This window comes from Tasmannia lanceolata, unplaced genomic scaffold (assembly GCF_043159265.1).
Source record: "Tasmannia lanceolata isolate RefF3 unplaced genomic scaffold, GAP_Taslan_0.1 ptg000005l, whole genome shotgun sequence".
Classification (NCBI taxonomy): Eukaryota; Viridiplantae; Streptophyta; class Magnoliopsida; order Canellales; family Winteraceae; genus Tasmannia; species Tasmannia lanceolata.
The window spans coordinates 10,081,014-10,369,371 of record NW_027518682.1 but is presented as its reverse complement, the minus strand read 5'-3'; the positions used below and the strand labels follow the sequence as shown (position 1 = coordinate 10,369,371).

At 40.1% G+C, this 288,358-nt stretch overlaps 11 protein-coding genes, 1 long non-coding RNA gene and 5 pseudogenes across 19 annotated transcripts; 5 read left to right on the top strand and 12 right to left on the bottom strand.

The window, feature by feature from the left end:
- The first annotated feature begins 16,030 nt into the window (after positions 1-16,030).
- On the top strand, positions 16,031-17,292 carry LOC143876602 (caffeoylshikimate esterase-like). The gene has a single exon (XM_077378303.1). The coding sequence runs from the start codon at positions 16,084-16,086 to the stop codon at positions 17,056-17,058; it is 975 nt and encodes a 324-aa protein (XP_077234418.1). The 5' UTR covers positions 16,031-16,083; the 3' UTR covers positions 17,059-17,292.
- A 67,113-nt stretch (positions 17,293-84,405) lies between these two features.
- On the bottom strand, positions 84,406-85,586 carry LOC143876601 (ADP,ATP carrier protein 3, mitochondrial pseudogene; annotated as a pseudogene).
- Positions 85,587-90,120: 4,534 nt separating this feature from the next.
- LOC143877448 (uncharacterized) lies at positions 90,121-93,921 on the top strand. Of its 2 annotated transcripts, none has more exons than XR_013250624.1 (2): positions 90,121-90,448; positions 93,482-93,921. It is a non-coding gene; the product is annotated as an uncharacterized LOC143877448 (long non-coding RNA). The 2 variants fall into 2 exon arrangements; XR_013250625.1 differs by having other exon boundaries at positions 93,422-93,921.
- A 13,528-nt stretch (positions 93,922-107,449) lies between these two features.
- LOC143876600 (geraniol 8-hydroxylase-like) lies at positions 107,450-110,224 on the bottom strand (annotated as a pseudogene). The gene is made up of 3 exons (XR_013250428.1): positions 109,703-110,224; positions 108,895-109,333; positions 107,450-108,520 (listed from the first exon to the last, which is right to left on the bottom strand). The product of XR_013250428.1 is annotated as a geraniol 8-hydroxylase-like (transcript).
- A 3,269-nt stretch (positions 110,225-113,493) lies between these two features.
- LOC143876599 (geraniol 8-hydroxylase-like) lies at positions 113,494-115,790 on the bottom strand. Its single transcript, XM_077378301.1, has 2 exons — positions 114,895-115,790; positions 113,494-114,281 (listed from the first exon to the last, which is right to left on the bottom strand). Exons 1-2 carry the CDS (start codon positions 115,780-115,782, stop codon positions 113,643-113,645), a joined length of 1,527 nt encoding a protein of 508 aa, XP_077234416.1. The 5' UTR covers positions 115,783-115,790; the 3' UTR covers positions 113,494-113,642.
- A 6,380-nt stretch (positions 115,791-122,170) lies between these two features.
- LOC143877447 (geraniol 8-hydroxylase-like) lies at positions 122,171-151,785 on the bottom strand. The gene is made up of 2 exons (XM_077379489.1): positions 150,824-151,785; positions 122,171-122,980 (listed from the first exon to the last, which is right to left on the bottom strand). Exons 1-2 carry the CDS (start codon positions 151,700-151,702, stop codon positions 122,375-122,377), a joined length of 1,485 nt encoding a protein of 494 aa, XP_077235604.1. The 5' UTR covers positions 151,703-151,785; the 3' UTR covers positions 122,171-122,374.
- Positions 151,786-156,276: 4,491 nt separating this feature from the next.
- Positions 156,277-163,686, top strand: LOC143877446 (cytochrome P450 704C1-like). Its single transcript, XM_077379488.1, has 6 exons — positions 156,277-156,699; positions 159,701-159,916; positions 159,996-160,280; positions 160,409-160,744; positions 160,858-161,061; positions 163,256-163,686. The coding sequence occupies exons 1-6, from the start codon at positions 156,391-156,393 to the stop codon at positions 163,439-163,441; spliced, it is 1,536 nt and encodes a 511-aa protein (XP_077235603.1). The 5' UTR covers positions 156,277-156,390; the 3' UTR covers positions 163,442-163,686.
- A 3,426-nt stretch (positions 163,687-167,112) lies between these two features.
- Positions 167,113-173,679, top strand: LOC143877444 (cytochrome P450 704C1-like). The gene is made up of 6 exons (XM_077379486.1): positions 167,113-167,555; positions 169,038-169,253; positions 169,339-169,623; positions 169,750-170,085; positions 170,171-170,374; positions 172,623-173,679. The coding sequence occupies exons 1-6, from the start codon at positions 167,247-167,249 to the stop codon at positions 172,806-172,808; spliced, it is 1,536 nt and encodes a 511-aa protein (XP_077235601.1). The 5' UTR covers positions 167,113-167,246; the 3' UTR covers positions 172,809-173,679.
- Positions 173,680-175,245: 1,566 nt separating this feature from the next.
- LOC143877445 (geraniol 8-hydroxylase-like) lies at positions 175,246-177,936 on the bottom strand (annotated as a pseudogene). The gene is made up of 2 exons (XR_013250623.1): positions 177,023-177,936; positions 175,246-175,984 (listed from the first exon to the last, which is right to left on the bottom strand). The product of XR_013250623.1 is annotated as a geraniol 8-hydroxylase-like (transcript).
- Positions 177,937-182,007: 4,071 nt separating this feature from the next.
- Positions 182,008-185,550, bottom strand: LOC143876598 (cytochrome P450 704C1-like). Its single transcript, XM_077378300.1, has 5 exons — positions 184,947-185,550; positions 183,429-183,713; positions 182,922-183,257; positions 182,397-182,597; positions 182,008-182,302 (listed from the first exon to the last, which is right to left on the bottom strand). Exons 1-5 carry the CDS (start codon positions 185,466-185,468, stop codon positions 182,108-182,110), a joined length of 1,539 nt encoding a protein of 512 aa, XP_077234415.1. The 5' UTR covers positions 185,469-185,550; the 3' UTR covers positions 182,008-182,107.
- A 9,131-nt stretch (positions 185,551-194,681) lies between these two features.
- LOC143877442 (2-methylene-furan-3-one reductase-like) lies at positions 194,682-197,428 on the bottom strand. 3 transcript variants are annotated; one of them, XM_077379483.1, is made up of 3 exons: positions 197,211-197,428; positions 195,750-196,230; positions 194,682-195,269 (listed from the first exon to the last, which is right to left on the bottom strand). In XM_077379483.1, exons 1-3 carry the CDS (start codon positions 197,382-197,384, stop codon positions 194,920-194,922), a joined length of 1,005 nt encoding a protein of 334 aa, XP_077235598.1. In that variant the 5' UTR covers positions 197,385-197,428; the 3' UTR covers positions 194,682-194,919. The 3 variants fall into 3 exon arrangements, with proteins under 3 accessions (XP_077235598.1, XP_077235599.1, XP_077235600.1); XM_077379484.1 differs by having other exon boundaries at positions 196,918-197,354; XM_077379485.1 differs by lacking the exon at positions 197,211-197,428 and adding an exon at positions 196,792-196,906.
- Positions 197,429-201,635: 4,207 nt separating this feature from the next.
- On the bottom strand, positions 201,636-205,540 carry LOC143877441 (pentatricopeptide repeat-containing protein At5g66520 pseudogene; annotated as a pseudogene).
- A 1,080-nt stretch (positions 205,541-206,620) lies between these two features.
- LOC143877440 (AAA-type ATPase family protein) lies at positions 206,621-219,039 on the top strand. The gene is made up of 12 exons (XM_077379482.1): positions 206,621-207,023; positions 207,102-207,213; positions 208,088-208,328; positions 208,417-208,512; positions 208,600-208,715; positions 208,818-208,898; positions 213,163-213,286; positions 214,561-214,610; positions 215,126-215,216; positions 218,131-218,166; positions 218,254-218,351; positions 218,497-219,039. Exons 1-12 carry the CDS (start codon positions 206,641-206,643, stop codon positions 218,611-218,613), a joined length of 1,545 nt encoding a protein of 514 aa, XP_077235597.1. The 5' UTR covers positions 206,621-206,640; the 3' UTR covers positions 218,614-219,039.
- A 1,451-nt stretch (positions 219,040-220,490) lies between these two features.
- LOC143876346 (mitochondrial metalloendopeptidase OMA1-like) lies at positions 220,491-222,519 on the bottom strand (annotated as a pseudogene).
- Positions 222,520-224,509: 1,990 nt separating this feature from the next.
- LOC143877439 (obscurin-like protein) lies at positions 224,510-233,080 on the bottom strand. Of its 3 annotated transcripts, none has more exons than XR_013250622.1 (7): positions 231,368-233,080; positions 231,071-231,212; positions 230,792-230,939; positions 230,457-230,702; positions 225,934-226,243; positions 225,445-225,544; positions 224,510-225,291 (listed from the first exon to the last, which is right to left on the bottom strand). XR_013250622.1 is itself a non-coding variant. In XM_077379481.1 (6 exons), the coding sequence occupies exons 1-5, from the start codon at positions 232,977-232,979 to the stop codon at positions 225,941-225,943; spliced, it is 2,451 nt and encodes an 816-aa protein (XP_077235596.1). In that variant the 5' UTR covers positions 232,980-233,080; the 3' UTR covers positions 224,510-225,544; positions 225,934-225,940. The 3 variants fall into 3 exon arrangements, 1 of the variants encoding a protein (XP_077235596.1); XR_013250621.1 differs by having other exon boundaries at positions 224,510-225,281; XM_077379481.1 differs by having other exon boundaries at positions 224,510-225,544.
- Positions 233,081-235,094: 2,014 nt separating this feature from the next.
- LOC143877438 (ABC transporter G family member 45-like) lies at positions 235,095-249,935 on the bottom strand. The gene is made up of 22 exons (XM_077379480.1): positions 249,813-249,935; positions 249,579-249,699; positions 247,076-247,164; positions 246,826-246,910; positions 246,583-246,745; positions 244,744-244,787; positions 244,624-244,671; positions 242,287-242,377; positions 240,183-240,484; positions 239,401-239,999; positions 239,151-239,311; positions 238,961-239,064; positions 238,616-238,781; positions 238,313-238,482; positions 237,875-238,207; positions 237,510-237,800; positions 237,211-237,294; positions 236,956-237,089; positions 236,632-236,859; positions 236,374-236,545; positions 235,653-235,907; positions 235,095-235,566 (listed from the first exon to the last, which is right to left on the bottom strand). Exons 1-22 carry the CDS (start codon positions 249,893-249,895, stop codon positions 235,297-235,299), a joined length of 3,993 nt encoding a protein of 1,330 aa, XP_077235595.1. The 5' UTR covers positions 249,896-249,935; the 3' UTR covers positions 235,095-235,296.
- Positions 249,936-273,379: 23,444 nt separating this feature from the next.
- On the bottom strand, positions 273,380-286,936 carry LOC143877437 (ABC transporter G family member 45-like). The gene is made up of 22 exons (XM_077379479.1): positions 286,627-286,936; positions 286,235-286,355; positions 285,068-285,156; positions 283,328-283,412; positions 282,533-282,692; positions 281,858-281,919; positions 281,613-281,666; positions 279,238-279,328; positions 278,850-279,151; positions 277,863-278,461; positions 277,596-277,756; positions 277,387-277,490; positions 277,052-277,217; positions 276,778-276,950; positions 276,275-276,607; positions 275,913-276,203; positions 275,705-275,788; positions 275,465-275,598; positions 275,136-275,363; positions 274,885-275,056; positions 273,925-274,179; positions 273,380-273,835 (listed from the first exon to the last, which is right to left on the bottom strand). The coding sequence occupies exons 1-22, from the start codon at positions 286,707-286,709 to the stop codon at positions 273,566-273,568; spliced, it is 4,017 nt and encodes a 1,338-aa protein (XP_077235594.1). The 5' UTR covers positions 286,710-286,936; the 3' UTR covers positions 273,380-273,565.
- Between the last annotated feature and the right edge of the window lie 1,422 nt (positions 286,937-288,358).

Below are 288,358 nucleotides of genomic sequence, written 5' to 3'. Positions count from 1 at the left end.
ATAGAGCGGATCCGCTACTACAGAGAATGGAGGAAATGGACCACAGAATAGAGGAACTGGCAAAGGACCAGAGCCGGCCCGCCTCCAGGGCGTTCTCAAGCAGAACGCCAGTCACTGATGATGTCCAGGGTGCCCCAGCACCCAGAGGGTTTAAAATGCCAGCCGTCCCGCAGTGCGACGGGACTACTGACCCCGTGGACCACTTGGAGACATTCAGAACAATGATGCTTCTCCACGGCGCCTCCGACGGCTTCATTTGCAGAGTGTTTCCAACGACGCTAACTGGCGCGGCAAGAGACTGGTACTCCAGGATCAAACCGAATTCCATCAGTAACTTTGATGATTTTGGAGGGGATCTGGTCCGCCACTTCATGAGTAGCCGCAGGCCGAGGAAAACGACAGCATCCCTGATGGCCTTGCGGCAGGACGACAATGAGCCTCTGAAAGTGTTCGTCCGCCGATTCAACAGGGAGGCACTTCAAGTGCCAAATTTAGATCCCTCAGCAGCTATGAATGCGCTCCTCGCGGGTGCCAGATCTAATGATTTCCGTTGGGCTGTAGCTCGATAAAATCCGCACTCACTGGCGGACCTCATGGCCGAGGCAGAGGAGTACATAACGGTGGAAGAAACACTGGCAGCTCTTGATTCAAATCGGAGGATAACCTCTGAAGATAAAAATCCCCCCAAGCAGCGCAGGGAGGATAAACCTCCAAGAAGAGAGAAGTCTCCACCTCCGCAAAGAAGAGAAGAGAACTTCACGCCCCTCAATACCTCCAGGAAACATATATTGGCCGCCATTAGCGAAGAAGAATTCGTGAGGTGGCCTGCTAGAATGATCTCCAAAGGAAACAGGAGAGATCCATCAAAATACTGTCGGTTCCATAAGGACCACGGTCACGACACGGATGAGTGTTGGCAGCTCAAAGAGGAAATTGAGCAGCTGATCGGCCGGGGTTATTTGAAAAAGAATATCCGAACTGACGGCCGCAAGCAAGAGCGCAGAGAAAAGAGCCCCCAAGGCCGCAGCCCTCGAAGATCACAGCCGCCCCCTGCTTGGAACAAAACCCCTCAGCCGGCCAGTACGCAGCCAGAGGCACCACGTTCTCAGCCAAGGGGGTCATTGGTACAATCATGGGTGGACCTGCTGCTGGTGGCACGTCCTCCGCTGCCCGCAAAGCGTATGCACGACGAGTCAACGCCGTGCACACGACCAGGAAGAAGACAAGAACAGAGAATGAGATCTCCTTCTCAGATGCAGATCTGGACAACCTCATACTGCCTCATGACGATGCACTGGTTGTAACCATGCTCGTCGCCAACTGGGAAGTAAAGAAAATCCTCGTGGACAATGGGAGTTCGGCGGATATCTTATACTATCATGCCTTTCAGAAGATGATGATAGGTGACGACCGCCTGAAGCCGGCGAACTCAGACTTGTTTGGCTTCTCCGGAGAGATTGTGAAAGTAGAGGGGCAGATCGAGCTCCCAGTCCTTGTCGGAGAACCACCTTGTCAAGCGTTCGCCATGGTCAACTTCCTGGTAGTAAGGGCCACTTCGGTCTATAATGCTATCCTGGGACGGCCTGGCCAGAACCTGATTCGAGCAGTGACTTCGGCCTATCACCAAAAGATGAAGTTCATAACCCCCAATGGCGTGGGAGAAGTCCGAGGAGATCAGCCTCAATCCAGGGAGTGCTTCGCGATGGCACTCAAAGGTAAAAATGCAGTAGAATCACTGCCAATTGAACTGCTCGATGTGAGGGACGAGCTCAGGGGGACTCAACCCGCTGAAGACCTTGTCTCCGTCCCACTATGCCCAAAAGATAGTGAGAAAGTCGCTCTGATCGGCTCCTCTCTCAGCAACAGCATTCAGCACCAGCTCACTAAGTTTCTCCAAGACAATGCAGATGTCTTTGCATGGGTTCCTGCTGATATGCCCGGCATTGATCCAGAGATCAGTACGCACAGACTTGGTGTTGATTCAACCTGTAAACCGGTCAAGCAGAAGAGGAGGCATTTCGCTTTTGAAAGGCGACAGGCAATAAAAGAAGAAGTGGAGAGGCTTCTGAAAGCTGACTTCATTCGCGAGATTCGATACCCGGACTGGTTGGCAAATGTAGTCCTAGTCAAGAAGACAAATGGAAAATGGAGGACCTGCGTCGATTTCACCGATCTGAATAAGGCCTGTCCTAAGGACAGCTATCCGCTCCCAAAGATCGATCAGCTCATCGACGCCACTGCGGGTCACGAATTAATGAGCTTCATGGACGCCTTCTCCGGATACAACCAAATCAGGATGTACGAATCAGATATACCAAAGACCTCCTTCGTCACAGATCAGGGGACTTATTGCTACCGTGTTATGCCCTTCGGCCTCAAAAACGCCGGAGCTACCTACCAAAGGCTAGTGAACAGACTCTTTCAGAACCAGATCGGCCGTAACATGGAAGTCTATGTGGACGATATGCTGGTCAAGAGTCGAAGTGCGCAGGATCATGTGTCTGATCTCAGAGAAACATTCCAGGTCCTGAAAAAGCACAACATGAAGCTTAACCCCACCAAGTGTACCTTTGGCGTTAACTCAGGGAAGTTCTTAGGGTTCATGGTAAGCCAACGCGGGATAGAAGCAAATCCAGAGAAAATTAAAGCTGTGATGGAGCTCACTGCTCACAGGAATGATAGCCGCATTGGGGCGCTTTATCTCTAAGTCAGCGGAGAGGTGCCTGCCTTTCTTTAGCGCGGTCAAAGGACTCAAGACTGCGCCCTGGACGGAGGAGTGCCAGACCGCATTCGAAGAGTTGAAGAAATACTTGTCCTCCCCGCCACTATTAACAAAGCCGGAGCCAGGCGAGGAGCTACTTCTGTATCTCTCCATTAGTTCCACGGCTCTGGCAGCTGTCCTCGTCCGCGAAGAGCACCGCCAGCAAAAATCTATCTATTATGTTAGCAAGGTTCTTCACGACGCAGAAATAAGGTACCAGCGGGTCGAGAAATTGGCTTACGCGCTCGTAATGGCGGCCAGGAAGTTAAGGCCGTATTTTCAAGCCCACACCATAAAAGTCTTGACTGATCAGCCACTCCGGCAAGTTCTCCATCGACCAGACATCTCGGGGCGACTCGTGAAATGGGCCGTGGAGCTGAGCGAGTTCGATATCCAGTACGCACCTAGGCCAGCAATCAAGGCTCAAGTACTGGCAGACTTCGTGGCTGAGTGCACCATCCTCCAGCAGTTCGCCGATTCTGAAGCTGTGCAGCTCCCAGTTGCGGAGAAAGCAGCTCCTAAAGAATGTATAGCAGAGGGAACTGAAACATAAATCATTCATCTGCCAGCCAAGCAGGGCTCCACAACCAGCACACTAATCTGGGAAGTACATGTCGACGGGTCTTCGAACAAGAGTGGCTGTGGAGCTGGCCTCATCCTCACCGGGCCTGATGACTTCACTGCAGATTATGCCCTGAGGTTCGGATTCCGCGCATCCAACAACGAGGCAGAATATGAAGCTCTCCTTGCCGGAATGAGCCTTGCGATCCAAACCGGCGCCCGGAAATTAAAAGCATACTGCGACTCTCAGCTGGTTGCAAACCAGATTCAAGGGATCTACGAAGCTCGACACGAGCGTATGATCAAGTACCTCGCCAAGGTTCGTCAACTCGCCAGCAAGTTCGAAAGTTTCGAGGTCATCAGAATCCCTAGAACAGAAAATGCCAAGGCAGATGTGCTGTCAAAATTGGCCGCCTCCGGATATACCACTCTCGGGAGCATATGTATGGAGTTTCTACAGAAATCCAGTATCGAAGGTAAAGCTGCGGAAACAATGCAGGTTGAGAACGAGGCGTGCTGGATGGACGAGATCACCAGTTATCTGCGTGATGGTAGACTCCCCGAAGGTAAGAAGGAAGCCCGCAAGGTGATACAGAGAGCTGCCCGATTCTCCCTCAACAGCGACAACTTATATAAAAGATCCTATACCCTCCCATATCTGAAGTGCCTTAGACCGAGCGACGCCGCGTATGCACTGCAAGAGACACATGAAGGAATTTGTGAAGAGCATCTGGGGGGCAAAGCCCTGGCAATAAAAGTGCTGCTCAGAGGTCTGTATTGGCCCACCTTAAGGCAGGACGCGCTGAGTCTGGTTAAAAGGTGTGAGAGGTGTCAGAAATTCTCTCCCACCATCCACCAGCCCGCCGTGGCAATGGCTCCAATTATTAGTCCACTCCCCTTCGCCGTATGGGGGATGGACATCCTAGGCCCCTTTCCACCGGCCTCCGGAAAGCGCATGTTCGTGGTAGTGGCGATCGACTATTTCACTAAGTGGGTGGAGGCGGAACCTCTAGCACAGATCACAGAGCAAAATGTGCAGAACTTCTTCTGGAAAGCAGTAGTTTGCAGATTTGGGATTCCCCGTGCCTTAATAACGGACAACGGCAAACAGTTCGACTGCCGGAACTTTCGGAAGTTCTGCTCCGATCTGTAGATCGAACAGAGGTTCACTTCAGTAGCTCACCCCCAGACCAACGGGCAAACAGAAGTGACTAATAGGATCCTGCTTCAGGAGATAAAGAAGAGACTGGATGGGCGTACCGCACTACTCCTCGCACGCCAACTGGTGAATCGCCATTCAACCTCTCCTTTGGAACAGAGGCTGTGATACCGGTTGATATAGGCACTCTGTCTCTCAGAGTCACCAGCTTCAACGAGCAGCTTAACAGTGATGGGCTCCGCGCCAATCTCGACTTACTAGAGGAGATCCGGGAAGAATCTCGAATCCGAGTTGCCGCCTACAAGCAGAGAGTATCCAACTATCATGACTCCAAGATACGTCCCAGAGAATTCCGGACAGGAGATTTAGTCCTGAGGAGGGCAGCCGTCTCCCAACCAACGAAAGTCGGGAAACTCTCCCCGACTTGGGAGGGGCCATATCAAGTGAAAGAAGTTATCTGCCCGGGAAGCTACAAGCTAGAGACACTGGAGGAGCATCTATTACCCCACGCATGGAACTCCAAAAACCTCAGAAAATATTATCAGTAGTCACATCGTCCGGCGTGAGAGGTGACTTTGTAAATTACGTTTATGTTAATATGAATAAATAATTCTTTTTTGCAGATTCAGATTTTCCTCTTATATTTGGAAACCCAGTTCATAAAACTTAGGTACTCTCTAGAAACCCAGTTCATAAAACTTAGGTACTATCTGGTGTGGACCCCGATCCGAGAGAGGCGGCGGGGGACGTGCCCCACGCGCATGGGTCTCTATGGATCATCCACGTGAATGGAGAGCTCTACCAAGGAACTCTCGAAAGAAGTGCCTCTCACAGCATGAGTGGCGATATAAAAGGTGAGATACCTCTCGATTCGGGGACTAGCCCAGATTCGAGGCGTACCTTAAACAAAGAAGAGTCGCCATCCAAGGAAGTGGGCCAAGGATCCCATACTATGCTCTGTTGCAACGGATAACCAGAGATTATAAAAAGAGGGTTCGTGCCTGGTTACGAATTCGGAAGGTCAAAAGAGCACCTCATCCGCCCAAGTGCAAACACCTGGTCTCTTATGCCATTTATTCAATAATTTTGAAGGGTTTTGGGCGAAAGTCATATGAAATGGGAACGAATATCTCCGAGAAGATGTCTATCTAATCATGCATGTCTCGGAGATGAATAATAAGCACACATAAAAGAAATGAAAGAAGTGTCGCCTAAGAATAACTAGGTTATGAGTGTTATACCTAATTGGTGTCTGAGTTCTGGTGTGCAAACACATGCATGCTACAGCTAAAGGTATAGGATCTGTACATGAAAGTAAGAAAACACAACAAAACACACAACACAATTCAATTCTATACATGATTGGACAAAAATGAGTCATAACTCTAATGTGACCTGATTCGGACCAAGATGGCCATCCATCCCAGCTGCTCTACGTATCCAGGCCTCGGGAAGAATCGGAGTCAACGTAGTTCGATGTCCTATTCTAACTACGATGCCTAACCATCTAGAACCGCTATCCTAGACTCGATCCACTAGACTCGACTGATTTTTAAAGCTTTTTATATGATTGCTTAAATTCAAGTGAATTGTAATTTTTAGGACTCTCTATATGCCCTAACTAATGCAAGTTGATTAGCCTTAAACTAATGCAGGTGGGCCCTACATCCTACGTGTAACTAGGCTGTGCATCCTAAAGAAAACCACGGGCTGACTATATGCTTCATAGTCTAGCCATCGATTCGACTAAATGTCTAACTGATCGACTCGAGGCCTCCTAACTCTAGGGACACTCACACGACAGGACATACCATATCAATACAAATCAAGACAGCCCCCTAACTCTAAAACACCCCAAATATCTAGGACATACTCCTAACTCTAGGGGAAGATCTCTTTGAGAAAGGTTTTGAAGAAGTTTTTGTATTTTTGGAAGGTTTAAAATGTTTATTTTTAAAAGGTTTGGCTGGACCTGGGATGTGGATCCCAAGCTGCACTACGTACCCTATGGAAAGGGATCAAGCCAACGTAGTTCGGAACATATTCCGAGATAAAGACACTAAACAAGCAAACAAGTGTGATTCACAAACATGTAAACTAGCGTGCTCACAAACAGGTATACCAGCGTGGTCACAAACAAGTAAACAAGCGTGATCACAAACAAATGAAACACTAATCAGATAAAACATGTCTAAAGGAAGTATCTGAAAGACTTGGAAAGTCTTCTAAAATGAAGAGAAAGAAATACTACACAGGATTTAAGCAAGATCTCCTAAAAGATGGGCTAGGGATGACTCCTTCATCGCCCTGGCAATGAGAAAGATTCTAAAAAAAAATTAAAAAAAATCTAAAAGGCTGGGTAAGCCTACTAAACAACAGAGGGGAGTACTACTAGGACTAAGCAAGTCCTTTAAAGATGGGCTTGGGCTATCACCTTCATCGCCCTTGCAATAAGAGGATAAATTCCTGAATAAAGGAATAATTTCTTAAAAGAAAAGATCTTAGAAACATTAAACAATTGTAAACAACAGACATTCTATAAGAATTCGAAATACTAGAGTGAAGCCCTGTAGATAATGGGAGAATGAAAAGTATCAACGGTCTATTCATATGAAGACAAGTAATATGCTAACAAAAACCTGATATGTTTATCATGTCAACCTTCAAATGATGTCAATTCAAACATTGAGAAACAACTTAAATATAAAAATCATTTATACAAGCCACTAGTTCAAAATTTTATCTTATACCTTCAGGCCTTTAAATACGGAATTCTTAGAAGCACTATTTTCATTTCAGGTACATGCACTAGGTACTACAAAACTTAAATGAAACTCCTTTTTCCTTAATCACTCAAATGCACATTAGTAAGCTAAAAGAGATTCAAATGAAATTAAAACAAAAACCAAATCCTATTTTGACTTTCTTTTAATACAAACATCAACTTTTAAAGAGCAGTATCATCTTTTCATACAGGGTAAGCAAGGGGAAAAGAGATGATAAACCATCAATTAACAATTTCAATTTCAATCAAAACTTAGCCCAGGTTGATTTAAATAACCCTCTTCTATGAGATGGACAAATGTAACTATCAAACCCTGCTAGTATCCATGTTGACAAAGGGAATGGCTGTTATGGGCATTGCTATGGAGAAGTAAGCAAAAATACATGACAATTACACATCTTGACATTTATGAACCTATCAAAGGGGAAGGATAAAGGACCAGACTATGTAAAATGTATACAACCAAGGATAATAATCAATCAATCATTGAGAATGAATAGGAGTTAGACAAACTATATCAATATTAACAGATTGGAACTTTATCCCTTACAAGATAACCTATCAACTAAATATCTCTCTCATGTGGAGCATGTTCTTCATTTCAAACAAAACTATTAAACCAAAGCAATACATGAAGTAGCCATCTACTCTCATAGGAAACATATAGAGAGTAGATACTCTATTTGCTTTAACAGAATTCAACTATGCCTCAGTTTGGACAAAACAAAAAATTTCTATTTTAACACCATCATTATCAACAGGTCTCATATATAACAAAAATTACACAAGGTTGTTGACTCAAATAAAATACTCATTTTTATTTTCTAACACCTCATCATTTATCTATATTAGAACCAACTGATGTTGATCCCAACCGAGTAGAACATGCTAATTCTATAACAGGAAATGCTTACAAATAGCACCAATAAAAAAAAAAAATTTAAATTCAAAACTGAACTATAAATCATTTTGACCTTTTTCAAAATAAAAACATAACAATCTAGCTGATTTGAACCACATTTCTGTCTCTAAAATAATCCAAAGCTCAAACTTGAGCTGCTCAACCACATTATCATATTTGACCTATATTTTTTTTAACAATTAAAACATAGCTGGTTCATATCAATATTAAACATTATGAAAAAACAATGGTCAGCCCACATGGCCTTTGATCTGTTCATTGAAGATCTCGAGTAGGTATATATACAAAAGAATAAACTCTGAGCCAATATACTTCGTATATAAATGAGAGTGAGTGAGGCTGGTCAAATATAATATTGGTTGTGAGGGCTGCTAACAGCAAGAGTGTGAGGGTTGTCATTACCAACATGGTAAGACGGCTGCTACAACCAAAGCAAAAAGAGGCTGCCATTACCAAAATGGTAAGAGGGCTGCTACAACCAAAATGAAAAGGGGCTGCTATTATCAAAATGGTGAGAGAGCTTACACATGTCAAAACAAGGTGGGGGTTATACATGTCATCATGAGAAGGCTACACATATCAAAAAGGGTTAGGGGCTGCCATTATCAAAGTAGAAATGGGATTTGCTAGACAGTTTTATGAAAAGCCATTTTGTGGCTCACTTTTGCAAGCAATTCAGCCACTTCATAGCAGATTTTGTAGATAGGCCAAAGGAAAAGACAAACTAAACTAATGTAGCTAATTCAACCCCATGTGAAACCGAACAAATGTTTGAAGAATTCAACAGGTATAATTTTGAGCTAAATTTAAATGAGGAATGGGGAATGGGGAATGGGGAATGGGGAAACTTATATATCCATAATAGCACAGTATACACCCATATTTCTAAGAGTTAGCATCACAAAATCAAGATGAACAGTGTGGGGAAAATTGAATTTAAGAGAGGAGAAAAGAAAAAAAAAATCTAGACATATCCTTCTAGTCTCCAATGTATACTCTACAGTCATTGGAAGAATATTTACAAGATAGATCAAAGCACAGACAATGTTGACTAGAAAATATACATTTATCCCTCCATCTACACCATCCAATTACCAACTCCTTTCCATTCTTTTGATATTTTTTCAAACCAAAATACTCTTTGAAAAAAGAAAAAAAAATGACCTAATGACATGTGACAATATAAACACTTACATAAAAAAAAAATTAGATGAATAACAAAAAAAATTAGATGAACTAAATACAAAGTTATCCAAATAGAAACAACAACTCAGATATATATATATATAAATTAATTGCAATCTCATTCTACCAGATTCTTGTTGACCATAAATTTACACTATCATATGACAACACTAGCACAATTACAAAACTTATTCTGTATTCTAAAGTAGACTAAAATCAAGCTTCAAGGGCTTAAATTCCAAACTCTTCCTTATTAGTATATAATTACATGCCTTTTTACAAACCAGAACATGAAAATCAAGATTCACACAATATACTAAATTTTTTTAAATCATTTATAATCAAATTTCTGCAATAAAATTCAAGAAATTCAATCTGTGTCTTGAAACTCAAAACAAATCAGATCATAATTATTTGATATGTCGATTATTTCCATCCATGAACATAAAAAAAAATAATTAGTGAAATTTCGAGTAAAAACAAAAACAGAGACTCTTACCTGAACAAGACAAATTTATAACTTGCTGAAGTGAAATTCACCTCAAGCTCTTCAAATCACAGTGCAATCCTCAAATGAAAATCTACAAGCTTGTGACTACTACTCATCTACTGTGCCTTTGCTAATTTTGACAAAGAATGAAAACAAAGGAGGAAATTCACCAAATCATGTATAAATTGTCTAAAGCCATGGTATAATCTTTGTGATCTAACATGTATAAGCATAACTCCATGACTTGATAGTTCGGATCTGAAATCGTGAGGTTATATATCTGAGAATGATGTTTTAACAAAAGCTAGGGTTTAAAAACCAAGAAAACAGGTTCTAGATAAGAACAAAAGGTAGATAAGCATTGAGTATATAACAAGGAAGAAGAAGACTTGGCTGGAGAAGAAAAAAAAAGAAAAGTTAGGGTTTCAATGGATGAAGAGAAAGGATTTTATCAAGAAAAATGAAGAAACAAGGCAACAAAATACGGATCTCTGCAAAAGATGAATATAGAATGCCGGTTGGAATCTTGCCGGAGCTTAGACAAGTTCGCCGGAAAAACTACCGAGGAAGGAGAAGACCGAACGGAGGGTTTGGTTTTTCTAAACTCTCTCTCTAATCCTCTGCTAGGGTTTCTAATTTGGGGAAAACTTAATTCCAGTAAAAATGAGAAAGCCTTTTCTATTTATAAATGATGAGGATAATTTTTGGGCACTACAAGTTGACAAAACACCCCCTATTAGTATATTTCTACTTGTTTTTATAAGAAAATGGGTGGTTCAAGGAAATTGTTTTAATGAAAATAAATTCGAGTCCCTTTAATTACAGGGACACCCCCTCTGCCGCAATATACATTGACTGGACTACCCCTAAACTGGATAAACCACCCCTCTTCTGCTACACTATATTTACACTATCTCATAAACTATGATCGTCTGCTAGACAAACCGCAACGGATTTCCACGAAAATTTATAGGGAGCTAATCAGGACCCTAACCTACCCTAGGATAATTTGGGACGCTAGACCATTAATTTGGAAGGGTTTCATTCAAATACACCAAATTGGGGTTCGGTCAAAATGGGGTGTCTACATCTGGAAACCCAGTTCACAATTGGAAACCCAGTTCATAAAACTTGGGTACTCTCTGGAAACCCAGGGTACTATCTGGAATCCCAGTTCACAAAACTTGGGTACTCTCTGGAAACCCAGTTCATAAAACTTGGGTACTATCGGGAAACCCAGTTCATAAAACTTGGGTACTCTGGAAACCCAGTTCGCTAGAACTTGGCTATCAATCGCCTAGAATCCCAGGTTATTAAAACTAGGGGGCAAGCCGGGCAAGTCACACAGCTAGAGCTTATCAGATACAAAGGAGAACAGATATGGACAAGTATAATTTCATTGATCAAAATGTAGGGCCTCGAGGACCATTACAGAGTTGGCCAAAGGCCGTCAAAAAAAAAAAGAAGTGGAGATTCTGGGGTCTCAAGGACCATTACAAAAAGAAAAAGAAGATACTAAGAGACATCCGGGACAGAGGCGGTGTCGACAGCGGCATCAGCGCCAGTACCAGCAGGAACCTCCGGATCCTCCTCGACAATTGTCGGCCTAGCAGGAGGAGTCAGATCTGTCATCACCAAGTTTGGGTTGCATGCTTTGAGTTGTTCGAGGCAGTCATAGTACCCAAGACTATAAGCCTCACTCGACAGACTGAAAAGTTCAGCCTCCTTCGCCTCTGCAGCCTCCTTCACCGCGACATTCTGCCTCTCTTTGGCTCTCTCCCTCTGGGCACTCATGGCTTCGGCAGCCTTGTGAAGGTTATGCTTCTCGAGGGCCAAATCCTCTGCAAGTAGCTTCTTCTCTGCTTCCACCTGCCCAATGCTCGTTTGGAGCTCCTTGACCTCACTGGCCAGCTTCCCGTTCACCACTTCAGATTTGGTGATGGCCTCGGAGAATTTCTTGCTCTTCTCCTTGAGATCGTTGTAGTATATCCCAATCTACAGACAGAAACAAGCATCAGTATAGGAAGAAAGCAAAAGAAGGACAGAAAGTAAGAGCTCATTGCCTCCCGTTACCTGATAAAGTGAAGAGAACACTGCCTCTTCGCCTGTGGCTGGCGGTTCATGGATGACCTATTGCTTGTCCCTCCGAAGGAGACATTTGCTCAGGATCTCAGCCACTACTCGGCTTTCACCCAGGGCAGTATCGTCCTTCTGAACGGCCCAATTGGGCCGAAAAACGTTATCACTCGACCTCACTGGAGGAGGACGGGCTCCAGAACGAGTTCCAGTGGATGCACCACCAGATTTAGAAGAACCACCTCCCTGGGCAAAGGGGCCGACCAGCTTCACAGTGGTTTTCGCCTTCGGAGCCGCCGGAGGCGCAGTGTCTTGCGTCGGAGCAGGACTCGCCAGTTCAGCCGCCTTTCTTTTTAGGCTCTGTTGGATTGCCTGTTGAGCCCCCTCCTGCGCCCTTGGCTGGGCTCCTTGCCTTATCCTCTCAACTGTTGATTGTTTCTTCATTTCTGCAAGTAAACAAGCAGTCAGAAGCAAAAAAGGAAAAACAGCAGTTTTAAGAGTCTAGCTACATACGTGCCGGAGTCGTGGTACTTATACCAAGTCCGAACAGAATTTCTTCTCCTGAAAAGTTCGAACAGTGAATAAGGCCTGCTCGCTCCACCTCCTCCCGCATGAGGGCGAACGTCCTCTTATCGTCGCCCTCAAGAAGCGGCTTGCGGCTCAGCCCTTTGGTATTCGGAGTGTCCCACACTAGAGGAACTGGCTAGGCTTCACTGGGCTCCGTATCCTTGACATAGAAGAACCTATTCTTCCACGAATGTATTGATGAAGGGATACCAGTGATAATTTTCAATTCAGGGCGCTGGCTAATATAAATCCAGCCCCCTTCCTTATGCCTCTTCAGATGTGCACAAGCACGGAATAGAGGCACGGACACGCCCCTCTCTAGCCGGCCATGAACAAGGTACAAAAACCCAGTCAGTAACCTCCATGAGTTCGGAGCCACCTGGGCAGGGGCCAGTCGATAATATCGAAGCACTGCGGCAAAGAATGGGGGCAAAGGAAAGCGAAGCCCTGCTCTCAACGACTCTTCATAAATGCAGAGATCCGAGCTTTCGTTACACGCCCTATCTCCCTCTATTGCCGCTCTCAGCTCAAACGATGGGAGCACACAATATTTATCTCTAATGTCTCTCAGCATGGACTCGGTGAGGTGATTTTCCTCAATTAGAGCCCGCATGTTGTACTTAGGGTTGGCCTCCATCCGTGCTCTAGCGATGACCTCCACGGCCCGGCCAGGAAGGAACGTTGTCGAGGCTTCAGCAACGTCGCTACCCCCACTCCCCCCTACTCGGTGGAGACTATCAGTCGGGAGTGGGGTAGTGTTCAGATCCAATATCACCTCATCCTTGTCCCCCCCGTCGTCGCTGTCTATAATTTCTACTCTAGGGGCTGGACTAGCCATTACAGGCTCCTGAGGCGGCCTAAATTCTGAACTACTACTGGTGGAGGACTCAGAACCGGACTCGGAACTTGAACAACTATCAGACATGTAGTAAAAAGAGGGGCTGAGAAGAATACCGGTGAGTAGCGAGGTCCTGGGTCCGCTCATGACTCCAACTACGAACTGAGAAGCCAAACTCGCAGAGAGAAAAGAGAAGAAAAGATGAAAAGTGAAAAGTGAAAAATGAGAGGTAAAAACCTCCTTTTATAACCTTTTCAAAGGCGGTGGGCATTAAATGCGAAGCACGCATCTCAAGGGTCCTCAGATGGTGCCACGTGTCCCTTATTAATGACGGGCACATTCTCCCAGTCAAGAATATGATTGAGTAGGCGCGTATGCATACGCGCGTAAGCACGGGCATCTCCAGAAGAATCTCCGGACTCAATCTGCGGACTCATCCCAAGCCGCACTGGATACAAGACGACAAAAACTAGTCCGGCCTAAGCCGGACTGGATATAACGCGTTTCTACAAAACGACAAAAACCAGTCCGGCCCAAGCCGCACTGGACACAAGATGACAAAAACCAGTCCGGCCCAAGCCGGACTGGATATAACGTGTTTCTACAAAACGACAAAAACCAGTCCGGCCCAAGCCGGACTGGATATAACGCGTTTCTACAAAACGACAAAAACCAGTCCGGCCCAAGCCGGACTGACGGACTCCGGACTGGATTTCCGGACTCACTTCCAGCCGGACTGACGAACTCCGGACTGGATTTCCGGACTCATTTCCAGCCAGACTGACGAACTCCGGACTGGATTTCCGGACTCATTTCCAGCCGGACTGACGAACTCCGGACTGGATTTCCGGACTCATTTCCAGCCGGACTGACGAACTCCGGACTGGATTTCCGGACTCATTTCCAGCCGGACTGGCTCAATTCCGGACTGGATTTCCGGACTCATTTCCAGCCGGACTGACGAACTCAGGACTGGATTTCCGGACTCATTTCCAGCCGGACTGACGAACTCCGGACTGGATTTCCGGACTCATTCCCCAGCCGGACTGGCTCAACTCCGGACCGGATTCCCAGGCTCATCTCTAGCCGGTGTCTGCCCATCCAAAAACGTGATCAACCACACTTCCCCAAGTCACTCAATGACTTGGAGAGCTGGGGGGCAACTGATGGGGTGTAAAAACTCCGGCCTCTCACAGGCCGCCACCTGTCCTGGAGTAGGTGAACTCCAACCTCTCACAGGCCGCCACCTGTCCTGGAGTAGGTAAACTCCAGCCTCTCACATGCCGCCACCTGTCCCAGAGTAGGTGAACTCCAGCCTCTCACAGGCCGCCACCTGTCCTGGGGCAGGTGAACCCCAGCCTATCACAGGCCGCCACCTGTCCTGGACACCTGTCCTGGACATCTCACCAAGTTTTCCCCTATAAATAGGGGTTCAAAGCTCAAACCAATGGGTAATTCGAAAAACCCTCTCCACCCAAAAACTCTTAAAACACGCTCTGCACTCTGCTCATACTGACTTGAGTGTCGAAGGGCCTGTCCGGAGTAAAACCCGGGTTGGTCTTCTGACATCGCTTGCCTTTGTGCAGGACTCAGCCCTCATAGCAGGACTCAGCCACTTCATTCCGCTTCACTCCGGTCCCTTAGGACTCAGCCCCTTTGGTCATCCAGCTCAGCTCTTACGTCACTGCTGTACCTGTTACCGATTTTCGGCCCAACAGGCGATAATCAGATTTGAGCGAGGAGGCTGTTAGAGTTCAGATAGATGCGCCCGCAAAAGACGGAGAAGCAAACGCGGCTCTTCTTGATTACATAAGCTCGGTTAGTCCCTCTCTCTCTCTCGGGTTTTCATTTTTGAGAATTAGGGTTTCTTTTTGTACGGTGTATAAAACAAATTAAGAGTCGTAAAGATTAGGACAATGATTCATGTGGGTCGGTTACATAAGCTCGGTCTCTCTCTCTCTCTCTCTCTCTCTCTATAGGGTTTTCATCTTTTGAGAATTAGGGTTTCTTTTTGTACGGAGTTTAATAGGGTTTTTCTTGGGGAGTGATAAATCGACTCCCTAAATTGATAAATCGACTCCCCATGTGTCTTTCTCTCTCCTCTTGGTTAGAGAGAGAAAGAGGAGAGAGATAGACACATGGGGAGTCGATTTATCCATTTGGGAGTCGATTTATCTCTGCCCTTTTTCTTTTATTTCATTGATTCTTGATAAGATTTTAAGTTTGTTGTGATATTGGAAATTGAAGCATTTAATTATGGCGTGTGTAAAATGAGTAAGGTTGAGAAACGCTAAAATTTAAATACACTGTACAATGGGTCCTCCATGAGTCTCTCTTTGACTCATTTATTGGAGAAACGGAAAAAATCTCATTAAACAAAATGCAACTAATATTTCCTTTCTTGGAGAGTAAAGGGCCCCCTCCTTACTAAATTAAGTCACACACGCTTAACATTTCCTTTCCTACACTGTACTATATGACGCCCATGGAGGGTCTCTCATTAACTCATTTAGGGAGAAAGAACCATTCTCCTCACCCAACAAATTCAGATACACGCTTTCTCCATATTTCCCATCTCTTTCCACCATTCCATCCCAAAATTTCTCCTATAAATATCTCTTCCTTTGCTGTTATACAACAAACAATTCTACTTGTATTCTTTTCTTCTTTGGCCTACTTGCAACCTTCTTCTACCACTCAAAGCAGAGCAATTTCCTTGTTTATTTGAGGTCTTTCACCATGGCCCAAGGTAGTATAAATGTCAGATATGAGGAGGAATTTATCTTCAATTCCGGAGGATTGATGCTTTTCACATGTCGATGGCTTCCGACGAATCAAGACCCAAAAGCATTGATCTTTCTATGCCATGGATACGCCATGGAATGTAGCATATCAATGGAAGGCACTGGAACTTGGCTTGCGAAGGCTGGTTATGCGGTCTATGGTGTGGACTATGAGGGCCATGGAAAGTCGTCTGGCTTGCAAGGTTACATACCAAGCTTTGATGACCTTGTTAATGATTGTTCTGATTATTTTACAAGCATATGTGAGAAGAAGGAGAATAAGATGAAGTTAAGATATCTTCTTGGAGAGTCTATGGGAGGAGCAGTTGTTCTTTGCTTACACAGGAAGAAGCCAAAATTCTGGGATGGAGCTGTTTTGGTTGCTCCCATGTGTAAGATTGCTGAAGAGATGAAGCCCCACCCACTTGTAATCAATGTTTTGAGTAAGCCGTGTAGGATTATTCCAACATGGAAAATAATCCCAACTCAGGATATTATAGATATTGCTATAAAGAATCCAGAGAAAAGAGACGAGGTTCGTTCGAATCCCCTTTGCTACAAAGGAAAACCTCGATTGAGAACAGGCCATGAGCTTCTCATGGTCAGCTTAGACATAGAAAAGACAATAGATCAGGTCTCGTTGCCTTTCATGATTGTTCATGGAGGAGACGATATCGTAATAGACCCGTCGGTGAGTAGATTGTTATATGATTCCGCATCAAGCTCTGATAAGACCTTCAACTTATATCCTGGCATGTGGCATGCTCTCACTTCTGGTGAACCGCCTGAAAATATACAACTTGTCTTCTCCGACATTGTTGCCTGGTTGGATGAAAGAGCTAGTGCAGTGAATTCGAGATCCGAGAGAGAAGGAAAGAACAAGCACGATCATCCAGCATTCCTTGAGAAGAAGGTTTTTTTATACGCTTAAGACGTGTTGGTGTTACATTTACACGGATGCCGGCGATCTAGCAATGAATGAAGATTCAATAGGCAGGAGAGGGGCACATACCTTAGAATTGATAGAGATGGATTACATGGTAACATAAATTAGCCGTGGGATGTTTGTCACTATAAGTCCTATACATGAAAAATTGTTTATTACAATTGAAGAAATCTTCAAAAATTATATATTTTTAAGTTACATTAATAAGAAAATTGATATTTCTTGCGTGGTATGTCACATGTGAAGTCTCTCTCTCTATCTCTCTCTCTCTCTCCAATGGTAAATATTTTTATTAATGAAAGCTGGGATACTCGTGACCAAGAAGGTCAAGACAAAGCAACCAAGTCTACAATCAAGCTGAACACTACCATAAAAACGAATGGTAGCTTCAATTGTGGTATCACCTATCCACTCAAGGCAGCCAAAATTCAAAAACAACTAGACCCTCTTTTGAAACACCTTCCCTAGCCATCATATCGGCTTCCCTGTTAGCTGATCTCTTTAGATGAAAGAATGTGATTGCTGACCCTTCGATCCTGTCTTGAATTTCATCGAATCAATGGGCAAACCTCCAAGGAACCAGGAGACTTCCCTTAAGCCATTTTATGACATTGAGGGGATCCCCCTCAACTACTACCTGTCCCATGCGATCAGGACCTATTCTTAATCCCTGCAGCGCTATCCTCACCTCGGCCTCGTTTGAATCAGCAATGCCAATTGGGCCCGAAAACGCCCATATAGTGTTACCATATTCATCTTTAAGACACCTATCCCTGTCAGCCCAAGATTTGCCATGCTAGAGCCATCAAAGTTAAGATTTAGGAGTCCAGGAGTTGGTGGTGCCTATTCTAGGTTAATAGTCAGGGTTCCCTCTGAATTAGCACAAACCTCCTTCCATGCATACCACAAGTCATGGGCTGATACAAACATGAATAAAGGCGTAACCCTTGCTGACAAAATTGTTAGGGCAATTACATTCCAGAATAGGAATTGGGGTCTTTTACCTAGACCTCTGAATACTCTAGCATTTCTTTCCTTCCACCTATATTGCTAGCCTCCATGGTAGAAGCCATTTTGCGGATGGTCTGTTGCATGTGAGAGCAGCCACACAGTGATTGAAGACAAAATCTGCTGAAAAGTGAGTCTGTGTGGCTGCTCTAACATGCAACAGACCATCCGCGAAATGTCCTCTGCGATGGACGCTAGTAAATCCCCCCCCCCCACACACACACACACTCACATATATATATATATATATATATATATATATATATATATAGAGAGAGAGAGAGAGAGAGAGAGAGAGAGAGAGAGAGAACTGTTGGTGAGCTTAAGCGCACCATTTTTTTGGTGCGCTTAAGTTGTTATAACGCCTCCCATTGGTGCGCTTAAGCGCTTAAGCGGGACCCAAACATTTAAACGAATGGGAAGCGTTATAACAACTTAAGCGCACCAAAAAAATGGTGAGCTTAAGCGCACCAACAGTTTTCTCATATATATATATATATATATATATATATATATATATATATATATATATATATATATATGAGGTAAAGGATTGTACGCTCGAGTGTACCTAACCTTAGGTATGCTCGAGTGCCAAATCACATGTGTCCCACATTTTTTGTGGTCATCTAAATCATTCATTTGCAAGGCCCCATCATAGATAGGGTGCGCACCAAAAATCAGCTCCATAGGATCATCCTAACCCATCCATTTGTGGAGGTAAAAATGGACACACACTGTTTGTCCACAAATATGCCCATTTTGCCCTCCAGTTTTGGAGGGGTTAGGATGATTCAATGGAGCTGATTTTTTGTACGCATCCTATCTATGATGGGGCCTTGCAAATGAATGGTTTAGATGACCACAAAAAATGTGGGACCCATGTGATTTGGCACTCGAGCGTACCTAAGGTTAGGTACACTCGAGCATACAATCCTTTTCCTATATATATATATATATATATATATATATATATATATATATATATATATATATATATGAGAGAACATTTCCTACACACTTGTGTAGGTAACTTACCTACACACTAGCTTAAAATACAGTGGGGGCCCACATTGTTTGGGTGATCCAAACAATTCATTTGAATGGTCCTCACATAGATAGGGTGTCCACAAAAAATTAGATCCATAGGATCATCCCAACCCTACGATTTGTGGAGGTAAAATGGACGTGTATAAACCTTCACAAATTAGTCCATTTTTTGCCTCCATAGTTTGAATGGTTAGGATGATCCTATGGATCTGATTTTTTGTGGACACCCTATCTATGTGAGGACCATTCAAATGAATTGTTTGGATCACCCAAACAATGTGGGCCCCCACTGTATTTTAAGCTAGTGTGTAGGTAAGTTACCTACACAAGTGTGTAGGAAATGTTCTCTCTCTCTATATATATATATATATATAAGGAAAGTGTCTCTAGTCTCTCCCCTAGATAAGCTTATCTACTCCTCCCTTTAAAAAAACACAATGGGCTCACGCTATTTGGATTGATCCAAAGCATTCATTTGATAGGTCCTAACATAGATAGGGTGTGTCCAAAAAATCAGCACCAAAGGGTCATCCTAGAACTTCGTTTTCTGGGGCCTTGTGGTACCCAGAATGGACACACGTTTATATGCGTCCATTTTGGACACGGTGTGCCCCAGCATATATATGTATATATATATATTGTTTTGACGCTAATATTCATCCCTTGATTTTCGATTTTCCCCATGTACTAATTTGGTGTTCTACTTAAATTTGGTTTTGACGCTTCATTCATTTCATTGTTTTTTCACAGCTATTATTTTATGTTACGGTTACTGGAGAGAGAGAGAGAGAGAGAGAGAGAGAGAGCTCTCTCTCTCTCTCTCAAGTCAATTCTGCAACCCCCCACGCTCGTGCCCCACGATTTACTCATGCATAGCATGGGTGTGCCCACCATTTTACATGTCATGTTTTGATATAATGATATGGTAGGGCCCACCATTTTATACCATGTTTTGATGGGGTGGGACCCACTATCTGCAAGCAAACCCATGCATGTGGTGTGACCCAGCATTTTACACCATGTTTTCATCTCGGTCTTACCTACTCTACTCAAGCCCACGCATCAGGTGGGACCCACGATTTTACCTCTTATTTTGATGGGGTGGGCCCATTATCAAACCTATGCGTGGGTGTAAAATAGTGGGCTTCACCCCATCAAACCCTTCAGTATACGCGCGCGCGCGCGCACGCACACACACACACATGGAATGATAAACTGAAGGGTACCCTTGTGGAAAACAGGCAGCAAGGGCGCCCAATGGGATCTACAGAACCCAACTGTATTTATAATGGCACGGAAAAATGCAAAATAAAAGGACATATAGAGAGAGCACCTTGCACTCTCCTTAAGCCTATAATTAAACTGTGCACTGGTATTTTACTTCTTGGACTGCTAGGCCCTTACCGGGATGAGTACCCATTTTTAATCTCAGTTATTTCAGCATTACAGATCTGTCCAGAACTATTTCCTGTCACAAACAGTCGTAACAGTTCAACTTTTCATATTTCAGCCTACCGGAACCTGTCCCTTTGCCCCTACTTATTCCTTTAGCATATCTGACCAAGATCTACATAAAAACATAGAGAGAATACATCAGTTGGGGCTGTCTTGCATCAATTGGTATCAGAGCTACAATATATGGTGTCTTCCCTTATCCATCCTGCATCAGAGGAGCTGAAGTTGTGGAGTGTTTTGATAGGTTTGGAGATAAGGTGGTTGGGTATCTTGGGTTAGGAGAAACTTGAAGGATGAAATTCACTGTTAGTGGGTTGTTGGAAATGGGACTGTATCAATGCTACCTATTAGGTAATTTTATCCTTTAATCCATAGTTTCAAAACTCTCCCATGTCATTGTGGACTCCCTCGTCGACTCTTCGTCCTACAAACTAGAAAGTCAATCAATGCTCCTTTGACTCTCCCGAGTTATGACTGCATCAACCGAACACTCATCCGCATCAACTGAGTATTCGACCGCGTAATGCCGAAAGCATAGGCATATTAGATTCTCGACATATGACTATTTTATAGTGGAAGGGACGATGAACATTGTTCATCCATTGTTTGTTTGCATGGAAGTCATATGCTTTGATTTTTGACATGTTTGTACGAGATTGGGGGGATGCCAGCATTGGTTGTGGTTCTATTAGTTGCAGGAATCTTCTCCCCAAGTTGCTACTCTCCCTGCTTCTGGACTTGCTTATGTTCTACCAGCAATTACAACTGAATCCCATTCTGTACTATTTCACTTTTCCCCGTTGCTTCCCTTCATCTTTCCCTGACCCTTCCGCTTCCCACCTTCCCGAGAGCTTTCGCTTCCCACACTGCCAACTATGGTAGCATTCCAGACATTAAAAAAAAAATAGATGAAAAAAATTATGACTAAAGCGAAAGGCCAACTGTTACTTTGGTCACAGTAATGAAAAATGCAACACAAATTTATTGTACTATGGCAAATGTAGGAACAACATTTGCCTTACCGTGGCCTAAACTGCTAACCACCATTTCAGTTATGGTTCTTTATTTGACAACAAACATAGAATTTACTGATTGTCCCCTGTATTCGCTGCTTTACTGATTGAATAAAAGTTTTGTTACCTCAAAAAAAAAAAAAAAAAAAAAAAAAAACACAGAGCAAGATATAATACTTTTTTGGAGTACCTACATACTCTCCGTATTCAGCCATATCTGCATTGTTCTAAAGTAAAACAATCCACAGCCCACTAATTCATCAGAAAGATACCGCCCCAGAATCCCTGTAGTTTCCTAAGATTAATGAACTCACGGCTCACAGAACAGTGGAACTTTGTGGTTTAAACTCCTACCAACAGCACCTGCATCCTTACTCATGATCATTAGCAGAAGCAACTGCAGCCATATCTAGAATTGCACGTCCACACCCAGACCTGACACTCGATCGGCTGCACCCTATAATCCTATACTACAGAGATGAAGATTTATTGGTCCAGTCGTGTCTTATGACTGAAACCCAAGTACAGAGATCCCTTATAATTTATATTTGTCCCCTTTCCCACACTACTACTTGTAGACATCTTGTTTCTTCCCTACGAGATCATATCAATTTTGATGTCTAGTGATATACTACTCCAGCTCCTCTCTCTCTCTCTCTCTCTCTCTCTCTCTCTCTCTCTCTCTCTCTCTCTCTAATAATTTTGTTATTTTTCTCCTTCCGTATATGCCAAATTATAGCAAACAGTACGAAATTCCACCAAGGCTGCATTTCATGGAACGGTTCGCCAACCCAATGCGACAATACCTTCCTTATAGATCTTTGAAACACCCATGATAGTCCAAACCCTTTAATAATATGCTGCCGAAGTCTATAACAAGAAGGGGCACTGGATCAATAAATCATGTAGTGTCTCCCCGTTCTCCTTGCGAAGCATGGGCCGGCTCATGTTCTGAAACTTTCTCCTTTTGAGGCATTCATTTATGTTAATCATCTTCTTCACTGTCCGAGAAAAGGCTACTACCCTTGGTGCAACAATGGATTTCCAAACTCTTGCATTGCGGGATCCTTATCTGATCTCTGACTTTAACCTGTAGAAAAAAAAGATTGAACAAAAAAAGCACCATGAACATCCGGGGTCCACACTCTACTTTGAGGTAAGATGAGAATACTTTCAGTTGCTTGAGAGCTTAAAATGAACAGAGAAATGGAAAGAAGAGCCTTATGGAGGTGGAAAGATATACTTCACTAAACAGATCGTAACCAGTCCCAGTCCAAACATCAATTAAGCACACAGTAAGTGCTCTCTCCACAAGAATAACTTACGGTATTACGAAAACTTTCTTGTCTGCTGGAAACTCACCAAACCTTCATCTTTTTACAGATTTATAGAACATGTCAAATGACTGAACATCAAAGGAAACAAACAACCTCCTTCCACATGGCCACTCTGTAATGAATCACATGCCTATCCCACCTGTAGAGAGGCACATAATAGTCTCTACAGCTTCTGAAATGATGTGCCTTCGCTCATTATCTTATATTGTATGAAACACAGGGAAGCAGGGCACACCCATCGTTTGAAACTGTTATCAAAACAACCTTCATCATTATTGTATGTACACCCACTTAGGATACCAGGATTAGCATGCATGCACTAGCTGGGTGAAAGTGCCATCCAGAACTAAGTCTAGATGTGACAGTCCACTGCCTCCCTAGGGTCCTAGTATAGAACAACGGTGCAAAGGTAAGGTGTTCCCGCAAACCATTGTTAAAAACCTTGTTTCGATTTCACATGTGGAGTTATATTTACTATCTTCCACCAAAGCATCTTCAACAATCTGGATTAGTTGAATATCAAGAAATCAAAGGCCCTGTTCATTTTGGATTTCATGTTCAATAACCTAAATATACTTAAATGCATCTAGTCCAGGTAGAGATTAATCTAGTCGTTGGACCATCTATCCAAGACGAGGATAATGGCACTGTTATCCTTGGTAAGAACAGGTGATATTGGGGAAGTTGCATGTTATGGTAATGAAACTTGGTAATGACGAGAGACATCGGCTTCCCAAAACCCATATAAACAGTTGCTTCCTGATGAAGGGCAGCATTTTAACTTTGAAGAGTGCTTTTGGTAGAATGGTTCCTTTTTAACTTGACAGGAAGAGTGGGAATTCAAAAATAGAAAAGCTAGTGTAAGGCATGAGATAGCACTCATAAAACTCCAACCATTTAAATTATGGAGATGATAATTTTGCCCCTGTTGGTGTTATATATTGCAAACCTTTATTATTTTATTCGTAATTTGATCTTTCTGTTTCTTATTTGCCTCATTCGGTCTACAGAAATTCATCGATCTTTATTCGACGTGCAGGTTATAGGAGTGAAAAGAAGGCAGGTATCGATACGTTCCAGCTCAAAATCGAGGGACAAGGTTGTGCTTGTGGAGGAGGTATCTCTACAAAATGTTTTTGATGCTTTGAATAAAGTTTGCAATTGTCATTGACCAAATTAAGAGGGCCGTAACAGGGAACCTCTTAGTCTCTTACCCTGTTGATATATCTCTACTTATTGTTCTTCACCATGATACAATGCACTTCCTGCTGGATCTATAAGTGAGAATGCAACTGTCCCTAGCCACTCCAAAAGGTAAGGCCCTGTTTGTTTTGGATTTTGAGAGCCAATTGTGAGTCCGAAACTGATAGGCCCTGTTCATGTGAGATTATAACAACCGATTGTGAGTCCAAACTCAATTAAACGAACCGTGTCCAAGTGTTTTGATCCTTCAGGGCATTATTCCTTATTGCTGCTTCATGATATCATCTCTTTTCATATATGATTATTGGGCCGTGATGTACTTGCTTTTTTCTTCGTTTAATGCCATTTTCTTTGCCATTCAAAAATGAAATTACTGGGATGTCATATCCTCAGGCCCTTGATTTTGATATTTACACTATGATATGCTTTTCTCGTTGGCTGTTACAATTCTCAACAAGCTATCAACCGCCAATTGGAGAAGTTTAATAGAAAGTGTAAAGTATAGACAAAATCAGTGGTTATGATGTGCAATGTGGATGGCCAAGATCCAAGGGACGATGATGATGAATGACCACAAAGCAATATTTACTTAAAACTGTTGCCAATCCTCAATACAGGGAGCACTTTTAGGCCTGGTTTGGCTGCCATGAATTTTTTTCCATGGAATATTGGTTTGCCTAGCTGCGAGAGGCAGAGGCTTGAGAGGGTGAAAAGTAGCTGAAAACAGGATAAAAAACTCCCACTGTCCTTTCCCCTCTCTCACCACTTGAACCATGTTTTACAGTCATGAGAGTTTTTTTTCCATGAAATATCAGTTTATCAAGTGGTGGGAGTGAGTCATATTTTTCCATGAAATATTAGTTTATCAAGTGTTGGGAGTGGGGCATGGTGGGTGGGGAAGTCTGGGAGTTGAGAGGGCGTGACTGAGGAAAGGCTGAGAAAGCTGAAAAATAAGAAACAGAAACTCTCCTCACTCATGCCTTCTCAATTCTCTCCCTATGCCGGTCTCCCCTCCTGTCTCTCAACACTTGACAAGCTAATATTCATGTTGCCAAACATGGCCATAGTAAACTAAATATTCCATGCGAAAAATTTTCATGGTGGCCAAACAATCAAAAATTGACTTGGAGACATTTTGTTAACAAAGTTGTTTGCAACCTTTGTCGACTCACCATGTGCATGTTACATCAGTTTGGTGATGCATTGATCTTCGCCTCTGGTCTCTCGGAGAAAGAAATTCAAAGGCTACTAAATTGAAGACATGTACCCTAATTAGTGGTAGATCGTTTTGGATAGAGTGGCGAAAGTTAAAAAGATAGCTAGGTGGAAAACTCTAGTTCCAACATTCTCAATTTGAGCTTTGACAGTGCTTCAAATCATTGGTTGTGATTATATATGTGTGGGACCCGATCCCGCGAGAGGGGGGTGGTGGCGCGAGAGCCGCCACGCACTATCTCTTGGTCTCTCGTACCCACGCGATTGGCGTGTGCCTTTTATTATTAATTTTAATTCATCTTTTATGTGAACTTGGGATCACTAAGGCAATCCGAATTCCACACAAAAGAGACTGACAGAGTCGCCACCTAGATGTGGGATCTAGGACCCATAATTAACCAGAAATCTAGACTCGCTACCTGGTTACAAGAATGGAAGGTATGGGGATTTATCCACCACATGCACCATTCCTGCCCGATAATCGGTCTTCAATTCTAAAAGTTAACTCTTTTAAATTCATTTTTAATGGCTCATTCAACTCTCTGTTAATGTGCTATCTATGTGACATGCATCCTATGATCTAATTTCAATGTGAATCCTAAATGTGTATCTTGATTTCTTAATTGGTTTGGATTCAATCTAAGTGAAAGTTCTCCTAAAATTCTAATTTCATGGAAAATCCTAAGTGATTTGATTGTTTCAACAGTTTTAAAAGTGATTAGCCCGAGTCCTCAGATGGTCTGGTATTCATCCAAAGAAGCCTACGTATCCCCGCCTCCACGAGAATCAAGGCAACGTAGTTCTTCGTGCCTATTCTAAGTTATGATGCCTAAGACACCTAGCCCTCTATCCTAAACTCGATCTAAAAGACCGGACCAATTATTAAAGTTTATTGTACGATTATTTAAATTCCAGTGAATTGTGAATTTTAGGACACCCTATATGCCCTAACTAAATGCAGATTAGCCCTACGCTGATGCAGGTGGTTCTTACAACCTATGTGTGACTAGGCTGTATTTCCTAAGGAAAACCAAGGGTGGACTAGCGTATCCTACTCTAGTCATCACTCGGCGATGTGGATCGCCGACTGACCGGACGGAGGCGCTCCTATAACTCTAGGACAGACCTCTAACTCTAAAACAAGCACACAGCAAACAATCAATCAAACAACCTATCAAAAGAAAAACCCTAACTCTAAAATTCTCTATCGAGGAGAAACTCCTAACTCTAGAGGAAGGTCTTTTGAAAACAATATTTTAAAGGTTTTTGAAGAAGGTTTAAAACGTTTATTTACAAAAAAAAGTTTGGCTGGACTTGGGATGTAAATCCCAAGCTGCACTACGTACCTCGGAAGAGGATCAAGCCAACGTAATTCGAAAATCGAACTCGCCTAATACGCTTCTAAAAGAAACACTCAACACTTTAGATTTTTTTAAGGTTTTTGATGTTTTCAAATGTTTTTTGAGTTTTAAATTTCTAATGTTTTTGGATTTTAAAGCTTTTCCAATGCTCAGGACCTTAAAATATTTTTAATCTTAAAGGGAACACGCAAGTAATACCACAAACTAGGGCAAAGCCCTAAAGCAAAAAGGGGAAACCCCGAATAAGCAATTAGCGTCTCAAAGAGACAAACCACAACAAGAAAGATAGCGTCCCAAGAAGAGAGAAAACGATCCAAGATCCCAAGCAAGCAAAGCTCTAATAAGACTGAGTTAGCCTCTAATCAAAAGCGAAGTAATCAACAACTCTAAAGGAGAAACTCCGAACTAACAACATTAAAGAGGGGAACAAATGAGTCAGAGACTCTCTAATACTACAACTTAGAGGAGGAATGAGTCAAAGACTCCCAAATAACGCCAACAGAAGAACCAATGAGTCAAAGACTTCCTAGTAATACAACAAAAGAACGAATGAGTCAAAGACTCTCTAAAAGAAATGGAAACATGAGTCAAAGACTCCAATAACACCAACTAAAGGATAGATGAGTCAAAGACTCTCTAAAAGAAAAGGAAACACGAATTTGCACATTTGGCAGAGGTAAAACACCAAGCCGGGCCGGACAGCTACCTAGCCCTAGGGTGCAACAAATGTGCAACCCAATACCCATAAGGGTAGGGGTATGAAGCCAAGCCGAGTAGGGTGTTCTCCCAAAACCAAACGGCGCACAAAGAGGACTAACGAGAGAATGAGACCGGGCGGGTCTCCCAAACACACACAAAGATGAAGGTGCTTTAGAGATTTTAAGATGATTTTCACTTAATTTTTATTTTTTTAATGGATTTTACCAATTTTTAACCATATGAGTGATTTTACAAGTGAAGCTGTTGCAAACGAACTCGAAATGAGTTGAAAATTCTCCAGCAACAGGATATGATGAGATGTAATTTACTGGAAGATTTTTACAGATTTTTACATTAAACTCATATTTAATATGGATTTAAAAATTAATTAACCAGATTGCAAAAATAACACATAAACTACTAGAAATAGATATCTAAATTCCATGAAATTTCTACAGTAGTAAGAGATAAGTGAAAATAGCATGCTGTGAGATTTCCATGAATTTAGAAAACTATTTACTATCAGTTTCGGATTGTTCAAATTTCAAACCAGATTATGAATTAACACTACAGCTCATATGAAACAAGATCCAAATCACTTGAAACTTTTACAGAAGCAAGAAGTATAGAATTTAGGACTACTGTAAAAATTTGGAGAATTGTATCTGTGATTTGATATCAGTAACAATTCTCCCAAAATCTGATAATTTTCAAAGAATGCGTAAAATAATATACCAAACAAAATCCAAAAATGCTCACAAATTCATGGTAGAATGTATCATTATCATATTATTTTCCCACGAAATTTCATTATTTTTGGAATCTGTTTAGTATATCTTTTAGTTTTCTTCGTTAAAAATCATACAAAAATCCGAAAATATACCAAATAATTCTAAACAATTCCGAGAACGGTGTACCTACCTGTGATCGAAATCCTCGCCGAATCCGAGAGCCGAAAAACTCAAAAATTCCGCCTCCGTGCGATCGCTTCCGCTTTCTTTCTCTTTTTGCTTCTTTTTTGTTTCTTTTTCTTCTTTTCTTGTTTCTTTTCTTTTTTTTTCTTTTCAACCCCTCATAGCAACTTTGTTAGAACACATGATAGAAGAGAAATGAGTTCTCCCTCTCCCTTACTCACCCTCATTGAACCATTTATAGCAAAGGAATGGGAGGGTGGTGGCCACCATTGTGGACTTATTCCATGGTAGGTGGCCACCATTGTGGACATATTCCATGGTAGGTGGCCACCATTGTGGACATTGAATTTTGACATGTGTGTGGCCCCATGCATGTTTTTTAAAGTTCTTTTGAGTAGGTAAAAGATAACCCAAATGGGTCCCATATGTGACCAAATTCCCAATTGTGCATAAAATCATATGCCCCACTCCAAAGTATGATCGGAACCGTTCATTTGATGGGCGACAATGTGATTTAATTTGTGCTCCGCTAATCAATCCTATGGGCTGATCCAAGCCATCCAATAGATCAAAATGTGAATATGTTACCCCATTTTTAAATCACTCCTATTTGATGATCCGAACCGTCCATTTGATGGGCGACAATTGATGATCTTGACCGTTCAAATAGTGGGCTACGATGTGATTTAATTTGTGCTCCACTAATCAATCCTATGGGCTGATCCAAACCATCCAATAGATCAAAATGTGAATATGTTACCCCATTTTTAAATCACTCCCATTTGATGATCCGAACCGTCCATTTGATGGGCGACAATTGATGATCTTGACCGTTCAAATGGTGGGTCGCAATGTAAATTGGTTGTGCCCCCTTAAATCATTCCTCTATGACGATCCAGACCATCCAATTGATGGGTCCCCTACCTAAGTAGGTTGTGTCCTCCTAAATCATTTCAATGGGCTGATCCGAGTAACTCAACCTGATGATCGTAACAAAATTGGTTGTTAAAACGACTTCTCTGAGATCTTGACCGTTCTCTTGATGATCATCTTTAGGTGTTGGATCGAAGTAGGTTCAAAACTCATTTTTCACTAAAACAATGCGCGGGCCACCCTGTTTGATCCAAATCTAAACAAATGCTCAAGACGGGCCCATCAATCGGATCCAAATTCTCTCTTGCTCGAACTCTTGGGAATAATCTCTCTCAACACTTAACGGAAAAGTGCGAAACATGGCGGAAATGATTGGATGGGGTTTCGCCCAAGCATAGCGAACTTCGGTCCGATCAAAATGGGGTGTCTACAGATGCCCCTCTTTGGCAGAGCGTGTGTAACACGCGAATGGCAAAGCTGAACAGACGACACATTTTGACTGACCCAAAAGCAAAGCAAATTTTTGGGTTCTCGGTTTCTAAGGGTGGTATTCACAAGGGCACACAACAAAGTAACATTAAGAGACTCATAAACAACAAGCAAATGGGAGATAACCTCTCACCGACCCGTAACTCGGCAATCACGACATCTCAATGAGATGGCTTCTCTCTAATACTCACAACTCAACTATTTAAATCAATACGCAAAGACTCTTTTAAAGCAAACACAAACATACTCTGTTAAAATAAAGCTTTTAAGAAAACGAACCCAATGAAATTACCTCAAAGAAAGCAGACCACTATCGATGCAGACGTAAATCAACCCTTCAAACAATATCAAATCAAATTACTCAAAGAGTATGTAACACTCATAGAGTCTCAAATCAAACACTCAGAGAGCTTCAAACACATAGAAATCTTTATACTCAAAGAGCCTCAACTACCCGAAGAGTCTGTAACACTCAAAGGGTCTCAACTACTCAAAGAGTCTCAAACGCACACGAAAAACCTTTATACTCGAAAGAGTCTCAACTACATAGAGAAACCTTTATACTCAAAGAGCCTCAACTACCCGAAGAGTCTGTAACACTCAAAGGGTCTCAACTACTCAAAGAGTCTCAAACACATCAAAGAAACTTTTATACTCAAAGAGCCTCAACTACCCGAAGAGTCTGTAACACTCAAATGGTTTCAACTACTCAAAGAGCCTCAAATACATCAAAAACTATTTATACTCAAAGAGTCTCAACTACCCGAAGAGTCTGTAACACTCAAAGGGTCTCAACTACTCAAAGAGTCTCAAATACATCAAAAACTATTTATACTCAAAGAGTCTCAACTACCCGAAGAGTCTGTAACACTCAAAGGGTCCCAACTACTCAAAGAGTCTCAAACCAACACAAAACATTTATACTCAAGGAGTCTCAACTACCCGAAGAGTCTGTAACACTCAAAGGGTCTCAACTACTCAAAGAGTCTGAAATCAACAAAAACATTTATACTCAAAGAGCCTCAACTACCCGAAGAGTCTGTAACACTCGAAGGGTCTCAACTACTCAAAGAGTCTCAAATCAACACAAAACATTTATACTCAAAGAGTCTCAACTACCCGAAGAGTCTGTAACACTCGAAGGGTCTCAACTACTCAAAGAGTCTCAAATCAACACAAAACATTTATACTCAAAGAGTCTCAACTACCCGAAGAGTCTGTAACACTCGAAGGGTCTCAACTACTCAAAGAGTCTCAAATCAACACAAAACATTTATACTCAAAGAGTCTCAACTACCCGAAGAGTCTGTAACACTCAAAGGGTCTCAACTACTCAAAGAGTCTCAAATCAACACAAAACATTTATACTCAAAGAGTCTCAACTACCCGAAGAGTCTGTAACACTCAAAGGGTCTCAACTACTCAAAGAGTCTCAAATCAACACAAAACATTTATACTCAAAGAGTCTCAACTACCCGAAGAGTCTGTAACACTCAAAGGGTCTCAACTACTCAAAGAGTCTCAAAACAAATCAAAACATTTATACTCAGAGATTCTCAACTACCCGAAGAGTCTGTAACACTCAAAGGGCCTTAACTACTCAAAGAGTCTCAAATCAACACAAAAATATTTATCGATCTTATATCGAGTTCATTGATAGCATAGCGATCTCCTGCCGAGAATAAATGGGAGTGCATGATCTTTGCTGAAAGCAAAACTCAAGTAGATTGATGAGATTTTTAGGTGCTGACTCTCTTTAACAGATGAAAAGCATTCTAATGAGGTTTGAAGGATGCAGGAGTAGATTATATACCCCGCTGGGAATTGAAGTTTATGAAACTTTGACTCCAAAAGAAACAACTTGATCAAGGGAATTCAACTCAAAGAGTATGTTCAAGCTTCTCTGGTTTCTATTTGCTAAGAATAGATATCCCAGTTATCATTGTGTAATATCTTTTATGACGCAAGTCATAAAAGATGCCCCTAGTATGATGTGCTTCCATGACAAGGTTTTAAGAAAGCAGAACCAAGGTAAGTAGGAAAAATTTGAGTTTGCATGGGTTCTTTCTTTGGTATAATGGTAAGACCACCTTCACAAAGGCTGAACGTAAGAGTTCTTCATTTTGCTCAGTGCTTGAGGCTTTGATGTTTCAGGCAGGTCTGAATAACAAATCTCTTGCCCTTCTTTGATTCTTAAACCAGGATCTACTCTAGATTTTTCTTTACATTTCGGAAGGTGTACACCCATTCTCTCCAGTGCCAAACACTTTTGATTCTAAAAGAAAACAATGAGAAACAAGGAACAAACTCCTGAGGACTCTTTCAAAGAAGACTTACAATATTCATGGGACTTGACTAAATTTTGATTCACTCTTAAATCAAATGTGTTATTTTTAAATGGTAAGGTCAGCCACTCTTAGAGTAGTCTCAAAAACCATGCCAAAAGGCTCTAGTTTCCTCCATCAGGACATCCGTCATGGTTATACCCCTTCGGATTGCTCGGTTTTAATGCCCCTAGTTTAAAAAGGTGTCAAAGTAAGCCTTGCTGACACTATTCGGATTCCAGGATCCTGCCCTATAGAGGTTGCTTCTCAGTCTCCTTGATTTGTCTTTTCGGAAGAAGTCAAAATTAATGTCTTCCAAGTTTTCAGTCTAAAAGACCACTTATCTCAACTTTTGCTTTCCAAGCTTTCAGTCTAAAAGACTACTTATCTCAATTTTTGCTTGTACTCAAACTTAGGAATTCTACGTAACTGAGGAACTCCTTCTGCTTCTATTCAACTCAACTTTTCATGGGAAGTATTTGCCTCTGACTAGATTGTCTCTTCAAGTTTTCAATCCAGCATACCACTACCCTTACCTTCTGATAAGTCAATCATTTTGCTTGTTGACTTAGCAAGAAAAACGACTTTCACCTTTCTCTAGGCCGCCCTTTCGGGTTTTCAACCTAGCGGGTCTTCAGACTCTCATTCTTTTCTTTCTGTTTTTCTTTTCATTCGCCTCGAACCTTTACTTGTTTCACCAGAAGGACTTTCTAGGTGGGCTTGGGTTCAAAAGGGTTGAATACCTAAGGTTCTAAGGATTTGGACCGAATCTGGTCTAGCCAGACTACCTACGTACCCCAAAAATGGAGGATCAGGTCCGCGTAGTTCGCTTAAGGATTTTTCAAAGAATGGTTTAGCATTTAGCTTCAAAATTTTGAAAAGGGATTTTATCCCAAGGTTTGACCGAACCTGAATTAATCAAGTTGCCTACGTACCCCTGAAGAAATGGGGATCAGGTCCGACGTAGTTCGGGTGCATAAATGCCCCGGGTTTATAATGTGTTTGAAAAGAAACATTGGCTTTAAATTGTTGGCCCAAAGGGTTCTCAAAAGGATTTTAAAACGTTAGGATTTTGGCTATAAAAGTTCAAACGCCCAAGGATGGCCTCCTGATGTATTTGATGTATAAGCTCTTTTGCTTAAGGTTCAAAGGCTTAAAAAATTTTCTAGGAGTCTGACGGCATGTCAGGCAAAACTTCAACCACTGTGCTCCACTCTCATCTCAAAGATCTTGGATTTATGCTCAAGATTCCACCACTCCTTGTCCGAAAATCTTCTCTCAGTATTTCATCAGCTCCACAGGATGTCTGATGCTTATCTCTTTAAAATTTTACTCTTCAACTGGATGTCTAAAGCAGATGAAGTCTTGCTTTGCTCAACGACAGGGCATTCCCCTGGTTTATCCTTATAGGATCAAGCAAGACTACCTCAAACCCCTCTAAACAGGTTTATCAATTCTTTGCGTTCCTCGGGAGATAAAGTTTTGCCACTCCATCTTTCTCGAGTTTCGAATTTTGATACCACTATCAATGGCTTCGATTTCTTCTTCAAGTGGCTATGCTCGACGCTCTTCCTCTCGTTTGACCATCTTTCAGATCTCGAGGGGAATTTCGTCTGCATTCTCATCCGAGAAGGGGGTCTTGTAGTTGTTTTAAACATTTAATCCAAGAGTGAATCATAAAAATTTGAAGATACAGACTCAAATGCTTTATTGAATTGAAATACTTTGAAGTACATAGATGACTTTGAACGCGCCTCAGTAGGCTCTACATTGAATTTAATCAAAAAGCTAAACACCGACTCTGAACGAGAAAGACTGATTGACATGACACATTTTCTTTTCTTTTTTTTAACATCAACATAACTGAACTTTTCCAAGTTCGAGAGAAGAAAGTTGATGTACACTTAATGAAAGACAAATCTAAAGACACAGGACACTTCTTCAAAGGTAGTGAACCGGCACTGAAAGTTTATAGGTGATACACCTTTCTTCATGATAATGATAATTATAAAGTTCGATCCCGAAGTAGGAATCCCAGAAAAGGCAACTCCACAAGGTCTAGGTTAAATGGGGCAACAAAAGGCTTATGCTGACAATGTGGGTAAAGCAATAGACTGATGTATCGAATGAATTCAGAAATGGTCAGTCTTTTGGAAGAAGGGCTTTTTGTTGAACACAGACTTTTGACTTAGAAGCAATCACACTATCTCAATAGTCATGGGATAAAAATTCTAAACAAATAGAGAAAAGAGTAATCTTGAAATACATCAACGGGTATGTTAATTTGGAAAGAATCCTCAATCTATTCCTTAAGATGTTCTTTGGGTATAACCGTTCTTCTTTTGGGAATGAAAGAGTCAGGAACGATAAACATCCCTAATCAGAATAAGTTTCGATCTCAGCAACGATCATGCACTCAAAGAATACAGGTAAGATCAAACTTTTCCATCAATGATTTCGATATGATCCAAAGGTAAAAGATATATGATAGGTAAACATTGATCAATGAAAAATCAATGGCTCAGATAATAGACCATGGCCATAAGAATGACAAAAGTAGAGTCCAGGGCCAGATCTAAAATCTGAATGATGGATATCAACAACTGTAGATCAATATGATTAGATCAAGATGAGATGAGATAGCATAAGATTGCTTTCAACGGATGGATCATGAATGACTAATCCTATGAGATCTTTGGAAATGAATGGGATTTACATCCTAACCCCAAAGGAAAAGTTTTTTTAATCTTCGCACATTTTATCAGTGTTACCTGAAGGCATCAATCCTAACCCTAATCTAGCGGAGTGGAGAGAGGATCTCGACTCATGACTTTGTTTGTGTACCTAGGACCGATCGTAGCCATTGGAAGATGGACTACAGCCTAATCTAGACACAAATGGGTAGGATATCCTAAACTAGGCTCACACACACAATTGGGTAAGATATCCTAAACTAGGCTCACACACGTGATGCACATGTGTTCATATACTACATGCATGTGTGGGTTAATCTAGGGGTAAGGCCAAGAGTTCCCTTAGCGCGAATCCATGTTCGATATACTGTACCAGTGTCCGGTGTATCAGTACGTGAACAAGAGATCCGTTTACGTACCATAAAGGTACTAGGCTAAGGGTGGAATGCTTCTCTAGCACAGAGGCACCAGGTGATGAAATCCCAGTCAACCATGCTAGATAACACTCCGGGTTCCTAAAATAGGACGTGTGTGCATGTGAGATGCAGGGGTTTAGATGAAAGTGATGTAAGTGTGTGCAATAAGTTCGCGCAATCTATGATGCCTTCAGGTTTTGTTAGATTAAGTTTGAGTAAATGTGATGAGAAAATAAAGCATACAAACTAATCTAACAAGCATAAAAGAGATAGAGTTTTCCTGAGCCAGTTGAAATAGATTCAAATGAGTAATCCTTTGGAATTGTAATGAAGTTAGGTTATCCCCAGCAGAGTCGCCAGTCTGTGGGACCCGATCCCGCGAGAGGGGTGGTGGCGCGAGAGCCGCCACGCACTATCTCTTGGTCTCTCGTACCCACGCGATTGGCGTGTGCCTTTTATTATTAATTTTAATTCATCTTTTATGTGAACTTGGGATCACTAAGGCAATCCGAATTCCACACAAAAGAGACTGACAGAGTCGCCACCTAGATGTGGGATCTAGGACCCATAATTAACCAGAAATCTAGACTCGCTACCTGGTTACAAGAATGGAAGGTATGGGGATTTATCCACCACATGCACCATTCCTGCCCGATAATCGGTCTTCAATTCCAAAAGTTAACTCTTTTAAATTCATTTTTAATGGCTCATTCAACTCTCTGTTAATGTGCTATCTATGTGACATGCATCCTATGATCTAATTTCAATGTGAATCCTAAATGTGTATCTTGATTTCTTAATTGGTTTGGATTCAATCTAAGTGAAAGTTCTCCTAAAATTCTAATTTCATGGAAAATCCTAAGTGATTTGATTGTTTCAACAGTTTTAAAAGTGATTAGCCCGAGTCCCCAGATGATCTGGTATTCATCCAAAGAAGCCTACGTATCCCCGCCTCCACGAGAATCAAGGCAACGTAGTTCTTCGCGCCTATTCTAAGCTAGGATGCCTAAGACACCTAGACTTCTATCCTAGACTCGATCTAAAAGACCGAACCGGTTATTAAAGTTTCTTGTACGATTATTTAAATTTCAGTGAATTGTGGATTTTATGACACCCTATATGCCCTAACTAAATGCAGATTAGCCCTAAGCTAATGCAGGTGGTTCTTACAACCTATGTGTGACTAGGCTGTATTTCCTAAGGAAAACCAAGGGTGGACTAGCGTATCCTACTCTAGTCATCACTCGGCGATATGGATCGCCGACTGACCGGACGGAGGCGCTCCTATAACTCTAGGACAGACCCCTAACTCTAAAAACAAGCACACAACAAACAAACAATCAAACTACCTATCAAAAGAAAAACCCTAACTCTAAAACTCTCTATCTAGGAGAAACTCCTAACTCTAGAGGAAGATCTTTTGAAAATAAGATTTTAAAGGTTTTTGAAGAAAGTTTAAGATATTATTTACAAAAAAGGTTTGGCTGGACTTGGGATATAAATCCCAAGCTGCACTACGTACCTCGGAAGAGGATCAAGCCAACGTAGTTCGAAACGAACTCTCAAACTACGCTTCTAAAAGAAACACTCACACTTCAGATTTTTTAAGGTTTTTTAAAGTTTTCAAATGTTTTTGAGTTTTAAATTTCTAATGTTTTTGGATTTTAAAGCTTTTCCAATGCTCAGGACCTTTAGATGAATTCACTCTTACAGAGAACAAACAAGCATAACCATAAACTAGGGCAAAGCCCTAAAGCAAAAAGGGAAAACCCCAAACAAGCAACTAACGCCTCAAAGAGACGAACCACAACAAGAAAGATAGCGTCCCAAGAAGAGAGAAAACGATCCAAGATCCCAAGCAAGCAAAGCTTTAATAAGACTGAGTTAGCCTCTAATCAAAGCGAAGTAATCAACAACTCTAAAGGAGAAACTCCGAACTAACAACACTAAAGAGAGGAACAAATGAGTCAGAGACTCTCTAATACTACAACTTAGAGGAGGAATGAGTCAAAGACTCCCAAATAACGCCAACAGAAGAACCAATGAGTCAAAGACTTCCTAGTAATACAACAAAAGAACGAATGAGTCAAAGACTCTCTAAAAGAAATGGAAACATGAGTCAAAGACTCCAATAACACCAACTAAAGGATAGATGAGTCAAAGACTCTCTAAGAGAAAAGGAAACACGAATTTGCACATTTGGCAGAGGTAAAACACCCAGCCGGGCCGGACAGCTACCTAGCCCTAGGGTGCAACAAATGTGCAACCCAATACCCATAAGGGTAGGGGTATGGAGCCAAGCCGAGTAGGGCGTTCTTCCAAAACCAAACGGCGCACAAAGAGGACTAACGAGAGAATGAGACCGGGCGGGTCTCCCAAACACACACAAAGATGAAGGTGCTTTAGAGATTTTAAGATGATTTTCAATTAATTTCAATTTTTTAATGGATTTTACCAATTTTTAACCATATGAGTGATTTTACAAGTGAAGCTGTTGCAAACGAACTCGAAATGAGTTGAAACTTCTCCAGCAACAAGATATGATGAGATGTAACTTACTGGAAGATTTTTACAGATTTTTACATTAAACTCATATTTAATATGGATTTAAAAATTAATTGACCAGATTGCAAAAATAACACATAAACTACTAGAAATAGATATCTAAATTCCATGAAATTTCTACAGTAGTAAGAGATAAGTGAAAATAGCATACTGTGAGATTTTCATGAATTTAGAAAACTATTTACTATCAGTTTCGAATTTTTCAAATTTCAAACCAGATTATGAATTAACACTACAGCTCATATGAAACAAGATTCAAATCACTTGAAAATTTTACAGAAGCAAGAAGTATAGAATTTAAGACTACTGTAAAAATTTGGAGAATTTTATCTGTGATTTGACGTCAGTAACAATTCTCCCAAAATCTGCTGATTTTCAAAGAAAGCATAAAATTATATACCAAACAAAATCCAAAACTTCTCACAAATTCATGGTAGAATGTATCATTATCATATTATTTTCCCACGAAATTTTATTATTTTTGGAATCTGTTTAGTATATCGTTTAGTTTTCTTTGTTAAAAATCATGCAAAAATCCGAAAATATACCAAATAATTCTAAAAAAATTCCGAGAACGGTGTACCTACCTGTGATCGAAATCCTCGCCGAATCCGAGAGCCGAAAAACTCGAAAATCCCGCCTCCGTGCTATCGCTTCCGCTTTCTTTCTCTTTTTCGTTCTTTTTTTGTTTCTTTTTCTTCTTTTCTTGTTTCTTTTTCTTCTTTTTTTTTTCTTTTCAACCCCACATAGCAACTTTGTTAGAACACATGATAGAAGAGAAATGAGTTGTGTCTCCCTCTTACTCACCCTCATTGAACCATTTATAGCAAAGGAATGGGAGGGTGGTGGCCACCATTGTGGACTTATTCCATGGTAGGTGGCCACCATTGTGGACATATTCCATGGTAGGTGGCCACCATTGTGGACATTGAATTTTGACATGTGTGTGGCCCCATGCATGTTTTTTTAAAGTTCTTTTGAGTAGGTAAAAGATAACCCAAATGGGTCCCATATGTGACCAAATTCCCAATTGTGCATAAAATCATATGCCCCACTCCAAAGTATGATCGGAACCGTTCATTTGATGGGCGACAATGTGATTTAATTTGTGCTCCGCTAATCAATCCTATGGGCTGATCCAAGCCATCCAATAGATCAAAATGTGAATATGTTACCCCATTTTTAAATCACTCCTATTTGATGATCCGAACCGTCCATTTGATGGGTGACAATTGATGATCTTGACCGTTCAAATAGTGGGCTGCGATGTGATTTAATTTGTGCTCCACTAATCAATCCTATGGGCTGATCCAAACCATCCAATAGATCAAAATGTGAATATGTTACCCCATTTTTAAATCACTCCCATTTGATGATCCGAACCGTCCATTTGATGGGCGACAATTGATGATCTTGACCGTTCAAATGGTGGGTCGCAATGTAAATTGGTTGTGCCCCCTTAAATCATTCCTCTATGACGATCCAGACCATCCAATTGATGGGTCCCCTACCTAAGTAGGTTGTGTCCTCCTAAATCATTTCAATGGGCTGATCCGAGTAACTCAACCTGATGATCGAAACAAAATTGGTTGTTAAAACGACTTCTCTGAGATCTTGACCGTTCTCTTGATGATCATCTTTAGGTGTTGGATCGAAGTAGGTTCAAAACTCATTTTTCACTAAAACAATGTGCGGGCCACCCTGTTTGATCCAAATCTAAACAAATGCTCAAGACGGGCCCATCAATCGGATCCAAATTCTCTCTTGTTCGGATTCTTGGGAATAATCTCTCTCAACACTTAACGGAAAAGTGCGAAACATGGCGGAAATGATTGAACGGGAGTTCGCCCAAGCATAGCGAACTTGGGTCCGGTCAAAATGGGGTGTCTACAATATGTATCTTTAGGGATATTGTTCTAGAAAGACTCTAGCTTTAGGGCTGAATTTGGCCTAGGTTTTTTTGCTTGATACATCCGGACGAATTTCCTTCTGGGTGCAGTTCGTCTCTAGCAGCCGAGCACAGTACCAGTCGCCTTTCGAGATTCGAGTCAGGATTTCAGCATCAAAAATAGTTAAAAGAAAGAATTAGTTATAACAAACTTCATTTTTCGAGAAAAAAACCTCAAAGTTATAAGAGCTTGTTAGTATCTTACAAAGCCAAATTTTGATTTTGCCCTGCGATGTTATTTTTATTAAAGGAGATGCTACAAATATCTCTTCAATATGTATTTCGTCCATGAGAAAATCGTCTCATCTGTACTTGTAAACATTCTTGATTAATTTAGGCAACTCCCCTGTAATGAGATGCAAATATACATTGGTCGGCATGTGATTCGTATTAATATGTATATGTAATAAATATATTTATATAACACATACATGTATAGTATACCACTAATACAATAAAATTTTCTCATTTTTCTTCACACCGTGATAACTACATTGATTACAAAATCTAATTTTGTTTTTCCTACATGTTTGTAGATGGAAATATTTTACAAAAAGAAAGAGAATTTTTTTTCTTCAATTGTACATGTTTGCGATATTTTTGTGAAGCTTGTCACCTTTGCTATGGATGTGTCCTAAAAGTTCTCTTTATGGAAATGGAAGCGAGTTGTCGTGTTATGGCTGAATTCGTGAGAAAGATCCCTCAGATGTTTGGTAAGTAAGGGTGTTCCACAGTAGAATACCCCTGCAATTCCATGAATAAGCAATTGAATAAGAACATTAAACTGTAAACAAACCATAGATCGCTTGGGCTATCACTTACCAATACGAGAAGATTTGTGGGTGTTGGACAGATCGGTGAACACTTTTCGCCAATTGGGTCTCGCAAAGTGCGTTCGTATCTGCCATTTACACAACATTAGAAATCAAACCTGAACACATTGAATTTTGCTACTCCTTGTTGCAAAATTCAAACCACAACAAAGAAATGATCCAAACCCCACCATGACCCAAAAATAGGTGCATGAAAGACCTGTCATAATTCAGAACAGTTTTTCAGCTCTTAGTGAAGACAAAAGTGATATAACTTCACAAGAAGCCACCCAGATGCAAAAAGATAATGCTGAGATGAACAAGGTGGACAGAAGTCCTCCACATCCTAGATTGGATCGAGAGGAGTAAGGTGGAGGCATAATGGAAATTGACAAGAACCTCAAACTCTATGATGCAGAGGACCTCGATGAGGCAAGGAGCGATGATACAGAAAATTAGATTTCTGATGACGAAGAAGAGAAGAGACAAGAAGATGGTGAAGAAGATCACTCCCAACAGAAGAAAAAAGAAATCCCCCATCAAAGGACTTCTAAACCCCCAAAGGTTGAAAAGTTGAGGAAGAGCATGAGAGCAAGGAAATTTAGCCAGAAGATGGAAGAAGTCTTTGACCACTAGGGGCTAAAATGGGACCCGGCTCCAGAGTTCACGTGTATTCTCTCTTGTTGTGCTTGTTTTAAGTTCCGATATCAAGGATATCATGTCCTTGTTTGTTCTGCCCCCTTCCTTAGCCGTTGTTCACAGGACTGGGGCGACCTCTTCTTCCTTTTACTGTAACATCTTTCTTTAATCAATATACAGGTAGGGGTCAGCCTAACCCCAGCTTACGGATCAAAAAAAAAAAAAAAAACTGAACACATTGCATTGAATTTCATTATGAAAAATCATTCTGTAAATTCCTCATGGAAGAATGGGTACCCGGCTTCCTGAGGCAATGTCAACTCCATTTTTGGCATGTTGTAGAGACTGAACCATGGCAATAAGAGCCGACCATGCATCTCCTTCTTCATACACACTAGTCAAGTAGTTGTGCATTTCTATAACATGCTGCAATAGCCAAATGTTTGTAGTCAGTTCATGTAAAGTTTAGGTGATGGGAAAACAGCAGCAGCTGTCTTGTTGAAAATTGTACGTTTTTATCACTCTCCACGACATCATTCATGACACCTTTGAACCATTCGAAGGAGCTTTGTTCCCTTGTCACCCAGTAGAAGTAAGCCCTTTCAGGACCTTTTACTTTGAATTTGTGTGAACCTGGTGTATGCCCATTTGTTGACTTCTACATCATCAGTTGAGAGTAATGTTAAAATATCAGGACTTGGATGGAACCCATCTAAGGACTAGGTGGGTCCAGTTGACAGAGTCAATAAAAATACTGAAGAGAAAAATGGATGAATGAAAAGAACAATGAAGAGAGAAACAAAAAATATTCAATGGGTTTTAGAGAGGTCTTTTCTTATATTTTTGTTTCTTAAGCAATGTGGGCTATTTCTAGAAATACGCCAAAAGGAGGAGGAGAAGAAAAAAATAAGTTGAAAAGAAAGGGTGAAATTCCCCCAACTTGTTCCTTTTAATGTTATTTCTTCAACTTCGCTGAGATTCGGACCAACCACATGAGTTTTTTAACATCAGTTTTGCAGTCCCTTATTGTACTAATTGCCATAAATATCTTCAAATTCGATATTAAACAATGTTTACTCACCAAATCGACAGTATTTGACTTGATATTATTGAGGAGATCCTTTAATATGCTGATAAATGGAGTTGCTCCGATTCCAAGCCCAATAAGCAAAAGAATGTGATATTTCCTGTAATTCTGAGCAGGGGCTCCGAAAGGCCCATCAACAAAGAGCTTTGGAAATCTGCAACAGGGAATATTAGACGACCGCAATTATCTTGAGCAGTCTGATTTCAGGAGAAATGTCCATAAATAATTCAGTTTCAATCACCTGGCCTGAGTAATTACGTCATCCGCTATTACTGTGGTTTCAATTCTTCCAAGAGTGGCCTTCTTCTGGCTAATTAGAGCTTCGCAAACCTGTGTTGAAACAAGTCAGGATTGCATACTTTAAATTTTAAGTTAGACCTAATGGTGTTAAGGCACTCCATCTCTACTGAACCTTTTCAAATATCTTGCGAAGCTCCGTTGTCCAGTCTCCCAAAGTGCGGATATGCACACTCAAATAATCATCTCCCGGTGACGAAGTGATGGAAAAGGGATGCCTGTTGAGATGGAGATAAGAAGCTAAGTATACAAAATTAACCCGGGAAATTATTAGTGTCTTTTTATCCATATTGTGAAGATCCAGTTACCATTCAAAAGTTGACACATCTGGACACTTGACGAATAGGTACATTCCGCTCTTGTACTTAAATCCAAGAGGTCTGCTCATATACAATGCAAGGACATTTCCTGGATATATTGCTGCCTGTATATTATGCGGCATGGGGGAACAGTAAGTCTAGTGATCCATGGATTGGTTTAAACTGAAAAGACCATTCATCCATTACCTTAAATGAGATTTATTACAAAATAATTTCAAAGAACAGACCTTAATAACACTCACTGACGGTGTTTTTCGCGAAATGATCTGATTAATCTCTTGCTAGTGTAAAAGAGGAGCGGGATCATTAGATACATCCATGTCTGCAAAGATGTCGTGGAGTTCCCGGTTAACATTGGCATTTTTTTAGTAGAGGCTTGGAGAGAAGATTCGTATATGAAAGAGGATGGTGGGACTTACTGTCTTTTTGTACCACTTCTTGGTGAGAAATATGAAGTAGGAATGAATAATCAGAAGCACATATACAAGAGCTAGAAGGTGATGGGCATACCAAAAGGCATTGAATCCCACCAAGTGACGGAAAGGCCATGACAACTTGACAACATTCTTTCTAAATGAATGTGTTGCTAAAGTAAAGGAAAATGTCATTATGATAACCATGAAAAAACCAGTAGCACCAGGAGTACTGGATGCTAAATAGGCAAATGTGGGCTGCTGGTAATCAAAATTGGGTCCTAAAGTTCTAGTGAATGTGTTATTTGGGCATGTAACCAGTCTTGGAAAATCACACATTAGATGAAATACTGTATGAACAAAGGCCCCGATTGCAATTCCCAATGCGATGACTTGCAATTCCGATGAAACAAATGGAAATCAATAGAGTTGGGGCATTTTTATAGCTGAATTAGTCTGGAATTTGAACAGGCCTACCTTGTGGAAATTGATGTTGTCGTCAAAGGGGATAATCAAGCTGAGAAAGCTTGATCTGAGCCTGGTTATGGTGTTTCGACAGACGGGAAGGAGAATCAATGCCATGTTTAGTTTCGTGGTCTCAGCTGCACCCTTGGCTACACAAACACAATAGCCCATTACTTCAAACGCAGCTTTATGCTTATACTGGTAGAATTTTGTGGACCCCGATCCTGAAGACGATGCCGAGGGACGCGAGATCCCTCCTGCAATCCTCTAAGATCTCCACAAAGTGAAGGAGAGCTCTGCCAAGGAACTCTCGAAACTGATGCCACCCTCATAGCATAGCTCGAGTGGCGATATAAAAAGAAAGAGATATGTCTTGATCCGGAGCCAGGGCTCGAAACCGAGACATACCTAAAATAAACTCAGAGTCGCCATCCATGGACATGCCATGGAACCAAAACAAATGCTCTGTTTGCAATGGATAACCAGAGATACAAAGGGTCCGTGCCTGATGACGAATGGGGAAGGGGTTAGGCGCCCCCAATTCGCCCAAGTGCGAACACTTGGTCTCTTATGCCATTTTTCATTAACTTCGAAGAAGTTTGGGTAAAAATCATGTGAAATGGGAACAAATATCCCCGAGTGAACGTCTACCTAATCATGCATGACTCGGGGATGAAATAATAAACACACATAAAATAAAATGAAAGATGTGTCACCTAAGCATAGCTAGGTTATGAGTGACATGCCTAATGGGTGTCTAAATTCTGATGTGCAAACACATGCAAGCTATAGCTAAAGGTACAGGATCAGTACAAGAAAGTAAGAAAACACATCAAAACATATAATAACCATACAACAAATCCTAAGACTCTAAATTATTAGCCCGAGTCCTCGGATGGTCTGGTATTCATCCAAAGAAGCCTACGTATCCCCGCCTCCACGAGAATCAAGGCAACGTAGTTCTTCGTACCTATTCTAAGCTAGGATGCCTAAGACACCTAGACCTCTATCCTAGACTCGATCTAAAAGACCGGACTAATTATTAAAGTTTATTGTACGATTATTTAAATTCCAGTGAATTGTAGATTTTAGGACTCCCTATATGTCCTAACTAAATGCAGGTTAGCCCTAAGCTAATGCAGGTGGTTCCTACAACCTATGTGTAACTAGGCTGTGTGCCCTAAGGAAAACAATAGGATTGCTAACGTATCCAAGACCTAGTCATCAGTCGGCGATGTGAATCGCCAACTAACCGGACGGAGGCACTCCTAGCTAGGACAAACCCCTAACTCTAAGACAAACACAAACAAGCACACAACAAATCAAAGACGAACGCCTAACTCTAAAACTCTCTATCTAGGACAAACTCCTAACTCTAGAGAAAGATTTTTGTTAAAAACAAGGTCTTAAAGTTGAAGGGTTAAAGCATTTTTATTTACAAAGTTTGGCTGGACTTGGGACATGGATCCCAAGCTGCACTACGTACCTCATGGGAGAGGATCAAGCCAACGTAGTTCGAAACGAACTCTCAAACTACGCTTCTAAAAGAGACACTCATACTTCAGATTTTTTAAGGTTTTTTATATTTTCAAATGTTTTTGATATTTTTAAAGTTTTTAAATGTTTTTGAGTTTCAAATTTCTAATGTTTTTGGATTTTAAAGCTTTTCCAATGCTCTAAACCTTTAAATGTTTTCAATCTTCCAGGGAACACACAAGAACAACCACAAACTAGGGCAAAGCCCTAAATCCAAAGGGGAAACCCCGAACAAGAAACTAACGCCTCAAAGAGACGATCCACAACAAGAAACTGGCGTCTCAAAGAGACAAACCACAACAAGAAAGATAGTGCCCCAAGAACAGAGAAAATAATCTAAGATCCTAAGCAGGGAAGGCTCTATATGACTGAGTTAGTCTCTAATGGAAAAACTCCTAACTAATAACACTAGAGAGGAGGAACAAATGAGTCAGAGACTCTCTAATAACACTACCGAGTCAAAGACTCACTCTAAAAGAGGAGGCCACTCTAACATGAGGCTAGGTAAGCCTCCTAAAGGGGAAACTCTCTACATGAGACAAGGCTTGTCTCCGAGACACAAATGACGTAAAAAAGGAATAAAAGACCCTGTGCATATTTGGCAAAGGTAAAACACCCAGCCGGGCCGGACAGCTACCTAGCCCTAGGGTGCAACAAATGTGCAACCAGATACCCATATAGGATAGGGGTATGAAGCCAAGCCGAGTAGGGTGTTCTCCCAAAACCAAACGACGCACAAAGAGGAGGGTTAGCAAGAGAATGAGACTGGGCAAGTCTCCTATATACAAAGGAGGGGTATGCAACTTGGACTGAGCAAGTCCCCTAAGGATGGGCTTGGGCTAGCGCCTTCATCGCCCTCGCAATGAGAGGGGATTCTAGTATCTAAAGAAATTTAACAGAAATCTATAAGACTGTGTTAGTCTATCAAAGAGAGAAGAAAAGGCTACTAGATGATCACAAATTCCATTCTATTCTTATAAAAATAAATCAAGTGCTAAGCAAAGAAGAATTTTCAATAGCAAAAATACACAATCTATAGCAATCGTAAAATGATAAACAACATTAGTTAGTCCAGACCAGCCGCTGGATAGCCTAATAAAGCAAAAAAAAAAAAACAATATCAAACACTTCTATGCCCAACCACAAACACCACCCCAATATGGGGATGAAATCAGATGATGCTAAAGTAATCATCTGATATCATAATACACATGATAATATTTCTACAAACCGCCTTAAAATCAAACAGTACTCATGTCGATAACATCGAATAGAGTAGTCATCTGATTTCCTTCTTCAATTAAACCATTTATTCAAATAAAAAAATAAGTATGATAAGCTTCAAGATAACCTCACCTGAACAGTCCATTCATTATTGTCTTCAGAACCTAACTCAATGCTTAAGATAAGAAGAGTATTAGAAATATCAAAAGATTATGATAATTCCAATTAGTAAAAATTTCAGTGCATACAGGGGACATCAACTTGTGCAGATTCAAGTGCAAAAAAAATGGTGAGCCACAAAGCACAAAGATGGGCTCCAAGTAACCTTATCATTGCCCAGAGAAGCATTAGAATCAATATAGGCTCAAACAATCTAAAAAAAAAAAGAAAAGGTGAAATTTTCACCCAACATGTAATTTTCACCACAAATGGTCAAAAATATCGAACAAATCATGGGAATGATTCAATATATGATTTAAAACTTCCTACCAAGCTCTAAACATCCAAAACAATCATTAAAATTGAATTGAGCTCAAGTTATTCATGATTTTCAAGAAATAGCACAATTATGACATATAGTGTGAAAAATGCAACTTTACACCGACTTTTAGACCCCTCAAACATCAAAACCATCAAAAACTCTACTAATCAAAATTGTAGATCTCAGCATAAGAAACATTCTCTCAGTTGACCATTTCGCTTGGATCTGGCCAGAAGCGGCCGGAAAATGGCCTCTTCCGATCCATCGCCATTAAAAGACATATTAGCGTTTTTACTGAAAGTCCGGGCTCAGTTTTGACACTTAAAACATCGTTTCTGGAAAAGTTCACTCATTGACAAAGTATTAGAAAATCTTGTGAAGAACACTTTTTCTTTGTATGGTTTAGGACGAAACAGACCTGGAATAGCCTAAAAATGGCCCACAAGCTGCTATTGCAGAAATGACAATTTTTTCAGAAAAACCGAAGCTTGTAAGTATTTTTTGACATATTAAAAAGCCTTTATGGAAACATTTGCTCAAGAAGACAGTTTTAGGAAACATTATAACAAACACTTTTCCAGTTGACAATTTCGAACAATCCCGATCAAAAGCAGCCCGAAAATTACCCGACACGATAATTTCTAAAAAAACTTGGACCAAAAACATCATTATGAACTGAAAACTTTAAACGAGCATAACTCTCTCGTCTTTTGGCGAAATTTGGGCCGCCATATGTCGAACTGACCGGCTCGACGAGATCTACAAGATTGAAATGTATATTTTTGAAAGTTTTGAGTATTTGAGGTCGAAAAATGAAAAATTCATAACTGGACAGTGTAAGGATCACCATACCTAGGAGAATACACACATACACTCACTCACACTCGCATACACACACACACACACACACACACACACACACATGTATACGCATAGACATATGTTCACAGACATACACAACTCACTCACACACACAGACACACATACATTAGTCACTGAGAAAAACGAATTGCTAAATGCATGCAAAACCATTCCACAATTCTCTATTAAAGGCAAAGCATGAGACCAAAACTCATTTGACAACACCGTGGAAATCACAAAGTGAATCACTCAAGGACAAGCACAATATAATTTTCTAGATGGACCGACCTTGATTTTGATTTTCAGTTCAAGCACAATGGAAAGGAGATACAATACTTGTCAGTTTAAGATAATGAAGATGAAGCATAATGAAGATGAGCCATAACATGTTTTCATTTCAAACACAATAACAAGAGAAAATCCAGTGGGTTAACAAACAGCCCTTACACCAGTGTAGTAAACTAAATATGTAAACGAATGCATTACCAGTGACTTATTCACCCCTTGGACATAAAACTGAATTGGTAGAACAGAATGAGATGAGTTTGGTTGATGGGCTGAATAGTGCTTAAGACAGGGGCTGAAATGTGCTTAAAAATGTGACTGAAATGTGCTTAGGAATGTGCATAAAACCGAGGCTGAACTATGGGACAGATTTGTGCCAAAAACTGGGATTGAAACATGGAATGAGTTTATGCCAAAACAGGGGCAGCAACATGGACTGAACTGGGGACAGAATTTGTGCTAAAACAGGGGTGAGTTGTGAACAGATTTTTGTGCTAAACATGGCTGAATATAGGGACAGATTTGTGCTAAAACTGGGGCAGCTACAAGGACTGAACCGTGGACAGAAACGTACCTGAAACAGGGGCAGCAATGGGGCTGAAATGGGGACAGAATCGGTGCATCAAAGAGAGGCAGAAATGTGCTTACAAATGGGGCTGAATTGGGAGCTAAATTTATTGGATAAAAAATGAAATACAAAATGCATTGGTCTGAGGCAAGCTATGAACCATACTCATAAAAACACAACCATATCTATAAACACACACACACATACACACACACACACACACACACACACACACACACACACACACACACACAAACACATACAGCATATGTACAATCATATACTCATACATATATTCATTCTCACACACATACACAACACATACATACATAGACACATACTCTTCACCATAAGATAATGTGAACATTAGCAGTTATTGTACTCTTTAGTACATAACACTAAATGAATTATTTAAACAATTTGACATTAAGCACCTGAAACTAAAATAGTTACCCGCATATACCAAGTGAAACCCTCCTTTCAAGGCTGACCAAATGCCCCATAACATTTCAAAATATTAATCCTATCCATTGGCACATTTAATTAGACAATCTAAAGCAATAGAGAATGGTATACCAACAAATGAGAGCATAAATGCATAAAGATTTACTCTTCAAAACTATTCTTACAAGGCCAGCGCGTCTATTAACTTTTTGTACTAATTATTTTAGCATGCCTTATGTTAGTTATAATAAAAGAGATTAGTACCAATTGCCATCAAGAGCTGCAACTATCTAAAGGAAATACAGAGAACAAATTTCGACCACAAGTGAAAATTCCTAGGACTAGCAGACATAGTCTGCCAAAACAGCCATAACTTTTTAACCAATGCTCCAATTTTCGACCACGAGTACTTGTTGGAAAGCTCTCATAAAGACCTAAAACTTTGTAGTTCACCATTTTTTCTAATTCTTTCATTTACTAGCCCAAAAATATGCTTTGAAAACAGGTCAGAAGCCTGTAGCGGGAATTGCACATGTATCATTATGAGAAAAATCCACCTTGTCATTTCAGAAATTCAAGTAATACACAATAACCTCATGCAACCATCAAGGTATGCCCATGCTCATGAGTTTCAAATCATATAAGGTGACTGTTATATATTATGTTAATGCAAATATCAAGTAATACATAGTCTATTAATCTCTCACAGGCATTTCATCATACACAAAACATGCAGTTTCAGAATTCACACTGTAATGTTCTAATGATCTCAAAGTCTTCAACATGAGTAATCATTTAACCATCACCATGTCAACAACCATATGCAAATTCTACCAGCAGAAATCTGGTTCTGAAAAATCGATTCGGCAATTTACAGTTTAACCACTAATTTCAAGCAATTTCATGAACACATTAGCATCAATAAAAATCTACTTGCCTCTAATGATTCCTTCTTCTTCTTCTTTTAATTTGACTTTGCAGATATGAAGGATCTCGAAGCTTTATCCAGACTTTTGCTTCTTCTTTCCTCTCGCCTCTGCAATTAGAGTTTCGAAATGGGTTTGGGGTTTGACAATGATGAGGCGGCTGCTCGGGAATGGGTGTGGAAGAGGGTTTGGAGTGGGCGGTGGTGGTGGAAGAAGGAGGAGGGTCGAATTTGTAGGGGGATGGTGGCGGTGCCGGATTCCGGGGGTCGGATTCCGGTGGCCGAGGTTGGAAAAGGGGTTGGACGGAGATGGAGAGGGGGCTGTGAAATGGAGGGTATGTGTCGGTGATGGAGAATCAAAGCTCCTTGCCGGATTTAATGGATGGGATGGGGTTTTGGGTTCTTTTTTTTTTGGATTTTTGCAGAGGATAAGGAAAAATGAAGGAGAAGATGGGGATGATGGTGTTGATCAGTGAGGGTGGAAGAATGAAATGGGTTTGGGATGAGAAAGAGATGGTGATGGCGGCTCCGATGGCGGCTCCGATGGCTTCACCGGATTCCGGCCGGCCCGCCGGAGAAGATGAAGTGGTGATAATGGTGAGTGTGGGTTTTGAGAGAAAAAATAAATAAAAATAAAAGAAGAAGAAAAAGGAGATGGAGATGAGGCCGGAATCCTTCCCTCTTCCTCTGCTTCTTCTCTCCCCTATGCGGCTGCCTTCCTCTCCCCTTTTTTTTTCTTTAGAAAATGGGGCTCCCTTCAACCCTAATTCGTTGCCTTTTTTTTTTTATAAGGGGAATGATAAATTTGACCCCCCACTGTTTCATGGACAGCCCCTATCGCGATGAAGCACTCCCCTTATACATTCGAACCATGCCTCTTTCCTGGCTCGCCCTATCTGCCATTTCTCGGCAGATTTCGCCGAAACTTTACGGGGACCTCGGTGGGACCCCAAGCTGCCTCACGGTTTAATTTATGATCTCAACTCACTGATTTGACGAGGTTAAGCACAAAACATGGAGGTGCAGGGCACGGTCAAAATAGGGTGTCTACAGATGCCCCTCTTTGGCAGAGCGTGTACAACACGCGAATGGCAAAGCTGAACAGACAACACATTTTGATCGACCCGAAAACAAAATAAAGCAAAACTTTTTATGTTTTATTTTTTTATTTTTTTGGGTTTTGACTTTGAAAACAAAGGTAAACTGGCAAAAAGACTTTTCAAAACTCTAAAAACTGCAAGCAATAGGGAGATAGTCTCTCTCTGACCCTTAACTCTGCAATCATTACATCTCAATGAGATGGTCTCTCTTGAAACTCTTAACTTGACACTACAAACCATATTGGTAAAACTATTTTTCACCTCAAGCACTCAAACAAAAGGGAAAACTACTTTCAAACAAGCATTCTAAATCAAAAGAAACTACTTTTCTCTCGAACAAACAAAACCAAAAGGAAACTACTTTTCCAACAAACAATCATAATCAAAAGGAAACTACTTTTCCGACAAACATCATAAACACGAGAAACTACTTTTCTCCCAAACCTCTATTCATAAGAAACTACTTTTCTCTCCAAAAAACTCTATCTTTGAGAAACTACTTTTCTCTTTCAAAAATCTTCAAATAATTGAGAAACTACTTTTCTCTCCAAAATCCTCAAATAATTGAGAAACTACTTTTCTCTTCAAAACTCTATCATTGAGAAACTACTTTTCTCTTCAAAAAAAATCTTCCAATCAAAGGGGAAACTACTTCTCGCCCAATCTTTCAAATCAAAGGGGAAACTACTTTTCGCCCAAACTTCCAATCAACGGGGAAACTACTTCTCGCCCGATTTTTCCATCAACGGGGAAACTACTTCTCGCCCGATTTTTCAATCAACGGGGAAACTACTTTTCGCCCAAACTTTCAAACATGGGGAAACTACTTTTCGCCCAATCTTCCAATCAACGGGGAAACTACTTTTCGCCCAAACTTTCAAATATGGGGAAACTACTTTTCGCCCAATCTTCCAATCAACGGGGAAACTACTTTTCGCCCAAACTTTCAAACATGGGGAAACTACTTTTCGCCCAATCTTCCAATCAACGGGGAAACTACTTTTCGCCCAAACTTTCAAACATGGGGAAACTACTTTTCGCCCAATCTTCCAAACATGGGGAAACTACTTTTCGCCCAATCTTCCAAACAACGGGGAAACTACTTCTCGCCCGATTTTCCAAACAACGGGGAAACTACTTCTCGCCCGATCTTCCAAACAACGGGGAAACTACTTCTCGCCCGATTTTCAAATCCACGGGGAAACTACTTCTCGCCCGATCTTCCAAACAACAGGGAAACTACTTCTCGCCCGATTTTCAAATCCACGGGAAAACTACTTCTCGCCCGATTTTCAAATACCAAGGCGAAACTACTTTTCGCCAAGCAACAAATAAACAGGCCACTACTTGGCACCAAACAACAATTAAACAGGCCACTACTTGGCACCTCACCAAACAAAAATAAACAGGCCACTACTTGGCACCTCACCAAACATCGAGAGATTTCATTTTTTTTTTCTGAAAAAAAATGCCCCTTGTTTGGGTTAAACAAAGAAAGAGATTTTTTTTGGGCCCAAAGGGCTTGCAAACATGATTGATGGGTTTATCGATCTTATATCGAGTTCATTGATAGCATAGCTATCTCCTGCCGAGAATAAATGGGAGTGCATGATTGCTGAAGACCAGACTCGAAAAACTTGATGGAATTTTTGGATATTGACTCTTTTAAAGAGAGGAAAAGCATTCTGCTAAGATTTGAAAACTGCAAAAGCAGGAATTCTAGACTCCGTTGGATACTAGATTTTCTGAAACATTGACTCTTTCAAAGAATGAGTTCAATTGATGAATTTCATTCAAGAGAGAGTTCAAGCTTCTCTTGCTTCTATTTGCCGAAAATATTTATCTCAATTATCTTGTATTTGATATCTTTTATGACGAAAGTCATAAAAGATGCCCCTAGTATGATGTACTTCCATGACAGGATTCATAAGAGAGTAAAATCAGGACAGGCAAGAAAGCTTGAGCTTGCATGGGTTCTTTCTTTGGTATATAAGCAAAAGGATATCCACAATGGATGAGTCTGAGAATTTTTTTCTTTCATTGCTCACTACTTGAGGCTTTGATGCATCTGGCAAGTTTGAACAAAATGTCTCTTGCCCTTTCCTTGATTTCTAAACCAGGATCTACTCTGAATTTTCTTCACATTTAAAAAGGTATACTCTCGCTCTTCCAGTGCCAAACACTTCGGACATTGAGAGAGAAAAAATGATAAAAATAAGAGAAAGACTTCCAAAGACTCAATCAAGGAAGACTCAAATTTCTCAAGGGACTTGACTCACTTTTGATTCACCCTTAGATAAAATGTGTTATCTTATTATGGTAAGGCTAGCCACTCTTAGAGTACTCTCGAAAACCATGTCAAGAGGCTCTAGTTTCCTCCATCGGGATTTCTGTCATGGTTATTACCCCTTTGGGTTGCTCGGTTTTAATGCCCCTAGTTTAAAAGGATATCAAAGTAAGTCTTGTCGACATGACTCGGATTCCAGGATCCTGCCCTGCGTGGAGGTTGCTTCTCTGTCTCCTTGATTTCTCTTTTCGAAAGAAGTCAAAACTAATGATTTCCAATTTTCGGTCTAAAAGACCACTTGTCTCAACTTTTGCTTGTTTCGCCAGAAAGACTTTCTAGGAATGCTTGGGATCAAAAGGGTGGGATATTTGAAGTTCAAACGATTTGGACCGAATCTGGTCTAGCCAGACTACCTACGTACCCCAAAAATGGAGGATCAGATCCACGTAGTTCGCTTTGGGATTTTTCAAAGAATGGTTTAGCATTTAGCTTCAAAATTTTGAAAGGGATTTTATCCCAAGGTTTGACCGAACCTGAATTAATCAAGTTGCCTACGTACCCCTGAAGAGTTGGGGATCAGGTCCGACGTAGTTCGGGTGCATAAATGCCCCGGATTTATAATGTGTTTGAAAAGAAATGGTTTGATTTGACTTTTTGACCCAAAGGGTTTACAAATGGATTTTGAAACGTTAGGATTTTGGCTATAAAAGTTCAGACGTCCAAGGATGGCCTTCTGATGTATTTGATGTACAAGCTCTTTTGCTTAAGGCTGAAAGACTTAAAAAAAATTCTAGGAGTTTGACGGCATGTCAGGCAAAGCTTCAACCACTGTGCTCCACTCCCATTTCGAAGATCTTAAATTTATGCTCAAGGTTTCACAACTCCTTGTCTCTTTCTTCTTCTTTTTTCTCTCTTTTTTTTTTTTTTTTAAGGCTCAAATTTATCATACAACTTCCTTACCAGAAAGTCATCTCTCAATATCTCATCAGCTCCAAAGGATGTCTGATGTTCATCTCTTTAAAATCTTCACTGTTCAACTGGATGTCTAAAGACAATGAAGTCTTGCTTTGCTCAACGACAGGGCATTCCCCTGGTTTATCCTTATAGGATCAAGCAAGACAACCTTAAACCCCTCTAAACAGGTTTATCAATTCCTTGCGCTCCTCGGGAGATAAAGTTTTGCCATTCCATCTTTCTCGAGTTTTGAATTTCAATACCACTATCAATGGCTTCGATTTCTTCTTCAAGTGGCTATGCTCGACGCTCTTCCTCTCGTTTGACCATCTTTCAGATCTCAAGGTGAATTTCGTCTGCATTCTCATTCGAGAAGGGGGGCTTTAGTTGTTTTAAACATTAAATCCAAGAGTGAATCATAAAAATTTGAAGATACAAAACCAAATGCTTAATTGGATTGAAAACTTTAAAGTACAAGATGACTCACAGACACGCCTCTATGGGCTTTACATTTGATTTGCCAGAAAAATAAAACATTGACTCTGAATACTAAAGACTTAACAAACACGACACTTTTTTTTTCTTTTTTTTTTTTGACATTGACACTAACAAGACTCACCAACTTTCAACCTAAGAGTTGGCATAAACTTGACAAAATAGATCTTGAAACAAGATACTTGACATAACAATTGAACAGATGCAAGGAATTGGCACTGAAGTTCACAAGTAGCACGCCTTCTTCCATGGTAATGCTGGCTAAGGAGTTCGACCCTGGTTCAGAAACCTTGGAAAGGGTGGTCCTCTGAAGTCCTGTTGACTTGGCCCAAATTGTCTTTGAAAACTGGCTGGTGACAGCACCTTCTCTGCCTGGACATTCTCAAGATATTCAAACTCTGACATTTTTTCTTTTCCCTTCAACTTATTCTCTGGCTCTGGAGTGACATAAGTGACGGGATCTCTGCGAGGTTGAATGGTTCTTTCAAGTGTCTGGTTCGCAAAAGCATAGATTTCAGCGAGAGCAGAAGAGTCTTTCTCTATCCGGTTCTGGATTGCATGCTTCAAAGCTAAACAATTCTCCGTCAGGTGACCCGGGCCTCTATGATACTCACAGTATTGATCCATCCTCCAATTGTTGGGGAATGGTTCAGGCACAGGTTTAATATCTGGAAGTCTCAAACAACCTTCACTGACCCATTTCTTCATGATGGCTATAAGAGAACAAGGCATTTGAGTGAATTCTCTTTCCCATTTCTGACCCATCTTTTCTTCCTCTACCACTGGCTTCTTAAGAGGTTGGCGAGAAGGTCCAACATTCTTAACCTCTCTCGGAGCAATGAGAGGCTTCTTAAGATGTTGGCGAGAAGGTCCAACACTTTTAACTTCCCTTGGAGCAATGCATGGCTTTTTCCCATTATGCAAATCAACATATCTATCGAGGATTAAACTCTGAACAGAGGCCTCTTCTGTCATAGTACCCATATCAACAAGCTGCTTTGGAATAGAGTCACATTTAATGGACAAGTGCTGCATCTGAATTTTCATCTCTCTTACTTCCTCAGTTAGCATAGCCATCTGACCAAAGAGTTTGACCATCCAATTTTCCATTCTGACAAGTGTAGTCTTCTCAACAGATTCTTCTACAGATCGAGTGCTGGATGGGACAAGTGGCATCTCAGAAATAGGGCGAATGAGGGATGCAGGATCCAAGATTGGTCCTTCAGTAGAAATGACATTTATCGAAGCTGGTGGAGGGACAGCATGAGCATCGAAAGGCTCTTCGATAGTGAGCTCGTCTTCATCGATCATATCTTGCACTTTATGCTTCAGAGTATAACATTTATCAGTCGTATGACCCGAGCCACGATGATATGCACAAAATAAATCCTTTCTCCAATTCTTAGGCAGAGGATTAGGGAGGACTCTTTGTTCAGGCAATTCAATCTTGTTGTCCTTGATCAATCTCCTGAGAAGATAGGATAACGAGCAAGGAAGCGGAGTAAACTTTCTTGTTTTCTTTTCTGTTGTCTCTTCCCCTTCCAATACTGTTTTGACTGGAGTCCTAACAGAATTGACATTATGTACCTCCTTTGGCTCGACCATAGGTCTCTTCCCTTCTTTGATATCAGATAAAGTCTTGGACCTCAGGCCTTTTACCAAAGCATCTTCAGTTTGAGTTCCTGTCTTTATCAGATGGTCAAAACTTGGGTAGTGCTGAGGTGCCATGAAATGAAAATATTCGGAGGATAGGCTCTTTACTACCAGCTTGATTTGATCTGCCTCTGAGAGTGTCTGACTCAATTGCGCTAACATTCTTTTCCATCGCCGAATAAAAGAGGTAAAGGTCTCCTGCGGCCCTTGTTTCAACTGCTTCAAATCCCTCTTCGTAACCTCTATTCCGTCCTCCATTGAAAATTGCTCGACAAGTTTGTTTGCAATAGCCTCCATAGTTCTGACTTCTTCAGGTTTCAAGCGCAAGAACCACTGTTTTGCAATTCCCACAAGGGACACGGGGAATAATTGTGCCATCTGCTCGGGGTTGAGTCCATGTTGTTGGGAAAGCTTTATGAACCATCCTACATGACCCCGAGGACACCCAGTCCCATCATATTTATCATAGTCAGGGGTTCTGAATTTGGGTGGCAGAATAGCCTCAGGAGGGATCATAAACTCAGAAATATCGAACTTCTTTGGTCCCTGAAATTTCATATTCTCTACATCTTGAGCCAACTTTCTTAACTTGTCGTACATCTCTTTCTCTCTACTGACCATAGGTACGCAATACTCTTCAGCATATTGATCATCCTTTAAATTGACTTTGTCAGTATTCTGAACCTTCAAATGGGTCATCTCTTCCTTCATACTCGCCATGTCACGAGTAAGATTTTTCAGCATCTCTTGAATGGCTATCATAGGATCAACTGGGTCAGCCATTGGATGAACCTCTAGTAATTCAAACAGCTCAGACAAAGAGAGTAAAGGTATTCTCGATGTAATGAGAGGATCAACTGAGTCTAGATATCGAAGATGATCTAGACCAAGCAGGTTAGGCTAGGATTGTCTTTTGAGGGTGATAGTGACAATTGCTCACCTTAAGAATCCTGAAATTGAGGTTAAAACACTAGGTTAAATGAAAGATAATGGAGATAAAATATCCTCTACAAATAGAGACAAGAATAATCCTAAACATGTTTGGATTACAAAACCGATAAGTCAATCTACGAAGGTCAAAGACAGGTAGGCATTGATAACATGACCTACACCAACAGGATCTCAAGGAATCTTCAATTTATCCCTTTAAGTCTTTTTGGAATATGACTGCTCTCTTTTGGGGTATGAAAAAGTTAGGAATAATAACACCCCTAATCTAAATGAGTTTAGACCTCAGCAATAATCAAGCGCTTGCGACAGATAGGCAAGATTTAGCTAATCCATCAACGATCATAGTATAAGAAGGGTAAATCCATGACGGAAAATATGAATAAATTATATGTACAAAAGATCAAAAAATAGATTATGACAAAAGTCAAGAATCTGATAATAATCCACAAATGAATAAATAGGAATAAACAAAAAGATCACGATACAACAAACATATGGTCTATCCCTGACTTTGAAGGATAGCGGTTATGCTCAAAATATTCCAGGTAAAATCCGGCAGCATAACGGCTATACAAGAAGATCGAGGTAAGGCAAACTCATGGTTTAGCTAACTCTAAAGGATAGCCGTCATGCTCAAAATATTCTGCGAAAAATTCGGCAGCATAACGACTAGACAAGAAAGCCAAGGTAAGGTAAATTCAGGGTTTAACTAACTCTAAAGAATAGCGGTCATGCTTAAAATATTCTGGACAAAATCCGGCAGCATGACGACGCTAGAAATGATTCCCACAACTCAACCGAAGGTATATGAACAACGGTGGTAAAATCGACTCATAATCGGTAAATGAAATAGGTTACCAAAGAAAGGTAAGCAAATGAAGGACTGACCATAGATGAGAACATATACCAGCGGGTCAGATCCTATAACCAACAGATCGAAGGACATACATGGCGATCAAAAACCACCGACTAGATCTAGATCTGAATAACAAAATGAATATAACTGATTGAAAAGAATAGGGAACTCTAACTAAGAGGAGAACCCTAATATATATAATCAGTACATATATATACACATATACATACACATATATCCTAACCAGGGGCACCAGCCCTAAGTCTAATCTAGCGGAGTCAATGAAGTCTCGACTCAAGACAGACTGATGAGTGTGCTAGGACCGTGCTGTAGCTACGCAAGGTGAGCTACCCTAGTCTACAAATGGGACAAGGCTCCTAACTCTAGGCTCCACATGTGTGAGCAACACATGTTCGACCCCAAATATGAATGCAATATACTTATATAAACACGGGTACTTCCTAGTTGAGTTTCACTAGGTCAGTAAGTATATACATAATATATAAAACAAAGTAGGGCTCCGAACTCAATCTATCGGGTACTATGCGTATGAAACATACTTAACATGTATAACACAAGTACGCCCCGTGTTATACATAGTATGCTTCATTGCTCATCGGCTGCTGTAGACAAAAGTACGCCCAATGTCTACGGCTGCAGCACCGGCGCATAGCTTGGAAATAGATTCAACAGTACCATAAGGGTAAAGACATCCCAGTCGGGCACGCATTGAATCTATCCCGTGGAGCCAAGAAGGAAAAACAATGAAAGAAATAACAATTATGATAATGCATGATGTGTAGTGTGTGAATCCCTCGTTTTAATTACGCACCTATCTGGTGCCCCTGGATTCTAACGATAGAGTTCCCATTTAAAATGATTTTAGCCCAAACTTCTCCAAAGTTAGTAAAATAGCATTTTTAAAGAGTTAGGCAATGTTTCAAAAACTCCCCAGCAGAGTCGCCAATCTGTGGACCCCGATCCTGAGGACGATGCCGAGGGACGCGAGATCCCTCCTGCAATCCTCTGGATCTCCACAATGTGAAGGAGAGCTCTGCCAAGGAACTCTCGAAACCGGTGCCACCCTCACAGCATAGCATGAGTGGCGATACAAAACGAATGAGATACATCCTGATCAGGAGCCAGGGCTCGAGACCAAGATGAGCCTAAAAATAACTCAGAGTCGCCATCCATGGACATGCCATGGAACCAAAACAAATGCTCTGTTTGCAATGGATAACCAGAGATACAAAGGGTCCGTGCCTGATGACGAATGGGGAAGGGGTTAGGCGCCCCCAATTCGCCCAAGTGCGAACACTTGGTCTCTTATGCCATTTTTCATTAACTTCGAAGAAGTTTGGGTAAAAATCATGTGAAATGGGAACAAATATCCCCGAGTGAACGTCTACCTAATCATGCATGACTCGGGGATGAAATAATAAACACACATAAAATAAAATGAAAGATGTGTCACCTAATGACAACTAGGTTATGAGTGACATGCCTAACAGGTGTCTAAGTTCTGATGTGCAAACACATGCAAGCTATAGCTAAAAGGTATAGGATCAGTACTAGAAAATAAGAAAAACACATCAAACACACAATAACAATACAACAAATCCTAAGATTCTAAATTATTAGCCCGAGTCCTCGGATGGTCTGGTATTCATCCAAAGAAGCCTACGTATCCCCGCCTCCACGAGAATCAAGGCAACGTAGTTCTTCGTACCTATTCTAAGCTAGGATGCCTAAGACACCTAGACCTCTATCCTAGACTCGATCTAAAAGGCCGGACTAATTATTAAAGCTTCTTGAACGATTATTTAAATTCCAGTGAATTGTAGATTTTAGGACACCCTATATGTCCTAGCTAAATGCAGGTTAGCCCTAAGCTAATGCAGGTGGTTCCTACAACCTATGTGTAGCTAGGCTGTGTGTCCTAAGGAAAACCAAGGGATCGCTAACGTATCCAAGACCTAGTCATCAGTCGGCGATGTGAATCGCCAACTGACCGGACGGAGGCGCTCCTATAACTCTAGGACAGACCCCTAACTCTAAAACAAGCACACAGCAAACAAACAATCAAACAACCTATCAAAAGAAAAACCCTAACTCTAAAACTCTCTATCTAGGAGAAACTCCTAACTCTAGAGGAAGATCTTTTGAAAACAAGATTTTAAAGGTTTTTGAAGAAGGTTTAAAACATTTATTTACAAAAAAGTTTGGCTGGACTTGGGATGTAAATCCCAAGCTGCACTACGTACCTCGGAAGAGGATCAAGCCAACGTAGTTCGAAACGAACTCTCAAACTACGCTTCTAAAAGAAACACTCACACTTCAGATTTTTTAAGGTTTTTTATATTTTCAAATGTTTTTGATATTTTTAAAGTTTTCACATGTTTTTGGATTTTAAAGCTTTTCCAATGCTCGGGACCTTTAGATGAATTCACTCTTAAAGGGAACACGCAAGAACAACCACAAACTAGGGCAAAGCCCTAAAGCAAAAGGAGAAACTCTGAATAAGCAACTAGCGTCTCAAAGAGACAAACCACAACAAGAAAGATAGCGTCCCAAGAAGAGAGAAAACGATCCAAGATCCCAAGCAAGCAAAGCTCTAATAAGACTGAGTTAGTCTCAAACAAGGATGAATGACAACAAATCTAAAGGCGAACTACTAACTAACACACTAAAAAAAGGAGCACAAATGAGTCAGAGACTCACTAAAAACACTACCAAGAAAGGGGTAAAAATGAGTCAAAGACTCGCCAGGAGGAAGGGTTATTCTAACATGAGGCTAGGTAAGCCTCCTAAAGGGGAAACTCTCTATAGGAGACAAGGCTTGTCTCCGAGACACAAATGACGTAAAAAGGAATAAGAGACCCTGTGCATATTTGGCAAAGGTAAAACACCCAACCGGGCCGGACAGCTACCTAGCCCTAGGGTGCAACAAATGTGCGACCCAATACCCATAAGGGTAGGGGTATGAAGCCAAGCCGAGTAGGATGTTCTCCCAAAACCAACCGGCGCACAAAGAGGAGGTTAAGCAAGAGAATGAGACTGGGCAAGTCTCCTATATACAAAGGAGGGGTATGCTACTTGGACTGAGCAAGTCCCCTAAGGATGGGCTTGGGCTAGCGCCTTCATCGCCCTCGCAATGAGAGGGGATTCTAGTATCTAAAGAAATTTAACAGAAATCTATAAGACTGTGTTAGTCTATCAAAGAGAGAAGAAAAGGCTACTAGATGATCACAAATTCCATTCTATTCTTATAAAAATAAATCAAGTGCTAAGCAAAGAAGAATTTTCAATAGCAAAAATACACAATCTATAGCAATCGTAAAATGATAAACAACATTAGTTAGTCCAGACCAGCCGCTGGATAGCCTAATAAAGCAAAAAAAAAAAACAATATCAAACACTTCTATGCCCAACCACAAACACCACCCCAATATGGGGATGAAATCAAATGATGCTAAAGTAATCATCTGATATAATAATACACATGATAATATTTCTACAAACCGCCTTAAAATCAAACAGTACTCATGTCGATAACATCGAATAGAGTAGTCATCTGATTTCCTTCTTCAATTAAACCATTTATTCAAATAAAAAAATAAGTATGATAAGCTTCAAGATAACCTCACCTGAACAGTCCATTCATTATTGTCTTCAGAACCTAACTCAATGCTTAAGATAAGAAGAGTATTAGAAATATCAAAAGATTATGATAATTCCAATTAGTAAAAATTTCAGTGCATACAGGGGACATCAACTTGTGCAGATTCAAGTGCAAAAAAAATGGTGAGCCACAAAGCACAAAGATGGGCTCCAAGTAACCTTATCATTGCCCAGAGAAGCATTAGAATCAATATAGGCTCAAACAATCTAAAAAAAAAAAGAAAAGGTGAAATTTTCACCCAACATGTAATTTTCACCACAAATGGTCAAAAATATCGAACAAATCATGGGAATGATTCAATATATGATTTAAAACTTCCTACCAAGCTCTAAACATCCAAAACAATCATTAAAATTGAATTGAGCTCAAGTTATTCATGATTTTCAAGAAATAGCACAATTATGACATATAGTGTGAAAAATGCAACTTTACACCGACTTTTAGACCCCTCAAACATCAAAACCATCAAAAACTCTACTAATCAAAATTGTAGATCTCAGCATAAGAAACATTCTCTCAGTTGACCATTTCGCTTGGATCTGGCCAGAAGCGGCCGGAAAATGGCCTCTTCCGATCCATCGCCATTAAAAGACATATTAGCGTTTTTACTGAAAGTCCGGGCTCAGTTTTGACACTTAAAACATCGTTTCTGGAAAAGTTCACTCATTGACAAAGTATTAGAAAATCTTGTGAAGAACACTTTTTCTTTGTATGGTTTAGGACGAAACAGACCTGGAATAGCCTAAAAATGGCCCACAAGCTGCTATTGCAGAAATGACAATTTTTTCAGAAAAACCGAAGCTTGTAAGTATTTTTTGACATATTAAAAAGCCTTTATGGAAACATTTGCTCAAGAAGACAGTTTTAGGAAACATTATAACAAACACTTTTCCAGTTGACAATTTCGAACAATCCCGATCAAAAGCAGCCCGAAAATTACCCGACACGATAATTTCTAAAAAACTTGGACCAAAAACATCATTATGAACTGAAAACTTTAAACGAGCATAACTCTCTCGTCTTTTGGCGAAATTTGGGCCGCCATATGTCGAACTGACCGGCTCGACGAGATCTACAAGATTGAAATGTATATTTTTGAAAGTTTTGAGTATTTGAGGTCGAAAAATGAAAAATTCATAACTGGACAGTGTAAGGATCACCATACCTAGGAGAATACACACATACACTCACTCACACTCGCATACACACACACACACACACACACACACACATGTATACGCATAGACATATGTTCACAGACATACACAACTCACTCACACACACAGACACACATACATTAGTCACTGAGAAAAACGAATTGCTAAATGCATGCAAAACCATTCCACAATTCTCTATTAAAGGCAAAGCATGAGACCAAAACTCATTTGACAACACCGTGGAAATCACAAAGTGAATCACTCAAGGACAAGCACAATATAATTTTCTAGATGGACCGACCTTGATTTTGATTTTCAGTTCAAGCACAATGGAAAGGAGATACAATACTTGTCAGTTTAAGATAATGAAGATGAAGCATAATGAAGATGAGCCATAACATGTTTTCATTTCAAACACAATAACAAGAGAAAATCCAGTGGGTTAACAAACAGCCCTTACACCAGTGTAGTAAACTAAATATGTAAACGAATGCATTACCAGTGACTTATTCACCCCTTGGACATAAAACTGAATTGGTAGAACAGAATGAGATGAGTTTGGTTGATGGGCTGAATAGTGCTTAAGACAGGGGCTGAAATGTGCTTAAAAATGTGACTGAAATGTGCTTAGGAATGTGCATAAAACCGAGGCTGAACTATGGGACAGATTTGTGCCAAAAACTGGGATTGAAACATGGAATGAGTTTATGCCAAAACAGGGGCAGCAACATGGACTGAACTGGGGACAGAATTTGTGCTAAAACAGGGGTGAGTTGTGAACAGATTTTTGTGCTAAACATGGCTGAATATAGGGACAGATTTGTGCTAAAACTGGGGCAGCTACAAGGACTGAACCGTGGACAGAAACGTACCTGAAACAGGGGCAGCAATGGGGCTGAAATGGGGACAGAATCGGTGCATCAAAGAGAGGCAGAAATGTGCTTACAAATGGGGCTGAATTGAGAGCTAAATTTATTGGATAAAAAATGAAATACAAAATGCATTGGTCTGAGGCAAGCTATGAACCATACTCATAAAAACACAACCATATCTATAAACACACACACACATACAGCATATGTACAATCATATACTCATACATATATTCATTCTCACACACATACACAACACATACATACATAGACACATACTCTTCACCATAAGATAATGTGAACATTAGCAGTTATTGTACTCTTTAGTACATAACACTAAATGAATTATTTAAACAATTTGACATTAAGCACCTGAAACTAAAATAGTTACCCGCATATACCAAGTGAAACCCTCCTTTCAAGGCTGACCAAATGCCCCATAACATTTCAAAATATTAATCCTATCCATTGGCACATTTAATTAGACAATCTAAAGCAATAGAGAATGGTATACCAACAAATGAGAGCATAAATGCATAAAGATTTACTCTTCAAAACTATTCTTACAAGGCCAGCGCGTCTATTAACTTTTTGTACTAATTATTTTAGCATGCCTTATGTTAGTTATAATAAAAGAGATTAGTACCAATTGCCATCAAGAGCTGCAACTATCTAAAGGAAATACAGAGAACAAATTTCGACCACAAGTGAAAATTCCTAGGACTAGCAGACATAGTCTGCCAAAACAGCCATAACTTTTTAACCAATGCTCCAATTTTCGACCACGAGTACTTGTTGGAAAGCTCTCATAAAGACCTAAAACTTTGTAGTTCACCATTTTTTCTAATTCTTTCATTTACTAGCCCAAAAATATGCTTTGAAAACAGGTCAGAAGCCTGTAGCGGGAATTGCACATGTATCATTATGAGAAAAATCCACCTTGTCATTTCAGAAATTCAAGTAATACACAATAACCTCATGCAACCATCAAGGTATGCCCATGCTCATGAGTTTCAAATCATATAAGGTGACTGTTATATATTATGTTAATACAAATATCAAGTAATACATAGTCTATTAATCTCTCACAGGCATTTCATCATACACAAAACATGCAGTTTCAGAATTCACACTGTAATGTTCTAATGATCTCAAAGTCTTCAACATGAGTAATCATTTAACCATCACCATGTCAACAACCATATGCAAATTCTACCAGCAGAAATCTGGTTCTGAAAAATCGATTCGGCAATTTACAGTTTAACCACTAATTTCAAGCAATTTCATGAACACATTAGCATCAATAAAAATCTACTTGCCTCTAATGATTCCTTCTTCTTCTTCTTTTAATTTGACTTTGCAGATATGAAGGATCTCGAAGCTTTATCCAGACTTTTGCTTCTTCTTTCCTCTCGCCTCTGCAATTAGAGTTTCGAAATGGGTTTGGGGTTTGACAATGATGAGGCGGCTGCTCGGGAATGGGTGTGGAAGAGGGTTTGGAGTGGGCGGTGGTGGTGGAAGAAGGAGGAGGGTCGAATTTGTAGGGGGATGGTGGCGGTGCCGGATTCCGGGGGTCGGATTCCGGTGGCCGAGGTTGGAAAAGGGGTTGGACGGAGATGGAGAGGGGGCTGTGAAATGGAGGGTATGTGTCGGTGATGGAGAATCAAAGCTCCTTGCCGGATTTAATGGATGGGATGGGGTTTTGGGTTCTTTTTTTTTGGATTTTTGCAGAGGATAAGGAAAAATGAAGGAGAAGATGGGGATGATGGTGTTGATCAGTGAGGGTGGAAGAATGAAATGGGTTTGGGATGAGAAAGAGATGGTGATGGCGGCTCCGATGGCGGCTCCGATGGCTTCACCGGATTCCGGCCGGCCCGCCGGAGAAGATGAAGTGGTGATAATGGTGAGTGTGGGTTTTGAGAGAAAAAATAAATAAAAATAAAAGAAGAAGAAAAAGGAGATGGAGATGAGGCCGGAATCCTTCCCTCTTCCTCTGCTTCTTCTCTCCCCTATGCGGCTGCCTTCCTCTCCCCTTTTTTTTTCTTTAGAAAATGGGGCTCCCTTCAACCCTAATTCGTTGCCTTTTTTTTTTATATAAGGGGAATGATAAATTTGACCCCCCACTGTTTCATGGACAGCCCCTATCGCGATGAAGCACTCCCCTTATACATTCGAACCATGCCTCTTTCCTGGCTCGCCCTATCTGCCATTTCTCGGCAGATTTCGCCGAAACTTTACGGGGACCTCGGTGGGACCCCAAGCTGCCTCACGGTTTAATTTATGATCTCAACTCACTGATTTGACGAGGTTAAGCACAAAACATGGAGGTGCAGGGCACGGTCAAAATAGGGTGTCTACACAGAGATCAAGAAGAAGAAGAAGAAGAAGAAGAAGAAGAAGAAGAAGAAGAAGAAGGAGATGGGGATGGTGATCGGAGATGGTGAAGATGGTGACCGGAATCGGGTAAGGTGATGGCCGCCGACGAGGCCGGAGAAAACAATCGGCGGAGGAAAATGAAAACCCAAAAATCTTTCTTCTCTCGCTCTCTCTCTCTGCTTAAAAAAACAAAAAACGAAAGATGAACAGTGCCTTCGAATTTTTTGGTTTTTTTGTATATATATAAAAAAAAAAATTGTTGATATCGGCACTCCACTTATGGATAAGGCGCGCGAACTATTAGTTGCACTCTTCCCGCTTTGTCTTATTAGACAAAAGGCAAAAATTCGGCTATTTTACAAAAAGACACCCCCCTGTGCGGATAATTTGCCCCCCTTCTGCATTTATACAACGACACTGACTCGGTCCGTTCGCAGGGCAAACCAACTCGGATTTCGACGAAATTTTACAGGGACCTATGGGGGACCCTAACCTAGCTTAGGGTGCAATTTGGGACCCTAACTCACTGGTTTGATGAGATTGCGCACAACTAATTGCGAACCTGGGTCCGGTCAAAATGGGGTGTCTACAGATGCCCCTCTTTGGCAGAGCGTGTGTAACACGCGAATGACAAAGCTGAACAGACGACACATTTTGACTGACCCGAAAGCAAAGGAAATTTTTGGGTTTTCGGTTCTAAGAACGGCATTCACAAGGGTAAGACTCTACTAACAATAAGGAGATAGCCTCTCACTGACTCTTAACTCGGCAACTAAGACATCGCAAAGAGATAGTCTCTCCCTAATACTCAAGACTCAACTATTTAAACTAGCTAACAAAGATGAACGAACAGTTATAAAACACAAACACACACATATTTTTTTTTATCAGGCTAAGCCAAAGTAAACATAACAATTGCTCAAAGAGCATCAACCAAACAAACAAATGAATTATTTCAATCTCCCAAATAGTTTTCATTTTTTAATTTTTTAGAAACTGCGATGCAACTTGTCTAAGACAAGCATAAATCCAAACACTCAAAGATCTTTTCCTTTTTAGAAACCTGCCAAAAATAGGCCAAAGACCACTGTAATGAAATTCGTTCAAAACAAATTCAAAACCAAATACTCAAAGAGTTTTTATTTTTTTCAATTTTTTATTTATTTATGCGGATCAGTCTAAAACTTGATCAATTATTAGGGTATTCGAATATTTGAGCTAAACTCAAACATCTAATACCGAGGCGAGACTAAGTCTCAAGCCCGGCGATAGTTATACAGATCATTGCTGAAAATAAATCTGTTTAACTATCCGAGTAACTCTGACTCCTTTCTTTCAAGGTAGCGAATCACTCCGGATCACGCGGTTCTGTTAAACAGTTCCACATAAATCCAAATTCGTATGTCCTGCTAAATAGTCCCATACAAACCTCTTCGCAGATACACATGACTCCTAACACGTTAGGAAGCTGCACATTGCGGAACGATGATCATGCAAGTCACTACGTGACATTGCAATACTAATCATCGGGGTACTAAATACCCGGGAGAAAGAAGAAAAGACCAATCCGTGCAACACAGGATCGGAAATATTTCCTTATTAAAAATTTTCAAAAAGACTAAACCGTGTAACACAGGTTCGGTAATTTCCAATTCTATTAAATTCTTTCAAAACGACCAAACCGTGTAACACAGGTTCAGTGATTTCAAACTCTGTTAAAATCTTTCAAAAAGACCAAACCGCGTAACGCAAGTTCGGTAATTTCCATTTCTGTTAAAAATCTCTTTCAAAAAGACCAAACCGTGTAACACAGGTTCAGTAACCTCCATTACCTAAAACCTCTCAAAAATGACCAAACCGTGTAACACAAGTTCGGTAATTTTTTTCTTTGTAAAATTTTTTCAAAAAAAAACAGATTGAAAGAACAATCAGATAGTGCAACACTAAATCCGATAATTTCTTATTCTATTAAAACACTCTTCAAAACACTTGAAGAAAAGACCAGATCGTGTAACACATATTCTGGTAATTTCTATCTTTATTAATAAAAACTTCAAGACAGCAGGAAGTTGAGAAACTCACAATGACTGAAAGAAAAGATCAACTCTTAATGATTTCATTGATAAACCAGTCATCTCTTCGCAAAGAGTAACTAAGAAGCATGATTTTTATCAAAGACCAGACTCAAGTAACTTGACACAATTTTTGGAGGTCAAACCTTTTTCAAAGACGCAAAGCATCCTATTGAAGTTTAAAAATCGCTGGAGTAAATTCTAAACTCCTCTGAGACAAAGATTTTTCCAGGAATTTTAACTCCAAAGGAGAATAACCTGACTAAAAAGCTCAATACAAAGAGTGTTCGAACTTCTCTAGTCTCTATTTTATAAAGATATTTATCTCAAGCATCAATGATTACTCGATATCTTTTATGACATAAGTCATAAAAGATGCCCCTAGTATGATTACTTCTATGACAAAATTCATTAGAGAGCAACAAAAAGGGAATGGGCTAAAGGCTTTTATTACTGAATATTTGAGATTACAACAAATTTTCTGATAAACACTTGGGTTTACAAGGCCTTCCACCGGTACAAGAAACTTGTTCTATTCAAATTTTCCTCATCTCTGCCATCTGCTGATACCGGAACTGAGCTGAAAGCTTGCCGACATCTGAACACTGCTCTGCTTTACATTATCCACAGGAACCACAAATTCTCTGCCTTTCTGAGCCTCTGAGTCTTTATCACCCCGGCTTTGGGAGGAATACTGACTAAACAGGACTCTGGAAAGTGACTTTGACTTGACAACAGACTGACTTTGATAGACAATGACCAAAGATTTAGGCGAGTTTTAAACAAGACTCCAAAAGGGACTGAATCTGCTTCTTAAACTGATAAACATTTTAAAATGGTTAAAGGTCTACCACTCTTAGAGTCTTTTAAATACCATGTTTTAAGATGTTTCAAACTCTTTTCAAGATCTCCATCATGGTTATTATCCCTTCAGATTGTTTAGTTTCAATTTCCTGACTCAAAGAGTAGCAAAAGAAGCTCTGATGGCACTTACTCAGACATTAAAGAAGAGTCAAAGAGAAAAATAGAAGTTCAACCGGCTTTCAGAAAGCTCTGTCCTTCGTGAAGTCTTGCCATGACTAAATCGCCCTTTTGGGTTTTCGATTTAGCGGACCGCGTGCCTTAATTTTTGCCTGGACTGTCTGCCCTTGCAGATTTTCCATCCAGCAGGCCCAATGCCCTGATTTTTGCCTAAACTGCCCTTTCGGGTTTTCAGCTTAGCGGGTCTAAGACTCCATCATTTTTTTTTCTGTTTCTCTACAAACCTGGGCCTAAATACACCAGAAGGACTTTCAGGTAGGCTTAGGTTCAAAAAGGCTAAACCCTAATGTATTTGCATGTTACTGGACCGAATCTGGACCCTCCAGACTTCCTACGTATCCCTGAAGAAATGGGAATCAGATCCGCGTAGTTCGCCCCATTTGGCTTTGCAAAAGACGTGACCGAACCCGAATTAATCAGGCTACCTACGTACCCTTAAAAAGGGATCAGGTCATAACGCAGTTCAAACTACTTTCTTTTCTTTTCTTTTCTTTTATATATATATAAAAAAAATGCCCCTAGTTTGGGTTCATCAAAGAAACAAATTGTTTTATAGGCCCAAAGGGTTTGCAAAACGGTTTAAAACATTTAGGCTGCTGACTCAAAGCTCAGGTCGATCAAAGACGGCCTCCTGGTGTATTTAAGCATAATACTTTTTTAACTGATCCAGGTTTGTAGGTTCATTTAATTTTTCTCCATTTTCATTGAGGAGTCTTACGGCTTTTCCAGGCAAGACTTCATCAACGATGTAAGGACCAGACCAGTTTGGCCTGAATTTACCTCGAGGATCAAATACCGGTGCCCTGTAGGACTTTAAAACAAGATCTCCAGGTTTCAGATCTCGAACACGAACTTTCTTGTTGAAAGCTCTCTCGATTCGCCTCTGATATCCCTGGATATGGTACAAAGCTCTCAACCTCTTCTCGTCTATCATATGCAGCTCATCATGTCTGGCTCTAGCCCAATCAGACTCTGGCAAGTCAGCTTCCATCATCACTCTCAAAGAGGGAATCCTTACCTCAACGGGGAGGACTGCCTCCATTCCGTACACCAAAGAATATGGAGTTACACCTGTTGAAGATCTGATCGATGTCCGATAAGCCCACAAGGCATATGGAAGCTTATTCGACCAGTCTTTATAAGTCTCAGTCATCTTGCTAATAATGACTTTAACATTCTTATTTGCCGCCTCTACAGCTCCGTTTGTTTGAGGTCTGTAAGGAGATGACTTGTGATGTCTTATTTTAAATTCTTCACACAGGTGTAACACCTCTTTCTTGAAATGCGACCCATTATCTGAAATCAGCTCATGAGGCACTCCATATCTGCAAATAATATTGGCACGAATGAACTTCGCAACTGTATTCGACGTTATGGAAGCATACGAAGCGGCTTCAATCCATTTCGTAAAATAATCAATGGCGACCAGAATATACTCATGCCCGCTCGAAGATTTCGGATAAACCTTCCCAATTATATCAATTCCCCAGACTGAAAATGGCCATGGAGAAGTCATAGAGTGCAACTCCGAAGGAGGAACATGAATAAGATTTGCATAGACTTGACACTTATGGCATTTCTTCACAAATGCGAAGCAATCTGCTTCCATTGTGGGCCAATAGAATCCAAGCCTCAAAATCTTTCTAGACAACATCTTTCCATTCATATGAGGTCCACAAACTCCCTCATGGGTCTGCTCAATAAGCTCTGCGGCTTTGTCTTCATCAACACAGAGAAGCTGTATGCCATCAAATGACCTTCTGTACAGCTCTTCACCACAAATAACGAAATTGGCAGCCAACTTCTGAAGAGTCTTCTTCTCTTTACTTGAAGCTTCTGAAGGATGCCCTTTACCAGCAATAAAATTCTTGATATCTATATACCATGGCTTCCCATCTGGACACCTGGCTAAAATCTCTATTGCATTCACATGCGAAGGGGCCCACTGAAGTCTGACAACTAGCGGCTGAACCTCCATTGATATAGAAATGTCTAACATCGAGGCCAAAGTAGCCAAAGCGTCAGCAAAGTGATTTCTGGTCCTTGACAAGTGAGTGAACGTAATGTTCTTGAACTTTCTGACCAAAGATTCCAAATAAGTGTTATAAGGAATCAATTTATCTTCTCGAGTTTTCCATTGTCCATTAATCTGGCAAATGATCAAGATAGAATCCCCAAACACATCAATATCTTGAATCTCCAAAGCTAAGGCTGCCTCTAACCCGGCGATGCAAGCTTCATACTCGGCCATATTGTTCGTGCACTCAAATTGCAGCTTGATAGAAACAGGAATATACTCCTTTCGAGGGGATATAAGCACAGCTCCTACTCCTTGTCCTCGACTGTTTACAGCTCCATCAAAGTACATAAGCCACTTAGTACCCGAAGCTTCTTCTTCAATATCCATGATTTCTTCGTCAGGGAATTCTGCCTTCAGAAAAGCATTCTCTTCAACGGGTGCATCAGCCAACTGTTCAGCAACAACACGCCCTTTAATTGATTTCTGAGTGACATAGGTGATGTCAAACTCAGACAATAACAACAACCACCTAGCGGTTCTTCCTGTAAGGGCTGGCTTCTCAAACAAATATTTTAACGGATCCATCCGTGAAAGCAAAAAGATCTTGCTCGAAAGCAAATAATGTCTAAGCCTCTGGGTAGCCCAAACTAATGCTAGACATGTCTTTTCTAAAACTGTGTACTTTAACTCGTACTCCAGCATCTTCTTACTGATATAGTAAATGGGCTTCTCCCTTTTAGACTCTGAATCTTGTTGAGCAAGCATGCAACCCATCGCTGTATCTGTAATAGACAAGTACAACAACAACGGCTGGCCTGGAATGACAGGTGATAGAACAGGTGGCAAGGATAGACACTGCTTAACCTTTTCAAAAGCCTCCTGACACTCTTCATTCCATTTCTTCGAGGAATTCTTCTTCAGAAGCTTGAAAATGGGTTCACACGTCATCGTCAGATGTGATATGAACCGTCTCAGATACTGAACTTTGCCAAGGAAACCTCGGATTTGCCTTTCTGTCTTTGGCGGCTGCATTTCTTGAATTGCCTTAATCTTTTGCGGGTCTACTTCGATCCCTCTTTCGCTGACCATAAACCCTAAGAGCTTTCCTGATGTAACACCAAAGACGCACTTATTCGGATTTAGGCGGAGCTGATATTTCCTGATTCGCTCAAAGAACTTTCTCAGGGCGACAGTATGCTCAGGTCGAGTCTTGCCTTTCACAATCATGTCATCGACATATACTTCGACCTCTTTATGGATCATATCATGTAAAAGAGTTGTAGCAGCCCTCTGATATGTAGCACCCGCATTTTTCAGACCAAACGGCATCACCCTGTAGCAGTAAGTACCCCACTGAGTAATGAACGCTGTCTTCATCATGTCCTCTGGCGCCATCTTAATCTGATTGTAGCCTGAGAATCCATCCATAAAGGATAGAAGAGCATGACCAGCTGTATTATCAACTAGGAGATCAATGTTTGGAAGAGGGAAGTCATCTTTAGGACTTGCCTTGTTTAAGTCTCGAAAATCGACACACATTCGAACTTTTCCGTCCTTTTTGGGCACCGGTACAATGTTCGCAAGCCATTCTGGGTATTCAACCACTTGAATGAATTTTACTTCTAACAGTTTCTTTACTTCTTCATAAACCTTCAACTCCCATTCAGTTTTGAGTTTTCGGAGTTTTTGCTTCTTTGGCTTAATACCAGGGATTAGGGGTAAGCGATGCTGAACAATTTCTTCACTTAATCCTGGCATGTCATCATATGACCAAGCAAAAACCTCCTTGAACTCTTTGAGCAAGGTGATTAATTCTGCACGTTCTTCAGGAGATAAAATTTTGCCAATTCGAATCTCCCGAATCAAGGTTTCATCACCTATATTCACAGTTTCAATTTCCTCTTCGAGTGGTTTTGCTCGGCGACTCTCATCCTGTTGAATCATGTATTTGATTTCAGGGGGAGTGTCGTCGGCATCTTCATCAGAGGGGGAGTCTTGATTATTATTATTAAGATTATCAGATTCTGAAGCAGAAACATTAGAAATAAAAGTAGAGACAGGAATGTACACAGAAGAATCTTTTATTTCATTGAATGTTGAATCAAGTACATCAAATGATGAATTACCCACATCGGGCTTTACAATAGATTCTTGAAACAAATTTATAGACTCAACGTATAGATTGACATTTGTGTCAATTGACTCTGAACTATGTACTGAAAGAATATCTGATTCAGCATCTGACTCAATTCCATTGGAAGAAGGGGAATCACCATCGACCTCGGAAGACTCAACCTTTATAGTACCTGCATCAAAAGAATTGTTAGAATAAACAGACTCTGAATCAGACTCAAAGACTGACATGGACTTACGAACAACAGACTTTTTTGAAGGGACACGACTGTTTAGGTAAGTAACCTGAGGTATGACCTGAAAGGTCCAGTTAGTCAATGGTTCCTCTGCCGGGGTGATTAAGTGAGTAGGATTCAGAATCACGGCCCTCTGATCAATCACAGCAATAATCTGCGAATCTTCAAGGAACATTGAATTTAGCAGGTTCGGCTCTATATGCTCTGCCCAATCAGCTTCTGACTCAGCTTCTGAAATCTGCCTACCAGTCTGATTGTCTTCTAACTGCACATCGAAGAAAATTTCAAAACCTGGCAACCTCTGTCCTGAATTCTCATCTAGCCAAGTTTCGGCAAAACCACAGAAAGGGACATCTGCACCCTCTTGTCTGAACCGGCCATTCATTGTCAAATTAATTGGCGCCATTGGTAATTCTAACCCTCTTCGGCGACATTCAGCCCATTTTCGCATCAACTGCTTCATCTCTTTAACCTCTTTCTTTGAGGGCTTGTATCCCAGCCCAAATAGACCGTTGAAGGATTCGAACTCAGGAAATTCGGTCAAACCCTGATGGTATTTCCCCAGCCCTGCACCTGGCATGTATCCCTGTCGACGAACCATTCGAACGACATTCGAGTTTGTACTGGTCAGAAAACAAATTTCCTCATTCATAGCTTCCTTGAAGGTGATGACACTCACCTCTAGTGAGAACCCAGTCAAACTAATATCCTCAGCTTTCTCCATAGATAGGTCCTGAGTAATCAGCCCTACTTCAAGGTCCGGGTCTCCCTTTACTGTTACTACTCCGTTTTTACGAAGAAATTTCAGTTTTTGGTGAAGAGAGGATGGAACAACCCCGAACTTGTGCAACCAAGGGCGCCCAAGTAATAGCAAAAATGAGGCTTTGATGTCCAAGACCTGGAATTCTATTTCGAAGTCTTCTCCTCCGATTTGAATTTCAGTTACCAGGGTTCCGATAACATCTCGGCGAGTACCATCGTACGCCAGAATACCCTGTTCAGATGGGATGAAGTCTGCGGGACCAAACCCAAGAGTTGTAGCTGTACTCAGCGGGCAAACATTCAAAGCAGAGCCATTATCAACCAACACCTCTGGTACTCTCTTCTTGTTACAGACAACTGTGATTTTCAAAGATTTGGTGTGGTCTCGGCCCTCAGAAGGCAAATCATCATCAGTAAAAGACAAGGTCTTAGATACCCTTGTCATGGCAACCAAGCTCACCAATTCATCAGGAGTAGTGTCAACTGAAATCTGTGCTGAATTAAGCTCTTGAAGGACTAATTTTCTGTGCTTGGACGAGGCCATGAGTAAACCCCATACTGAGATATTAGCCTGAGTCTTCTTCAGCTGCTTCAACAAGCTCTCTTCCTCCTCATCCACACTGACCTTGTTCTGCCTCGGATTCTCTGCATTCCTTGCAAATTCTGCAGGATTTTCAACACACAATTCCTGAGGCTTGAATACACGCCCACCACGGGTCATATGACGCATCTCATCACAATGGTTATCCAACAACAATAACTCATCTTCTTCGAAATCTTCAGCCCTTAAGACATAAGGAGCTGTCCTTGTATTTCTAGCACCGTCAATCTGAAATGTACTCATCTGAGATGAAGACGATTCAGCCAATTCATCATCGTCAAATGAAATTATATAAGGCTTCCTCCTTTCTAATGCTTCCAGCTCCCCATCATCAAACGTCATGACATAGGCTTTTTCTGGGGTAATGGTACAAATGAGAGTTGAAGGATCAAGCGAAGGCTCATCAGTAAAGATGGCATTGGTAGTAGAAGGAGGCATGGCATGATGGTTGGGAAGTGGGTTCTGAGTGACGTTTGGTCTCTCCACTGCCAATTCATTTTTGTCAATCATATTTTGAATGGCATGCTTCAAGGCCAAACAATTCTCAGTCAAATGCCCTGGACCTCTATGATATTCACAATATTGGTCCATCTTCCAGAATGTGGGTAAGGGATTGGGTGGAGGTTTGATATCCGGGAGCCGGATCTTCCTGTCTTTCATAAGCCTTTTGAATATCATTATTATAGGATATGGAAGAGGATCAAACTTTCTGTCAAAGGTACCTCTCCTTGGCGCTCTGGCAGCTTCTGCAGCAACTCTGGCCACAGGCCTGGTGTAACTGACAGCATGAACTTCCTTGGGCGGGACCATAGGTCTTTTCCCATCTCGGATCTCTGTAGAAACCTTTGCTCTCAGACCCTTTGCTATAGCATCTTCAGTCTGAGTACCAGTCTTGATTAGATGATCAAAACTCGGATAATGCTGAGGTGCCAGAAAATGGAAATACTGAGGAGACAAACTCTTCAGAACTAGCTTTATCTGCTCTGATTCAGTCATTCTCTGGCTTAGCTGAGCGGATTTGCGTCTCCAACGCCTGATAAAGAAAGTAAAGGTCTCTTGAGGACCTTGCTTCAACTGCTTTAGGTCCCTCTTTGTGACCTCAATACCTTCTTCCATCGAGAACTGCTCTATCAATTTCTCAGAAATGTCCTCTAGGGTTCTCACTTCTTCAGGTTTCAACCTTAAGAACCACTTCTTTGCGATTCCTGTCAGAGAAATCGGGAACAACTGGCCCATTTGCTCACGGCTCAAACCGTACTGCTGGGATAAAATGATAAACCACCTCATGTGGTTACGCGGGCACCCGGTTCCGTCATATTTATCATAATCAGGAGCTTTGAAGTTGGGCGGCAGAGATACTGTTGAAGACAGTATTAATTCGGAGACATCAAATTTCTTTGGCCCCTGCACCTTCATTTGCTCCATGTCATGAGCCATCTTACTGAATTTCTCAGACATCTCTTTTTCAAATTTTTCAAATTTTTCTTTTTCTCTATCAACCCCTGGAGCGCAATACTCTGCGGCGTATTGGGCATCATCTATATCAGCCTCAAAGGGCGAGATATCAGGTCTACGCGCTTCCGGAGATGCAGCACGAGTATGCTGAAGTACCGGTCTAGAGGTGGAAGTCTTATCACTTATCTGGGTCTTCATACATGCCATCTCCTCTTTCATCCCCGCCATGTCTCGGGTGAGATTCTTCATCATCTCTTGCATACTGAGCAGAAGGTCAGTCGAGTCAGTCATCTGGTTCACTTCAAAGGAACCGGAAGACTCTGGTGAAGGAGGTAAATGTACTGCGGATGACACAGGAGAATCAAAGTGACGAACAAGTCTAGACACTGAAGTAGGTCTAGACCAGGCAGGTTTAGCTTGGGAGTCCTTTTTGGGAGCGATGGTTGCTATCTTTCAGAATCCTGATTGGAAGTTAACAAACTAGATTAAATGATTGACAAATGAAATAAGATAGTTTGCACCAATAGAGAGAAAATAAAAACAAACATCCTTTGTATTGATTATATTGACAGGTTACAACACCAGCGATTGGTTACATGAAAAAAAATGATGAAACCCTGAATTGCCAGCTGTCTATAACATGTATCAAGTAAAATTTCTTTCTTTAAATTTTCATCTATAATGAAATCAGATTTACAATTTTTGACTCTGATTATATTCAAGTAAAACAAATGAAAACAATAAAAGAAATGACAATCTCGATCCAAAGATCCTTATGGTTCACCAATTCGAGCTCTTCGGAATGCAGGCTCTCCAAATACTCCTCCCTTTCGGAGCTTAAACATGAAAGCGGATCTCCTCTCCGTGACTTTGTTTCTCCAAGCAGCTACTATGGATGCAATGAGGTCAGGAGTAAGGTCTTCACAACAAGGTGGTGTAATGACCTTAGGAGGACACAAAATTCCAATAATCTGGGAAGGAAAACACAAAGGTGCATAGAAAGATGATTTTTCTAAACCCATAAGATGGACAAATGAGTACGGGCAAGTACTGGTAATAATTTGTGGACATGATTGACTCACCCAACGAATTTGATTTTCTCCTATGGTCTGCAACCAATGGTGCCATTCATTAAGCTGAGGTTGCTTAATCTTTACCTTCCAGGAATGGAAACTCTTAAGGGTGTACTCAATGCGGTTTGGTGGTTGAAGGATAGTGAGTTTTTCACATAACCACACGTATAACAGTTTGGCACATCCAAAAAAGTTATCCTGCACCTTTCTACTAGCGATAAAGTCTAACCCATAAAAGGTTTCAGCCAGCATAGTAGGGACAGGATTTCTCCCCTCATTTATCTGATCTATTATTGTCAACAAAGTGAAAGGAGCGGCACTAGAGTCTCTGCGAAGGACATGACGTGCAAAGACAGCAAATACTAAGGCGCTACGTCGACACTGCTGAAAACGGGAGTCAGTAGGATCGACGTTTTTAGAAAACAGTTCGATGAGAGCTTGAAATTGCACATTTTTCTCAGTTAAGCATGGCAAAGTTTTCACGATCTTATTTTCAAAAAGTTTGCAAAAAAGATCATGAGGGGAGTCTGTGCTTGAAGGTCGGATCCAGAGTCCCTCGGGAGGAAGCTCTAACAAGGCACACCAGTCCTCAAATATAGGACAGAGTTGAAAGGACCCGAATCGGAAGACATGGAAAACAGGATCCCAACATCTAGCAGCTGCTTGAAGAAACTTCCAATTTATACCGCGACTATTCAGATGAGCAAATGAACCGATGAAACGCTCAGCCACACTCCATTCTTCACACCTCAGCGGAAAAGATTTAATGGTCTCGGCTATCCACTTGTCTAACAGATTATTCGCCATGATCAGACCTGACACTCAGATAGAACAAGATGATAAGGGAGAGAAGATAACCTTTAATTAAACAATAAGAATGAATTTGACAATCAAATATATGGGAAGGATACAATCTGGGACATGGAATTTTTCATCAAAGATGAGAGATCATCAAGAGATCAGACAATAGATCACGGCCATAAAATGACAAAAGTAGGTCGCAAACCGGATCTAAATCTGGCGATGAATATCATCAACTATGCGATCAAAAGGATCAGAATGATAGATCATGGTCATAGGGATAACGGACAAGCCATCAACCAGATCTAAGACATAACAGGTTGACAAATAAGGATCTAATCCTACTGAATGATGTATACATGGGAATCCAGATAAGGTAGACCGACTCCAAAGGATAGCAATCATGTTTAACATATTTTTGGATAAAATCCAGCAGCATAACGGCTATACAAGGAGGTCAAGGTCCAAACTAAGTAAACTGACTCTAAAGAGTAGCAGTCATGCTCGAAATGTTCTGCGAAAAAAAATCGACAGCATAACAGCTAAACAAGAAAGTCAAGAGAAGGCAAACTCACGGTTTTCCTAACTCTAAGAAATAGCGATTATGCTCAAAATATTCTGCGAAAAATTCGGCAGCATAACGACGCTAGACAAGGAAGTCAAGAAAAGGCAAACTCACGGTTTTCCTAACTCTAAGAAATAGCGGTTATGCTCAAAATATTCTGCGAAAAATTCGGCAGCCTAACGACGCTAGACAAGGAAGTCAAGAAAAGGCAAACTCGCGGTTTTCTTAACTCTAAGAAATAGCGGTTATGCTCAAAATATTCTGCGGAAAATTCGGCAGCATAACGACGCTAGACAAGGGATCCTCGTAACTCAATCAAAGATATATGAATAATGATTACCAGAGAAAGGCGATCAACTGAAAGACTGACCAAAGGTGAGAATGTACAACAACAGGTCAAATCCTATAACGAAGAGATCAAGGACCAAACCTGGCCAAGGAAATGGCAGTAAAAAAAAGCCATTGACTAGATATAAATCTGAATAACGAATGGATATAACCAATTGAAATGAATAAGGAACTCTACCTAAGAGGAGAACCCTAATATACATAATCAGTATATATAAGTATATACATATACACACAAATCCTAACCAGGGGCACCAGCCCTAATTCTAATCTAGCGGAGTCAAGAAAATGTCGACTCAAGACAGACTGATAAGTGTGCTAGGACCGTGTTGTAGCCATATAAAATGAGCTACCCTAGTCTATAAATGGGGCAAAGCTCCTAACTCTAGGCTCCACATGTGTGAGCAACACATGTTCGACCCTATATGAATGCAATACAGATGTATATAAACACAGGTATTTCCTAGTTGGATTTCACTAGGCCAGTAAGTATATACATAATATATAAAAACAAAGTAGGGCTCCGGACTCAATCTAAAAGGTACTATGCGTATGAAACATACTTAACATGTATAACACAAGTACGCCCCGTGTCATACATAGTATGCTTCATTGCTCATCGGCTGCTGTAGACAAAAGTACGCCCAATGTCTACGACTGCAGCTCTAGCGCATAGCTTGGAAATAGATTCAACAGTACCATCAGGGTGAAGACATCCCAGTCGGGTACGCATTGAATCTATCCCGTGGAGCCAAGAAGGAAAAACAATGAAAATAAATAACAAATATGATAATGCATGATGTGTAGTGTGTGAATCCCTCGTTTTAATTACGCACCTGTCTGGCGCCCCTGGATTCTAACGATAGAATTCCCATTTAAAATGATTTTAACTCAAATTTCTCCAAAGTTAGTAAAAATGGCATTTTTATAGAGTTAGGCAATGTTTCAAAAAAATCCCCAGCAGAGTCGCCAGCCTGTGGACCCCGATCCGAGATAGGCGGCGAGGGAACGGGTCCCCACACCATCCGGATCATCCACGTGTGAAGGAGAGCTCTACCAAGGAACTCTCAAAACGGATGCCACCCTCATAGCATAGCACGAGTGGCGATATAAAAGAAAGAGATATGTCTCGATCCGGAACCGAGGTTCGAAACCGAGACATACCTGAAATAAACTCAGAGTCGCCATCCATGGATATGCCATGGAACCCTAAAATCAAATCCTCTGTGCAATGGATAACCAGAAATATATATGGGTTCGTGCCTGGTTACGAATGGGGAAGGTCTGAGAGCACCCCCGATTCGTCCGAGTGCAAGCACTTGGTCTCTTATGCCATTTATTATTAACTCCAAAGAAGTTTGGATAAAAATCATCTGAAATTGGAACAATCCTCAAGAATCGTCTACCTAAGCATGCATTTCCTGAGGATAAAGATAATAAACACATAAAATAAAATGAAAAATGTGCCACCTAAGCACAGCTAGGTTATGAGTGACAAACCTAAAGGGTGTCTAAGTTCTGATGTGCAAACACATGCAAGCCACAGCAAAAGGTATAGGATCAGTACGAAAAAGTAAGAAAACACATCAAAACATATAATAACAACATAATAAATCCTAAGACTCTAAATTATTAGCCCGAGTCCTCGGATGGTCTGGTATTCATCCAAAGAAGCCTACGTATCCCCGCCTCCACGAGAATCAAGGCAACGTAGTTCTTCGCGCCTATTCTAAGCTATGATGCCTAAGACACCTAGACCTCTATCCTAGACTCGATCTAAAAGACCGGACTAGTTATTAAAGTTTATTATATGATTATTTAAATTCCAGTGAATTGTGGATTTTAGGACACCCTATATGCCCTAACTAAATGCAGATTAGCCCTAGGCTAATGCAGGTGGTTCCTACAACCTATGTGTAACTAGGCTGTATTTCCTAAGAAAAACCAAAGGTGGACTAACGTATCCTACTCTAGTCATCACTCGGCGATGTGGATCGCCGACTGACCGGACGGAGGCGCTCCTATAACTCTAGGACAGACCCCTAACTCTAAAACAAGCACACAGCAAACAAACAAGACAAAGGTCAAATCCTAACTCTAAACTCTCTATCTAGGACAAAGTCCTAACTCTAAAGGAAGAGCTTTTTAAAATCAAATGCTTATTCAAAAAAAAAGTTTAAAACCTTATTTACAAAAGTTTGGCTGGACTTGGGATGTAAATCCCAAGCTGCACTACGTACCTCGGAAGAGGATCAAGCCAACGTAGTTCGAAACGAACTCTCTAACTACTAATTTTAAAACACTCAACACTTTAGGCTTTTTAAGGTTTTTCAGATGTTTTTGATGTTTTAAATTTTTAATGTTTTTGAATTTTTAAAATATTCAATGTTTTTGGATTTTAAAACTTTTTCCAATGTTTTTGAAATTTAAAGAGTTTTCCACCCTTTTGGTCAAAGACCTAAGGGAATATACAAAGCAAAACCCTAGGGCTATACCCTAGGGCAAATAGGGGAAACCCCTAAGCAAATAACACTATCAAAAGCAAAGGTAAACGAATCAAAGATTCTCTAATAACACTCCTAAAAGGACAAATGAGTCAAAGACTCTCTAATAACACTATCTAAAGGACGAGCGAGTCAAGGACTCTCCAGCAAAATCATCCAAAGGACGAATGAGTCAAAGACTCTCTAAAAGGAAAGAGAACATGAGTCAAAGACTCTCTAAGAGAGAAAACACGAGTGAAAGACTCCACTGACAACAACTAAAGGATATACGAGTCAAAGACTCTTTAAAAGATGGAAACACGAGCCAAAGACTCCAAAAACACCGACTAAAGGATATACGAGTCAAAGACTCTCTAAGAGATAGAAACACGAGTCAAAGACTCCAAAAACACCGACTAAAGGATATACGAGTCAAAGACTCTCTAAGAGATAGAAACACGAGTCAAAGACTCCAAAAACACCGACTAAAGGATAAATGAGTCAAAGACTCTCTAAAAGAGAAAGATTGAGTCAGAACTCTTTAATAACAACACCTGAAAGACAAATGAGTCTAAGACTCTCCTACAACACTACTGAAAAGACAAATGAGTCAAAGACTCTCTAATAACGCCACCTAAAAGGCGAATGAGTCAAAGACTCTCTAATAACACCATCTAAAGGATGAATGAATCAAAGACTCTCTAATCAAGGCTGACTCCTATGCGAATGGACTATCGACTAAGGAGAAGCTTACAAGCAAAAGGAATAAGAGACCTTGTGCATATTTGGTAAAGGTAAAACACCCAGCCAGGCCGGACAGCTACCTAGCCCTAGGGTGCAACAAATGTGCAACCCAATACCCATAAGGGTAGGGGTATGAAGCCAAGCCGAGTAGGGTGTTCTTCCAAAACCAAACGGCGCACTCTAATAACACCATCTAAAGGATGAATGAGTCAAAGACTCTTTAATCAAAACCGACTCCTATGCGAATGGACTATCGACTAAGGAGAAACTTACAAGCAAAAGGAATAAGAGACCTTGTGCACATTTGGCAAAGGTAGAACACCCAACCGGGCCGGACAGCTACCTAGCCATCAGGGTGCAACAAATGTGCAACCAGATACCCATATAGGATAGGGGTATGAAGCCAAGCCGAGTAGGGTGTTCTCCCAAAAAACCAAACAACGCACAAAGAGGAGATCTAACGAGAGAATGAGACCAGGCGGGTCTCCTAAACACACACAAAGATGAGCTCTAAGCGACGAGGCTTGCCTCCAGAGGAGAACTGCCTAACGAGACAAAACGTGTCTCCTAGAAAGGACATCTCTAATAAGACCAAATGGTCTCCTAAAATAGGAAAAGAAACTACCATCTAAAGGAAGAAATGAGTCAAAGACTCCCTAACAGTGCTATCCAAAGGACGAGTGAGCCAAAAGCTCTCTAATACTAGACTTAAAGGAAGAATGAGTCAAAAACTCTCCAATAAAAACACCTGAAAGGAGAGTGCTTACGAGACTAAGTAAGTCTCCTAAGAAAGACTCCCAGTACATCCATCATTGTCCTGGCAATGATTAAAGACAAAGGCAACTAACAGACCTAGTTGGTCTCCAACTAGCGAGGGTATAAGCTGAGATACAACTTAGAGAAGAACTCTATAAATGAGGCAAGGCATGCCTCCTATGGGTACACCATCCATCAAGATCAAGGTGATCCCCCCGAGATTAAGCTACAAATGAGGCGTGCCTCCAAAGGAGGATCGCCTAATGAGACAAAGTATGTCTCCTAGTACAGGTTCTAGTATCTAAAAAAAGTCTAAAAGAAATATAGAAGACTGCATTAGTCTAATCAAAATAGAGAAGAAAAAAACTACCAGGTAATCTCAAATTTCCATTCAATTATTATAAAAACAAATCAAGTATTAGCAAAGTATGATTTACAACTAAAGAGTGCACAATCTGTAAGAACAGCAATCATAAGATGATAAACAACATTGAATTAGTCCAGACCAGCCGCTGGATAGCCTAATAAAGTAAAAACAATATCAAACACTTCAAAGCCAACCACAAACCCCAATACGGGGACTCAGCGAGATCAGATGATGCCAAAGTAATCATCTGATTTCAATACACATATAATATTCCTACAAACCGCCTTGAAATCAGACAGTACTCATGTCGATAATATCGAATAGAGTAGTCATCTGATTTCCTCCTTCAATTAAACAATTTATTGAAATAAAATTAATTAGCCCAGACCAGCCGCTGGGTAGCCTAATGAAATAAAAGAAAGTATGATAAAGTTTCAAGATAATCTCACCTGAATAATCCATTCATCACCATCTTCAAAACCTAACTCAAAGCTTAGTATAAGAAGAGAATATATATAAAAAAGAAATCAAAAGATTATGATAATTCTAATTTATACAAATTGTAGTGCGTAACATGGGACATCAACTTGTGCAGATCCAAGTGTAAAGCGGTGAGCCATAAAACATAAAGACGGGCTCCAAGTAACCTCATCATTGCCCAGAGAAGGGTTCTTCTTTTTTTTTTTTTTTTTTTTTTTTAAATATGGTTAAAAGAAATCCAAAAGGTTGGGTAGGCCTACTAAACAAAAGAGGGGAGCGCTACTTGGATTGAACGAGTCCCCTAAAGATGGGCTTGGGCTAGCGCCTTCATCGCCCTGTACCAATCGAGTAGGACGCCAGCCCCGCTCCAATCGCTACACCCCAACCCAGTAGAAAACTCGCCAAGAAACTATCCTACAACTAACCAGTTAGCATGACTGGCTTTAGAGAATCATACAATCTAAAGAAGAGCCTACGATATACAATAATCCCGACACATGAGAAGCTAAATCCACGGTAAAGCCCATCAATGTCATCGGATTTCATGGTTTTCCCGTAGACGCCGACCAGATCGTCAAACTGCCTTCACCTCCCTTCTTGGAAGCCTTGGCATCATTGGCTAGACGGGCTTGGGCATAATCGAGAGAGTAGACAAAGAAAAAGGGAAGAGACACCAGCGACACCTTCGGATACTAAGCTCCCGGCAAACCATTTCCAGTACCTATCTCTGCCTTTCTTGAAGTTGAACAGCCGCTTGAAGTAGTCCTTGAAAGCAAAGTTCAAGGCCCGGGTGGGGAAGTACCGGATAACATTGGCTGCATTTTCTCTCCACAATGCACTGAAGCCTTCATCCTTTATGGCTCTTGCAAAGCAATCTGCAATTCCCTTGTAGGGTTCTGAGAGTCTACCACCCTTAATCATCTCATCCTGGTTCTGGATCAAGAGCTTCACCCGCTCAATTGGTGCGGCAGCTGTTTTGGAGACGGCAGCAGAAACTTCTCCCATTAGGAAATCAATAAGGAAGCAAGAGACACCTTTCTCTGCTGGCTTGGACGAATACAGGTGATAGAGGTGAGACAATTGATAACCCATGACTCCCACTTCCGTGGTATGGCTGAAACAGAGGACCCTGTAGACCTTCATTTTCATATGCACCGGACAGATTGCGGACGCCAGCATTCCTGGCATGAAAGTTGGGAGAAAGTCTGGAGAAGAGTTAAGACCGCCCATGTATCTTCGTAATTATAGATGGATGATGTGATCCATCAGCCATCTTTACAACTCAGTGCGTTGACTCGAGGGAAGGCTACTGAGAAGCCTTATCCTTCTCTCCTTTGTTTGCGGGGAGGATTGGGTGCAAACCTAAGGCAGCAGCATGGACAGCAACTATGCTAGAATGGGGGCATGATTGGGTGCAAATCTGGGCCAGCAGCATGGACAGCAACTATGCTAGAAACAGGGACAGTATTGGGTATAAACCTGGGCCAGCAGCATGGACAGCAACTATGCTAGAAACAGGGACAGTATTGGGTATAAACCTGGGCCAGCAGCATGGACAGCAACTATGCTAGAAACAGGGACAGTATTGGGTATAAACTTGGGGCAGCAACATGGACAGCAACTATGCAGAAACAGGGCAGTATTGGGTGTAAACCTGGGGTAGCAGTATGGACAGCAAATATACGCGTTTTAATCAAGCTAAAATGACTACTACCAAGTATATAGCCTGAACTCTATTGAAAACCAAATTGTAAAAAAAAAATAACTGATTCTTATACCTGTGGTAATGCCTTAATTCTCAAGAGAGAAATATCTAAACATGCATTTGAAAAACATTTATACCATATGACAGTAAGAGTCAAACATGCATTAACCAATTATATTTGGACCACACAGAGATAAGATATTGACCATTACAAACTGATTACATTGTCCTACTCCTGAAACGGGAGTAAATAAATGAAAGAACATTACTCATGATATACGAAATGAAATTGATAAGAATTTATTTACTCATCCATTTTAATCATAACCATCCTTCAAACTGAAATCTATGCATTGGCAGCTCTATTTACAAAGCTTGTCAATCATTTAAATTTGCACGTGTGCCAAGGAATACAACCAAACCCTTCCTAAAGTTGTACCCACACTTTCTGCCAGACAGCAAGAAGGAGATTTTTATTTTATTTTAGTGGAAGCAGCATGTCATTAATCTGGAGAAAGGAAACTTTTGGGCTGAGATTACATAATTGGGCTCAAAATTCAAAGATGTAACAGTGTGACAGGCTACTAATAAGTTATTGTAACTCATACAAATGAAAGGCTGATGCCAAAATTATCAGCTAAACATGCCTTGGAGCATTAGGCCATGAACAAGGGACTAAAAAGTTGAAGCTCAAAGGTACTATAGTAGCACCAATATATCCAGCAACAAGGGAACTTAAAACTTCACTCAAGCTTTTAATCAAACATTGGTGTAGGCATTAATAGCACCATGATAGCAATTAGAAGGAAAAAAAATAATAATAATAATAGTAAGCTTCTAAATCTCCACCACAACAAGCATCTATTTAAAACATATCAATTCCCATCTCCATTTAAAATGAGTGAGGGAAAATTCTAATATCAAACCAAAATTCTCTGGTCCCTCATTCTTTCAACATGAACATAGTTAATCTCAGTGTGATGACTCTGTGATAAAAATAATTATAAATAAAACCACAGATCTACCATTCCAAATGAGTAAGTAGGCTTTTAAAGAACAAGATTAACATTTCGAATACAACAGGAATGATTGTCAAAAATTGATTTAATAATTTCTTATCAGGAAAATTAAAATCAAGCTAAATCAGCCACCGAACAATCATAGCAGAAATTTTTAAAGTAAAAAAAAATCAACCAGATCTCAGAAATCCTGTAAAATGATGATGAAAACCTTACTTGATTTGTATGAATCTCTCCAATTCCCGCTCAATACTCTCTACGTGCTCTACTCCAATTTGATAACAGATCTCCTTGCCTTGATCTCTGATACGATAACCTCCAATAAGTAGATCCGAATTCTCAATTTAATGAAACAAAGGAAATCTAAGCCTATGAAACTCAGATCTGAGAATTTGGTAGGAATCCGGTTATATCTTGTAGGAGGAGATGAAAATTCAAGGTCTACAGTTCAACACAAAGAAGAAAATGAGAAGATGATAGATCTAAAGAGGAAAGAGCAGATCTAGAGTTTCAAAAACAGAGTAAAGCTCTCATGGCCAAAAGAAAGATTTGAGAAGAAGATAAGGTATTTGAAAAGAAAATCTCACCGGAAATCAATCAGAATCTGGTAAATTTGATCGGAGAGACGATCGGAGTATCGTCGGTGATCGGAGAACTAATCGAATCCTGATCGAAAAAAATGGCTGAGGACTCAGATCTGGTAACGAAGGAGACGGCTATGATGGGAATAGTATCTGGAGACGTGAATTGAGGTAATGAACGAAAAAATAAAAGGAGAAAAAAAAGAAGAAGAAGGTAGGGCGGATTCCGGTGAAGCCTCCCGGGGAAGATGACTGGAAAAGGAAATCCCCTTTTCCAATCTCTCACTCTCTCTTTCTCTCTCTCTCACTCTTTCTCTTCTCAGATCTGAGATCTCAGATCTGAGATTTCAAATTTCAGATCTGAGATTTCAGATCTCAGATCCTGGAATCTCGCAGAGCTTGGAGGTGGGAGAGGTGGCGGTGGAGGAAATAGAAGAAGAAGAAATGGAGGCCGGAAGTGATGGAGGTGGGATTCGGCCGGAGTTGCAGAGGTGAGATTCGGCCGGAGTTGCAGAGATCAAGAAGAAGAAGAAGAAGAAGAAGAAGAAGAAGAAGAAGAAGAAGGAGATGGGGATGGTGATCGGAGATGGTGAAGATGGTGACCGGAATCGGGTAAGGTGATGGCCGCCGACGAGGCCGGAGAAAACAATCGGCGGAGGAAAATGAAAACCCAAAAATCTTTCTTCTCTCGCTCTCTCTCTCTGCTTAAAAAAACAAAAAACGAAAGATGAACAGTGCCTTCGAATTTTTTGGTTTTTTTGTATATATATAAAAAAAAAATTGTTGATATCGGCACTCCACTTATGGATAAGGCGCGCGAACTATTAGTTGCACTCTTCCCGCTTTGTCTTATTAGACAAAAGGCAAAAATTCGGCTATTTTACAAAAAGACACCCCCCTGTGCGGATAATTTGCCCCCCTTCTGCATTTATACAACGACACTGACTCGGTCCGTTCGCAGGGCAAACCAACTCGGATTTCGACGAAATTTTACAGGGACCTATGGGGGACCCTAACCTAGCTTAGGGTGCAATTTGGGACCCTAACTCACTGGTTTGATGAGATTGCGCACAACTAATTGCGAACCTGGGTCCGGTCAAAATGGGGTGTCTACAGAATGACCAACCCGGAGTGTTACTCCGGACAGGCCATTCGACACTCAAGTCAGTATGAGCAGGAGTGCAGAGCGAGTTTAAGAGTGGTGGGTGAGAAGTTATTACCCTTTTTATGAGCTTTGGAAGCCCTTTTATAGAGGAAAAACTGGGGTAGTTGGGGAGTTATTACTCCAGGACAGGTGTCGGCCAGCTATAGGTTCGAGCTCACCTACTCTGCTGTAATTACCAAACTACCCCTGCCGACGCGAGTCTGCGGTGGGCCATCCTCGGGCCACGTGTCGACAGCTAATAGGCTGCTGTTTTTATACCCCATCAGTTGCCCCCATGTTCTCCAAGTCATTATGGTGACTTGGGGAAGTGTGGTGAGTTACATCTCTGATCGGTGGGAGTCTGTCTGGCCTGGGAATCAGTCCGGAAATTTGTCAGTTCAGCCTGTGAGTCAGTCCGGAAATTTGTTAGTCCGGCCTGTGAGTCAGTCCAGGAAATTTGTCAGTCCGGCCTAGGAATCAGTCCGAAAATTTGTCAGTCCGGCTTGGGCCGGACTGATTTTTGTCGTGTAGTGAGACGCGTCATATCCAGTCCGGCTTGGGCCGGACTGATTTTTGTCGTGTAGCAAGACGCGTCATATCAGTCCGGCTTGGAAAATCAGTGCGGCCAACCCGTCAGTCAGGCCTGGAAATCAGTCCGGAAATTTGTCAGTCCGGCCTGGGAATCAATCCGAAAATTTGTCAGTCCGGCTTGGGCCGGACTGATTTTTGTCGTGTAGCGAGACGCGTCATATCCAGTCCGGCTTGGGCCGGACTGATTTTTGTGGTGTAGCAAGACGCGTCATATCCAGTCCAGCTTGGAAAATCAGTGTGGCCAAGCCGTCAGTCCGGCCTGGAAAAGCAGTGCGGCCAAGCCGCCAGTCCGGCCTGGAAAAGCAGTGCGGCCAAGCCGTCAGTGCGGCCTGGAAAATCAGTTCGGCCAAGCCGTCAATTCGGCCTGGAAAAGCAATGCGGCCAAGCCGTTAGTTCGGCGTGGAAAAGCAGTGCGGCCAAGCTGTCAGTTCGGCCTGGAAAAGCAGTGCGGCCAAGCCGTCAATCCGGCCTGAAAAATGTAGACACCCACATTTTGCTTTACTTTAACCAACAATAACCTAATATATGTTTTAGGTCATTAATATCTTGATCTGACTTTACGGATCATCAATCGGGACAAAATAAGATAGGGTCACTTCATAGCCCGAACCCTGATTCCATTCCGAGACCCGATTTCCGTAAATCGTTAGATCAATGGCAGATCTTGACCTGGGTCTAACCATCCAAAACCACCTAACCTCTCCTCTCATCCTAACCATACAAACCTCACCTAACCTCACCTAACCTCTCCTCTCATCCTAACCATCCAAACCTCACCTAACCTCACCTAACCTCACCTAACCACCTAACCTCACCTAACCTTACCTAACCTCACCTAACCTCACCTAACCTCCTATCCCATTCTCCTATAAATACCCTCTCATCCCACCATCCAACGAAAAGAAGAAAAAGAACCCCTCTCTTAGAAAATTCATCCCTCTCCCTCATCTCTTCAAGGGTTCGGCCATCCTTGCCGGATCGGGTGATTTTATACGTTGGGTGATATATATCAAAAGCAGTCATTATCAAGCAAGGAATCATCTTCAAGGAATTACCATCAAAGAAAAATCAAACACAAAGTGGGTTTCCAAAGAGGTAGGCATTTATTTCAATTCTATGTAGGGTCTGTTTTCATGCATATCTTTTACTTTAAAAGAAAAACCATGTTAGGAAGCATGTAGGGTCTGTTTTCCCCCTGGTTAGCCTCTGGTTAGACCCTGGTTGCACCCAGGTTCGCTGCTGGTTGCACCCAGGTTCGATGCTGGTTGCACCCTGGTTCCCTACTGATTCGCACCCTGGTTCCCTGCTGGTTGCACCCTGGTTCCCTACTGGTTCGCACCCTGGTTCCCTACTGGTTCGCACCCTGCTTCCCTGCTGGTTGCACCCTGGTTCCCTACTGGTTCGCACCCTGGTTCGATATTGGTTCGCACCCTGGTTCCCTGCTGGTTCGCACTCTGGTTAGACCCTGGTTGCACCCAGGTTCGCTGCTGGTTGCACCCAGGTTCCCTGCTGGTTGCACCCTGGTTCCCCTGCTGGTTCGCACCCTGCTTCCCTGCTGGTTGCACCCTGGTTCCCTGCTGGTTCGCACCCTGGTGCACCCTGATCCGCACCCTGGTTTGTACCCTGCTTCCTCCTAGTTAGACCATGGCTAGTCTCGGGTTTGCTCCTAACTTAGACCCGACTCACTTGACCCTAACCATTAACCCAATCCAACCAAGTCATATCCCAACACAATCCGAGTCGCATGTCTGAATCCATTTGGCCGAATCTCATAAGCCCGCCCACTTTGAATTCCGAAAATTCAAACCCTTGATGATTCCAATATGCTCAATTCTTTGATGCAAATTCCCAATTCCAAAATCCCATTGCTATATCAATGTTTTTGAATCTCAAGTCCAATGCTCAAATACAAACCCGATTCCTGATCCAAATACCAAACCTGTTTTCCAAAATCCAAGCAACCTCCCCAGCGGAACTACGTGTGGCTTGATCCCCATCGCGGGGTACGTAGGCAATTTGGCACTCCCAAGTTCAGTCGCACCTTTCTCTATCTTTCTCATTCCCTCACACTATTTCATCATCTCTTCCATCCCTTTTTTCACTAACCTCAAGAACTGAAATCGATTCACCTCGTGTCTCTCGGAACCGTTGGATTACGGTTTCCGTCGTAAGGACCCTTAGAGCCCAATTTAGGAACACCGGTGTCGTGTCGTGTCCTAAGTTTTAGGGAGTCTTAGGTTTTTGGGAGTCCTAGAGTTAGGAGTCCAGCCTCATCACGGACGTTTGCTATGTATAGCAACCGTGCCATAGGTCTAGTTACACTAGTCACCCAATCTTTCCCTAGGACAAGCCTAGTAAACTAGGATGTAGGCAAACCTGCATTAGTCTAAGGGACCATTTGCATTTAGATGAGAATCATATAGCATCTTAGATGAAATCTTAAGATAATAAAATCCTCAACTTGAATTAAATAACTTCTCCTAAAACTGTTGAAACAGTCAATCCCGTCTAGGTCGGTGTCCTAGTTGAGTTAGGCATAAGTAGCTTAGCTTAGGTGCACCGAACTACGTCGACTCTGATCCCAGTAAGGCTTGGGTACGTAGGCAGCTTGGATGTCTGATGGCATACCACCCGCGAGTCGGCACCACAAACAAATTGTGGTGTTTTGTATATTAATTTTCTTGTAAATGCTTAATCAAATCACTTAGGATTTTCCATGAAATTAGAATTCTAGGAGAACTGTCACTTAGATTGAATCCAGACAAATTAATAAATCAAGATACACATCTAGGATTCACATTGAAATTAGATTCTAGGATGCATGTCACTTAGTTCGCACATTAACATAGAGTTGAATGAGCCATTTAAAATAAATTTAAAAGAGTTAGCTTTTGGAATCGAAGACCGATTATCGGGCAGGAATGGTGCATGTGGCGGATAACTCCCCATACCTTCCATTCTCGTAACCAGGTAGCGAGTCTAGATTTCTGGTTAATTACGGGTCCTAGATCCCACATCTAGGTGGCGACTCTGTCAGTCTCTTTCGTGTGGAATTCGGATTGCCTTAGTGATCCCAAGTTCACAGGAAAGATTAATTCAAATCAACATTAAAATGCACACGCCAATCGCGTGGATACGAGAGACCAAAAGAGAAGAGAGCGCGGCGGCTCACGCCACGCCCCTCTCGCGGGATCGGGTACCACAGTTTGGCGACTCTGCTGGGGATCACCTAACTTCATTAAAACTTCAAAAGATAATTCATTTGAATTTAATTTTAAATGGCTCATAAAAACTCTATACTTGTTAGATTAGTTTGTCTTGTTTTATTTTCTCATCACATTTTACTCAAACTTAATTTAACAAAACCTGAAGGCATCATAGATTGCGCAAACATATTGCACACACTTACATCACTTGCATCTAAACCATGCATCTCACGTGCACACACATCCTATTTTAGGAACCCGGAGTGTTATCTAGCATGGTTGACTGGGATTTCATCACCTGGTGCCTCTGTGCTAGAGAAGCATTTCACCCTTAGCCTAGTACCTTTATGGTACGTAAACGGATCCCTTGTTCACGTACTGATACGCCGGACACTGGTACAGTATATCGAACATGGATTCGCGCTAAGGGAACTCTTGGCCTTACCCCTAGATTAACCCACACATGCATGTAGTATACGAACACATGTGCATCACGTGTGTGAGCCTAGTTTAGGATATCCTACCCATTGGTGTCTAGATTAGGCCGTGGTCCATCTTCCAATGGTCACGATCGGTCCTTATATACACGAACAAAGTCATGAGTCGAGATTCTCTCTCCACTCCGATAGATTAGGATTAAGGTTGATGCCTTCAGGTAACACTGATAAAATGTGAAAAAAAAAAATTCCCTTTGAGTTAGGATATAAATCCCATCATTTCCAAAGATCTCATAGGATTAGTCATTCATGATCTATCCGTTGAAAGCAATCTTATGCTATCTCATCTAATCTTTTGATCGTGCGTCTTTCGTTCTTCTGTCATACGATTCGATCGTATCTTCATGTCATCCCCTAACTGGCAGATGCAGAATCTCACAATCTTTCGATTATGCGTTCTCATGATCTGATCATGTCTGGTCCAGATAATCCAATCTTGCTTGTACCCTTGGTCTGTTCCTCCTCTAGGGGCTACCTTTTTCAAGATTATTTTGCTAAGTCCTTCAGAGTTCACTCTCAGAATCCTTGAGCTAGGGGCATTTCCCTATGCGAATCAGTCATCATTGTCCAAAATTGAAAGTATCAGCCATGATGATGTTCAGAACGAACCAGCCTTCGCCGAGCCTTCAACGCCAAACAGTTGCAGCAGTTAAAGTTTTAGTCACTTACTATTTTATGTTGAGTCAGTCATCATGGTCAGTATAATTGTTGAGTCCGGTCTTACAGTTAAAGGTCAATGCCTAGTCCAGGCAAGTTATCTTCTGTTTCCCTTTCTTATTTAGAGTTGTGAATCCTGAGCATGTTCAGGATAGGTCGTCTGATGTAATAGCTTTTGTTTAAATAAAATTTCAGTCAGTTCCAAAAAGTTCACTTGTGTCTGTTCTTAAGTGTGCTTCTGATCTTAAAATAAGACTCCCTCTTCAAATGAGGACAAAATTGACGAAACTCCACTTGAGTCACAGCAATTACTTGAACGAGAGGAGGAGCGCCAATCCCAACCTTTCAAAGATGAAATTGAAATGATAAACACTGGCACTGAAACTTTGATTCAGTGAATGCCGATTGAAAATACATTACCCTCTAAAGAGTGTGAAGAATTGATAAAATTATTTCAAGAATAAGAAGATTGTCTAGAAAAGCTACAACCGATACCAGGGGCAAGACATAGATGGAAAGCTCAAAGAAAAGGAAGAAAGTGAGGAGACATATGCTATACAAGGGGCATAGAGTAGAGACAACTTTCATATTTCCAATCAATGACCTTGGTTCTCAAATTCATAACATGAAGCCAACAAATTCAAGATAAGAAGTTCAAGAGCAAGCATTGAAAAGTGATCATCAGATATCAAGAGTTACAAATCCATAGATGGAGGATGTCAAAGAACAAGTTTCGCTCTATTAAAGTCGAAAGCACATATTAGAATCTTGAAAGAAGAAGATCCTTTATCTCTTACCTGGAAATGCCGTCAAACTCCGTAAAAAAAAAAACAAAAAACAAAAGAGAAAAGAAATAAATAATCAGTACCAGAGGGACCCTAGTAACCTAGATCGATTCCCAATTTGAACATCGGAAGGCCTCCTTTGGCCGAATAAATCCCAAAATCAGAACCCAACGTCAAAAGAATACCGGTTTGCAAACCCTTCGAGCCTGAATCAAATTTTCTTGAAAACCCATCAAACTCGGGGCATTCCCCCGAACTACGCGAGACCTGATCCCTACACTGGGGTACGTAGGTAGCTCGGTTAAACCGAGTTCGGTCGATTCAAAAAAAAAAAAAAAAAAAAAGAAAAAGAAAAAAGAAAAATCAATCGTTCCAGAAAAAAAAAGAGGGACAAGTTCCAAAAGAAGAGAAGTTAATTATTCCAGAAAGAAAAGAAAAAAGAAAAAAAATCAATTAACCTTCAAACAATTGATCTTCAAACTAGGGGCATTCGCCTTGACCTACACACGACCTGATTCCTACCTTGGGATATGTAGGCAACCTGTTCACAGGTTCGGTCGAAATCTTTGTTGAACCTTAAGCCATTCTTTGAAAAGCCCTATCCTACCTATAAAGTCCTTCTGGTGTTCAGAACTAATAAGCTAGGTCCCGAGACACAATAAAAAAAAATGATGAATAAGAAAACGAACGGAGTTTGAAGATCTGCTAGACTGAAAACCTGAAAGGGCGGTCTAGGCAAAATTTAAGATCATTCCCCTGCTAAGTTGAAAACCCGAAAGGGCGGCTTAGGCAAAAGCTAAGGGGATAGCCTGCTGGATCGAAAACCTAGAATGGTGGTTCAGGCAAAAGTTAAGGCTAGCGCGGTCCGCCAAGTTAAAAACCCCGAAGAGGTGACTTGGTCACGGTAAGAGAATCATTATAAGAAGGCTACAGCTGGTATCAAGACTGAAGATCAACTGAAGTTCAAGCAAATTCAAGTGATATCCTCAAAACTGGGGGCATTGAAGCTAAGCAATCTTAGGGGGCGTAATTAAATCCTTGAGGCATTACTGTTTTAAGGAAAAAGTCCAGTGTTTACCAATTGAAAAACTATTCCTCGAAAGGATAGACTTACCAAACAAAATATTAACTAAGTCAGAAGCATCACTGTGTTTGTCAGTATAGTCAGTCAATCTTTGTTATTCTAAGTTCACTCCTTCAGGGCTGCTCAATCCTTTGAGTAGTGCCTTTCATCTAAGTTTTCTCTTTAGAAAGAGTCAATCGTCGTTCCTATGTCCAAATGATGTAACTGTCTTGGTGAAGGAGGCCCGGCCTAGGCAGCTCCCTGCAATTATACCTGAAAGGGTTCGAGAATCTAGTCAAACAGCTACATTTCAAAGAAGATCAACTCAGAAGAGTTCAGAAGTAGAAACATCAGAAAGCCCAGCTTCCGTAAAAAGATCATACCCCAGGAAGGCACCTTAAGCTTGGAAGAGCCCCAGATGCAATGGTGGTTGAGCCAATTTCTCAGAAAGATGAACCATTAAAATTCAGAATTTCCTTCCGGTTAGTTAAATACTATCCTGGTCAAGAAATGTTCATCTAAGCACCTGTCAAAAAACAGATCCCGCTTTTCCATGTTAGAGAGCCGTTGTTCTAAATTACCAATTTCAAGTATCTTGTTCAAGGTTTCAGTTATCAAAATCCCCAGAAGACAAGACCAACAGTCTCATTGAGAAAAATCTTGTTGAAGTTTCATAAAAGTGTTCCTAATCCATTCTTGTTACTAATGGTTCTTCGTTCATAAGGTTGGTCGTCTCATCATTCGTCAAAGTCTTGGTTTCCAATATCTTTACTGGGCACGATCTATAATGTCCCCGATTTCATTGAGTTCAAAAAAAAAAAAAAAAAATCCAAAATTCATCAAATCCAATCCCCGATTCAAACAAATCCAATCTTACGTCAAATTCAAGTTCATGAAAAATCTCATGTCCTCTTTGAGCCCTTTTGTGAAAGGTGCCTCATTTCTCGAGTCCATTTGTGAATGGTCTCGTCTTCTCCCTGAACCCGTTTGTGAACAGGTTTCTCATTCTCTGAGTCCATTTGTGAATGGTCTCATGTCCTCTTTGAGCCCGTTTGTGAACGGTGCCTCTTTTCTCGAGGTCATTTGTGAATGGTCTCGTCTTCTCATTGAGCCTGTTTACGGACGGTACCTCATTTCCCAAAAATAAAAAATTTAGCAAATCCAAATCCTTACTTAAAAAAAAAAAAAATCCAATCCTACGAAAAATCTCATGTCCTCTTTGAGCCCGTTTGTGAACGGTGCCTCTTTTCTCGAGGCCATTTGTGAATGGTCTTGTCTTCTCCTTGAGCCCGTTTGTGAACGGTGCCTCATTTCTCGAATCCATTTGTGAATGGTCTCGTCTTATCCTTGAGCCCATTTGTGAATGGCGCCTCTTTTCTCGAATCCATTTGTGAATGGTATCGTCCTCCTTGAGCCCGTTTGTGAATGGTGCCTCATTTCTCGAGTCCATTTGTGAATGGTCTTGTCTTCTCCTTGAGCCCGTTTGTGAACGGTGCCTCTTTTCTTCGAGTCCATACAACTATGGTCTCTTATCCTCTTTGAACATCATACATCTATGATGTCTCATTTCCTTGGAATCCGTACAAATACGGTATTTCATTCTCTTCGAGTCCATACAACTATGGTCTCTTATCCCCTTTGAACATCATACAACTATGATGTCTCATTTCCTTGGAATCCTTACAAATACGGTATTTCATTCTCTTCGAGTCCATACAACTATGGTCTCTTATACCCTTTGAACATCATACAACTATGATGTCTCATTTCCTTGGAATCCGTACAAATACGGTATTTCATTCTCTTCGAGTCCATACAACTATGGTCTCTTATCCCCTTTGAACATCATACAACTATGATGTCTCATTTCCTTGGAATCCGTACAAATACGGTATTTCATTCTCTTCAAGTCCATACAACTATGGTCTCTTATCCTCTTTGAACATCATACAACTATGATGTCTCATTTCCTTGGAATCCGTACAAATACGGTATTTCATTCTCTTCGAGTCCATACAACTTTGATCTCTTATCCTCTTTGAACATCATACATCTATGATGTCTCATTTCCTTGGAATCCGTACAAATACGGTATTTCATTCTCTTCAAGTCCATACAACTATGGTCTCTTATCCCCTTTGAACATCATACAACTATGATGTCTCATTTCCTTGGAATCCGTACAAATACGGTATTTCATTCTCTTCGAGTCCATACAACTATAGTCTCTTATCCTCTTTGAACATCATACAACTATGATGTCTCATTTCCTTGGAATCCGTACAAATACGGTATTTCATTCTCTTCGAGTCCATACAACTATGGTCTCTTATCCCCTTTGAACATCATACAACTATGATGTCTCATTTTCTTGGAATCCTTACAAATATGGTATTTCATTCTCTTCGAGTCCATACAACTATGGTCTCTTATACCCTTTGAACATCATACAACTATGATGTCTCATTTCCTTGGAATCCGTACAAATACGGTATTTCATTCTCTTCGAGTCCATACAACTATGGTCTCTTTTCCCCTTTGAACATCATACAACTATGATGTCTCATTTCCTTGGAATCCGTACAAATACGGTATTTCATTCTCTTCGAGTTCATACAACTATGGTCTCTTATCCCCTTTGAACATCATACAACTATGATGTCTCATTTCCTTGGAATCCGTACAAATACGGTATTTCATTCTCTTCGAATCCATACAACTATGGTCTCTTATCCCCTTTGAACATCATACAACTATGATGTCTCATTTCCTTGGAATCCGTACAAATACGGTATTTCATTCTCTTCAAGTCCATACAACAATGATCTCTTATACCCTTTGAACATCATACAACTATGATGTCTCATTTCCTTGGAATCCGTATAAATACGGTATTTTATCTTGCCCAAGCCCATTCAAAAATGATGCTGCATTTTCATTAAGAATCTTTCAAAAGTCATCCATTATTCTCTCTGAGACCATTTGAAAATGACGTCTCATTTCCTCTGAAGCTGTTCAAAAGCGATATTCCTTTCCCTCCGAAAATCCATTTGAAAATGGTATCCCATTTCTCTCGTTGCCAGCGGCGCCGCAGCGGGTTTGTTTTATTGCATTCCAATTCTAGGATTTCATCTAAGGTCTTGCATTATATTAGGTTGCATTGTGTTTAGGGGGTTCCTTTGTCGATTAAAGTTACGCAAAATGGTTCTGTCATTTTAACTTTGGTATTCGATGACTACGTCGTCTCTACCAAAGAGGGGCATCTGTAGACACCCACATTTTGCTTTACTTTAACCAACAATAACCTAATATATGTTTTAGGTCATTAATATCTTGATCTGACTTTACGGATCATCAATCGGGACAAAATAAGATAGGGTCACTTCATAGCCCGAACCCTGATTCCATTCCGAGACCCGATTTCCGTAAATCGTTAGATCAATGGCAGATCTTGACCTGGGTCTAACCATCCAAAACCACCTAACCTCTCCTCTCATCCTAACCATACAAACCTCACCTAACCTCACCTAACCTCTCCTCTCATCCTAACCATCCAAACCTCACCTAACCTCACCTAACCTCACCTAACCACCTAACCTCACCTAACCTTACCTAACCTCACCTAACCTCACCTAACCTCCTATCCCATTCTCCTATAAATACCCTCTCATCCCACCATCCAACGAAAAGAAGAAAAAGAACCCCTCTCTTAGAAAATTCATCCCTCTCCCTCATCTCTTCAAGGGTTCGGCCATCCTTGCCGGATCGGGTGATTTTATACGTTGGGTGATATATATCAAAAGCAGTCATTATCAAGCAAGGAATCATCTTCAAGGAATTACCATCAAAGAAAAATCAAACACAAAGTGGGTTTCCAAAGAGGTAGGCATTTATTTCAATTCTATGTAGGGTCTGTTTTCATGCATATCTTTTACTTTAAAAGAAAAACCATGTTAGGAAGCATGTAGGGTCTGTTTTCCCCCTGGTTAGCCTCTGGTTAGACCCTGGTTGCACCCAGGTTCGCTGCTGGTTGCACCCAGGTTCGATGCTGGTTGCACCCTGGTTCCCTACTGATTCGCACCCTGGTTCCCTGCTGGTTGCACCCTGGTTCCCTACTGGTTCGCACCCTGGTTCCCTACTGGTTCGCACCCTGCTTCCCTGCTGGTTGCACCCTGGTTCCCTACTGGTTCGCACCCTGGTTCGATATTGGTTCGCACCCTGGTTCCCTGCTGGTTCGCACTCTGGTTAGACCCTGGTTGCACCCAGGTTCGCTGCTGGTTGCACCCAGGTTCCCTGCTGGTTGCACCCTGGTTCCCCTGCTGGTTCGCACCCTGCTTCCCTGCTGGTTGCACCCTGGTTCCCTGCTGGTTCGCACCCTGGTGCACCCTGATCCGCACCCTGGTTTGTACCCTGCTTCCTCCTAGTTAGACCATGGCTAGTCTCGGGTTTGCTCCTAACTTAGACCCGACTCACTTGACCCTAACCATTAACCCAATCCAACCAAGTCATATCCCAACACAATCCGAGTCGCATGTCTGAATCCATTTGGCCGAATCTCATAAGCCCGCCCACTTTGAATTCCGAAAATTCAAACCCTTGATGATTCCAATATGCTCAATTCTTTGATGCAAATTCCCAATTCCAAAATCCCATTGCTATATCAATGTTTTTGAATCTCAAGTCCAATGCTCAAATACAAACCCGATTCCTGATCCAAATACCAAACCTGTTTTCCAAAATCCAAGCAACCTCCCCAGCGGAACTACGTGTGGCTTGATCCCCATCGCGGGGTACGTAGGCAATTTGGCACTCCCAAGTTCAGTCGCACCTTTCTCTATCTTTCTCATTCCCTCACACTATTTCATCATCTCTTCCATCCCTTTTTTCACTAACCTCAAGAACTGAAATCGATTCACCTCGTGTCTCTCGGAACCGTTGGATTACGGTTTCCGTCGTAAGGACCCTTAGAGCCCAATTTAGGAACACCGGTGTCGTGTCGTGTCCTAAGTTTTAGGGAGTCTTAGGTTTTTGGGAGTCCTAGAGTTAGGAGTCCAGCCTCATCACGGACGTTTGCTATGTATAGCAACCGTGCCATAGGTCTAGTTACACTAGTCACCCAATCTTTCCCTAGGACAAGCCTAGTAAACTAGGATGTAGGCAAACCTGCATTAGTCTAAGGGACCATTTGCATTTAGATGAGAATCATATAGCATCTTAGATGAAATCTTAAGATAATAAAATCCTCAACTTGAATTAAATAACTTCTCCTAAAACTGTTGAAACAGTCAATCCCGTCTAGGTCGGTGTCCTAGTTGAGTTAGGCATAAGTAGCTTAGCTTAGGTGCACCGAACTACGTCGACTCTGATCCCAGTAAGGCTTGGGTACGTAGGCAGCTTGGATGTCTGATGGCATACCACCCGCGAGTCGGCACCACAAACAAATTGTGGTGTTTTGTATATTAATTTTCTTGTAAATGCTTAATCAAATCACTTAGGATTTTCCATGAAATTAGAATTCTAGGAGAACTGTCACTTAGATTGAATCCAGACAAATTAATAAATCAAGATACACATCTAGGATTCACATTGAAATTAGATTCTAGGATGCATGTCACTTAGTTCGCACATTAACATAGAGTTGAATGAGCCATTTAAAATAAATTTAAAAGAGTTAGCTTTTGGAATCGAAGACCGATTATCGGGCAGGAATGGTGCATGTGGCGGATAACTCCCCATACCTTCCATTCTCGTAACCAGGTAGCGAGTCTAGATTTCTGGTTAATTACGGGTCCTAGATCCCACATCTAGGTGGCGACTCTGTCAGTCTCTTTCGTGTGGAATTCGGATTGCCTTAGTGATCCCAAGTTCACAGGAAAGATTAATTCAAATCAACATTAAAATGCACACGCCAATCGCGTGGATACGAGAGACCAAAAGAGAAGAGAGCGCGGCGGCTCACGCCACGCCCCTCTCGCGGGATCGGGTACCACAAAAAATCAGTGCGGCCAAGCCGTCAGTTCGGCCTGAAAAAGCAGTGCGGCCAAGTCGTCAGTTCGGCCAAGCCGTTAGTCCGGCCTGGAAAAGCAGTGCGCCCAAGCCGTCAGTCCGGCCTGGAAAAGCAGTGCGGCCAAGCCGTCAGTTCGGCATGAATTTTGTCCTGTAGCGCTTTGCGCTATATCCAGTTCGGCTTGAGATGAATTGAATTTGGTCATTGAGCGCTTTGCGCTATATCCAGTTCGGCTTGAGATGAACTGAATATAGCGCAATCTGCTAAAAGACGAAATTGAATTTTGTCCTGTAGCGCTTTGCGCTATATTCAGTTCGGCTTGAGATGAACTGAATTTTGTCCATATCCAGTTCGGCTTAAGATGAACTGAAGTTTGTCCTGTAGCGCTTTGCGCTATATCCAGTTCGGCTTGAGATGAACTGAATTTTGTCCTGTAGCGCTTTGCGCTATATCCAGTTCGGCTTGAGATGAACTGAATATAGCGCAATCTGCTAAAAGACGAAATTGAATTTTGTCTTGTAGTGTGAATCACACCGAGTCCTAGTCGGCTTTAGATGACCAGAGTTTTGTTGAACTTGGGTTTTCGCAAGGGTTTGGTTTTCTGCCCGGGCCCGTTCCTGACTAGGAGTGCGCTCCCGGTCTTGGTGGAGACTAGCCGTGGCAAACCAAGCAGCGAGTACCCGAGTTTTAACGAACTGGGTTTCCAAATAATGAGTACCCGACTTTTAGTGAACTGGGTTTCCAGAGTACCCGACTTTTAGTGAACTGGGTTTCCAAATAATGAGTGCCCGAGTTTTAGTGAACTGGGTTTCCAGAGTACCCAAGTTTTAGTGAACTGGGTTTCCAGAGTACCCGAGTTTTAGTGAACTGGGTTTTCAAGCGGCGTTGGTTTTTGCATCCAGGCTGATTCCGGACCAGGAGTGGGCTCCCGATCTTTGCGGAGACGAGCCGTGGCGAACCAAGCAGCGAGTACCCGAGTTTTAGCGAACTGGGTTTCCAAATAATGAGTACCCGAGTTTTAGTGAACTGGGTTTCCAGAGTACCCGAGTTTTAGCGAACTAAGTTTCCGAGTTGTACGAAGAGATTTGCAAAAGAGCTTCTGTCATTCACATTCAGCAGATATTTACAAAGTCACTTCCACGCCGGGTGGTTTACTACTGATAGTATTTTCTGAGGTCTTCGGTGGGTTCAGTCACCTGTGCTTCGTCTCTCAGATCAAGTTGTTCAATCGGCAAGGATTCCAATGCATCTTTGCCTTTTGAGTGCCATGGCATAGCACTCCCTGGACTGTGGTTGATCTCCTCTGACCTCACCCACGCTGTTTGGCGTTATGAACTTCATTTTCTGGTGATACGCTGAAGCGATTTCGCAGATTAAGTTATGCCCGGCTCGTCCCAAGATAGCGTTATAGACCGAAGTGGCCCTCACCACCTGGAAGTTGACCATGGCGAAGGCTTGGCAGGGCGGCTCTCCGACAAGGACTGGGAGTTCAATCTGCCCTTTCATTTTCACAACTTCCCCCGAGAAACCTAACAGATCGGAGTTCGCCGGCCGTAAGCGGTCGTCACCTATCATCATTCTCTCGAAAGCATGATAGTACAAAATATCGGCCGAACTCCCATTGTCGACTAGGATTTTCTTCAACTCCCAGTTTGCGACGAGCATGGTTATGACCAGTGTGTCGTCGTGTGGCAGTATCAGGTTGTCGAGATCCGCATCTGAAAATGAGATCTCATTCTCCGTCTTCATCTTTTTGCTGCATGTGTGCACGACGTTGACTCGGCGTGCATATGCTTTTCGAGCAGCAGACGATGTGCCCCCAGTGGCTGGTCCGCCCATAATTGTGCCAATGACTCCCCTTGGCCGGGAATTGTGTGCCTCTGGTTGTGGACTGGATGGAGGAGGAGATTGGTTCTTCGCAGGAGGCGGCTGCGACCGTCGAGGGCTGCGGCCCTGAGGACTCTTCTCTCTGCGCTCCGATCTATGGCCGTCATTTCGGACGTACTTTTTCAAATAGCCCCGGCCAATCAGCAGCTCGATTTCTTCCTTGAGCTGCCAACATTCGTCTGTGTCGTGACCGTGGTCCCTGTGGAACCGACAGTACTTTGATTGGTCCTTCTTATTTCCCTTGGAGATCAGTCTGGTCGGTCACCTCACGAACTCTTCACTACTGATAGCGGCCAGTATGTGTCTCCGGGAGGTATTGAGAGGGGTGAAGTTCTCTTCCCTCCTCTACGGGGACTTCTCTTTTCTGGGGGCCCTGTCATCCCTACGCTGCCTGGTAGGGTTTTTATCCTCAGAGGTTCTCCTCCGATTTGAGTCCAGGGCCACCAGTGTCTCTTCAACTGCTATATACTCCTCAGCTCCGGTCATCAGATCTGCCAGTGAGTGCGGGTTCCGGCGGGCTACTGCTCGGCAGAAATCGTTAGATCTAGCACCTGCGAGGAGTGCGTTTGTGGCGGCTGAGGGATCTAGATTTGGCACTTGGAGTGCCTCTCTGTTGAAGCGGCTGACGAATGCTTTCAGAGGTTCATTATCCTCCTGCCGCAAGGCCATCGAGGATGTTGTCGTTTTCCTTGGCCTACGGCTGCTCATGAAATGGCGAACGAGATCATCTCCAAAGTCCTCAAAGTTGCTGATGGAGTTCGGTTTGATCCTTGAGTACCAGTCCCGGGCCGCACCAGTCAATGTGGTCGAGAAGGCCTTACAAAGGAAGCCGTTTGACCCGCCGTGGAGGAGCATCATTGTCCTGAACTTCTCCAAGTGGTCCACAGGGTCAGTGGTCCCGTCGTACAGCGGGACGGTTGGCATTTTAAATCCTCTGGGCGCTGGGGCACCCATGACATCGTCGGTGAACGGCGTTCTGCTTGAGAACGCCCTCAAAGCGGGCCGGCTTTGATCCTTTGCCAGCTCTTCTATTTGGTGGTCCATTTCTTCCATCCTCCGTAGCATCGGATTAGCTCTACGGTCTAGTCGGTCCAGTGACCTGTTTCTCTCCACGGATTGGCTCGCCGCGGAGCCGGACTGGCTTTCCGGACTCCTATGATGAGGTCGGAGTTTTTCGTGTGGCGCGCCGTCTTCCTGGGCTCGATGCTTTCGTGCAGAGCGGGACCGTGATCTCCGGCGGTGGTGAGGTTCTGTGTGAGCGTGCCGAGCTCTGGAGTGATGGACTGGCCTTGAGGAGTGGCGAGTTTGGTCCTCACCGTGGCACGATGACTCTCCCCTGTGTATATTCGACCTTTCTTGGACAGGTCGTGGAGTCTCTGGAGGATGTTGGGGAGGTGCTTGGATCAGCTGCTGGTACTGATCGACAAGGGCTGTCATTTGTTGAAAAAGAGCTTGGACTTGATCCGGAGTAGGCGTAGGATTGAGGTGATCCGAACGAGCCGGGCTCTGTTCGGCTGTAGCGGAAGTAGCCACCACCTGTGAGGCGATTCGCTCACTACGAGTCATGCACGGTAGCGTGACTAGAGTTGTCCGTGCAGTTGGTACTTGAGCACTCTTGCACCCTGCCATTTTGTTTATGGGGGATCTAAACAGCTTTTAGTTCGGGGTCCCACGGATGACGCTAATCTGTTAGGCCTAAAATCGGTAACAGATATGACAGTGACGTAAGAGCCGAGCTGGAGGACCCGAGAAACCGAGGTGAGGAGCTGGGTAGCTGAGCCCTGCGTAAAGAGCAAACGAGGTCAGAATGACCAACCCGGAGTGTTACTCCGGACAGGCCCTTCGACACCCAAGTCAGTATGAGCAGGAGTGCAGAGCGAGTTTAAGAGTGGTGGGTGAGAAGTTATTACCCTTTTTATGAGCTTTGGAACCCCTTTTATAGAGGGAAAACTGGGGTAGTTGGGGAGTTATTACTCCAGGATAGATGTCGGCCAGCTATAGGTTCGAGCTCACCTACTCTGCCGTAATTACCAAACTACCCATGCTGACGCGGGGTCTGCAGTGGGCCATCCTTGGGCTACGTGTCGACAACTAATAGGCTGTTGTTTTTATACCCCATCATTTAGTGCAGTTGACAGTGCCTCTGCAATGAAGGAAAACCCCTTTTCTTCTCCAAAGTCTAAAGGACGTAGCTTACCTGCAGATGGAAATTTTGAGCAGCAAGTTTCTGACCCTTCGAATCCCAATGAAAGTCTTATTGGCCTTGGTCCCCCTAATACACCCTGTTGTGTGGTTACTGAAACTGGTCAGTACCCCTCCCGGGAAGGTCAGAATAAGAAAGGGAAAGAAGCTGCTATCACCCCCATTAGTCAAAATACCTTATGCAAGGATGGACACCCTGATCCTCTTCTCACAGGATCCATTGCTGGACTCAAGTTTGCTGGTTCTACGTTGAATTCTCTCCCGGAAATCCTACCTCCTAGCACCATTCGAGGGCAAAATCTCAGAATCGAAGATCAATCTTTCATTGCATCTGCTAGTACCTTTCCTGGAAATGGAAATCCGACCCAAAACTCCCCATGGAAAGCTCTTTTCACAGAACAAGTTGCCCCACCAGTTCCTACTAACCCAACACCAACAAATCTTGCTTTTCTTATCCCAAATGAAGATGAAGTTACGAACATGGAACTAGATATTAAAGATGAAGAAACGGAAGAACCGAAGATCAAATGGTCAAACTGTCTTGTGGGTTACTTCTTAGGTAAGAGACCCTACTTCATCGCCCTTAAGGAAAATCTCTCCCGCAAATGGAAACTCAAGGGTGACTTTCAACTATTTACCCTAGAAGAGGGTTTCTTCCTGTTTCAATTTACAAACTCAGAAGATTGCACCCGTGTTCTTGAAGAGCCGAGCCATAGCTATGGAGGAAGGCATCTAATCCTCCAAAAGTAGTCCCCAAACTCCTCAATTGAGAGGAAAAAGCTCCAGGAAATTCCTGTCTGGGTTCGACTTCCGAGGCTCCATTTGAAGTTCTGGACGACACATATCTTAAGCCGCATTGCAAGTATCATCGGGAAACCTCTCTATATGGACTCCCACACAACCGAATCCACGAGATTAAATTATGCCAGGTTGTGCATTCTAGTCAAGGCAGGTAGCTACCTTCCTGACTCTATTAATCTCAGATCCTCCTCGGGTGTTATCTCTCAAAAAATAGTATATGAATGGAAGCCAGAGGCTTGCAATGTTTGTTTGGACTTTGGCCACAAGACTAAGGATTGTCACCTTGAGCAAAATCATCATCCCATCTCCAAACAGGTTTGGAAACCGGTTCAAAGAAAGGAAGAGTATCAGTCAGCTCCTCAGAAGGTTACAAATGAAAATCCTACCAATTCGCGTCCTTCAATATCTTCGCCAAACAGCAGCATCAACTTCAAAAGGAACCTCCTAGCAATACCTTCACCCACGCATGGAAATAGTTTTTCTGCTTTGGAGGACCTAGATCAAGATGGCAGTGATCCCTGGCAAACGGTTAAAAAGAAAAAAGGAAAGCCCCCGGTTCTTCTTCTTCGGTCCTCTCCTTCATGTATTTTGCCATCCCTCTCAAAATTGCCCCCAAAACTCGGTTAAGTTTGGGAATCTATGGTGGCGGTTCTTTTTGGGTGTCTCTGTCAATCTCTGTACAGGTGGCTGGCTCGTGTGCTCAATTTTCCTGTGTTCTTGTTGGACCTCTTGCCATGATTTTTTTCTTGCTTTAGCTTGTTGCTTTGGTTCGTATTTTGTTTTTCTCATTGTTGATCTTTTAGCCTTATTTTGTTGGCTTGAGACTTTTGGTTGTTCCCCCTTTCATGTGTATGGGGGCTTGTTTCTATTCTTCCTTATGTATCTTTTTTCTTATATAATATATCTCTTAGGGGTCCGCCTAACCCCAGCTTACCCATCCAAAAAAAAAAAAAAAAAACATTCATATAAATCCTGTCCTTTTGCACTGAATTAGCTACATTTTTTATATTATTTGGTGCCCACACGCTCTAGATCAGGGGAAGCGTCACATCACACATGGCCTGACATGGCCTACTATTTTCGGTTGAGCCCGGCCCACATGCCCTCACCATCGAAGTCTCAATAATATGAAGAGGGCAGCACCCTCTCTATAAATCCCGTCTTTTGCACTTGCATTGACCAACTTTTTCTATTCCTCGGTGCAAACGTACATTGACTACCAGATCAGCAAGGAAAGCTTCTTGTCGTATACTACAATTGCGACTTTTATTCTTGTCCTCTTTGCACTACCATGTCTTTATAATTGGACTAACTCATCTTGTCTTTTATTATTTAAACAGCTGTCAAGGGTTATTACAGTTTCCTAAAAGCTGTCAAATGCCAATTAAAGAAGAAAAGACAAGCTGATTTTGTGCAATTATCAATACATGGTAGTGCCAATATCAGTAGCCACAATCAAAACGCTGAGACGGGATCGCAAGAAGAGGAATAGCCTTCTGTAGGGTAACCCCAAACTTGTCATCCATGTCTACAGTCTCAGGCTTCATCCCATCTGGAAGCTTCCAATTAAACGAATGAAGAAGAGAAGCCAGTATCAAGTGCACCATTCTAACAGCAAGAGGCATGCCGGGGCATATTCGACGGCCACTGCCGAACGGAATGAAGCCAAAGTCTTGGCCTCTGTAGTCGGGTCGGACCCTAGGAACCTCTCCGGCATAAAATTCATCGGTTTTTCCCAATAATCGGCGTCTCTAGAGATTGCCCATACATTCACAAGCACTTGGGTATGCTTAGGTATGATATATCAACACAACTCGACATCGCTCTCAGCTCTGTGAGGTAAGAGAAGTGGTGCACGTGGGTGCAATCGCATGGCCTCTTTCACCACAGCTTCTAGGTAAGGGAGTTGAGGAATGTGAGATTCTTCAACTGATTCTTTTGCGCATACGACTTGTTGGAGCTCCCTTTGTACCTTCTCCATCGTGCTTGGGTGCCGGAGTAGCTCGGTCATTGTCCACTCCACGGTCCTTGCACTGGTGTCGCCTCCCGAGATATACAAGTCCTGAAAATTGTGTTTAGAATGAGAAGCATTAGATTAGAAAGATGGAGAGTAGCCATTCCAAAGGCTTAAGCTGTTAGAGTTGAACTTAAAGACCTGCCCTAGATCCAATAGTTGGATTTTTAATATCAAGGAGTTGTTGGGTTTTAAACCCAGGACCTGCCTGTGAGGCACTAGCTCTGGTACCATGTGAAACAACCAAATACTCCAAAAGCTTAATATGTTAGAGTTGGTGTTCTTTAATGATGTATACCAAAACATGATGTGGTGTGATTAGTTTTGGATTTTGAGAAACGATAGTGAGTCCAAAATTGATTATTGGACTCAAATTTACCTATAATTTTGAGTCAAATAATCAGTTATAATATACCAAGTACCGCGATTAAAACTTTAACATATTGGCGGTCGAGGTCGAAGTCGGATCGAACTTCTTGGCTGTGGTCAAGAAGTACATCTAAGAAATCATTCTTTCTAGGAGCACCGGAGGATGCTCTACTTTCCAAACGTTGGTCGATGAAATCCTCCATGAGTCTATGAAGATGATCATAAGAAACCTTGATATGAAGCCGGCCTTATTCCTTGGGGGTCAAGTGATTTAAGCAGTGGGAAGAAGTCTGAAATATTAGGCTTTCCAGCGTATTCCATGATTCTCCAAATCACATCCTTAAATTCTTGTGCACCCTCGGACACAGGATCAACCAAGTTGACGGAGAAAACTGCGTTCGATACCAAATTGAGAGCTGTTGCAAAGGCTAATTGGCTAATATTAACTGCCTCTCCAGATAAAGAAAATGGCTCTATGTTCTTAAGCAGCTCCTGTAAGAGGCAACAGATCTTGGCGATTAAACATTGAGAAAATCACAGAAACAATATGGATTGAATTTAAATGAGAAAAATCATACCGGAAGCCATGAATTGGGTTTTTCTTTCTCTCTGAGTTTCTCTTCGCTACACAACCGTCGGTGATGGGGACCGGTTTCTTTCTCTTCAAGCGTGGATTCTCAAAGATTCAAAACGAATTTGTTGTGTGCAAATAGGACCCAAGAGTTTCCTTTTATAAGCGTTTGTGGGAAGAGATGCGACTCCTCATCACGCCCATCCCTCTCCCCAAACGTCTCTTTACGTTTATACCTTTTCACATAAAGTCTTTTCATTAATGACTTTTCACAAAAGTAATTAACTAACCAAATGATCTTGACCATCGATCTTGCAAAAGCCACATCCACCGTTAGGATTATTTCCTAACAGCTCCTCCATTTTCTGGTTCCTTAGGCCTTGTAGGGCGTCTAGTCTTTGTGAAGTGAACATTTGAGTGTTACATAGCTTTCGCAGGTTTCGCCAGCATGGGCCCAGAGATATCCATGCCATCGAAAGATCGTAGTGGGCTTGGCCTGTGACCGCGTTCGGAATGATCCGGCCCGCGAAGTCCTTATCTTTCTTTTGGAGGATCTCTTTTGCCATCTTGAACGAAGAAGCTACTACTAACGTGGCAAAGCCCATGCGCAGACTCATGAGGGGTCCGAATTTCTTGGCCAGCCCGGCGAAGGATTCATGGGGTTTGTTTCCAATTGATAAGAGACTTCCTATAATCGTCAGTCCGTTTGGGCCCGGTGGTTGTGTTCTCCTATCTCGAGAAAGAAAGGAAACCAGGTTGTGGATGCAGAGCAAAATAAATGAAATCCAAGAAAGCACAGCCCATAATGCCATTTTGGGTCTTTAGCTATGGGTCTTCTTCATATGTTTCAGCCTTTATAAATAGATGTACAGGGAAATTACTATAGGGTAAACAGGTCACCCAGTTTTGGTTTATCCTTGAATAAATTTCGGTTTTTCTAATGAGCCCAATAAAATTAGGCGTAATGGCAATAAATTTGGCCGATGGTCTATTGCATGATTGAGCAGCCACATAGGCTCACTTATCAACTGATTTTGTCTTTATTCATGATGTGGCATGAGAGAGCAGCCACATAGGCTCAGTTTTCAACTAATTTTGTCTTTATCTATGATGTGGGCATGTTGCTGTTCTTTCATGCAACAGACCATCCACGAAATGCCATCTGCTATGGTCCTTAGCAAATCCCATATGAGGAATGCTAGACTGAGGGGAGCCCTTTCTGTGCCGAGACACTAAAATGCATTTAATGTTTAGTTAAGTTTTACAAATAAGCGTAATGCCAGTGAAACCAATAAAAAAGGAGAGAAATACCAGTAGGGAAACCGATATTAGCACCTAAAGCAGGACCGAACCAATTGATTCTTTCCACAACAACATGCCAAGTGACGTGAGCAACCCCTTAGATTGTACACTTAGCATATTCTCATTGCAGGTCCCATGCTCGGTGGTACTCTTGATCTCCATATACTTTTCCTACATAGAATAATGTTAACAATCAATAGGTTTTCCCGTTATCTAGCGGGCTGATATTGCCATGCACTAGAATTTGTTTTTATAATGGTACTACCCAATTTGTTTTAAGCGTTTTAAATTAGTTTTATAAGGCTGTTACAGTACTAAGCATGGCATGATATCAACATCCAAGCATTATTTCATGTGCTTATTTATAATTGTGCACTTACTATAAACATCTAAGAATTATTTCGTGTGCTTATTTATATTTGTGGGGAATGGTCCTGCGTTCAACTGGTGGCCGCTTTGTCTTCTTGCGCATGCGTCATTGCTAGCAGCCTTAATTATATAATTGACCACTTGACTCTCACTGTAGACGAGGCAGACCGGTGGGCCGGGCTACGTTTCACCCAACCAATACAGGTTTGGGTGGCCCATGGTGGCATGGGCCAGATAAAAAATGATCTGGAATCTTACGGATCACAATTTGGTGAACCCAGACCCCACCTGTATGGGCCGGGTGGACCCGCGGGTCACCCTTTTGTTTGTTTGTCTCTCTGTTTGTTTTGTTTTTTTGTCTTGCTGTTTTTATTCCCACACTATAGGATCATCCAAACAGTCCATGTGATGGGCCATAATGTAAATAGGGTGTGCCCAAAAATTGTTTCCATAGGATGATCCTAGCCCTCTGATCTATAGAGGTTTCCATAAATAATAATACGCAATGCCCCAAAAATAATTTCCATAGAGTGATCCTAGCCCTTTGATCTATGGAGAAATTGTGTATTATTATATATGGAAACCTCTATAGATCGGAGGACTAGGATCATCCTATGGAAATGATTTTTGGGGCACAACCTATTTACGTTGTGTTCCATCACATGGACGGTTTAGATTATCCTGTGATGTGGTCCGTACAATACTTTATGAAAAATACAGGATTATAAGGGCTTTTACAATATAAAATCTCGATCATTTGGGTTTCAACGGGCACCGTCGGGTCCACCCAGGCCGGCGCAGTTTTGATGGGACTTGTACAGGCCAAAGCAAATTTCAACAGGTCACTAATTTAGTGACCTAGACCCGTAAAATATGTGCAGGCCGGGTGGAAAATTAATTAGTGACCTAGACCCGTAAAATATGTGCAGGCCGGGTGGAAAATTATGTGGGTGGACCTTCGGGCTGGGGTCACTTTTTGCCACCTCTAACTCTTTAAGTCTGAAAAATGGATGGCATAGGAATATGGACTTCATTTGATTGCATCAAACCCTAAGAAGTCAACACAAATGCATTCACGTTTTGCAATATTTTTTGGCAAGTCGTATATCCGCCGCTTTTGATTACTTGGGACACTCAGCAGCAGCGTACCAATGACTGCAGAGGGGCTGATGTACTTCTCGTCAGAAGGATTCAATGGGGTTGATATATCACTTCCTTATTTATTTTTTTATTATTATTATTTTTTTGGTGTCTTGTGTAGTTTGCAAACCAGCCCTCTTCTTGTTAATTTTCTTCTTCCAAGATAAGCAAAGAGGGTTCACATGATATCCATCCGATTGAACGGTAATAAGTTTCTTATCACTCAACTAATATGATTTAATCTAGGGCGATGATGAATTCGCTCCACCACTGGGAGAAAGTCACTCCCTTTATCATGAAATACGCCAAAACGTTAGTCTGCTGGATACCCCCTCTTTAACCGGTTACTAGTTAAAGTATGCCTAGGGTTGTCAATAGGTCCAGACGGTCCAATGGATCCTCTGAATCCAAAATTTAATGGACGGGATCTAGCCATGCTAGAAAGATTCATAGATGTGTTTGGGATCTCCATTATAGGATCTGAAATTTTTTCAGATAGGATCCAGACATGTAATGAAAATCCGTTAGATAGTCACGAATAAAAAGAACCCTCTTTATAAGAGCACTACTAGGAAAATGGGTTTCCACTTTGGTAAAAACAAAGGCATCATTTATTGGAACAAAACTTGGCTCATGTCAGGGTATGAGGAACTTTCCTTAGACCCCATGTGATAGCAAAGAGTGTGGGGTGTGGAAATACCAATTCCGTGCTTACTTTTTTTTGTCAGACGTAATTGATATTTCCACACCCTGAGTCAAGTTTCGTTCCATTTATCGGAGCCACGTCCATTGAATGACAAAGGAAGGGAGCTCAAATCCCCGTAAAAGCCATAGGGTCTGAGGAAAGCTCCTCAGAGCCCGACCTCTGCCAAGTTTCGTGTTCCATTTATTGGAGCCACGTCCACTAAATGACAACGGAAGGGAGCTCAGATCCCCATAAAAGCTATAAATACATCTTAAAAAGTCAGATCAACAGTCACATCAAGCTCTTTTTTATTTCCAAAATTGAATCAGGCTTTCAAAGTGTTTCGTCTTTATAAATGTCTAACATATTAAAACGAGGAACCCTCTTTAGAAGAGCCTTTTGCACCTACATTCACTACTTGTTTTAAATTTCTTGTGCACATATACATTGGCTCCTAGATCAAAGATAGCCTTTCGTCGTCTGCTACAAGTATTCTTTTCTTCTGTATACATTTATAACCAATCTAGCTAGAGCACCGGATAAAATTTGAAATTTCAAACACGATTCGAATGATATGTTCTAAAATCAAGCCTGTCGGCACCTCCATGTTTTGATATTTGCACTAATTCATCCTGTCTTTTATTATTTAAACAGCTGTCAAAGGTTATTACAGTTTCCTAAAAGCTCTCAAATGGAAACTAAGGATGAAAAGACAAGCTGAGTTTGCACAATTATCAATACATGGTAGTGCCGATATCAGTAACCACAATACGCTTAGAGGGGATTGCAAGAAGAGGAACCGTCTTCTGTAGGGTAACCCCAAACTTGGCATCCATGTCCACAGTCTCAGGCTTCATCCCATCTGGAAGCTTCCAACTAAACGAATGAAGAAGAGAAGCCAACATTAAGTGCACCATTCTAACAGCAAGAGGCAAGCCGGGGCATATTCGACGGCCACTGCCGAACGGAATGAAGCCAAAGTCTTGGCCTCTGTAGTCGGCGTCGGACCCTAAGAACCTCTCCGGCATAAAATTCGTAGGTTTTTCCCAATAATCAGCATCTCTGGAGATCGCCCATGCGTTCACAAGCACTTGAGTATGCTTAGGTATAAAATATCCACACAACTCGACATCGCTCTCAGTTCTGTGGGGTAAGAGAAGTGGTACAGTTGGGTGCAGGCGCAGGGCCTCCTTCACCACTGCTTCTAGGTAAGGAAGTTGTGGAATGTGACATTCTTCAACTGACTGTTCTGCGCCGATGACTTCACGGAGCTCCCTTTGAACCTTCTCCATCGTGTTTGGGTGCCGCAGTAGCTCGGTCATTGTCCACTCGAATGTCGTTGCAGTTGTGTCGCCTCCGGCGATATACAAGTCCTGAAATTGTGTTTAGAATGAGAAGCATTGTTCTAAAAAAAAAGGAGAGTGATCTGTGAAACAACCACTCCAAAAAGCTTAACTGTTAGAAGTGGTGTTATTTAGTCACTATACTTCAACATCCCCCTCACGTGTGGCCCCTCATTTTGGGTTGGGCATACACAAGGTCCTGGGTTCAAAACCCAAAAACTCCTTGATATTAAAAATCCAAGAGTACACCTCACCCAGAAAAGACGAGCCACATGTGAGAGAGAGTGTTGAAGTATAAATGATGAAATAACACCAACTCCAATGGCTTAAGCTTTCGGAATAATTTGTGTTGTTTCACAATACTTCAACGGGAATTGCTAGGTCCATTGCAAAAGGCATTTCGAGGCTGGTTTGACTCACCTTGTGAATGGAGACAAAAGTTGTTGTCTTCATTCACGAGGTGGCTCGTCTGACATGCGACAGAGCAGCTCCGAAATCCCTTTTGCAATGACTAGCAAATCCCTACTTCAACATGATCTAGTGTGATTAGTTTTTAGTTTTGGGAACTCATTGTGAGTCCAAAACTGATTTTTGAACTCAAATTGGAGTATGATTTTGTCAAATAATATTTGAAATATACTACCGTGATTAAAATTTTAACATATCTACGATCGAAGTTGGATCCATCTTCTTTGCAATGGTCAAGAAGTACATCCAAGAAATCATTCTTTCTAGGAGCACCCGATTCTCTAGTCTCAAGACGTTGATCGATGAAATCGTCGATGAGTCTATGAAGATGATCATAAGAAACCTTGATATGACGCCTTATTCCATGGAGGTCGAATGATTTAATCTGTGGGAAACAGTCTGAAATATTTGGCTTTCCAGCATATTTCATGATTCTCCAAACCACATTCTTAAATTCTTGTGCACTTTCGGACCGAAAATCAACCAAGTCCACGGAGAAAACTGTGTTAGATACCAAATTCAGAACCGTTGCAAAGGCTAATTGGCTAACATTAACTGCCTCTCCAGATAAAGAGAATGGCTCTATGTTCTTAAGTAGCTCCTCCATTTTCTGATTCCTGAGGCCTTGTAGAGCGTCTAGTCTTTGAGAAGTGAACATTTGAGTGTTACATAGCCTGCGAAGGTTTCGCCAGCATGGGCCCGGAGATAGCCAGGCCATTGAAAGCTCGTAGTTGGCTTGGACCGTGACAGCGTCCGGAATGAACCTGCCCGCAAACTCCTTATCTTTTGTTTGGAGGATCTCTTTAGCCATCCTGGCAGATGAAGCTACTACCACTGTGGCAAAGCCCATGCGCAGACTCATGAGCGGTCCGAATTTCATGGCCAGCCCGGCTAAGGATTCATGGGGCTTGTTTCCAATTGATAAGAGGTTTCCTATTATGGGGAGCCCGATTGGGCCCGGTGGGAGTTTTCTTCTATCGGGTATACGAAATAGAAAGGAAACGAGGTAGTGGATGCAGAGCAAAAGAAATGAAATCCAAGAAAGCAAAGCCCAGAATGCCATTTTTTGGGTCTTTAGCTATGGTTCTTCCTCATATATTTCAACCCCTATAAATAGAAGTACAGGAGGGTATAATTAAGGAGGGTATAATTAAGAGGGAAATGATATCAGCGGTAGACCTCGCAAAAGCGACCCGTGCCCGCGGGTCGACCCGACCCACCCGCAAATTTGCGGGCACGGGTCTGAGTTTTAGTGACCCGTCAAAACTAACCCGCGGGTGACCCAACCCACAAAAACACAGGTTGGGTCGGGTCAACCCGCGGCACCCGCTCGTAGTGGGATTTGCTAGCGTCCTTCGCAGAAGACATTTTGAGGAGGAAAAGAGGACGCTAGCAAATCTTTAGATCCCCTTTTTCACACCACGTTCTTCTACTTATTTTATCTCCGGTGGCTCCACCGCTTCTTAATCCGCCTTTGGACTTCTTCTCCGCCTTTAGCTTCTTCTCCGGATGGGTTTCTTCTCGGCGCCCATAGAGGAAAAGATGATTATGGATCGCGTATTTTAGGCTCCTCCATGGCCGGGTTTCTTCTCAGCTTTACTTGGCTTATTTTTAGGGCTTTGAGTGCAAATGGATTGATGACATGACTAATTTTAGGCATGGATCGATGACTTGGCATTTTAGGCATTCGATCATAAACCATCGACGGTTGTGGTGATTTCTCTGAAAAGCAACACAACGTTGAGCAATGATTTCTCGTCAGAACAACGAAATATCAAATATGCCATTGTCAATGTACAACAACCAGTGATAACATTTTCCAAAATAAACAAAGGTTTGAATTTGCGGGTGACCCGCGGGTCACCAAAATTCTGACCCGCAAAAATGCGGGTCATCTCCTGAGCCGACTCGTGTGACCCGCACCCGCATCACCCGCGGGTTGACCCGGCCCGACCCACCCGTTTGCCAGGTCTAATCAGCGGTACCATGTTTTGATATTTCCACTAAAGCATCTTGTCCACAGGGTAATCAGGTAAGATACATGTGTTGGTAATGTTTTACAATAACGTTGGAAGGTGCATGGATGACCATCCATGTTTTCCCATTATATAGGGGACTGATATTACCAATACCTTATGTTGATAATGGCACTACTAGATTTATTTTAAGCTTTTTTAGTTTAGATTTTTAGGGCTGTTACAATACTCAGCATGCTATCAACATCAAAGAATTATCACGTACAAAGTGCTTATTTATAAGGGAGATGATAAAATCACACCTCATATAGGATGATATGCGCCCCTTTTACACATCAAAATGCCATAAAGTCTGCTACAATTGACGTTCCAAGAGGTGCGAATCTGTTGGAAACGATTCAAACGATGTAGCTACTGGGCCGACCATAGTTGATTTTATCTTTATCTAACGTCTTCTACAAGTTGGTTTGTTTTATCCAAGAGTTGGACATGTGTGAAGGTCTCTAGAGTATTCTTAGTTTCCTTGTCAAAATCTAATACTATTTGGATGGATATTATCTAGTTGAGTTTCTATGAAGTTAGGATTGTAAAAGTGGAAACACATGGGTTATTGTTGCTGTTAAACGTGTGAAGCAACAATCACTTTAAAGGATGTTTTACTGATTCTTGTCAACTGAATAAAGTAATGAAAAAATAGTAAAAAAACGAATCGTCCATTGTCTTGTATTTTTTACTTTCAAGAAAAGCTTATGCTATTCTCTTTTTGAATAGTATTTCTTGTTCTCTAGCTTTTACAGAATCATCCTACAGAGGTGCGAATTTATCATCGCCGATTTATAATTGTGGGAAGATGTATACGGCCCGGTGTTGAACAGTTCCACGCTAACGTTTATGTATATGACTTCACTTGAATTTACCATCTCAGAAGTCTGAAGGAATTGATGGTGATAGGAACGTGGACTTCATTTAATTACACAATTCCCTAAAATGTCAAAACAAATAAGGGATTTGTATCACTTTTACTAATGTGATTTAACTAAGGGGAGTGATAAATCGACTCCCCATGTGTCTTTCTCTCTCCTCTAGGTTAGAGAGAGAAAGAGGAGAGAGATAGACACATGGGGAGTCGATTTATCACTGCCCTTTAACTAATTAATATGATCTAATCCCAGGGTTTTTATAGGATGGATGAAAAATATGAGGGGGGACAAAAGTTGAAATGAGGCTCAAGTACCCAATGACTACTCAATGATCGAACCACTATTCTACAAGGTAAGTTCAATGTATATCCAATGCTTGTCTACTCCCGGTTGACTACTTATCCCACTGCTCTACTAGGTAAACACCAGCAACCAAGCAGAGCCACTGTTTCTACTTTTCCATTCCCGGCCACAAATCTTACACAGAGAATGTTAGTCCTAAATGTGGAGGTGCGAGAGAGATATGGCTCGTGACATATGAGGGGCCCAAACAGTGATCAGTGCCAACTCCTTTGTAGCTCGATATGTGAGGGGCCCAAAAAGTGATCAGTGCCAACCCCTTTGTAGCTCGATATGTGTTGTAAATTCGTAATAAGGTTCTTTTCCCGGCCATTTCTTGAAAAACTATAAGTACCAGAGAAACGAAAAACTCATTGAGATGGTCAAATTCGTAATAGACTGTACCCCGAAAATCATTTCCAAAACATGACCCTAATCCTCTGATCCTGCGAGGGACTGTACATTAGAATATCCACTTCGTAATAGGTTGTACCTCTAAAATCATCGACCTCGTAATAGGTTGTACCCCTAAAATCATATCCATAAGATGATCCTAATCCTTGATCTAGAGAGGGACTGTACATTATATGAACCTCTACAGATGAGGGGTTATGATCATCCCAAGAAAATGATTTTCAGGCCTATTTACGTTGTGGCACAATTAATGACCGGTTTTGAGCATCCTATGAAGTGGGCCCCACAGTATATTTTAAAAGTAATGTACTTATGCCCTCACAGAATGAAATTCCTTCCATTTGAGCGTTGACATCTCTAGAAAAACATGTGCCTGCCATTTCTATGTATACCAATAAAATATTAAGCCATTTTAAAAGGTAATAACATTGTGTTACCATTTCTATCTAACCAATAAAATATTAAGCCATAAAAGGACAAATATTTTCTCCAGGGAGTTCAATTTACTTACAAGGAATTTTCGCAGATTAGTCCCTACTTTGCAAAATTATTGCCAAACAATCCTTAGGCTCTGTTCACTTGTTTTGCAGGGAAAGGAAAAGAAAAGGTTTCCCGGGAATCTAACGTGGCATTAGGAAAAGAAATCCAGAAAAACTGTGTTGGAAAAAGTTTCCCGCGTCTGCTCACGTGCGCAAGAACTGTGCAGGAAAAGGTTTCCCAAGAAACTGCTTGCCTACCTTTTTTCACTAGTTTTCCCGGGAAAGCAAATCCGACCAAAATAGTGGGATTTGGTTTCCCACACTTGTGAGAAAAGAGACATTTTCACATCATTTTTGGCAATTTCCATGTCATTATTTGACATTTTCCATCTAGGCTTGTTACCGTCTCAGGAAAGCACTAGAATTCTGTCTTGTCAAGGTCTTGTCAAGGAAAAAAGAGGTTGTTTTCCAGGGATTTGCTTTCCCTGGAACGCAAGTGAACAGTGCCTTAAAGAATTTCATATTTTCCATTTAGTCCCTGCTTTAGGAAAATATTTGCCACACCATCCCCAAAACTAACTTCAGTTACTTTTCTCTTTTAGATTTTTTAAAATGACAAAAGTGCCCACAACCCTCGCTCTCTCCAACGAGAACCCTTGGTGGGGCCAACAGCCGAATTATTTAGGAAAAACAATATATTCACCCCTTGTCTTCATCTCGCCGCACCATCTAGTGTATTGTTTAAGTAATTTTTTTACACTAAAATGGGTGGCCCAGGAAAGAAGAGGGAGGGAATATGTCATTTCCCTTGTTTAGATTTTTGAACAAGGCCCCCCATATTTAAAAAAAAATATGTATATCTATGCGTAGACATCATGCAATGTATATTTTGGGCTCACTTTGTTCAAACATCCAAACTGTTCATTCGGTGCAACGTAAATAGGCCTTGCCCCAAAACTCATCTCCATAGGCCTTGCCCCAAAAATCATCTCCATATATAGGATGATCCTAACTCTTTTGATCCGTAGAGAATTAAATGTGACATCATTTGTCTACAGATTGGAGGGTTAGGATCATCCTATGGAGATACTTTTGGGTCACAATCTATTTACGTCAAGGCCAAACAAGTGGATGGTTTGGATCCTATAAGGTGCCCATAATTAAGTGCACATATAATAGGTGGGCCTCACTGTACATGGCATCTGCATGTATGTGCACATTTTTTTGCTGCAGAATGGCCTTCGAACAACGTAGAGCCCCAGTGTATATGGCTTCTGTGCATAGGTGCCCATAATTTATTATTGCTAGAAGGCCTTCGAAGAAGGTGGGGCACACCTATTATAACACATAAAATAGGAGATATTATATGGCATCCATGATACCTTCTTCAAAGATCTAAGCCGATCATTTGTTGAGCTTCAATGTAAATAGGCTGTGTCTCAAAAATCATCTCTATTGGATGATCCTAACCCTTCAATCTGTTGATGGACGACACCATATATGTTTCTCTACACATCGAAAGGGTTAGAATCACCCTATGGAGATGGTTTTTGGGGCAAGGCCTATTTACATTGGGGCCCAAGAAATGAATGGGCCACAAACTCGTACTCATACAAAAATCCCTATTGATGAAGTAATGATAGAGGGCTACTAGCAAAACCGAAAACCGAGAAATTATATGATGAATGGGCGACAAACTCGTACTCATCATCCCATGCACCCTTGATATTTGCTCCCACAGGAGCACAAGTTTTTCGATGCTGCTGTTGGATCAAATATCAAAGGGCAGAGCCTCACTCGTACCACAAATATGAGTTTCAATCCTACACCCATTCATCATATAATTTCTCGATCAAATCTCCACTGACCAAAAAAACAGTAAAAATGACAAATCAGCTGACATTTTCACCCTTATGTAAATTCTGTTTTAGAGGTCTCTTCATGATAATAAAATTTGGACGATGATATTTTAAGCTCAAAATAGTTGACTACTTATGTTGTCCTGGTCCTCACGGGAGCAGACTACATCTTTATATTACTAATTTTCTTGTCCCTTAAAAATTGGCCACACCTCATCAAAACATGAAATGAAAATTAATGCTGGGTCTCTTATGCTTCATGGGCTTTAGTAGAGTTCGTGGGGCTCACCTCATCGAAACCATAATTTTAAATTTCGACCAAAATCCGAAATTTCGGATTTTGGTGGAGACCGAAACCGAAATTTGCTGAAATTCCTAATTTCGGCCATTACCAAATTTCGGCTGAGATTTCGGTTCGAATTTTCGGAATTTCTGGAATTTCGGTCGAAATTTCGGTTTTCCGAAGGTCCGAAACGGTTGCCGAAACGAAAATTTTAAACCATGATCGAAACATGAGGAAAAATGTGGGACCCAGCAAATGCACGAGTCTGATTGGAGTTGTTGGGACGCACCCCTATAAAACATGGTGTAGTGAATTTGAGTGTAGATAGTGGGCCCACTCATAAGAGTAAAATCGTGGACCTCACCATGCCCATATGCATGGGTCTGGGTAGCGAGGATGGATTCTATCAAATACTAGTTGTGAAATGGTGGACCCTATGCCTATTATATGCAAGGGTGTCAAATTATGGGCCCCACCATATAAAAAACATAGGCCGTAGATAGCGGTGCAAGTCGGGTCGGGTTGGGTCAGGTTGATGCCAACCCTAACCCAACCCGAGATAGCATTCCCTCAACCCTAACCTGACCCAACCCGAGCCTCGGGTTGAGGATGGTCAACCCTAATCCAACCCGCCTCCAAATCGGGTCGGGTTGAGTCGGTGCATTCAGGTTTAGATCGGGTTCATCTAAGGCCAAATAGAAAAAATACAAGGAAAAAACATAATCCTAAGAAAATCATGAAAAATTAGAGGATGGAGATCGGGTCGGGTTGCCAAGACCTCAACCTTAACCAGTGGCGGAGCCATGATTTATGCATAAGGGGGGCAAGCTTATACAGGCTTATACATAAGCGGGGCAGGCCTTCAAATTTTAAAGGGGGTTGGGCCCAATTGAGTTGGGCCTATTAAGGATTTGGCCCAACTCAACAGGGGCAACTGCCCCCCTTATGCTACATGTACGTAGCTCCGCTCCTGACCCTATAACCCAACCCGAAATTAAATCGGATTGGCTTTTCCCAACCCTAACCAAACCCAACCCGAGAAAATGCCAACCCAACCCGAGCCAAAATCGGGTTGAACCCGTCGGGTTCGGGTTGAGGCCGAGCCAAGTTGCACCCCGAGTTATAAAATGATGGGGAACCCATAATATGCATGGGGTGTAAAAACCCACCCTAGGAAAAAATTCGAATTAAAATTTTCCATGCTTTTCTAAAAAAATTTCAGAAACAAACACGTATAAGATAGATGGTTGGATAGATGTGAAACCTCCAAAGACCATCGATATTACAAAATGGTCCCACAGAGTATGGCCATAATAGAGTCCAATATAAAGAAAACACGATCTTCGTAATAGCTAAAACAAGACTAGAAATTTTAACATTAGTTGCTAATTATTGATGGGAATAGCACGAAGAGGAACGGCTTTCTTTATGGTAACCCCGAACTTATCTCGCATGTCCATGTCCTCCGGTGTAGTTCCATCTGGAAGCTTCCATGAAAACGAACGGAGAAGAGAAGCTAACATTAGGTGCACTATCCTAGACCCAAGAGCCAATCCAGGACAGATCCTTCGACCCGCACCAAAAGGGATAAGCTCGAAATCTTGGCCTCTGAAATCAACTTGAGAGCCCAAAAATCTCTCGGGCAAGAAAGTAGTGGGATTAGGCCAAATATTGGCATCTCTACTGATAGCCCATACATTGATAAGGACTTGAGTATTCTTGGGTATGGTAAAACCACAGATATCCACGTTAGATTCAGCTCTGTGAGGAATAAGGAATGGAGCCGGAGGATGTAGACGCAAGGTTTCCTTCACCACTGCTTGTAGATAGGGGAGGCGAGCGATATCGGATTCTTCCACACGCTGTTCTAAGCTAATGGTTTGCATGATCTCGGACTGAGCCTTTGCCATTGCATCTGGTTTACGGAGCAATTCTGCCATGGCCCATTCTAGGGTGTTTGAGCTAGTATCCGTCCCCCCAACAAATAGATCCTGTTGAATGCAAGTGTGATTAGAAAGTGCTTTTTACGGAGATGATACATGCACATTTTGGTAATAATTTCTCTTTAATTTTCACTTGACCAATTGATTATAACAATTTTTAATTTTTAAAGTGTATTTTTTGGGTTGCTTTATTTTATTTTTATTTTGAGAAATGTAGTGAGGACAAATATATATTTTGTGTCCATGGGCATTTTGGTCTTTTGTTGGCCTAGCTTGCACATGTGTGAGCCACACATGTTTGCTACAACTTTTCCCACTACTTCCTATTTCAAATTCAAACCCTACTTGAAACTCTAAACCCACTATCCTAGCATTAAAGTCCCCACTTTCCCATCCCCACTATCTCCTACCAAAACTATTACTTCACTTTACTTTTCCTTGACTAAGCCTAATTCTCATTACTTCACTTTTGCAGAGATTCTCCACTACCTAGACCTCCATTGAAGCTCTCTTGTGTGCAAGCTTAGTTTTGAAGCTTTCTTCTTCTTTTTTTGTTCTTGTCTTGTATTGTGTTCTTCCATCATATATATTGGATTACATCTTGTGGTGATTGTTCTTCTTCTCTTTTGGTTATTATTCTTGGGCTAGTGTAAACTTTGGTTTCACTATTTGAGAAGAGGATTTTCCGGTGTTGTGAAATCCGTCTTTCTCTATATGGTATCAGAGCCACAAGGGTGGTAGTAGGTGCTTGCCTAGATATCCTTGGTGAAGAAGTTCAATCGGTGCTTTGAAGATGGATATGAGTGGAAGGGTTAGTGGACTCGGCATTGAGTTGCTAAATCAATCAAATTACAAGATATAGAGAATATGTATGGAGTCTTATCTTGTGGGAGAAGATTTATGGGATGTTGTTTGCGGAGATGCAAATGTTGGCTCCGGAAGATACACAAGAAAATGGCGATGTGTTGAAGGTGTGGAGGATGAAGAATGCTAAGGCCGAATTTCTTTTGAAGCGGTCTATTTCGCATGACTTGTTTGAGCACATCATTGGGTGTAAGTCGGCGAGTGAGATTTGGACTACCCTTGATGGATTGCTCAACAAGAAGAATATGGTTCGTCTGCAAATGTTGGAAAATGAGTTGGCAAATACTACACAAGGTGGTCTCTCTATTTCTCAATTCTTTTTTAAGATTAAGAATCTTTGTTCGGAGATTTTTTTATTGGATTCGGAAGAGCCTATTTCGGAGGCACGAATGAAGCGGCATATTATTCGTTAGTTGAAAAGAGAATATATTCCTTATGTTACGTCGATTCAAGGGTGTGATCGACAACCTTCTTTGATAGAATTTGAAAATCTTCTTGCTTCACAAGTGTCTTTAGCTAGACAAATGGCGGGTTGTTCAATATCCGGGAGTGAAGGAGAAGCATTATTTTCAAGCAACTATAAGCCTTCCAACAAATATAAAGAGAAGAAAAATATTCCAAGTAAAGGTGGAGATGAAGGAGGATCATCCGTTATGGGTAATGAAAACCGAAAGGGTATCAAGTGTTACCGATGTGGTAAACTTGGGCATATACAAAAGAATTGTCGTGTGAAATTGAAGGATGGAAATGTAGCCGAAAAAGTTGATGATCCAAAACATGAAGAAGATTGGGGTAGATGTTTCGTGGCGGAAACTACTACGGTGGGTGCTTTGGTATCCATCAATTTTGAGGATGATTGGATTGTCGATTCTGATTGTGGGCATCATCTTACCGGCGACGAATCCAAATTCTCAAAGTTCCGAAAATATGAAGGCAACGATGCTATTATCACGTCGGACAACACTATACACCCGGTAGAGAAAGAAGGGGTCATTACCATTGGTGGTGCAAATGAGGATCCTATTACACTTAAGAGTGTGTTTCATGTTCCCGGTATGAAGAAGAATCTTTTTTCGGTCGCAAATGCGGTTGATGCAGGAAATTATGTTTTGTTCGGGCCTAAGGAGGTGAAATTTCTTTGGAAAATTTCAAGCTTGAAGGCGAATGTTGTCTACACCGGCAAGAGAGTTAACGATTTGTTTGTTTTATTGGCTTCAACCTTATATGTTGATAAAATGAGTACAGATTGGGTCATATTAGCATGGATAAATTGAAGGTCATGGTGATTAAGAATATAGTGAATGGGCTACCAAATTTAAATTCCTTTTGTAGTGGAAAGGTGTGTGAGGGTTGTCAATATGATAAGGCACATCGTCTTCCATTTGATAAGTCTCTTTCAAGGTGTAAGGCTCCATTGAAGCTTATCCATAGTGATATAATGGGACCTTGTAGGACACCTTCACTTTCTGGCTTCCGCTATATGTTGTTATTTGTTGATGATTTTACTAGATTCACATGGGTGTATTTTATAAGAGAGAGATTCGATACATTGTCTAAGTTAGTTAAGTTCAAGAAGACCGTTGAAGGTGTACTTCACAAGAAGATCAAGCGGTTGAGAACCGATAATGGTGGGGAGTTTACTTCCGATGAATTTTTCGCATTTTGTCGGGAGAATGGTATCCAGAGGGATCTCACTTGTGCCTATATGCCTCAACAAAACGGAGTTACGGAGAGGAAGATTAGGCATCTTCTGAAAACTTGTAAAAGTTGGTTGTATGTAAAGAATTTACCCAAGACCTTATGGGCTGAAGGTATGTCTTGTGCAACTTATGTGATTAATCGGGTGCCTCTTAGTCCGATTAATATGAAGTCTCCTTATGAGTTGATGTTTGGGGTGAAGCCTAGTGTCAAGCATTTCAAAGTTTTTGGTTCAATTTGCTATGTGCATGTGCCGGATAAAAAGAGAACCAAGTTGGATGCTAAGGCGAAGAAGTGTATTTTCATTGGGTATGATGCAAGGAAGAAAGGTTGGAAGTGTATGGATCCTACAACTCACAAGTCCATTGTTTCAAGAGATATTTTGTTTGATGAAGTCTCTTCCTATTACGGTTTGGATGGTGGTTCCACTAATGGCGTGGGTGTAGGTGAGCACATCCTTGTTGAGGTTGAGCCTCAAGCAACAATGAACTTGCCTTTGACACCAAATGCTCCAATAGAATTTGGGTCTTCTTCTTCTTTGCAGATGGGGGAGCAAGGTGATAGGGGGAGTGATGTTGCACGTCATGTTCAAGAAGATGAGCAAAATGAAGAAACTAATGAAGAGGAGTGTAGTGCATCACATTTTAGAAGATAAAAAAGAAAGATTGTCAAGCTGGCACAGCATCGGGATGAAAACATGGTGAGCACTTATTCTTGCTTTCTTTCCGGTCCATTTGATGATAATGAGCCTTATTACTTTGATGAAACAAAAGGGGTGAGAGAATGGAAAGATGCTATAAATGAGGAGATGAAGGCACTTGTGAAAAATGAGAATTGGGATCTTGTTCCTAAGCCTAATTATGCGAACCCGGTTACATGTAAATGGGTGTACAAATTGAAGCGGAAAGCCGATGGGAGTGTGGATAGATTCAAAGCAAGGTTGGTGGCTAGAGGGTTCTCTCAAAAGTATGGAGAGGATTATAAGGAGACCTTTAGTCCCGTTGCCAAGATGACTTCCGTTCGAGTTGTAATTTCATTGGCGGCTTGTCATGGTTGGAAATTGTTTCAACTTGATGTGAAAAACGCATTTTTTGTATGGTGAGATTGACAAAGACATCTACATGGAGCAACCGCTGGGTTACAATTCAAGTGATCATCCGACTCATGTTTGCAAGCTCAAGAAAGCTCTTTATGGGCTAAAGCAAGCTCCAAGGGCGTGGTATGGTAAGATTGCCGAATACTTGCAATTTTGTGGTTATTTTGTATCTAACTCCGATTCTAGTTTATTTGTGAAGAAAGACAAATGCTTGCTTGTTATTGTGCTTCTTTACGTTGACGACATGATAGTTACCGGCAACAATGATGTTGAAGTTGCAAAGCTTAGGGAGGAGCTATCTATTCGTTTTGAGATGAAGGACTTGGGAGAGCTAAGTCACTTTCTTGGCTTGGAGGTGGAGACCTTGAAGGATGATGTGCTAGTTTCTCAAAAAAGCTATGCGGAGAAATTAGTTGGAAGATTTAGGATGAGTCAAAGTAAAAGATCTACTCTCTTGATCCCAACATAAAGATAAGGCGGGGAGAAGGCAAGCTTCTTCCGGATCCGCAGCCATATCGTGCTCTTGTGGGTAGTCTCATCTACTTGACTATCACAAGACCCGATATTTCTTTTTCTGTTGGGCTTGTTAGTCGCTATATGCAAGCGCCACGGAAACTACACTTGAAGGCAGCAAAGAGAATTTTGAAGTATGTGAATTCTACCCTTGACTTTGGGTTGCTTTACAAGAAAGGGGTTGATTTTTTGTTGAATGGATTTACCGATGCCGACTATGGAGGGGACTTGGATGATCGGAGATCTACTTCCGGTTATCTGTTTTTGTGTGGATCGGCAGGTGTTTCTTGGTGTAGTAAGAAACAAGACTCGGTGTCTCTTTCAACAACGGAAGCGGAATATAAGGCCGCCGCTCTTGCGTCTGTAGACACCCCATTTTGTTTTGTTTTAATCAACAAAGAAGTTAGTGTTCTTGTTATCAGTCTCCTTTAGTGTTTTCCATTCCCGTGTCCGCTCCTCTTGTTTTCTCGATCTTTTTGGTTATTTTTGTCATGTTTTGTGTCGTCCTGATAATTGTTGAGAAAGGTTATTCCCAAGAATCCGAGCAAGAGAGAATTTGGATCCGATTGATGGGCCCGTCTTGAGCATTTGTTTAGATTTGGATCAAACAGGGTGGCCCGCGCATTGTTTTAGTGAAAAATGAGTTTTGAACCTACTTCGATCCAACACCTAAAGATGATCATCAAGAGAACGGTCAAGATCTCAGAGAAGTCGTTTTAACAACCAATTTTGTTACGATCATCAGGTTGAGTTACTCGGATCAGCCCATTGAAATGATTTAGGAGGACACAACCTACTTAGGTAGGGGACCCATCAATTGGATGGTCTGGATCGTCATAGAGGAATGATTTAAGGGGGCACAACCAATTTACATTGCGACCCACCATTTGAACGGTCAAGATCATCAATTGTCGCCCATCAAATGGACGGTTCGGATCATCAAATGGGAGTGATTTAAAAATGGGGTAACATATTCACATTTTGATCTATTGGATGGTTTGGATCAGCCCATAGGATTGATTAGTGGAGCACAAATTAAATCACATCGCAGCCCACTATTTGAACGGTCAAGATCATCAATTGTCGCCCATCAAATGGACGGTTCGGATCATCAAATGGGAGTGATTTAAAAATGGGGTAACATATTCACATTTTGATCTATTGGATGGCTTGGATCAGCCCATAGGATTGATTAGCGGAGCACAAATTAAATCACATTGTTGCCCATCAAATGAACGGTTCCGATCATACTTTGGAGTGGGGCATATGATTTTATGCACAATTGGGAATTTGGTCACATATGGGACCCACTTGGGTTATCTTTTACCTACTCAAAAGGATTTTAAAAAAACATGCATGGGGCCACACACATGTCAAAATTCAATGTCCACAATGGTGGCCACCTACCATGGAATATGTCCACAATGGTGGCCACCTACCATGGAATAAGTCCACAATGGTGGCCACCACCCTCCCATTCCTTTGCTATAAATGGTTCAATGAGGGTGAGTAAGAAGGAGAACTCATTTCTCTTCTATCATGAGTTCTAACAAAGTGGCTATGTGGGGTTGAAAAGAAAAAAAGAAAGAAAAAGAAACAAGAAAAGAAGAAAAAGAAACAAAAAAAGAAGAAAAAAGAGAAAGAAAGCGGAAGCGATCGCACGGAGGCGGGATTTTCGAGTTTTTCGGCTCTCGGATTCGGCGAGGATTTCGATCACAGGTAGGTACACCGTTCTCGGAATTTTTTTAGAATTATTTGGTATATTTTCGGATTTTTGCATGATTTTTAACAAAGAAAACTAAACGTTATACTAAACAGATTCCAAAAATAATGAAATTTCGTGGGAAAATAATATGATAATGATACATTCTACCATGAATTTGTGAGAATTTTTGGATTTTGTTTGGTATATAATTTTATGCTTTCTTTGAAAATCAGCAGATTTTGGGGGAATTTTTACTGACATCAGATCACAAAGAAAATTCTTAAAATTTTTACAGTAGTCTTATATTTCAAATTTCTTGCTTCTATAAAAGTTTCAATTACTTTGGATCTTGTTTTACATGGGATGTAGTGTTAATTCATAATCTGGTCTAACAATTGAAAAATCCGAAACTGATAGTAAATAGTTTTTTAAATTCATGAAAATCTCACAGCATGCTAATTTCACTTATATCTTACTAATGTAGAAATTTCATGGAATTTAGATTTCTATTTCTAGTAGTTTCTGTGTTATTTTTGCAATCTGGTCAATTAATTGTTAAATCAAAATTAAATATGAGCTTAATGTAAAAATCTGTAAAAATCTTCCAGCAAGCTACATCTCATCATATCTTGCTTCTGTATAAGTTTCAACTCATTTCGAATTCGTTTGCAACAATTTCACTTGTAAAATCACTCATATGCTTAAAATTGATAAAATCCATTGAAAATCCGAAATTAATTGAAAATCACCTGAAAATCTCTAAAGAACCTTAAATCTTTGTCATATGTTAAATCCTTAATCCATTGAAACAGAAATCTTAGGATCTTTAGATTTCCCTGGAAAAATGGCCAATGCATCCATAATCGTATCCCAATTGCAACCGATCTTTGACAATTTGAATACTTAAGCTATAGCACGTTGTTGGCTCCGAGGTTCACTGTCCACGAAAATCCTGAGATATGCCAGGCAATAAGATGCTATAACCTAAGTATTAAATTGCGCAAGGAAAGAGCGCACGATTCCCTTCCTTGGATGCTATCCTGGGCCGAAACTGGTGAACCCTAGAACCATTGGTAATCCTTGAATGTCCAAAAACTGAAAATCCTTGAAATCTAAAATTCATTAACCTCGAGAATTTAAATCGATTTGTCTTGTGTCTCTCGGAACCATTGGATTATGGTTTCCGTCTTAAGAACCATTAGAGCCCACTTTAGGAACACTGGTGTCGTGTCGTGTCCTAAGTTTTAGGGAGTCCTAGAGTTAGGAGTCCAGCCTCATCACGGACGTTTGCTATGTATAGCAACCGTGCCATAGGTCTAGTTACACTAGTCACCCGATCTTTCCCTAGGACAAGCCTAGTTAACTAGGATGTAGGCTAACCTGCATTAGTCTAAGGGACAACTTGCATTTAGATAAGAATCATATAGCATCTTCGATGAAATCCTAAGATAATAAAATCCTCAACTTGAATTAAATAACTTCTCCTAAAACTGTTGAAACAGTCAATCCCGTCTAGGTCGGTGTCTTAGTTGAGTTAGGCATATGTAACTTAGCTTAGGTGCACCGAACTACGTCGACTCTGATCCCAGTGAGGCTTGGGTACGTAGGCAGCTTGGATGTCTGATGGCATACCACCCGCGAGTCGGCACCACAAACAAATTGTGGTGTTTTGTATATTAATTTTCTTGTAAATGCTTAATTAAATCACTTAGGATTTTCCATGAAATTAGAATTCTAGGAGAACTGTCACTTAGATTGAATCCAGACAAATTAATAAATCAAGATACACATCTAGGATTCACATTGAAATTAGATTCTAGGATGCATGTCACTTAGTTCGCACATTAACATAGAGTTGAATGAGCCATTTAAAATAAATTTAAAAGAGTTAGCTTTTGGAATCGAAGACCGATTATCGGGCAGGAATGGTGCATGTGGCGGATAACTCCCCATACCTTCCATTCTCGTAACCAGGTAGCGAGTCTAGATTTCTGGTTAATTACGGGTCCTAGATCTCACATCTAGGTGGCGACTCTGTCAGTCTCTTTCGTGTGGAATTCGGATTGCCTTAGTGATCCCAAGTTCACATGAAAGATGAATTCAAATCAATCATAAAATGCACACGCCAATCGCGTGGTTACGAGAGACCAAGAGAGAGCGCGCGGCGGCTCGCGCCCACACCCCTCTCGCGGGATCGGGTACCACAGTCTGGCGACTCTGCTGGGGATCACCTAACTTCATTAAAATTCCAAAAGATAATTCATTTGAATTTAATTTAACTGGCTCATAAGAACTCTATCTCTTGTATACTTGTCAGATTAGTTTGTCTTGTTTTATTTTCTCATCACATTTTACTCAAACTTAATCTAACAAAACCTGAAGGCATCATAGATCGCGCGAACTTATTGCACACACTTACATCACTTGCATCTAAACCCTTGCATCTCACGTGCACACACGTCCTATTTTAGGAACCCGGAGTGTTATCTAGCATGGTTGACTGGGATTTCATCACCTGGTGCCTCTGTGCTAGAGAAGCATTCCACCCTTAGCCTAGTACCTTTATGGTGCGTAAACGGATCTCTTGTTCACGTACTGATACGCCGGACACTGGTACAGTATATCGAACATGGATTCGCGCTAAGGGGACTCTTGGCCTTACCCCTAGATTAACCCACACATGCATGCAGTATACGAACACATGTGCACCACATGTGTGAGCCTAGTTTAGGATATCTTACCCATTTGTGTCTAGATTAGGCCGTAGTCCATCTTCCAATGGCTACGATCGGTCCTAGGTACACAAACAAAGTCATGAGTCGAGATCCTCTCTCCACTCCGCTAGATTAGGATTAGGGTTGATGCCTTCAGGTAACACTGTTAAAATGTGCGAAGACTAAAAACTTTTCCTTTGGGGTTAGGATATAAATCCCATCATTTCTAAAGATCTCATAGGATTAGTTATTCTTAATCTACCCGTTGAAAGTAATCCTATGCAATCTCACATTTTGATCATGTGTCTATCATTCGTCTCTTGTGGGATTCGATTGTGTCTTCATTGGCGGAAATTGTGTCTCAATCATTTGATCATGCAATCTTGATGATCCAATCTTGCCTGTACCCTTGGTCTCTTCCTCCTCTAGGGGATACCTTTTTCAAGAATATTTCTGCTGAATCCTTCAGAGTTTACTCTCATAATCCTTGAACGAGGGGCATTCCCCGCGTGCTGTCATGTCATCATTGCTGTGTGTATTTGTTTTGAGGAACCATCATTTTACCTCTCGTTCCTTATCTAGTCGTATCATAATTATCATGTCAATCATAGAAAGGAGAAATTCCCTGAATTTCAAGCTCGCATCTCGTGTTTATTGTTCCTATGTCAGGATTGCTCACTGCTGAAAATCCAGGAAAGCTTCTTGGGTTTGAATCTATTCGTGGCCAGTGAAGAAGCTATTTCCCCATTTTCTTTGGAAGTCTCTCTATCCACTTTTTCCTACCGATGGCCGATTCTATGGAAAATTTTCAGCTCTTTCATGTCACAGAAACCCTGGCCCAGCTCGTCCAACTGATGAAGGAATTGAAGGAAGAAAATCAATTCATCAAAGCTCAACTTACTGAGAAATTTGGTCCAACCACTGTTGTCTCTAAGGGCAAAAATCCGAGCCTCTCCATGGTTATGGGTTTGGAAGAACTAATTGTGAATCTCTCTAGACAAATGGCTGCGCTAACAGAAGAAGTTCATCAGATGAAGCAACAAATGCAAACCTGGTATTGTCAGTCCCAAAGTTCGAAGCATTTCGCTGACAAAAATACCAAAGTCCAAGGTGTTGTTACCAGAAACTCTATCTCTCAGCACCAGCAGGATTTTATTGGGCCCTTAATTCTTGAATATAACCAAGAGCCACCATCTGAGACTACTAAAAGAGAATTCACTGACTTGCCGATCTCGCGACCTGATGCTTTGAAATGGTTGCTCAAGGAAAGAATGATAACACTATTGGAATCAGAGCCTGTTCCTAATCCTCTTCCCAGTCCTGGGACCTTCCAAATGAAAGAATTTTGTGATTATCATTTACGTCATGGTCATGCAACTGATAAATGCCTCAGCTTGAAATATGATATTCAAGACCTTATAGACATGGGGCTCCTCGACCCTCAAAATCTTTTGTCAAGCGGCGAAGCTTCATCCTTTCCTGATGACCACAAACCGTGGTTTGAGCAAATGAAGAGAAAGTCTCACGATAATCACGACCAGCAATGTACAGTGATGAGCCCGGTCTCCATAGGTCAGGAAATCAAAGTGGCCACAATACATGGGGTTTATAACAGAGGCAATTTTACTTCGAAAAAAATCAAGGAGTTACAAAACCCTATGGTATTCAAATACAATCAGTTAACGGCAACACCTAAGCAAGCGCTCAAGAAGGAATTTACCCCTCTCCCATTTCCACCATCAGTCATTTTGCAGCAAGGGTTAGCTTCAGGTCACATTACCCTACCCGGCATTAGGGCTCCTCCTAATCCTTTACCAGCAAATTGGAGAATGGACCAGTATTGTGAATACCATAGAGGCCCTGGCCACCTTACTGATAATTGCATTGCCTTAAAATTCAGGATCCAAAAGTTGATTGATGAAAAAAAAATTAGCCTACCCGAATCATGCAGTACTGCTGCCAGCCGATCGCAATGCTTAGATAACTGAGGGTTCAAAGAAGCACAGGCCCGGTTGCCATGAAAAGAATCAGAAGTTGAAAGTACCACTTATGAGCCAGCTTTCGCCGAGCCTCCGGAGCTAGACAGTTGCGGCAGTTAAAGTTTTAGTCGTTTACTATTTTATGTTGAGTCAGTCATCATGGTCAGTGCAATTGTTGAGTCCGGTTTTACAGTTCAAGGTTAATGCCTAGTCCAGGCAAGTTATCGTTTGCTTTTCTCTTTATTCAGAGTTGTGAATCCTGAGCATGTTCAGGATAGGTCGTCAGATGTAACAGCCTTTCCTTTAAATAAAATTCCAAGTTTCAATAGTTCACTTGTGTCTGTTTCTTAAGTATGCTTCTGATCTTAAAGTAAGACTCCCTCCTCAAATGAGGACAAAATTGACGAAACTCCACTTGAGTCACAGCAATTACTTGAACAAGAGGAGGAGCGCCAATCTCAGCCTTTCAAAGATGAAATTGAAGTGGTAAACACTGGCACTAAAACCTTGATCCAGTAAATGCCGATTGAAAATACATTACCCTCTAAAGAGTGTGAAGAATTGATAAAATTATTTCAAGAATAAGAAGATTGTCTAGAAAAGCTACAACCGATACCAGGGGCAAGACATAGATGGAAAGCTCAAAGAATATGAAGAAAGTGAGAAGATATATGCTATACAAGGGGCATAGAGTGGAAACAACTTTCATATTTCCAATCAATGACCTTGGTTCTCAAATTCATAAAGCCAACAAATTCAAGATGAAAAGTTCAAAAGCAAACAATGAAAAGTGATCATCAGATATCGAGAGTACGAATCCATAGATGGAGGATGTCAAAGAACAAGTTTCGCTCTATGAAAGTCAAAAGCACGTATTAGAATCTTGAAAGAAGAAGATCCATTATCTCTTACCTGGAAATGCCGTCAAACTCCGCGAAAAAAAAAAACAAAAGAGAAAAAAAAATAATCAGTACCAGAGGGACTCTAGTAACCTAGATCGATTCCCAATTTGAACATCAGAAGGCCTCCTTTGGCCGAATAAATCCCAAAATCAGAACCCAACGTCAAAAGAATACCGATTGCAAACCCTTCGAGCCTGAGTAAAATTTTCTTGAAAACCCATCAAACCAGGGGCATTTCCCCGAACTACGCGAGACCTGATCCCTATACTGGGGTACGTAGGCAACTCGGTTGAACCGAGTTCGGTCGATTCAAAAAGGAAAAGAAATTCAATCCTTTCAAAAAAAAAAAAGAGAGGGACAAGTTCCAAAAGAAGAGAAGTTAATTGTTCCAGAAAGAAAAGAAAAAAGGAAAAAAAAATCAAACAATTTATCTTCAAACTAGGGGCATTCGCCCTGAACTACACACGACCTGATTCCTACCTTGGGATATGTAGGCGACCTGTTCACAGGTTCGGTCGAAATCTTTGTTGAGCCTTAAGCCATTCTTTGAAAAGCCCTATCTTACCTATAAAAGTCCTTCTGGTGTTCAGAACTAATGAGCTAGGTCCTGAGATACAATAAAAAAATAAAATGATGATGAATAAGAAAAATAACGGAGTTTGAAGATCTGCTAGACTGAAAACCTGAAAGGGCGGTCTAGGCAAAATTTAAGATCATTCCCCTGCTAAGTTGAAAACCCGAAAGGGCGGCTTAGGCAAAAGCTAAGGGGATAGCCTGCTGGATCGAAAACCTAGAAAGGTGGTTCAGGCAAAAGTTAAGGCTAGCGCGGTCCGCCAAGTTAAAAACCCTGAAGAGGTGACTTGGTCACGGTAAGAGAATCATTATAAGAAGGCTACAGCCGGTATCAAGACTGAAGATCAACTGAAGTTCAAGCAAATTCAAGTGATATCCTCAAAACTGGGGGCATTGAAGCTAAGCAATCTTAGGGGTCGTAATTAAATTCTTGAGGCATTACTGTTTCGAGGAAGAAGTCCGGTGTTTACCAATTGAAAAACTATTCCTTGCAAGGATAGACTTACCAAACAAAACATTAACTAAGTCAGAAGCATCACTATGTTTGTCAGTATAGTCAGTCAATCTTTATTATTCTAAGTTCACTCCTTCAGGGCTGCTCAATCCTTTGAGTAGTGCCTTTCATCTAAGTTTTCTCTTTAGAAAGAGTCAATTGTCGTTCCTATGTCCAAATGATGTAACTGTCTTGGTGAAGGAGGCCAGGCCTAGGCAGCTCCCTGCAATTATACCTGAAAGAGCTCGAGAATTTAGTCAAACAACTTCATTTCAAAGAAGATCAGCTCAGAAAAATTCAGAAGTAGAAACATCAGAAAGCCCAGCTTCCGTAAAAAGATCATACCCCAGGAAGGCACCTTAAGCTTGGAAGAACCTCAGATGCAAAGATGGTTGAGCCAATTTCTCAGAAAGATGAACCGCTAAAATTCAGAATTTCCTTCCAGTTAGTTTGATTATATCCAAGAGAGCCGTTGTTCTAGATTACCAATCTCAAATATCTTCTTCAAGGTTTCAGTTATCAAAATCCCCAGAAGACAAGACCAGCAGTCTCTTTGAGAAAAATCTTGTTGAAGTTTCATAAAAGTGTTTCTGATCCATTCTTGTTAGTAATGGTTCTTCGTTCCTAAGGTTTGCCGTTTCATCATTCGTCAAAGTCCTAGTTTCCGATATCTTTGTCAGGCACGATCTATAACATCCCCGATTTCATTAAGTTCAAAAAATCAAAAATTCATCAAATCCAATCCTATGTCAAATTCAAGTTCATGAAAAATCTCTAAATTCTTCGTTGTTGAATTCATCAATCAAAGCTATCTTGTTTCTTTGAGCCCGTTTGTGAACGGTGCCTCTTTTCTCGAGTCCATTTGTAAATGATCTCGTCTTCTCCTTGAACCCGTTTGTGAACAGTGTCTCATTTTTCTGAGTCCATTTATGGTCTCATGTCCTCCTTAAGCCCGTTTGTGGACGGTGCCTTATTTCTGAAAAATCAAAAATTCATCAAATCCAATCCTATGTCAAATTCAAGTTCATGAAAAATCTCTAAATTCTTCGTTGTTGAATTCATCAATCAAAGCTATCTTGTTTCTTTGAGCCTGTTTGTGAACGGTGCCTCTTTTCTCGAGTCCATTTGTAAATGGTCTCGTCTTCTCCTTGAACCCGTTTGTGAACGGTGTCTCATTTTTCTGAGTCCATTTGTGAATGGTCTCATGTCCTTCTTGAGCCCGTTTGTGGACGGTGCCTTATTTCTGAAAAATCAAAAATTCATCAAATCCAATCTTACGTCAAATTCAAATCCTACGAAAAATCTCATGTCCTCTTTGAGCCCGTTTGTGAACGGTGCCTCTTTTCTCGAGGCCATTTGTGAATGGTCTCGTCTTCTCCTTGAGCCCGTTTACGGACGGTACCTCATTTCCAAAAAATAAAAAATTCATCAAATCAAATCCCAATTCAAAAAAAAAATAAAAAACAAATCCAATCTTACGTCAAATTCAAATCCTACGAAAAATCTCATGTCCTCTTTGAGCCCGTTTGTGAACGGCGCCTCTTTTCTCGAGGCCATTTGTGAATGGTCTCGTCTTCTCCTTGAGCCCGTTTACGGACGGTACCTCATTTTCCAAAAATAAAAAAATTTAGCAAATCCAAATCCTTACTTCAAAAAAAAATTCAAATCCTACGAAAAATCTCATGTCCTCTTTGATCCCTTTTGTGAAAGGTGCTTCATTTCTCGAGTCCATTTGTGAATGGTCTCGTCTTCTCCTTGAACCCGTTTGTGAACGGTGTCTCATTTTCTGAGTCCATTTGTGAATGGTCTCATGTCCTCTTTGAGCCCTTTTGTGAAAGGTGCCTCATTTCTCGAGTCCATTTGTGAATGGTCTCGTCTTCTCCTTGAACCCGTTTGTGAACGGTGTCTCATTTTTTGAGTCCATTTGTGAATGGTCTCAGGTCCTCTTTGAGCCCTTTTGTGAAAGGTGCCTCATTTCTCGAGTCCATTTGTGAATGGTCTCGTCTTCTCCTTGAACCCGTTTGTGAACGGTGTCTCATTTTCTGAGTCCATTTGTGAATGGTCTCAGGTCCTCCTTGAGCCCGTTTGTGAACGGTGCCTCATTTCTCGAGTCCATTTGTGAATGGTCTCGTCTTTTCTTTGAACCCGTTTGTGAACGGTGCCTCATTTCTCGAGTCCATTTGCGAATGGTCTCGTCTTCTCCTTGAGCCCGCTTGTGAGCGGTATCTCATTCTCTCGTTGCCCGTTTGTGAGCGGCACCGCAGCGGGATTTTTTTTATTGCATTCCAATTCTAGGACTTCGTTTAGGGTCTTGCATTAGGTAGTAAATGTTTGCGTCGGTTCCGTTTTGTGTAGAGTCCTTTGTCGATTAAAGCTACGCAAAATGGTTCTGTCATTTTTAACTTTGGTATTCAATGACTACGTCATCTCTACCAAAGAGGGGCATCTGTAGACACCCCATTTTGTTTTGTTTTAATCAACAAAGAAGTTAGTGTTCTTGTTATCAGTCTCCTTTAGTGTTTTCCATTCCCGTGTCCGCTCCTCTTGTTTTCTCGATCTTTTTGGTTATTTTTGTCATGTTTTGTGTCGTCCTGATAATTGTTGAGAAAGGTTATTCCCAAGAATCCGAGCAAGAGAGAATTTGGATCCGATTGATGGGCCCGTCTTGAGCATTTGTTTAGATTTGGATCAAACAGGGTGGCCCGCGCATTGTTTTAGTGAAAAATGAGTTTTGAACCTACTTCGATCCAACACCTAAAGATGATCATCAAGAGAACGGTCAAGATCTCAGAGAAGTCGTTTTAACAACCAATTTTGTTACGATCATCAGGTTGAGTTACTCGGATCAGCCCATTGAAATGATTTAGGAGGACACAACCTACTTAGGTAGGGGACCCATCAATTGGATGGTCTGGATCGTCATAGAGGAATGATTTAAGGGGGCACAACCAATTTACATTGCGACCCACCATTTGAACGGTCAAGATCATCAATTGTCGCCCATCAAATGGACGGTTCGGATCATCAAATGGGAGTGATTTAAAAATGGGGTAACATATTCACATTTTGATCTATTGGATGGTTTGGATCAGCCCATAGGATTGATTAGTGGAGCACAAATTAAATCACATCGCAGCCCACTATTTGAACGGTCAAGATCATCAATTGTCGCCCATCAAATGGACGGTTCGGATCATCAAATGGGAGTGATTTAAAAATGGGGTAACATATTCACATTTTGATCTATTGGATGGCTTGGATCAGCCCATAGGATTGATTAGCGGAGCACAAATTAAATCACATTGTTGCCCATCAAATGAACGGTTCCGATCATACTTTGGAGTGGGGCATATGATTTTATGCACAATTGGGAATTTGGTCACATATGGGACCCACTTGGGTTATCTTTTACCTACTCAAAAGGATTTTAAAAAAACATGCATGGGGCCACACACATGTCAAAATTCAATGTCCACAATGGTGGCCACCTACCATGGAATATGTCCACAATGGTGGCCACCTACCATGGAATAAGTCCACAATGGTGGCCACCACCCTCCCATTCCTTTGCTATAAATGGTTCAATGAGGGTGAGTAAGAAGGAGAACTCATTTCTCTTCTATCATGAGTTCTAACAAAGTGGCTATGTGGGGTTGAAAAGAAAAAAAGAAAGAAAAAGAAACAAGAAAAGAAGAAAAAGAAACAAAAAAAGAAGAAAAAAGAGAAAGAAAGCGGAAGCGATCGCACGGAGGCGGGATTTTCGAGTTTTTCGGCTCTCGGATTCGGCGAGGATTTCGATCACAGGTAGGTACACCGTTCTCGGAATTTTTTTAGAATTATTTGGTATATTTTCGGATTTTTGCATGATTTTTAACAAAGAAAACTAAACGTTATACTAAACAGATTCCAAAAATAATGAAATTTCGTGGGAAAATAATATGATAATGATACATTCTACCATGAATTTGTGAGAATTTTTGGATTTTGTTTGGTATATAATTTTATGCTTTCTTTGAAAATCAGCAGATTTTGGGGGAATTTTTACTGACATCAGATCACAAAGAAAATTCTTAAAATTTTTACAGTAGTCTTATATTTCAAATTTCTTGCTTCTATAAAAGTTTCAATTACTTTGGATCTTGTTTTACATGGGATGTAGTGTTAATTCATAATCTGGTCTAACAATTGAAAAATCCGAAACTGATAGTAAATAGTTTTTTAAATTCATGAAAATCTCACAGCATGCTAATTTCACTTATATCTTACTAATGTAGAAATTTCATGGAATTTAGATTTCTATTTCTAGTAGTTTCTGTGTTATTTTTGCAATCTGGTCAATTAATTGTTAAATCAAAATTAAATATGAGCTTAATGTAAAAATCTGTAAAAATCTTCCAGCAAGCTACATCTCATCATATCTTGCTTCTGTATAAGTTTCAACTCATTTCGAATTCGTTTGCAACAATTTCACTTGTAAAATCACTCATATGCTTAAAATTGATAAAATCCATTGAAAATCCGAAATTAATTGAAAATCACCTGAAAATCTCTAAAGAACCTTAAATCTTTGTCATATGTTAAATCCTTAATCCATTGAAACAGAAATCTTAGGATCTTTAGATTTCCCTGGAAAAATGGCCAATGCATCCATAATCGTATCCCAATTGCAACCGATCTTTGACAATTTGAATACTTAAGCTATAGCACGTTGTTGGCTCCGAGGTTCACTGTCCACGAAAATCCTGAGATATGCCAGGCAATAAGATGCTATAACCTAAGTATTAAATTGCGCAAGGAAAGAGCGCACGATTCCCTTCCTTGGATGCTATCCTGGGCCGAAACTGGTGAACCCTAGAACCATTGGTAATCCTTGAATGTCCAAAAACTGAAAATCCTTGAAATCTAAAATTCATTAACCTCGAGAATTTAAATCGATTTGTCTTGTGTCTCTCGGAACCATTGGATTATGGTTTCCGTCTTAAGAACCATTAGAGCCCACTTTAGGAACACTGGTGTCGTGTCGTGTCCTAAGTTTTAGGGAGTCCTAGAGTTAGGAGTCCAGCCTCATCACGGACGTTTGCTATGTATAGCAACCGTGCCATAGGTCTAGTTACACTAGTCACCCGATCTTTCCCTAGGACAAGCCTAGTTAACTAGGATGTAGGCTAACCTGCATTAGTCTAAGGGACAACTTGCATTTAGATAAGAATCATATAGCATCTTCGATGAAATCCTAAGATAATAAAATCCTCAACTTGAATTAAATAACTTCTCCTAAAACTGTTGAAACAGTCAATCCCGTCTAGGTCGGTGTCTTAGTTGAGTTAGGCATATGTAACTTAGCTTAGGTGCACCGAACTACGTCGACTCTGATCCCAGTGAGGCTTGGGTACGTAGGCAGCTTGGATGTCTGATGGCATACCACCCGCGAGTCGGCACCACAAACAAATTGTGGTGTTTTGTATATTAATTTTCTTGTAAATGCTTAATTAAATCACTTAGGATTTTCCATGAAATTAGAATTCTAGGAGAACTGTCACTTAGATTGAATCCAGACAAATTAATAAATCAAGATACACATCTAGGATTCACATTGAAATTAGATTCTAGGATGCATGTCACTTAGTTCGCACATTAACATAGAGTTGAATGAGCCATTTAAAATAAATTTAAAAGAGTTAGCTTTTGGAATCGAAGACCGATTATCGGGCAGGAATGGTGCATGTGGCGGATAACTCCCCATACCTTCCATTCTCGTAACCAGGTAGCGAGTCTAGATTTCTGGTTAATTACGGGTCCTAGATCTCACATCTAGGTGGCGACTCTGTCAGTCTCTTTCGTGTGGAATTCGGATTGCCTTAGTGATCCCAAGTTCACATGAAAGATGAATTCAAATCAATCATAAAATGCACACGCCAATCGCGTGGTTACGAGAGACCAAGAGAGAGCGCGCGGCGGCTCGCGCCCACACCCCTCTCGCGGGATCGGGTACCACAGCGTCTCAAGAATGTGTTTGGTTGCGGAGGTTGATTGAAGATGTCCATTTACTTATCCACAAGGCGACGACTATTCTTGGTGACAACCAAAGTGCGCTCAAACTTGCCACAAATCCGGTTTGTCATGCTGTAGACACCCCATTTTGACCGGACCCAAGTTCGTGTTGTTGGTGCGAAACCTCGCCAAACCAGTGAGTTAGGGTCTCAAATTACACCCTAAGCTAGGTTAAGGTCCCCCATAGGTCCCTGTAAAATTTCGTCGAAATCCGAGTTGGTTTGCCCTACGAACGGACCGAGTCAGTGTCGTAGTATAAATGCAGAAGGGGGGGCAAATTATCCTAGACGGGGGGTGTCTTCTTGAAAAATAGCCGAATATTGTCTTTTGGCTAATAAGACAAAGCGGGCGGGGGGCAACTAGCAGTTCGTGCGCCTTATCCAAAGGTGGAGTGCCAATATCAGCACCCATGATTTAGATATAAAAAAAAAATGATGAAAAAAATCGGGAGAGGGGCAGGGATTTCCCATTTTTAGCTGGAAATATAGAAAGGGAGAGAGCTGGAGAGGGAGAAGGGAGAAATTCATGAAACCCTGGTTTCCTTTCTTCTTCTCCGATGCGATCATCACCGAATTCCGATTAATTTCCGGCGAAAATTGAGAGCCTCTGGTCAAAATTCCACAGATCCGATCTTCACTTTCCTTTCCACCTTCTTCTTCTCCATTTCTTTAAAACCCCTCTCATTTTTACCTCCTCGATCTCTCACCTCCGATCTCCTTCATCTTCTTCTCGTCGATTAATCGAGCCGTCAATCTCCGATCGGATTTCTCTTTCTTCGGTCAAGATTCCAGCAATCTTTCCGATTCTTCTCCGGCAAAGATCCCTCTCCGGCAATCTCTCCGATCATCGATCCATCTTCTTTGATCCTTTTCCGGCAACCTTTTCTGCTCCGATCCCTCTCCGATCTTCTCCAATCCTCCGGCCGTGCTCCGATCCACCTCCCTCTCCGGCAGATTCACAGTCTAAATTCCTTTTCTCCGGCCTCCATTTTCTCCAGTGAGTTCATCTCATTTTTCGATCTCCAATCCTCCGGCCGTGCTCCGATCTCTCACCTCTATTTCTTCTTGGAGCCGATTTCCCTCTGTAAATTTGTCTATAAAAGAGAAATCTCAGATCTGAGATTTTAGATCTGAAAATATGAAAGAAAGAGAGAGAGAAATCCGATAGCCCCCATTCTCCATCCATTTCCTGGCCGTGTACATTTCCGATCTCTTTTCCGATCTAAATTCCGCTTCATCAAACCCTAACCTCTTAAATCTTCTCCGAGAATCTGGAATTAGCTATAAAATTGTTGGACCGAGCCACAAAGGAAATCAAATTTTCAAGCTTAGATAAAGTTAAAGCACTCTCAGGTATTTTTATTTTCTTTTATCAGAAAAATGAGTGCAAAATTATTTATATATATTTTCCTCTCTTGAATTTGCAATACGATTGGTTTAATTTCGATATGGATTTGTCAAAATGAAATTGTCATAGTTCCATTTGATATAGATTTCTTTGAAATTTATTATCTGAATGGCATATACATGTAAGTGTTGTGTAGAGTTCTCTGCTTGGGTTCAAGAATTTCATTTTATTTCAGAAGAATTTATGTTCGTTCTCCTTAGTTTATTGTTTGATGGCCTTCGGAAGGGCAACCCTCAAGGAGCGGATGAGTTGAAAGACCAATCTGGGTTGTCACTTGTGGGTATTGTGTGGACAGTTTCTTCAATAAGTCATTGTCTTTCTGGTTTCCTAGTGTCTTGTTTAGGAAAAAAAAAATGTTATTCTCATCTTTGACTTGATCTCTAAAGTACATTTGAAGATTTTAAGATGCTAGAGTGGGCTTGATGGTGAAAGCAATTGAGCTAAAAGTGTCTCATGATGTTCAAATCCTTATGGAGGTAAGGTTGCCAGCTTGTAGTATCTGCTGCTTGGAGTATGTGGAGTTAGTAGAATTGGCTAGACCAGTACCTTTCTCGCTAAAATAACAGGTTGCCATTCGCTGGTCCCGCATCTTATAATAGATAGACTGTTGGATCCAAGCGGAATGGGAAAGCTGCTCGATGCCTTTAGCCCGACGGAGATCGTGCTAGATATTCTAATAATTGTTTCTGATCTTGCTTGAATTTTAAAGAATTTTTTTAATGAAGCCGTTAACAAGGCAAATTTGTTTAGATTTGTGAAGGAGTCCATAAACCATAGATCCTTTCTTCTAAAGGGCGATGAAGGCGTTAGCCCAAGCCCATCATTAGAGGGACTTACCTGGTTGTGGTAGTACCCTCTTCTCTCTTCTTCTCCTTTCAGGTACCTTTAAATCTTAGATGACCCTTTCTCTTGAAAGGGCGATGAAGGCGCTAGCCCAAGCTCATCTTTAGGGGACTCGCTCAATCTAAGTAGCGCTCCCCTCTCTTGTTTAGTAGGCCTACTCAACCTTTCAGATATGCCCCCTGTTACGCACTACAATTTGTATGAATTAGAATTATCATAATCTTTTGATTTCTTTTTTATATATATTCTTCTCTTGTACTAATCTTTGAGTTAGGCTTTGAAGATGATAATAAATGGACTGCTCAGGTGAGACTCTCTTAAGGTTCATACACTTGTCTTTTATTTAAATAAATTGTTTTAGGAAAGAAGGAGATCAGATGACTACTCTATTCGATATTATCGACATGAGTACTGTCTGATCTCAAGGCGGGCATAGAAATATTATCCTGTGTATTTGTGATATCAGATGATTACTTTAGCATCATCTGATTTCACCCCCATATTGGGGCAGTGGTACTTGTGGTTGGGCATAGAAGTGTTTAATGTTGTTTCTTGCTTTGTTAGGCTATCCAGCGGCTGGTCTGGACTAATTAATATTGTTTATCATTGTATGATTGCTATTATTACAGATTGTGCACTCTTTAGTTGTAGATCATATTTTGCTGATATTTGATTTGTTTTTATAATAATTGATTGAAATTTGCGATTATCTGGTAGCATTTTCCTCTCTCTTTGATTAGACTAGCACAGTCTTTTAGATTTCTGTTAGATTTCTTTAGTTACTATAACCTGTACTAGGAGACATACTCTGTCTCGTTAGGCAATCCTCCTTTGAAGGCAAGCCTCATTTGTAGAATCCTCTCTGAGGTTGTACTTCAGTTTGTTCCTTTGTTAATTAGAGATCAATTTGGTCAATTAGTTGTCTTAGCCTTGCTTCCCCCTTTGCAAGGGCAATGATAAGGTTGCTTAGAGCCCATCTTTGTGTGTTTGGGAGACCCGTCCGGTCTCATTCTCTCGTTAATCCTCTTTGTGTGCTTTTTAATTTTGGGAGAACACCCTACTCGGCTTGGCTTCATACCCCTACCCTTATGGGTATTGGGTTGCACATTTGTTGCACCCTGAGGGCTAGGTAGCTGTCCGGCCCGGCTGGATGTTTTTACCTTTGCCAAATATGCACAAAGTCTCTTATTTCCTTTTAGACCCGCCCGGTCTCATTCTCTTGCTAAACCTCCTCTTTGTGCGCCGTTTGGTTTTGGAAGAACACCCTACTCGGCTTGGCTTCATACCCCTACCCTTATGGGTATTGGGTTGCACATTTGTTGCACCCTGAGGGCTAGGTAGCTGTCCGGCCCGGCTGGATGTTTTTACCTTTGCCAAATGTGCATGAGATCTCTTATTCCTTTTGCTTGTAAGCTTCTCCTTAGTCAATAGTCCATTCGCATAGGAGTCAGCCTTGATTAGAGAGTCTTTGACTCATTCATCCTTTAGATAGTGTTATTAGAGAGTCTTTGACTCATTCGCCTTTTAGGTGGCGTTATTAGAGAGTCTTTGACTCATTTGTCTTTTCAGTAGTGTTGTAGGAGAGTCTTGGATTCATTTGTCTTTCAGGTGTTGTTATTAAAGAGTTCTGACTCAATCTTTCTCTTTTAGAGAGTCTTTGACTCATTTATCCTTTAGTCGGTGTTTTTGGAGTCTTTGACTCGTGATTCTATCTCTTAGAGAGTCTTTGACTCGTATATCCTTTAGTCGGTGTTTCTGGAGTCTTTGGCTCGTGTTTCCATCTTTTAGAGAGTCTTTGACTCGTATATCCTTTAGTTGTTGTCAGTGGAGTCTTTCCCTCGTGTTTTCTCTCTTAGAGCGTCTTTGAATCATGTTTCTGTTTCTTTCAGAGAGTCTTTGACTCATTCGTCCTTTGGTTGATTTTGCTGGAGAGTCTTTGACTCGCTCGTCCTTTAGATAGTGTTATTAGAGTCTTTGAACTAGTTGTCTTTATTGATCTTGTCGGGGAGTCTTTGACTCATTCGTCCTTTGGGTGATTTTATTAGAGAGTCTTTGACTCATTTGTCCTTTTAGGAGTGTTATTAGAGAATCTTTGATTCGTTTACCTTTGCTTTTGATAGTGTTATTTGTTTAGGGGTTTCCCCTATTTGCCCTAAGGTTTAGCCCTAGGGTTTTGCTTTGTGTATTTCCCTTAAGTCTTTGACTCAAAGGGTGAAAACAATTAAAATCCAAAAACATATTAAAGCATTTAAAAAATCCCAAAACATTAAATATTTTTAAAACTCAAAAACATTCGAAAAATCTTAAAAAAGCTTAAAGTGTTGAGTGTTTTAGAAGTATTAGTTAGGAGAGTTCGTTTCGAACTACGTTGGCTTGATCCTCTCCCACGAGGTACGTAGCGCAGCTCGGGATTTACATCCCAAGTCCAGCCAAACTTTTTGTAAATAACATTTTAAAATCTTTTTCTTTGAATAAGCAACCTTTCTAATCTTGTTTTCAAAAGATCTTCTTCTAGAGTTAGGTGTTTCTCCTAGATAGAGAGTTTTAGAGTTAGTTTTTTTTCTTTTGCTAGGTTGCTTGACTGTTTGTTTGTTGTGTGCTTGTTTTAGAGTTAGGGGTTTGTCCTAGAGTTATAGGAGCGCCTCCGTCCGGTCACATCGCCGACTGATGACTAGGTCTAAGATGCGTTAGTGATCCCATTGTTTTCCTTAGGACGCACAGTCTAGTTACACATAGGTTGTAGGAACCACCTGCATTAGCTTAGGGCTAACCTGCATTTAGCTAGGGCATATATGGTGTCCTAAAATCTACAATTCACTGAAACCTAAATAATCGTTCAAGAAGCGTTAATAACTAGTCTGGTCTTTTAGATCGAGTCTGAGATAGAGGTCTAGGTGTCTTAGGCATCCTAGCTTAGAATAGACGCGAAGAACTACGTTGCCTTGATTCTCGTGGAGGCGGGGATACGTAGGCTTCTTTGGATGAATATCAGACCATCCGATGACTCGGGCTAAATCGTTTAGAGTCTTAGGATTTGTTGTGTTGTTATATTGTATATTTTGTTGTGTTTTCTTACTTTCTTGTGCAGACCTTATACCTGTAGTTGTAGCATGCATGTGTTCGTCCACCAGAATTTAGACACCAGTTAGGTATGTCACTCATAACCTAGCAATCATTAGGCGACACATCTTTCATTTTATTTTATGGGTGTTTATTGTCTTTATCCTCAGGAAATGCATGCTTAGGTAGACGACTCCTGAGGATTGTTCCCATTTCACATGATTTTTACCCAAACTTCTTTGAAGTTAATAAATAAATGGCATAAGAGACCAAGTGTTCGCACTCGGGCGAATTGGGGGCGCTCTTCGGACCTTCTCCATTCGTCATCAGGCACGGACCTTTCGTATCTCTGGTTATCCATTGCAAACAGAGCATTTGTTTTGGTTCCATGGCGTGTCCATGGATGGCGACTCTGAGTTTATTTCAGGTATGTCTTGGTTTCGAGCCCTGGCTCCGGATCAGGATGTATCTCTTTCTTTTTATATCGCCACTCATGCTATGCTGTGAGGGTGGCATCCGTTTCGAGAGTTCCCTGGTAGAGCTCTCTTCCGTTGTGGAGATCTTAGAGGATTGCAGGAGGGATCTCGCGTCCCGCCGCACTCGTCCTCAGGATCGGGGTCCACACATGCAAGAACAAAGCATATTGAGATCGAGCATCATTTCATTCGTGAAAAGGTGTTAGATAGTACAATTGGAGTAGATGAAGTGAGGAGCAAAGTGAACATTGCCGACATCTTTACCAAGTCACTTTCCAAAGGACCATTTGAGCTACTTCGGGGTAAGCTTGGAGTAGTTTCCAAAAAGTCACTTTAAGGGGGAGTGTTAATTTTTAAAGTGTAATTTTTGGGTTGCTTTATTTTATTTTTATTATGAGAAATGTAGTGAGGACAAATATGTATTTTGTGTCCATGGGCATTTTGGTCTTTTGTTGGCCTAGCTTGCGCATGTGTGAGCCACACATGTTTGCTACAACTTTTCCCACTACTTCCTATTTCAAATTCAAACCCTACTTGAAACTCTAAACCCACTATCCTAGCATTAAAGTCCCCACTTTCCCATCCCCACTATCTCCTACCAAAGCTATTACTTCACTTTACTTTTCCTTCACTAAGCCTAATTCTCATTACTTCACTTTTGCAGAGATTCTCCACTACCTAGACCTCCATTGAAGCTCTCTTGTGTGCAAGCTTGGTTTTGAAGCTTTCTTCTTCTTTTTTTGTTCTTGTCTTGTATTGTGTTTTTCCATCATATATATTGGATTACATCTTGTGGTGATTGTTCTTCTTCTCTTTTGGTTATTGTTCTTGGGGTAGTGTAAACTTTGGTTTCACTTTTTGAGAAGAGGATTTTCCGGTGTTGTGAAATCCGTCTTTCTCTATATTCCCAAAAGAATACAGCTAATTAGAGAAGTTAAAATTTGAAAGAGAAGGTCTCTTGTTGCGCTGCATATACTCGGAGAGTAGTGGAAAAAGTAGTCATCATGGACAAGAAAAGCATTGGAACTTACCTCGGAGAATAGTGGTGTATGGTTGTCAGGTGATAGGGGAAGGGTTGCAACTTGAAACCCGACCCACAACAACCCAACCCGAAAATAACCTGAGTCGGGTTTAAAAATCATGGGTCTTGCGTTGGGTCGGATTAAAAGAAAAAACCCCGAAACCCGGCTCTTATAGGCATATTATGAATTCTTAAATATCTCTTGAATAACGCAACATATTAGTTTTCCAAAATATTGTTATAAATATTTTCATTAAGGTAATTAAGTTTGTTATCTAAAAATTTAGTTTCCTTCTTAAATTTATTCATTTATGCACTTGATGACTTAAAATAAATCCGTTAAGGGATTTTGTGTGTGAAGATTTGTTATTTTCTACAATTTTGAAAAATTAGTCCATCCTTCGCTAAACATTAAAAACCCGACCAACCCAGCCCGACCCGAGAAACTATCTCAGGTAGGATTGGGTTTACAAATCTAGGGTTTTCCCACTGAAAGCTCAGGTTGACCCGACCTGATATAATTTCTCGGGTTGCGTAGGGTAGGGTTCTCAAAAACCTGACCTGCCTGACCCGAGTTGCAACCCTAGTAGGGGGTGTCATTACCGATAGAGAGAAGAGAGAGAATTGAGAAAGAGAGAAAAAGCCTTTAAAAATAAATCCCCCTTCTACCTCCTCTCTTTTTTTTAATAATTTTTTCTACGTCTTCAATTTTTTCCAAAGTCTTCCATTTTTTCCAGTTCTTTTTTTCCCTTCTTCTTCCTCCTCTTTTCTTTCTCTTCATCCTCATCTTCCTCTTTCTCTTCTCCTTCTTTTTGTTCCTCTTCTTCTTCTTCTTTTTCTTCCTCTTATAGTTGCAGCATTGTCGTAACGGTGACGGTGAAGAAACATCAAAATTAAGAAGAAGAATAGGACATTTTGATCCTTTTCGTCGTACAACACCATTTTGACTAGAAATATCAACATGGAGCCATTCCAAAGTTGTTTCTCCAAGATAACACAATTTTCAAGGAACTTTCTCAATAATTTACAAATAAATAAATTAAATAATTAGAAATTTTAATTTGTGACATAGAGTTCAAAAAATGTTTTTTTTTTTAAACAATCATTTAAAACTTTTACAATAAAATGGTGTTTATTTAAAACTTTTACAATAACAAGACTCCTTTTTTTCGAAGAAAATGTTTAAAAGCGTTTAAAATGTTTTGAACACAATTTTTGGCCAACTTTCCAACTTTACCCCTATACTTTGTAAATGACAAAATTTTAAGGGAAATGATTTCAGCGCTCCAATGTTTTGATAAACATGCGCTCACTTGTTTGTCGTGTAGTATTTAAAGGGCTTTAAGAGCTTTTTGAGAACCATAATAACCTCTCACATCCCTTTAAATACTACACGACAAACAAGTGCGAGGGCATGTTTATCAAAACACTTAAGCGCAAAATCATTTATGTTTTCTTGTGTTTCTTTTTCAAACAATACCTTATGAGGGAGTCTAGACTCAAGAGTGACGTTAGTGGAATTTGACCAATTGGGGTGCCCTTAATTTGCTCCCTTTTTTGCAAGGGCAACTATGAATCTTGCATTCCTCGTACCTAGACCTGGCAAACGAGTAACCCGTGCGGGTACGAGTACAACCCGTGCGGGTACGGGTAAGAAATACCGGCGCGGGTACGGGTAGCCTTTCATGAACTCGGTACCCACCCGGGCGGGTACGGGTATACCTGCGGATAACCCGGCAAATTTAAAGAAGAAATTATATATATATTTACCAAAAGAAATTATATGATGAATGGGTGTATGAACACATAAAGGTGGTACGATGGATGTACAAGCCTTGATATTTATTCCAACAGCAGCTTCTTAACAAGTCAGCTGCTGTTGGATCAAATATCAAGGATGGGATGATGAGCACATGCTCATTCATCATACAATTTTTCATTTACTTTAACAAGTGTTTGTTTTGGTACAACCAAAGATACCAGTCACATAGTCTGATTGCTTTGACTTGTTTTGTTGGCCCACCCACATAGTCTATTTTTTACTTTTAGTGATTAGGCCTAAAGAATAAAGAGTTGAAAACCGAATGGTGGGTAACCCGCAGGCACCAACGCCCGACCCAGACCCACCCGTGGGTCATGGGTGCGGGTTTTTTTTCCGAGGGTAATGAAATTGGTACCCGTACCCCTGCGGGCCGGGTGTACCTGCGGGTATGGGTCCCATTTTGCCAGGTCTACTCTTACCTTATTAAACTTGAACCTTTACCCTCCCCCACTCAAGGCCAAAAAAAAGTCAGATTCATTGACAGTACTGTCACCAAACCACCGAGTCAAAATGATTCACACGATAAATCGAAAAGAAAGTGGCGAATGAGGCCCCCCTCTCCTTCTCCAACACTTTATTCTTTTTGCCTAATCACGCTTAGCTAACTATGATCTAAGGATCCAAGACTAGATCATCTCATTCCGATAAATAAATAAACCGTTTGCAAAACGTACCAGTAGTAGGTCATTGATAGCAAACTTGTCATCATTTTCCTTGTGGTCCAGAAGCACATCGAGAAAATCATTCATCCTCGGAGACTTTGATGAGGCCCTAGAAAGTAGACGTTGTTCAATCAATCCATCGAAAGCCACATGGACTTTCCTATAAACTGCCGCCGTTCGGTGCCTTATTCCTTGCAAATCTATTGACCTAAGAAACGGGAAGTAGTCTGAAAGGTTGGCCTTTCCAACTTCTTCCATTATATTCCACACTGTATCCTTGAAATCTTGTGCAGATTCTGAATCAGGATCAACCAAATCAACAGAGAAGACTGTGTTGGATAACATATTAAGGGTGCAAGCGAAAGCGGCTCGACCGATATCCACCGAATCACCCATGACACAATTCTTGCCTATGTGGGCAACGAGCTGTTGTACTTTCTGGTGTCTAAGCACTTGGCTTGACTCAAGCTTCTGAGTAGTGAAAATCTGTGTGGTGCAAATCATGCGGAGTTTTCTCCAATAAGAATTTGGGGGAAGAAAGACCATCGAAGCCTTGTTGTGGTTAAGTGCTCGAACTGCGTCTGGAACAGTTCGACCTGCAAAGGCTTGGTCGTGAGTCTGGAGAACCTCTTTGGCCATGTTGGAAGAGGAGACAACTACGGTGAGAACACGGCCAAGCCTGAGAGTCATTAGAGGGCCATATTTCTTGGCTAGCTCGGCAAGTGACTCGTTGGGTTTGTCACCGATTTGGAAGAGGTTTCCCACGATTGGGAGAGGGACAGGGCCTGGTGGGAGCTTCACCTTACCAGAATCCTTTCTTGTAAGAAGATGGAGAAAATGAATGCATGTTAACACTAGGGAGGCCCACAACAATAGTTCTGAGAAATCCATTCTCTCTCTCTCTCTCTCTCTTTAAAATAACAAACCTTCTGCTGAGCTTTAGTGTTTTTGGCGTTCTTGCTGTCTTATTTGGAAAATTAAATGGCAATTTTGGTGGGTATAGAAATCGTTCCATATCATTTTCCTGAGAATTGCTAGCGTCGGCATTTCGTGGCTGGTCTGTCATGCATGTCAGACCACCCACCTCCTGAATGAGACAAAAGTTGTTGTCTTCATTCACGAGGTGGCTGGTTTGACATGCGACAGGCTCAAATGCCTTTTGCGATGGACTTAGCAAATCCCAACTTTCTTTTTTAATCATTTTCTTATTATTCAATTTGCTTTTACCATTCTACATGGGATGCCGTGCATAATTTTGGAGGTATCTATTAAGGATTGCAAGATTCGTTTGGCCCTCTTCAAAGGAGAAAACAATGACAAAACCGGACTAGGTCGAAGCAATAAAGATGAAAGTGAAATTGACCAACTGATGTCCCCATTTTCGGAGCGTTGTTTTGAGTTTTGTGGAGATTTTAAGCTCACTTCTCCCCTCCACATGTGTTAACAACATAGGATTTCGCCTTTTTTTTACAAAATGGATTTATTTTGCTAGAAGCCCAGGTTTTTTTTACGGAGAGTTGCTAGCAAAACCATACTTAAGCAAAACATGATTTGCAAGAAAAAAACGGGACGGCAAAAATTCGAGTTTAATACTGTACGGGTTCAAAAAAAACAGAAACACGAGAAAATGAGTTTAGAATTTTGTCATTTACAAAATATGGTGGGCGTAAGATTGGAGAGTTGGTCGAAAAAAAAACGTGTTTAAAACGTTTGCCTATAAAAAAACGGAGTTTTTTCGTTGTGGAAGTTTTAAACGGAGTTTTAAAAGGCAAACCAATAAAATGCGAAAAAAACGGAGTTTTGCTAACTATGAGCAAAACCAAGTTTTCGTTCGGAAAATAAAGACTAAACAACATGTTGTGACACATGCAAGACGACAAGGAAGTGAGCTCTAGACATGACCAAGTTATGGGTAAATTTCCACAGGAATCCCATTTTGGAAGTGCTTTCTCTTTTTATACTATGGATCCGAATTTTTTTGTTATTAAATTATGAGTGGGTAAAAGTATATGTAGAGCTGCGTATTCGGTTAAAACCGAACCGAAAAAACCGAAAAGTTGAAACCGAATATATTTCGGTCACCCAAAATTGGAACCGAAACCGCATAGGTGAGGAACCGAACCGAACCGAAACCGAAAACCGAAATCGGTTTTTCGGTTTTAACTGAAAACCGAAATCACTGAAAATCATTAGATTGGGTCATTTGGTATTTCTTCTTACTGAAAATCAAAGTGGGTTTGATGGAGGGTGAATGGAGAAGAAGATGGTTTGGTGGAGATTAAAATCATAAGTGGAGATGGAGGCTAGGGAATATGGCGGTTGTGGAGGATTTTGCAAAAGTGGTTGAAAATGGAGATGGTGGTCGGAAAATGTGCAGAGAAGGTGGGGTTGCGCCGGATTTGCAAGGAGTAGTGGTGGTGGCACTCGGGTGGAGACGAAGGTGGCTCGGATCCCTTCTCTACACTAATACGAAGGTGGCTTCAAGCCATAGTGAAATCTCACCCAAAACCATGGAGACGAAGGTGGCTCAGATCCCTTCTCTGCACCAAAGTGAAATTTCACGCAAAATAATTTTGTTAAAAATTTGTAACGAAGGTAAAGACTACAAGTCACGTGGGTTGTCATAAGTTTGTTGGAGGGTGTGAAAACTAGCCCATGGTTTTCAAGAAATGGTATTAGTGCTCAAAAAGTCAAAAGCTGTCAAGAGGCAAAAGCATTTTTAAATTAACTACAAGCAAATGTGCAAAGACCAAAGAGGACAAATAAAAGAGCAAATGGTATCTTAGCAAAAGCCACTATTCGGTTAGCCGGATACAACCGAATTTTCTTAACAAAAACCGAAGCCGAAACCGAAAACTGAAATTGGTACAAACTATAACCGAAACAGAACCGAATCATAAAAAACCGAACCGAAATAACCGACCAAATTCGGTTCGGTTGGTTATTTCGGTTTTAACTGAATAGTGACTCAAAAGGTTATTACAGTTCCCAAAAAGCTCCCACTAGCCAATTTAAAAAGAAAAGACAAGCAGTGTGCAATTATTAAGACACGGTTGTGCTGATATCATTTCCCTTTATTTATTAGGCCTGGCCATTAATGGGCTATACGTCAAAAGCTAATCTCATCACAAAATTCAAACCCTGTGATGCTTGGCCCTTAGATTAATGGTAAAGAATTAATATTTTTCAGTCACAAATTAGAGGGTTAAAATCGTTCAAAGGAATTGAGTTTTGAAACATCCTTATTTATTTTATTCCCTCAATTAATTTCCTTAGTCTTTAGTCTGTAATTTAATCTTTGCAGAAGCTAGAAGCCCAATGAAATCATCTTTAAGCGTGAGCCTTTCCTTTTAGATTCTTGTTTTCCATTAATGCACTGGTTGGGTGTTTGCATTAATTTCCGCCCATTTTTTTTTTTTTTAATATTGGGGGGTTTGCATAGGGCTGCAACTCAAATAGGGTGGTTCCCTACGCTACCCGAGATTAACTTATGGTCGGGGTCGGGTCTTTATGGGAAAACCCGAAATTCATAACCCCGACCCTACCCGAGATAGTTTCTTGGGTTGGGTTGGGTTGGTCTGGTTTTTAATGTTTTTATGGTGATTGATTTCAACGATGGTAGGAAAAAAAAAACAAATCTTAACGCCACAAATCTATAAATTTAAGTTGTCAAGTGCATAAATTCAAGGAGGAAACTACTTTTTCACATCACTAACCTGACCACCTTAACGAAAACAATTATATTGCTATACTTGAAAATAAATGTTATTTAAGAAAATCATGTTTCGTTTTTTTTCCCTTTAAATCAGTTATGACCCTAGATTGGGTCGGGTTTTTCAACATGAAACCCGACCCAACCCATGACCTATTTTTTCTAAACCCTGCCCATGTTATTTTCTCGTCAGGCAAAACCCGACCCAAGTTGCAACATTAGGTTTTTATTCTAGTAATTTGAAGTCCTTTTATTTAGGCACAATCCATTTTTTTAATTTCTTATTGGTTAGATCTTATTTAGAGTGTTCTTTAGATCCTATTCTTCATGTCCGAGTGTCACGATATGTTTGAATCAAACAGTCAATTAGAGTATCTTAGGTCATATTTACATTGTACATAGTTAGAATTAATTTTTAAAACAAAGTAGTATGTGCGTCAACTATTCTACATAGTTTACTCTTATATCTCTCCTACTAATATAAACTTCTATATAAGTAAAATAATGCTTGTAAACAATATAATTATTAATGTAAACCAAATACAAACATATAGTATCTTCAAATGACAACATCGATATACAATACTAGGATACACTTAAGACTGTATGATAAACAAATGGTGTTACATTTACTCAATCTTGCTCAAAATAATGTTTTCATTTAGTGTGGGATGTGGGACAGATAACACTCAGAACAAGATCGACAAGATGGCCTGCCTCGTTTTTGTCACCAAGGGATAGATGATTTCCTCTTTAGAAATCATGGATTTCATTGGGCAACTCCGGACGAGGCAGCCGTCTTGTCTTAGTTTTGGTAGAAGACCCTTGATCTATTACGCATATAACTATCTTTGTTTGGTTGCATAAAAGCTCGGCAGCCGTCGGAATTTGGTTTAGATTTGGCATGCTATTCCACGTTTGGTTGCCAAAATGCATTGGACTCCTATTGATTCCCTTGGATTTCTTTCATGTAATGATTGCCATTCTCTTTCTTGTCCTCTTGTTCCAAAAGCAAAGAATTATGGTTGAACTTTCTAGGGAATGATGCTCTCTTTCTTCCCTCTTTCTCCTCTCTCGTTGTATTAGTAATGACACCCCCTACTTTTTCTCCTACTCTTCCCTTATTTGCCGCGCAACCAAATACTACTACGTACTTTTGGGAGATAATTCTAGGCAAAAAAAGAAGAAGGGATAATTACATTTACACCCCCTCTAGTTTCTGACACATCCACTTCCACTCCTATAGTTTAAAACGTGACAAATACACCTCTGTAGTTTCAATTTGTTTAAGGTAGGCCCCCTCAGCTGAAAGTTCGTCTATAGATTGAAGGGTTAGGATGATCCGATGGAGCTGATTTTTTGGGCACACCCTATCTACGTCAGGACCCATCAAATGAACGCTTTGGATCATCCAACAATGTGGGCCCACATTATTTGGATGATTTTTTGGTAGTGTTTGGATTCGGGTATGGGCCCACATTATTTGGATGATCCAAAGCGTTCATTTGATGGGTCCTGACATAGATAGGGTGTGCCCAAAAAATCAGCTTCATCGGATCATCCTAACCCTTCAATCTATGGATGAACCTTCAGCTGAGGGGTCAAACCTTAAATAAATTGAAACTACAGGGTGTATTTGTCACGTTTTAAACTATAGGGGTGGAAGTGGACGTGTCAGAAACTAGAGGGGGTGTAAATGTAATTACCCCAAAAAAATTCTTGTCTCTTCCCTTTGACATCCTATTCCACTACTCTAGCCACCCCAAGCAACCAAACGTAGCTGGAAGCCTGCACCAATCTTCTTTAACTAGGGCCTTCTACCTAAACGACTTTTCCAACCCATCTCTACTCTTCCTCTTTAGAATTCATGGATTTCCTCTCTAATATTACCATCCCTCTAACTGCCATAGCTGCAACTCTACTGATATCAATCCTCGCCTTGAAAATCTTTGCCGGAATAGGGCCTGAGAAGAAGAAAAAGAAGCGATATCACCCTGTTGCAGGCACCATCTATCATCAGATGTTAGAATTTCATAGGCTGCACGATTACCACACAGATCTCGCTCGAAAGTATAAAAACTTCAGGCTTGTTGGTCTTGACCACAATCAGGTTTACATAACTGATCCTGCCAATGTTGAATACATCCTCAAAACCAACTTCGACAACTACGGCAAGGTAATCAGATCTAAACTCCCTTTTTCTCATACTTGTTGCTATTTTATCACTACTTATATAGAAAGCTCTCTCATTAACTTCCAACTCGTTTGGGTCGACTCAGTTTTTTTGTTGCAATTTCTGAAAATTGAACCGAATCAAAACTGGGAAACTGGAAAATTTTGGCTTCCGAGTCATGTCTGATACTTTGAATACGTTTGGGATTAAGATTTTGGCAACCATAAGTACGGCTAAATGCCTTTTTGACCTCTAATCTTGCGGATATGATGTCTGTTTGCGATGTGACCAAGACCTTTTTGGCCGTTTCATGATGTTCTACTAGATCAAAGGTATTGATTTTTTTTAATGGCAAGATCAACGTTATTAATTTTTTTTTAATGACAAGATCAACGGTATTGATTTCACATAATGCCCCGTATTCTACTAGTACAAAGAAAATGCCTAGGAAAAGTCATGATCACTGGTGAAAAGGCAAGTTTGAAGAGTACGAGACTACGAGGGGGCATAAGGGGACATTTTTGTAAGATCAAGAGTGATGGTGGCTTGATTGATCAAGGGTTTATAATCATCCAATCAAGGTTGTAGTCCGGATCAACAGATGAAGGGTTTAGGATCATCCAATCCATCCATCTGGATTCGTCTTTGATTTTGGGGGTTTCTCTCGACTAAATTCGAGGTTTCAGGGCAGGAGCAAATGCATTGCACTTTACTATTCCTCCCTGCTTTTGTTCTGCCTTATCTAGAAAAATTAATATATAGGTGTTGTAAATAGGAAAACACGTGAATTTTTCCATATTTTTCTCAAACTCTTCTGAAATTTTTTTCTGAATGTTTCCCATAAAAAAAAAAAAAATTTCTGAATGTTTCCAACATTTTCATCCTCAAATGATTCCTGAATCCTAACTTTCTAACCATTCATGAAATCACTAAAAGGAGGTACTACTGGTAAACAAAGTGCATGTATGTAACATCTCCCTATCAACAAGCCAAAATAGCATACTCACACAAGTATGGCTTTTCTGAACTCGACCGAGTCAGCAAGAGCTCAGTTTACTTGGTGCTTTTTAACACTGAGTGACTCGTCAGCTTTGTTTTTTTAATGGCAAAGAATTATATTAACAGAGAAGAGAAAATAATCAAGATGATCAAAGATATACAAAAAACAAAGAAAATGAAAACAAACACAATACAAAGACTCATCAAGGGGGAGGAAATCGGCTCATCTCCCTACTGTTACATACCTCTATCCATCCTTGCCATAGATGCTGAGACAAATTGGAAGCTGTGCAGAGCTCTAACCCAAGCGATCGTTAGTGCTTATATCTTGATGAAAAGGAAATGAGAGGTCTTCACTAAACCTCTAAACACCTTGGCATTTCTCTCTTTCCATAACAATCATATAATGGTTAATAGTATCACATTCCATAAGATTTTACTTCTTGCGCCATGGAGTCTAAGACCAACTCTCAAAGTGTTGAAAGCTTGGATGGGAATACCTATGATATGCCAAATCTATTTAAGATTTTACTCCACAGGTACCTGGTTGTTTTGCAATGAAGGAACATGTGATCAATTGTTTTTCTTGCCTCCACGTATAGCACACAATGGTCTATGATCTACATGTGCCGGTTACATTTTTTTTTTTTTTTTGGAAATTGACAAATATATTCATACCAACAAATTTTACAATGGGGACCAGTAGTCCCAACAGATTTACATAGTATGAATTGCCCAGGAGCATTCTCCTTGACAAATATGTGCCGGTTACAGCATTGTAAGGATCTTTTCTAAGACTGCCGTCCAAGAAAAGGCACATACCCTCGGAGGAATTGGTATGTTCTACACTTTAGCCATTGACGAGACTGCAAGATTGGATGCCATCAAGTTGTGGAATGATTTGATACTGAAAGAGCCAAAAGTGCACCGGATTCAAACCCTTTGTCTTCACCTGACTTCTTTATGTAACATGATGCTAGCAAATAAATTAGCCTCGCAACCCTATCCATCTCTCTATCAAAAAAGTTCCTTCTAAAGAAAATCTTCCATGTTATTCCTTCTTTCCCTTGCTCAAAACAATCCTTATCTCAAGCCTCTTGATTCTCTACCACCTCAGACTGATTTGGGAATATTTCTTTCATTGGGGCCTCTCCACACCATGCATGTAACCAAAACTTAATCATCTCCCCTGAATATGCTCTAAACCTGATGCCTTCATTGAGTTTGCTATTTTGGCTTAGTATGCCCCTCAATACTATAACTCCTCCATGCCGACACGAATCATCTGATACCCATTTCCTGGTAATGCTCTGTACTTCTCCTTGATGACCTTCACCCATAGGTGATGATTTCCTTTTCCTAGGAGTGCCATATTTACATTTTTTTTTTTTTTGAGATAGGCCATATTGTAAATCTTTTACTCTTCTGATCCCAAGCCTTCTTGCCTTGATTGGTCAGTAAACCTCCTTCCAACACATTAAATGTGTCTTCTTCTTGTCATCTACCACTCCCCAAAGGAATTTCTTTTGAATTTGCTCTATCTTGCGTACTATACTCATTGGGCATTTGAACACAGATATAGTTGATATATTTGGATATTCACAAGTACTGCTTTTATTAGTGCTATTTCCTCCCACTAAGGGGATCAAATTTTGCTTCCAAGTATCAAATTTTTTTTCCACCCTTTCTACTCTATGGTTCCATTGATTTTTTTATTGCCTACACCCTTCCAACGGGAGGCCAGGGAAAGACGTAGGAAAGTGGTCCACTGTGCACCCCAATAAACTTGCTAACCCCTCTAATTTCTATAGGGAAATGTTGGGGCAAGGATCCAAGATTTGTGAAAGTTTGAACTTTGTCCTGTCACCAACTCATAACAGGATTGCCTTAACCTTAAGCACCTTTTTCACTTTTGTTCCACTTCTGGTGAACTGAAGATCAGTGTGTCATTTGCAAACTCACAAGTTTTGTTAAAACATGGTTAATGGATGGATTTTTGTTATAGGAATCGTATCATTACGACAGGCTGGCGGACTTCTTCGGTGATGGGATTTTCGCAGTAGATGGTGATAAATGGCGCCACCAGAGAAAGGTAGCGAGCTACGACTTCTCGACGAGGATCTTAAGGGTCTTTAGCAGTGGTGTCTTCCAAAGTAATGCTGCCAAACTCGCTCACAAAGTTTCAGAGTATGCAAACTACAACCAGGCAATGGATGCTCAAGTGAGTGTAAATAGAACACAAAGATAATACCACAAGAACAGAGTCCCTAAAAAATCAAGAACTTTGCTTTTGTTGGCAGGATTTGTTCATGAAATCCACCATGGATTCAATATTCAAGGTTGCATTTGGTATAGAACTGAACACCCTATATGGGTCGAGTGAAGAGGGGAATGCATTCGGCAAGGCCTTTGATGATTCAAGTGAAGTGACCCTTTGGCGTTACGTTGACATCTTCTGGAAGATGAAGCGGTTTCTAAACATTGGGACAGAATTCGAGCTCAAAAGAAACATCAAAGTGCTGGACGATTTTTTGTACAAGCTGATTCATAGAAAGAAGGAGCTAATTTTATCCCAAAAAGATCCTGTAAGCCAAGTACTCTCATGCCCTATTCTTGAAACTCAGGGCACTGTAATCCAATTCAGTCCATTTATAGTTACATTGTATGATTGCAATTGCAATTCATTACATTTATGGTTGCATTGTATGATCAGATGAAGAAAGAAGACATCTTGTCGAGGTTTCTTGAATTAAGCAAAGATGATCCGAAGAACATAAATGATCGCTACTTGAGAGACATAATCTTGAATTTCATAATCGCGGGGAAAGACACAACGGCCATCACGCTCTCCTGGTTCTTTTACATGCTCTGTGTGAACCCCCACGTACAGGAAAAGGTAGCACAGGAAGTGAAAGTAATAATGGAGGCAAATGACAGAACACCCATTGATGAATTTGCGACGAGCTTAACTGAAGAAGCAATTAACAAGATGAATTATCTCCACGCTGCACTTACTGAGACTCTCAGACTCTATCCTGGAGTTCCTGTGGTAGCTTCTCTTACTATTGCAAATTATTGATTATGTACTACTCATAGTTAATTTTTTTTAATGGTACTACTAATAGTTCATGATTTGCAATCAATTGTGTTTACATCATGAAGGATAGCAAAGTTTGTCGATCGGATGACACTTTGCCGGATGGGTTCGATGTCGGGCGAGGAGATGTGGTGGCATACACGCCTTATGCCATGGGTAGAATGAGATTCTTATGGGGTGAGGATGCAGAGGTTTTCCGTCCGGAAAGATGGCTTGATGACGACGGGGTTTTCCAGCCTGAAAGCTCTTTCAAATTCACAGCCTTCCAGGCAAGCAATTCTATTACTTAATTAATTAGGCAAGTTATTTAAACATAAATGCATTTCGTAGGCATTGCAATTCTGATAACTAATTGATAAATCTCACCAAGGCTCTTTTCATTTTGGATTCTGAGAATTGAATTTGATTCCAATAATCAGTTTTAGACTCATAATCCAAGGCCCTCTGGCCCTGTTTGTTTTGGATTTTGAGAACAGATTGTGTATCCAAAACTGATTATTTAGTTTTAAATTTTAGTTCAATAATCAGTTTTGGTCTCAAAAATGCAAAACAAACAGGGTCTAATTTGGGTTGTCTTCTTCTGAAATAATCACTTATTACTTTTTCAGGATCTGTTGGATCTAGGGTAGAAAAAAGAAAGACAATTGGGTAAAAAATTCCTTGGTGTATAAGTTTTTCTGTTTTTGGCTAACTCATTTTTTATGAATGTTTTTCCAAAATAAAACATTTTCCTATTTTCTAGGAAAATCTCATTGCCCTGATACATTAGAAATATTTTCCATGAAACTTTTTACCATAGACCCAAAAGCCCCTTGGAGGAATGTATCAGAATTCAGAACAGCCAAGAAATGTGTTAAAGATTTTTAGAAGATTAAAGAAGAGAATTTGCATTAGGTAAATGATTTCCGCATTCGCTTTTGGTATTGTTAGTTGTTACTCGTCTCTTTATACTTCTCTCAGTAGCTTTTAAAATTCCCAATAGAAGAGGGGAAATGATTTCAGCGCTCCATTGTTTTGATAAACATGAGCTCCACATGTTTGTCGTGTAGGATTTAAAGGCTTTAAGAGCTTTTTAAGAATAATGATATTCCTCTGACAGCCTTTTAAATACTACACGATAAAAATTGGAGCGCCTGTTTATCAAAACGTTGTTTATCAAAACGTTGTTTATCAAAACGTTGGAGCGCAGAAATCATTTCCCTAAAAGAGTGCTAATATCAAAATAAAAATAAAGAGGAGACTGCCAATATCAAAATCAAATAAAGGACTGCAGATCTCATCTCCCAAAATTCATTAATTAATTATCTTTGCATTCCAGAGCATAGCATTTCCTTGTATTCAGCATATTCCTTAATTAATTAATTATGTTTTTCTCACATCTCTGTCTTGCTGAAAGCTTATTAACATAAGTTTTACTTTTTGCATTATAGTATGAAGGGAAAGGGCGTAGTTGTAGCATAGGACACCCCTTTGTCCTTTTCCCCTCGTCTAATATAAGTCCTGTTAATGGATGCCTGTCATAGATTTCTTGTCTCTTTAGTACTTATTAATTTAAAGAAGAAATGAGCTGTGGATATTTTTCCAGTGAATGTAAATAGTAGTCCCAATATTTGCCCTCACATATCTGATAATAACACTTCCATAAAAAATTGATGGCAGCATATTTTATGTATACATTTTTTGAAAAGATAACGAGTAATTAAAAAGAGAAAAGAGATTACATAGAGGCTGAGGTTTCCCTTCATAGAAGAACCTTCTTATTCACTCTCAACTTGGCCTGACCATAAATCATTTGCACTTCTAAGAATGCAAGGAAATTACTTACATAAATCCACTTTTTCACAAGCCTCCTCAGACCCAAAGCTGCTACTACGATTAGCCCAACATATCGCGTTGGATGATCAGATTAAAAAATGAGAATCATTATCTTCTTCAAAATCTTCATAACCTATAGGAGAGGTCTAATCTCTGCTTTATTTGAATTAGCTCTACCAATTGACGCAAAATAGCTCTTGCTATCTGTTGCCAGCCCCATATTGCCCAAAGAACATCCATTAAAGTTTAATTTAATCACATTACTAGGTGGGCTTTCCAAGAAGCAGAAATTTTCTTTCTAGGAAATGTTATGCGAAAATTGTTGATTACCCAAAACAAATAAATTTTAGAAATGATTATGCGCAATTTTTAATTTCTTAAAAAAGGTGGTCTCCATGAATTTTTAATACGTCAGATGAGGCCAATGAAATAACACCTGAAACCCAGCTTGTGGACTTACATAATAACTCATAAGCTTTGGCTATGCAAAATCCATTTTTAGATTAAAAGGGTAAGCTTTTCATGTGAGACCAACTGGACGCATGCCAAACTGAAAAAGAAATCATTTAACATCTCTACCTTATTGGAAAATAAAAAGGAAGAAGTTAAAAGAGACATTATTCTTTTTTCTGGTTGATTGGAATACAGGCAGGACTGCGCACTTGTCTAGGTAAGGAATTCGCATACAGGCAGATGAAGATATTTGCGGCAGTCCTCCTCCGCTTCTTCACTTTCAAGCTCACTGACAAGAACAAGCAGGTCAAGTATAGAACCATGTTAACACTTCATATCAGTGAAGGCCTCCAACTTCAAGCCTTCTCCAGGGGAATATAAGCTCCCAATCTGATCCAGCAAGGGTAATGTGCAGTCCCTCTGAGATCTGTAGAGGTGGGACTATGTAATATGTGATTAAACACTGGAAATATAATTTTACAAATAGATAAATGCATATTTCTTAATTAAGTGGATAAATACAATAAGTAAACGCATATTCCTACGTTGGTAAATGGGTATTTTGTAAATAGAGAAATTCATATTCCTAAGTGGGCAAATATATATTTTTTAAGTAGGTAAATGCATATTCCCGAGTAGATAAATACATATTTCTAAGTGGATAAATGCATATATTCTGTCCTTCAAAAAATGCATGTATTCTATGTGGGTAAATGCTTCTTATCCTAAGTTTGTAAATGTGTGGATAAAATGACTCGGACATTGCTTAAAAATTCTGAAATTTTCGGTGAATGATAATTGAGGTGATTGGATTGTGGCCCCGTACAATCCAAAAGATAATTTTGCCCTCAAGTGCAAATAAAGCACAAAAAATGTCATCTTCATCTCCTTCTCTGTATGTTTTTTTTTGCTGTTTTTTAAATCGATGCAGATCTAAAGAAGAGGAAGAGGAAGTGGAAGATGAATGAGGAGGATGGAGAAGGAAGAAGAAGAGGAGGAAGAGGAAGAGGAATGAGGAGCAAGGAGAAGGAAAAGAAGAATCGGTGCTAGAAAAATGGAAGGCATCGGAAAAATGAAAAAAAAAAAGAGGAAGAAGGAAAAGAAGAAGAATTGATACCCAAAAAATAGAAAATAAGAGGAAGGAAAAAGGAAAAAATAAGAAGAATCAACTTAGGCTCATCGTTCATCTCGATCTGACTCAAGTTTAGAGTCATCTCGGTTTGACTCGGGGTCATCTCGATCAAACTCGGTATCATCGTGGGTTGACTCGGAATCATCTTGTCCGACTCAAGGTCATTGCTTTTCTCGATAGAACTCGGGGTCGTTCAAACCGCAATGATCCCAAGATGACCCCAAGTTCATTCGATTCTAGGCGACTTCCTTTCTTTCGGCGTCATCCATTTTTTCTAGCGCCAATTCCTCTTTTACCTTCTTCTTGCTAATTTTGTCATATATCTTTCATCGATTCTTCTATTTCCTTCTTCCTCTCCCACTTCCTCTTCCTCTTCATCTTCCTCTTCTTCTTTTTAGGTGGGTAAATGTGCGCCACAATCCAATCACCTTGATTTTTGGTGCTATTCACCGGAAATTTTAGAATTTTTATGCAATGGCCGTCTTTTAGTCTAAATGTATTATTTTAGTTGGGTAAATGAGTAGTCCTGAGTGGGTATATATATATATATATATATATATATATATATATATATATATATTCCCAAGTAGATAAGTACTAGGTGAGAAAATGTATATTCCTAAGTGGATAAATATTTCTCATCTAAGTGGCATACTTCACGAGTGGGCAAATGCATATTTCATAAGTGAGTAAATTAGTATTTTCTATGTGGATAAATACAAATTCTTAATGGGTAATTGCATATTCAAGTCTTTAGCCTCCTCCTTCATGGATATTCATTTGCTTTGTCTCCTTTGATCTTCAACTTGCTTCAATGCCTTTGATCGATGCTCCTTGATTATGTTTTTCGATTAGATTTTCAACTTAAACACAAAATCATTAGTACAACTAAATTACATTTCTTGAAGTACTTGTGATTGGAATCATTGGACCATTACTTAAAAGATTGTGAGGTTGAACCCTTGGGCTTACAAGTAAAGAGGAGAGACGGAGAGAGGAGGGCAAGTGAGAGTGAGGGAAAAGGGAGAAGAAAGAGGATAAGCGAGGGGCGGGGTTTGTACTTTTCTTTTATCTGCCAAAAAACAAAAATGGGTACTTAGTCTTTTTTCATGTCGAGCCCTCTTTCATCGTTTGTTCAACCAATAAAAGCATTAACTACAAATTAGAGAAACTAAAGTTCCAATTAAAGCAATATCTGACTATTCAATTCATCATTCACCACTCCACCATAACTCCGAAACCAATAAAACAAGGGAAATGATAAATGTGCCCCTTTTCGTCACTTGGGACACCTTGCTGCATTGTATTCGGCAATCAGGTCACTTCATTCCTTCAAATGTGAAGTACGTCAAACCCCTTTGCAGTCATAGATACACTGTAGCTGGGTGTCCCAAGTAATGAAAAGGGGCGCATTTATCATTTCCCTAAAATAATTCAATTGTTTAAACATAACCAAAACACTCACCTGCTAAAAATAAAACGCATTCAACTAGAATCTTGTCGGTTATCCTACATAGACAGTCCCTCTGTAGACTGCTTACACCATTGCGCCACAAACAATAAAAGAGTGTTCTTCTAATCTGTAGAAGACCCTAGTGCTCGATCGATGGAATCACGGGCACGATTTTCCTCTTTGATTAGGGACCCTCTTCGGATGGAAACTTTAGCTACATACTATGCATGTTTTCCCATCAAGTTCAACACATATATATAGAAGATGGGAAACACCTTTTGGAATCCCTCTAAACGTTAAACACTTTGGTGTTTTACAAGTTTTAAAATACTTGGGATTTATTTTCAAGACTCCTTTGCAAATACAACACTCGTGGATAAGGATTTAGAAGAACAAAACGTTTTCCCCGTATGTGGGTCCCACCAATGTGGGCCGCGCCAAAATGCCAACAGTTTGGCCTTATTAGGAAAAGAGTGATAGTATTGCCAATAAAACCACCTAAGTGGAAGGGTTGTTGCACGGTTGACTATTATTTTTCTAAAACAAAATATTTTGGCTCTTCTTAGAAGAAAATCTTGTTCTTTATTGATTCAAAGTACAACCCTTTTGTGGATTCGAAGGTTTATTTGATCGAAGATCGAATGCAATCCACCCCCAACTTGTTCTTCACGCTTCCGGCTATGCCACTAGGTCATGATCAATTTTGAATCCCTTATTGGTTAGATATTATTTAGGGTGTTCTTTAGATCCTATTCTTCATGTTCGAGTCACGATCTATTTGAATCGATCTATTCGAATCGAACCGTCAATTCTAGGTCATAGTTACATTGTACGTAGTTAGAATTAATTTTTAAAACAAAATAGTATGCAAGTCTACTACCGATATGAACTTCTATATAAGTAAAATAATGATTGTAAACAATATAATTAACCAAATACAAACATATAGATATACAGTATTAGGATTCACTTAAGACCAAATGATAAACAAATACTGTTGCATGAGGAAATCTAGACAGAAGGGAGCCCTTGCAAAAAAGAGGTGAAAGGGCTCTCCCATTGGCCGCACATCACCATCCCACCTGGTGATGTGTGGCCAATGTGAGAGCCCTTTATCAATAACGACTTTTCAGCCGTTGTTAATGCATGATGGTGGGATGGTGATGTGCGGCCAATGGGGAGCCCTTTATTAATAACGACTTTTCAGGCCGTTGTTAATGCATGATGGTGGGATGGTGATGTGTGGCCAATGTGAGAGCCCTTTATCAATAACGACTTTTCAGCCGTTGTTAATGCATGATGGTGGGATGGTGATGTGTGGCCAATGTGAGAGTTCCACCTCTTTTTTGCAAGGGCTCCCTTCAGTTTAGACTTCCTACTGTTACATTTACTCAATCTTGCTCCAAATAATATTTTATAGTTGGGGACGTAGACCCATAACACGCCAGACAAGATCGACAAGAAAGCCGGTCTATGCTGTCTTCAAGTGGTAACCACGTTTGCATGTCTTATCTTCTTTAAGCCTTCTACCTAAACTATTTATCCCACCCATCTCTTGACTGTTCCAAGAAAAGTTACAGACCGGTTCCTCTTTAGAATCCATGGATTTCCTCTCCAATATTACCATCCCTCTTGCTGCCATAGCTTCAACTCTACTGCTATCAATCCTAGCCTTGAAAATCTTTGCCGGAATAGGGCCGGAGAAGAAGAGAAAGAAGCGATATCACCCTGTTGCAGGCACCCTCTATCATCAGATCCTAAACTTTCATAGGCTGCACGATTACTACACAGACCTGGCTCGAAAGTATAAAACCTTCAGGCTCGTCGGTATTGACCACAATGAAGTTTACATAACTGATCCTGCCAATGTTGAATACATCCTCAAAACCAACTTTCACAACTACGGCAAGGTAATCAGATCTAAACCCCCTTTTTCTCATACTTGTTGCTATTTTATCACTACTTATACATAAATTTTTCTCATTAACTTCGAACTCGTTTGGGTCGACTCAGTTTTTGTTGCAATTTCTGAAAATTGAACCGAATCGAAACCAGGAAGGCTTCCGAGTCATGTCTGATTCTTCGAATAGTTTTAAGATTTGATACGGGCCGAGTTGTATTTTATTCGATTTATTATTTTCCCAATCCCGCCTTTAATACTTGGAAACTGCTAAACAGAAGGTCACTGTTAGGCTCTTTATGTTATGAACCTAAATCGGTTCGTAATGGATTTATCTTCTTAGAGGGAAGATCGCCCTCACTTTCTGAAATAAGTTTTCTTCATTCTTTTCAAAAAAGGCTGCGTACAAGTTATTTATAAAATTATTTCCGTGATCAACGTATTGGGAGCTCTAGGGCAGGACCGGTCATGGGGTTTGTGAGGAAGGATGAATAATCACTTCTTTGAATCCCATGAATAATCAGGTTAGGGTTTTTCTCATCTGCAAATGGAATTTCCTGTGATCGTTGTAAGATTATTGCCAAAGTTGAAATTGAAATCCTACTTTTTTTTACTGTTTGTGAGGAATTGAAACCCATAATCTTTGTAATTTGTCTTCGTATTTTGTGATCTCAATTTTTTGTGAAATTCGTGTCGACACAATCCTTAACCCAAGCCTCTTGATTCTCTACCACCTCAGACAAATTTAGGATTACTTCTTTCAATGGGGCCTCTCTGCACCACGTATGAAACCAAAACGTAATCCTCTCCCCTAAATGTGCTCTAAACCCGACACCTTCATTGAGTCTGCTATTTTGGCTTAGTATGCCCCTCCATACTGTAACAACTCCGTGCCGATGCCCATTTCCTCAGTAATGATCTGTACTTCTCCTCGATGACCTTCACCCATAAGTGATGATTTTCTTCCCCAAGCAAACCTCCTTCCAACACATCAAATGCATCTTCTTCTTGTCATCTGCCACTCCCCTTTGAATTTTCTCTATCCTGTGTACTATACTCATTGGGCATTTGAACACAGATATAGTTGGTATATTGGGATATTCACGAGTACTGCCTTGATTAGTGTTATTCCGCCCTAAGGAGACCAAATTCTGCTTCCAAGTATCCAATTTCTTTTTTACCCTTTCTACTATATGGTTCCGCTGATTTTTTGAAGGCCTGTATTCCCCAACGAGAGGCCAAGGAAAGATGGAGGAAAGTGGTCCACTGTGCACCCCAATAAATTCGCCAACCCCTCTAACTTGGGTAGGAAAATGTGTGGGCCAAGTATCCGAGACTTGTGAAAGTTTAACTTTTTCATGTCATCAACTTATAACAGGATTGCCTTAAGTATAAGCACCTTTTCCACTTCTGGTGAACTGAAGATCAGAGTGTCATTTGCGAACTCGTCAGTTTTGTTAAAACATGGTTCATAGATGAATTTTTGCTACAGGGATCGTTTCATTACAACAGGCTGACGGACTTCTTCGGTGATGGGATTTTCGCAGTAGATGGTGCTAAATGGCGCCACCAGAGAAAAGTAGCGAGCTACGACTTCTCCACGAGGATCTTAAGGGTCTTTAGCAGCACCGTCTTCCAAAGTAACGCTGCCAAACTCGCTCATAAAGTTTCAGAATACACAAACTCCAACCAGGCAATGGATGTTCAAGTGAGTGTAAATAGAATGCAAAGATAATAACACTTATTTACAAGAAGAGTCACTAAAAAATCGATAAATTTGCTTTTGTTGGCAGGATTTGTTCATGAAATCCACCATGGATACAATATTCAAGGTCGCATTTGGCATAGAATTGAACACCCTATATGGGTCAAGTAAAGAGGGGAACACATTCAGCAAGGCCTTCGATGATTCGAGTGAAGTGACCCTTTGGCGTTACGTTGACGTCTTTTGGAAGATGAAGCGGTTTCTAAACATAGGGACGGAATCTGAGCTTAAAAGAAACACCAAAGTGCTTGACGAATATGTGTACAAGCTGATTCGTAGAAAGAAGGAGCAAATTTCATGCCAACAGAATCCTGTAAGCGAAATACCCAGCTCCCTAGCTCAGGCCACTGTAATCCAATTCAGTCCATTTATAATTGCATTTTATGATCAGACTATTGCAATTCAATTTAGTTCATTTACAGTTGCATTTTCTAAGCAGATGAAGAAAGAAGACATTTTGTCGAGGTTTCTTGAATTAAGCAAGGATGATCCCAAGAATATGAACGATCGCTACCTGAGAGACATAATCCTGAATTTCATAATCGCAGGGAAAGACACGACAGCTGTCACGCTCTCCTGGTTCTTTTACATGCTCTGTAAGAACCCCCGCGTTCAGGAAAAGGTAGCTCAAGAAGTGAAAGTAGTAATGGAGGCAAATGACAAAACACCCATTAATGAATTCGCAACAAGCTTAACAGAAGAAGCAATTAACAAGATGAATTATCTACACGCTGCACTTACTGAAACTCTCAGACTCTATCCTGCAGTTCCTGTGGTAGCTTCTCTTACTATTACCAAATTATTGATTATTTACTACTAATAGTTCACGATTTGCAATTTATTGTGTTGATATCCTGAAGGATGGCAAGTTTTGTCACTCTGATGACACGTTGCCGGATGGGTTCGATGTCCGACGAGGAGATACGGTGGCATACGTGCCTTATGCCATGGGCAGAATGAAATTCTTATGGGGTGAGGATGCAGAGGTTTTCCGTCCGGAAAGATGGCTTGATGTGAACGGGACTTTCCAGCCTGAAAGCTCTTTCAAATTCACAGCCTTCCAGGCAAGCCATTCTATTACTTAATTAATTAGACAAATTATTTAAACGTAAATGCATTTCTCAGGCATAGGAATTCTGATAAAATATTGATAAATTTCACCAAGGCTCTTTTCGTTTTGGATTCTGAGAATAGATTTTGATTCCAGTAATCAGTTTTAGACTCAAAATCCAAGGCCCTTTGGCCCTGTTTGTTTTGGATTTCGAGAACCGATTGTGCATCCAAATCTGATTATTTAGTTTTAAATTTTAGTTCAATAATCAGTTTTGGACTCGAAAATCCAAAACAAACAGGGTCTAATTTGGGCTGTCTTCTTCTGAAATAATCACTTATTACTTTTTTAGGATCTGTTGGATATAGGGTAGAAAAACGAAAGAAAATTGGGGAAGAAATGCCTTGGTGTATAAGTTTTCCAGTGTTTGGCTAACTCATTTTTTATGAATTTTTTTTCCAAAATAAAACATTTTTCCTATTTTCTAAGAAAACCTCATTGCCCTGGTGCCTTGATAATTTTTTTTCTTGAAACTTCTTACCCTATACCCAAATGCCACTTAGAGAAATATATCAGAATTCAGAACAGCCAAGAAATGTGTTAAAGATTTTTAGAAGATTAAAGAGACTTTGCAGTGGGTGAATGTGAATGATATCCCCGTGCGCTTTTGGTATTGTTACTAGTCTCTTTGGACTTCTCTTGGTAGCTTTTAAAATTCCCAATAGAAGAGTGCCAACATCAAAATAAAAATAAAGAGAATAGTGCCAATATCAAAATCAAAATAAAGGACTGCAGATCTCATCTCCCAAAATTCCTTAATTAATTATCTTTGCATTCCAGAGCGTGGAGTTTCCTTGTATTACGCATATTATATTCTCCTGCTCTTTCATTAGTCATTGCATTCTAGTTTAACTAAAATCATTAATTAATTATGTTGTTTTCTCACGTCTTTGTCTGGCTGAAAGCTTATTAACTTAGGTTTTCCTTTGATTATTTGTTGCATTTTAGTATAAAGAAAAGGAAGTAGTTATAGCATAAGACACCCCTCTGTCTATTTCTACTTGTTTCATATAAGGCCTGTTACAGTATTCATGTCGTAGATTTCCTGTCTCTTATGTAGATTTTGATTTATCAAAGAAATGAGCTGTGGATATTTTTCCTTGATTGTAAATAATTGTACCTTAATATTGGGAAATGATATTTGCCTTCCCAAATTAATGGCTCACTGAGGTTGCTCTTCATAGAAGAGAAAATAACCTTCTTATTCAAAAGAGAAGAGAAGATTACAAAGCGAGTAATTAAAAAGTGAAGAGAGATTACATAGAGGTTGCTCTTCATAGAAGAACCTTCTTTGTCACTCTCCAACTTGGCCAAACGATCCACTAAATCATTTTCACTTCTAAGAATGCAAGGAAATTACTTAAACAATCTCTACATAAATCCACTACTTCATTAATGAACATCTCAAACCTCCTCAGACCCAAAGCTACTACAATTAGCTCAACATTTCGCATTGGACGATAAGAAGAAAAAGCTAAACATAATTATCACCATATGCTTTCTTGTAGTTCATCATGTTCATCCATCATGTTCATCTAGTCCTTCTACCTATTCTTCCATGTCTTGTGATTATTGTGGAAGATTAGGACATTACAAATCTAGATTTAGATTTGTAAAAAGCTCTAAGTCTGTGTGGGTTAGAAAAGACTCATTACATCACACAAACTTAGTTGGGCCCAAGATGGTTTGGGTTCCAAAATCCCCTACTTGAGACATTCTACATGAGCATTTGTTATCTCTTAAAGACTCCACTAATCCCTGCCAGGCCCGGATTGCGCAGAGAACATCCATCAAAGTTTAATTTAATCACATTACAAGATGGGCTTTCCAAGAAGCAGAAATTTTCTTTCTAGGAAATGTTATTCTCAAATTGTCCATTACCCAAAACAGATTAATTTTAGAAATGATTATGTGCAATTTTTTATTTCTGAAAAAAGGTGGTCTCCATGAACTTTTAATTCGCTAGATGAGGCCAATGAAATTACACCTGAAACCCAGCTTGTGGACTACATAATAACTCATAAGCTTTGGCCATGCAAAATCCATTTTTAGATTAAAAGGGTAAGCTTTTCTTGTGAGACCAATTGGACACATGCCAAACTGAACACGAAATCATTTAACATCTCTACCTCATTAGAAAATATAAACGAAGAAAGAAATTAAAAGAGACATTATTCTTTTTCTGGTTGATTGGAATACAGGCAGGACCGCGCACTTGTCTAGGTAAGGAATTCGCATACAGGCAGATGAAGATATTTGCGGCAGTCCTACTCCGCTTCTTTACTTTCAAGCTCAGTGACGAGAACAAGCATGTCAAATATAGAACCATGTTAACACTTCATATCAGTGAAGCCCTCCAACTTCTAGCCTTGCCCAGGGAAATATAAGCTCCCAATCTGATCCAGCAAGCACAATGTGCAGTCCCTCTGAGATCTGTCCAGGTTTATATAATGTTAAAACTTTGTATAATGTGCTGTCGGGTGGGACTAACACGTTAAACCCCCGAAGTTTCCGAAAGTCCAATGCGATTAAACACTGGATATATAATTTTACAAATAGATAAATGTATATTTCTTAATTAGAGTTTTTATATGATGCGCGACCGTCAAAGTAACAAGGGCTAGGTGACCCTTGCAGATTTGATGGCCGGCCACCATATAATTTCTCTCTTAATTAAGTGGATAAATAAAATAAGTAAACGCATATTACTAAGTTGGTAAATGAGTATTTTGTAAATAGAGAAATTTATATTCCTAAGTGGGCAGATATATGTTTCCTAAGTAGGTAAATGCATATTCCTGAGTGGCTAAATACATATTTCTAAGTGGATAAATGCATATATTCTGTCATTAAAAAAAATGCACATATTCTATGTGGGTAAATGTGTCTTATCCTAAGTTCGTATATTTATGGTTAAAAGACTTGGCCATTGCTTAAAAATTCTGAAATTTTTAGTGAAAGAAAATTGAGGTGATTGGATTGTGGCGTCGTACAATCCAAAAGATAGCTTTTATCCTGAAATGCAAATAAAGCACATAAAATGTCATCTTCATCTCCTTCCCTTTTTTTTTTAATTTGTTCATCTGTACAAATCTAAAGGAGAGGAAGAGGAAGAAGAGGAAGCAAAAAAAAAGAGAAAGAGGAAGAAGAGGAAGAGGAAGAAGAGGAGGATGAAGAAGGGAAAAGAAGAATCGACATCGGGAAAAAAAAGGAGCTGTCGGAAAGATGAAACAAAAAGAGGAAGAAGTAGAAGAAGAATCGATGCCGAAAAAAGGAAAAAGAAGAGGAAGAAGGGAAAAAAGAAGAATCGACTTAGGTCATCGCTCATCTCGGTGTGACTCAAGGTTATCTCGGTTTGACTCTTGGTCATCTTGATCAAACTCGGTATCATCGTGGTCTGACTCGATCATCTTGGTCTGACTCAAGGTGCTAGGGCTGTGCATTATTCGGTTCGGTTTGTAAGTGTTTCGGTTCGGTTTTGATTATCAAAATGACAAAATTTTGGGTATCGGTTTCGGCTTTGGTTAGTGTTATAAAAAATTCGGTTTATCCGAAAAAACCGAAGTGGCGAGTTGGATTATATGAGATTTGGGTTCCACATTTGGTGGGTCCCTTTGCTGATAAAAAACAAGACACATCTTTTGAGGACCGGAAAGAAAAGTCCAAAAATGCCTCATGCTTTCGGCTTGTGGGTCAGAAATCATGTGAAGTGCCTTACACGTTACACCCACCAACAAAAAGGTGATAAAGACTACCTCCTAATTCTCGATTCCACCACCGATTCATGGGAGTTCTTGTATTGTTCAAGGGCTGAAGTCTCTTCGCCTTCTCTTGTACTGCTATTCACTCATCCATAAGATATTAACTACAAAACAGAGCAACTAAAGTTCCAAATAAAAATTAACTGACTATCCAATTCATCATTCACCATCCCACCATAAATCCCAAACCAATAAAACAATCAAATTGTTTAAATAATAGACAAAACACTGACGCTAAAATGAGTCGAAACTCAGTAAGCAATATAGCGCTACCCGAGCCGTGTCTAGGCATGCCAGAAGCTAGGAGGCGAAAACCCTGTATTAGACTAAATAAAATACGAAGTTGACCACTTTCAAAGATTCTTTCTTTCTATCTAAAGAAGGAAATCAGAACGAAATTTGGTACAAGCATGTACGGAAAACAATAATCATGACTGGGCACAAAGCAAAACATTAGAAATCCTTAGTGCATCAAATCAAGGAAAAACCCAAGCGGGGCTAAACATAAACACATGCGAAATCATATTGTCTCGAGGCACATGCAATTAGGCCACACCACAAAATCATGGGTACCAAGGTACCAAACAGAGTGGCAAGCTGCAGATCACCAGTGGTCGTCGGTGTCAGAGGCTTCAATAGTCCCCCTTACATGTGGCCCCTCATCTCTGGGGTCGGCCGTACATGTGGCCTTTCTTTTGGATTGGCCGTAAACATGGACTTTTAAAATTAAGGAGCTGTTGGATTTTGAACCAGGACCTGCCGCGAGGCATAGGACCTACCGCGAGGCATGTTCTCTGATACCAAGCTTAAGCTGTTAGAGTTGGTGTTATTTAATCATTTATACTTCAACACTTCCATGAATCATATCCACGGGGTGACCCTCTGAGGGTTAGGATAATCCTTCGAAGATAGTTTACGTGTTACATTCAATTTAGGTTGTGGCCCAAGAAAAAGAATGCTTTGGATTATCCTATGAAGTGGTACTGCTTTGGATTATCCTACGAAGTGGTACCAACTGTATATTTTGAAAAAATACTGGACTTCACACGCCGCACCTTATAAAAGCTCCATAAATAAATAATTTTATTTGTAGATAGGGACCATTATTTTGTGACATCTAAAGCCATTGTAAACTGGACAAGCCTGTGATCCTGCACAATATGTAAAATAAGATCTATAAATTTCAACATCAGTTGTTATTCTTGGATGGGAATAGCTAGAACAGGAACAGCCTTCCGCATTGTGGTGCCGAGCTTATATTGCATGTCCATGTCCTCTGGTGCAATCCCATCCGGAAGCTTCCATGAAAACGAACAGAGAAGAGAAGCTAACATTAGGTGCACCATTCGAGAGGCAAGAGGCATGCCAGGACAGATCCGTCGACCGGTGCCAAAAGGGATAAGCTCGAAATCTTGGCCTTTGAAATCAACTTGAGAGCCCAAGAACCTGTCAGGAATGAAAGCCGTGGGATTAGGCCAAATATCAGCATCTCTATTCATAGCCCATACATTGACAAGGATTTGGGTGTTCTTGGGTATGGTAAAACCGCACATATCCACGTTAGTTTCAGCTCTGTGAGGGATAAGTAATGGAGCTGGTGGGTGCGTGCGGAAGGTTTCCTTCACCACTGCTTGTAGATAAGGGAGCCGAGCGATATCCGATTCTTCCACCTGTCGCTCTATGCTGATGGTTTGCACGAGCTCGGACCGAGCCTTTGCCATTGCATCTGGATTACGGAGCAATTCTGTCATGGCCCATTCTACAGTGACTGAGCTAGTATCTGTCCCGGCAACAAATAGATCCTGATGAATGAAAGTGTGATTAGAAAGTGTTTTCTCGGAGGGGATACATGCACATTTTGCTAATAATTTCTCGTTAATTTTCACTTTACCATTTGGACTGAAAGAGGAGGTTGAACCTTTTCTAGAAAAATATGGGAGTGACTCTCGTGTTTCTAAATTAAATTAGTAGAAAAAGAGATTTAGGTATAGGTAATGTCACGGCCCCACCCCATTGTGTTAATATTGTCCAGTTCTAGGTCTCCTACCTTTCCCGGTTTTGTTCTCCAGCAACACTATTGTGACCTACCTCGCAGGACCCCGCCCATTGGAGATGCTGAAAACTCGTCTACACAGTTAAGGGAGAGAGTCCCCCTCCTTCGAGGCCAGCGTCCTCGATGGCACCACCATACTGAGGGACGCCCCGCTCTGACATCATTTTTTTACGACCCGACCCGACCCCACTCTGTAAATATTGTCCTGTTCTGAGTCTTCTACTCACCCCAATTTTGATCTCCAACTGCACCACTGTCCCTGACCCACCCCGCAGGCCCCGCCCCTTGGAGATGTTGAAAACGCATCTACACAGTTGAGGGAAAGAGTCCACATATATGCCCAGCAGCTTTTCTTCCCTTTCCGATGTAGGATCTCAAAAGAAACCTAATAAATAGTGTAATATACCTTATTGAGGCGTGAGTTTGTGTGAGAAAATTCTCATAGGAGAGTAACAAGAGAGAGTAAAGACCAGAACTGGAAGGGCTTTGTGTATTTGATCTGGGTTTAAGCACTAGCTTCGAGCCCCGGGGATACTAAACCCAACTAGTTACAATTACTGGACCCCACGCATCACAGGTTGGGATTGGGCCATACACATAGGCCCACCAAGAAAGAGTGTCCATCTTAATTTTTCGGGCTATTCTCAAGTGACCCAGCCCACTTGAGGGGAACCATACTTAATTAGCTATGAAAAAAACAAGAAAAAAATTTATATATGTCAACCTTATCAACATCAGGCAGCGATGAAAAGAAAAGAAAAGAAGGGAATGAAAAAAGCGTAGGTACCACGAGCATAGCATTGATATCAAACTTATCATCTTTTTCCTTGTGGTCGAGAAGCGCGTCGAGAAAATCGTTCATCCTGGGTGAGTTGCATGAGGCTCTGGAAAGTAGGCGTTGTTCGATCAATCCATCAAAAACCACATGGAGTTTCTTTAAAAGATCAGTCATCGTTCGACGCCTTATCCCTTGCAAATCAGTCGACTTAAGCAACGGAAAATAGTCTGAAAGATTGAACTTTGCAGATACTTCCAATATTTTACACACCGTGTCCTTGAATTCTTGTGCAGATTCGGAGTCTAGATCCACCAAATCAATGGAGAAGACGGTGTTCGATAACAAATTAAAGGCGCAAGAGAAAGCAGCTCGACCTATATCTACTGCTATTCCCGTGATGCATTTCTTGCCTATGTAGGCTATGAGCTCTTCGACTTTCTGGTGTCGAAGCGCTTGGCTTGAGTTAAGCCTCTGAGTGGTGAAAAGCTGCGTGGTGCTAATCATGCGAAGCTTCCTCCAGTTAGAATTTGGGGGCTGAAAGACCATCGATCCCTCATTGTAGTGAAATGCACGAACTGCGTCTGGGACAGTACGACCGGAGAAGGCTTGGTCGTTCTTCTGGAGGACCTCTTTGGCCATGTTGATAGAGGAAACAACCACAGTAAATTCGCGGCCAAGCCTGAGACTCATTAGGGGGCCATATTTCTTGGCCAACTCAGCAAGTGACTCATTGGGTTTGTCAAAGCAGAGGGATGGGGCCAGGTGGGAGCTTCCCCTTACCCGACTCCTTCCTAGCAAAAAGACGGAGAAAAAGGATGAATCTCCACACAAGAGAGATCCACAGCACTAGAGCTGAGAAATTCATTCTCTCTCTCTCTCTCTCTCTCTCTCTCTCTCTCTCTCTCTCTCTCTCTATCTTCTAAATAAGCGTTCTGCTATCTATAGTGAACTAGGGAAGCGCTTGTCCCTCTCTTACGTATCTCCCATGCACTTATTTTTGCTTTTCTTATTCATCCACATGGATTTAGGCGTTTTGCCTCCTTTTCACAACCACATAAATGGTAATGTTTGTACTTATTGGCATTAATGCATAAATGTAAGGAGCCCTATTACCTTAAATTGCTTGTTATCAGTGGCCTAAGTTCCTCGACCTATCTTTTCCATCCTCTCTCTCCAACTGTAAATGCAGTCTCCAACTTAAGAAACGTCTTCACTACCATCCTTTGGACCACTCCGAAGTCCGAACCTGGCCAACGTTAGACATGGTTGACACCTCATTTAATTTTGCACATGATCTGATCTGACAATTTGAATGTCCTTGCTTTGGATTTAATATAACAAAAAAGAATCACTTGTTCTAATATCCTCTTTTGTCAATAAAGAGCCAAGACCACATCTACATAACGTTTCACGTTCGACAAAACTATTACCATTTATAATAAAAGTAAAGAGACGCATTTTAGAATTATATGAGATTCAACTAGGGGTGCAACTCGGGACGGGTTCAACCTGAGAAAAAAGTTGGGGTGGGGTTTAGTTTTCCCAACCCGGGTTGGGTTCGGGTTGAAGACTTGGGAAAGCCACCCTAAGTGAAACCCAATTTTTTTAATTTTTTTTTTCTACTAAGCTTAAAAACTTGCGTTGAGTCTGGTTGCTCAGGTTGGGTCATGTTCGGGTTGGAAAAAGGATAACTCGGTTGGGTCTTCCAAAAACCTGAAACTGGATAGTATTGGAATTCCCCACACGGATCGGTAATCCGATGGGGAATGGGTAGAGTCGCCACCTAGGATGAGGGCCTAGGATGGGGAACAAGTAGAGTCGCCATCGGATGAGGGCCTGGGTCTGTAATCGTATATCCTGAGGTTGGGCTTGCTGTCTGATTACAGGAATTGAAGGTGTTAGGCACCATTCCTTCCCATACTATGCCGCTCTCCTGAGCTCTGGCCATATTTTTATTAAATATTAATGATTTTTGTTTCTAAAGTGACAATAGTTTATCTATACTTCGCAACCATAAGCCTCAGATGTTGTGACACTCATAATGCTTATACAAGAATCATGATTGCTTAATTTAGAAACCTCATTATCATCTTTCAGCATTCCATTACTCTCAAAATCTGAATCAACAAAAGGAATTGAGAATGAAATTTCTTTATTGATGATCAAAAGGAATGCAATCCTGTACAACCCAAAACGAACCGCAAAGCAAGTCAAACATCCTAATCCCTAGTTCGCCTACGTATTAAAAGAAAGGATACTGATATGGGCACTACCCCATTTTAATGGTTGCACTAAAATCATCTTGTTTCGTATCACTAGACAACTATAAAAATTCATTACAATTTCTAAAAAAAATCTCGGCAGGGAACCAATCAACACATGGAAGACTGACTGGTTCAGCGCAATTATTAAAATCGAGTAGTGCCAATATCAATAGCTAACATCCAATATTTGCACTACAATATATTAAGGGAAATGTTATCAGCACTACTCTATTTTGATGAGGGCACTCCTCACTTTATTAAAAGCACGATATGGCCCGCACTATAGGATGATCCAAACCATCCATTAGATGGGCCACAGCCTAAATAGGTTGTGACCCATAAATCATTTCCTCAGGTTCCTTAGGTTGATCCTAACCCTCAGATCTGAATGTTGTTAATTTTTAAAGTGTATTTTTTGGGTAGCTTTAATTTGTTTTTATTTTGAGAGATGTAGTGAGGGCAAATATGTACTTTTGTGTCTATTGTCATGTTGGTCTTTTTGCCTAGCTTGCACATGTGTGAGCCACAAATGTTTACTCCATCTTTTCTCACTACCCACCTATTTCAAATTCAAACCCTTACTTGGAACTCCAAACACACCACTTCCCCAAGCATTAAAGACTCCACTTTCCCACACCCACACCCACACCAACTTACCTAAGCCATTCACTCTCTATTTTCCTTTGACTAGCCTATTCTCATAACTTCATTTTGGTAGAGATTCTCCATCAAGCAAGAGACCTTCATTGAAGCTCTTGTGTGCAAGCTATTTTTTTAGGCTTTCTCATATTTTCTCTATGTATTGAAGCTTTCTTCTTTCTTTTTTGTGCTTGTATTGTATGTTGTGTTCTTTCATATATTGAAGTACATCTCTTTTGGGTATTGTTCTTCTTCTACTTTAGTTGTTGATCTTAGGCTAGTGTAAACTTTGGTTGGACTATTTGAGGAGCGGATATTCCGGTGTTGTGAAATCCGTCTTTCTCTATAAATGTTAGAGGGTTGATCCTAACCCAATATAGATCGGACGGTTAGGATCAACCTATGAAAATAATTTTTGGGGCACAACCTATTTAGGCTATGGCCCATCTAATGGACGGTTTGGATCATCTTATGGTGCGGCCCATACCGTACTTTTAATAAAGTGAGGAGTGCCGTCATCAAAATACAGTAGTGCTGATAACATTTCCCTATATTAATAATGACATTACTAACTTAGTTTCAGACTTCTCCAGTGGATGCCTACTGGATTGGGGCATATTGTGCATTTGAAACTACCGTTGGAAAAAGAAAAACTGATTGCAATAGTGTGAAATAGCAGAGTAGCGCCATTATCCCTATATATTAGTGCAGACATCAGCCCCCAAAGAATGAATTAAAATAACGAAGACAAGCTGATTACATGCAATTATTAAAACTTCAATATTAAAAACCCCCCGCACTACAATATTTTACTAATGGCAGTACTAAATTTGTCAGGCATTTCTCCATTAGAGGTTCTGCTTGAAAGTTGAAACAACCATTAGAAACTGATCACATGAGGGTAAAATGGTAGAATGTTGCCATCAGTAAAGTAGAGTAGTGTAGATATCAGTCCCTTACATTTAGCTTAGGGAAATGATATTACAACCATGTTTTGATAATTGCACAAAATCATCTTCTCTTTTATTACCACAACCATCAAATATTATTACAGCTCCCAAAAAAAAAAAAAGAAACCCTAAGAAATTAATTAAAATAGAAAAGACAAGATGATTGTGTGCAATTATATTAAACATGGTTGTGCTAATATCAAAAACCTAAAAAGGGAATGGAAAATTACCTAGGTTGGGTGAGTGTTCTCGGATGTTTGGCTGTCGGAGCACTGCCGATGAAGTCCGGAATTGATGGCTCCTCTTCTCCTTCAAGATTTTCTTCCTTCTTCCTCTTCTTATTTTTTTTCCTACTTGTTTTCTCTTCTCACCCAAGAACAGTGACAAGCCCTCTCTGTTTTTCTTCTAACGGAGAGAGAGAGAGAGAGAGAGAGAGAGAGAGAGAGAGAGAGAGAGAGAGGGAGAGCTAATGGATCAAATCTGTAAAGGGGGTTGTGGATGGAGATGAGGCAAATCAATAATGAGGTTAGAGGTGAGGAAAATAGGTGTGGGGGTGTTGGGAAGATGATGGAGAGAGGAATGGTGGCTCTAATGATCTTGATTCCTTTGAAAATGAAGTGGGGAAGATGGGAATGGGGCGATCTCTTCTCTAGACCTCCGGCCTCTTTACTCTTCCTTCATTTCATCCCTTATACAACAACTTCTCCCATGTTTAATCCAAACCATCCATTTGAAGCAATGATTTTAGGCAGAATGTGAACCGCCGAGGGAAAACATAACATGTACAATATCCATCGCAGAAGGCGTTTCGCGGATGGCTTGTTGTATGTGAGAGCAGCCACCTCGTGAATGAAGACAAAATCTGCTGAAAAGTGAGCCTTGTGTGGCTGCTTTCACATGCAACCGGCCATCTGCGGGCAACTAATATTTACAGTTTTGCACTACTATGTTTTAATAATTGCACAAACTCTGCTTGTCTTTGCATTTTTAATTATTTTCCTAGTACTTTTAGGAACTTTGATACTCTTTGACAGCTATTTAACTAATAAAAGCCAAGATGGCAAGATGGTTTAGTGCAATTATCAAAACAATATAGTGCCAACATCATTAGCCATGATAAAACATCATTAAGCATTATCAACTCTACATCCTTGGAATAGCATTTCTTGAATGTACATATCTTCATCACTCATAATGATTTGAGCTGAAACAGCCTAAGATAACTACTCCATATGTTTTGTCTACTTGGTCGAACCCATCCTGGGAAATACTTGAAGACGAAGACCTCCATCAATGTGGAGCGTGAACATGGTTCTATATCTTACTTCCTTCTTCTCATCGTCCAGTTGGAATCTAAAGAAACGAAGGAGAACCATTGCAATTATCTTCATCTGTCGATACGCGAACTCTTTCCCCAAACAGATCCGAGGGCCACCCTGCAACCAATACACACCCCAAAATGCTAGTGATCATCCTCATTAATAATGTTAAACATGCATCTGTGATTAAATAATCAAAGCAGAAGCTAACATGAAAGGCAGTGAATTTGAATGAGGATTCGGGTCGGAAAACGCCATTCTCAAGCCATCTTTCGGGTCTGAATTCCTCTGCATCCTCTCCCCAAATGCTTGTCATCCTGCCCATTGCATAAGCCACATAGTTCACTCCATCTCCTTCCTTTACTTTAAAACCATCTGGGAGTACATCATCTTTTTCTGAACGCTTCCCATCCTGTAATAAAACAAAATATTTTATTTAACGGCTTATTTTCCTTTGCATATGGTACATGTTTGTAATGAGAACCTTTGATCTAATGGGTCATCACGAGGTTTTTCAATCAAGGGGCTAGGATAAAAAGGATACCGTGAGTGATGTGGATCGAACACACAGTGTCTAGTGTCAATGATAAATTCACCCCCTTTTCTTCCCCGGCCACCACCTTATAGTTTAAAAACTAAAAAAGAATCAGAAATAAACTAAAGGGGGCTGGCCAAGGGAAGAAAGGGGTGCAAAATCAACTAACAACAGATTCTCAAATCGGCAAGAAAAGCTTACTATGGGAACGGCAGGGTATAATCTCAATGTCTCAGTGAGTGTTGCATGGAGATACTGCATCTTGTCGAATGTTGCGTCTGTTAACTTTCCTACAAAATCATTTACATCCATCTGATGGTCTTTATCGACGAGTTCTCTCACTTGTTGGGAGATCTTTTCTTGTATTGTAGGGTACTTGCAGAGCATGTAGAAGAACCATGAAAGCGTATTTGCAGTAGTGTCTTTGCCCGCGATTATGAAGCTCATGATTATATCTCTCAAATACCGATCAGTCATGTTCTCTGGGTCCTTCTTGCTCTCCATTATAAACCTTGAAAGTATGTCTTCCTTATTATTCTGCATTAAGCATTCAAGAAAAATGCCACTCAAGCATTCAAAGGCTTTATATAAAAGGAGAATGATATTTTCACACACATGCACCCTTACCAATTTCACCCCCTTTGTTTGGGAAAGGTGGTGGAAATATCATTTCCTTATAGACAATATAAAAAAAATTGTGATACTTACACAGTCATCTTCACTGGTTAGCTTCTCCCTTTTGGTACGGATCAGTTCATACACGAAATCATCTATCACCTTGATGTTCTTGCGAAGCCTGGCTTCTGAGCCCATGTTGAGAAACCTCTTGATCTCCCACAAAAAATCGACATAACGCCAGTAGACCAATGCATTCGACTCATCCAATGCCTTGATGAATGTGTTCCCAGTCTCACTTGATCCACCCAAGCAATTCAAATCCAGCCCAAACCCAACTTCAAATATCGAATCCAAAGTGCATTTCATTAGCAAATCCTGCAACCCACCCATCACTTTTAAGGTTAAGGATCTAATTTTATGTAGAAAGCCGATGTTGAAGGTTTTTTATGGGGGTGTCAACGGGCCAATTCTGATCAAATCCATCCATGTGAAGGTTAAAATTCGTTCGGATCCTAAAAAAGGAATTCCTGGAATTTTACCCATGCATTTTCCTGTAATTCCAATTGAAATGGGCTGAATTTTACCCGTGAATTTCCTGTAATTCCAACCTAAACTCTCCATCTGGAAGAGTCTCTTTCTTGGGACTTTTGCTAACTTTATTGAGAAGATTCGGGACCCGATGGAGAGTTTCCATGTGGTATTTCAGCATGTTAGACATTCATCTAATAGTGAGGCGAGTCATTTGGCCCATTGCAGAGTAGCCCGTGTTTTTTACTTCCTTCCCCTTGTTGGACCAACTGATATACAAATGTAAAACCAAAACACTTACAAGAGAATTAGTGCTCTTTGATAATCTAGCCTAAACATTATGAACTCTAAAAACACACGATGAGCTTTACATTTTCCACAAATAATAACTATCCTAGAAGACCACAGAGAGTTTTCACAACACCACAAACATTGATTTTGGTTTAGAGTTTTCATGACTCCTATTTGCTTTCTTTTCTATCTTTCGTCTGCTTGCTCTCTGTGTACTTTGCTTTGACCTCCTCGGCCGCTTATAGATAAAATAACCATCATTCAAAAAATTATTATAATACCTTTATAATTTATGCTAAACCATGCTACACTAAAATTAAGAAAATATCCTAATAATTTATACTAAACCAACCCTAATCGTAACTAGACATGTTATGGATCTTAATATGGATTCATAATATTTGGTCCTTAATTGGATAGAGAAATATGGATACATAAATCAAAGTATTCATCCGATTAAAAATAGTGTTGGTTTTTGTGTCTAGTTTACCACCGCCACGGGTTTCTCATTTGTCCCCTAATCTAATTAAATTAGAGGTGCAACTTGGGTCGGGCTCAACCCGGACCCGTCCAATTTATTTGTGTACTTGCTGTTGTCATTTCTATTTTGTGCCTAATCAGATCAATTTAAGCCCATCGGATTCTACAAGTGTTCAGATCCATTTTAATCATATGGGGTCTTGACTATCCATCAGAACGATTGGGTCCATTAACACCCATAATAATTATAAAAATGATTTCAATTAATACTCACTTGTATATACAACTTTCAAAAAAAAAAATACTCACTTGAATATCAAGGTCCTGTTTCTTGGTGGCAAAGTCCGAAACAATCCGGGCCAATTTAGTGGCGTTTCTTCGAAAAACCGAGGAGCTGAAATCCCTAAGGACTCTTGTAGAGAATTCGAAGCTTGCAAGCTTTCTCTGTTGACGCCACTTATCCCCGTCAACGGCGAAGATGCCATCACCCAAGAAATCACTAAATATGCTGTAATGATATTTTCCTTTGGTATAACAATCGAAATTGGTTTTGAGCATATGCTCAACATTTCGAGGGTCTACAGTGTAAATATCGTTCTCTGTCAAGCCAAGTAGACGGAAGGTGGGATACTTTCGGGCTTGATCAGTTTTACGATCAAACAGCGTATTGAAATAGAAAAGCTGATGAAAGACTGTCCTCATTACAGGGGGGTATAAAGAGCTTTTCAGTGATTTTCCTAAGAACATTCTGAATAAAAGGATGGAGAAGCAGATGAAGAGAATAGAGATTGTCGTTCCAATAGCCGTGAGAATAGAGTAAAAGAGATCCATCTCTGATGATGGCTTGTCCCAGAAGAGGAAGAGTTTCTTAAGTATATGAAAGAAGAGATGAAGTGATGGAAGCAACAAAGCTTATTTTTATTCTCTTCCTTTCATGAAGCGACATCAGAGATGTGTGTGAAGCCTGTCCTTATTTGCAAATAAGATTATTTTAAGTTAATTTTACTAAAAAATGACACATCAAAGTTCATTTTAAAAGCCATTAACTATGGCAGATACAAAACTATTGTTACCATTTTTATTAACAAATGATCGACATTAAAGTTACTTTCTAAGCCATATAATATGGCATGCGAATAAGACTCATTCAAATAACATTTAGGCCGTGTTCATTTAAGATTATGACAACCGATTGTGAGCCCAAAACTAATTACTAGACTCAAAATTACGTTTAATTTGGAGGCCAATAAATGGTTTTTGGACCCACAATCGGTGGTCATAATCTGAAACGAACAGGACCTTAAGAGTATCCAGAGGGGATGGGGTGGGCGACGTAATCTATCTGCATAAAAGTATAATATGAATAAGAAGAAAACAAACAATGGATGGGTCATCCCCATATAGTCCACCGTTTAAACGCCAAATTTATTTTTTTTGATCAATGGACTTTTGCCCATTGGATTTGAAGCATTTGCAATTGGGATGCCAGAATTGATAAGATTTTGGACTGTGGCCCTACCATATGACAAGTCGTGCATACGGTGGAGATTGGAACGAACTATCAACTTTGGTAGGCCCATGAATGCTGTGGCCCACAATTTTTGAGGTGGTGTGGGCCAAACAAGCACGTCCAGATGTTACTTGTTTCAGCCCCTAGACCATCCTGACTGTTGCGATCAACCCAATTCAATATCAATACATGTTGTATCTATCTATACTATATAAGTGAAGCCCCTTTACCGTTTAAGGGGGGAAATGGTTAATTAGAATTTGTGAAACAACCAGTTACTCCAATAGCAGGAGTAATTGGTCGTTTAACATGGTATGAGAGCAAAGTCCTGAGTTCAAACCTCCTTGATGTCAAAAATTTACATGCAATAGTCAATCCAAAGTGGGGCCACATGTGCCACGTGTAGGCCAACCCAAAGAAAGAGGGACCACAGGTGAGAGGAGTGTTAAAGTATAAAATATTAAGTAACGCCTTCTCCAACAGCTTAAGCTTTTGGAGTGGAGTAACTGGTTGTTTCATAGAATTGATTTCCTAAGTCTAGGCTAGCCACGGACTGTTATTTACAGGCATTTCACATTATCTAATAAAAGGGATTTGCTAGGAACCATCACAGAAATCATTTTGCAGATGGGCCGTTGCATGCGAGAGCAGCCACTCAGGCTTGCTTTTCAATCAGCAGATTTTGTTTTATTCATTTAATTCATCTTAGGTGGCTTCTCTCACATGCAACAGCCCATCCGCGAAATGCCTTCTGCAATGATCTCTAGCAAATCTCATAATAAAATATTGAAAACGAGAGCAGTAGCCCACAAGAATTAAAGCAATAATCGTAGCAAGAATAAAAAGATAAAGAAGAAACGAATTATTGGTTGAGGCAAGGCACAGATCAAAACCCATTGTCCGTGGAACAAGTCTCACCCCGGCCCACGTATGAAGAATTGACTGTGAAGATGGAATCTCTAGCATATGCCTACAAGACATAACAACTCTAACGACTCAGCTCCAGGAGTGTGCACTCATGCACCTCACAGCCGTGAGAAAACGTCTCTGTTTACCTTGATCAAGAGAACGAATTAGTAAGTGATTTTAGAAGGGAAGACTATTAAATGCACTTCGGTAGTGCAGCAAATGGGGGCACCCTTTCAGCTGATTTTTTATATTTGCACTAACACGTCTTATCTTTTATTATTTAAAGAGCTGTCAAAGGTTATTACTACTCCAAAACTCTGAAAAACAAATTAAAAAAGAGAAGACAAGCTGTGTTTGTGCAATTATTAAATATGGTTGTGCTGATATCATTTCCACACACATGTATATATACACGTTACTTTTTGTAAAAAATGAACTCATTAAATAAATAAAACAAAATTATTAACAAATAATTATGTTTAAATTGGGTAAAAATAATCAGTGACTCACAAATCACAATCGGTTAGAACTGATTGGGAGTCCAAAACTGATTGTTGGACTCAAAACTATACATAATCTTGATTCCAATAATCAGTTATGGACTCAATTGGTTCTCAAAATCTAAAAGAAATCAGGGCCTTAGAGAAGTGCTTGCTGCAGGCGCAAGGACTCCGGATGCACCTTGAACATGAATACATGCCTTTATCTTTCCTATATACTTCCACATTGAAGTTCTAAACACCTAAATGTTTCCGTTTGTAAGTGTGTTTGCTTTGCAGACTCTATCTTTGCAGTAGGGCTGCAACTCAGGTCGGGCGGGTCGGGTTTTGGAGAGCCCAACCCTACCCGAGAAATATCTCGGGTCGGGTCGGGTTTTTTTTCGGAAAACCCACGATTCCCAAACCCGCCCTACCCATGATAAATCTCGGGTCGGTTCGGGTCGGGTCGGGTTTTTTCACGTTGACGCAAATTTTTAAGGAAAATTCTTGTTTGGCAAGGCAACTCAACTCATAGAAGCAGAAATTACACTCACATTACACTTGAATCAAACAATGATGTAATTACACTCACATCACACTTGAATCAAACAATGTTGTAATCAAACAATGTTGTAATTACAATCAAACAATGCTGAATCAAACACTTGAATCAACTCAACTCATAGAAGCAGAAATTACACTCACATACAGTAACAACAGTGGGTGCGTGGGTTTTCACTTTTAACTTTGGGATAATTACATTTACACCCCCTCTAGTTTCTGACACATCCACTTCCACCCCTATAGTTTAAAACGTGACAAATACACCCCTGTAGTTTCAATTTGTTTAAGGTTTGCCCCCTTAGCTGAAGGTTCGTCCATAGATTGAAGGGTTAGGATGATCCGATGGAGCTGATTTTTTGGGCACACCATATCTATGTCAGGACCCATCAAATGAACGCTTTGGATCATCCAAATAATGTGGGCCCCTACCCGAATCCAAACACTACCAAAAAATCATCCAAATAATGTGGGCCCACATTGTTTGGATGATCCAAAGCGTTCATTTGATGGGTCCTGACATAAATAGGGTGTGCCCAAAAAATCAACTCCATCGGATCATCCTAACCCTTCAATCTATGGACGAACCTTCAGCTGAGGGGGCCTACCTTAAACAAATTGAAACTACAAGGGTGTATTTGTCACGTTTTAAACTATAGGGGTGGAAGTGGATGTGTCAGAAACTAGAGGGGGTGTAAATGTAATTATCCCTTTAACTTTTAACTAACAATAGAAAAAAATGTACATACTATAACTTATGTAACTCGGGGTCGGGTCGGGTCGGGCCCCTTCAAACCCGGCTCGACCCGAGATTCATGCGGGCTTTTGAATGCTGAACCCGGCTCGACCTGAAACGCATGAAACTTGAACCCGACCCAGGCTATTTTCGGGTTGGGTCGATGCGGGTCGGGTAAAACCCGGCTCGAGTTGCAGCCCTACTTTGCAGCTAGCATTCCTCATCTTTTTTTTACTATTAACTATTGGTAAAAGAGAGAACAACACCCCCCCCCCCCCCGGCCCCGATTTTTTATCCAACCGAAGCCCACTTTTTTGTACTTTTCCTTGGATAAAAAATGAAGGGTCGCAGGTTCTCTCTCTCTGCCCTTGTTACCACACGGTCGGCCACCATATAATTTCTCTTATTTTCATATTCACCCCTTTTTGTTTGCATTCTACAACAAGTAAGGGCATTTCAATCCCCTTTCGGTTGTCTTTTCCAAATACTACCACTTGAGAAAAAAAAAAAAAAAGAGAAAACAATAGGGGGTGGAAATGCTAGATAAGGAAGTGGAAATATCAGTTTCCACATATTGCCAGTAAAGTCCTGATGAACATTTTTTGTGACTATGAATTGATACCGAAGCTATTTTCCCCCTAAAACTAAAAGACAGCTTAGGCTATAAAACAATAAGCTAAGTTCAATGGAGTGCACCTTCTTCATGAAAATTTTCTAAAGGATTCATTAGCCGACTCCAACTAGTTTGGGACAAAGGCTTAGTTGAGTTTAGTTTAGTTCAATGGAGTGCACATTGGACTTAGCTTATTGTTTTCTCATTTCTCTTGCTTTAAGTTTTGTTTAGTGATGCAAGGTATGGATGATGGGCAGATGGAGGCTAGTTTTTGCTTAAAACAAGAAGAAAATGCCTCGGAAATCACTCAAAGTGCTTAAACCGATTTCGATGGAGGCAATGGATCGATGCAAACGGGGACGGTTGATAGGGACCCATGTATAATAAGAGAAAAAAAGAGGCCCACACATTCATTCGGGTACGGGGACAGTTGATAGGGACCCATGTATAATAAGAGAAAAAAAGAGGCCCACACATTCATTCCGGTAGTTTTCTGCGAGAGGCAACCACTATGGCAAAATGTGGTCCACCCGTCAGGGAATGGATCCAAAACATACACATACAATGGTTAGATTTTTCTGCCACCGGTGGACCATCTTTCACCTGTTGGAGTCTACTCCACCGCAATATTGTGTGGGCCGAGAGACTCCGTCTACAGTCAGTCACGCTCAGTTGGCGGTGGGGACTGTAGTGAGGGGGACATTTGTTGATAATTCAACCCTTAAGTATTGGGGTGCACCCCGGGTTGATTTTTTGAAATTCGGGTTGAGCTTTTACTTTGAAATCGGTTCGGGTTTGGGTTGATTCCATTTCATTTTTTAGCAAACCTCAATTGTACCTGACCCAAGTTACGCCCCTACTTAAATAGGGCTCTAGTGATTGCTCAACATATTTTTTTTTTTAAAGATGACTTTTATTATATGAAACAGGGAAGGGGACAAGTCGTTCCCACCCACTGTAATTACAAGGCCAGAACGGCTAACATCATTCGAACGTATTAACCAGTAAAAAGCTTACAATAAGGCACATTCTATACTCGTGCAACATTAACAACCGTTGATTCCAACAGGACGCCTTACAATAAGGCACGCTCTATACTTGTGCAACATTAACAACCATTGATTTTAACAGGACACAGCCTTTCGCTAGTCGATCAGCCATCTCAATGATTGCTCAACATATCAACACTCTAATCACTATCCACGTATGCAACTTTTAAAACAATTAGTCATTGATTTTATTAAGAAATAATACTTTTTGAACATTTGCTGTGGTTTTATATGGCATTAACCCACCTACATGAATCTAGTTGGCCCACTAGTTCATCCTATGATGGCCCATTAGATCAATGGTCCCCCTTGCCTAAACATGTGCCACATGTATGGCTTTGGCTGTTGGTGTCCATCAAGATGTTATACATTCTTGCAAGGGAATCTCTTTTTAATTTAATTGATTTACCTGGGCTTTTAGGCAAAATGATGCAGTTGAAAATTCGGAACTGCCCGTTGCATAAAAGGCAAAATAGATAAAATAAAGAAGAAAATGTGTCCTTCGATAGGCTACAAATAAGATGACGAAAGTAAAACTTAGGAGTCATTCCAAACTTTCTATTCAATGAAAATTTTTCCCATTGATTTTGAATACATATACCATGGAATCATAGAATATGCCACCTCCGTTGTTTGAATCTTGGGGTCCTCCTCCGTTTAGATATGAGATTGCATGGTTGCAAGCTCCTAGTATGGAGGAAATGTTGAGGGAATGGTGGAGTTTTCTTAAATCGGAGAGGCCTTTAGATGTGGTAATAGGTCGTAAGCTCAGATTTGTGAAGAAAAAGTTGAGGGAATGGGTAGAAGAGAAAAGTGCCTTAGATCAAAATCGTATGAGATGGTTGGAGAATAGGATAGGGGAAATAAATGTTCTTGAGGGTGAGGGGAATGGCAACATCAACTTGAGAGAGGAGTTGGGTAGAATTAAGGAAGAGCACAATGGTATACTACTGCATGAGGAAATATCCTGGAAACAAAAGTTGAGAGTTAAATGGCTAAAGGAGGGGGATAAGAACACGGCATATTTTCATGCCATGGCTAGTGTTAGGGGGAGAGGTAATAGGATTGAGTTCTTGGAGGCTGAGGGTGAAAAGATCACAGATAAGGATGAGATCACTGGGGTGATCTTGAAATTTTATAAGAAATTGTACTCGTCTGATGGTTCTTTAAGACCGACTCCGGAGGAGTAGGATTTTAAGCGCCTAGACGAGGATCAACGCAGAGTTTTGGAGAAGCCTTTTGAGGAGGAGGAAATTGAGAGAGGGGTTTTCTCCTTGGGTAGAGATAAGGCTCCTGAGCCGGATGGTTTTTGTTTGGCATTCTTCCAAGCATGTTGGCCATATGTAGGTTTCTTTAGGAAATTCCATCAGGGCATGGTGTTGGACAAGCGTACTTGGGTTACTTTTATTACTCTGTTCCAAACGTTGTGGGGGCTTCCAAGGTTTCTGATTTTCGACCTATTAGTCTTGTGGGATGTTTGTATAAGATCTTAGCTAAGGTGTTAGCGGAGCGCCTTAAAAGTATGCTCCCTATGATTATCTCTGATAGTCAATGTGCCTTTGTGGCCAAAAGACAAATTTTGGATTGTTCCCTCATTGCGAATGAGGCTATTGATTATTATCGCAGGCTTGGGTTGAAAGGGATCTTGTGTAAATTGGACACGGAAAAAGCATATGATAGGGTGGAGTGGGAGTGTTTAGATATGTTACTCGATAGAATGGGGTTTGGGGGGAAGATGGCGCCAATGGATTAGGGTGTGCTTATCCTCGGGGTGGTTCTCGGTTCTGGTCAATGGGTCTCCCAAAGGTATTTTCAAATCCTCCCGAGGTCTTAGGCAAGGGGATCCGTTATCCCTTTTCTTGTTTGTTATTATGGCGGAAATTCTTAGTAGATTGCTGGCTAAAGGTAGTAGCTTGGAGATGTTTAAGGGTTTTAAAATAAGGGGTGATAATGTAGAGGTATCTCACTTACAATTTGCGGACGACACCCTTTTATTTTGTGAACCTAATAAGGATCAAGTGCTCAATTTGAAAGCTACTTTAAGATGTTAAGAACTTATCTCCGGTCAAAGATCAATTTTTCACAAGTCTAAAATGTATGCCCTAAATATTCCCTCGGCTGAGGCTTTAGAGATGGCCGAAATTTCAGGGTGTGATCTTGATTACCTTCCCGCTTCTTATCTTGGTTTACCTTTGGGAGTTAGTAAACCTGATAAAACTGTTTGGAAACCGATAATTGAGAAGATTGGAGAAGGTTGGATACTTGGAAGAGAAATATTGTGTCTAGGGGAGGTAGGTTGGTATTGATTAAGACAGTATTGGCCAATTTGCCTGTATATTTTATGTCTCTTTTCATGTGTTTGGTTAGTGTTGCTTTGCGTATTGAAAAGATCCAGCGTATATTTTTGTGGGGTGGGAATGAGGAGAAGAAAGGCATGTCTTTGGTAAACTAGAGGGATGTATGTGTGCCTATAAAGTTTGGAGATTTGGGCATTAGGAGGCTTAGGGAGTTTAACCATGCCTTATTGGGGAAATGGTTGTGGAGATTTGGGGAAGAGCAGTCTAATTTATGGGCTAAGGTGATTTGTAGTAAGTATGGTTGTATTCTGGGTGGGTGGGAATCAAAGGACGAATATAAGAAAAAGGGGTTGACTGCGTGGAGAGATATCTTGAAACTAGCTTGCTCCTTTAATCTAAATGTGAGGTTCATGGTCTATGCTGGTGATAGAATTAAGTTTTGGAGTGATGTGTGGTGTGAAGAGGAGCAGTTAAGGATCTTGTTCCCTAGGCTGTATCGGGTGGCTGTTAACAAAGAAGCCTTAGTTTGTGAATGTTTTGATCGTAGTGGTGGTAAGTTGATATGGTGTCCTGCCTTTAGAAGAATCCCTTTTGAGTGGGAAAGTGAGGACGAATCTCGATGGCGGCGGCTCCTTAATAAGTGCTATGTAAAACGTGGGGGTGAAGACAAAAGAATATGGACAATGGAATCATCCGGCATTTTCTCTGTCAAATCTTTTTATAATGGTTTGATGCCTCATTCTGTTCCTGCATTTTCAGCAAAGGTATGGAATTTTCATTGCCCACCTCGGGTTAGTATCTTCGGTTGGGCCGTTTGTCGTCAAATGATACAAACCATTAACTTCTTGAGAAGCCATGGGATGTTGCTAATTGATCACTGCCCTCTTTGTCTTGATGATGAGGAATCTGTGGATCATTTGTTCATGCACTGTTCTTTCACCAGGATCATATGGAGATGTATCTTTCTGAGGTTTGGAATCACTTGGGTCTTCCCAAGAACTATTCAGAATCTTTTGAGTATTTGGGGGTTTGTGCCATGGAAAAAGAGAGGAAAATTATTGTGGAATGTGTGTTTGCTAGCTACATGGTGGGTGGTTTGAAAGGAAAGAAACTCTAGGGTGTGTTTGAGGGTTTGGCCAAATCACCTTATTATTCGTACATGCGGATTATAGCATTGGTCATATCGTGGGTTAGATGTCTTCCATCCTTTCTTTTTGTATCGGCCTTTGATCTTTGGGAACATTGGAGGGAAGTGTGCTCTAGTAGTGAGAGAAAAATTAACATAGTCCAAAGATGGGAGCCTCCGATGCTAGGAATGTTGAAAATCAACTTTGATGGTGCTTGTTTTGGAAACCCGGGTCCAGCGGAGGTAGGGGGTCTTTGTCGTGATGAGTTTGGTGAGATTCTTTGGGCTTTTTCTGGTCCTATTGGTGTGTGTAATTCTTCTGAGGCGGAAGTCAAAGCGACCTATTTTGGGATCAAGAAGTTGAGTAGGGAAGTCTTGGACCATATTATTGTTGAAGGAGATTTATTGAATGTCATTCGGTGGTTGAAGGGCGGTGTAGCTCCTCCTTGGAGATTTTTGGCATTATTTGATGAAATTGAGGATTTTGTTGCGGGTTCGGCTATTGTCTTTAATCACGTTTGGAGGTCGGCAAACGAAAAGGTGGATGTGTTAGCCAAGCAGGGAGTTGGGAGGGAGAGTATTCTCTGGTTCGATCATCTTCCCCCGTAATATAATTTTGTTATTTTTGCTGTATCTTTTCTTCTTCTTCCCTGTTTCTTCTTTCTTGTTTTTGTTCTCTGGGTTGTCCCTTCTCTTGTGCTCCCTTGTCATTTAATACAAATCAATACAAATCGTTATTTCAAAAAAAAAAGAATAGGCCACCCTTACATCCCAATGCTTGATTTATTTGCTGACTCATATTCGAAAGCAACACATATATAGGTAACGACATTATCTACATCCAAATACATGATCGCAAGCCCTTCAAGTCAAACTTTTAAACTTCGACCCCACCTCAACCAAAGCATAGTTGTAAGTTCAGGGTCATAATTGATAAGTATCTACACAATGAGGAAATGGCAATTCTGCCTCGAATAAGTTCGGCGTTCACTTTTATAGGAATCAGTAAACGCTAGTCTTCTGAGCAACGACTATTTCAGGTGGTATGTTGTCCTCGCACGGGACATAAGAAGGAAGAATCGAAGAAGGAAATGGAGAGATTACAACTTTCCCTCTCGCTCGCCCAGTTTCCAAATACCTGAAAGCCTCAATCACGTCAGTAAAAGGATAAGGACTGTTTGGGTCGATCACAGCCTTTAGCTTCCCACTCTCTATGTATGGTCTAAGCTTCTCTAAATTCTCCCCACAAACTGTCAAACTCGAATAAACTGCTCTTGAATGTGATGGAGGCCACGTTATGTCGATGATTGGGGCTTCGTCTTTTGCTACCACAAATGAGTTTTTGCAATCCCCTGAAGATTAATTAGAAAGGAATCAAACACCAACCAAAACAAAAGTTAGAATTAGAAGTAGGGTTCAAAAACTCGAAACCTGAGTTGAGTCGAGTCAACTCAGACTTGTCGATAAAAACTTGAGGTAATTTTCCATTTTATGCATAGAAGCATAAGAGTTGTACCAGAATTTATTAGATTACAATGCATAAGTAGTGCATGTGGAGGTGTATTTATTTATTTATTTGTTGGGTAAGCTGGGGTTAGGCAAGACTCCTACCAGATATCATTAAAAAGATAAACTTAAGGATACAGAAGTACGAGCCTATAGAACAGATCCTGTTCAAGTAAGGTCGTTGGAGGTGTATTTTTACTTTCACATGCTCAACAAGTTGTTGATGAGTTTTAGAACAATAGTTAGAAGAATATAAAGATTCTAAGTGATAAAAGGTTTTCTCCTAAGATTATTATAGAGATCATATGAAGTATAGTAAGATATACCGATGGTGTCATAGAGGAAATCGAATTTTTCAGGGACTTCTTCATATTTTTGCTTTGTGTAATCAATGACAGTATCTGCTCCCAAGCTCTTGACAAAATCCACCTTGGGAGTGCTAGTTGTTGCAACCACCTCAGAAGCTCCATAGAAATGCTTAGCAAGTTGGACGACTAAGGTTCCGACGCCACCTGCTCCCCCCACAATAAAAATGCTTTGCCTTTCTTTGAAATTTCCAGTTTCAAAGCCTTCAATGGCAGTTTGAACTGCCAGTGGCAAGCTAGTGGCTTCCTCAAACGACAGGTTAGTAGGCTTCAAAGCCACCAAGCTCTCCTCCACAGCAACATACTCAGCCAGTGTCCCCAGTTGCTTCAGCTTCCCGTTGAAGTCTTGGATGTTGCAGTAAACTTCGTCTCCGATTTCGAATTTCGATACTCCCCCACCTTTGCCTACAACAATTCCGGCCATATCACAACCAGGAACTACCTGCACTCAAGCAAATTAAAAATTAGACAATTTAACAAAAATCCATTTTGCCACCGTTAAATAATTACACAATTTATGTTACTGCCCAGTGGAATGAGAAAATATTTACATATTTGTTATTAAAAGGGATTGAGCCTCCATTTTTCAAAAGAAAAAAAAAGGGGGGGATTGAGCCTCTACCTCAAAGGTAAAGGCTTTGGCCTTCCACCTTGAGGTCTGAGGTTCGATCCCAGCTAACCTACCAAAAAAAATACTGAAATACCTAACGTTAAAATTTACTAAAATAGCATTATAATCTATGCTAAAGCATAATACAAAACATGGTTGGGCATTTATATAATTCATTGGATCCTGATCAAATTTTTAAGCAAGACCACATATCCTAAATATTGATCTATAATTTTTAATTTGCTATGTTATATAATTATTGCCATTTCAAAAAAAAAATGGATCTATAATTTTAGGATCCTAGTTGGATCCTGAAGGACCTGAACTATTAATCCATAAAGAATCCGTCTGACTATAGTGCTTATTCCAGGTAATTATACTGAAGCACATAACTGGTTGAAGATCACATGATGGTTCGAATAAGAACACTTGAAATTAGTTTTTAGATCTATGTTTAATCGGATCAGATTCCCTAGTTCCGTCAAATCCCCCGGGTCCACCGACAACCCTTACACTGACCATGTTGAGACAGTGCTATCTTGACGGGTCATGACATGGTTGTTGCAGTGAGTGGAAACTCCGACCATGCGATCATGTCCAATTTTCAAAAGAGGTATAAGCTCTGTTGCACTAAAATCAGATATTCAGTGTATGGAAAAGGCCGAGTTTAAGATGAAAAGGGGTCATGGGTGATGTCGGGCACCAAAAAGTGAATGGGATTTTCTTCGACTAATTTTGTTTCAACGTGGTTAGATCACCTCTTGGAAAAAGAGGAAGAGCTGGCATGGATAGAATTAGTGGTTATGACTCACGGGAAATTCAGTTGGAAAGATAGGACGTTGGCGCCGCTTAAAATCAATTGGATTCAAAGCAGCTGCCCGTACTTGGACGAGGAGTTGGTTATGTTGGAGAGTAGGAAGAGGAATGACACCCAGCTGAAGGACTTCCTTGGGACCATATTCCTCGTACAACCATGCCTTCTGCATCTTTAATTTTATCCCCGCACAATGCTCTCACATTTCTCCTCTTATTTATAAGATGAGATTGTGAAATCCTGTCCAAGATATTTCCAAGGAAATGGATAAAGATTCCCCGATATTATATATATATATATATATATATATATATATATATATATATATATATATATATATATAGAGAGAGAGAGAGAGAGAGAGAGAGAGAAAACGGTTCCTACACATATGTGTAGAGAGTTCTCTACACACTAGCTTAAAACACAGTGGGGCCCACATTGTTTAGGTGATCCAAGCCATCCATTTTAAAGGCCCTCACATAGATAGGGTGTCTACAAAAAATCAGATCCATAGGATCATCCCAACCCTACGATTTGTGGAGGTAAAATGGATGTCTTTAAACCTTCACAAATTAGTCCATTTTTTGCCTCTACAGTTCGAATGGTTAGGATGATCCTATGTATCTGATTTTTTGTGGACACCCTATCTATGTGAGGGCCTTAAAAATGAATGGTTTGGATCACCCAAATAATGTGGCCCCCACTGTATTTTAAGCTAGTGTGTAGATAACTTATCTACACATGTGTAGGAACCGTTTTCTTATATATATATATATATAAATGTGAGGCTATATGGAAGAACTAGATCTGTTAGTTGAGATTTCAATTCGAACACCACCTACTAGTCTTCTTTGAAATACTTCACTTGAAGGAAATTCACCTTTTGTTCCCTTGAACAGTCATCTTTTTCACTCAATCTAGTTGCAGTAATTTCCAGTGTTTAAAAACTCCTTGACTCGACAAGGAACTTGCCCGAGTCGACTCCTTTTTACCTTATATATATATATATATATATATATATATATATATATATATATATATATATATATATATATATATATATATATATATATGAGGAAACTGTTGGTGAGCTTAAGCACACCAAACTTATGGTGCGCTTAAGCTCCCCAATCACATGGGTCCCACAGCTCCATAGGTGATCCAAACCATTCATTTGCAAGGCCTAATTATAGATAGGGTGTATACCAAAAATCAGCTCCATAGGATCATCCTAACCCCTCCATTTGTGGAGGACAAAAATGGGCAGATTTGTGGACAAACACTGCCTGTCCATTTTGTCCTCCACAAATGGAGGGGTTAGGATGATCCTATGGAGCTGATTTTTGGTACATACCCTATCTATGATAAGGCCTTTCAAATGAATGCTTTGGATCACCATAACAAAGTGGCCCCCCATGTGATTGAGCGCTTAAGCGCACCAACAGTTTTCTCATATATATATATATATATATATATATATATATATATATATATATATATATATATATATATGAGAGAGAACGGTTCCTACACATATGTGTAGAGAGTTCTCTACACACTAGCTTAAAATACAGTTGGGGCCCACATTGTTTGGGTGATCCAAGCCATCCATTTTAAAGGCCCTCACATAGATAAGGTGTCTACAAAAAATCAGATCCATAGGATCATCCTAACCCTAGGATTTGTGGAGGTAAAATGGATGTCTTTAAACCTTCACAAATTAGTCCATTTTTTGCCTCCACAGTTTGAATGGTTAGGATGATCCTATGGATCTGATTTTTTATGGACACCCTATCTATGTGAGGGCCTTAAAAATGAATGGTTTGGATCACCCAAATAATGTGGCCCCTACTGTATTTTAAGCTAGTGTGTAGAGAACTCTTTACACATATGTGTAGGAACCGTTTTCTCATATATATATATATATATATATATATATATATATATATATATATATATAGAGAGAGAGAGAGAGAGAGAGAGAAAACGGTTCCTACACATATGTGTAGATAAGTTATCTACACACTAGCTTAAAATACAGTGGGGGCCTACATTGTTTGGGTGATCCAAGCCATCCATTTTAAAGGCCCTCATATAGATAGGGTGTCTACAAAAAATCAGATCCATAGGATCATCCCAACCCTACGATTTGTGGAGGTAAAATGGATGTCTTTAAACCTTCACAAATTAGTTCATTTTTTGTCTCCAAAGTTCGAATTTGTAGGAACCGTTCTCTCTCTCTCTCTCTCTCTCTATATATATATATATATATATATATATATATATATATATATATATATATATATATATATATATATAATGTGAGGCTATAGGGAAGAACTAGTGCTGTTAGTTGAGATTTCAATTCGAACACCACCTACTAGTTTTCTTTGAAAGACTTCACTTGAAGGAAATTCACCTTTTGTTCCCTTGAACAGTCATCTTTTTCACTCAATCTAGTTGCAGTAATTTCCAGTGTTTAAAAACTCCTTGACTCAACAAGGAACTTGCCCGAGTCGACTCCTTTTTACCTCGGCCGCATTCCGCGTTGCACCACATCCGCATTCTGCATTTTGCCCTATAGACTCAATAAACTCTTTTTACTCTCCCAATTTAAGACCATGTCAACCGTGTTAACCATGTTCTTGGCTGCGTCCGCGCCGAGTCGACACGGATTTTTCTTGACAGTGTTCCTCGTCAAAATTGCATTTTTAAACACTGGTAATTTCTTTTAATTAGTTTGATGCATTGAATTTTTTTATTTATTTATTGATTGTGCATTGATGCAGTCCAAAAATCTGGACACTCTCCGTAGCGCAGCAGCGGATGCAAGATTGATAAAATAAATGAAAAAAGATCCCTTTGAACACCATCGTAGGGAATATATTGCTTCGATCACCGTTGAAGGGGATATGATTTACTTCGATCCCGTCGAAGTCGAGTTTTTCAGAGCGAAACTAGAAAATACTCCTGCAGGTGCTAATCCAAGCAACCAAAAGTTCTCAAAAGAACTCAAAAACCAAAGGCAAATTTCATTCAATAATCAAAAGTCTCATTACATGTCTCATCCACCTCCTTCTATAGATTAGGGAGAATTCTAAAAATGGAATATCATAAAAAACATCTAAAATTGCCACCTTCTTATTCAAGGCAACACAAATATAAAAAGTAAACTCAATCCTAAATGACCTTATTTAGCCATGCATGGAATGTGCAAATTCCTTATTTGGTCATGCATGGAAATAGAAATAAACCTATTCTAATTGGCATGAAAGAAAATGGAAATAAATCTAGCCTAAATGATATGCAAGAAAATAGAAACAAATTAGCCCGTAAGATTTGTGTTGCATCAGTCTTGCATCCAAAATGACTCCCCCTAGCAGGGATAGGGGGAGCTAGGGGGAGTCATTTTGGAGAGACCATAAGGGCATTCATGGCATTTTTGGAGAAAAATCATTAAAGGTGAAGGTTGGGATGGCAAAAAATGTAAATATTAATGAGAAATTTCTTTTTCCTTGCGTGAAAATCTCATATAAAAAGAAAAGAAATTTCTTTTTCCTCCCACTATACTGTAGTAGATAAATGAAACTACTTCATATTGGCCTATCAGGTTAAAGAGAAGGGAGAATTAAAAAAAGGATTGGTCTTTGAGGAGAGAAAGACATGTAGTTAATGTTAGAGAGAGAAGATAAGAACTAAGAAGATCGTGGGTTTGTTGGTTGGGTCAGTGAAACCAACCCACGATGGACTCATCTATTTATAAAAGTAGTTTTAAACAAAGAAGGGGGAGAGGAGAAGTCCCTTGACGGTGAAACTCTTTGGATACCTCCGGGATAGAAGACAACCAGTCTTTCTCATTAATCAAACAAAAAGGAGGGTTTCGGCTGCTTCCGGGTAGAGAAAACCACAAAGATTATCTGCACAAGTAAATGAAGGAGATCGAGGTACAAGTCTGGAGGTGGGGAGGATGGAGATAAACAGAGGACTGGAAGAGGCTGTTGAAGGAGAAGAAACTGTTGGAATATGTGGGATCTCATAGTCAGATTGTGTTGAATTCACACCATTGGATCATCATGGGGCTAGAGTAGGCAAGTGGGTTGAATGGAGTAACCTAGCTAGAATAGGTAGCTAGCATAAATTAGCAATTAGGCTAATCTTAGTAGGTAGGTTTTCTAGAATTATCTCTTGCTTGTTATGTTTATCTCTTTCTATGTTTAACCCTTTTCAGTGTTCTATATAATCACTCATTAGGGCTAATTGTATTGCATCGAAGTTTAGTGAAATATTCTCTAAATTTATCAGAAACTGTGCTGCAGTTCACAAAAAGGAAGGGTTCCGAGAGATAAAGACGAGAAAAGCATTCTCTCTCTCTCTCTGCAACTTTAAAGAATGGAAGAGGGAGAATCGTAGACCACTTGTTGCGTGGAGATAAAGACCATAGATTAGTTGGTGCTGCCAAGGAGATAAAAAATGAAGAGGTGCTGCTGGAGGCAAAAGAAAAGGCAGGGAAGGAAGTGGCAACACATTAAGAAAGCTCCAGCAAATGAAGAGAGCTCTCTGCAAATCTCTCCCTCGTGAGAACCCTCGCTGTATTCCAAATCCCGTACTTTTCTTCCTCTTCTTGTTTCTTCTCTTTCCCCTCTCATCTGTGTGATTACTTTCATGAGATATAATTCCCTCATTTGGTTTCACAAAGGCCCCCAAATCTGCAACAACCCTCCTTCTCTTGAATATGTCTAATCTGCTTTTTCTTCTAAAATACACCCTCTTTGCCCGAACAAAAGAAATTGCCCTGTTGATGATGATTAAATCTGCTCCTCTCTGAGTCCACAGTACCTTCTTGCATGTGTAGTATCATCTCCAAACACTGCCTGGACGCCATATCAGATTGGCTAGAACTTACCCAGGTTATATTGCTGGACAAGCAACACCATTTGGTTACTTTTCAACTGAATGCCTATGAGAACGTGCACAAGTTGCACCGATCCAAGTCTCATTCTCTGGCGCCAAACCCGAGTTGGTTCTGTGGTTCGCGAGCCATGTCAAATGAAGTGTGCATATGGGTAATGAGGGTCTGTGGTTCGCGAGCCTCGTACAACCATGCCTTCAGCAACCATAATGGGTAATGAGGGTGTGAAGTCATTCTAAATTGGGGAGGGGCATTCTACGACTGTCTGGGCGAAGCATTATAGAGTCCCCTACCTTTTGCAATTATATGGGACATCTGGATGGAACGGAACAATAGAATTTTCTCTGATAAAATCCGGCATTGGAAGCACTTAGCGCTGGAAATAAAGTTATCACTCATATCCTGGGCGAAGGCGAAAGGTAAAATCCCATACTCCACTGGGGTGGGGTGGCTCTGAGAAACTGGAAGGTGGTTTTAAACGAAAGAAAGCCTCGGGTGGCAATCAGTCCAGAATGGGTGGCTCCGGGAGAGGGGTGGTTAAAGCTTAATTTTGACGGAAGCTCACTAAGTAACCCTGGACCAGCCAGTTTTGGAGGTTTGATTCGAGATCCTTCCAGTAGAACGATAATGTCCTACTCCGGATCAGCGGGAACATGCGATGCGAATGAAGCTGAGGCTAGGGGGTTGCTATTTGGCCTCCGGTGGTATGCCAGTCACAATTTAGGCCCGTTAATTGTGGAGGGGGATTCGTCAAATGTGATAGCTTAGGCCGGCAATCAAGGTGGTGGGCCATGGAGACTGCAGTATATTCTTAATGAGATTCGGAACCTTGTTAGGAGTATTGTCCACAATTAGTTCATCGTAGGAGAACTGCAAATTCTTCGGTGGACGTTTTGGCAAAAGAAGGGGTTCTTTTAACAGAAACAAATGTAATTTGTATATATCCTCTGGCCTCTCAATAGGCTTATGGCTGCTGTTTCCCCCTCAAACTTTTGTACTGGGACATCTTGTACCAACTAAAAATTTAATAAAATTCACTGTTAATTCTCAAAAAAAAAAAAAAAAAACGATAACCCTTCTAGCTGCAAGGCCTGCAAAAATAGTGAACCCATTGATTCCAACATCCATCCTCCCTAGGTTCCCAACTATCCAAAGGAAAATACTCGGAACGGTACTTTGACAGTGACAATGACACCGCTGACACAAGTCTCTTTTCTTCGTATTTCCATCGACGTGGCCCTGCTGGTGAGAAGGATAAAGGGACAGCAAGCCAAATTCTACTGTACAGTGGGGCACACATCAATACATACAAATGAGAAGGATAATCGGTTACGCCCCAAACAATGAGTCAGGGGCGACCATGGAAAAAAGGGCGGATTTAGCAGCTCTCTTATACATGATGTGATGACAAACGGTCGGCAAGACAACAATCTATCCATTCCAAACTATACAAGTTGCTTGCGAAAACATCTTGAACTTGAATATGGAAATTGGTATCAATAAAATATATGTTAAGGTCTTGAAATCATATCTGTTCATGGCCTTTGGTTTTTTGGACTGGAGAGGTTGTTAGAGAAGTCATGATAAAACTGGAGAAGCCAGACATGGACTTGTTAGGATCAAATCAATGGTGGATGGACAGCAGGTATCCCTATTTCATTAGCATGTTTTCAGTCTCCAATAACACCTTGTCAACATTGGTCACAAAGTCTGATAACTGCAACTCGCTACAAACTCCACTCAACACCCACTCTAGTTCCTTCATCGAAACGTCAATCGATCCTTGCACGGAGAACTCGTAAACAACCCCATCAATTTCAATCATACTACAACCAGGCACTGTCTTCTCGATCCCTCTCTCCCTCATCATGGCCCTTACTAGCTTAACATCATCAAATCTTTGAGCCTTGGCATAAATATCAGACAGCGTGACATAGAAAGCATGGTTTTGAGGTTCCAACTCAATTAAATATTTCGCCACCCTTTCTGCTAACTCTATATTTCCATGCATCCTACAACTTCCAAGCAAAGCTCCCCAGACAAACATATCTGGCTCTACTGGCATGCTTCTGATTAGCCCTTCTACCTCTTCAAAGAGCGCAGCTCGACCAAGTAAATCAACCATACAAGCATAATGCTGAGCCTGAGGCTCAATGGAGTAAACTTGTTTCATCGAATCAAAACACCGCCGCCCTTTCTCTACAAGACCGGCATGTGCGCAGGCAGATAAAATTGCAACAAATGTCACATGGTTGGGCTTCATCCCTTCCATCCCCATCTCTTCCAAAACATGAAGAGCCTCTTCTCCAAGACCATGAATGGCAAATGCCGTAATCATAGCCGTCCATGCCAAGATGTCCTTCTTCGGCATCTCATTAAAGACCTCCTCCGCCTGTTCCACACACCCACATTTTCCATACATGTCCACTAGAGCAGTTCCAATTACCACATCAAATTCTAAGCCACATCTCTTCGAGTAACCATGCACCCATTTCCCCTGATCAATTGCACCAAGATAAGCACAGGCCGAAATGACACTAGCAATAGTTATCTTGTCGGGTTTAATACGGTCATCCTCCAAGAGCTGCATTTCATGGAAAAACCCCAAAGCTTCCTTTGGCCTACCGCCTTGAACGAACCCAGTTATAATAGAATTCCAACTGACAACACTTCTCTCCTTCATCCCTCGGAACATATCCAAACCCAAGTCAAGATCCCCACATCGTAAATACCCAACAAGAATAGAGTTCCATGACACTACATCCCGTTCAGGCATTTCATCGAACAGGTGGCGAGCGCAGTTCAAACGCCCGCAAGCTGTATACATTCCAACAGCCGAGTTTTGAACGAAAAGGTCCTTATCGAATCCGAGCTTAAATACATGCGCGTGTAAGCTTTGGCCCGTGTGGAGATCGAGTCGCCGAGCACAGCCCTGGAGAAGGAAGGGGAAGGTGAGGTTGTTGGGTCGGAGCCCGCCTGTGAGTATTCTTTTGTAGAGAATTAGAGCGAGACCCGAATTTTCATTTTCGGAAGCGTAGGCTCTGATCATGGAGTTGTAGATGAAGAGGTTTGGGTTTTGAATTTGGTGGAAAATGGTGGTGGCGTAGGTGAGTGAGGTGGGGTGGGGATGAGAGGAGAAGAAGAAGAGGAGACGACTGAGGAGGAAGTCGTGGTGTTTGGGAAGAAGGTATGGAGATGTGATGATTTGGGAATGGATTTGTTGAAGCTGTAGAATGGACTTGCATTTGTCGATTAAGGAGAGGGCGAGGGAGAGGGAATCGTTGTTGAGATTGAATCGAGTAGGGAAAATCATATGAATTTAGGTACACGAAAAAACACGACGTCAGCCTGGAACATGGCAGAACGAGCATGTTTTAGCAATAGCAACTAAGAAAAAAAAATCTCTTGAACTTTTTTTCAAGGATAATTGTTTTCAAGTTTGCTAATGTCTATTTTTAGGTGAAAAAAATATTTCAGCAAAAAGGCCTTTACCAGAAATAATTTTTTCCCAAAAACTAGGGGGTGCAACTCGGGTCGGGCTATTGGGTTTTCCAAAACCCTACGCTACCTGAGAATTAATTTATCTCAGGTCGGATCAAGTCTAATTTTTTATTGGAAAACCGGAGATTCGTAAACCCATCCCTACCCAAGATAGTTTCTCGGGTCGGGTCGGGTTTTCATATTTTAGCGTAAGATAGTGACTAATTTTAATGACTGCAGAAAAAAAAAAAAACACAAATCTGACATAAAAAATCTCTATATTTATATCATCGAAGTGTATAAATTTAAGAACTCTATTTCACATAACAGACATGATTACCTCAATTAAAACAATTGTATCCATATATTCGAAAATAATTTCATATGTTATTCAAGAGATATTTAAGAAAGTTACAGCACACCAATATGAGACGGATTGGGTTTCGCGTTTTTTTTCTTTATAAACCCGACTCTACCCAAGACCCATGATTTCTAAACCCGACCCATATTTTTTTTAGGTCGGGTCGGGTCACGTTTTACCCGGCCCAAGTTGCAGCCCTACAAAAAAGGGGATATGAAACCTTCTGAAAAGGAAAGATTTATTTCGTAAGCTTAAAATTTTCATGGTTGCCAAACATGCTCTAAGAGCGTTAATAGATCCACTCTGGATGGGATCAGGTGACAAGCAGTTTCGGTATAGACCATCAGTATCCTAGGTCCCATATTGTAAAAGGTCCCCCAGCTTTTAAGGGTGAGTTCTACCCGGTCCCAACAGTTACGTCTAGGTAAAGATGAGCCTAAATGATTTTGGACCTTAAGATATGGTTTCAATGGACATGTTCGAGTCCAGCTGCTGTGCCCAAATCACGTACGTCAACATTCGGATCCTTTGGGTCGATTGACGCTAAGCATTGTTATTTTAGGGAAAATAATCGGTGCAGTTTGATATTCCCATCAGATCAACGGTTCTGATGTTATAGCTATAGAGAAGTTTTGATGTCAAACGGGTAAATACACTCTCTATCTCTCTTCCGATCGCATGCCCTCTCTTTACAGTTTCCCCTCTTTTCCTTTTCTTATGCCTTGCCTTCTTTTTCCAGTCATGAATTACTTCAAGGAACTGCTTGATTCTCTCGCTGCCTCCATCTCTGGTTCGTCCTCTTCCATTGAACATCCGTCAACATCTTCTGCCCCTGAAGATCGTGATCGATCCATGGAAGGCATCGTCGGACCTTCCATTTCCAATGATAGGGTCTCCTATAAGCTGAAGGGATATTTCGATTTGGCAAAACAACAGATAGATAAAGCAGTTCGTGCAGAGGAATGGGGTGTAATTGATGATGCGGTCACCCACTACAAGAATGCCCAACGCGTGTTGCTCGAAGCCAAGGCAATCAGAGCCCCTTACCTCGTCTCCTCCAGGTAATAAAAATTAATAAAACCATAGCCATTTATATAGTGTTCCTGCAATTGATTTTAATTTTTTCTTTTTTTAAACAGTGAACAAGAGAAGGTCAATTCTTATCATCAAAAGATACTGAAATGGCAAGGGCAAGTTTCAGAGAGACTCCAAGTCTTAACTCAACGAGCAGCTGGCACTTCGTCAAACAGGGTATGGATCAGATCTTTACCTTCCAATTTTTTTCTTTTCTTAAAGCAAATCTACAAAGTTAATGGAACTAATGCCTTTTTATGCACTCACTGCTTATCATTAGTAAAAGTGGGAAATGTGTATGGGTATGCATACAGGTACTCTGGCTGATGTGATTCACACCATCGAGCTTCAAAAGGATGCATTTTTTTAACTATAAAACTGATAATTCATTATGTGCTCCACCATTACAACACAATGCAATCATAAAACCCATGAAATGCCTTTTTCCATAACTTCATAAAAACCACGAAATGCCGTACAATTGAAATGGAAACTGCAAACATGAGAGGGGAATGAGCAATCGTGTTGTTTTTTTTTCTTTTTTGAATGGCAAGGAGCGAAGGTGTTGTTGATCGCTGATTCATCTACTTGAGAACATATGATCCTGTCCATTTCTTTTCGGCATGGAACACATCTTTATGGCTCACCATGCAAGTTAGACGACCCTTCTTTCTGAGTTCTTGCTATGATGAAATTTGAGAAACATCACTCATCAAGGTAGAACTACGTAACTGCTTGAGTGATAGTTGGGTCTCTAATTCTTTCAAAGGGGATGTACTGAATTTTCAGTTGCAACTATGGTCTTCTACTTTCACGTTGCTAAAATCCTAAAATATATTTTTCTGCTACGAGATAGTTTATCTTAAATGTTCTGTTGTTCTTTTATTCAACCTGAAGTTTATTAGAAACATTTTCCATGCTTACATCATATTATCTTCTCATGACAGATATACTATAATCCAAGTTCCTTCGTCTTGTATTTTAACACCCACATCCAATTGGTTTTTTTTTTTAATGTAAATAAATTTGACTTCTTTGATATGCTTTGCAGACCGCCTTCACTCATCGACAAACTGGAGCAGTTTCGTCTACAATATCTGGGAGTCGGAGAACTCTACCGCAGAAACCTTCTATTTCCAAGAGAAATAGTTTCATAGAAAGAAATCCGAAAAATAATACTGGTAGCTCGAAACCTAATCAAGAATCTGGTAGTGGTTATGATGCTAAATTGGTTGAAATGATAAACACTGCAATTGTGGACAGAAGTCCCTCTGTTAAATGGGAAGATGTTGGTAAGAACTCAGAGATATTGTTCTTTTTTATTTTCTCTCTCTTTCTAAGTTTGTATGTATCAATTTTTATGACAAATTGCATGTGCAGCTGGTCTTGATAAGGCAAAGCAAACTCTGATGGAAATGGTCATCCTACCGACTAAGAGAAAAGACCTATTTACAGGACTTCGGAAGCCAGCGCGAGGCAATTCTTCTGCTTGTCTTTTATCTTAAATCTTTATTTTACCAGCCTAAATTTTTCCTAAATCTGTGGAAATACCTTCTTCTTCAGGATTACTTCTCTTTGGTCCACCTGGTACTGGGAAGACCATGCTTGCCAAAGCTGTTGCTTCGGAGTCAGAGGCAACATTTTTTAATGTATCTGCGTCTTCTTTAACATCAAAATGGGTGTGTCCCTGTCATAATTTTTTTTCTCCAAAAAACTTGATGACATTTCTTCTCATCCTTGTCGTTCAGAAAAAAATCAGATAATTTTTACTTTTGAAACAGGTGGGAGAGGCTGAAAAGCTCGTGCGGACTCTCTTCATGGTTGCTGTTTCCAGGCAGCCATCTGTAATTTTTATTGATGAAGTCTGCTACTCACTCAGTAAACTCCCCTTTAACTTATGCATTTTATACTTGATATTATCCTTTTTATCGTGAGTTGTGAACAATTCTCGAATCCAGAGATGTCATTTCTCTATGCATATCCTTTGGCAAAGTGCTGGGTTGTGTTTATATTTATGCTATTGCTCACACATTGAATAACTTACTTTGGAAATGATAAATGGGTTAAACACTTCTAGACCAAATTGTATTAGGTCAAATGCATGCGTGACTTCTTGAGATGCAGAGCTTGGTTTGGTTGTCTCCAACTCAATCAGGACTTTGTTGGTTCGTCTCTTTATTGTGTTTTATTATGTCTTTCAGTTTCTGGAATGGGAAGCCATGCTTGGTTCACCCACTAACCAAGTCCTAGTGCTGATAATATTCATTGCAGCTCAATGTGACTTGTCGAAGGAACTTTGTTGTAGCTTCTATGTTTGGCTTCATGGTTCGAAATTAGAACTACTTCAACTAAAACTACAGCAATGTTAGCAAATATTCATAAATAAAAAACTTTGACAATGTGATTGCTATCTACTAGGAGGTCTAGTTCTTGCCTTACATACTTTGGAAAAATTCCTATCTGGTGTCTACTACTTCTGCTAGCTTATTTGATGCCTACCATCAACTTCCTTGTTTTTATTGATGCCACTTCATGAATGACTTAAACAGAGATTAGTGGGTTTGTATGTTTTAATTCAATACATTTGGTCAATGCCATTATTCACTTGCGTCATCTTGAAGATGCAGATAAATAAGTTCTTCCTTGCTTTAGAGGCATCTCGGAATCTGCCCTCTATAACGCTTGGAAAGATATCTACAACAACAAAGAGATGGGAAATACTCCGCCTCTAGATAGATTCCTCCCGGCCCTAATCAAGTGAAGCTCAACATCGATGGTTCTAGCATTTTTAACCCGGGACCAACAGGAGTTTGGGCCTCTTGTGAGATAATCTTGGAGCTACTAGATGGGCTTTCTCTGGCCCTATAGGATTTAGAGATTCAAATGAAGCAGAAGTGCTTGCCTTGCTCCAAGAGATCCGGTGGTTGGTGGACAATGGAAACCTGGATAGAATTGTTGTAGGAGATTCTTTGAATGTGATTAGGTGGCTTGTGTCATGGGGATGCAGTTGGTATTAAGAAGGGAAGTGACTTCGTCTCATTGCGTTCTCAAAAGTATGCAACTACAACACTAAGGAGCGAAGCCACCCAACTAAAAGGAAACCAGTTGATGCTGCCCCGCTTGCTACTAGCGCACTAGGGCTTTTCAGTCAGCACCCCTGTCCAAGCTAGGCGGATGCCCCTACACCGTAAGTGGTTGGCTTCCAATGACAAGCTACAACCCCTTTGGGCCTAGAAGTGTAAAGACTACCCTCGTTAAATCTAAAATTAAATAAAAAAAACTGCATAAAGCTGTTCATTATTCATGTCTTTGCATTTTGACGTCCTGCGTCATTTATTTTTTTATTTCTATCAAGATTTTATTTAGCTTGGACCTTGTGGATTTAAAACTTTGCTTTTCTTTTGAAGTATGAGTATTGAAATTGTTATGGTAAGACATATTAAAGTTGGAATAAGATTCTATCGTGGTTGCTGCTTAAAAAAAAAAAAAAAAAAAATATTTCCATGATTTTTGCGTGATTTTTGCTCGTAGCGACTCGACGGAAATCGGGTCGTTACAAGAAGGCTGTGTGCCGGAAGCTTAGTGGTGGCTGAAGAGTTGTGAGGTACAACGGGAAATCATGTTGCAACTCGTAGGCGTGTCATGCCCTAAGGGAGCTTTCGATGTGAACTGTGAATTATCCAAAGGGATGTTCCAGTTTCCGAGGACAGGGACCAAAGACAGGAGAAAGCTAGCCTTAGCATCTGCATATGTCAGCGCGCCACACAGGTTGGTCAAGTAGAAAAAGTGAAAGCCCGTGGCACTTGGAAAGGAGAGTCCTTTCCCTTGGAGAATCATAGATGCGATTGAAGAGATATTCGGAAAGTTTGAGGGTCGAAATGTTATATTCCAGCATATGAGGAGATCGACAAACTTTGAGGCTGACCACTTAGCCCGGGAGGGAGTTGGGAGGCATGGTGTAGAGGTGTTTGACCATTCGTCTCCGTGGGGTTGGTTTTGTATTGTATAGTTCTTCCCTTTTTTTTCAATTTTTTTTTTGTGTTATACCAGCTGACCCCAACTAGTTTGGGAAAAAGACTTAGTTGAGCTGAGTTGAGTTGAGTTTTTTTTTTGTGTTATATATATATATATATATATATATATATATATATATATATATATATATATATATTTGAATGGTAACAGAATTCATTAAAAAGGAAGACTGAGAAGGTCCCTTCTGAAGTACAAAGACACTGATACAAACCAAGAAAACAGAGACAACCCCGCGATTATAAAATTATGGCGGTAAAAAATCAAAAAGCTCTAAAACCTGCTTAGAAACTCCATCTTTTGCCAACTTATCTGCAATAGCATTAGCAGATCTTTTCGCATGCTGATATAAGATCGAAAGCCCTTCCGATATGTCTTTTATCTCATCGAAGAAACGAAGAAATCTCCACGGAGGAATCACAGAGCCCCTGAGCCACCTTATAACATTAAGCGAATCAGCCTCTACAATGCAACTGCTCAACTTATTCCTTTCTACACACAAAAAGCCTTGATAAACTGCTCTTACCTCAGCTTCACTTGAATCGGCTGTCCCAATCGGACCTGAATAAGCCTTAATGACCTCTCCAGCAGAGTCTCTCAGAACACCCCCTATCCCGGCTGGGCCAGGATTACCCAGACTAGAACCATCGAAATTTAACTTTAAGAGCCCATCAGGGGGAGCACGCCAAGCCTGAAGAATAACATCAACATTTTCCGTACTATTACAAACTATTCTCCAACCCTCCCAAAGTTCGAAAACCGAAACAAATTGGAAAAGCGGAAGAGCCCTAGCCCAAGAGATAGTTAAAGCAACGGCTTGTATTTGACTGGCTTGTATTTTTCTATCTTCTTGTTCTGTTTATTTTTCTTGGCTCCGGCTTGTATTTGACCATCTCAGTCCTTTTGCTTTGCATAAATGTTTATAAAATGGTGCCATTAAAAAAATGAAGAGCTTTGTAGAAAGAAAAAATAATGTCAAATTGTCAATATTCAACTATTAATTTTCGAATCAACAGTCACTTGGTCCTCACAAAGCATGAGTTGAATTCTGATTTTAAAACCTTGACTGAAACAGGAGCTCTCTAAGTTTAGAGACACTTCTTGTGCCCCTAACTCTTCTTCAACTCCTCAGAGCATGCTTGGTTTGTCGGCTTCAACTGAATCTTCTTATTCACTAGTCATTATGACAAAATGATTACATCCAAGACTGGAAATGAATTTTGGAGGACTTTTTTTATTTTAGTTAAGCTACATAGATGCACTCGATCATCATCTTACCCCCAAAGAGACGGCAGTATGCTTTAGCTAATTAAAAGCCCTGTTGGAAGTGCCCGGAGTATTTTTCAATTCACAGCCCCTCAGAGGCATTTGGTATTTGACCTGTCTCATCCCATCAGAAAGTAACCCAGGTTCATGTGATTAAGATCACCCTATGCTAGTCGTTTATAGTTTAGACATGAATTTTTTTTCCTTTGTTTGAAGGCTTTATTATTTCTGTCAGAAGAAACCCCTAAAGGCTCCTCTAGTCATTAGGATTTATTGTCATTTTCATTATGTTATTTTCATGTCCATTGTATTCTCATTTCACCCTCGAACTTAAAAGTTAATAAATTATTTGCCTAATTTATGTTGAAAAGCAGAATTTGTGAATTACTCGAACAGGTTTTGTTAAAAGAATTCATGTTGATGTTATTCATTCTCATTCAGATGATACCATGCCAATTCATAGGTTGTATCAAATTTGTAATAATATATGCATAAAAAAGGAACCTTCATCTATATATTACATGAAGCAATGAATTTTAAAGAATAGCAATAATATGGTTTCTATTGTAATGTACTTCAATCTATTCTTTGCATGCCTTAATATTTTTCATTCTTTTCATGTTTACTGTTATAACTATGAGAAAATAAAACTTAAGTTTTGTTTTTCTGTTTCTTGTTACACAACAACATTTTCTCCCGCTATCACTTTTCTCTTTTCTTTTCTTTTCCCTGTTTCTTGTTACACAACATCATTTTCTCCCACTATCACTTTTCTACTTGTTGTGCTTCCTCAGTTAACCAAAAGTTTTGTACTGCGGTGACCTGCAGATTGATAGTATCATGTCTACAAGGGTGGCCAGCGAGAATGATGCAAGTAGAAGGTTGAAATCAGAGTTTCTAGTACAGTTTGATGGGGTGACCTCTAATACAAATGATCTGGTAATTGTCATTGGTAAGCTATATTGGTTTATTTTCATTTGATCCCTATATTCTGACTTTATATGTTTCTTCATACATGTGACATAATTCTTCAAATGTGTGATTTCTTGCTATCAATACTTCATATTATACTGCTATACTGGATGAATTTTTTGTCGTAACCTTAAAGGTCTTGGCTTTAATCTCAACTTTTTCGAAGAAAAAGATAAAATGTAACATCATTTGTGGAATAGTAGTAGAAGTGTCCTCTGTTCCCATATAGGATGCCTCTTCTATGTAATGTATGCTCCACGTAAGCCATGTAGTGTTCCTCTTTTTCAGTTAATCGTATAGTCATCGCTCCAACCCTTAAGAGGGTATCTGAATTTGTTGTACTGCCATTGTAATAATCGTTTGATTTGCAATGAGTCCACTTTCCTCTCTCCGAAGATCTTGTGGTAGTGGTTCAAATTAGTCCTCACAAGATTCACAACTTTATTTTTCGGTGAAAGAAAGGATTTCCTTAAGGAATGAAATAAGTGCTGCTATTTAAAAAAAAAGGTGCAATTGCAATTGCCAAAAGAAGAGGGAGGAAAATCCATGATAAGTCCGTGTATTACTCATTTTGGCGGCATTCTATTTTATGAATAAGCCCCGTGTGAGCTTTCAGTTGAGATGTATTTCGTGACCTGCGGTGATCATTCGAAGGACCTTTAACAGTTCACAGACGAGCTTCAATGTTTTCATCCTCAAAATGGGTTGCAAGTTGTGCACAAGGTTCTGTAAACAAGCACTGTGATGTCGCTTGTTTATATTTTGCTTGGGGCATCATAAATATTACTACGCCTAATTTTTATTAGATTGTTCTGCCTTCACTTTTTGCAATGACATTTAGCTTCCTACCTTTATTGGTCAGCAATCTACCTTCATTTTTGGCGCAACAGCAATCTACCTTCACATGCCAACAAGGCATTAAAGTTGGCAATCATATACCTATATTTTCAGTAGCTCCTTTCTTTAAATCATAAATACGGAATGATTATCCTAGAAAATAGTTTCTTTTACTGGATTTAACATTTGGAGTTTATAGGTCTGGTTGGTACTTTATGTTCAGTTAGGACAGTATGTTTTTCTTTGGTCTCACTCCTTGGTTGCCAAATCCTATAACTTGAAGTTTTTTAGATGGTTGCCCAAGCTTATAACTTGGATTTTTTTTGGTGACTTCTGAATGTGCTTAATACTGTCGTAAATTGCAATTTTTTTTAAATTATGATTGAATCTAAATTTAAATTATGACTTTTAATGCAGGTGCAACTAATAAGCCACAAGAGTTGGATGATGCTGTTCTAAGAAGATTGGTTCGTATTTTCTTACATTATGCACCAACTTCTTAATTTAGGAATACTTTATGTTGGGATAATATTAAATTTTGAATTGTATGTAATAAATATTTTCCGTTGGAGCAAATTGTAATATTCTCTCCATAACTAATATATGACAAGGAACAAGGTATTGTGATGTATCTGACTAGTTACTTAATTAGGTGGTGTCTTCAATAATGTGATGCCATGTTGGCTGGATTGAGGAAATTTTTGGCATGCCATTTGATCAAGCATCCTCAATGTAAATTCTGTGCATACTATATTTTTATGGCAGCATCAATGAAAATTCGTATTATGGCAACATGCTATACTTTTATCTCATATGATCCGTTGCAGTTTGCAGGAATATTTAGATTCTCTCCAGTTAAAAACAAATTGAGAATTTTTAACCTTAAGAATTGTGGTTTGAATTTGGTTTTCTCTGCCGCTCTGTATTTATCTAGGCAGCCATAAATTATTTATGTTTGATAATATATGAAACCTTGAACCAGGTGAAGAGAATATATATACCTCTACCTGATGAAAACGTCAGGAGACTTCTTCTCAAGCATCAACTCAGAGGTCAAGCATTTTCATTACCTGGTAAGAGTTCTTGCTTCTGTTACTTGGTTAGACTATATGATAATTCGGACATGAAGACTTTTTCACACAACTACGATCTCATTGTTATGGTTGACATAATTATGATTGTAACCATGGGTTTTTGTAGAACACAAGTTGCAGCACCCAATAAGTAGGGTTAGGATGTGAGTTGTTATACTATTTTTTTCCCATTTTGAACAGATTGTTGTTTTGAAATAGTGAAGCAGATTCTGTTTTCTCATTAGCAGGTAATTTAATAAGTGTATTAATAACTTAAAGAGCATTAAATTGAGAAGTTTTGGTGACCTATCAATTATGAATGCTCAGAGTTAATGATTGCCTGGTTCAAATGGGTGCTCACACTAGTGTGTGGAGTGATGCAGGAACTGACATCAACACATGGAAAGTAATTCCTGAACTTCCGTTAAATGGAAAACATGCTACAAATTAGCTATCATTTGGGGGGTCGTCAGGATGAGGGTAAAAATTTTCATGGTTAAAAATCCATGGACAAAAAACTTCAGGGTCGATCAGGGTTAATTCTTCTGAAAAACAGGGGGATTTTTTATCCAATTTTTTTCCCATAGAAATTAAGTTCCAAACACTGGGGAACTCATTCTTCAGAAAAAAAAATTTCGAAGAAAGGTTTAGCCCCATATCCAAATGCCCCTTAAATACTCTAGTGGGCTGGATATGTGCTGAAATATTGCTTAACCTTCCCGCTAACCCATTAACTATTTCTTGGAGTTCTTTTAATATCTTATGATTCATCAAACAACTATGATAGAAGAATTACTTTAGGTTTGTTATTAACCATAGCTTTCATCAATTGGATGGTGTTAGAACTCATGGGGTGATGTGCACTCCAGTTTAAGCTGAATGTTGAGTGGACCCAACATGGTGTTGTCTTCTGCCTTGTTTTTTCTTCGAGTCTATTTGGCTTCACTTACCAAAAACCTAAAGAACTTGTAAAGTCCAGAGACTTGAATGAGTCTTGAACAACAGAGAATCAGATCCTAAAATATGTTCCTTCTCAAGTGGGTTATCAACCTACTCTTAGTACAGAAATGGGTTCTTTATGTGTTATTGTGGAGGGAGACTCCCTTAACGTGATTTGATGGCTGAGAAGGTCATCAGTCGCTCCATGGAGGTTTTCACAGTTCTTCGATGAAATTCATGACAGAGTTTCTCGGTCCTCAATTATCTTTTCACACATTAGAAGATCACGCTAATAGCATAGCGGATCGCTTAGAGAGGGAAGGAGTTGATAAGCAGGGTTTGGAGTTTTTTGGTTTCTTGCCTCCTTGATTTCGGGTGTCTGTTGCATTCTCCGTGTTGATCTTTCTGTATTTCGTCTTGTATTTTCCTGTTTGGGGTTGGCTGCCCTAGTTGGCCCCTTTGTTGATTAATGAAATCTGCAACCTTTCAAAAAAAGAAAAAAGAAAAAGAAATGGGTTCTTCACACGAAAGATTACTTCTACCAAAGAGGGATCTATAACTTAATTATAAAACTCAACTGACGCCTTTGTCCCAAACCAGTTGGCGTCGGCATCAAATTTTCAGTTTGTAACTTTGAATATCAAAAGAAAAAAAAACAAAGAGGTATCTATAACTTTGAATGAAGCAAGTTTATGTGCTCGCTGAAAATTTGATCGACCTTGACACACCCCTGTGGACTACTTCTGATTGCGACTACCCCTCCAGGAATCCGGCTGGTGTGACTTATAAAAGAATTAATGGATAACAGACATGGAAATATCTTACTGTAAAAGTGTTTTTTTTTTTTTTTTTGAGGAGTATCAAATTTTATTGGTAAGTGTAAAATTACACAAAGTCCCCCATTGGGGTGATCATGCTAGAAATACATATCAGGACTGAGTCAATAAATCTCAAAAAGAACCCCAACACAACAGAGACTTCAAAACAGCAGTAACACTAGTACTCCTGCATAAATACTCTAGTAATAACATCCCTTTGTGAAACCTTCATTGGCTAATACATCAGCCCCACTGTTGGCTTCTATTTTCACATGGTAGAACTGAATTTGGTGATTCTCAAGTTTTTCAAAGACTTCTTCAAAATATATCATGCCAATGGGTGCCAATGGGTACCATTGCTTTTCTTTGAACGACCTGATAACATTAACGGAATCCCCTTGTATATTATTTATCCCCCCAAAACGGAATCGATAGTCTAATGCTAAGAGCCAACGCTTCTGCCTCTGTGGAGTCCCTTTCTCCCACTGGACCAGCAAAGATAAGCCTTTTACATTTCCTTCTCTGATAATACCTCCAATAGCTGCACTACCCGGGTCACCTTTGCTTGCGTGGTCGAAGTTCATCTTTATACAGAGTGAATGAGGAGGTTTCCAACTGGGCAATGTCTTGATTTTTGCAACCGGTAGCATCTTACATGGATAAACATTTAAAATGGAATCAACTCAGATGTAGACATGCAAAAGAACTAAAAATAAAAAACAGGCATGCAGTGAATTTTGTTTCTTGGGAAAATGAAATGATAAAGATCTTCATATTTGCACTCTTCAGCTTGAGATGTGAATGTTTAAGGTTATTGCAAATTTTTTCTTTTTCTTTTTGAATGGTTGTTATTGCAATTAGTCATTTTTTTCCATTGAGCTTCTGTGTTCTTCATGGGAGCTTTAAAGAAAACAGTGGTTTGCTTGTGCCAGTAAAGATGAAAAAGGCCTGAAAATAGTATTCATGTATTTCATAAATAAACTAAAGATGCTCTAAAGTAGCATTATTGTGCTCCATTGATATGGAGTATGGACCTTGATGGTTACCATAAATGTACACCGCCTTTTTTATGATGTTTCTCGGGCAATGCTCTCATAAGCATTTTGTGCATCCATATGCCTATTGCTAAATCGACAACTAAATTGATATTGTAACAGATGGCGATCTGGAAAGGCTTGTAAAAGAGACAGAAGGTAAGAAACTTCTGGTGTCGCATAATTTTTGGAACACCTAGCATGTATATGAGGCATTTATGTTATGTTTCTACAATGCATACATAGGTTATTCTGGAAGTGATCTACAAGCCCTGTGTGAAGAAGCTGCAATGATGCCAATCAGAGAACTGGGTCCGAACATTCTCACCGTTAAGGCAAATCAGGTGATATAGATGACACTCAATTTGGATTCTTTTTTTATATATGCAATCATGCATTTTACCTATTTTCTCATGAAAGGGCAAAATATGGTTTAGGACGTCCACCCTAGCTAATAGTGATAAAAGGTTTTGTTTCCCTGTTTACCAGGTACGGCCACTAAGGTATAGCGATTTCCAAAAGGCAATGCATGTGATTAGACCGAGCATAGTTAGAAGCAAGTGGGAAGAGCTCCAACAATGGAACACGGAATTTGGTTCTAATTAAAGGTTTGATGCGGTTTATACTGTAATATCTCATGGGCCTTTATCCTTTGTCCTGTTGATGATGACCGCAAATTAATTTATAACCGTAACCTCCGGTATGTAACCCATCAAAAGAAAAGAAAATATGTCATATCTTGTGATAAGAGGGCAGCTCTCAGCTCACACTGTCTAGAAAGATGAGGAGGTTGAGGCGGGGTTTCAGCAACTGGCCAACTCACAACCTGGTCTCCTACTCCATGACAAGAAGAATATTCTATAGCAATGCTTGTATGAAATGTCATGGTTTTATTGCTTGCAATACTTGTATAAAAATCTACAGACTGCTGAAACAATTTGACTATTTGACCATGGGAACGAAGAGTGGCATTTGTATCATATTCATGGAGAAATTATATGGTTATCGTTAAGAATGTTTCTCTCTCTTTCATTCTTTGTAGCCCAATGTTTGAAAAAAATGTGAAATAGAAGTTAATTAGTAGTTTCAGAGTCGTTATTGTTTGGGGGGATTTGCTAGAGACCATCACAGAAGACATTTTGCGGCTGGGCTGTTGCATGCAAGAGCAGCCACACAGGCTAAGATTTTGTCTTATTGATTTAATTCATCTGAGGTCGCCCTTTTTTTTACTTGGGACAGCCTCCTCTAGCCTAAAAGAGTTGTCTTAAATACACTAGTAGGGCTGTCCTAAGTAAAAAAGGAGGCAAATATATCACTTTCCTTTTTCCTCCTCCGGGATTCTCCTTGTAGTCATAAATACACTAGAACGGATCTATTCTCTTCTTTTTCTTTTTCTTTTTCTTTTACCGGCTAAGCGTTTTCTTTTGCACACTGGGTGACAGCAAAAGAGAGGATTAAGGGGTCTCAATGGATCCGATTAGGATTAGAATTACTTGTCTTTGTTACGGAACCGTTAAAATTCCTTTAAAGTTGGTTTGGATTCGGAGTGTCCTAGTAGGTCTTACTAGTGCTGTACACAATTAAAATTCCTATTCTGAGTTGAAGCTCGAGCAACAATGATGGTGAACCACGACTGCGACACATTAGGTTACTGACCTAAGCTCAATGGTTAGAGATGCAGGCACTTAACGATCTTACATGTATATGCCAACGGAAGATATAGCTTATCAGTACTTTCTGACTAAATCAGACATCGAGCCATAATCTTTTCACTCGAGAGCAAGGGTGGGTCAATGGTTGAAGAAGATAAAGAAGGTGACTATACTAGAGAGAGATGAGTGACAAAATACTCAAAATAAAAACTGCTCATGACTTATTTTTACTAAAGTACTCCTGAAACTTATTATAAAAGATTAGAATTAGCATAATAAAATCTGATTTAAGACAGATCCATTTGTTAGCTGTCTAGATCCAATCTGAAATAATTTCTGATCCTCCTATGACAGACCCTTTTATAGGGATATGAAATGTGTCCATCGATTTTGCATTTTTAAAAGAGAAGTGTTTTTATTGTTTTTTTAGTAGGTGGGTTTTAGAAATTTGTACTTCTGGTAAAGATTACATAATTTAGATGATTACCAAAAGAGTACTGCCTGTCTTTGAAATTATAGACAAACTATGGTATCTCTTGAAGGAAATACATTGGGATCCTCCGTCACTAGGCCATTTATCTCCTTTGGGCCAGACTCTATGAAGGGGATCTTACACAAGTGTAAGGGAGGAAAATTCACGGAGATGGTTGAGCCATTCGCATTCACCATTTTTTTCCCCACCACTCTTCACTCACACTTTCCTGCGGAAAGCAGTTTTGACAGATCATTCCCCAGTGGTAAAAAACAATGATAAAAAACAGAAGTTTCAACAGGCCCAATGAGAAATGTTTAGAGTCTTACAACAACAGACAGAAGGAATGCTTGCCCTCCTTAGAGGAAGCCTTCAATCCCACGACCTGCTATTCTGGCTATGTATATGGCAAGTGCTTCTTCCATGACTTTGGCCTGTCTCAACATCTTGGCTCTTGTCTTTCCTGATGGATGGGTGGAGAGATAGTATCTCAATGCTGAGTCACCAGTCAGCTCTCCCAGTTACTCATACACACTGGGTGCCACCCGAGGGTCATATCTAGCTGCAGCCATCAACATCAACCCAATGTAATCTGCTTCCATTTCCATCCTGGTAAAAATATGAGCCATTGTAAATAAGCCAGTAGCACCTCGTTACACCAACTGCAAAATCTTGGAATTGATTTCTATGAAAGGCCGTCTACTAATTCACTAACAATAGGGTCTATTGTAGAATTCAGCAGCAGGTTTAAGTATAAATTACTAGGCAATGTGTTGGTATAAGAGCTATCACTTTTCACAGATCTCTATCGTCACTTGAGAAAAAATAAGGGCAGTGATAAATTGACCCCATATATCTTAAATAGACTCCTTTAACGGAAAACGTTACGGCATGTGAGTTGTACACTTGTACGGTGTTTAACGGCATATAAAAATGACCCCTTTTAACAGAAAACGAATTGAGTTTTTATCTGCCATTAAGTACCGTACACGGTACAACTCACACGCCCTAACTTTTTCGTTAAAAGGGGTCAATTTAAGATATATGGGGGTTGATTTATCACTCCCCAAAAATAAATGTATCTATATATTTCAAAATGGGAAGTGATATCAACACAACCACCTTTTTTTATTTGCACGGTTTTAGCTTGTCCTTTCTTTTTTCAACCCAATGTATTATGTATAATCTGTTCTATTTGAATTTCGCATTGATATTTTGTTTTTTGTTTGTTTTTGTTTTTTGGTGCGTGTGTGTGTTTTAGAGATGGCAAAAAACAAGAGAAACAATCTTTTATCTAAAAGGGATTTGCTACGGTCCATTGCAAAAGGCATTTCGCGGCTGGTCGCGTGTTGCGAAATGCCTTTTGCGATGGACGCTAGCAATTCCCTATCTAAAAACACTTAATCCTACTTGCGTTGTAGAACTTTATCTTTCTTTAATGAAACTGTTTAGGGATTTGCTAGCGGCAGAAGGCATTTCAGGGAGGGTCATCTGACAGCAGCCACCTCGTGAATGAAGACAAAATCTGCTGAAAAGTGAGCCTATGTGGCTGCTGTCTGATGCAACAGACCATCTGTGAAATGCCTTCTGCTATGGACGCTAGCAAATCCCAACTATTTATATCCTATAACTCTTACTAATATTCTAATTATGGTCCTAATAGAATATCTTACGAGAGAAGGAAGCCAACTTAAATGTGAAAGACACTCAAGAGTCACCCAAACAACCGTGAAAATGTGAAATGCGTTCAGACCCAAACATTTTTAGAGGTCATGGACGGCCCCATCAACCACAGAGCAAGTGTAATATTTTGTGAAACTACATTTTAAAAGAAATGTGGGAATATATTACTAAGCTAATATAAAAATGAAAACAATCCCACCCTGAAGCATAGCCCAGATCATTCCACGTATGTTCATGCCTTATCCCTCTCTGCAAAGCATCTATTATATTTTTGGCTATTAATCTCACTCGGAGGATATGGAGGGAGGATCTTTCATTTAAAAGCAGCCTTCAATTTCTCAAACTGTTGTCGTCTAAATTCCCATAATAGAGAGTGATGATGACGCCTGATCCGACGGCCACGATTACAACCACGGTACGTGGGTTGTGGAACAAGCGGCTGGATCCTCTCTGTTTCAGGTGTTGGAGCTTGGACCGATGGAGGTTGTAAAATCTTCGAGCATCCCATATAGGCTTTGGGGAAGAATTTAAAGGTACGATTTTATTGCTAGGAATTCCAATTTGGGTGAATTGGGTACTGGTTTTTGCCTTTTGGGCAGCGGTTAGCAGTGCAACAGTCTCTCCACGATTAGAGCCCGACAGGATCCTAGAAGCAAGGCCTTGGAATGCATCGATTGCTCACTTGGCTTTCTTGTAATAACCCATATGGCCTAAAACTAGGGCTGCAACTCGGGTCGGGCGGGTCGGGTTTTGGAGAACCCAACCCTACCCGAGAAATATCTCGGGTCGGGTCGGGTCGGGTTTTTTTTCGGAAAACCCACGATTCCCAAACCCGGCCCTACCCATGATAAATCTCGGGTCGGTTCGGGTCGGGTCGGGTTTTTTCACGTTGACGCAAATTTTTAAGGAAAATTCTTGTTTGGCAAGGCAACTCAACTCATAGAAGCAGAAATTACACTCACATTACACTTGAATCAAACAATGATGTAATTACACTCACATCACACTTGAATCAAACAATGCTGTAATCAAACAATGTTGTAATTACAATCAAACAATGCTGAATCAAACACTTGAATCAACTCAACTCATAGAAGCAGAAATTACACTCACATACAGTAACAGTGGGTGCGTGGGTTTTCACTTTTAACTTAAGGATAATTATATTTACACCCCCTCTAGTTTCTGACACATCCACTTCCACCCCTATAGTTTAAAACGTGACAAATACACCCCTGTAGTTTCAATTTGTTTAAGGTTTGCCCCCTCAGCTGAAGGTTCGTCCATAGATTGAAGGGTTAGGATGATCCGATGGAGCTGATTTTTTGGGCACACCATATCTATGTCAGGACCCATCAAATGAATGCTTTGGATCATCCAAATAATGTGGACCCCTACCCGAACCCAAACACTACCAAAAAATCATCCAAATAATGTGGGCCCACATTGTTTGGATGATCCAAAGCGTTCATTTGATGGGTCCTGACATAGTTAGAGTGTGCCCAAAAAATCAGCTCCATCGGATCATCCTAACCCTTCAATCTATGGACGAACCTTCAGCTGAGGGGGCCTACCTTAAACAAATTGAAACTACAAGGGTGTATTTGTCACGTTTTAAACTATAGGGGTGGAAGTGGATGTGTCAGAAACTAGAGGGGGTGTAAATGTAATTATCCCTTTAACTTTTAACTAACAATAGAAAAAAATGTACATACTATAACTTATGTAACTCGGGTCGGGTCGGGTCGGGTCGGGCCCCTTCAAACCCGGCTCGACTCGAGATTCATGCGGGCTTTTGAATGCTGAACCTGGCTCGACCCGAAACCCATGAAACCTGAACCCGACCCAGGCTATTTTCGGGTCGGGTCGATGCGGGTCGGGTTTTACCCGGCTCGAGTTGCAGCCCTACCTAAAACCAACCTAATTAAGCCCAGCCTTTTAGTAAAGGAATCGATCGGAGGAATAAGCTAGAGCTTATATATGAAAGGCTGAGGAATGGGATTGAATCATTATATATATATATATATATATATATATATATATATATATATATATATATATATATATATATATATATATAATGACATCAGTGGAAACAAGCAGATTGTTGCATGGTTTGAGAAATAAAAGAAGAAAGGCCGTCGATATTGAAGAACGCGAGTCTCTCTCTTTCTCTCTCTGGTCTTGATCATTCTTTATCTTCTGGAATCTTTGGATGCTTCGATCCTGTGAATAGGGTGTTTGGCATGGGACTTGAACGAGCCGCCTTGCGATTGCCCCATTAGATCAATGGTCCTGATGAGAAACAACACTATCCGATACGATTGATCAGGACCGCATATTACTTTATGGCATCGTACATGAGAGATGGGCATTGCGAAAGTTACATTTCTCCTTTTTGCCTTACCACTCGAAAGAAGCTCAACACGAAATACCGAGTTTTAATATGATGTCTACGATATGGTGGTGCCCACCTTGTTTGAAGATCCAAACCATTCATTTGATTTGATGGGCACATAGTAAACATTGGTTGCTCTGATTCTATAATATATCCTACTACCCATTGGATATGTTCTCGGACGAGGGAGAGCAAGCCTATCCAATGATAAAATATATAAATTCCCGGCTTGCTATCCCCTTTGAGAACAGCCCCTACGACAACACACACAAAATAAAATTCCCAACTATAAGGAACTATAAAAACAGATTCTCTTTATTCGTGGATGGAAGATTAAGGTTGGAGATACAGATTCCAGAATACAACAAAACTTTCAAATTCTCTAAATATGCCGAGAAGATTTTGATTCGGATTTCTTACATTTGCAACCCTTTTTGCATTGTGATTTGGTTCCGGATCAAATCCTTGGATTTTCAAATCAGCGACTGACAGTGAAAAAAAAAAACAGCACTCCAAATATGCTGTGGAAATAACTAATTGGAAATCCACAGATCTGGCAGCTTCCTTCACCCTCTTTGCTCTTCAGCCTCTCCCCTGTAGTAGAAAGTACCCCCTTCCCCCTATGTCACCCTCAACAAGAGCTGGTGGATCTATTCATTTTCTATTCAAAACTCAATTCCAAATCCAAATACAAAATATGAGGTATCCAAATGGGCCTTAAATTCTTTTTTTCTTTTTTTTTTGAAATTGTAATTTTCTAAATTCATATTCGAGCAACAGCTCGAGAAGTACCATCTCCACAACCTTGCAGATACAGATTATGGTCCAAATCAATCTCGGCCACCCAAACGCCATCTCTTTTTGTGGCCATTTCAAAATCTCAAAAACTAATTCCGGGAAAGCTAAGCCGTGTGTATGTACAGTTGTTTTCTTGATTCATCTGAGGAGAGGATTACACAAGAACTTGTTCATGCAACTGGTAATGGAGACTGTTCTTCATAATATCATTCAACAAGTCCGCTGTCATACAGTTGTTTTCTTGATAATGATGTTTCAGTAGACCTTTATCCTGAACAGTACTAAGAATAAATAATTTAACAGCTTTCCCAATAACTGATTGTATTTACATTATAGTAGAAGCCTCAAAAACTCAAAAGGGTCAAGTGCTACATGTCACAGAAGTCATGCAAGGAGCCTCATTAGAAAGTTTAAAAAAAGGATCAAGCGCCCACCTGACATCAACTGTTTTGTGGGTCCTGTAAACACCAATCATATGGCACCAAACATTCACCCACGAATCAGGAGGCGCTTTATTTTTCCCTCCCCTACGAGCTGAAGAACACAGACAAACACAATACAGTAGGTTCACAGAACAATCTGCTCACATTCAAAATACTTCTTTTTATTGTTATAAATACAGGTACATCCCTATATATACACAAGAAAAGCTTCAGTGTCCTATCTCAATTTGAACACATATCCGAGTAGGTGGTAGGTTTGGAGGCAAAGTTACTGTGCATGGGTGGATAATCTCAACAAGCTACCAGGAAAGATCCTTACAAGCAACTCGCTAGACTCTAAATGGGCCACCTTTGAACTCAAGGTTTCTATTCACCCATTTTGTGCAGAGATTTGTTAACGACTTGTAAGAGCATGAAATCAAAGGGAATAAAAAAAACTGCACCGCTGAAAAGACCAAAAAAAACCGAAAGAGAGCTCACCTCGCACTCATAATCGTGCACTAGTTCTATTCAAGCTCAAGGCATTGGTACTATATATAGAACCATCATTTTGTTCCGGCTTTCTTCTTTCAGGAGCTGAACTACTAGTTTGGATATTGTTTACTCCGACAGCTATTGCTTGAGAACTAAGGAAGGAAAGAGACTGCAGCCATGAAACTAAAATCGGTTTTCTGGTCACATCATCTGATTCGGCAACCTGAGAATACATCTCATCAAGGACCATGTTTTGGCCATCTTTTGGCAGTTGAAGAATCAGCTGTGCTAACTGTTTCAACAGGTCAGGCAGTACCTGGGTAAAAGACGAAAAAATAGAACATTGTTATTATACAAAAAGATCAAGATGAAAGTTATAAATTAGACTGGCTAATGAGATCTACATGTCTCGATCAACAAGTTAGGCACCTTTCTATAAATCTAGATCATATTAAGTCAAGTAGGAAACTATAGCAATAGCATCACCGTTAATAGCATTTGTAAGAGGGAAGCATGGGCACTGTATATTTCATCCCTTTTTTTTATTCTTTTTTATCTTTTTTCTTCAGCATGCAAGTATGTAGTCATCAGCCATACAGATTTTGGGAGAGACAGAAATTAGGATATTAAGTTTCCATTGTTGCTGGAAATAGAGTGATTTCAGATTATTGCAATGAATCTGATATAGTTGCAGGAATAAACAGAAAAACAGGAACCAAATGATAAAGAGGAACCAAATCATTGGGCACGAATCTAAATTTGATGTCTTTAAGAAAATTATCGCCCCCACTTCATCGTGGTGCAAAATGGGAACTCTGGTAGACGTTTCTAGGAAACAACTCCGCGCCAATGGTTGTGTACTCACGCTACCCGGATGCCAAGCGAACACACATGATGTAGCCTTGATCAGAGAGAGAAAGAACAGAAAACCCTTGAAATCTCAAGAAAAACAAGAAACAAAGGATGAAAGAAAACCAGTATCCGTTTGAATGCCATTTCCGTAGCCAATACTGTCATTTTAAGGAAGCTCAACAGACGCCTTAACGAAAGGACGCGATTAGGAATGTTTTAGCTATGATTTAGCTGACACTTCGAATTTATTGCTAACACGGGTGTCCTGCCGTGTCCGAACAACACGCATGTCCACACATGTCGAGACTCCTTCGGACACTTATAAATGTATTGCTAGGAGTGTTATAATGTGGGCGTGTGGACATGTATTTGTGTAATAATCAATAATTTTATGGGTATGTACGTGTCACAATTTCTAGATTTTTAGATGTTGCCATGTCAAACAACTCATATCCGTGTCGAAACTCGACACACGAATCCATATCAACAAATTATGATATTATATACTTTCTATTTTGGCCGTGTCCCCGTTTCTAAATTTTGAGGGTTTGCCGTTCCGACACGAAGAGTGTCGACACAAGACCCTCGTGTCAGTGTCGACACGCAACACTCATCTCGTGTCCGTGTCCATAAATCATTGTGTTTTAGAACATTTCCATGGGGAAACAGAGATAAATCCGCATTTATGTGGCTGTTAAAATTGAAAAGGAAATCACGACCATTTTTCGTGGAAAACTTGAGAATTATGGACGTAAGTTAAAACATCACTTCCCGATATATGTTTTCCTTGGAAACCAAAATACTAAGAACAGTAAAGTAAGGAACACTTTGCCGACAAACTTTTCCGCTAGAAACATAAGTACGGGAAAATGCAAGTAAAGACATAAAGAGGTAAGACGAAAGGGCAACAAAGGCGGAAACCCTTTAACCATGGAAAACTCATGACTAAGGACAGAAAATAAAAAGGAAAAAGAAAATTTCATACACAAGCGTGCACACGCCACATTCACGACCACGACCAGACCCAGCATAGCTCGGCACGCGCGAGCGTGGTAAAGATTTTCCCACAAACTCCATGGTTTTCTCTCTAAGAATCCCCAACAGTTAAAGATTCAACTCCAATATATATACCGCTATATTCTCCTCTCATTCTTCCAATGTGGGACAAGAAATCTCACTAAAAAGACAAAAAGATGGGAGGGGAATTCAAATTTTGAGCTAAACACAAAAGAGGAGATAAACGACAAAAGAGGGCACACATTGTAATTTTCAATTACACCAAGACTTTTTCCTTACAACAAAAGGAAAAGTCAACATCCATAAACCACTGATGATCATACTTAAAATGCACCTGAACAGCTTTCCAACTCGCAGGTGCAACCCTTATCCAACCAGGCAGTGACAAATGACTCAGCCATTAAGCTTTTCAAACAGACATGGAAGATCAGAGGACATTCTGAAATAAAATCCAGTAACAACTATCTCACAATGGATGTATGACAAAACTGTAACAGCAAAGAGCATCCAATATTGCATCCTGTGTTGCACCTTCTCAATTAATTCCTTTTCTTGGATAACCAGATTGATCACCAGTCCCACTCTATTTCAAAGGTTTGCACACTCAGATCACTTAACATGTTTCTTGGGCATGTTTCAGGGCTCAGCAAACATATAGTCATCGTAAGAGCTATGAGAAATCACCTGAATATTTTACAAAATACTTTTATAACTATAAACAACTACCGCCTCTCTACAACAAATATAAGCTCACAAATGCATGCAATAAGCGACCAGAGAATCTAAAAGTTTATTTGTTCTTTGTTATGAAACGATAACAAATTTATTCAACAAAATAAAAGGATATTCAAAAGCTATAATACAGGCAGAGGTTGTGCAATAATCAAAGAATATTTACGAACCCTTCTTTAGCAGGGGAATCCGCCACCACACTGGCCTCTCTAAGAAAATGAAAAAGTACAAAGAGCCATCCCTAGAAAAGTTTCCCACTTCAATAAGGATATGTGCAATTGCCAAAGCCCAATGTTCCAACTCATTCCCACCCAATTGCATCTAGATTCTCTCCATCCACCTCCCATGTAGCTTCTTTTTAAAGATCCCAATTCCCAAGTACAGTAAGAACCTAAAACCCTAATGTCGAGTCTTCTCTAAAGTCTTAACCATTCAGTTTGATACTGCAACATCTAGGTCAGAATCTTGTCCAAATTTCTCATCCCTAACTATGAATAACATCTAGTTTTCTATGAAGCAAAATGGAAGGGAACGCAGAGCAGAAACCAGCCATGACCATGTCCTAATTGGCCTTCCTAGTTATTAGTAGCAAGCAAGCATTGTCTTTAGCTGTTTTACATCAATTCATGCTTTTAAATTTGCAGCTTTCTTACAATTTAGCGGCCTCTGAAATCTCAATAACTTGCTCTTAACTTTAGGGGATGCAGCCGCACTAGGTCCCGCGTCTAAACCATCCAGCCTTCTGATATAGTACATCCACATGTAAGCATTGAAGAGAAAGAGGGTTGGAATTCTCAAAAGCTACTCAAAGGAAAGGGAACTCACCTTTCATTAAATTTGGGCTCTCTTTTCTTTCAGTGGAGTTTGTTGAAGTTATTCAAGTTGATAGGGCCCATGTCTTCTATTTCTTTTAAGTAACAACTTATGATGGTGCGCATTATCTCTTATTTCCTTTACATCATTAGGAAGTAGGAAATTAAGTGGCTTTTGAATAAAAGAAAACCCACTTCACTATTTACATATTGTTCACATCACTATTCACACACTGTTCACATCACTATTCATAGGGTGTTTTTGTAGGGTAGTCCAGTGTTATGTTTTCATTATGAATAACCCTAATTAGAGTTTTTAAAGACGGTTCCATAAACATGATGTAAGCTCACTTTTTAGGGCATCTTGTGTCGTGTTACAAAGAAAAGGATTTGGAGTTTATTTTTTCTGTGTTGCTGCAGCTTTAAATCCTCAACTTCAGGTTCCTGATGATTGCAACACCAAAATTACACCTGAAGCCTATTCTTGAATTAGCCATATCAGTGTTTTAAAACGCAGATGCAGGTCAAACGCGATCAAAGAAAATCCTAGTCAACTCGGCGCGACTCGTGCGAGTTCTCGGTTGACGCGGCTGAGTGGTCGGTTGATGCGCTCATAACTCAAGAGAGTCAAAAGGAGTTTCGATTGACTTTGAAGGGCAAAGTGCGGACTCGGACAAGAATGCGGCCAAGGTAAAATGGAGTCGACTCGGGGAAGTCCACGATGACACGGGGAGTTTTGAAGCTATAAGCCATATGAATTATGAACACGGTTTATGGTTTGTTGTATTTCAAATATATAAATTGTAATTATGTATGCCGGTTTAACTGTGGGAAGTGTTGTGACTATTTTTTGATCGGGAGATAATATTAATAATTATATTATAGGTTGATGATATTGATAGTGCTACTTTTCTTTAATTCCCACCACGTACTGAATTAGCAACAAGAAAGGCACATCTAAATCATAGGCTCTGTATAGAACCTTTCAGATGCGAAGTGAATGAATGTCAGCACATTGAAGAAATTGAAAAAAAAAAAAAACAACAGATAAAAAGCATAAAAATAATTTTACAGAAACTATATATGTGCAAAATTAGACAAGAAACAGACCCTTACCTGTATATCTACAAGAGAAATGAGGCGTAGAAGCAAATCTAGAATTTTCTGACAAGGCTCTGAGCCTCCTTGCCAGTTCTTCCATATATTGGCATCTTGAGTCCTGGCTTCACTGCAAAGACTGGTAGCTTTCTCAACAAGGCTATGGATACAGTAGAATATGGATGGACTTCCAGCAGGAAGATGCCGAACCAAGGCCGCGACTCCAGAAGCCATTCCTTCAAATGGGGTAATCCCAGGATAAGCCTGCATTTAACGTCAAAATTTTTAAGTTCATAAATTTTAATAATATTGCTCAGATTCTACCAAAAGGGTTTGATGATAACTTTGGATACCTCTAAGGCTCTTTGCATATAATAGAAAACGAGTTGTTCCTTCAATAGTATTCCATCGTCCTCATTAGTATCCTTTGCAGAAGATATAAAAGCAGCAAACAAAGAATGTGAAGCCCGAGCAACTTTTCCAGAGGGATGTCGCATATATCTGATTGGAATTGTGCTAAGGAACATTTCCCAACCACTTCCATGCCTTTGCTAATGAAAGAAGCAAAACCACAGGACCATAGAAAAATACATGCCTATTTAAAGCCTCAAAATTGTTTCAATGAAGGATACAGGAACATGGTTGGAGCTACTATTTTGCTGAATACATGATGAGGAATATGTATGATGCAAGTTGGAATAACCCGCAAATAAAACAAAACTCGGGCAGTCTGCACCTCGTCTTCAGACCAAATATATTTCATTTCACCCAACCCTTTGAAATGAAAAAGAGTAACTATAAGCACAACCAAACCAACAAACCTACGATTGTAAAGATCGAAAGAACAACTAAGGGTACAATCAATCCCAAAACAAAAAACATGATATAATGTTTTATCAATATGGAAAGCATGATGGAGATGATCATACCTTGTTGATTCGTCAGATCAAAATATGAAGGTATCGATTCGACAAAACAGACACCAGCAGACTGGTCTTCCTGAATAGTTGAAATAACACGGCGAATTGTATCCGAATACTCTGGCAACCGTATGTGTCTCAAATGCTCTATGCAGGAAAATGCAACTAAGGTCCTAACTGAGATATCTGATCGTGTTTCCCGAGAGCATTTCGAATTCACCTTATTCTTTGCCACCGCAGATGCAAAGAAGACTATCATAAGAAATGCAGCTTCAGCGATCTTATCTAGCTCTAAACGCATCTCATTCTGCTCACCTTGAAACACCAATGCAATGAGTCTTTGCTTTGAGTAAATTTCTTGACAAAAGCTCCATATATAATTCTCCACCACCAACTTGTTCTCTTCATCTGCCACAACATACAGGCTACAAAAAGCACTAGTGACCGCACCCGCTTCCTTAAAGATAATGCTATCAACATGTTTCTTAACCTCAGTAAGCCCTGAATTTCTATATGGGTTTTCAATAGCTCTTCCACAAAAAGACTGCAAGGGGAAGATCTCAATCAACAGTGCAAATAAGATGCACAAAAGAACGGGGGCGTGAAAGGAAATCTGCCCGCTTCGAGCCAAACCCAAAGAGATGCACTGCAGAAGAAGATGATCACTAAAATCACCACCCAACTTAGAAACACTTCCCATTTTGGATATCAAATCGATAGCTATTAAAACCACAGAGCTCTCTGCCGTATTTCTCAGAAGAGGATTGATTTCCACCCTAACTCTATTGAAAGCCCTCAAGATGCCGGCAGCAGCCATGACTACAGCAAATTGAATATCATTCCTTTGATGGGGTTTGGAAACCCCTCTACAAACAAACTCAATTTTCTCGAAAGACTGCGAATGAATAAACCCTAATACCAGCCATTCCATCAGATGCAGAAGCATAAGCCCGTGAAGAACACAAGCACAAGGCCCGTGTTCATTACTCCAAATATTCAACAAAGAAGTGAAAATTCTATCAAAATCAATACCTTCAGATCGAATTAGAGAATACCCAATTCCAGCAAGAACTTCCGGGACAAGTTCTTCGGTGATTGGTCGATGCTTTTCTTCCAACAGCTTATGGAGCAGCTGGAAGCAAACCTTTCTTGAGCTTTGAGACAATATAGGAACCGCGGAGAGAGAGCCCAAGAGGAGAATAGCTTCAGAGAGAGAACTGTTATCATGGGAGTGGAGATGGGTTGAGAGAAGGTTAGAGAGGAGTGGGAGAGAGGATTGGAGGAGAGAAGAAGAGGGTTTAGAGGACTTTCTGGTCCAGATGTAGAGGAGCCTGAAAAGGAAAGAATAAGATTGGGGAGGGGCGAGGTTTGGGGTGGAGAGGATGGAGAGGAGGAGTTTTGCTTGGGGGTCAGCGACATGGACGGAGGTCTGGGAGTTTCGTAGCGTGTAGAGGGATTGGAGATGGAGGGTTTGGAAGGTTTGGTTTTGGAGGCAGTCTCTGAGCTCGGCCCATGCTCGAACTATGTCTCGAGCCGAAGCGGGCGAGGGCGAGGGCGAGGGGATGGTGCTGTTTCGAAGCCATTCTTCTAGGAAAAGGGGGGTTTGGGTTGGTGCTGCCATCCTATTAGCCAGGTGGAGCGGGTTGTTGAAAAATGAAAACCGAAGCCAGAGACAGAGAGGGGGGATGTTGTATCATGTATCATGTATTGTTGTAGACTGTAGAGAGAGAGCGGTGGGGCCGAAACGAAGTAAGTGTATTGCTTAGTTATGAGGGAATGAATGGGTCCATCTTTTATGCCTCCAAATCCCTGCATGATACATGATCCAGATCATTCATTTTCCAGGTACCTAATGATCTTATCCACTAAATAAAGAAGAGCCAAGAGGTTTGTTTGGGGTTTCTCAAAACTGTACTAATCGTTGATATTTTGCATTCCTAGATCCAAGGGCTAGGATCATTGATTTCAATCATCCCTATACAAGTCACGTGACACCATCTTACGGTGGCAAATAGTATAAAAAAGTCACATCATCTAAACTTGATCTAAACCGTTCATTTGGTGAGCTCATCATGAAAAGTCCCTAACCATGAACAGAGGGGGTCATAGAATGTGACCTCCAAAATGCTTGTACAATTGGATATGCTCATATGCTAAAGTTACAACTCTAACAGGACTGAGATTTTACATGGACCAGTATTTTTTGAAAAAGAGCCCGCCAATTCCATAGGGTGATCCAAACAATTCATTTGTTGGGACACAGCGATTAATAGGTTGTGCTCCAAAAAATCATTTCCATAAGACGATCATAGTTGGACATGATTTTTGGGCACAACCAATTTACATTGCGGCTCAACGAATGAGCGGTTTGGATCATCGTACGGAGTAGTCCATACAGTTGTGCTCCAAAATTCATTTTCATAGGACGATCCTAATTGGAAATGATGTTTGGGCACAACCTATTTACATTGTGACCCAGGGAATGAGAGGGCCCAACCAAACACAAAAACGATAACAAGAACAAAAGTAAAACAAACCAAAACACAACCCCAAAAGGGGAACAACCCAAAACAGAAGAGATAGCTAGAAGATCCCAGAGGGTTAAAGCAGCCCCAGCAAACAGATCTTTAGAGGTAAAACTTTTTCTTGGGAAAACTCCTATACATGATTTAGAGGGAAATGATATGATTATGATTAATTTAGAGGTAATAAATTGAAGGATGCTCCACTAAAAATTGAATATGACTGGTTCAAGTTATCCTTGTCAGTTGTGAAAAAAATTATATTTTACTAAGGACATGGGTTGACCAGCTATGAAAAAAATATTTCATGGAATATTTTTTACCTAGGTTAAGAGAGAGAGAGAGAGAGAGATTTGAGGATGCATACATCGAGGGGAGCATGGATGAGGAACTTGAAAACAGAGGAAATTCCTATTTCAAAGCAGGAACTTTTTTTAATGGGCTATGATAAATTCGCACCCCCTTCACGTTAAAATGTGTTAAAGAAATGATGGACGACGACCTGGATAACTCCAAAATTGACGCCCAAAATAGGGTTTTCTACAGACAAAAAAGAGGGGTTTTTGACCGTTCAAAACAGTGATCAAGAAACACAGATCTTCCATTGTAAGTCTTACATAGTAGGTCCTAAGTGGGGGCCAGCCTAGGCATGGGACTGGGTGGGACCCAACCTGGTATGGGACAGGTTTAAAGGGCCTTGCCTAACGTGTTCCATCAGCTCCGGAGCTTTTGGCGTATCGGTGATGTACCTAACATAATTCTCTTCAGTTAGTTTTAATTAATATTTTTCGCCAATCGTCATGTTTTTTTTTTTTCTTCCCTTGCATTCGTTTTCCTGACCTTTATTCATGTCTCGCTGTCATTTCATTGATTTAACTTTCAATAGATTGTATTTAGCATTTTCTAACTTCATGAATTTTCTGATTTATATTTTATTACAGAGGCGGTTTTCACTTCCTTGTTTTGACTATGGCAATATTTCCTTCATTTTACACTTTTCTTATTGGTTGTTACAATTCCCAACAAGTTATCAACAGCCAATAAATTTAAAATAGAGGGGGTGCCAATAAAAATAAAAATAAAACTGAGTCCATGTGTGATCATCTCTCATATGTTATTATTTCATCGTTTCTTTGTTTGAATATTGTCAGATATGGCTGTCTTGGAGGCTTTTGAATTAGCCAGTAGAATAGGGGGGATAAGACAAAATAACATCTTAAAATCTGATGTACCCAATCTTTTATTGCTCATATACTTGAATTTCCCATTGAGTAGACAAAATCTACTACTAGTACTAATTGTTTGAGAATCATATTATTCATCATCTCCTTTGGAAATTGATGTGTTTGATTCTGAAACTGAAAATAAACAGAAATAATACTATAATTCCTACATGTTTGAGAATCATATTTTTCATCATCTCCTTTGGAAATTGATGCGTTTGATGCTGAACTGGAAAACAAACAGAAACAATACTATAATTCCTACATGAAGGCCCACAATGAGACCGAGATAGTTAGTTTCCAAACCCAGGTAGTTCTTTAGGAACTCTTTAACCGTCTGATCTGGTTGTCCGAGGATTTGGATTACCTCTTCTCGGTCTCCCAATTGAGAAACCATCAGACCATAAACAGTCCATGCCGCAGGATTAGCCCAATAAAACCATCTCCACCATATGGGGATCATCTGCAATAACGCCACCAACTTATTATTAAGTAAAAGAACCTGAAAATAAGATGAATGCAAGGTGAAAATAAGCAAGTTATCCCTACCGTTCTGGGAATGAAGAAACCCGAGAATATATTCCATAAAACAAAGACGAAGAAACTGAAAATTGCAGCTATTTCCTGGTTAGGTGTGAGTCCAACTATCATGATCCCATAGAGTGCAAAGTAGATGAAGTTGAGTAGCATCAGGGAGATAAACCAGACAAACTTTCCTAATGCCCATTGGAATCCAATCATTGGATATAAAATGAGGGAGAATATCACGACTTGAATGATGAGAAATGGTATTTCGATCAGCACCTACATAGAAAAAAGCAAAGCCCAACACTTTGATTATTTTATTAAAAACTTAAACATCTTTTGAAAGCTGTAAAATGTAATATCACTGTTCCGTTTCCAATGAGAGCTCAAATCGTTTCAAATGAATGACTGGTTCCCATATCACAGCTTTCCTTTTTTCTTTTAATGGTATATCACAGCTTTCCTTTAGACCAATATCACAGCTTTCCTTTAGACCAGGTTGTTTAAATTAATCTTGATTAGTTTCATCGACACATCGACATTATCCTAAAAAGATAAAATGTGGGGGAATTTATTTTCTCATGGAGAAAGCCTAGATGCAGAATTGATTTCACAAGTAGTGAATTGACAGAATGCCATTTATCAATGGACTGATCATGATCTCTACATAATTAAACATACATTATTAAGAATGCATCAGATTCCCCTAGATAGGTTGATCAGATACAAGAGGGAACAAGAGTACCTGAGCAATGGCATAAGGCATGGAAGAATACATCCCAGCTGATGTTTCCCGATAAAAGACAGTCCTCTCCAGCCCTACCATCGGTTGAACCGATGTAGCGATTGGGAAGCCAAGAAATAATGCTGACCCATACAAGGCTCCTAGAATGTTGAAGAGGTCTTGTTCTCTGGCTCTGTTGTTTATCGTAAAGGAGACTTGTATGAGCAAAAAATGTCACAGGAAAATACTAAATGTAGGGAGTCATCGTTTGAAGCTTACATCTTGGAACCAATGTCCCAAAAGATGGTTCCAAATAGGAGTGAAGATGCAATTGTAACAATAAAACGAACAACGTTGTGTTCTGGGTCTTTCCAGTAAGACCATTTTTGTTTTCGCAAGCATACAACGCACTGAGTTCCAAAACTTTGTGCATATTTGGATGCGAAATGTAAGTCTCCTGAATTTGTCTTTGGTTTACTCAACTCATCGACCAGTTCCATGTTTTTCCTGATAAATTAAATGGACACATGACAAACAATTCCAGAGGTTTGTTAACTAATATTCCAGATCGAATGGCCTCTTGAAGAGATTCAGTGAGCTTACGTGTACAAAGAAGACCTGCGGAAAATGTCAGCAAAGTCTATGTCAAGCTCGAATTCCATTGCTGAATTAGTCACATCCAACATCCATGCTGCTGGATTTTGACCATCTTTGATCTTGGGAACCCCGGGAAGAGCCTATATAGAAATGACCTACCGTCAAACTAACATTTTCTTTTTCCATGCCAATTAAAACCAGGGGAAGAAGAAACAAAGCCCATGCAGTGCTTACAATGGTTCTTTCAGATTGGCTTCTTACCTCAAAATACTGAATCATGTTCTGAGAGAAATGGCCCAATTGTCCGCCATAAATGAGTTGCCCTCCTCTCTTCATCATTAACAACTGCAACAAATATTGTTAAAAAATGGTCAATTAGGTGCAAGCCTTATTCTAATAATTCCTCTTACTGAGATCCACAAAAAAACCTTCCTACATTTAACATAATCTATATAACTTAACAATAACAGCAAACAGAAAAAAAGAGCATTGTCTCTTATTTTCATGTGCTATATATCTCTTGGTGATTGCACATTTAAAATGCCATCATCTTTACCTACCTCATCGAAAGCTTCAAAGATCTCAATGCTAGGCTGATGAATTGTGCAGACAACAGTGCGTCCGGTGTCTACCGTGTTCCTAACTGTCCTCATGACAATCGCCGCAGCTCGAGCATCCAAACCAGATGTGGGTTCATCCATAAAGATAATGGATGGGCTAGCAACCAACTCTACTGCAATTGTCAGCCGTTTCCGTTGTTCTGTTGAAAGCCCATAAATTCCAGGGAGACCCACCATCGCATTCTTCAATGGCTTGAGCTCAACCAAATCCATGACTTCATCTACAAATGCCTGAAGAGAGGAAATGGCCATTCAACCATAGCTACTAATCTTATAAAAATACCAAACATGGTTGAGAAACCTACGCTTCTCTCCTGAGGTTTAACATGTGATGGCAGGCGCAACCATGCAGAAAACTGGAGTGATTCATAGACTGTAACATAAGAAGAGTGGATATCCGTTTGTTCACAGTATCCAGAAACCCTAGCAAAAATTTCCTGCCTTTTTGGATAACCAGACACACTGATGCCCCCTTCAATATATCCACCTGTCTTTCTTCCTGCTAAAACATCTAGCAATGTTGTTTTTCCAGCACCGGTCACTCCCATCAATGCAGTTAAAACTCCCGGCCTAAAAGCACCACTGACATCTCTTAATAGCTGAAATCTCTTCTCATGAAATCCAATTTTCTTCATCTCCTGATCATTGGAAATAAAAGATAGTGCAAAAACTAATGTCAGCGTGCTATTGAAAGTTACACAAAGTTACACATGCAATTGGAGGGGTTTAAGTAGAAACTTTACTGCAGGCATTTCCACATAGTAATTTATGTGTCTGAATGCAAGAGTAAGAGGCTGAAATGGCAAAACCATCCCTTTTTCGGGACATGCTACCGTTTCTTCAATATCAACTTTCCTGGTTTGCTCAAAATCATTGGACTGCATGTATGCATTGAGTTGATGTCTGTTTGGAGCTGCAATCAATGAAATAAACCACGGCTCTTATAAGAAATATTTCCTTTCTATTCCTCATTGAGTTTCCAATGACACTCTCTGATGATTATTAATTAGATCAGGATGGGTTGTGGTAAGAAGTTTTATACGTACCCTTTAAATATTCCAAGGCCAATATACATAAAATGTGGAAGAGCAGAGTAAAGCCCAGTATAGCTTCAACACAAATCCAAAACCAGCGCTGTTCTGTATACAGTCCTCTTGATCTAAGGAAGGCCTTACCAATGGTATTTTCATCAATGTTGCTGTCATTAATTGGCTGTTGCAAAAAAATAACACTCACAGTTTTAGGGCTCTAGTTGAGATAGATGTAATGTAACAGAGAGCATGGAAATTATTCGGTTCTGGAACCTTACTAATCAACACCATTATGTGAAATTTGGGATATGTGACTCATGTTCGCCATTATTATAAGTAATGGTATAAACCCAATCTTACCATGCTCCATCTTTTATCGAGAAATTCGTTAATAGCTACTGCATTCTGTGCATATGTCAAGGGAGAGACCCAACTGCCCCAAGCCAACCATGACTGAATATTATCTGGACATCAAAAGAGATCCACACCTAGATGTTTATTATTGCCTTTTCAATTGAAGTATATTAGCAGTGAATGAAGAATATCTGACCTTTTGATATAACAAAACCTCCGAGAATATACATAGCTATTAGAGAACCAGTCCCTAGTGTGTAGGCCATGACTTCGGTTCTTCCAAAAATGGCAATTAAACGAAAGAGGCTCATTGACATCTGATGCAAACAGAAAAATGCCAGCAACTGCTGAAAAAACCTACAAGAAACCAGAAGAAAACCATATATATATATATGATCCTCAAACTCTCTTACCTTAATTAAGCGCGAGAAAGAGAGAGTACAAACCTTGTCATGGAAGGTGCAAAGCCAATGACAAAATATGTTAAACTAGTCCATATCCCAGTTTCGAGCAATGACATGGGAATGCTAAGGAGGAAAATTGACGAAAGGAGAGCCCATCCTGGTAAAAACAACAATTCCCTCTGCCTGTAGAAAATTGGTAGCCTCATTACTGTCATCGTTAGCTCTGTCATGCCATTGAACTTCACGATAACCAGCCCAGCAAAAATGGCCCCAATGTATTTATTTCCGTCATTTATACTGTCATGCTTCATCTCTGTTCGGAGGAAGACCGTCATCACCACAAAGGCTAATAATGATATCTGAACAGTTTTGAATATGTGCGCCAAAGAGTTACGCTTCATCAAAAGAACTTCTCTTGAGAAACATGCCTTGAACACTTCCCACTTTAAAATGTTTTGCTTTTGTTTTGACAGAATGGACAACTCTCCGCTTATCCGACCACATGGCTTCTGCAACTCATCTTCCATAAGCTTGCCTAGACGAAATGAACGGAAGGATGCAACAAATTTCTCCACTGGAATGTATTGGTAAGCTTTGTGCTTATTTGCCCAATATCGTGCTTGATCCATCTTTGAAATTACCTGTTCTTGATAGAAGTTTTAAATTCATTAACTACTTAGTCTTCAATCTTGAACATGTACATTATATGGATCTACTGTTCATTTATCTATTTATCCACATTTCTCAGAAATCATACTTATTACTTCATTAATTCTTGAATCACCATTGATCTTTGGATGATAGAGGAGTTCATAATCGTGTACCTCTTGAATGAAGTCTGCCGTGTTTTTCCTTTCAGGGCACTTGAAACCCATGGACTCGAAGAACTCGAGAACATCTTCTCGAGGACCGTGGTATATAATTTGCCCCTCGCATAGGAGGATTATGTCGTCAAAGAGGTCAAATGTTTCTGGTGGTGGTTGAAGAAGAGAAATAACCATGGTTAGATCCATCGATTGCACCATTTGCCTTAGAAACTTCATGATTTCAAAGGTGGTTGAGCTGTCTAATCCAGTTGATATGTCATCCATGAAGAATATTCTTGCTAACCCAACCAGCATTTCTCCTACAACATTCATTAACATGTAAATAGGTTCTTTCTCACTCTCTCTATGTTGAATACTTAGAAAAAATGCTGCATGATACTATGAGAAGTGCATGAGAAGCCTGATCCGGGTCTAGCCACATGACATTAGCATGATCCAGACCCTCCATTTGGTAGGACCTACTGGAAATGATGTCTCACTAACCAAACTATCCCAACTGTCTTATCAATGGCTTTGGAATAGACAGTCAAGAAAAATGAGCTCTGGTTGTGGGTGGTGGTTGGGGGGGGGGGGTTGTTTGTTAATGTGGGGGAAAGCAAGATATTTTATTGAAAATGATTTATTGTAATGTATTGCTCTGGATTTTTAGTGTATGCGAACTTAACAACTGCCTTATCTTGTTGGTCAAGCGGTTTTCACCCGTGACCCAATCGGATTCAGTGATGGATTTACCAAAAAATAAAGGGGCTGTTTGGGTACAAGGAGATTTTAGAATCTTGAATTTCCTCAAAATCCTAGATGGGAGACGAGATTCAAAGGATTGTTTATTCAAAGGATTTTAGAAAAACGACGAATGGTCTTCTTCATCTCTTGTCTCCCAACCTGTCCTTCTGCCTCTGTCCCCTATCAATTCCTTCGGTTAAAAGAACTATTATGGTCCCACCACTGCAATCGTAGCAATCGTAACTGGATCTCCAACCGCCTATCTCTTATCAGGAAAGCACTTTTTTCCGTTGGTGTATGATTTGATTATACTTTTCTCCCTCGAAAACGACGGACGGTCTCCTTCTTCTCTTATCTCCCATCCATGATTTTGAGGAAATAAGATTCTAAAATCCGAGTATCCAAACAGCCCCAAATATATTTTAGATGAACAATTTTTTGTGTTTCTTACCCAAATTTTCAGTTTTTTAGTGCTTGCAGAGCCAGCTTCTGAGAAAAAGAGCTCAAGATGGACATGGCAAAATCATGCAGTTACCATCTTCTTAAAACATGTTATATAGAGGTTTCATCACCCGTGTAAGCTGTTACATGCGACACCATTGTCTTAGCGCATGGTAAGAAGGCAACCTCAGCTTGTCTTTTTATATATAGTCTACTGATATACGCTTCTCCATGTTTAGATAATGGGACGACTCACTTTGTTTTACACTTCTCTAATTGGCTCCACCATGTTTAGATGATTGGATGACTCAATGATGTTTTACACTTCTCTACTAGGCTGATGAGAGCTTTTTGGGAAGGGGAAATGATAAGTGCGCCTCTTTTCATCACTTGGGGCACCCAACTGCAATGTACGTGGCAATCAAATCCCTTGAATACTTCTGATGTGAAGTGCATCAGCCCCTCTGCAGTCATTGATACACTGCTGCTGGATGTCCCAAGTGATGAAAAGTGGCGCATTTATCATTTCCCTTTTGGGAATTGTAATAGCCTTTTAACAGCTGGTTAAATAATGTAAAACAAGGTGAGTTTGTCCCATTATCAAAACATAGTCACAAATATCAATGCCCTATAATTATATCAGACATTCCACGATGTTAACATATAAATGATTAAATAACACCAACTCAACATATAAATGATTAAATAACACCAACACAAAGCTTAAGCTTTTTTTGGAGTAATTAGTTGTTTCATATGACATCAGAGCTATTGCCGGTTCAAAATCCAACAACTCCTTAATATTAAAAATCCACGTGCATGGCCAACTCAGAAAAGAGAGGTCATAGGTGAAGGGGAGTGTTGAAGTATAGATGATTAAATAACAACAGCTAAGCCTAAGCTTTTGGAGTAATTAGTTGTTTCACACGCGACTTACCAATGGTGACTCGTTTCTTTTGTCCACCTGAAATTCCTCGTCTCATTGCGTCACCTATCATTATATCTGCACACTCATACAAGCCAAGCATCTGCAAAACCACCCAATTAACAAAAGCCAATTTCACTTACGACTAAGGGCACCAATGAGTAGCTTTTCTCATAGTTACAAAAATTGCCAATTAACTAAAAAACTGTGAAAAAAATTACTTCCTTTAGAAGCTTAAAAGAATTCATGAGTAATTAAAAAAAATCAAATTTTTTAAAGTAAATCTTCTAAATTCAATGTATTCTCTCTGAATTCAAGACTATCATTTAATAAAATTAGGTAGCAACTCAGAAGGTTAAAATGTTTTGCTTGGTGAGGCCTGCCTTGGAAGCCATTAATTATTTCATTTCTGAAACTATTATAAGTGTTATTTGCAAGTAATCATATTTAACATCAAAACCATTTTGAATATAAGATTGATTGCAAATAATTTGTAGAGGTGTCTAAAGAGGCCCTAATGTGCACCTTTATTTTTCTTCTTGGCTCCTTATATTCTTGTTTGTATCCATGCCTCTCCACTCACTGTTTTGGGGGCCTTTTCTCTTTTCTTTTCTCCTTGCTTGGGTCCATTTGGATGCACCAAAAAGAGGGAAAATCAAAGTAAAAGGACACATTTTCCATTTCCTAACATTGGTTGGTTGTCATTTGCTATTCACATGGCAGTCCTTGTCGTTTCAGACTCAGCTATTTAAGGGCCTCTTTGGATACCACCAAAATTAGCACGTCTTTGCAAATAATAGTATTTTAATTGAATCTTACTTCCAAACATGATACTTAGCCCAACTAAGGCAACTGTAAAAATATTTATAACCATTATTTTCATATATGACTATCAAGGTTTAAAATTTCGGTTTCAGTACTGGTTTCGGACCTTGAAATTTTGAAATTCCGGTCCTGGTACAAAACCTGAAAACAATATTTTATTCATTATTAAATTTCGGCCGAAATTACTGTAATTTTGGCCGAAATTTCGGTGAAATATTAAATTAATATTTTAAAAAACTGATTTTTGGGGTCAAATTTCGGAAATTCGGATTTCGATCGAAATTTAAAACCATGATGACTATATGCAAACAATTTTTAATGCTATCAAAGAAGCATTAAATTTACAAGAGGACCCAATGCAATCTTGGAAACTGTATTAAGAGATATGCTAGGGAGAATCACTGATGTGCGGGAGCTTCTTAACAGCCCTCTATTATCTTAGATAACCAACTAATCATTGAAGATCATTTTTTTAATAACAAAAGTTCCCCTAATATTTTTGATAAAATGAGAAATATATCCCTATCGGCAATGCTGTGAGGGCTGTCTGGGACGAACCTTAAATTAGATGGGGTAATTTGCATTGACCATTCACAATTCTGCATTATATATGTCTTTATGATGGCTTATAGGTTCAACTAGAAATCTTGGCTCATGCTATGACCCCATCCCATCAAAACATGAGGTGTAAAATGGTGAGCTCCACCCTATGCATGGGCTTGGGTGGAGATTGTGGACCCACCCAGGCAAAACAAGAGATAAATTGGAAGTCTCTACCGGATGCATGGGCTTGAGTAGAGTTGGTGAGACCCAGGTATAAAATGGTGGACCCCTTTTTTACTTGGGTCAGCCCACTCTAGTGTAAGAGAGTAGTCATAAATACACTTTATTGCGAAATGTCCGCCATAGAAAAAAATCTAGTGAAATTTTTCATAGAAAAAAAGTTTTGCGATAAAAAATTTCCATGAAAAGAAAACAAATGATAAAGTAAAGAAGCACGTTTAGTATAATTATAGATGGGATTTGGTATGCAATTTTGCAGAAAGCCATTTCACGGCTGACTTTTGCAGGAGTGAAAAGCCACCTTTGCTGGAGAGAATAGCCACCTGAAATGAATATAAATAAGACAAGGAAAATGATAAGGAGACGGAGAGTACGACAATGGGGCAGCCCAACACTGAGAATGTATCATGTGTACAAAAAAAAATTACATTTTTGGTTGATTTTCCTAAACCTAAGGGATGCCTTAAGTCACTTGTTAAGTTTTGGCAAGAAGCTAATTGTTGTGTCCCCTTCTGGGTTGTACTCTGTCCCTAGCATTAATCTAAGACAAAATAAGGTAAAAAGTGAGCACGCATGGCTGTTCTCTAATGCAGACCTCAGACGCGAAATCACTATCCGCGAAATTGCCTAGCAAATCCCATTATAGATACATAGATAAGAAAAAGGCTGGATGAACTACAATTCTGCTAAAATAAATGGCGTTATAACTCTTTCTTTTCCGAAGAAGATTAGTGCAAATACCTGTATAACATAATCTGTGAGAGAGTTCCTCTCTTCATGGTAAGCAGCCTAGACAGATGAAACTGAAGTCAGTGAAGATCATCAGTTAACCCAGGGAGAGATGAGAGGGAGTGCACCAACCTCGAGATCGTGTCCAACGTAGGTTGCCCTGTCACTTGTTGCAACTGCCATTTGCCTCTCTTAGTACATAAACACTTACCAAAATGACAAATGACATTCATTTAAGTGTTTTAATTAGTATTAGGAGAGTAGTATGGATTGTTATAAGGGAAGCATATATTCGCACCCTTCACTTACTTGGGACAGCCCCCTCTAGTTTATTTATGACTACTTTTTCACACTAGAGAGGCTGTCCCAAGTAATAAAAGGGGCGAATATATCATATTCCTTATTATAAATGAGGATTTCATAGGTAATTTCATGCAAAGCCATTTCGCAGCTCACAGAAGAGAACAGCCACACATGCTCACTTTTTAGCAGATTTTGCCTTATTCATTTGAGGGCAGTGATAAGTCGACTCCCCAAATGGATAAATCGACTCCCATGTGTCTATCTCTCTCCTCTTTTCCTCTCTCTAACCTAGAGGAGAGACAAAGACACATAGGGAGTCGATTTATCACTCTCCTTCATTTAATTGATTTGAGGTGGCTATTCTCTGTTGCAAAAGTGAGCCGCCAAATGGCTTTCCGCAAAATTGCCTAGGAAATCCCTGAATGAGATTATTTGGAATGAGATGTAGTGTACCTCGTCACAATTATATTGGAAACAAAATTTGGTGCATGTCATTTATGATATAAGATGGACGCCATATTGAAGGGCGTCGTTGCAAAAAAAAAAACAGAAGGGAGCCCAATTGGACCATCTCACCAAACTATATTTATTATTCATTTAATTGTAAATTTTCCTGTGCTATTATATATGCGTTTTGGTGAGATGGTCCAATGGGGGCACCCATGATGTAGGTGGTTTTTGCAAGGGCACCCTTCACTTTAGCATTCCTCATTAAGGATCTATATTACTTTTATAATAATAAATGCTAGCGGGAGGACACCCAAGGGCTGGAATTCGTACTGTCTACGCCCTATTGCACACAAGGTTTAGCCCATTTGTACGGTGCCCAGCGTGGTGCTCCTTGCCTTGGCGCCCTCTTGGAGTGTTCAAATCACTTTACTTTTGACGAATTTGCTGGGTCCATGGCAAAAGGCATTTGGCAGCTGATCTGTCGCATGTCAGACCAGCACCGAGACAATGGCTTTTGTCTCCATTCATGAGATGGCTGGTTTGACATGTGATGTGACAGACCAGCCGACCAGCCGCGTAATGCCTATTGTGATGGACGCTAGCAATTCCCTACTTTTGATATCCTCTTTAGGGATTTGCTTAAAAGGATTTGCTAGGGACATTTCACCGAATGGCTGCTGCATGAGAGTGCAGCCATACCTCAGATGAAATAAACGAATATTACAAAATCTCAGCCTATGTGGCTACACCCTCATGCAACAGCTTTCCGCGGATGGTCCCTAGCAAATCCCTCCTTTTTAATTAATAATATTCAAGGCCTGTTCGTTACGGCTTTTAAGAACCGATTTTGTGTCCAAAGGTGATTATTGGACTCAAAATTAGATATCAAGGCATGCGAAAATCAATAGCCAAATCTTTTTGTTGGGGAGTGATAAATCGACTCCCAAATATCTTAAATCGACTGGCTATCTTTTTGTTGGGGAGTGATAAATCGACTCCCAAATATCTTAAATCGACTGGCTATCTTTTTGTTGGGAGTGATAAATCGACTCCCCATGTGTCTTTCTCTCTCCTCTGACCTAGAGGAGAGAGAAAGACACATGGGGAGTCGATTTATCAGTGCCCTTTTTTGTAAACAAAAAAAATCAACAGCACCGATCATGCCATGTGTGTTGTGTCCTACATCATTTAAAGCACGACGTAGATTAGAATGCTCACCACATGTAGTGTCCCCAGCTCCTAATATGCGCTTCGAGAAATCCAATGTCTCCCTCACGGTCATCTCCGGGTGGTGAAGGTCATATTGGCTAACATACGCACATGCCCGTTGGGGTATGAAGTGGGTCAGCTCTTGGCCGTTGTAAGTTACCCTCCCCTTTACCTGTCGGACAAAAAACAGATCCAATGGTTCAGATTCCATCAGATCTGACTCCAATCTGGATCTACTGAGAGCCCACTTACCCTAAGGCTAGGATCAAGTTTTCCGGCCAGTGCCCTTAACAATGTTGACTTTCCAGATCCCGGAGGTCCTAAAACCAGAGTCATCCTGACAAAGTGCAATACATACAGCACAGCTAAAGATGAATGAAAAGCTTAGTACATTTATGCATGTGTAAGACAATCGTGGGGCTAAGGCACATCCGCGTGTCGATCCTGATCTCTTAATTAACCCATAAAAATGGAAAGCAAGAAAGAAATAAAGAAAAATTACCTAGAAGGTTTTATGATCCCCCTTAGCCCATTGAGAATTTTGAGAGGCCTTTTGTTTGATGGACATAAATGTAGTGACCCCAGTAGTTTCTGTTCAAAAGACAGATCTTCATTTTGTTGGAGGTTACAGATGAAATTCCCTTAATTAGTCTATGAACACTATATCTTTCCTATTTGGTTAGAAAAAAGTACTGATTTAAAAATATTTACAAGATAAAACTAATTTTTGGCCGATTTGCTCAAAATATGGAGGAGCACTCAATATATACCAGAATGATATGGTGTAATCATTTGACACTTTTCAATCCAGTAGCTACAAACTACATCAACCCCGAATGTAATAGTAATGGGTGTTAAATTTGGTTTTGTTTTGAAAACTTGATCGAAGGTTTGATAGTTTCATGAGAGCTTGAAATATTGGATAAAGATTAGAGCGTGCAAGTTCTGTTATTATACTCAAGGCATGAGTTATGTTTTTCTATTGTTTTGGTAATTAGTCAGTACTAAAGTAACAACCAAGGCATTGCTCATTGGCTTGTAGTAAATGCGCAATGCATTATATTCAAGGCACCAAAAACAATAATAGTATATCAAAATAATAAAATGGTAGTGTTATGTGTATTTTCTTATGCTTTATGTGGGGTTAGTTAGTGCATAGTAGTCGGTATGTGTTTTAGTGTAATGGCCATTAGTTGTGGCTAATGTGTTTAGGGTAGTGGGAGTTAGTTACTTGTGATGTGTCTTGTTAGTGGGTAAGTGTGCTTGTGATGTGGCACTCCCTCTTGCTTGTATTTATGTGGTAGTAATTCAATGAAAAGAGAAGAAGAAGACAAGAATTCTACAGCAAAGGAAACTTTGTAGGAGAGTCATGGTTCCTCTCAATTTGAGCCATTAGGAGGTCTGGTTGCCTCGAATCAACCTCTTTCCCCTCATTTCTATTTTCTTTTTGTTTATTTCTGTTACGGCTGCTTAGGCATGTAATAGGTAGCTTAAGGATGCTATAGAATAAGAGCAGCTGTGAGGCCCACCATGCTGTACGGCTCAGAATGTTAGGCCACCAAGAAGCGGCATATGCATAAGATTAGTGTATCGGAGATGTGAATGCTTAGATGGATGTGCAACTATACAAGGTTAGATAGAATTAAAAATGAAGGCATCCATAAAAAGGTAGGGGTGACACAAATTGAGGAGAAGATGGGAGAGCACCGCTTAAAATGGTTTGGGCATATCCAACGTAGGCCTTTGGATGCTCCAGTGAGAAGAAGTGTGTCGTGCCAAATTGATGGACTAAAAAGAGGTAGGGGCAAACCAAAGACAACTTGGGTTGAAACAATGAGGAAATGCTTGATGGCTAGGAACATAACAGAGAACATGACCTTAGATAGGAGAGAATGGAAGAAAATGATCCATGTAGACAAACCCAACTAGTTTGGGACAAAGGCTTACTTCAGTTGAGTTGAGTTGTAGCTTAAGGATGCCCCCATGCAAATTTAGTTGAAGAGCCATATGAGTTGAGTTGTAGCATAGGCGCCATATCATGGTGCGCTAGGAAAAATAGATGAACTGTAAAAGCAACGACCATAGAAGCATAATACATCGCTTATACCGTAGCAGCTTTAGAAAATATATTATGAAGGGTTATTAAGTTGATTTAAAGCTAAATGGCATCTAAGATAAAATCAAATAATTAACATTTTTACAATAATATAGCTGTATTGTCTACGGTTTAAAATGGTTACATAGTGATCTAAAAAGAAAAATACATTGAAGTTTACTACTTTTACATTTATGATATAATGTAAAAAAAAAGAAAAGAAAATAGTAAGTTATTTGACATCCAATAAAATGGTGACAAATCTATTGACAAAAGCAACGTGGGAGATATAAGATCATATGCCTAGACAACCCAAAAATCCATGGTTAATTAATGAATAATTACTCCCTTTAAATAATAGTCTCACATTGTCGGATAATGTATGCACAAGATTTACAAGAGAAAAGAGTTGGTTTCTGGAGAAGGCAACTGAACATAGGGTCAAGTTGTCGGAAAAAAGGCATTTTTGCCTCTTTTCCGCCGCCAATGGATAGGTTAAGCTCAACTATGAGATAAAGAAAGTCTCAAAGTTTGCTAAAACTTCTTGGTGGCTAAATGTAGAGATTATATTAAGGGCAATATAAACACGTAAAGGTGGTACGACAGAACTACCATCCATGATATTTGATCCATGCCAACAGCAGATTGTAGTTTGTCTTTGGAGGTACCATGGGTATGAAGGACAAAGTATAAAAAAATCCGAGTCAACCACCTCGTTCAGAAACCGAGTTACGTTTGCCCAGAAATATGACCAGATGAATTGAGTCAGGTCCTAGGAGTGTCAATGATCTTATTGATAGGTTGGCTAAGGGATTCAGTTTTTCCTATATATATTCTTCATAGTTGCTTTTGCCTTTGCATTGTCAGTCCCTTTTGTATGACTAGAATTAAATTATTTAACTGGCTTTACCTCAATGACATTCATTGTAACATTGAAAAGAGTTGGAAGAGTCCGTCCTCCAACAATCACGTCTGTTTCCACACACAAATCCTCCAAACGGACCTCGATCAAAGGAGCATGGATGCCGAAACTGGAAAACAAAAAGGCGAAGATTCAAACACAAGTCCAATTGGTAATATAAGAAATTAACAATATAAGAAACATGCATTCATCTGTATTATCTAATGTCACTACAACCCTTGCCTCATCTTTCTTTCTCTCAGCCTTTTAAGGAACTCTTCATTTTCCAAACTTCTCATTCTTTGAGGCCTATCTATTCGTTCCATGCCTCTTTCTTCTTCTCCGTCTTCTTGTCTAGACAATGGACTTGAGTGGAAGTAAGTCCTTGTGGTCAGGCAAGTAAATCTTTTATTTGCAGTATTGGGGTAGATGGAAAAAGTTAATGAGGATGGCAAGTGGACAGTTACATCGCGATTGTGGTTTACGTCTAGTGGGTCCTCGATTATGACAAGCCCTACTGACATTTTGAGGCGTTCTCTTTGTATTTGTGATGCCATGCACGGTATTTAGTCTAAATGGAAGTAGATGATCAATCCTTGTTCTCTCGTAATTATGGAATTATGGAAGTTGGATGATCAATCGTTGCCCTCTGGCAACTATACTTTGAATGATGTTTTTTTTTTTTTTGAAATGGTGAAAAATATCATAAAAAGAACAGGGGGGGGACCGAGATGGACCACACCCGAGAATACAGGAAACAAGAAAAAGAAAGAAAAATTACAAAATAATACTCACGGAGGGAGAAAATCAAACCATTCCAATTCCGAACGACTAACTCCACCCCTAGCCAAACCATCCGCCTCTCCATTAGCGGACCTCCGCACATGATTAAACACAATACTCGAACCCGAGATTAAATCCTCTATTTCATCAAAAATAGAATAGAATCTCCATGGAGGCAACACCGCCCTACTTAACCACCGAATCACATTGAGAGAATCACCCTCCACAATAGTTTTGTCCATGTTCTCTCTATCAATTCTTTTGATACCTTGATAAGCCGCCTTTATTTCGGCCTCCGAAGCATCACATATTCCAAGAGGGCCAGAATAAGCCCACACAACTCCACCACAATCATTGCGAAACACACCTCCAACCCCGGCCGGTCCCGGGTTTCCAAGACTCGAACCATCAAAATTCATTTTAAGCATTCCACAAGGAGGAGTCTCCCACCGTTGAGCAATCCGAGGCCTATTATCCGAACTAAAACAAACTTCCTTCCACCCCTCCCAAAGGTCATAAGCCGAAACAAAACGGAAAGCCGAAAGACATCTCGCCCAAGATATTGATAGTGCAATGATTTTTATGTAAAGCCAATACGGAGATTTGGCTATCCCTTCAAAAACACGAGAGTTTCTCTCTTTCCAAATCACCCACCACGTCGCAAGCAAACAAATATTCCATAATATTTTTCCTTTCTTCCTCCAAGGCACAAAACCCCATTGATCTGCCAAATTCGGAATAGATGATGGAAAGACCCAAGCAATACCAAACCTCGAAAGTATGAGACTCCATAGCTGACGAGTGAAGGAACAATGCATGAAAAGATGACCCACAGATTCCCCATCATTCAAGCATAGAGGGCAATGGTCAATGAGCAACATACCACGCTTTCGTAGAAAGTTAATCGTTTGAATCCGATCGCGACATACTGCCCAACCGAAGATACAAACACTAGGCGGACAATGAAATTTCCATACCTTGGCTGATATAGAGGATACATCACCAGGCACCAAGAGAAAATAGAAAGATTTGACAGAGAAGATACCTGAAGATTCCGCAGTCCATATTCTTTTATCCACACCATTCCTCTTAATGTAACACCCATCAAGAAGCTCAAGAAAACGGGATACCGACTCTAACTCCCTATCAAAGAAATTCCTCCTGAAAACCGGGGACCATACAAGAACACCCCTAGTACGGTCAAAACAATCACCAACAAAAGCCTCTTTATCAGAAGCTGCTCTATAAAGATCCGGGAACAATTCCAAGAGTGGCTTCTCCGCACACCACACATCACTCCAAAATTTAATCCTATCCCCCGAATAAACTCTAAACCTAATGTTCAAATTAAAGGAGTGAGACATTTTCAAAATGTCGCTCCAAACAGACAATCCTTTATTCTTCAAGCGATTGTCAGATGCCCACAACCCCGACAGACAACCATATTTACTGTTAATAACTTTAACCCACATTTGAGATTGTTCCTCTCCAAACCTCCATAGCCATTTACCCAATAAAGCATGATTAAATTCCCTGATTCTTCTAATACCCAAACCACCTTTCTTAATGGGTAAGCACACATTTTTCCAGCTAACTAGAGGGATACAATTTTTCACGACATTTCCTCCCCATAAGAATCTTCGTTGAATTTGTTCAATTCTCAAAACAACACTAATTGGACACTTGAACAAGGACAAAAAATAAATAGGGATATTAAGGTCATGTTTTGTCACCATATGAAAAATTATTCCAAGGAATATTTGTGGGGCTAGCTAGTTGTGAGAGAGGGGCAAGAGATGGAGATACTTGAAAGGGTGGGAGTGAGGGGAGCATGAAAAGCTCCAACAAACCAGGAAAATAAGTGTTGAGAAAATCCGCCGGGCAATCCGATCCGATCGTGCACAAATTAAACGAAAAGTAAAATAAACCAAGCCACAAGATGAACACCGAGATTTATGTGGTTCGCCCAAGCCTACTCCACGGGCGAGAAACACGATCTTTCACTATGAGAAAAAACAATATACAAGGATTACAATGGATTTAAACCAAAACCCAAAACCCGCAACCCTTCCCTCGCTTCTCAAACCCAAGATTGTACACAAGAGAAATCCGAGAAAACCCGAAAGAAAACTCAAGATGAACCCAAGAAAAAACCATTTTCTTCCTTCTTCTTATCTCTCTTTTTCTCTCTCTCCCTTAGGGTAGCCGTCACACCCCAAGCCTCTCGCTCATCCTCTCTTGATTTCCTTCTCAGAAGAGAAAACTCACTCTCTTTTGGTATTTAGGTTTTCCCCTAAGCCTAAAAAGTAGCTTTCCTTTTTGCCTCTTCCCTTCCCACCAAGCAAGTTACGGTGGGTGGGAAATAAGGCAACTTTCCAACAATCTTCACCTTGGCTTATTTCCCAGCCACCTGAAGATTTTCCGTTGATGTTGTCACCGATCTGCTATTACCGCAAACCACCATTGGCCTTTTGAAGTACCAGCTACACACCCTCAAATCACCTTGTTTCTGACTCCTTCCGATTCGATCAACATGGCCAATGCACATGTGTAGTTGCCAACATGTTTACTCGCCCAGTCAACCTTGGAGAAGGATCCCGATCCATCTTCACCAACACAGGTACTGTCATCCTCTCACAATCGTCTGTAACCTGGAAACCCGTCTCTGCACCAACTACGAAAGAGACCCTATGCGTGCACGCGTTACCACTCCGTTTCCAACTAACTATCGAGATCTTAAGAACACTAGTCACCGTGTCCCCAACCAGACGATATAATCCGCCACACTTCTCTCCTTTCATCAGAACCATACAGCCTCGTGTGATTTTCATAGATCCACCTGTAGCTGAAATCCTGCAACCTCTGGAGTCCAACAGGCCAAGTGATATTAGATTCTTCCTAGTTTTGGGACATATGCCACACCACCCAAAGTACGAACCACTCCATCAAACATTTTGATCTTTACTGTTTAAACTCCCATGACGTCACAAGTAGACCCGTCACCCAAGGGCACTACACTTACCCTTGTCTCCTGGAACGTATCAAAATATTCCCTCCTGGAGCATACATGAATAGAGCAACCTGAATCTAGAATTCACTCATCATGAGGAGAAGTGTGATTACCTGTAGACACTGTGAGAACATCTCCAAACACTTCGCTCTGTTCATCTATTACCGCCGCCACGGCATTCGTAGCACCATTGTCCTCCCGGTCAGCTCGCTTTGGACAATCCCACTTGATGTGGCCATATTCCTTGCAGTGGTAATATTGCACGCCTTTTCCACCGACCTTGGATCTTAACCCTTCCTCTTTCATTCCCACCATGAACAACCAACCTGTGCTCTTCACTTACACCAAGAACACGTTTCTTTCGCATCTCATTCAATAGAAGGGATGCCGTGACTTCCTCTAACTTTATTGTATCCTTACCATACAGTAAAGTTGTCACCAGTTTGTCATACAAATCAGGAAGTGAAGTAAGAAGCAAAAGGGCCTTGTCTTCTTCCTTCAACTTTTCGTCAACCTTGTGGAGCTGATCCACAGGCCCGTTGAACACTGTGATGTGTTCCAGAAGATTCTCACATTCCTGCATCTTCAGCCCATACAATTGCCGCTTCAGATACAACCGGTTGGCCAAGCTTTTTGACATATAAAGCTTTTTCAACTTCTTATACAATTTAGGCGCATCTTCCTCTTCCATAACTTTAAACATAACGTTATCTGCAAGACATAGTCGAATTGTGCTGACCGCCTTCGACTCCATGTCTTCTCACTCGACACCCGTCATCTTCTTCGGCTTCCCATCCCATCATTTTCCTTCAACGCTTTCGCCAAGCCCTGTTGAACTAGGATGTCCTTCACCCTCATCTGTCATAGGGTTAAAGTGCCATTTCCGTCAAATCTATCGATGTTGAACTGAGTAGAACTCGATTCTACCACCATCTCATATTACTTCGCACTTCTCGGTGTAGCACTCCACCTCGAACAAGAATATAATTTGACAATCTTTACAACCCCAAAAATCGCTCTAACCGCGATCCAATCACAACACCCACAATCACTCCACCCGGCCTCGACGATCGCTCCACCTGAGCTCTGATACTACTTGTTGAGAAAATTCGCCGTGCAATCCGATCCGATCATTCACAAATTAAATGACAAGTAAAATAAACCAAGCCACAAGATAAACACCAAGATTTACGTGGTTCGGCCAAGCCTACTCCACAGGCGAGAAACACGATCTTCCACTATGAGAAAAAACAATATACAAGGATTACAATGGATTTAAACCAAAACCCAAAACTCAAAACCCTTTCCTCGCTTCTCAAACCCATGATCGTACGCAAGAGAAATCCGAGAAAGCCCGAAAGAAAACCCAAGAAAAAAACCCTTTTCTTCCTTCTTCTTATCTCTCTTTTTCTCTCTCTCCCTTAGGGTAGCTATCACACCCCAAGCCTCTCGCTCGTCCTCTCTTGATTTCCTTCTCACAAGAGAAAACCCACTCTCTTTTGGTATTTAGGTTTTCCCCAAAACCTTAAAAAGTAGCTTTCCATTTTGCCTCTTGCCTTTCCACCCAAGCAAGCTACGGTGGGTGGGAAATAAGGCAACTTTCCAATAATAAGAAATCAATTCTAAGTAGGTATCTTCTTTTAACTAGTTTTTAAGGAGTATTATGCTCTCTCTCACACACACACAAAGTTTGGCCCACAAATATTCCATGGAATAATTTTTCATGGTTACCAAAAATGGCCTAAAGGTACTTTGGATTTTAGAGCCTGTTAGATTTAATTCTTACAATTTGTAGTTGTTTCAACGTTAAAAAAGGGAATGAAGCTGGCATGCACGTGTAATCAAAGCTGATATGGACCTATCGTGGAACAGTTCATAAAGAAGATATAAGCAGAACAGATGGATGAACGTCATGTGCGTGTTCTTATGGGATTGTTGGAGAAGAGGGCTTGAAGAGAGTAAGCAAGCGGAGAGGACAAAAAATAATAAATAGGCCCCAACGGCTAACTCGGTCGTTTTCGTGGAAGTAAACCGTCTAGGAATAATTGCCAATGGGGGACACCACTTTTGAAAAATTGTTAAAGAGGGACGAAATGGAGGCTATCAAAGTTTCTAAAAGGGGGTTATCAGCCCTTTAAATGGGGTTATCAAACTCTCAAAACGGGGTTATCAACCCTCTTTACCAATTTTTCAAAAGTGTGTCCCAAGTTGGCAATTCTCGTATTTTGAGTCCCCCATTGGCAATTTTTCCAACCGTCTATTTTGTAATGCCACGGCCAATTGAACTGCTATTGTACCATGATTAAAATAAGGATTTCTATTTTAAGTTGTATTTCATGGTTTTCTCTAGTACACATGCTCTATTTGTTTTGGATAGTGATGATTAAAATAAGGATTTCTATTTTAAGTTGTATTTCATGGTTTTCTCTAGTACACATGCTCTATTTGTTTTGGATAGTGACGACCGATTGTAATTCAAGGCCTGATTATTGGACTCAATTTTCCATTTAGAGACTGTTTGTTTTAGATCATGACAACCAATTGTAGTCCCCAACCGATTATTGGACTCAAATTTAGTGCAATTTTCAGTCCAATAATCAGTCGGAGACTCCACAATTGGTTGTGATAATCTAAAACAAGCAAGACTTACGTCCCAATAATCAGTTTTGGAATCACACTCGTCCTAAAAATCCAAAACAAACAGGGTCTTAGAAGTATAGATAATGGCATATAGGCTACTGATATTCCCACTACCATGTTTTGATAACGAGGCAAACTCGCCTTGTCCTTTTTTTAGCGGGCTGCTGAACCTTCAATTCCCCAAAAGCTTCAGCAGCCCCTTTAAAAGGAAAGGACTAGGGGAGTCGGTCTCATTATCAAAACATGGTAGTAGGATTATCAGTAGCCTTAAGGGGCACATTTGGATCACCATAATCAGGAATTAGAATCGATATTCTATTCTGCTTTCGCTAATTCCATCTTTTGGATTCCACAACCAGACAGATTTTGTAACCTGGGCAGAATTAAACGTGGAATTTCGGGGAGATTTTGAAACCCGCAAAGCGGTGGTATTCTGGATTCCGGATGTCATCTCTCTCTCTCTCTCTCTCTCCCTCTCTCTCTCTCTCTCTCTCTCATTTCATCGACTACATCTCTCCCCACAAAGAAGATCCCTCACTCTCTCTCTCTCTCTCTCTCTCTCTCTCTCTCTCTCTCTCTCTCTCTCAATTTAGGGGTGAAATCTGCCGTTCCGGTGAACTCTATTGCTTAACCAAACCTTAGAAACGGAATTGAGATTCCATTTAACAGGAGAATATGAATAGGAATGGCATGTGATGTCAATTCGATCCTAATTTCGACAATCCAAATGCACCATAAATCTTTTCATGTTTTTATTTACTATTAGGGACCCCTCGAAGGCTAAGTATAGCCGAACAATTTGAGGAAGAGAAACAGAGCAAAAGCAAAACAAAGAACATCAACTTGAAAAATAGCTTTGCCATCCTAAATTCTTCAATCGGAGAAAATGAAGACATAGACGACTCATTTCAACATGATACAGGTCACTCTCTCACTGAGAACAATTCTCTGGATGGAGAAAATCCCAACCTAGAATTATTGGAAGATGACTAAACAAAAGGAGACCCACCCCACATTGCATATTCATTGATTTTAATAATGCAATTTAGAGCGGTTAAAAGTCAATTTCGAGCAATAAACAATTTAGAGCAGTAAAAATCTAATTTAGAGCAGAAAATTTGTTATTTTTAAGAGCTGAAGATGGTATATAAGGGCAATATCATCATTCTTTTTTCTATCTTCTATGGTCTTCTAGTTTTTCATCTTCTTTCAAACTCTTTTATTTTGGTCTTTTATACTTTGTTTTAGATTTTCTTCTTACTTTATCCTCGATGATATTTTGTAGAGATTGGTTCTTATTATTTTCTTTTTTAACAAATGTGAGACATCATCTATTTGAAGATTCAACCACTATACTTAAGAAAAGAAGATAAGAAAAAAGATAATTAAAAGGAAAGAAGAAAAACAAGAATGGAGAACAAGTAGAGAAGGGGAGAGGGGAAGAGCTAGAGAGAGGAAGGTTGAAAGGAAGAAGATAATAATAAGAGGAATGAGAAACTGCAGGGAAGCAAATGAAGGATGAGTGATGCAGAGAGGAATGGAGCAGCAACACCAGATAAAGATCAACACAAGAAGCAACTAAAGTAATCTCGTGGGGGTTTGAAAACCCATGCCACGGTTTGGAGAAAACTTCAACATAACACGTGAAAGGAGCAAAGCTCCTTCACCCACGTGAAAGAGACAGTGCTCTCTTCACAAGTGATATCCCAAAAATAAACTTTATTCAATCTCCTTCTTTCTTCCGCATATCATTTACATTATATAGATGCCAAAACTAAAAAATAGCTAAACAATTAATCTTAATCTTTTATCTAAAGTAACACAAATAAGAGGTAGAAACATGACTAAAATATTCCTAAAATAGCAATCCTGTAATAGCCCTATACCATATCCGTAAAACGCCTATAACTTACCCAAATCAAGTCCAAATCGCATAATCTTGGGCTCTTTAGATAGGTTATCGAAAAACCTTTCTAAAAACACCAAAATCATGCCAAAAGAATAAGATTTGATGCTCTTAAAAAAAACTAAAAAAAAAATGACGAAAATAGAAAATAGAAAATAAAAATAAAATACTAGTTCAACGCCACGCGTTCTGCATCAATAAGCAAGAAGAGGAAGAAGAAGGGGAAGAGAGAGATTACAAGAGGAAGAGAGAGATGACAAGCATATCTCTTACTGCACAAAATTGAAAGTTAAAAATAAAATAAAATTGGGAAAGTAGTACAGGTGTATTTGGGAAGTGATATATCCGCCCCCTTTGATTACAAGGAATACCCTCTGTCTATGTACATGGCAATCAGGGGCATTGAATTCTTCTGACATAAAGTACAACAACCCCTCTTTAGTCATTGATACACTGACAGCGGGGTGTTCCAGGTAATCAAAAGGGGCGGATATTTCACTTCCCGTGTATTTGTATCTTTTGTCATGTAGAAAAACCCTAAATAGTAAAAAACACTTCAAATCAAATCTGTCATGTAATTTTCACTTCTCCTCGAATTTAAGTGATCAACTATTCTAGGACTTGTTTCTTTTTAATAACATTTAGTTGTTCCACGAAAATACGACAATAAATATGGAAGAATTTTTACAAGAAATGCTTAGAATATCCTGGATTGTGAATTAATGCTTCTAGCTTCTCTCCACGAATCCCCCACAAAGGCCAAAAATCAATTTGAGATTGTCCAAATCATGCTCAATTTCACCATCTTCTTTATTGTCAGTTATGTGATCTTTTTCAAGGCCTTCAATGCCGCTTTAAAATGATATAAAGGTGAGATTAAATGCGAAAATCCAATCGGTTCAAAATAGTTTTGGACCCAATAACCCACTGCTCATCGATGCGGCCTTTACTAGGACCATTGATGTTGGGTCTGAAATTTCTTAGAACTAACGGACCCCGTGATCGAACACCTTATTTGAAGGTTGATCACAAATGTGCCCCTGATTTTCCCATGGCCACTCTTTTATATTGTTTTTGTAATTGTTTTCCTTTGAATTTATTTACAATCTTTTCATTTTGCCAACGGTCAATTAGTGATGTTTAGTACAAACAAAAAGAAAAGGAGAACCAATATCAGAACAAGCAATTGCAAATATCATCTCCCTAATTTTTTTTTCTTTGATAGGCAAGTTGGGTTTGGCGGGGACCCCTACCGGTTTATTAAAATGTGAAAGGTATTACATTCAGCGAACACAACAATAACTCTATCACAAGAATAGGAATACAAACAAGAGAGCAAAGATAAGAACTATTCTTACAAGCAATATCTAAGGAAAAGTAAAAGCACAAGAGATCTCAAGAACCACATTCACCCCTAATGTTCCAGGACGTCTTTCATCCTCTGACTCAACTTCCGGATTCTCTGGCTCTTCCTAAATTAGCTTTTAATCACTTTAAATTGTCTTCTTAGAAATAATGAATATGCAATGTAATAAAAAAAAGGTAAATTTACCACTCTAAACTGCTTTTTATCATGCTAAACTATTTACTGCTACAAATTAACTTTTTACCACTCTAAATTGCATTATTAAAAAAGGGAAGTGATATTTACACCCCTTTTGATCACCAGGGACACCCAGCGTCAATGAATCAATGGCAAAAAAGGAGGCTAATGTACTTTATGTCAGAAAAATCTAGTGGCTTTGATTGCAAAGTACACTGGCAAATGGGTGTCCCTGATGGTAAAAGGAGCGTAAATATCATTTCCCATTAAAAAATAAATATGCAAGGCTGTGAAAAAAGCAAATTTACTACCCTAAGTTAGCTTTTTACCATTAAATTATTTACCGCTTTAGATTGGGTTATTAAAAACAATAAATACGCAATGTCACAAGAAAAAGAAAGAAAATTTATGACTCTGAACTGTTTATCACTCTAAATTAGCTTTTAACCGCCCTGATTTTCGCTCTTAAAAAAAATATGCGAAATTGGCACTCTAAATTGGATTTTTTACCACTTTAATTGTTTGCTAATTTAAAGTATCTTTTTATTGCTCTAAATTAGCTATTTGCCGCTCTAAATTGCATTCATTAAAACAGTGAATGCGATGTGGCGAAAAAAGTAAATGCACCGTTCTAAATTGGACTTTGCATGCTCTAAATTGTTTTATGGTAAAAAAAGCCAATTTAGAACCACAAATATTTTATAGTGGTAAAAATCCAATTAGGAGCGGTAAATTTATTTTTTCGCGACATTGTGTATTCATGTTTAAGGCGGTAAAATGCCAATTTAGAGTGGTAAAAGGACAATTTGGAGTGGTAAATTTACTTCAACTCGATATTGCATATTTATTGCTTTTAAGAACGTGATTTAGAAAGGTAAAAAGCCAATTTAATTTAGAGGGATGGGATTTGCTAGTGTCCATCGCAAAAGGTATTTCACGGATGGTCTGTTGCATGTCAGAGAAGCCACCTTGTGAATGAAGACAAAACCCGCTGAAAAGTGAGCCTGCCACTTTGTGAATGACGACAAAACTCGCCGAAAAGTGAGCCCATGTGGCTGCTCTGACATGTAACAGACCGTCCGTGAAATGCCTTTTGCGATGGATGCTAGCAAATCCCAAAATAATAATTTAGGATAGTGAATTTACCTTTTTCATGACATTGCATGTTCATTGTTTTTAAGAATGCAATTTAGAGCCAGCGTTAAATTTACCTTTTAAGAGTTGCAAATGGTATATGAGGGTGTAGACACACCATTTTGACCGTGCCCTAAACCTTCCAATTTTGTGCAAAATCCCATCAAACCAATGTTTTAAAATCCCAAATTTCACCCCAAGCTAGGTTAGGGTCCTACCAAGGTCCCCGCAAAATTTTGTCGAAATCCGAGCTCGTTTGCCTAGCGAGGGAGCTGCGATAGTGTCGTGGTGCAAATACACAGAAGGGGGGTGCATTTATCCTGAACGGTGCCGAGCGTGGGCTATATGGGACACGCAAAATCGAGCGCTCATCAACTTTTGCGCAACCGCGCGCTCATAAATATTAGTAGTGCTAATATCGCACTCCTATTTTTCTATAAAAGTTGAAAAAATTCATTTTAAAGGGGGATTTTCATTTTTTCGTTAAAAAAAATCACTGAGATTAGAGAGTGAGATTCCCAAATCCCTAACCCTCATTCCTTTTCTTCTCCGATCATCCCTCAAACAAGATCGTCGGAGCTCCGGCTGGATTCTCACCTTGATCATCTTATTTTCTTCCTTAGCTAGTGTTAGTTGCTGTTATTTTTACTATCAAGACCTCTTTCAAACCCTAGATCTTGCCATTCTTCATCTTCTCTAGTTAAGATCCGGTGATGTTCCGGCTAAAATTCTGATCGATTCTTCTTCTCTATTCGAATATATCATTTTCTATCTCCTTTGAGCTCTAATTTTGATCTTTACTCTATCTTTACTCTATCTGTAACCCCATTTTAGTCTCTAGCAGATCTAATCTCTACAAAATCGGCAAGATCCATAGATTCTGACCTGAAATCCGATCATCTTCACCATCTCTTAACCCTCATTTTAGAGATCTAAGTTTTTCCTTAATTTCTAGTGAAAAAAAATAGATCTTGCCAATCTTCATTTCTCCGATCATCTTCCCCGCTCATATCACCGGAGCTCCGGCCTAAGTCTTGACCTTCTCCAGTAAAGCTTTGCTTCTGTGATACACAAGTGTCGATTGATAAGCTTGAGTTTCTTCATTCTTAGGATTCCTCTTGTAAGTTCTTTAAAATTATTTTGTTTTAGATTAATTTGTGTTACTCTGCATATATTTTTAATGAAAGATCTGTGTTTTAGACTAATTTTTCTTATAAAGATCTAAGTTTTCGAATGATTTTCTGATTTGTATGAGTTTTTTTTTAATGAGAAATCAATTCTTTGAATTGATTTTCTTCAGAAATATTTAAGTTCTTGATAGATTTTATGACCTGTGATAGCTTGCTTATATTTTCTACGAAAGATTTATTGTTTAAAATCAAATTTTTAGGAGGATCAAAGATCTTGAATGATTTCATGATTTTTGCTACTTTGATTGTATTTTAATAAGAGATCTATGTTATAAATTGATTTTCATCAGGACGATTTAAGTTCCTAACATATTTGGTGACTTGTGATAGCTTTTTTGCATTTTTGGAAGAAAATTTACACTTCTAATGATATTATTCAATATGTTTTGTTTAAATCAAGAACTGGTTGAATTTTTATTAGTTTCTGTAAGCAATATTCAGTCATCCTAGTTATTTTACATCATATTTACACTCATTCTACATGTATCATATGTCACTTCATTCTCCTTACTTCACTCTCGTGCGAGAGTCATAGTTTTTGAAAAAAAATTTAGAAAAAGTGCTATCATGTATGATGAAAATCTTTCATTATTGTGATGCTCTCATATTTCGAAAAAAGAGGGCTCTGTTGGGTGAAACAAATCCAAATTCATTAACCTTTCTATACTATCTTCTCTTTTCTAGAACCATCGGTTTTCTTGTTTAATGTCATTTTTAACTGTAACAATCATAGCTGAAATTCTATTGATCTTTATAATAATTACTTTAGCTTAAAATGCATGTAGTGCAGATTTTGTATCTATTTCTTTGTGTGGAATGATTTTTTTTTAGTAGCATATAATTGTAGCCCCTTCTCTGTTGTTGGATCATAGAAATGTCTATAGCAACATATTCTTTTGTATACTAGTCCTGCCATAGTTTTGAAATCATGGAAATGATAATGATAGCCCTTTCTTTTGTTAAGAGCTGGAGATGTCCATGTACAGCCCCTCCCTGTTTTCTTCCTGTATTGATTTATGAATATCGTAATATTTCCACTATTTCAGAATATAGTTTGCGGAAATGGCCATTTAACAATTCTTTCAATACCATAAGTCAGATTGAGTTGGGGAAATTTTAGAAGAGCTGAACAATTATCATTTTTCATATGAAATTAACCTATGGTATCAGCCCAATTATATTTACCTAATTATTGCCCAGTAGTGTTAACATCATTCCCTCTCAAAATATATTTGTTATTTGCTTGATTCTGATTCATGTTTTTCTTCTTTAATTGGTTTATGAGTGTATATTATGAGAATTGTAATAACAATTGTATGGCTTTCAAAATGCTAAAAAAAAAAATGAGTTGAGGAAATATCAAGATATAGATGTACTGATATTAAGAGCTAGTGTCCGCACTCTTACATTTTAATAATAGCACTTCTCTTGTAGCTATTGTCTTTTTCTTCAACTGGTTTGAGAAATTTTTATCATATAGCAATGTCCAAGTGAAAGTGTTTGAAACCAAAGGGGGTAATTGATAGAGTAGTCAGACCTTGTTGATGTATGTGTGTTGTTTCCTTTCAGTTTGGTGCAAATCATTTTGGTGGTCCTTTATGTGGTCTTGAAATGACAAATGAAAGAGTCCAGGTTAATAGACTTTATCAGATTCATTGTCTGACAACTACCCTTGTCATTCCATGAATGGTATTCTTTAGGCCTGGCATTTGAGACTGTATAGTTCAAGAATGATGTTGACATTTGGCTTTGGGATGCATGTAATAATAATAAAACCTTTTGTTAAAATGTTGGAGTACATATATTAGTTTCTACTTATTGATATTGGTAGTACCTGATTTCAATGTTTGCACAAAGTTATCTTGTCCTTTGGGCTCGTGATCCTAGTATGACTATTGAAATAGGGTAGTACTCATATCAATACATCTTGATAATGCAAAGGACATAGACATGGAATATGAATACTACAGTATGGGTAGTACTCATATCTCTTTTAGTTGACTGGAAATTTGTATTTGCCAAACTTTAATCATTTTGTTCAGTCAACTTGTAAATGTCAAGCTCAATAATGATTTCTCTTGAAGCTAGGCCATGCTTTAATAATCATATACGATTGAATTTTTTTTACAATGGGTTCACATAAGCTGTTAGAATATTTGATTATCTAATTTAAGAAAGAAGAGATAAGTTGATCATGTGCCATAGGGTGGAAGTAAAGTCATTCCCCTTTCTTTTAGGTGGCTGATGGTTGTACTATTATATTTTGATAATGGCATTATTTTGAATTTTGTTGGAGATGCTTTAAATATGCTATTTGTAATAGTGAACTTGACATGTTCTATGATCAATAATTGTTCGTAGATCCATAATTTCATAGATGTTCAGTAGATATAGTATGGTTGGTGGATATCATTTTTCTTGATCATTTGAGAGCTTTTTGAATTTTAAAAGAAAGCAGTGGGGGATCAATTCTTCTTGCTTGATAGATTTAGATGAGTTCCAGGGTTTATATGGTTTCAATTCATCCCTGTTTTAGGAGGTCCGAATATCAGCCCTCTTGATATCATTATGTTGTTAATGTCCTCAACCTGTGTTATTAAATAGAATCTCATTTCATTACATAATCTCATTTCATTACATTTTCATGTTGTTTCCTCCTTAGTGAGGCTTTGAATATTTGAAGGAAAATAACTTTGTCAAATCTATTTTACTTTGGTTTTGATCTGATAGGACCTAAGAATGTTCTTCATCTCTTGATACTAGTTGTATTATAGTTAGAATCATCTAGAGTTCACCCTTACAGGAGACAACCTATGTCTCACATAGAAAGTCTTTCCCTTTGGAGATAGGCTATGTCTCATTAGTAGGTTAATTCTTTAGGAGACTATCCAAGTCTCACAAGTCACGACCCTTATTAGTTGAAGACCGACTTGGTCTGGTAGATACTCTATCCTCTTATCATTGCAAGGGCAATGATAAGGATACTTGGAGCCCTCCATGAGAGACATTTAGTGTCTCATTAGGGATAGTTGTTCCTCCTTAGGAGACAGATTTTGTCTCATTGGTCATAATTCATCTCAGTGTTTAGGAGACTTGCCCAGTCTCACTAGTACCATTTTTATCTCTTCTTCTTTTAGGAGACTAGCCTAGTCTCATTAGCACTCCCCTCTTAGAGTTGTGCACTAGAAGTCAGTCCTTTCGTGTATGAGTCTGTCTTTAGCATAGGAGTTTTTGTCCTTAGTTAGAAAGTCAGTCTTTAGCATAGGAGTTGGTCCTTCAGTTTAGGAGTCAGTCCTATCATCATAGGGGTTAGGATTCCGTCCAATCTCTCGTCAAGTCATGTGATTTTTTATCCACTCTTGCAAGGTATAGGATGCTGTCCAACCCTTGCAGAGTCGTGATTCTGTCCAATTCCCCCACAAAGCATAGGATTCTGTCCAACCTTTACGGGATATCAGGAGTCCGTCCTACCTTTATGATGATAGGATCCTGTCCTCTTGTGTCAAAAATAACAAAAACACTTGAGAAACATCTGAAAACTAAAAATCTCAAAAGTCTTGAGTCATTAGAAGAGTAGTTAGGAAAATCTTTTCCGAACTACGTTGGCTTGATCCCTTTCTACAGGGTACGTAGTGCAGCTTGGGATTCTTTTTCCAAGTCCAGCCAAACTTTTCAAAATAAACATTTCAAACCTTCAAAAAAACAAAAATTCTTCAAAACCTTTTCAAAAATATCTTCCTCTAGAGTTAGGAGTCTGTCCTAGATGTTTGGGTTGTTTTAGAGTTAGGAGTCTGTCTTGTTTGTGTTGATATGGTGTGTCTTTTCGTGTGAGTGTCCGTAGAGTTATGATGCCTCAAGTCGTGGTCGGTTAGACACTTAGTCGAGCCGATGGCTAGACCATGATGCATTTAGTTAGCCCATGGTTTTCCTTAGGATGCACAGCCTAGTTACACTTATGATGTAGGGCCCACCTGCATTAGTTTAAGGCTAACCAACTTGCATTAGTTAGGGCATATAGAGAGTCCTAAAAATTACAATTCAGTTGAACTTAAGCAATCGTACAAAAAACTTTAAAAATTAGTCGAGTCTAGTTGATCGAGTATAGGATAGCGGTTCTAGATGGTTAGGCATCGTAGTTTAGAATAGGTCATCGAACTACGTTGATTATGATTCTTCCCGAGGCCGGATATGTAAAGCAGGGATGGCCATTCTGGTCCGAGTCAAGTATTGCATTAAAGTTTTAGGATTCGTCTTGTCGAGTCGTGTATAGAGTTGAATTGTGTTGTACGTTTTGTTATGTTTTCTTACTTTCATGTACAGATCCTATACTTTTTAGCTGTAGCATGCATGTGTTTGCACACCAGAACTTAGACACCAATTAGGTATGACATTTATAGCCTAGTTATTCTTAGGTGACACTTATTTTATTTTATTTTATGTGTGCTTATTTCCATCTCCGAGATATGCATGGTTAGATAGACGTTTTCTCGGAGATATATGTTCTCATTTCATATGACTTTCGCCCAAAACTCTTCAAAATCAATAAGTAAATGGCATAAGAGACCAGGTGTTTGCACTTGGGCGGATGAGGTGCTCTTCGGACCTTCCAAATTCGTAACCAGGCACGAACCTTCTTTTATATCTCTGGTTATCCGTTGCAACAGAGCATAGTATGGGATCAAGGGCCCACTTCCTTGGATGGCGACTCTTCTTTGTTTAAGGTACGTCTCGAATCTGGGCTAGTCCCCGAATCGAGCGGTATCTCACCTTACATCGCCACTCATGCTGTGAGAGGCACTTCTTTCGAGAGTTCCTTGGTAGAGCTCTCCATTCACGTGGATGATTCTAGAGAGATACTTCTTCGTGGGGGCTCGTCCCCTGCCTCTCTCGGATCGGGGTCTACAGAGGGTAATATCTTTGTCATTTCCCTCTCTTTCTTTCTTTTTATTCTTTCACACTATTTTATTTAGGTTTTTTCTATTTCGTTTCAGTTGTTTTTCTTCCTGCTCTAGACGGTATTTTATAAAGATTGGTTTTTAATATTTTCTTCCGTTTTGAACGAATTGTTAGACGTCATCTATATTAAGATTTCGCCATTGTGCTTCAGAAAAGAAGAGAAAGAAGAAACACAAGTGGAAAGAACAAGAAGAAGGGGGAGAATGAAAAAAGGAATAAGACGTAAGAGAAATGAGATACAAAGGGGGAGAATGAAAGAAGGAATAAGAGATAAGAGAATGAGAGAGAGAGAGTTTGTTGTAAAAGTGAAAAGTTTGGGGGAGTGGTAATGCTCTATTTGGTTGCTTGGTTTGGGGGGATTGTAGGAGTTTCAAATGCATGAGATCTCCCAGAGATCTTCCCAAAGCATGTTTGGTTGTCATTTACACCTTTGACCACTAGACAACTTTTAGACATCATTATTAGTTTTTATCCTAGGTGGTGCCTAGGCGGCGGAGATGTCCCCCCCCCCCCCATAATCTTCTCCATTTTTTCCACCAAAATAGAGAAATTTGTTGGGGGAATTAGGAAAAAGTCTTGTCTTATTCTCTCTCTCTCTCTCTCTCTCTCTCTCTCTCTCTCTCTCTCTCTCTCTCACTTCTCTCTCTCTTCCACCTATATTTTGATAATGACACCCTACATCTTCTGCTAATTTCCTCGCGCAACCAAACACTACTTGCAAATCTTCCTCCTATTATTCTCCCCATCTTCCATTATCTTTCATTCTTGTCCTAATTCTCTTTGACTTATTTTTCTCCTATTCTCCCAGCCATCTACAAGCAACCAAACAGAGCAAGTGAAAAGTTTGGGGGAGTGGAGAGAGACATTTTGTTATAAGTGAAAAGTTTGGGGGAGTGGTACAGATGTATTTGCGTCATTTGTCACGTATAGAAAAGACACGTCATTTCTAATCCTTTTGGCTGAAATGGCCTCAAAAATAAAATTAAAAATCCTATCCAACTTCTCAGAACACACATACGTACTTCCATTTTCTCAATCAAGAGAGTCATATCTAAAGTTTTACATCACTATTAGAGTGTGTTATCTCTAAACTACTATGTAGGGGTGTAAACAGATCGAATTAGGAGCGGATATGGCTATATCCGAATTCGATTACAGTATACACCATCTGAATTCGGATTCGACGGATATTTAATATCTATTACAGAATTCGTATCCGCTGGATATTGTTCGAATTCGGATATTATCCGTATCCATTTATCCGGTAAATTCGAACATTTTTTGAAGCACTTTATCTTTTTTCTCCTTCTTACTCAATGAATTTTTCAAACCCTAAAACTAGACCTCTACATTCTCTTCAAAAAATAAACTCTCAAACCCTAAATATATGAGATCCTCTTCTTCCTTTTAAAACAAAGGCAGAGAGAGAGGGAGGTGGTGGGGATGGTTGATAGTGTTTGTAGTGGTCTTTGGATTTTCCTTTTTTTTTTTGGTATATGATGGAATGGGTTTGGGCTATTTTTGTTTTTATTTTTTTTTCTAAAAAGAAAATTCACTCTTCTTTTAGAAACAAAAGATAGTGTGTCATTACTAAAAATAAACATTAATGATATTATTAATAATAAATAAAAATGATTTACTTCTCGGATTCGGATGTTAAACGGATCGGATATACCATTTACCAGATTCGCATCCGCTAAGAGCCGGATATCTCATAAACGAATTCGGATAATATCCACTTAAAACGGATTCGGATAATATTCGCTTTTAACGGATTCGGATGCGGACGGTAAACGAATTTCCAAATATCCATTTACACCCCTACTACTATGACAATAATTTATTGTATTCTCGGTCACATCGACCTTCGATTCTATTGAATCCTTGATTGTGACATGACTGAAATTGTCTGCTATTAGCTGAGCCACAATATCAAGAAAGCCTACAATAGTAAGCCAATGAATGGCCATACACATTGCTACTTCATCCACCGGAATAACATGAATTATATTGGACATTATCCTTTGTTTTGGTTATTTAAAAACTCTCAACATCAACTATTGACCGGATTGATTATTGAGTTCCCATCAAAACTGTAGTTTTGTCCTACTAAATCAATCAGAACTCCTTTGACTTACCCGAGCTAATTAAAAATTGACAACCACCCAAGTTGACTCCCTTTTAATGTGGCTAGGTTCTCATCTGGGTGTGAGTTTTGAAACTCAAGTTTTGGTTGCGAGCATGGGAATAGGAATGGATGGAAGACATTCAAATTTTTTTAGGGAAGCTAACAAAATGATCACAAGTGAAGAAGTACTAATTTTGATAAGAGCAATAAGAAAAACTGCCTTCAACCGTTTTAAAAATGAACGATGATTTGAAAGGGATGGGTAAATCCTAAGAGAGGGAAAGAAGGGATAGTTGGAGAAAACCCTAGCATGCCGTTGGAAATTGTAAATCAAAATCAATATGTGAAAGGTCATTGTGGTCTTCTAGCGTAGTTATTAAGTGTAGTGAAGTGTCTTTTGTGTTTTCTATTGTCCTTAAAGTCTAGGCTAGAATATCAAAGAGTCAATGTGGATTCCCTGTGTTGTTGCTTAGGATTCCTAAAGGACTCATGGGGACTACAAGTGTTTAATGTATTTGCTATTTTAGGTAAGTCTTGAGTCTATAAGTATTAAAAGTATAAAAGATAAATAACACCTTTATCCAACAGCTTAAGCTTTTGGAGAAGTTGGTAAGTTAACATGGTATCAAAGCCAAAGGTCTCGAGTTTAAACCTCCCGGATAGCAAAAATCCACATGCGATAGTCGGGCCAAAGTGGGACCACATGTACCACGTGTTTGCCAGGTGGGCCACATGTGCGGGGGAGTGTTAAAAGTATAAAGATAAAGCCTTTCTCCAATAGCTTAAGCTTTTGGAAAAGTTGGTAAGTTAACAATAAGTATAGAGTCATTGTTGTAGAAATTGGAAGTTTAGAGAGAAGCTTCGAAGACGTGTATAGATTTTAAGGGAAAAGGGGAAAGAACACCAAGTCTATTGTAATTAAGTTACTTTAAGATATATAAAAAAAAATTATTTTGGTGTTACACTTGTGTTCAAGTGGAGCTCTGCACGAGCACCTTGGCCGTGTGTCTCCTAAGCTCCCTTGCTCTTAGGATCACAACACAGCATTATCGATCCAGCCAATTGGGGCCAACACATACTAGAGCTAAATTAGCGCCCAAAAATGACCTGTTTCTTCTCTTCCTTTGATCGTCTAACACATAATATTCACCCTTGCCCACAAGGTTGAGTTGCTGTAAATATTGTAAGGCTCTCCTTAAAGACCTCGCCAAAGCATCAACAATTGGTAGATTGGCCCATTGTACTTGCACTTTATTCACTGCCTGATTATAACGTTCAACCATTCTCTGAATGAAGATGACAGTTGGCTCAAATTTTGTCTCTCCATTTTCTATAGTTGCTGGTAATTTACTTTGTTCTGTGAGAATTTTCTCCTTGCTTCTGTTTTAAACACAGTCCTTGGAACGTCAAGTGTATTTTGGATCCAGCGAAAAACATTACTAATGGAAAAGATTTTCTTGGGAAATATTTTTCCTCCATGATTTAGAGGGAAATGATGTGATTATGGTGAATTTGGATGAATATCATCATAAATTGTAGCCCCTATAAATAAAATTTGAATAGGGTTAAATCCCATTATCCTTTTTCGTCTGTTAAAAAGTAGGAAATTTTAAAAGTATTTTTCCTATCCAAACTTTTCCAGAAAATTCTTACCATCCAAACAGGCCTGCTTCGATGGAACCCTAAACCTCCTATTGTTTTCATACGATTGCGTACAGATAAGGATCCGACCGCCCCTTATCATGAAATAGAAACATACCAAAAACATAGGACGACTGCAACAGCATTAGAGAAGCCTAAGCTAATTGATAGGACATATTCAAAGTGTTTGAAACCAACATTCAACTAACTAGTAGACCCTGATTGGACACTGAACCCACCCCTTAAATTTTGTCCTGATCCACAAGGGCACAATCGGAAAACTGACTTGGGCACAAGCGGGTGAGAGACCCTGTCAATGGATAAGGACTTCTAATTTCCTCTTCTTCATCCAAGGGTCTAGAACAGCCAGGGGTTTTGGAATCATTTTTCTCATTCGCTTCTCTATCTAATGGCACTTGGTGTTGTACAAGGATTTTTTTTTCTTCATTTTTTTGAGTAGAGAGATAGAAACATGGGGAGTCGATTTATCCATTTGGGGAGTCGATTTATCACTGCCGTATTTACACTCCCCCTGCGTTACGCTGCACCCCCTTATAACCTGATTTGACTTGAAAAGTTGGCAACTGTAAGGCTTTTTGACGTCAAATCACCTTACAAGGGGGGCGCATGCCTACTGCACTGGGGGTGATAATATCATCGCCCATATTTTTTCATTCTAGCCTGAGCCCCCATTATTTTCTCTTTTAGTTCATTGATGATCTCATTTCAATATAAGAGTTCTTGTTCCGCCACTGCTGTCTTGGCCGTTCCTGGTGCATAAGTTAAAGAGAGTTGGTGGGGATATGAACATAAAATGTGCATATACGGTAGTCGATCTACCACCACTAATATTGTATGTACACTTTTCCTTTGACATAGGCCACCCTTCATTAAGATCCATCAAAATATCTTCACAAAAAGGCAAACAACCTTTGCTATTCTTCCGTCCCTACAAAGACTTTATAGCAACAAATCTGCCAGCATGTGACCAATATCTTCTTTTGGTTGAGATTTAAAAGTATGGTCTTGAATTGATAAACTTTACACTGGAGCGTGTTTTGTCTCATTCCTATGCTTAGAAAGCACCTAAGAGAAAATGAAATAGGAGTGAATTGTCTTTTAATTATGATAGTAATCTAAACCCTAAATTTTAGGATGGCTAATCAGAGTACATATGAGTGAATTGTCTTTTAATTATGATAGTAATCTAAACCCTAAATTTTAGGATGGCTAATCAGAGTACATATGGGCAAATTGGTCACAGGCTTGCAGATTTGTTGGCCAAGGGGTGGATCAACTGGGGTGGACCCCACGTTTAGGTTTTCTACAAGTTCTCTAGGGATTTAATTCTTGTTCCTACAAGGCTTGGGTATTTTGGAAACCAGTTTTTTAGGTGTAATTTTGAAGACCTTTTACTTATTTTGAAAGGGCAGACTGTTTGTGCGCTCGAGTGCATATAAGATTATATGCGCTCGAGTGCATATAAGATTATATGCGCTCGAGCTTCAAAAACATATGGGGCCCACATTTTTGGTATGATCCAAAGCATTCATTTGAAAGGCCCTTACATAAATAGGGTGTCCACAAAAAATCAGCTCCATTGGATCATCCTAATCCTTCCATTTTGAGGAGGGAAAAAATGGGCACCTTCACAAATGGACACCCTAGGATGATCCTATGGTGCTGATTTTTGGTATACACCCTATCTATGTAAGGGCCTTTCAAATGAATGCTTCGGATCATCCCTAATATGTAGGCCCAATGTGTTTTTGGCGCTTATATGCGCTCGAGCACACAAAAGTTTTCCTCATTTTGAAATGCAAGCAGTTTTCAAAATCTTGTCTTCTCTTATAGACATCGAGGTTTTCAGCTCTTAGCATATTTCAAATATGTTCAAAATCAGTTGGGTGACACGTTCATGTCAGTCAGGGACAAAATGAAGAGTCCAGTCAGCCATGTACCATAAGGAGTATCCAGTTGTTGAATCATTTGTAACGAAAACCCAACCTAATTGACGGAAGATCCCAATAACTAGATTCAATGGAAATAAGAAGACATATAAGAGATTTTTTACAACATAATTTTAGAGAATTAAATTCTGTCTATTGACTCTATTCTCATGATATGAATGGGTGGAACCCGTAATTTAGAGAGGTTGGGTTCTTGAACTCTTAATAATTTCTTGTATATGAAAAAGTAGAAATTTTTAGGAAAAAAAAACTAATTTGTTAGGGGGTGAGGAACACTAGTGTTTTGTGCGCGCGCGCGAGAGAGAGAGAGAGAGAGAGAGAGAGAGAGAGAGAGAGATTATAGTGTCTCATGTGTGGTCATTAGAACAACACCCTCCACTCTGTTGTTTTGAACATTTTATAGATTATAGTGTCTCATGTGTGGTCATTAGAACAACACCCTCCACTTTGTTGTTTAACATTTTATGTGCTTTGGCTGACTAACCTCTGACTAAAGTCTGGATTGATTACCATTTTCGAGTTAATCAGGTGTATGGGTTAAACTATGAATGGCAATACAGCTCTGAGTGCAATAAATCAATTTTGGACTGAAAATCATTCTCAAAATCCAAAACGGACAGGGCCTAAGTGTGCAACACATGTTACACACTTCAGTGACTCTGACGTGTTTTGGATGCTTTTTCTAACTATTTCCCTATTATTTGGACTTTTGATCAATCAGATGTACATTACAGGAACACTTTAAGCACTTCAATTTGATTAGGCATTCTTAAATTAGTTATGCAGTATTTTGGTATTGGTTGGTCCCATAATTGATTGTTGTCTTAGATAATGATAGAATGGATGTTTAATTAGAGAACATTTCAGAATAAACATCATCTTAAACAAGTTTGAATTTTTGAGAACAAGTTGACATATAACTTCATTTAACATCTTGGATAACTAACATTTGCAAAAGTTGGTCTTTTATTCTCATATATTACAGTTTCAATGAATTTCACAGTAAGCCTACTGGTTCATCATCTTAAATACAAAAATCTGAATTTCCAGAGGAGATGATGAAAAAATTTCATTAAGAAAATGAAGCTTTTTTTATCATCTCCTCTGGAAATTCAGATGTTTGATGCTGAACCCAAAAATCAATAAAAATAAAACAATTATACCCACATGAAGGGCTACAACAAGTGCAAAATGGTTAGCTTCCAAACCAAGGTAATATGTAAGAAAATCCTTGACAGTTTGATCTGATTGTCCAGGAATGTGGATAATATCAACTCTGTCTCCCAATTGGGAAACCATCAAACCATAAACAGTCCATGCAGCAGGATTAGCCCAATAAAACCATCTCCACCAAATTGGAATCATCTGTATCAACACCGTAATCTCAACCATTAATGCCAAAATGGACCAAAAAATGAGATAAAAAAGAAGGGAAAAAGGAGGAAAGCTCATACCAGCCTAGGAATGAAGAAACCAGAGAAGAGATTCCATAAAACATAGAAAAAGAAGGAGAGAATTGCAGCTATTTCCTGGTTAGGTGTGAGTGCAACTGTCACCATCCCAAACAGTACGAAGTACATGAAATTCAAGAACATCAAGGAGATGAACCAGAAGAATTTTAATGCTGCCCATTGAAATCCCATCATTGGATATGCGATAAGGGAGAAGATAAGGACTTGAATAATGATATATGGAATTTCAATGGCTACCTGCATATAAGAAAGGAAAATTTAGCACTTCCATCGTATACAAAGATTTAACGATGTTATTGGACATGCTTGTACTAGTAATGCTGCGACACTTTTGGGTGCTCACATACTTGTGCATTCCTCCACAAAGATATAATATGCTTGGATTTACATATTTGATGAAGAAATCCAATTGATTTTCTATGAGATTATTTAACATGCAAGGATCTATGGTTACACAATTGAAGAGGGAGAAAAAACAACATCTTTATGTATGCATCCTCATATCCCAAGTTGAGATTCGCTAAACCACATGTTTCATATCCCCTAAATAATTTTACATGTTTTTAAACCACTCCCAATCAATTCTTATAGACTAACAACCCATTGAATCAACTATTCCTTCCACTAACATATCCATCAGTTTCAGGAAAGAAAAATGACAGCAAACCTGTGTCTTGGTTCTTTCTTTTTTGGTTGAGATTGAACGAAAGTTCTTTTAAAGAGGAAGGCATAATGCATTCAAGCAAAACTTCTAAGCGAAGGAGTTACATACTTTTCATAGTAGTCTTAATGGCTATTAAACCTCGATTAGTTTCAAAGATGAACTAGGCGGATGCGAGGTGGGGATAATAATATATAGAGTAACCATAGTGCCCTCATGATTGAATGCTTAAATTTCTTCCAACTAGCTTTTGATAGGATAAAAAAGGGGAAGGAAGTTACCTGAGCAATGGCATAAGGCATGGAAGAATACATCCCTGCCGATGTTTCACGATAGAATGCTGCCCTCTCCAGCCACACAATTGGCTGTACCATGGTAGAAGTTGGAAACCCAAGAAACAACGCTGCCCCGTACAAGGCTCCTAGAATGTTGAAGAGGTCTTGCTCTGTGGTTCTGTTATTGTAGAACACGGAGAGACTTGTCAGCTGAAATTCTCATTTGCAAAGTAAATGAGACATCATTTGAGGCTTACATCTTGGAACCAATGTCCCAGAAGACCGTGCCAAATAAAAGTGTAGATGCAATTGTAATGATAAAACGAAACATGTTGTGTTCTGGGTCTTTCCAGTAAGACCAGTGTTGCTTCATTAGGCAAGCAGCACATTGTACTCTGAAGCTTTGTGTATATTTGGAAGGAAAATACAAGGGCCCTGAATTTGATTTTTCCTTGCTCAAAACACGAATGAGTTCCATGTTTTTCCTGAAAAAACAAATGCCCACTTATTAGAAATTCAAGAAATTAATCTGAGTAATCTAATCATCAGAATTAGCTGATCTGTTGAAGGAGATTGAATGAGTTACTTGTATAAATATGAGCTGCTGAAAACTTCTGCAAAATCTATGCCAATCTCATATTCCATGGCAGAAGAACTCACATCCAGCACCCATGCTGCTGGATTTTGATCATGCTTGATTTTTGGCACACCCGGAACCGCCTGTTCAGAATGCACTGGATTCAATTAAACATTTTCTGGTACATATAAGAAAAGTAAACAAATCATCGGAGAAAATAGTGCAGTTGAATCTTGGCTCTCTTCATACCTCAAAATACTGAACCAATTTATCAGAGAAAGGGCCTAAGGGCCCACCATAAATTAGTAGCCCTCCTCTTTTCATCAGTAGCAACTGCAAAAATATTAACTTAGAAGTCATATCCTAATAATTTCTCTTAAACCATGCTATTTCCATGTCTTTTTGTAATTAACCATATCACATATTTAAAGTCATAGTAGCCATTGTTTGTACCTACCTCGTCGAAAGATTCAAAGATATCTATGCTGGGCTGGTGAATTGTGCAGACAACAGTGCGTCCTGTGTCAACTGTGTTTCTCACTGTCCTCATAACAATTGCTGCAGCTCGAGCATCCAACCCGGACGTAGGTTCATCCATGAAAATAATTGAAGGGCTAGCAACCAACTCCACTGCAATAGTCAACCGTTTTCTTTGTTCAGTTGAAAGTCCATTAATTCCTGCCAGACCCACCATTGCATTCTCCAATGCCTTGAGCTCAACCAAGTCCATGACTTCATCTACAAAGGCCTGAAAAAAAAAATAGCCACTCAAGAAACACTTCCCTTTATAGAACTGCCAACTAATGTCGAGAAACATACATTTCTTATCTGAGGTTTAATGTGGGAAGGGAGTCGCAACCATGCAGAATACTGAAGGGATTCTCGGACAGTGACGAAAGGCGAGTGTATATCAGTCTGTTCACAGTATCCAGAAATCCTAGCAAAAGTTTCTTGCCTTTTCGGATAACCAGAGATATGGATACTACCTTTGATATATCCTTCCGTCTTTCTTCCAGCTAAAACATCTAGCAATGTGGTTTTTCCAGCACCCGTCACCCCCATTAACGCGGTTAAAACACCAGGTTTAAAAGCACCACTGACATCCCTCAACAGATGAAGTTTTTTCTCTGAAAGTCTATGTTTCGCCATCTCCTGATCATTAGAAATTAAAGATACAGCATAAATCAATGGCACTGCTATATGATGTTGTAAGTTACAAAACGTTATATCACTTGCCAATGAGGGTAGCATACTGCTATGCATTAGCTTTTGAGACTAAAATTTAATTTCACAAGAGGATGGTTGATAAGTAGAGAATTTACATCAGGGATGTCTACATAGTAACTTATGTGGCTGAATGCAAAGGTAATGGGCTGAAAAGGTAAAACCATCCCACTCTTATGAGATGCCCTGGTTGTTGCTTCGATATCAAACATGTTGGTCTGATCAATGGCAATGGACTGAATGAATACACTTGCTTGACGTTTACCTGGAGCTGCAAACAATGATAGAAATTCTGACTGTTATTTCTCATTGGCTTTATGAATTCTGGCTTCTAAAGTGTTCAAGATGGGTCATGGGCATGAGATTGCATACCCTTGAAATATTCCAAGGCCAAAATGCATAAAATGTTGAAGAGCAGTGAAAATCCCATTAATGCTCCCATACAAATCCAGAACCAGTACCACTCCGTAAACAATCCTCTTGATCTAAGGAATGCCTTACCAATGGTGTCTTCATTGATGTTTCTGTCAGAAATTGGCTGTTACAGAGAACATAAACATTAGTGTAACTCTCTCTCTCTCTCTCTCTCTCTCTCTCTCTCTCTCTCTCTCTCTCTCTCTCTCTCTCTCTCTCTCTCTCTCTCTCTCTCTCTATATATATATATATATATATATATAGTCATCAATTATGAGAAAATGTGTGCTTGCCATGTTCCATCTTTTGTCGAGAAATTCGATGATGGCTACTGCATTCTGAGCATATGTCATAGGGGAGACCCAATTTCCCCAAGCCCACCAAGACTGGAGATTATCTGGAGATGAACAGAGATCGAAATGGTAAACACAGGACAGACATTCGTGTTTATTTATAACTTTGCTACATGAAATACAGAAGTTGCAAATGAATTAAATCTGACCTTTTGATATGAGAAAACCTCCGAGAGTGTAAATAGCTACCATTAAAGAAATACCCAGTGCATTGGCCACGACTTGGGTTCTTGCGACAACAGCAATGAAACGGAAAAGACTCGTTGACGTCTGATGTATACAAAAAAATGCCAGGAATTGCTGAAGAAATCTACAGGAGAACACAAAACAAGGTACAAATATATGTTACTTTCACCTCAACATGGAGCAAAAAAACAAATGGAAAAAGGAGACAGATATACAATGAACTTTGATACCTTATTGCAGACGGTGCGAACCCAATGACAAAATATGTTGAACAAGTCCATATTCCGGTTTCGAGCAATGACATGGGGATGCTAAGGAGGAAAATTGATGAAAGGAAGGCCCAACTTGGCAAAAACAATAACTCTTTCTGCCTGTAGAAGGTTGTGAGCCTCATTATCATTATGATTAACTCTGTCATGCTATTAAGGTTTATGACAACTACCCCGGAGAAGATGGCTCCCATGTATCTATTTGCATCAACAATAGAGCCATGGTTCATATTTGTTCGGAGGAAAAGTGTCATCACCACAAAGGCTAACACTGATATTTGCATGGTCTTGAACAAGTGCGCTAAAGAGTTACGCTTCATCAAAAGCAATTCCCTGGAGAAGCATGCCTTGAACTGTTCCCACTTCAGAATGTGATAGTTTTCTTTTGATAGAACTGAAGAGTCACTTCTTTTCTGGCTGAATGGCTGGAGCAATTGGTTTTCTATAAGCCTGCCGAGACGAAATGAACAGAAAGATTCAACGAATTTCTCCACCGGGATGTACTGATACTCTACATGCTTATTCGCCCAATATTGTGCTTGATCCATCTTTGAAATTACCTGCAGTTAAAAAAACATTTAAATTCATTATAGGACTTACAGATTAAAGATACTAAAATTTCAACTGTTTGATTCTTTTTCATTTACTCATTAAGGTTTAGTTAAATAAAACAACATATATAATGCAACCATCTTTCTTCTTTTGCAAAAGATAAAATTGTAACAGGGGTGATATTGTTAAAATAGATTTCAAGTCCTTGAAGATTTCGACTACTTCGTTTCCTTTGCAATAACTGTGTTCCATTACAGGGCTCAGTATATTGAGATGGACTAGATAATCGTCAAAAAAGATTAGGTAATCATATTTGATATTTTATGTATAGTTCGCATGGGTAATTTTTGAGCCATAACAGACTTCTAGACAAGTGAGAAATGCATCATGAAATACCTCTTGGAGGAAGTCCGCTGTATTTTTCCTCACAGGACACTTGAAACCCATGGACTCAAAGAACTCTAAAACATTTTCCCGAGGACCTTGATAAGCAATTCTCCCTTCGCATAGAAGGATAATGTCGTCAAAAAGATCGAATGCTTCGGGTGGCGGTTGAAGAAGAGAAATAACTATGGTTAGATCCATCAAATGCACCATTTGCTTCAGAAACTTCATGATCTCAACAGTGGTGGAGCTGTCTAATCCGGTCGATATGTCGTCCATGAAGAAGGTTTTTGCTAGTCCCACCAGCATCTCTCCTGCAACATAAATACTTGATATAAATAAAGCAGTATCATTTCACTGTGACCATTTTTGGGGCTATGATACATATCTAATGGCTTACCAATGGTGACTCGTTTCTTTTGTCCACCTGAAATTCCTCTTCTCATCTCGTCACCTATTATTGTATCTGCACATTCGTACAATCCTAGCATCTGCGAAGCCACAAAATTAAATTATTATAACAAACCATTAACAATGGAGCAATACAATGAGTAGCCCCCTCTGCTATAACAATGGCTATAATGTCCCAAGAACATGTCAGTAAAACCAAAGAAAATTAGATATAGTTTCCAAGTGTTGAAGCTGCCTATTAATGATCAGCTCTCTCCCTCCCCCTCTAAAATGGTGACAAAACTTTATTAGAACAGAACATGATTCCAGCAGGGGCAGAGCTTGCCCAACACAAATCTAGCATCCTCTGTTCTGCAAGGGAGTCCACCAATACATTAGCCACCTTTAAGAATATCAAAATAGCATGCTTGTTGGGTTTTGTCTTATTTCACAGCCAAACAGTTGTGGGGGCTCTTATGTTATTTTCTAGGTTGGCTAGGAAGTGTAGGCGGGACTCACGTTTAGGAGAACCTTATATACCCTCTTTAACTATGAAGAGAGGGATGTGTGGTGAGAGAGCACTCTTATGGGAAAATGAGACAGAGAAGTTAAAGGAGGGGATTTAGGAAAATGTTTGGGATGATCCATCTGAGTTTAGATTGATCAGGGGAACCATTGTAATCTTTCCATTTCTTGTTGATAGTAGAACTTCTCATTGACTCGCAGTGGATGAAGGCTTCTATGCCGAACAATTCAAATCTTCTTTTTTTCTTTTTTGATCGGTAAGCTGGGGTTAGGCGGACCCCTACCAGTATATTGATTAAAGAAAGATGTTACAATAAAAGGGAGAAGACGATGCCCCAAACCTTAGAACAATGGCTAACGAAGGGGGCCGAACAAACAAGGACATAATACCCTTGAAATCAAAACTTAAGACAAGCACAACAAGAGAGAATACACGTGAATTCTAGAGCCAGGCCCCATTTTGGCCCCTAGTGATCAAAGACTTCTTTCATCTTTTGGCTAAATTTCCTTGCTCTCATGCTCTTCCTCAACTTCTCAACCTTTGGGGGTTTAGAAGTCCTATGAGGGGGGTTTCATTTTTCTTCTGTTGAGGGTGATCTTCTTCACCATCTTCTGGTTTCTTCTCTTCTTCATTCTCTGTCTCTTCATCAGAAAACCGATTTTCTGAATCACAAACTGATCCAGGTTCTAGAGTTAGAGACAAACACAGAGGTGTCTTCCTGATCATGATGGTGTTCTGCTTGGTGATGGTGTAAAGGGAGATTTGGCTCTTCTTGGGGCAAAGATGGGTTCTCTTCACTGGAATTTGGTTGAAGACAGGGAGAGGAGTTCTCTTCGGGAATGGAAAATAAAGTACACAATTCAAATCTTTGTGTACTTTCTATGGAGTATGGACTCACTGTGGATGAAGGATTCTATGCCGACCAATGGAAATCTTTGTGTACTTTCGATGCTTGTGTGTTATTGCTATTTTCTTTGATTTGTCCATAAATCACATCGGTTTTGGCTCAACAATTTTCTACAATACTTATAAAAAAATTCCATAATATCTTGAATGATATTAGCTAACTCACGAGGACCATTATTCTTCCTCCACACCCAACAAATAGTATTTAATGAATGGCCTTCAATCCAAAGAGGCTCATCAAACCTTTCAATATAAAATATTGGGCCGATAAGGAGAGAATGCTTACACATAACTAGAATCAGCCATGCCAATTGGGCTAAAGAAGGCAAGCTAGACCGTCTAGGAGCAATTCTTTCTCAGACACGTAAAATTCAATTACAAAGGAATATTTTGATATGTTCTAAGTCATTGATAGTATAGTTTGGCGTGCTGTGTAGGCATTTACCTTGTTTCTCAATCGGGCATCTCTCATTGTTGTCTAGGAATATTTTGATATGTTCTAAGTCATTGATATTATAATTTGGTGTGGTGTGTTGGTACCAAGGTTTTAAATTTCAATTTCGGCTATAATTTCGGTCCTCACCGAAACTGAAATCCCGAAATTTCGGTCGGCAGAAGATATTGAAATCCCATATTTTTCTCCCGAAATTTCGGGTGAAATTCTGTAAAGGAATAAAAAATTAATATTTTATCAAATATTTAGCCAAAATTTCTACCGGAACGTTTCGATTTTGGTCCTCACCGAAATCCGAACGCCGAAATTTAAAACCTTGGTACTAGGTACTCAATCGGGCATCTCTCATTGTTGTCTATTTAGACTGGGTATGGATTTCACCCTAAAATCACAATTTCGAGTGGCCTCACAACCCACCAAAATGCTCCTCTTCGCAAAAATGGTATCACTGTGGAAGGTTCAATTAAATTAAATTAAGAACGCAGAGTAAGAGAATTACCCGGAGGACGTAATCAGTCACAAATTTTCTCCCGTTTTCGTCGGCGCTGGAAGCCTAGGCAGCAGTAATAAAATTAAAGCGAGTGAGAATATAAAATAACAGACCCTTTTCCACTCCATTTTGTTTGTCTTTTTCTGGTCATTTGCAGGAAAATAACAAGAAGGATGGTGGAAACGTTGGGCAAAGGAGTGGAATTGGAAATATCATTTGCCTAGTAATAAAGGAAGATGAAAAGAACAAATCACCTGGATGAAGGCATCAAGCTCTGGGTCGGGCTCAATGCCAGCTATCTTGTTCCTTGCTGCAACTGTCATTTGCATCTCTTACTAAATACTATATAAACACTAACAAAAGCAGCCATGGTGGAAAAAAAAAAAAACAGGGTGTGCCATTAGTCTCGAGTTCAAAACTCCCGGATAGCAAAAATCCACATGTGATGGTCGACCGAAAGTCGGACCACATGTGCCACGTGTTTGCCAAGTGGGCCACACGTGCGGGGAGTGTTAAAGTATAAAAGATAAATAACGCCTTCCTCCAACAACTTAAACTTTTGGAGAAGTTGGTAAGTTAACATGTAAAACTACCAGTTTACTCTAAAAGCTTAAGCTATTGGAGAAGGCAGCATTTAATCTTTTATACTTTAACACTTCCCCTCGCGCGTGGCCCCTCTTTTTAGGGTTGGCCTACACATGGCACATGTGACCCCTCTTTTGGGTTTTGTCATTGCATGTGGATTTTGCTATCAAGAAGGTTTGAACCCAGGCATTGCTCTGATACCTTGTGAAACTACTAGTTTACTCCAAAAGCTTAAGTTGTCGAAGAAGGCCGTATTTAATCTTTTATACTTTAACATCGGGTATAGGTGTCTTAAGTAATTCCTTTGTTAAATTTTGAAAGGAGAGGGAAAGGAGGACGCTCACCAGTTGTGTCCCCGGCTCCTAACACGCGTCTTGAGAAATCCAACGTCTCCCTCACGGTCATCTCCGCATGATGAATGTCATTTTGAGTAACGTACGCACATGTACGTTGGGGGATGAAGTGGGTCAGTTCTTTCCCATTGTAAGTTACTCTTCCGCTTACCTGTGAAGGAAAAACAAACATGAACAAGTGTGTCAGATATTATCGTGCTTTTAAACAGGGAAGTGATATATTCGCACCCCTTTCCTTCCTTGGGCCACCCCCATATAGTGTAAAGCAAGTAGGGGTGCAACTCGGGTCGGGTTCAACTCGAACCCAACAAGGTCAACCCGGAAAAAAAAGTCAAGTCGAATTGAGTTCAGGTCGGGTTTAGGTTCAAGTTGAATTTTCCCAACCTGGGTTGAATTCGGGTGAGGTTCGAGTTGAGGGTTTGGCAACCCGACCCGAGTGAACCCTGACATTTTTTATGAATTTTTTTTTTTTTTTTTTCGTAAGCTTGAAAACTAGGGTCGGGTCAGGTTGAACTCAAGTCGGGTTGGAAAAAAGGGTTCCTCAAGTCAGGTTGGCCTAAACCGGACCCAACATGACCCGAGTTGCACCCCTAAAAGGGAGTGGTCATATGTACACTAGAGCCAGGGAAGAAAAGGGGGCGAACATATGAACGTCCCATTAAATATTGTGATAGTTTGATAATATTTTCTTGTTGATATATTGGAAATATTCAAGAACATTTCTTATCTATTTCGGAAGGGGTTCATATGGCTAGGATCAAGTTTTCTGGCTATGGGGCCACTTACCTTTAGGCTAGGATCAAGCTTTCCTGCGAGAGCCCGTAACAAGGTGGACTTTCCAGACCCTGGAGGTCCTAGAAGCAAAGTCATCCTGGCAATGATATAACGCAATCAAGACAATGAAAGTTTAATCATGTTTGTAAATGCTTGTGTATCACGTGGCTGTGTGATCAAATGATCTAAACTGTTCAAATTGGATCAGTGATGAGGATCAAGACTTGATCTTGTAGAAAATATGCCATGAGATGATCCACACGGTCTTGGTCCCATGCCGAGAGAACATCCCATGTGCAAGAATCAATTGTTTAACTTATTTTGTGGTCTAATAATCAGTTCAGGACTCGCAATCAGTTCTCAAAAACTACAGAAAAAACAGAGCGTCAGGAATAAGCCTAACCATCAGTCTTTTTAGCATTGTCCTATGTGCAATGTTGATTGATCAAAGTTGGGGTAAACCCATGTTTTTATACATGATGCTCATGTTTCTTGTCTTTTATATTTAAAAAGTTGTAAAAGGGTTTTTATGATCCTCAAAAAGCACTTAGTGACAGTTAAATGCTAAAAGACAAGATACATGGGCGTCTTGTATCAAAACATAGTTGTGCTGAAATCATTTCCCCTTTTTTTTAAAGTTATATGACTTTTAGGGGCTGTTTGGATGTAGGGAAAGCGATTTTATACGGTGTAAGCCCTTGTAGTCCCTTATTTTTCAAAAAGTACTAAACGGATGATCCAAACCGTCCACGTGACGGAACACAACGTAAATAGGTTGTGCCAAAAAATAATTCCATAGGATGATCTTAGCCCTCAAATCCATGGAAACCTCTATAGATCGGAGGGCTAGGATCATCCTATGGAGATTATTTTTGGGGCTGAACCTATTGATGTTGTGTTCCACCAGATGGACGGTTTGGATCATCCTATGTTGTGGAACGTACAGTACTTTTTGAAATATACGTTATCCTCCATGAAAAATATTAATTTATATAATTTTCTTTTCCCTAGAATCAAACACCTCCTTAACGCTGCACCCTTTTAGAAGGATAGAAATGATACACGCTCATAATTGGAGGCGATAGCAGATATTTGCTCTGAAATCTAATTACAAATCCAATTTGCTAAATGAATAATCTTGTCAAACCTTTTCTACACCTCTTAGCAAAAAAAAAGTAATCTTAATTAAGAGAGTTACAATTAAAAAAGAAGAGTGATAAATCCACTCCCAAATATGATAAATCGACTCCCATGTGTCTTTCTCTCTCCTCTGGGTTAGAGAGAGAAAGAGGAGAGAGATAGACACATGGGGAGTCGATTTATCATTTTGGGGGGTCGATTTATCACTGCCCTTAAAAAATCGTTATAGTAATATCAATATTGAGAAATTAGCCCCAAAATCTTCTGTACTGGTTGTTTTCCAAAAAGTAGAAACATCTAACGCCCCTATGTGGCTAACCCATATCTAACCCCTATGTTGTCTTCCCCGGCCAGCACCTATTGTATTTATGAGTTATGACTTATGAAGGGGTGGCCTGGGGATGCGAAAAGGAAGCAAATATATGTCCTTTCCCTAACAAAAAATATCCATGAAGCTCAGACTGTGTTATATGAATATTGTACTGTGGCCCATCATTGATTGAATGCACTAATGAACGGTCGAGATGATCAAACGACACTCTTTGAATGTCGCTATTTCTTGAATGTGCTAGTAGAGAAGCAGAAGCAAAAGCAAGAGATATGATCAGATACCTAGATGGCTTTATGATCCCTTTCAATCCCTGTAGAAGCTTGAGAGGCCTCTTCTTCGAAGGAACCGCACCCACGAGCCCCATAATTTCCTGTCCAAGACGAACGTTATCACGGCAAAAGTTAGCATGTCACGTTACATCACATCTGACGCAATTATAATTGGAGAACGACTACGAATAGTCACTTCCTCCACGCCCAATCGTAATAGACAATTTTGGGTCTCACGTGGGGACATGTATGTGAAATCAAGACCGTTGATCTTCTAGATCATCGCTAGGCCACCCATACAGTCTATGGTCACATATGCATGTGTATCAGGTACACATCAATGATGTTCACAAGTGAAGGCAAGTGCCATCTTCTTTGTCTTTTATTTAAATGATAAAAAAGCAAAAACCAAGGGGTAGAACTATCATTTTCCTTAATAATATATGCCTCTTATATTATATAAAAAAAAAAAACTGAATTTTTTTATGGTGACCACAACCCTTAGCCCCCATTTGCATTTTCTTTGTTGTTGACAGTCAATCTCGGAATCAATGCTAATAATCAGTGTTTTGGTCCCACATGAGAAAGTGTAATTAAGATTGTTCAAGCTGCCCCGTAAAAATCACTCTTGGCCGTAAAATTTTGATCTAACAGTGGAATTAAGGACATGATACCATCAGTGAGGTCCTAGCTACTAGCTAGTAAGGGTATCTTCTACTAATCAATAAGGAAGTGCCTATTGGAAGCTTAGCAGAAGTTACGTGGTAACTTGATAGTTTTTGCATAGTATATCGCATAGCTGAATTTCCTGCTCCATGTGTGTTGCTATTATCTTCCCTTGGAGACTTGAAAAAAGTCTTTCACTTCCTGTGAAACGTAGAAGAAAAAATTTGTGGAGCTAAATGACCCTATCCAGTCACTCCAACTTATCATCCACTCACTCCAAATCTATACCTCAAATCGCTGAGCCATATGCAGGGCCTATCGCCAGAGACCATGGCAAGAGAAACGTTAATGCCGGGACGGACTCTGGCTGCACCCCCAGGCCCCAGCACATGAGCCAGACTGCGCAGTTTGGTCTAGTCCCACGTGCAGGGCCCATAGCCAGAGACCAATCTTGGGGTGTCCTCAAATAATTTTACAATCTAAAATTACAATGGAAGATCTAAATGTTAATACCTCAGCTGCGTTTATGGTAGCATTGAAGAGGGTGGGACGAGCCCCACCGCCAACCATCACTTTGGCTTCTACACATAGCTCCTCGAAACGTACCTCGATTTTGGGCTCATGGATGCCCAACCTAGAAAACAAGAACACCAAGGTTCATGCAAATAAAACCCAGTTAGTACAATAGTAAGAACACAACAATACCCATATTCATTTAGTTAGCTTTATGATCTAAATCATCTTATTATTATTATTATTATTATTACTTTGCTGCCACTACAGGCCTTGCCTATGGTAAAGCCATGGCGCGTGGTTTACAGGTGATTGCACGAGTCCATAGGATTAGCCCCGCCCTAAAATGGGGTGGGAATACCCTATGTCAAAAAAAAAAAAGCAAGCCTTGCCTCGTTTTCCTTCCTTTGAGTCTGCTTAGGAACTCTTCGTTTTCTGAGTGAGTTATTCTTCGTGGCTCGTCGATCTGTTTCATGGCCTTCTTCTTCTTCTTTTGTAACCAATGGAGTGGGGAGATGTAAACAAAGTGCAACCTACTACGGTGAAGAAAGCGAAGGACGTGAAGTGTACTGTCTTATGGGGGAACTCCCGTTTATATGCAAGACTAGAATATAATTAAAAATTCAAAGCAAGATGGAATCTTGGTTTTGTTCACTTATCTACTCATTTATCTGACTGGTTATGGCAAGAAAGTAGATGTTTGGGGGGTGGCAAAGGATTTTTATAGGCTTTTTTAATGCGGGCTTCTGTCAATGGATATAAAGGTTGAGCATATGGAGACAAGACATATGACGACCAATCAAATTTGAAATTTCCATCATCCATCAAATCCACGTAGTAATGTGCGTTTCTTTGAAAAAGTCGTCTAGATATCATCGTTAGCAATAGACTTTATCCCCTCAACATAACAATTATTTTTTCAAAGTTATTGCTTCTAGGGGACTTGCTAATTGGAAAAACATCAATTCTATGTGGTGGGCTATTCATATTATGGATCCAACTATCCTTATCTTTCATCTGACTTGTCGCCCTTAACTTGTCATTTCCTTCCACTGGGTTTTAGTGCCTTGTTTCCTACGTCATTTGGGTCTCCCAGTTTAACTAGTCTATGAGAGAGAAAGTTAGGTTTTTTTGTTCTATCTCCACGGGATGTTCACATGTTCCACCTGTATTTCATGCAACATTCAATTGCATTCATTTTTTTTCCACTTTCAGCATTCGGTGCTCGAAAATTACGACTTCCCTTTTTGCATGCAAATAATACTCGTAAACAGAGGAGCTAGCGAAAACACAGATGGTTCCGTACTTAAGCTTCTATCCATAAATCACTAATCTTATCTGGATCAAATATCTGCTATACCTAATCTTGCCTGGATCAACTCCGGGCTGAAGACATAGAGTCAGCCTTCACTGCTAAGGTTTTTATAAAATGCGTTTCTGTTGGAAGCATAATTTTACACGAGGAATGATAGAATATGAAGGGCACCCTAGCAAAAATCAGCATCAAGGGAGTCCCTATTGGTTGATTGCAAAGTGTGGCGTGGAAAAAAGTGATTCGCACCTAAAAAATTGGAAACCGTGTTGACTTTGAAGAAATCAACCAATAGGGCCGCCCTTGAAGCTGATTTTTGCAAGGGCACCCTTCATTCTATGATTCCTCATTTTACATGTGTTTTGAAACATGTGTAAAATTATGTTTCCAATGCATCTTAATGAGTGCTCTTAACATCGTTAGCAAAACCCTTTTAAAATTAATCCAAATCTCGACTGTATCACTTGGGTTTGTGTTGATCAAATGCTTTTGGCATTTGAGTAGGCTCAATGTCACTCTTACCGAAGATGTTCTAAGCTAGCTCCTAGCTGAAGTTATATACCTTCAAACTTCCCATGATGTTTGGGTTGCACTCGAATCTTGATTCCCTGCGGCATCTAATACCTGCATTCTTTATCTTCTCTATCAACTACAATCCATCAAGAAAATATCATCTTTAATAGCAAATTATCTCCCACAAATAAAAAGTTTTGTTGATGCTCTTGTTGCTATCAACTAACCTATCTCTGATGTAAATCTAGTTCTCCATACTTTGGGTTCTTCCTCCTCCTCCTCCTGAGTTCGAACCTTTT

Bases quoted from the DNA above. Each gene is read 5' to 3' on its own strand.
- LOC143876602 (XM_077378303.1), top strand. From the start codon at position 16,084: ATGGCCCAAGGTAGTATAAATGTCAGATATGAGGAGGAATTTATCTTC.
- LOC143876599 (XM_077378301.1), bottom strand. From the start codon at position 115,782: ATGGCATTCTGGGCTTTGCTTTCTTGGATTTCATTTCTTTTGCTCTGC. The intron at 114,282-114,894 runs GTAGTATATTTC...ACACAATTTCAG, and splicing joins ATGTTAAAATTTTAATCACG to GACTTGTATATCGCCGGAGG.
- LOC143877447 (XM_077379489.1), bottom strand. From the start codon at position 151,702: ATGGATTTCTCAGAACTATTGTTGTGGGCCTCCCTAGTGTTAACATGC. The intron at 122,981-150,823 runs GTACGTTTTGCA...TGCATTCAACAG, and splicing joins CTATCAATGACCTACTACTG to GATCTATTTGTTGGGGGGAC.
- LOC143877446 (XM_077379488.1), top strand. From the start codon at position 156,391: ATGGATTTCCTCTCTAATATTACCATCCCTCTAACTGCCATAGCTGCA. The intron at 156,700-159,700 runs GTAATCAGATCT...TTTTTGTTATAG, and splicing joins ACTTCGACAACTACGGCAAG to GAATCGTATCATTACGACAG. The intron at 159,917-159,995 runs GTGAGTGTAAAT...TTTTGTTGGCAG, and splicing joins ACCAGGCAATGGATGCTCAA to GATTTGTTCATGAAATCCAC.
- LOC143877444 (XM_077379486.1), top strand. From the start codon at position 167,247: ATGGATTTCCTCTCCAATATTACCATCCCTCTTGCTGCCATAGCTTCA. The intron at 170,086-170,170 runs GTAGCTTCTCTT...GATATCCTGAAG, and splicing joins TCTATCCTGCAGTTCCTGTG to GATGGCAAGTTTTGTCACTC. The intron at 170,375-172,622 runs GCAAGCCATTCT...ATTGGAATACAG, and splicing joins TCAAATTCACAGCCTTCCAG to GCAGGACCGCGCACTTGTCT.
- LOC143876598 (XM_077378300.1), bottom strand. From the start codon at position 185,468: ATGGATCTCTTTTACTCTATTCTCACGGCTATTGGAACGACAATCTCT. The intron at 183,714-184,946 runs GTGAGTATTTTT...GGTGGGTTGCAG, and splicing joins AACAGGACCTTGATATTCAA to GATTTGCTAATGAAATGCAC. The intron at 183,258-183,428 runs GTAAGTATCACA...TGCTTAATGCAG, and splicing joins TAACCAGTGAAGATGACTGT to AATAATAAGGAAGACATACT.
- LOC143877442 (XM_077379483.1), bottom strand. From the start codon at position 197,384: ATGCAGAAGGCATGGTTGTACGAGGAATATGGTCCCAAGGAAGTCCTT. The intron at 196,231-197,210 runs GTGAGTCATAAC...GCTTGAGTGCAG, and splicing joins TCTTTCCAACTGAATTTCCC to GTAGTTCCTGGTTGTGATAT. The intron at 195,270-195,749 runs GTATATCTTACT...ATTAATCTTCAG, and splicing joins TTTCCTCTATGACACCATCG to GGGATTGCAAAAACTCATTT.
- LOC143877440 (XM_077379482.1), top strand. From the start codon at position 206,641: ATGCCCTCTCTTTACAGTTTCCCCTCTTTTCCTTTTCTTATGCCTTGC. The intron at 207,024-207,101 runs GTAATAAAAATT...TTTTTTAAACAG, and splicing joins CCTTACCTCGTCTCCTCCAG to TGAACAAGAGAAGGTCAATT. The intron at 208,899-213,162 runs GTCTGCTACTCA...GGTGACCTGCAG, and splicing joins CTGTAATTTTTATTGATGAA to ATTGATAGTATCATGTCTAC.
- LOC143877439 (XM_077379481.1), bottom strand. From the start codon at position 232,979: ATGGCAGCACCAACCCAAACCCCCCTTTTCCTAGAAGAATGGCTTCGA. The intron at 231,213-231,367 runs GTATGATCATCT...TTCATTTCAAAG, and splicing joins TGATCTGACGAATCAACAAG to GGTTGGGTGAAATGAAATAT. The intron at 230,940-231,070 runs GTATCCTTCATT...AATTCCAATCAG, and splicing joins GTAGCTCCAACCATGTTCCT to ATATATGCGACATCCCTCTG.
- LOC143877438 (XM_077379480.1), bottom strand. From the start codon at position 249,895: ATGGAACGAATAGATAGGCCTCAAAGAATGAGAAGTTTGGAAAATGAA. The intron at 236,860-236,955 runs GTAAGCTCACTG...TTAATTTATCAG, and splicing joins CGCAGGTCTTCTTTGTACAC to GAAAAACATGGAACTGGTCG. The intron at 235,908-236,373 runs GTACTCTTGTTC...TTTTCTATGTAG, and splicing joins TGCCTTATGCCATTGCTCAG to GTGCTGATCGAAATACCATT.
- LOC143877437 (XM_077379479.1), bottom strand. From the start codon at position 286,709: ATGAAACAGATCGACGAGCCACGAAGAATAACTCACTCAGAAAACGAA. The intron at 283,413-285,067 runs GTATCTGATCAT...TATCATTGCCAG, and splicing joins GGGATCATAAAGCCATCTAG to GATGACTTTGCTTCTAGGAC. The intron at 277,218-277,386 runs GCAAGCACACAT...TCTCTGTAACAG, and splicing joins TCGACAAAAGATGGAACATG to CCAATTTCTGACAGAAACAT.